This window comes from Microcaecilia unicolor, chromosome 1 (genome assembly GCF_901765095.1).
Source record: "Microcaecilia unicolor chromosome 1, aMicUni1.1, whole genome shotgun sequence".
Classification (NCBI taxonomy): domain Eukaryota; kingdom Metazoa; phylum Chordata; class Amphibia; order Gymnophiona; family Siphonopidae; genus Microcaecilia; species Microcaecilia unicolor.
The window spans coordinates 712,683,252-712,971,609 of NC_044031.1; the positions used below are offsets into that span (position 1 = coordinate 712,683,252).

The 288,358-nt window shown below is 43.6% G+C and overlaps 2 protein-coding genes across 3 annotated transcripts; both read left to right on the top strand.

Annotated features, from left to right (window-relative positions):
- The first annotated feature begins 1,590 nt into the window (after window positions 1-1,590).
- On the top strand, window positions 1,591-127,484 carry GNB5 (G protein subunit beta 5). Its single transcript, XM_030189311.1, has 12 exons — window positions 1,591-1,716; window positions 8,787-8,898; window positions 21,697-21,833; window positions 31,908-31,949; window positions 34,886-34,962; window positions 36,765-36,897; window positions 58,982-59,125; window positions 66,118-66,209; window positions 73,309-73,357; window positions 93,928-94,024; window positions 123,207-123,373; window positions 127,336-127,484. The coding sequence occupies exons 1-12, from the start codon at window positions 1,591-1,593 to the stop codon at window positions 127,345-127,347; spliced, it is 1,188 nt and encodes a 395-aa protein (XP_030045171.1). The 3' UTR covers window positions 127,348-127,484.
- A 23,365-nt stretch (window positions 127,485-150,849) lies between these two features.
- On the top strand, window positions 150,850-170,719 carry BCL2L10 (BCL2 like 10). Of its 2 annotated transcripts, XR_003940289.1 has the most exons (3): window positions 150,850-151,804; window positions 161,511-161,682; window positions 170,409-170,494. XR_003940289.1 is itself a non-coding variant. In XM_030189324.1 (2 exons), the coding sequence occupies exons 1-2, from the start codon at window positions 151,373-151,375 to the stop codon at window positions 170,538-170,540; spliced, it is 564 nt and encodes a 187-aa protein (XP_030045184.1). In that variant the 5' UTR covers window positions 151,203-151,372; the 3' UTR covers window positions 170,541-170,719. The 2 variants fall into 2 exon arrangements, 1 of the variants encoding a protein (XP_030045184.1); XM_030189324.1 differs by lacking the exon at window positions 161,511-161,682 and having other exon boundaries at window positions 151,203-151,804; window positions 170,409-170,719.
- Window positions 170,720-288,358: the final 117,639 nt, after the last annotated feature.

A 288,358-nucleotide genomic window follows, 5' to 3' on the forward strand; every position in this document is an offset into this window, starting at 1 on the left:
CTTACGATTTAATACTTTCCTAAGTAGATTATTAAGCTTTTTGGCTTGAGGGTGGCCTCTTACATTTCTCATTGCATTTGCTCCACATCCACTGAATCAACTTCAAGTGATCGTGCTGGGCTGGGTATGTAATTTTAAAAAAGGTTAGATATTTCTGGACAACATGCTAGCTCTGAATTCTTTCCAAGGTGTATGCATGTAATCCCAAAATTAGTTTTACAACATGAAGATTTTGTAAAGTAATATGTTTGAGGTTGCAGTTTCCTCTCTTTGTCTGCGAAGCACATTAACTGTGATGAAATTTTACCCTGTCACACTGTTATTGTTCTAAAAATATTTCGGAATAGTTAAAGCACCCTAATGTTTTAAATATCAGAAATCATTCTTTCAGATATATAAGTTGTTTCTTTACCGAAACATACCCTACTTACTAAGTATTTTCCCCACGTGTACAAAACGGAAGAAAACCTTTAGTAAACAACAGCTCCATGATGTGCTTGTACTATACAATGATCCAGAAAATTCCAAAAACTTACATTTTACTCACAAAAGGTTATTGAATGGTGACCATCTGAACACTTTATTTTACTTTACATAGCTGTGTTAATGAACAAATATCTATTTGGGGGTCATTTACTACCAGTTAGTATGTGCTAAAGCTGTTAATGTTTATTTGCTGCAGAGCCCATTGTGTGCAATGGACTGTGCAGCAAATTTTAATGGCATTGGGGTCATTTTCTAAGAGCATTCACTATTTGTTAGCTAATCAAAATCTCTCCCCTCTCTGAGCTATGTCAAGTGTCATTCACTGTGGATATGTTATTTCTTTTTAAGATTAAGAAATTATTAGTTTTGAAGTTGCATCTGTTCTTAAGGATGCACAATATACATAGAATAATTATGGTGCATAAAGATAACTTAATATATATATATATGATTGTGTTAAGATTAAATATATCACAAATTACGGACATACTGTTATGTCCACAGATTGATGGGAAGAGGCACGGGATGTTCAATACTGTGGAATGGAAATCAGTTGAACAGCATGTATACATGTTCCAAAGCCATTGTACTGCAAAGTGTAGAGGTGTGCCAAAACTTCTTCACAAGAATTAATCTACCCTAAAAGGATCCACCTCTCTATTTCTGAAGAATGAGAAAAACTGCAGTGTGCCAGATCTGTCTATTTGGCAATAGCCAGGATTTTTGCTGATTATAAGCCTAACAACCAGTCTCCCTCTCAGAGCTGCCATATTTAAAATTAACAACCATTGCAAAAATACACCAACATGTGCATTTTGAAAAATCAACCATAAAACCTGGAAGAGAAAAGGAAGTTATTGCTTTATAAATAAGTAAATGTACTGTATGTGCTGTCCTTACAAAAAGGTACTTACATGGCTCTGAGAGAGTTCTACATGTATTAACTGGTTCTCAAGCTTTAGAGATTAGTTGTAGTTTATCCCATGTGCAGCTGTCTACTTGCTGTCTAATGTCCATTAGCTACTATGTGATTACAGGATAGATTTAAAATCTAATTCTTCCATTCTCTCTCTCTTTCTCTGCCAGCATCATCCTACACAAAAGATGTGTGACCAGACATTTTCAGGTGTTCAGTTTGGTCCTTGTTGTAAATGTAACAGAGAAAGACCCTTGAGAACAATTTACCTCAAAACTGAGCCCATCATCATCTGTTCCATATGCGTCGAGCTGGTACAGTAACAATGCTAGTAAACAACATGTGAGCCTGAAAATGCACCAAAAGAAATGTGAATTATTAGTAGCTCTTTTCTCCTCCATTAGTGTAAACACCAGGGGCATAGCCAGACCTCGGCGGTGGAGGGGTCCAGTTTAGCCCACTGACCCCCCCCCCCCGCATGCCTGCCACTTTGGACCCCCTCCCGCCACTGACCCCCCCCCCACCGCCGACCTCCCCCCACCGACCCTCCCCTGTTGCTGTCGCCAGGTACCTTTGCTGGCGGGGGTCCCCAACCCCCGCCAGCCGAAGTCTTCTTCAGCGGTGGTCAACTCCGGCGCTTTCACTGATGATCTGTTTCTGATGTCCTGACTCCTGCGTGCATGTCCTGTATGTAGCCCCGTGCTGGACATGCATGCAGGAGTCAGATCATCAGTGAAGACGCTGGAGTCAACCGGCGTTGAAGAAGACTTTGGCTGGCGGAGGTTGGGGACCCCCACCAGCAAAGGTACCTGGCGGCAGCAACAGGGGAGGGTCAGCAGCGGGAGGGGGGTCCAGAGTAGAGGGGGCCAGGGCTTAATCTGTGGGGGCCCATGCCCCCACCTAGATACGCCCCTGGTAAACACATTTTGTTCATGAAGTTGTTTCCTTTTTTATAATATTTCAGTACTACTACTTATCATTTCTATAGCACTACTAGATATACACAGCGCTGTATACAAAACATGTAAGAGACAATCTCTGCTCGACAGAGTTTACAATCTAATCAAGACAAACAAACAGGACAAAAAAGGGATTAGGGAGTTATTTATTGTGCAAGTGATTAAAACAAATATGAGTACTGAAGAGGTGACTGGCGAGTTAAGAGTTAAAAGCAGGCTGAAAAAGGTGGGCATTTAACCTAGATTTGAATAGGGCAGAGAAGGTGTATAAATTACTGACTCAGGAAGTCTATTTTAGGCCTACCATGAAGCAAGATAAAAGGAAAAGAGTGTAGAATGGGTAGTGGAGGAGAAGGGTCCAGCTAAGATTGACTTACCAGATGAATGGAATTCCTAGGGAGGGGTGTGAGGAGAGATAACAGAGGACCAGAGGAGCTGCAGAATGAATGCACTTCTAAGTCGGTAAGAAGAATTTGAACTGTATATGGAAACTGATAGGGAGCCAATGAAGTGACTTGAAGAGAAGTGTTTATGTAACTGTAGTGACACTGATGGAAGATGTCATGCAGCAGAATTTTGAATAGACTGAAGGGAAGAAAGATGGTTTAGTGGGAGACCTGTGAAAAGCAAGTTGCAGTAATCTTCGCGTGAGGTGATCGGAATGTGGTTTGGGTTTTGGTAGTGTGCTGTGAAAGGAAGGGACAAATATTGGTGATGTTATAGAAAGAAATGACAAGTTTTAGCAGTCTGTTGGATTTGTGCAGAGAAAGAGGAATCAAGGATGACCCCCAAGGTTACAAGCTGACTACACAGGGAGGATGAAGGTCGGTTTCAGATGACAGTGAGACATACAGGCATCAATGTCAGATCCGCAGGCTGAGACTTGAGCTTGGATTTCTGCTGAAATTTTTGGTGTGGAGAGGTAGACTTGGGAGTTATCAGTATAAAGATGATACCAAACAAAAACCATGGGAGGCAATCAGAACACCAAGGGAGTACACCAACTGATAGTGGGATAGCAGTGGAGGCGGCTCCCCAGAGCATACACTAAAAGTGCATTGGAAGAAAACCAAGACAAGTGCTTGAAATCCAAGTAAGGACAGTATATTAAGGAAAGGGAAATGGGACTTGATATACCGCCTTTCTGAGGTTTTTGCAACTACATTCAAAGCAGTTTACATATATTCAGGTACTTATTTTGTACCAGGAGCAATGGAGGGTTAAGTGACTAGCCCAGAGTCACAAGGAGCTGCAGTGGGAATTGAGCTCAGTTCCCCAGGATCAAAGTCCACTGCACTAACCACTAGGCTAGGTGATCAACAGTATCAAATACAGCAGATCAGTCACTTGATTTAGGAACTAGTGCAGTGGTTCCAAAACTTGTCCTGGGGGAACTGCAGCCAGTCAAGTTTTCAGCATATCTGCAATGAATATGCATGATTTAGATTTGCATGCAATGGAGGAAGTGAATGCAGATCTAACTCATGAATAGTCATTGCTTATGGTTTTTGCCTATGGATCTGATCCTTTGTCCATGTGATCTGCTCTCATTCTGATGGGCAGCTCAGGGTGTGGAAATAGGCCAGAACGGATGATGCTAAATGGAAGCACCTGAAATTCAGAGTTGAAATTCTCTCATTACATTGTTTGTCATGATAAGATCAGAGCCAGAATGTTTGTTGAACATAGGATGTGCCACGATGGGACAAATCAAAGGTCCAATAAACCTGCACCTTGCTTCTGATAGTGGCCAGTCCACACCACAAGTGCCCAGCAGGATCCTAAAGATGAGACCCATTCCTTTTCCCATAGACATAATAGTTTATGAAAGAAGAATCACCAGATTTAAAAAATCACTTTGGCATAGTGTTTCTCAACCCAGTCCTCGGGGCACACCCAGCCAGTTCGATTTTCAGGAAGTGAGTGGACATCAAAGTAGGCTGGGGGTCCAAGAGTGACATTGTATTTTTTGGTCACTGACTTTCAGTTGACTTAGGGACCTTTTGCAATTGACCATTTGCTGACCCCTGTCCTATATTATTGTAAGGACTGACCAATAACCCACAAGAAGTGGATGGAACATCAGTGCAGGACAGGCAAGCTTCCTGTCTTCCAGTCTCCCTTGTGGTCACTTGAAGAGTTTGCTTCTATTGGGTGGTCACCATAGGCGTAGACTGGGGGGGGGGCGAGGGGGGGCAATGCCCTCCCAAACGACGATGAGGCGCCGCCGCGCCATTAGTTAAAAAAAAAAAAAAAAACACATGCACGCACGCGCTCCTCTCCATCCGCTTGGCTTTCCTGCTCTCTCTGTCTGCGTCCCGCCTTCCTCTGACGTCAGAGGAAGGCGGGACGCAGACAGAGAGGGCAGGGAAGCCAAGCGGAGTAGCGGACGGAGAGGAGCGTGTCCGTCTACCCCTCTCTCTTCCTCCCTCCCTCCCTCCGCCGCAGGCAGCAGTCTTTTCCAGCGTTCCTGGCAGCAGTAGCGATGTACATGCTGCCTTTGGCTCTGCTCCGAAGCCTTCTCTTCAAGTTCCTGTTCCCGCATAGGTGGGAACAGGAACTTGAAGAGAAGGCTTCCGGGGCAGACCGAAGGCAGCGTGTACATCGCTACCGCTGCCAGGAACGCTGAAAAAGCTGAAGACTGTTGCCTGCGGCGGCGGAGGGAGGGAGGGAGGGAGGAAGAGAGGGGGTAAACGGAGTCACCATCTTGGACCTCGCGGGGGGGGGGGCGGTGGGGAGCAGAGGGAAGATGGATGGGACTGGGAGGGGTGGGAAGCAGAGGGAAGGAGCAGGAGATGAATGGGACTGGGAGGGGTGGGAAGCAGAGGGAAGGAGCAGGAGATGGATGGGACTGGGAGGGGTGGGAAGCAGAGGGAAGGAGCAGGAGATGGATGGGACTGGGAGGGGTGGGAAGCAGAGGGAAGAGCAAGAGATGGATGGGACTGCGAGGGGTGGGGAGCAGAGGGAAGCCTACTGGAAAGAAGACACTGAATAAAACAGAAGACACTGGGACCAAAGCGAATAGAAAAACTAAATGATCAGACAACAAAGGTAGATAAAGTATTTTATTCATAATTTATTAATTGAAATGTGTCAGCTTTTTGAAATGTGCATCTGTGATATTTTGCCTGTAAATTCAATTCCTTCCTCCACATTAGCATATTCATTTGCATATGTATATATATGCAAATGATATGCTAATGTGCTCCGCCCATTCTTTGCCCCCCCAAATGAAACAGTCAAACTACGCCTATGGTGGTCACCATGAAAAGGAGCCTCGGTAGTGACCTGTAGCACTGACTCCCCTCAGGCCCAGGACCAGGCCATCTTCATTAAGAGCTGTAGGTGTGGTGATTATAAATTGCGGGTCCCTTCCTATCACTGGTAATGGCCACAGCAGATTTCTCTCTACCATCTGCCCAACAGGAGGAGGGCACGAGAGAATGTAAGGGAACCCAGGAAGTTTATGGAGGGGAAAGACAGCAGCATGAAGAAATGGGGTAAGAGAAAAAGGTTGAAGATAGAAGAGAGATGATATGGAGAGGGAGCCACACCTAGCCAGTCAGGTTTTCAGGATACCCACAACGAATATCCATAAGATAGATTTGAATGCCCTACCTCCATTGTATGCAGATTAATCTCATGCATATTCATTGTGGTTATCCTGAAACCTTACTAGCTGGATGTGTCCTGAGGACTGGTTTGAAAATCCTTGTTCTAAGGTAGGAAACTGCATGAGAAGGAAGGGAGGAAGAAGAAGAAGGGAATGTCATGTTTCATCTTTGCTTACACTTTATGATGTCTATTAAAATGTTTTATTGCATACTGTGTTGACATTGTAATATAGCATACTATGCCATACCTTGTTGTTACTCTAATTTTTTTTACTGCTGTAATGTCTATTGCTTATGTTTGATTTATTTTTGCTGTATTCCTTCAGTGAATTCCTTCAAAAAGGAGGTAAATAAATCCTAATAATAGATAAGTAAGTAAGTAAGAATGAGGGCAGGAGAGCAATAGCAGGATGGAGAAAATGACAGGATATGATCAGAAAGATAGGTGAAGGAGAAGAGGACACAGAGGAAGCTGAGGGCATGAAAGGTGAATGTGAAAAATTTGAAAACAGAAGGAAAGAGGAGCCAGAGCAGGTGTCACTCAGAGAAGACCCAAAAGGATCCAGCACAGAATGAGGATAAATCAATGTTTGACCTGTTTGTAAGTAAGGGATGCAATCATATCAGCAAAAATCAATTAACCAAAGTAAAGAAAAAGGATGATAGAGGAGAGGAGGAGAGCTTCAATAGGGGAGGGAGCAATAAAGAAAGAAGGGTGGAGAGGCAAGGGCAAAATGGTGCCCCTGGCAAGGGCTGCTTTGGGCACCTCCTTCTATTTTAGTCTTGTGTTAGTGCAGACTGCCTGCAGCAGCACACAGGTCATTTGCCCCTTCATGCTTGCGTTTTGTGACAGTCCCAGGGGTGGACTGAGGGTGGTCTGGGCCCCCAGCCCAGCTGCTGCCAGACACCTCCCATACCACTACGCTGCTGCCCCCCTATCGCTGCTGCCAATGTCCTTGCTACCCTGGTCCTTTCCTGAAAGGCCCTGGTGGTCTTGTGGTCTCTGCAGGGGGGGGGGGGGAGGGAGCATGTTCTTTCCTGTCTGCTGCACTGCCACTATTCCTCTGCCTGCTGGTACCCTGCCATGTTTTCAAAATGGTGGCTGAGACTTCCCACAGTAGTCTCATGGGTCTTGACAGTCTCGCAAGAGTCTTGGCTGCTGATTTAAAGTACAGTGGTGCCAGGCAAGGGGAATAGTGGTAGCACAACGGGCAGGCAAAAACATGGTCCCTCTCACAGAGGCCACTAGATCACCAGTGGTGTGTCTTTAAAGGTAAGACCGAGGAGGGCTGTAGAGTGCAGCGGGCATCCGGGCAGAGCCTCTGGGCCTTTGGACACTGCCCGGTTGCCTGACTGGTCAGTCCACCCCTGGACAGTCCTGAAGTGGGGTACCAGGGTGAGAGGAGAGCAAATGGACAGAATGATCATCAAGATCATTGTACCATCCATTTTTGACTCCCAAACCACTGCCATAAATCTTGGAAAACTATTTATTTAGGGGGGGTGGGGGATTTCCTGATTTTTTTCAGTGAATCTATCTTTTGATCTTGGCATGTTGTTATACAGGAAATATCCTCACTCCATCTCCCCTCCTCTGATAAGATTAAGCCCAGAGTTGAAAAAGAGGTCATATCTGTTTAGGAGCCAAGCAACATACAGAGGGTATTTTTAAGCCAGAGGTTTTCAACTCCATGCTCAGGACACATCTAAGATCTAGCCAGTGAAGTTTTTAGGATATTCACAATGAATATGCATAAGATACAGTTGCATACAATGGCAGTAGGACATGCAATTTCTCTCATGCATATTGGATGTCCTGAAAACCTGACTGGCTGTGTGTGTACCAAGGACTAGGCTGCCAGTCCTTGGGACACACCTAGCCAGTCAGGTTTTCAGAATATCTACAATAAATATCTATAAAATAGATTTGAATGCCCTACCTCCACTGAATGCAAATTAACCTCATGCATATTCAGTGCAGTTATCCTGAAAACCTGACTGGCTAGATGTGTCCTGAGGACTGGTTTGAGAATCCTTGCTCTAAGGCAAGGGTTCCCAAACCTGGGCTGAGGAAACCTCAATAGCCACAATATCCATGCGATAGATTTGCATAAAAAAGGAGATAGTGTATACCAAACGATCTCTAGATTATTAATTGTGGGTATCATATGTGTATTCTAAAAAATTGAGTGGCTGGGTGTGCCTAAAGGATTGGGTTGAGAACTTCTGCTCCTAAACAGAACAAATGAGTCTCTAAGTCTGCTTCTCAACCCAGTCCTTCGGGCATACCCAGCCAGTCAGGTTTTTAGAATATTTATAATAAAAATGTATAAGATACATATACATGCACAATCTATTTGGTATGCGAATCTATCTCATTCATATTCCTTGTAGATATCCCGAAAACCTGACAGGTTGGGTGTGCCTAGACGACTGGGTTGAGCAGTAACTGATGCAACCGCGCCATGCAATAGGTGACTTTGCTGCGTTTGGTCAACTTGATGACGTCCTCGCGTCCAATTGGCCGGGTGTGTCAGCTAGTGTCACCGCGGGACGTTCTTTGGGGTTCTCTGCGGCACGAGCCCAGGGACCGGCGGGGCACCCCGCCTTTTCAGTGACGTCAGAGAGGAGGGGTGGAGCTTGCAGTAGCCCGTTGGGCCCTGAAGCGGGCGACGGATGCGGCAGCATCTTTCTCCTCCCGCTGCTGCAGCTGCTGCTGGTACCCGGGAGCGGGGCATCGAGTGACTGCTTGTTTCGTTGCCGGCTCCCTCACTAGCTCTGTCTCTTTTTTTTTTTTTTTTCCTTGCAAAGATGGCAACCGAAGCGCTGCATGAGAACGAGACCCTGGCATCGCTGAAGAACGAGGCGGAGAGCCTGAAGGGCAAGCTAGAGGAGGAGAGGGCCAAGCTGCACGATGTGGAGCGTGAGTATGGGAGGGGGGAGAGACGCTGCGCTCGCGCATCTATAAACAAGGAGGCTGCAGAAGCAGCTGTTGCACATCTGCTCGCTGTGGCAACTTTAGCTGGCTGGGCCAGAACTAGGCAGGGAGCTTGAGATTGGAAACATGGCGCAGGCAGCTGCTTGGTTTTGAAGTTTAACATCAAAACAATAGGAAGAGGGTAGGTTCGCTTAATGTAATAAACAGAGTATTGCTTCGTATAGAAAATGGGCAGAACTGGAAATGCGAATTCATTTCCTTCATGGTTTTTAATTCCTACCAGAGGTGCTGTTCACTCTGAGAAGTAATGCCCGCACAGGCTCACCGATCCTTGAAAGCCAGTTGACTTTGTAGCTCCAAAGATGAAATAAGGGTTTAATGAGCTCTTGCAATATTTATGAATGGCACTCCACTGCAAATGTGTGAAGCTAGTAATGTGGGCGTCAGTGATCATGGCAAAAAGTAAGGGAATGCCAAAGAATAAGGCCACTTGTGTACAGGAAGAGAGCAATTGCTTCCCAGTGTATCCTTTGATTATATCCTATTCCTCATGAAGGACATGAGTCACTCATTAGAAAATCAGACACACCACTTTATGTTGGATCTGATATTATCTAGGGAAGAGTTGGAATGCAGTTATGGAGTTCTGTGATGAACTGGCAGAGGAATTTATGGCCATCCACTGTTTCTGCTTATTAGGATATGAAACCTATTAGAAAAATGTGAGTGGTAGGAAAGTACTTACTGTACTGTTTATCTGAGCTTTGGTGAGTGCATTTATATTATTGTAGAACAGCAGCAGCAATGATAGGAAAACCAGCATGCTTTTTTGGTAGCTGTGCCAAAAATATTTATAAAAACTTATGTGAAGCTAAAGCTGTTCATATTGTCAAACTAATGAATGTTATATGTTGCATATTTTAAACAGGTATATCTCTAAATAAGATTAATCATACAATGTGTTCAACTAAAAGTTTGAAAATAAATGAGAAAGATATGATTAACCCCCCCCCCCAGTCAAAAAGTATAATGAGAACTACTTGTACAAACATAACATTGATAAAGGATTGAATCAAAAACAGCAAATATACCAAACACAATATCAAACAAAATTCTAACAATAAGCGAAAAGACCTCAAAATTTATACAGAGGAGACTCATCACACCATCATGTGGTAAAAAAAATCTCCACTACATTTTGTAATATAAAATAAATAATCCAACTCCTTTATAAAAATGTTCAGTCATTTGAAAATTCCTGTGACCACCCGAACAGCTGAATTGCACAGTCTCTCATATAATAAACCCTTAGCTCAGTCCAGTAGCCTATGGTTGCAATGTGTTTCTTCCCTTTCCAAAGCATCTATTGAAAATGCTCCAAGATAGAGAGGCAAATAGACAAATCCAAAACCCGACAGGGAGTTGTAGTTTTGAATTTTCTGCTGCTTCAGGAGCAGCTCAACTCTGTTCAGTCACTGTTCTGACTGTTTCCAAATAAAAACCAGTTAAACATTTTTCTTCATCACTTCAATATCAAATAGCTAACATTTGGAATTCCTTATCTTTATTTCTGCGATGCTGCCCACATTTATTGTCTAGGAAAAATTTGAAAAGCTTTCTTTTTTTTTTTTTTTTTACAAAGCAGGCCTTTGTTTCTTAGTTTCTTTAATTTGATTTATGTGTATATATAGAATATATGTTTTGATGCTTTTTCTGGTAATTTTATTTGGTTACTGTAATTCCCAGACACGTTAGTTCTGGTTTCTTTTATTGTAACCCGCCCTGAACTGCATACGTAGAGGCGGGATATAAGACATGATGTAATATAATATCTAACATAACTGCAATATAACAAAATAGTGAGTGACCCAGTGGTTAGAGCAATAGGCTGAGAATTAGGGGAAACCAGCTTCAAATCTCCCTTCCCTTGTTGATTTTCATTGGGGCTCATTTTCAAAGCACTTGACTTATGGTATTTTATGTTTCTAAGGGGTCCTTTTACTAAAGCATACTAACGGATTTAGCACACGCTAAGACACTCATTAAATTTCTATGGACATCTTATTATTTAGCACATCTTAGTAAAAGGACCACTAAGTGCTTTGAAAATGAGCCCCATTGTGACCTTGGGCCAGTCACTGTGGGCTAGAGTTACAAAAGTATGCTACAGGTATTGGTGTACATTATTAATAAATGCACCCCACTGCATGAGTGGGATCTGTGATAAATAGATGGTAATGCATGTTAGTACCACTAGCCTGTTGTCTTAGGTATCTACTTAGGACTCCTTTTACAAAGCAGCAATACCAATTAGTAGCGCTGAATGTGAAGAAGCCCATTCAATTCCCGTGAGCTTCGTCATATTCCATGCATGCTAATCAGTAGTGCCGCTTTGTAAAGGAGTCCTTAGATTGTAAGGTCTGTGGGGAAAGGTCTTATTGTACTTGAACTCTAGGAATGCTGTAAGGTATATAAAAATGATGGAAGAAAAAAAAAAATAACAGATTTTGTCCAGCTTTTAACTTAAGCTCTTATTAAGTCTGCAGTGCTGTGCTCCCCCCCACCAAATATATAAAAACTTTAAACAGTGGAAGATGAAAGTAGTTGAATTCCAAAATACTTTCTTTCTAAATTGGAATCATAATATCATTGTAATGTTCTCAAAATGAAAAATAATAAATTGAGCCCACTGAGTGCGTGTACGATAGCTGGATAGCTCGCTTATTTTGGGAAAAGGTAAGTAGAAAAAAAATGTAGAAAATTCCTGATTTTATAACAGGTTGCCCATGTGAGAAGTCCAGAAAGGTGGCTGTTTTATAAAATAAACTTAAGCACCTGTGTATCTTTTTTTCATAGACTAGACTCCCTGATCCAGCCCTGGCAGCCTGCAAAGACTGATGCTCAAATTGACACCTGCTTTGAAATTGGTTTAAATCTATACCTGTCAACCACTGAAGGCATTCCTTGAGGCAGCCTAGCATTCATACTTTGCTGTACTCCACCCCTTTTTCTTGGGGGAAAAAACTATTAAGAAGTTTTAAATAAGACTCACCCCCTTTGGAGGAAGCAAGATAACGTGCATAAACTTTTCTTGCACATGCCCTAGAGCTCTCCTGCTCCCAGTAGCAGCTGCAGAAATAAGGTTGTGCACAGTTTTCCCAGGGAAAATGCCCTCCCCTTGCATCTTTCCAGTGCCCACAACCTTAGGTGACCTTTGGGTCACCAGTCTTTCTTTACCTGAAACCCCTGGCTGTGGGATCCTTCCATGCCCTTCAGTGCCCCTTGAGAATCCTGCTTCAAACCCCTAAACAACAACTTGGCACTGGGGTGGAGACTGAAGGCCCTGGCAACTCCTCGCTCCTGGACCCAGTAAATGCAACATTTCTTTCCTCCCCATTTCTCTCTAGATCTGTTTCTGTCCACCACCAAAGGAAAAGAAAAAAAAAACCCAACTTGCTTTAAACCCTGTTCTCAGCACCAAGAGACAATCAGTTAATTAGTGCAGCTGGTAACTCTTTCACAGACTGAACTGGGACTCCTTAATTAAAGCAATTAGTCCCCTGCTAAGTCACTACTGTTTCCAGGCTTTCTCTCCACCCTGGAGCTGTTGATGTAATAGCCCATTGCTTTGTGGGACTTGTGGTCCAAAACTTCTTTAAATACAACCTTTTTATTCTAATTCAGTTTCTTACAGTGGGAGATAACTACAGAGATGCCAAGTTACCCAGTTCCAGACTGGAGAGTTTTTGAGCTTATATCCCAAAGCAGTGGGAGATTTATAGTACCAGCCCTTTGAAATTAGTGCTGCAACTTCCATAATGCACCATGTTGGGGTCATCAGAAAGGCAAACACAGAAGAAAGCGGACCTCCGCAATGGAAAAACCAAGAAAAGAACACAGCAAAGGTGACAAGATGGATGACGCCAAACAAACTTCTACTGGACTCAGAAAAAAGTTCACAGCATGAGTTTATTCTTAAAAAATTGGACTCGACACGAGTCGTGTTTCGGCCGTTCAGGCCTGCCTCAGTAGTCCCTGTATGGCAAAGTGCTATTGGTTCAAGAACAGTGACGCTCACACTGTCATCAAGAAGCTCAGAAGTTTTCTTTCTCCATTTTCCTAAGGTGGTTTTAGAGTAATCCAGTGTTTGCACAAGAGTCTCCTTATGAGAACCAATAGCACTTTGCCATACAGGGACTCCTGAGGCAGGCTTGAACGGCCGAAACACGACTCGTGTCGAGTCCAGTTTTTTAAGAATAAACTCTTGCTGTGAACTAGTTCTCACTTCCCAATACAACACAAATAACTACCCTACCATAACCACACCATACTGCACACTCCCTATCTGAGAAAATCTGAAAATTCTTGGAGTCACTATTGATTGATACCTCATACTCGATACTCACGTGAAGAATACAATGAAAAAAAATGTTCTACTCGATATGGAAACTCAAGAGAATAAAACCTTTTTTCCCAAGAAACATCTTCCGTACCCTAGTACAGTCATTAGTAATAAGTCATCTGGACTACTGTAACACTTTGTACGCAGGTTGTAAAGACCAGACCATTAAAAAACTCCAAACAGCCTAGAACACCACAGCCAGACTCATCTTTGGAAAAACTAAATATGAAAGGGCGAAACCTCTAAGAGAGAAACTACATTGGCTACCACTCAAGGAATGAATTGAGTTCAAGATCTGCACAACCGTCCACAAAATCATCCACGCAGACGCCCCACTCTATATGTTAAACCTAGTGGACCTACCACCTAGAAACGCCAAAAGATTGGCCCGCACACAGATGTGGAACGCATTACCCATGGCCCTGAAAAATATGGATAATCTAACCAGCTTTCGCAAATCTTTGAAGACATATCTCTTCAACAAAGCCTACTAAAGACATCCTTAATAAATCATTCCTCAAACTACTCAGGTGCATCAAAAACACCTCTCACAACACCTACCTTCACCCTATTATCGACTGTATTTAAGATCATGTAATGACTGCATCATAACAACACTCTGTAAGCCACATTGAGCCTGCAAAATGGTGGGATAATGTGGGGTACAAATGCAATAAATAATAATAATAATAATAAATGAGGTCCTTATATGACATGACCTCCTAGTGGTAGAACTGCAAAACTACTGCTAGGGGGTTGCTGGTGCCAGATTGTTCCTTCCCCAGAACAGATACTAGAGACTTCAACAGATAAGCCTGAGGGGACCTACAGGAGGATGGGTGGTCTTTTGGATATAAAGGGGAGAGTGTTGATGGGAGGGTTTGAGATGGGGGGGGCTAGGGGAGAAGATTCCCTGAAATACAAGGCCCTCCTTGTGACTGTGGGCAAGTCACTTAACCCTCTGTTGCCCCAGGTACAAAATAAGTACCTGTATATATGTAAACCGCTTTGAATGTAGTTGCAAAAATACCACAGAAAGGCGGTATATCAAGTCCCATTTCCCTTTCCCTTTCCCTTTAAGATGCTACCAGGCAGTATGAGTTTGCAAGATTGGTCACAAGCTGCATTATTTGTGTACTGCAGTGGTTAGTAACCTGCAGTACTGAGATACTGCAGGTTAGTGATTCCCACAGTAACAAAGGTGGGCTAAAAGCTCAACTTCTATCGCACCTTAATAACTATCCCCCTAAATCATATGCGGATTGTGAGAAATTTCACTAGAACCTTGGGAGACTTGAAGACTGGGCATCCAACTGGCAGATGAAATGTAATGTGGACAAGTACAAAGTGATGCACAGAAGGAGGAATGACCCAGATTATAGCTACATGATGCTAGTTCCACATTAGGAATCATCACCCAAGAAAAAAAATCTAGGTGTTATTGTGGACAACACATTGAAATCTTATATTCATTGTATAGCAGCAGCCAAAAAAGCAAACAGAATATTAGGAATTCTGATTGATGATGTATTTGTGATGTGTTTTGATTTTTCTGTTTTCTGTATTTGTTCATTGTATTGATAAATGCAGGCTAAAAATAATTAATTTAATCTAATCTAATTAGGAAAGGAATAGAGAATAAAACACAAAGTATTATAAATACCTCTGCATTGCTCCATGGTGAGACACTGAGTATTTTGTGAGGTTCTGTTCGCTGCATCTCATAAAAGATATAATGGAATTAGAAAAGGTCCAGAGAGAGGTGAAGATGGCTGAGGGAAGTTATGCTAGAGATCTACAAAATCTTAAGTGCAGTGGAATGAGTAAAGGTTTGGATAATTTCCTAAAAGAAATGTCCATAAGCCATTATTAAAACGGACTTGGGAAAATCCACTTCTTCCTTAGCGTCCCTCTGGACCAGCCCAGGATTGAACTGATGGGTTGTGCACACCTTCCAGCAGGTGGAGACTGAGAAACCTCTGACTCTAGAGAGCCAATAAGAGCCCTGGTCATGTGACCCTTGACTCAGTATTCTCAGTCTCCAGCAGGTGGTAGGAGGTGAGCCCATTAGTCTCTCTCTCTCTTTCTCTGACTTAAAAAAAGAAAAAAAAAAGAAAAGTCCTTCTGTACCTGGGAATCCAATTGTAGAGGCTAGGCAGATAGGAGTCTTTTCTTCTCCAGCCTCTGGGATGTTAAACTCTGGTGTCCTCGGGTCCTTCTTTGGGAAAATCCACTGCTTATTTCTAGGATAAGCAGCATAAAATCTGTTGTACTCATTTGGAATCTTGCCAGGTACTTGTGACCTGGATTGGCCACTGTTGGAAACAGGATACTGGGCTTGATGGGCCAGTCTGTCCCAATATGGCAATGCTTATTTTCTCTTTTGAAAAGGTTAAAGACTAGAGTACACATCATTAAGTTACATAGTAGTACACTTAAAACAAATTTGAGAAATTACTTTTTCACTCAATACATAGTTAAGCTCTGGTATTCATTGCCAGAGGATATGGTAAAAGCAGTTAGCCTTGGACAAGTTCTTGGAGGTAAAGTCCATAAACTGTTATTAAGGTAGATCTATGTAAAGCTACTGGTTGTCATGGTTTCTTATCTCTACTGTTTCCAGCATATGGTGTCTCAAAACTGGAAAGCAAAGTATTTGTTAAACTAGAAAGCGATCTTTCTTTTTTCGTCATGAGCAAAGGGACATTAAAAGAGGTTGGCTGTTATTTACATAATTAGATGTGTTTGTGGGTCATACTGTAGATCCATTGCCCTCTTATAAGTGTTTTATTTGGGAGATATTATATCAAATGTGAGAGAGAAAGAAATGGAAAGTCCTGTGCCCCACTGTAGAACCTCCTAGGATTTTGTTTTCAGTTTTCACGTGTCAAAGTAGAAATCTGGTTCTACTCTTTCTGATGTAGTACATTCCATTGCTGTCGATTGGGGTGTCTGAAAGGCCATCGTGGTTTAATTAGGAAGCTCCTAATATAATCATTAATCAGCTTCAGCAGCCTCCTTCCTACTATGCCGCGGCACTTTCCCTGTTAATAAAGGTTCTGTTATCCTAACACCAATACCAAAAAACAATTCAATCGCCATAACTGATGTAACAAGCTACAGACCAGTAGCCTCCATTCCTTTGATGATAAAGGTGATGGAAGGAATAGTAGCAACACAAACAATGGACTACCTTTCACATTTCTCCCTACTACACAAATTACAATCAGGTTTCAGACCATGCTATAGCACCAAGACTGTCCTTACTACCCTAGTATCAAATCTCAGAAAAGAAATTAGCATAGGGTCTAAGATCTTAATAATGCAATTCGATATGTCTAGCACATTCGATGTAGTAGATCATAATATCCTACTAAATATACTAGACAACTTTGGTATATGTGGCACAGTCCACAAATGGTTTCAAGGATTCCTGAAATCAAGGTCTTGCGAAGTGAAAATGAAAGGAACCTTATCCTCTCCTTGGTCACTGGACTGTGGCATCCCTTAGGACTGTCCTTTATCGTCCATTCTGTTTAATGTAATGATGTCACCACTAGGTAACAGACTAGAAACAGCAGGATTCAAAACATTCATATATGCTGACGATGTTACCATATATTAACCCACAATATATTACTAACACTCCTCGGCCACTTCGGGATTGATGGAAATGTACTTAACTGGATAAAGGGTTTTCTAACCACCAGAACTTACCGAGTAAAATCAAACTCAAACATATCACCACCGTGGAAAGCTACCTGTGAAGTACCTCAAGGATCACCATTATCACCAATACTCTTCAACATGATGATGATCCCACTGGCAAAGTCCTTATCCAACCGAGGCCTCAACCCGTTCATCTATGCAGATGACGTCACAATCTACATTCCCTTCAGTCATAATTTGACAGAAATAACCAATGAAATTAATGACGGCCTGAACATCATGGACTCCTGGACAAGCTCTTTCCAACTGAAACTGAATACTGAAAAAACACACTGCCTCATCCTCTCATCTCCACAAACAAGTACAAGCCCACAATCATAAACACCTCGGAATACTGCCTCCCTACCTCAGACAGCCTAAAAATCCTCGGAGTCACAATTGACCGCAACCTCACCCTTGAGAGCCAAGTAAACTCCATAATAAAGAAAATGTTCTATTCAATGTGGAGACTTAAATGAATAAAACCTTTCTTCCCAAGGGAAATCTTTCGAAACCTAATACAATCAATGGTCCTAAGCCATGCAGATTACTGCAATGCAATCTATGCGGGATGTAAAGAACAACTCGCAAAAAAACTCCAGACCGCCCAAAACACAGCTGCCAGGCTGATACTTGGTAAATCACGCTTCAATAGTACTAAACCCCTCCGAGAAAAGTTGCACTGGCTCCCAATCAAAGAATGGATCATCTTCAAAATCTGCAACTTTGTCCACAAAATCATCTACGGCGTAGTCCCAGGATACATGACAGACCTCATAGACCTACCAACCAGAAACAGAATCGGATCTTCACGATCATACCTAAACTTACACTACCCAAATTGCAAAGGACTTAAATACAAAACAACTTATGCATCCAGCTTCTCTTACGTAAGTGCACAACTATGGAATGGACTCCCAAAGCTGTAAGAGAAATCCATAACCATCTAAACTTCAGAAAATCACTAAAAACCAACCTCTTCAAAAAGGCATACCCCACTGATCCAACGTAAATCCCCACATCCAGCAACACAGCACAACCAATGATCGTACTGACTAATATACAATCCTCATTCCCTTCTACCTTCACGGTGCCTGACACACTCCTACCTCATCTGACCACAATACAACCTTGTATTTGTTATCAACCGACTGGCGAACATCTTTATGGTATTATGTAAGCCACATTGAGCCTGCAAATAGGTGGGAAAATGTGGGGTACAAATGTAACAAATAAAAAATAAAATATACATAACCTTCAAAAAGAACATTGAAGACATCTTACAAAAGGCAAAACTTGACTTAAATTTGATGGAAACCTGGGCCTCAGAATCCAAAGTAAAGCTAAGTAAAGAAAAAAACTAAATTCATGGTCATCACCAACCTATTTGACCAAAACAACTACAACAGTTTCACTCATTGATAATAATCTGAAAATTCTAGGTATAATTATAGACTAACATTTAACATTTGATACTCAAGTTTCCTCAGTAATCACAAAATCTTTCAGGTCTCTTTGGAAACGAAAAAGGATCAGAACCTATTTCTCATCAGAAATGTTCAGACTATTGGTACAATCATTAACATTATCCCAATTTGATTATTGTAATGCCATATATGCTGGCTGTAAGGAGTACCTGTTGAAAAAACTCCAAACAGGTCAACACTCCAGCCAGGTTCATATTGTGAAGAATAAGGGGCTGTCCTATCCTGGGTAGGCCACTAGGTGGTGCTGTTCCCATAACAATGGGGGGAAATGCTTATGCTTAGGATGAGTCACTAGAGGGAGCCAGTAGGGGGAAGGTCCAGGTGGAGGTCGCTAGGACCTGGGAGAGTCCTGGGTTGGAAACAGGTGAAGGTTGTTATGGGCTGGTTTCTGCCTGGAATTAGGGGGAAGAGCCTAAAGGGGCGTAGAAGCTAGTCACCCATTTTATATCTGCCTGAGTTTGGAAAGGAGGAGAAGAGAAAGGAACTGGAGTGCTGGCAGCTGAGGAAAGAGGATTCTCTGAAGGTACTGGCTGGGCTCTAGAGAGACTGTTGTGTTAATCTGTTGTATATAGAACTGTGTAAGAAGACCAAGGAACTAGCAGCCAGGGGCTGGAGGACAGAAGGCTGTTAGCACTGAGCCCAGGTGTCTATGGGGGTGAGGCTCAGTGGGAAAGAGTTTTAAGCTTGTGGTAATGTTTTAAAGCTGAAAGAAGGGAAGTGTTGTAAGCTGGAAGAAGTGTGCCTCAGCGGGCTGGAATAAAGAGCTGATTGATGAATATGCTGTATTGGATGAGTAATTTGCATCTAATCTGCATATTCCCTGGAGCTCACCCTGAGTGAAAAGGGGCCCAGGATCTTGAGGTTGGAGTGTTCAGGATACTGGAAAGTGACCGGCTGGAGTCCTGCTTGGGAACCAGAGGCCAGTGAGGCCTGCTGGAGAGCGGACGGAGAAGCCTCGTCTTCACAATATACATGTCTCTTGTTTTGAAAGTGCTTCCCCTTTATTAATCAAATTACACTGTCTTCCCATCAAAGCAAGACTCACTGTCAAATTTTGTACCTTTATCTTTCAAATACTAAATGTCACAACTCCAGACTATATGGTACCATTAAGAAACATACCTCAAAGAAACACTAAATATGAGGCAAGAAACTATCTGTCTATACCTCCCAAATTGCAAAAAAGTGATCTACAAAACTGACCACTCTGCAGACTTCACTCACCTAGGAACCAGATGGTGGAACTCCTTACCACCCAAAATAAGACATATACAGGAATATACTAGATTCTGCAAACTCCTCAATTCGTTCCTATTCAAACAAACCCTCACAAAGAACAACCGCATCTGAAACAATTAATTATTACCTGAATTGGTTATTACTCTATTTACCATTAACTTTCTCTTTTCTTCATGTACAATTTCTCATTCATAATAGATTTTCTAAATGTTAAACATCAATATCTATCCCACTATGTTTATGATAATTGTATTGTAAAATTGGATTCTTACAACAAAATACTTTCTTATGCATTATTCTTTGTTATGTATCCTATACTGTTTACTTTAAGCCACATTGAATTCAAACTTGTTTGGGATAATGTGGGATATAAATGTCATAAGTAACTAACTAAATAAATAAATTAGTAGACAAAGTGGAAGTGGAACTGTGGAGCTGGAAGAGGGGCGGGTGGGAGAGGAGGAGCACCAACAAGAGAAAAGGGCCTGGATTATGGAGTGGAATAATTATTTGGTCTGCTGCAAGCTTACCCACTCCCCTATTTTTCCTCCAGGCTGCCTGGAAGGGAGTGACTAGAGAAGAACACCCCTGGTTCTTTAGAGAAGGGGCGGGTGCAGAAAGCCTTGTGGTGGAGCTGATTTAGCATGTGGCTGTACCCCGAAACTATTGCACCTAAACAATTGTGTTATGCTATAAGCAATGACCATGCATTCAGTGGTGTACCAAGGGGGGGGGGGGGGCGGTGGGGGCGGTCCGCCCCAGGTGCACGCCGCGCGCCTGTCGGCTCTTCATTTTCATGCTCCCCTTGCCCCGGAACAGGTTACTTCCTGTTCCGGGGCAGAGGGAGCATGAAAACGAAGAGCTGGCAGGCACGCGGCACCCCCCCCCCAGCGGCGTGCACCCGGGGGGGGTCTTTCGCCAGGGGATTGGGGGTTCTTTCACCGGGGGGGGGGGGGGGGGGGGGCGCTGCACCCGGGGGGCGGGGCGCATCGGTGATCCGCCCCGGGTGTCAGCCCCCCTAGGAATGCCACTGCATGCATTGCTTATAGTATAACAATGACCATGCATTGCTTATAGCAAAACAGTGGAGGAGTGGCCTAGTGGTTAGGGTGGTGGACTTTGGTCCTGGGGAACTGAGGAACTGAGTTCAATTCCCACTTCAGGCACAGGCAGCTCCTTGTGACTCTGGGCAAGTCACTTAACCCTCCATTGCCGCATTGAGCCTGCCATGAGTGGGAATGTGCGGGGTACAAATGTAACAAAAAAAAAAAAATTACTGTCGCATTAAAATTGTGGTAGTAATTTGCAGCTCATTGCAAAATGTCACCCTTCCTGTCGGTGCCTGAGCAGTGATTGATTCCAGCACTGACAGGAGACATTAAAAAAAAAAATTGCCGGTAGTCAGGCCCTGTTCTCCCTCCCGTCTTGTCTGCTCCCCTTCCCCACGATGTATCAACTGTTACAAATGGGAGAGGCACCTCTGTACTAGGCCATGATTGACCCTGTGATGGCAGAAGAGGCTCAGCCTCCTCAACAGTTTTTGACTGCCCACTCCCCTTGCAGATTCTGGTTCTTTTGGTGTTTGCTTAGACTGGCTTTGGTCGCATCACATTCTACTGCCAGAGTTTACTAAAAGTTTTCTCTTCTCAACCAGTGTTGTACAGCAGTGTCTCCCAAGTCTGGTCCTGGAGTACCCCCTTGCCAGTCAGGTTTTCAGGATATCCACAATGAATATGCATGAAAGAGATTTGCATATAATGGAGGCAGTGTATGCAAATCAAGTTCATGCATATTCATCGTGGATATCCTGAAAACCTGACTGGCAAAGGGTACTCCAGGACTGGACTTGGGAAACACTGTTGAACGGTATGTCAGAGAAGAGGAGTTGAAACATAGGCCGTAATTCAGCCCCATACTCACACTTCCTCTTCTCTTTGTTGCCTGCAGTTCACCAGGTGGCTGAGCGTGTCGAGGCTCTTGGGCAGTTTGTGATGAAGACGAGGAGGACCCTGAAGGGCCACGGAAACAAAGTGCTCTGCATGGACTGGTGCAAAGATAAAAGGAGGATTGTGAGCTCTTCTCAGGTGAAGAAAAGTTTCCTACGGTGTTAATCCTTGCACTATAATATCTAGACTTAAAATAAACCTGAGATGTGTTTATCCCAAGCCACCATATTGGAGGGGGGGCTGTACACTGGAGCGGACCATCTTAATCTTTTTTGTTGACCTTTTAAAACGTATTACCAGACTTGCTATAGCACAATTCATTCAATATCAAGGTGGTTTACATCATTATAAAGCAATCCAAGGAAAACAAATGGAGAAAGCAATACAGTCTGACTGGATGCTATATGTTCCTCTCACCCCAAGACAACACCTAATTCTCACCAAAAGCCTGAAAAAAATAGATAGATTAAACCTTGGAAAGGATGTCTCTGAGCAGAGATATTTGGGAAGTGTATCTTAGCCTACGAAGACTTCAGTCAGCTTAGTATAAAGAGGGGACATTGTGCACAGATAACTTAAGTGTAACATTCAAGCGGAAAGGCTATTCTTCAGCAAACAAAAGCCAGATGTACTAAATAGCAAATAATTCCATTCAGCCCCAGTGCATGTGTTGCAGGTAATTTCCTAGAAGCCAGTGGCAAATTAGTGCACATTAACTGGCATTCGTTTGTGATGAAAAACTTTTCCAGTATAATTACATGTAGCTCTTGCTGAGTACCTGCTGGTTGGTTACATGTTATTTTATCAGGGAAGATTGTGATGCTTCCATAAACATAGGAGCAGATTTGCAGAAAAAAAAAAAAAAGACACTGAAATACTTGAAGAAGCGTATTTTCAAAGCACTTAGACTTACAAAGTTCCATAGGCTACAATGGGACTTTGTAAGTCTAAGTGCTTTGAAAATAAGCCCCTTGGTGAATTAGTCAGCTCAGAATTTTCCCAGTCTGATCAGAATAGATGTCAACTGAAATCACTCATTGAGGGGCCCTTTTTATTGCAGCGGGTAAAAAGCCACAAAAACAAAATGGCCGTGTGGTAAGAAAACTCTTACTGTATGGCCACGTTTCAGGGAGCCCTTTCCGCCACCCACTGAGATGACGGTAAGAGCACCCGTGGTAACCCGGCACTAACCGGGCAGTGTGGGACGATGCCCAGTTACCGCCGAGCTAACCATTTCCGGGATTTTTTTTCCCCTGGAAATGGCGCTTACTTGACCCGGAACTGCCGCCGGTGGCTGTGTTCAGTCGTTAGTAGTCCCAGAATAGCGAGCGGTAAGCCCGCATTGGGCTTACCCCGTCTCTGTAAATGGGCCCCTAATGTAACGTGGGGTTAGGGAAAGAAGATAAAAAGAAAGTGGTAAAATGGGGATTTACTTGTGCTGGTGAACATTCCGCCAGTCAGCAATGTAGCTTAGAATTTTGAGAAGGGTTTTGGAATGGGAAGCTAAGGAGGGGTTACCTGGGAGACGGGGCTGGCTGGCAGTTGCAGAGAGAGGTTCTGGCAACTGAAGAGAGTGGATGTTCTGTTTGATGTGGGACAGGCAGTGTGGAATTGAAGGAAATTAAAAGTTTTAGGAAGTGAGTTTGGCTGGCAGTGAAAGTATTTAGGTGAGAGTGATAGTAAAAGGGAGATTGAGAAAGGGAGATTTGGGAATTTTGTGTAAATGTGGAGTGAATGGTGAAGAGAGTGTGTTGGACAGTCTGAGAGAGAGGAGGTGTACTTGGTGATGTGGAGAATTTTATGGTGTTTGAGAGTTTTTAATTTGAGAGATTTTATTGTGAAATTGGTTAAGGCTTAGTGGGAAGGTTACAGGTTAAAAGAGAAGATTTTTAGGGTGTTTTAGTGGGAATTTTGGGATTTTTGGGGTTAAGGGGCTAATTATAAGGGAAACAGGGGAAGGGTCTAGAAAGGATTGTTTAGGAAATAGTGTATTTAAGCAAGAGTTAAGCATATAGGGATAGGGGTTAAGTAGGGGTTAAGTTGTGGGTTAATAGGGTCACAGCTTAGTTTTAAATTGAAGGGAATGTGGAAGGAGGATATGTGTGTTGTGAATAAATGGTGAAAAGAAGAAGACTGCCAAACACACCTGTGTTAGTGCTAGTTAGGGAATAAAAAAAGTTTAGGTAGAGAAGGAAAGGATCTGACAGAGAGGGAATCTGAAATTATTTTTTTATTTCTTCAGCTAGAAGGCCACAGTGAAAAAAAACATTTGCTTCCCTGAAGTGCAGAATCCTTATGGACTTAAACAGAGTAGCTAGGGTCTTGCTTCCATTTACTTTAAATTTAAGGAAAGGTTTAGGAAGAAGAGTCGTGTACACATTCTTCTGAAGACGACTTCAAGGGCCCCGACGCAAGAAAGATTTCGCTGCACGTTTGGGAGAAAAGAAGTCTGAAGCATCAGCAGCTACAGTGGGGGAAATAAGTATTTGATCCCTTGCTGATTTTGTAAGTTTGCCCACTGACAAAGACATGAGCAGCCCATAATTGAAGGGTAGGTTATTGGTAACAGTGAGAGATAGCACATCACAAATTAAATCCGGAAAATCACATTGTGGAAAGTATATGAATTTATTTGCATTCTGCAGAGGGAAATAAGTATTTGATCCCTCTGGCAAACAAGACCTAATACTTGGTGGCAAAACCCTTGTTGGCAAGCACAGCGGTCAGACGTCTTCTGTAGTTGATGATGAGGTTTGCACACATGTCAGGAGGAATTTTGGTCCACTCCTCTTTGCAGATCATCTCTAAATCATTAAGAGTTCTGGGCTGTCGCTTGGCAACTCGCAGCTTCAGCTCCCTCCATAAGTTTTCAATGGGATTAAGGTCTGGTGACTGGCTAGGCCACTCCATGACCCTAATGTGCTTCTTCCTGAGCCACTCCTTTGTTGCCTTGGCTGTATGTTTTGGGTCATTGTCGTGCTGGAAGACCCAGCCACGACCCATTTTTAAGGCCCTGGCGGAGGGAAGGAGGTTGTCACTCAGAATTGTACGGTACATGGCCCCATCCATTCTCCCATTGATGCGGTGAAGTAGTCCTGTGCCCTTAGCAGAGAAACACCCCCAAAACATAACATTTCCACCTCCATGCTTGACAGTGGGGACGGTGTTCTTTGGGTCATAGGCAGCATTTCTCTTCCTCCAAACACGGCGAGTTGAGTTCATGCCAAAGAGCTCAATTTTTGTCTCATCTGACCACAGCACCTTCTCCCAATCACTCTCGGCATCATCCAGGTGTTCACTGGCAAACTTCAGACGGGCCGTCACATGTGCCTTCCGGAGCAGGGGGACCTTGCGGGCACTGCAGGATTGCAATCCGTTATGTCGTAATGTGTTACCAATGGTTTTCGTGGTGACAGTGGTCCCAGCTGCCTTGAGATCATTGACAAGTTCCCCCCTTGTAGTTGTAGGCTGATTTCTAACCTTCCTCATGATCAAGGATACCCCACGAGGTGAGATTTTGCGTGGAGCCCCAGATCTTTGTCGATTGACAGTCATTTTGTACTTCTTCCATTTTCTTACTATGGCACCAACAGTTGTCTCCTTCTCGCCCAGCGTCTTACTGATGGTTTTGTAGCCCATTCCAGCCTTGTGCAGGTGTATGATCTTGTCCCTGACATCCTTAGACAGCTCCTTGCTCTTGGCCATTTTGTAGAGGTTAGAGTCTGACTGATTCACTGAGTCTGTGGACAGGTGTCTTTCATACAGGTGACCATTGCCGACAGCTGTCTGTCATGCAGGTAACGAGTTGATTTGGAGCATCTATCTGGTCTGTAGGGGCCAGATCTCTTACTGGTTGGTGGGGGATCAAATACTTATTTCCCTCTGCAGAATGCAAATAAATTCATATACTTTCCACAATGTGATTTTCCGGATTTAATTTGTGATGTGCTATCTCTCACTGTTACCAATAACCTACCCTTCAATTATGGGCTGCTCATGTCTTTGTCAGTGGGCAAACTTACAAAATCAGCAAGGGATCAAATACTTATTTCCCCCACTGTAAGTGACTGTGGAGGGAAAAACGGGACTGGGGTAAAGGATAAGGGAAAAGTGAGAGAGACTTACCTGGGAAGGGAAAAGGAAAAGAGAGAGAAAATAAATAAAGCACTTACCTGTTCCTGTAAAAAGTGAGTGGAGACGTCTCCTGAAAAACATAAAAGTTGACACAAAGTATCAAATTCAGAAAGAAAGTTAACCAAAGGGGCATTAAGAAGAGTTTAAAAGGGAAACAGAACTAAGAAAAAAGAAATGTAATACTTATCTGACTTCTTTAATCTGATGCAGAGGTGTGAACTCCTGGAAAGAAAAGAAAGTATTTGTTTTAGTTAACTGTTGGGTTTGTTGTACAAATTTTAATTGCATTGAAATTACTTTGTCTATTTCACTGAAAAAGGGATACTAATAAATGTTACTTTGTTATTGATAAAAAAACCTGTTGCTGTCTGGGTTTGTACGCTCAAGCAAGCAAGTATCCTGAAATTTAGTTTCATTTCCTCACTGAGTCCGAGTGGCTGAGTGACGTGGTTAGTTATTGTACCCACTCCTCATTCTTGGTGTCAGGTGTTCCGACCAGGCTGGCACGACTACAACCATCAGGCTGTTGGAACACCGTCATCTTATACATCACACTCAAGAGTGTGGGGGTGGGTAACAATTGGCGTAGTCGGCTGGATTTTTCCTGTTTTGGGGGGTAACCAGTGGGGTAATCTGCAAATACAGAAGTGTGTATTGTGTTGTGGGAATTTGGGAAAAAGGGAATTGACTAATTTTCCATTTTAGAGCTTCCAGTGGGACGGTATAGCTGATTTAATAAAGTTATTTGGGAAAAAAAAGGGTCTGAGTTTTTGTCTCCCGGGGCCTCTGTTTCTGCAACAAACCCAGTCTCCGGAGAGAAGAAAGAGAAGATGGACGGGGAAGCCGCCATGGGAAGCCGTACCCTGCCACAAATTGTGACCCACACAGTGGTAATCCCGCAGGATAGAACTATGCCGGATTTTCACGGGTTCCCGAAAGGACCCTATGACCTTAATATAGAAGAATGGATCGAGAAGATGAAATCGAGATTGAGAATTTTAAGGGTTTCTGTAGAAGACCAGGTTGAGGTCATTCGTGATCACCTGAGGGGAATAGCGCTGGACACAATCAAGTACTCCTTACCGAGAGATTGTTCTGTGGAGGCCATTTATGATGTGCTCCGCCAGGTCTATGGAGACAAGGTGGCTCTGGGTCTTAGGATCCAGGAGTTTTATAATTACCGGCAGGGAGAACGTGAATCCATCCGAGTGTTCGCCTACAAGCTACAAGAGAAGATGGAGATTATCATGAAGCGGGACAGAAGGAGGATGGGGAATGCCGAAGAATCGTTAAAAGAGCAATTCATAATTGGGCTGAGAGACGAAGTTTTGAAGAGAGAAATTTCAAAGCGGAGCGAGGACAATCCAGCCATGCCGTTCTCAGACCTGATGCAAGCTGCCATTCGGTGGGCAGGAGAGGAAAGAGAACAACCGCCAAAGAGGATTCTTCAAAGGAACTGGGAGGAAGCTGGCGATTACAGCCATTCTGGGGAGTCAGCTACGGTTGCTATGATGCAACAAATGACCAACATGTTAGCCCGGATGTGCGAGCATCAGGAGGTGGAATGGGACAGGCAGCGGAGAGAAAGAAATGACTGGAGGTATGCGAATCCCCCAAGGGAATGTGCAGGACCTAGCCAGAGCTGGGGGCCAACAAGAACACAGTCGGGGGAGATCATCTGCTTTCGGTGCCGGGAACCAGGGCATTTTGCAAGAGATTGCCAAAGAGAGAGCATCAGTAGACCTTATGCCGGACCAAAAAGGGAAGAACCAGCTGTACCAAGTACAAGTGGGAATGTCCCAAGGAATAGCAGTGTACGTGGTGATCCGGTGGAAACATCAAAGGGAAGTGATCCTCATGTGGTTGTCAGAATGCAAAGGAACTTGAATAGTGTGGAGCCAAGGGAAGAAAAGCTTTTTGGAGAAAAAGCCGTTGGAGCCAGTCCGAAGCTTAAAGTGAAGATTGATGGTGTGGAGATGGTGTGCACAGTGGACACAGGATCTAGCGTCTCCACTATCATGGCCAGTTTTTTCTACAAAAACTTCAAAAACACCGATTGCCTGAAAGATGCTAGTCAGCTGACACTGGTAGCAGTTAATGGGACTGATCTACCAGTACTAGGCTACATTGACACCGACGTTCAATGTTTAGGACAGCGGGTGCCAGAAAGGTGCATTTTTATTGTGAAGGATAATTTCCAGGATGGGCAAGTGGACACTACTTCCTCACAAGGCATTGTGGGGATGAACGTCCTTCGACATCTGGAAGGGTTATTTAAGGACCTATCCTGTTTTATCCTGGAACCGATAAAGATAGCGGGAATCCTGTCCGAAATCACACAGAAACATTCCAACTCCAGAGAAAATGATGGAGGGGTAAAAGTGCAAGGGATCGCGATGCAAATTATTCCAGTTATGTCTGAGAAAGCTGCCAGAAAAACTTCCGGAGTTTTATCAATGTCTGTCTCCAGAAAGATTACCTTTCCGAGTAAGATTATGATAGCAAATACGATGGTCAAACCGAATCGAGAGAATTTTCTGGGAAAAATGAAAAATAGAGAAGTACGAGATGTCATAATCCCAGAAAGGACACAGTTCGCAGATGAGCCACTAAGGGAGAAATCTAATGCTGAACCGGAGGTCAGTAAAAAGGCTAATAGGGGAGATTCAATGATAGTTCCGAGTCTGCTTCAAGAACAAGATAAGTTGCTTCTGGCAGTAAAGGAGGAGGCTGATCTGACCAAGGAGCAATGTAAACAGTTAACCCAGGCGCTCTTAACAGAGAAGCAGAAAAGCAGTTTGTTTGAGGCCAAGATGAGAGAACGGATCAGTACACTAGAGGAAGAACATGCAGCTTTACAGAACAAGATGCATACCAGATATCAGGACACCCAACAAATGCAGCTGACATTCAAACAAGTTAGTGCGCAGATGGAGAATCGGATCACTCACCTGGAACAAGAAAATGGTATCCTTCGAGACGCTGTTAGCGCTGCTACCAACCAAATGGAAAGCAAGCAGACTTCTGAACTTAATAAATTGCGCCAGGATTGTGCACAGCTTATGAATGAGTTGGCTGAAAAGACTAGTAAAGCAGCTCAGGAGGAACTGCAAAAGAAGAGGGCAGAACAAGCAGTGGCACAGTTAACGGCTCAACAGCAAGAAGCTGAGAGAAGAAGGGAGGAAATTGAGATCTATTTAAGGAAAATGACAGTACAATATGAAGACATACAGGCTAAGTTGTTGGCCAAAGAGAATGAAATCAAGAGTCTACACAGTAAAATGACGGATACAGTTGTATCCAAACAACAGCTGGAACAAAGAATGATACAATTAATTGAAGAACAACAAGCAAGGGTGGAAGAAGATTCACAAAGAATACAGATGCAGGAATGGGTGGAGAAGAAGGAGCTAATGAAAGTTCAGAAACAAAATTGTCCCACACAGGTGGCAGCCCAAGCCTCTACGTCAGTTACTGCAAGAGTACAACAGGTTGTTGCGGAGAAAGAGAGATTGGGTTTTGTTGTGGGGACAGAGGTTCTCGGGGCGACATAAAATTCAGGACCTCTGGTAGGCTCAACTGGATAAGCTGATAGAAATTTTGGGAAGTAATGACAATGTTTTAAGAATAAGGAATGCAAAGCTGGAGAATGTCTTGTGTACATCCTGACTGGGTGTCTAAAAAAATATGGTTGGTACATTATATGTACTGATATAACTATTATACCTGCTGAGCCAGATTATGAGAACACTGATAATGTAAGAAGCTCTAGTAGGAGTGCTAAGGCAGTGCATTCTCCATATTTGAGTGGATGGTTGGAGGGATGATTGAGGGTTGGAGGGAAATTTTTGTTTGATTGGTTGGTAGGGAATGGGAAAGAATGGGAGTAAGGATGTATTCTTTTGGTTGGGAGAAAAATTTAGAAAAGGGGGATATGGGGGTTTGGGTAGAGGTGATGCGAGGATGAGTTAGTGTGATGAAATATTGGGGACAATATTTGTTTTCAGCATGGGTGAATGTAACGTGGGGTTAGGGAAAGAAGATAAAAAGAAAGTGGTAAAATGGGGATTTACTTGTGCTGGTGAACATTCCGCCAGTCAGCAATGTAGCTTAGAATTTTGAGAAGGGTTTTGGAATGGGAAGCTAAGGAGGGGTTACCTGGGAGACGGGGCTGGCTGGCAGTTGCAGAGAGAGGTTCTGGCAACTGAAGAGAGTGGATGTGCTGTTTGATGTGGGACAGGCAGTGTGGAATTGAAGGAAATTAAAAGTTTTAGGAAGTGAGTTTGGCTGGCAGTGAAAGTATTTAGGTGAGAGTGATAGTAAAAGGGAGATTGAGAAAGGGAGATTTGGGAATTTTGTGTAAATGTGGAGTGAATGGTGAAGAGAGTGTGTTGGACAGTCTGAGAGAGAGGAGGTGTACTTGGTGATGTGGAGAATTTTATGGTGTTTGAGAGTTTTTAATTTGAGAGATTTTATTGTGAAATTGGTTAAGGCTTAGTGGGAAGGTTACAGGTTAAAAGAGAAGATTTTTAGGGTGTTTTAGTGGGAATTTTGGGAATTTTGGGATTTTTGGGGTTAAGGGGCTAATTATAAGGGAAACAGGGGAAGGGTCTAGAAAGGATTGTTTAGGAAATAGTGTATTTAAGCAAGAGTTAAGCATATAGGGATAGGGGTTAAGTAGGGGTTAAGTTGTGGGTTAATAGGGTCACAGCTTAGTTTTAAATTGAAGGGAATGTGGAAGGAGGATATGTGTGTTGTGAATAAATGGTGAAAAGAAGAAGACTGCCAAACACACCTGTGTTAGTGCTAGTTAGGGAATAAAAAAAGTTTAGGTAGAGAAGGAAAGGATCTGACAGAGAGGGAATCTGAAATTATTTTTTTATTTCTTCAGCTAGAAGGCCACAGTGAAAAAAAACATTTGCTTCCCTGAAGTGCAGAATCCTTATGGACTTAAACAGAGTAGCTAGGGTCTTGCTTCCATTTACTTTAAATTTAAGGAAAGGTTTAGGAAGAAGAGTCGTGTACACATTCTTCTGAAGACGACTGCAAGGGTCCCGACGCAAGAAAGATTTCGCTGCACGTTTGGGAGAAAAGAAGTCTGAAGCATCAGCAGCTAAGTGACTGTGGGGGGAGAAACGGGACTGGGGTAAAGGATAAGGGAAAAGTGAGAGAGACTTACCTGGGAAGGGAAAAGGAAAAGAGAAAGAAAATAAATAAAGCACTTACCTGTTCCTGTAAAAAGTGAGTGGAGACGTCTCCTGAAAAACATAAAAGTTGACACAAAGTATCAAATTCAGAAAGAAAGTTAACCAAAGGGGCATTAAGAAGAGTTTAAAAGGGAAACAGAACTAAGAAAAAAGAAATGTAATACTTATCTGACTTCTTTAATCTGATGCAGAGGTGTGAACTCCTGGAAAGAAAAGAAAGTATTTGTTTTAGTTAACTGTTGGGTTTGTTGTACAAATTTTAATTGCATTGAAATTACTTTGTCTATTTCACTGAAAAAGGGATACTAATAAATGTTACTTTGTTATTGATAAAAAAAACCTGTTGCTGTCTGGGTTTGTACGCTCAAGCAAGCAAGTATCCTGAAATTTAGTTTCATTTCCTCACTGAGTCCGAGTGGCTGAGTGACGTGGTTAGTTATTGTACCCACTCCTCATTCTTGGTGTCAGGTGTTCCGACCAGGCTGGCACGACTACAACCATCAGGCTGTTGGAACACCGTCATCTTATACATCACACTCAAGAGTGTGGGGGTGGGTAACACTAAGTCTTCAGCAGTGAAACCTGTCTGAAGCCTGTGCTGTCTCCAGCTTTACAGGGGTCATTTGTTTTAATTATCTTGAGTGAAAAAAGTTTATGGCAAGGAAGAATATTGTAATCACAAGAGGAAAGGGGGAAGTATAAAAGATGTTTTTCAAAAACATGCTGTAATTGTTCAAAATAATTGTTCCCATTAACATTTCATCTTCAAAACAAAGAGCTGTTTCCTTTGATCAAGTCTGGTTGAAATGAAATACAGTCTGCCTAGAGAAGGTGTTCATGTAACTCCATGTTTGTGCCTTTTAAACTTCAGGATGGCAAGGTGATAGTCTGGGATGCCTTCACCACGAACAAGGTGAGTGCTTGTTCTGAACTCTGTGTGCTATGTGCATGTGCTGTCTACAGCAGCTTGGAGGTTCAAACAAAGTCTGACTTGATTGCATCTTGTGCTTTAGATTGAGTTCTAAATGCAGAGTCTGTGCATTGTGGTCACTTCTGGCCTTTTGGCTGAGACTGAGATATGGGTGGTTACAGTGGCGTACCAAGGGGGTGGGGGGGGGGGGGGCGCCCGCCCCGGGTGCACGCCGCTGGGGGGGGTGCCGCACGCCTGTTGGCCGAGTCCGCTCGTTCCCTCCCTGCTGCTCCCTCTGCGCGGAACAGGTTACTTCCTGTTCTGGGGCAGAGGGGGAGCAGCAGGGAGGAAACGAGCGGACTCGGCCAACAGGCGCGCAGCACCCCCTCAGCAGGTAAAAATGCACCCGGGTGGGGGGGGGGGTGTAATTTTGCCAGGGGGGGGCGCTGCACCCCGGGGGGGGGGGGGGCGCGCATCGGCGATCCGCCCCGGGTGTCAGGCAGCCTAGGAACGCCACTGGGTGGTTAATATCCTGCCAGTAATGGCGTCTCTGGATAGAAATATTTGGGGTGGCAGCAGAGAGGCAAGCAAATTATGAAAAGGAGCAAGCCAAAGTGACAGTTGCACACATCTTGTTCACCACCACCAGCCCTTCCACCTTTAAGTTATCTATATAAGGCATAAAAAAAAAAAACCCAGGACCTTCTTCACATAAATAACACAAAACCCTACAAAAAGACACTCAAGACTCTACATAGCAAACTTACCATGTCATAACACACTAACTCCCTGGACACAAAACTGCAGCAGCACTATATATATTACACTAGGCCCTGGAGCACCAGAACACCCGTTACTGGGACACTAGAACAAAGTAGGGTTGTTCAGATCCCTGTGCAAGAACCAAAAGGTAGCAGAATCTTTCAGTTCAGTCACAAATGCAGAACACAGGATAACTGAACTGGAAACCCCCAAGAAAGCCAGACCCTATAAGCAGTGCAATACTGGTAAAAGAGAAAAAGAAATGTATTTCCTTCTATATGCTATAAAATAAAAAATAGAAAAGATGTACTTTCTCAAAACTGACACATTCCAGTCCCTACAGATTGTAAATATTTTTTTTACTTTTCTTTCGTTGTTGTCTTGGCATTTAATTTTGTTACTAGGTTGGTTTCAGTCACTCTTTTCTACTTTCCTTGTGTGTTTCTTCTTCTTTGGTTTTTTTTTTTTTTCAGCTTCTCCTTTCCATTTCTCCTCTCTCCTGTATTTTTCCATTCTATATCTAACACTTTTTTCTTCATTTCACTTTTCTCTGCTATCCCACATCTTCCCCTGTTCTTACCCTCCAGTCCTCAGTCTCCTTCTTTTCACTTTTGTTTTCTATCTCCCACTTTTAGCCCCTTCCTTTCCCTTCCATTGTCCCTTGCCTTTCTTTCCTTCCCCAGCCCATTCTCTTTTTCTCTTTTTTTCACTTCATGGCCCTCTATTTCTGATCTTTGTATTCACCGGGTCCATGGCTGGTATAACTGTGGACGCTTAAATGTAAGGCAAGCCAAATCTGGCTTATGCTAATATTCTGTAATGGAATCTGGGAACCCAGATGCCGTTATAAAATAAGCTGTCACCATGCAGTGTTAGGATGCCTAAAAGAGGTGCTAATGATTATCATGCACTAAACACTAGAGACGCCCATAGGAATATATGGGCATCTCTAGTGTTTAGTGGAGGAGTGGCCTAGTGGTTAGAGCACAGGTCTTGCAATCCACAGATGGCCAGTTCAAATCCCTTTGCTGCTCCTTGTGATCTTGGGCAAGTCACTTAACCATCCATTGCCTCAGGTACAAACTTAGATTGTGAGCCCTCCTGGGACAGGGAAATATCCAGAGTACCTGAATGTAACTCACCTTGAGCTACTACTGAAAAAGGTGTGAGCAAAATCTAAATAAATAAATAGTACACACTTATTTTTAGGGTGTGCTAAAAACGCTAACGCCTTTGTAAAAGACTAACTTATAGAATTGCCCCTTAGCGTTAATTGTTTTTAACGTGTAAATCAGCCACAAGTTATAATGTTGTGGAAGAAAATAATCCTAGACTCCATTTGTTATGTATTTCCAAATCACCTTTAATTTTGGTACCTGGAAAAGCTTTTCCCCCATCACTTGGACTGAGGTTCAGGGATGTGTGGATAAAGTATCTGCCTGGCTCAGTAGTTGCTGCTAATAGCCATTTACAATTTGTGCTTTTTTTTTCTGTTGTATAAATCTGTTGTTTTTGGTACATTTCACAGCTACGATATGCCCAGACGTGCGTCATCCTGTTCACATACTGGCAACATTATTGATTCCATTTCATGAAAGCAATTGGTTTTCTTTTGCAGGTTGACATTTTTCCCTCTGCCCCTACACAAGCAAGGCCTTTAAGGTTGTCTTCCTTGTGTTTCATTGTGCAGCACAAAACATGCTGCATTACATTCCAAAGAGAGACTTGTTGAGCTGCTGGTTCCGAAGGCTTTTCTCTCCAAACCACGGAATCCATTAGAACTTAAAATCAAATTTACAGTTTAGTTTTTCTGATTTGATGTTTTGCTCATGATTAGCAGTCTGTCAGTGAATTACAATAAAAATTAACATTACACAAGGACATAAAGCAATTAAAAACACAACAATTCAAAAACAAAAACTCAACCAATAAACATAACACATATATGCAGCTAATAGATCAAGAAAACAACTGAGTGTTCAACTTCGTATGAAAGTCATGATAGTGTGGCTCAGACTGGATCGCCAAAGGCATATTGTTCCACAACGTTTGTAGTTAATTTAAATCAGCACTGCAATTATTTAGACTCCTGATAAGAAGAATTGTAATAATAATAGTCACAGGGTGCAAATGTATTAGATATTTCCCCTAGTAATAAGGAACCTTGTTTGTTTCAGGAACATGCAGTCACCATGCCATGTACCTGGGTAATGGCCTGTGCATATGCCCCTTCTGGATGTGCCATTGCTTGTGGGTAAGTGATTACAGAAGTGCCAGTTGTTTATTATTTTGGTGGATTTCAAGAGCTGGATGTGTGTTGTAAGGTAAGTGAGGATAGTATAAGCTTTCCTTATTTGGTGGTGCGTGGTTCAGTCATCATGTCTTTTGAAGCTCTGAAGGGCAGATATATGGAGAAATGTGTTTTCTGCAGGATGGTAGCCAAAAAGGGTTTGTCCAGGAGATATGCAGAGTGTTGCAAAGAATAATTGCCACAATTCCAGAAAAGAAATTCAGGGCATGCATGAGGCATAGCACTACAGACTCTCTGTTAATATACTCTGCTCTGAAATATAGAAAATCGTAGCAGAAAGACCTTATGGTCTATCCAGTCTGCTCATCCAAACTAAGATCCCAGCCTCTACTGCTCCTCCTCCTGCTAAGAGAACCTCTTCGCTTGTTTCACGCTTTCTTGAATTCTGTTACAGTACCTCTACTTGGAGGCTGTTGCATCTACCCACTACCCCTTCTGTGAAGAAATATTTCCTTATTTATTTTTCAGCCCATCCCCTTTCACCTTCTTCTTCTGACCCTTCATTGCAGAGCCTGCTTTCCATTGAAAAAGGCCTGACTGGTGAATGTATACATTGGTTGTATTTAAGTGTATCATATATCTTCTTTCTCACCTCTTCTCCAGGGTAAGCCTGTTGAAATCTTGTCTTCATATGCTGTTTGATGAAGGCCACTGACCATTTTAGTAGCTGCCCTTGAATCGACTCCATCCTGTTTACATCTTTTTTTGGAAGTGTATACTCCAGCAGTGTACACAGTATTCCAAATGAGTTCTCACCAGGGACTTACACAGTGAAGGAGACCAGAAAAGTAGCCAGCCAATGTTAAAAAGTTCAAATTTGTAATAGCATCCAAGACTCGACAAGGGCCATGTTGCGGCCTATTAGACCTGCATCAGGAGCCTCTAAAGGTTGTGAACAAATATATCCGCCCGGTGTGTATAACGTCTTTGGTTTAAATCACGCTGTAAGATTTAAACAGCAGGTCTCAGTTCAACAGCAGGATCTAACACAATCTCTGTCTATGAACTGTAGAAATGTCGATCACTAAGCTTTATATAGAGAGAGCCGGCATATATGCCGGAGTTTTACAGCGCTATTTAAAACCAAAGATGCTATACACGCCAGGCGGATATATTTGTTCACATCCTTTAGAGCAGGGGTGTCCAACCTCAGCCCTCATCAGGTTGGGTTTTCAGGATTTCCCTAATGAATATACATGAGATCTATTTGCATACAATGGATGCTGTGCATGCAAATAGATCTCATGCATATTCACTGGGGAAATCCTGAAAACCTGACTGGATTGTGGCCCTCAAGGACCAAGGTTGGACAACCCTGCTGTAGAGACTCCTGATGCAGGCCTAATAGGCCAAAATACAGTACGTTTCGAGTCTTGCATGCTAATACTAGCTTTTTAACATAGTCTGGCTAATTTTCTAGTCTCCTTCGCTGTGTTTGTGTCTGTTTGGTTGACTGCGAGGGTTTTTGTTCTTCTGTTTCTGTGTGGACTTACACAGAGGCACCAGCACCTCCTTTTTCCTGTTGGCCAGTCCTCTCCCTGGCTCCCAAGCATCGTTCTGACCACAGGCTAGACCACAAAGGATACCACTGTTTAATGAATCCCACAGGAATCTACTTTTGATCAAACATTTTATTGCAGCTTTAGTAATTAGGGGTCTGTTTTGAAGTCCTTTAGTTGAGAAATCTGCCTCAGGCTGTTTTGTATGAAAGATGCCGAATTCATTCTTTTTTTTTTTTTTTTCAGTGGCCTGGACAACAAGTGCTCTGTCTACCCGCTGACCTTTGATAAGAACGAAAACATGGCAGCAAAGAAGAAGTCTGTAGCGATGCACACAAACTACCTCTCAGCGTGCAGCTTTACAAACTCCGATATGCAGGTAAAGGGGACGGCAGGAAACAGTGCCCCTGTACGGGTAATGGTCCCTAGAAATGGTACATCACGTTCCAGTCTGTGGTTTTTGAAAGGGCTTACTGTCATGCTTTAAACACTGAAGAACATGAGACGTGCTATCCAGGATCAGACCAGAGGTCCATTGAGCCCAGCATCCTGTCTCTGATGGTGGCCAGTCCAGGTCACAAGGACCCATTGGGATCCTGGAGAGTACATACATGGACTCAGCAGCCCTGGACATGGAGTCACTGTCACTTCTGGCCTTGGATTGTTCTTTGATTTTTCCCAAAGGAAACAAGGAAATGTCAACTTTCTGTTTATAGGACCGGGCCATTTGCTGGATGGTGAGAATTGCTTTGCTAATAGATTTCAAGATACAATTAATGTTCTAATTTAGCCTGTGGTTGGCATGCACATTATAAAAGAAAACTTTAAGCTGAGTCGTCAGTTACAGAGGTCATCATTATAATTTTATTTTTAGTACAGTGATGGTTATTTTCTATTGGCGGTGTAAGTTATGTATGTTGAGGGTGATTTTCAAAAGTATTTCTATGTATAGAGCACTGCTTTCCACACAAACATGGGCTTTTAGAAAGTTGCCCGCTGGATATGGACATAAAATTAGGCACATCCAGAATGTACTTTACCCAACTGTGGATGCATTCCTAGGGTAGGAGTTGAGGAGAAAATTGAAGCAGACGTATGTGAATTTCACCCTGAAAATTTGTGCATGTTGAAGACTAGGTGTAAATATAAGGGCGTCTTTTACTAAAATGCGGTAAGCCTTTCCACTTAGCATACCTGAAGTGCACACCTGTGCAGTAAATATAGGGGATGTGCTCTGAATCTGCCCTGCATTTTCTGCGCAGTGCAGACAGTTACCGTACAGGCACTATGTTACATGCAGTGACAGGTAGTGTGGGAGCACCTGCACTTTCAATGTAGGTGGTGTGGGCCCACTGAAAAGAAATAATTAAAAAAGAAATACCTGTCATGGTGGCGCACCTCTTCCCAGCCATTCATTTCCCTATCCGATCTCCTTTCCCGGCCTGAAATCCCACCCCCGTTCTAAAACCTGTTCCCCGGACCACAAGCCATCCCATCTGTATATTTTCTCTATATATGAAAGGATGCCCCTTAGTTGTAGTACTTAAAGACTACCACTAGGGCCATGATGGCTAGTTTGGATTCCAGCCAAGGCCCAGGCAGAAGCAATAGGGGACCGCTTGTGCCCAGCACCACTGAATATCCCTGGGTAGGTCCCAGAGAAGGGCTGGGCTTGGGGGGTAAGGGCATGGGGAGGGGATCGGATGTGTAGTGGAGGAGAGTGGTGCTTGCCCTGGCATTGAATATCTGGGCCAACACAGAAGGTGACCTCTCCACAAGCATTTTTGGATCCACTGTTTGTTTGATTGAATATCTGGGGTCAGTTTAGCTTGTAGTTCTCAGTGGCTCAGACACCGCTGAATGTTGAGTGGAGTGCCTGTAAATCTGTCTGTCTTTCTTTTTTTTTTTTTTTAATGCTTGCATGTTTGCTTTTATCTCCCACACAAATGGGTGCAAAGTACATGAACACTTGTAGTGTAGGTAGTCTTCTGTGGAAAATGAGCATCTAGCAGGAAGTTTCTTTCTGATGAGAGTTATTCTTGCAGTTTACAAGTGTCTTAAAACTTAAGTCTCTGTAATTAACTTGTTGTGTCTTCTTGTCAGTCTGTAGCTAGAAGTTCTAATGCTTCTGCTATTAGACATCCTGAGCTATGTCACTTTCAGCACAATTTTTTTTGGTTTTTTTTTTTTGGGGGGGGGAGGGGTTCAGTTTATCTTTTCCTTCTTTGTAGTATATCTCATTCCTCCTATAATTTTGCATATTTGTATTTTAGTTATCTGTTTAGATTCTAATAACTTTGTCAATAGTAGCACTAAGTATATCCTTGTTCCCAGTGAGCTTACAATCTAATAGGCCCTTTCACTAAAGGGCGTTAAGTCCTTAACACAGCTTTAGCACAGGAAAATGGGCTATCCCAAAGCGCATTAAACCATTTGCAGTATTATGCTTTTTTTTTTTTTTGCATGCTAAGTGTATTCACTATTTAAAAAAATATTTTTAGGAAGGGGCATCTCTTGGGCAGAGAGTGGGCATTCCTGCATTATCCAGCTAGACTGTTATGATTAGTGCGTGCTAACTGGATAATGCAGAGTTAACACAGGAGCACCTAGCACCTCCTAAATAGAAAAAAATAAGAAGCCTCAAACAGTGCCATGTTAAATCTGGGCTTAGTGTCTGGGAAAACAGATTTCAGCGCTCTTCAGATTAAGGTTCTCATAGTTTCCACCTGAAGCAATAGCAGTGGAGGATTAAGTGACTTTTATTTATTTTGGCCTGCACCAAGATATTTACTTAAGAGCCAGAACATCATAAACCACTGTCTGGCTACATCCAGAAGATAGGATTTTAGATAGTGCTGGAAAGGAGCTGTCTTGGTACATGTTGGTACCAGTGACATGGGAAAATGTGGGAGGGAGGTTCTGGAAGCCAAATTTTTAGAAATGTTCCCTGTTACATGCGCAGGACCCAAGAGACAGGCAGAGCTCCGTAGTCTCAATGCGTAGTTGAGATGATGGTGCAAGGATGAGGGATTTAGATTTGTTAGTGGAGTGAAGTGGAAGAGTAGCCTAGTGGTTAGTGCAGTGCACTTTGATCCTGGGAAACTGAGTTTGATTCCCACTGCAGCTCCTTGTGACTCTGGACAAGTCACTTAACCCTCCATTGCCCCTGGTACAAAATAAGTACCTGAATATATGTAAACCGCTTTGAATGTAGTTGCAAAAGACCTCAGAAAGGCAGTATATCAAGTCCCATTTCCCCATTTCCCCTTAGGAACTGGGCAGCATTCTGTGAAAGGGGGAGCCTGTTCTCAAAGGGTGGACTCCACCTTAACCGGAATGGAACCAAGCTGCTGGTGCTAACATTTAAAAAGGAGATAGAGCAGCTTTTAAACTAAACTAGAGAGGAAAGCCGACGGTCACCCAGGAGTACATGGTTCGATGTCAAGTATCCTTCAAATATACTACTGAAACAGGATCTTTAGGGAATGGGAATCCTAATAGAGAGGTTTCAACAATGGTGAAAGAAAGCCAGGAGTGTTTAATGGGAGAGCAGAATAAAGGATGCAAATTATCCCCATCAACATCAAAACGGCTTGTAGATGCAAGGAAAAAACACAATTTGAAGTGTCTACATACAAATTCTAGAAGTCTAAAATATAAGATGGGAGAGTTGGAGTATGTAGCATTAAACAAAAAGATATATAATAGGCATCTCAGAGATCTGGTGGAAGGAGGGCAATCAGTGGGACACTGTGTTTTCAGGGTACAAGTTATATCACAATGATAGAGTGGATCAAATTGGAGGGGGGGGGGGTTGTGCAATATGTTAGAGGGAATTGAGTCAAGCAAAATTAAATATTCTGCATGAAACAGATAGCAGCGTGAAATCCTTGTGGATAGAAATTCTGTGTGTGAAGGGAAAGAGCATACTGCTAGAGCTGTAATACTGTGTGCCAGGACAGAACGAACAGATAGATGAACTGTTTACAGAAATTAGGAAAGCTGGCAAATTGGGCAACATTATAATAATGGGTGATTTCAATTACCCCAATATTGATTGGATAAATGTTAGATCAGGGAGCACCAGGGAGGTAAAATTCTTAGATGTAATAAATGACTGCATCTTGGAGGAGCTTGTCTAAGCACCGACAAGAGGGGGAGCTATTTTAGATCTAGTCCTTAGTGGAATACAGGACATGGTACGAGACGTAACAGTGTTGGATCCATTGGGAAACAGAGATCATAACATGATCAAATTTGAGCTGATATCTGGAATGAAGTCACTAAGGAAATTACTGTAGCAGCATTTATTTTCGAAAGGGCGACTACAACAAAATGAGGAAAATGAATAAAAAGTCATCTGCCAAGGTTAGGACTTTAAAGCAGGCATGGGCGTTGTTTAAAAATACCATCATGGAAGCCCAGACAAGATGTATTCCATGTATTAACAAAGGTGTAAAGAAGAGCAAATGACAGCCAGAATGGTTAAAAGGTGAAGTGAAAGAGGCTATTGGAGCCAAAAGAGCATCCTTCAAAGGATGGAAAAAGGATCCAAATGAAGAAAGTAAGAAGCAAAAAGCAAATGAAAACAGTGAGGTGAATCCAAGGAGGATAACAAAGAAGTCTTTATTGAAGATACTTAAAAATGACCTGACATGACTGTGTTTCGGCCTGAAGGCCTGCCTCAGGAGTCTTGATGAATCTACATAAAGAACAGACATGAACATATATAGTCTATTGTCTAAAATAATTACATAAATAAATGAATAAAATAAAACATTTGAATCATAAAATTATATAGAAAAAACGCATGGTTTGACTTATAAAGTTATAAGGTTATGAATTAATAATTGAAAACGTTATGAATGTATAAAAATTGTTGACTGTATGGAATTCTGAAATTTAATATATGATGAAACGTTCCGATCAAAAGCATATGTAAACACATGATGTGACATTTAAACTTATAACTGCAGACACTGAGAGTGTATAAAGGTACATCAAATTAATCAATAAGGAAACTTATGTGCAATAATAAAACATGAAAATAGTATAGATTTATAATGTGATTAAACAATTAAAAATTAGTGATTAAAAATAATTACAAGATAAAAGATAATACATAATGAACAAATTAATGGACAAACTGGTAATAATAGGTAAACGGATTAACAGTTCTAAGCAACAAACTATAATAGAATTCTTGTGATACCTCTGATGTTGTAATGTTTGGCTGGACAACAGGAAAAATTTATTGCAAGGATCTGGCTGTAAAATCCTTCGATTATCTGGATGAATATAAATAAATAAATGCATGCATACATACAGTGGTGGAAATAAGTATTTGATCCCTTGCTGATTTTGTAAGTTTGCCCACTGACAAAGACATGAGCAGCCCATAATTGAAGGGTAGGTTATTGGTAACAGTGAGAGATAGCACATCACAAATTAAATCCGGAAAATCACATTGTGGAAAGTATATGAATTTATTTGCATTCTGCAGAGGGAAATAAGTATTTAATCCCTCTGGCAAACAAGACCTAATACTTGGTGGCAAAACCCTTGTTGGCAAGCACAGCGGTCAGACGTCTTCTGTAGTTGATGATGAGGTTTGCACACATGTCAGGAGGAATTTTGGTCCACTCCTCTTTGCAGATCATCTCTAAATCATTAAGAGTTCTGGGCTGTCGCTTGGCAACTCGCAGCTTCAGCTCCCTCCATAAGTTTTCAATGGGATTAAGGTCTGGTGACTGGCTAGGCCACTCCATGACCCTAATGTGCTTCTTCCTGAGCCACTCCTTTGTTGCCTTGGCTGTATGTTTTGGGTCATTGTCGTGCTGGAAGACCCAGCCACGACCCATTTTTAAGGCCCTGGCGGAGGGAAGGAGGTTGTCACTCAGAATTGTACGGTACATGGCCCCATCCATTCTCCCATTGATGCGGTGAAGTAGTCCTGTGCCCTTAGCAGAGAAACACCCCCAAAACATAACATTTCCACCTCCATGCTTGACAGTGGGGACGGTGTTCTTTGGGTCATAGGCAGCATTTCTCTTCCTCCAAACACGGCGAGTTGAGTTCATGCCAAAGAGCTCAATTTTTGTCTCATCTGACCACAGCACCTTCTCCCAATCACTCTCGGCATCATCCAGGTGTTCACTGGCAAACTTCAGACGGGCCGTCACATGTGCCTTCCGGAGCAGGGGGACCTTGCGGGCACTGCAGGATTGCAATCCGTTATGTCGTAATGTGTTACCAATGGTTTTCGTGGTGACAGTGGTCCCAGCTGCCTTGAGATCATTGACAAGTTCCCCCCTTGTAGTTGTAGGCTGATTTCTAACCTTCCTCATGATCAAGGATACCCCACGAGGTGAGATTTTGCGTGGAGCCCCAGATCTTTGTCGATTGACAGTCATTTTGTACTTCTTCCATTTTCTTACTATGGCACCAACAGTTGTCTCCTTCTCGCCCAGCGTCTTACTGATGGTTTTGTAGCCCATTCCAGCCTTGTGCAGGTGTATGATCTTGTCCCTGACATCCTTAGACAGCTCCTTGCTCTTGGCCATTTTGTAGAGGTTAGAGTCTGACTGATTCACTGAGTCTGTGGACAGGTGTCTTTCATACAGGTGACCATTGCCGACAGCTGTCTGTCATGCAGGTAACGAGTTGATTTGGAGCATCTACCTGGTCTGTAGGGGCCAGATCTCTTACTGGTTGGTGGGGGATCAAATACTTATTTCCCTCTGCAGAATGCAAATAAATTCATATACTTTCCACAATGTGATTTTCCGGATTTAATTTGTGATGTGCTATCTCTCACTGTTACCAATAACCTACCCTTCAATTATGGGCTGCTCATGTCTTTGTCAGTGGGCAAACTTACAAAATCAGCAAGGGATCAAATACTTATTTCCACCACTGTATATCATTGCTTTAGAATCAAATGATGATCATTAGAAACAAATGATGATGATGATAAATCTGTTTGTATTAAATGCGAGGATATGATGTACGCTGAGAGTGTTTGAACTTGAGTGGAAGGTGAACCTATAAGCAACATAAACACTGTCAAGCTGGATGCAAAGCATTAATAAAGAAGGCTAAAAGAGAATATGAAGAAAAACTTGCATTAGAGACAAAAACTCATAGTAACACCTTGTTCAGATGCATCAAAAGCAGAAAGCCTGTGAGGGAATCTGTGGAACTGTTAGATCATGTAGGAGCAAAGGGGGCCCTCAGGTAGGACAAGGCCATAGCGGATAGATTGATTTGAATTGTTTGCTTCAGTTTTCACGGATGAAGATGTACCTGTATCAGAAATGGTTTTCAAGGGTGATGATTTGGAGGAACTGAAAGGTTATCAATAGAAATCAAATAAAATAAAATATGGAAAAGAAAATAAGATACCTTTTTTATTGGACATAACTTAATACATTTCTTGATTAGCTTTCGAAGGTTGCCCTTCTTTGTCAGATCGGTATCATCTTATTTTCTTTTCCATGTTTTATTTTGTTTGATTTCTATTGATAACCTTTAAGAGTGGACTAACACGGCTACCACACCTCTCTACTTAAGAGGAACTGAAAGAAATCTCGCTGAACCTGGAAGATGTACTGAACCAAATTGACAAGTTAAAGATTGACAAATCACCTGGACCGGATGGTATAAACCACAGGGTGCTGAAAGAACTCAAACATGAAATTGCTGATCTGATGTTAGTGACATGTAACCTGTCGTTAAAATGATCCATAGTTCCTGAAAATTGGAGGGTGGCCAATGTAACACCAATTTTCAAAAAGGTTCCAGGGGTGATCTGGGAAACTACAGACCAGCAAGCCTGACATCAGTGCTGGGCAAGATAGTGGAAACTAATTACGGAACACGTAGACAAACATGGTTTAATGGAACAGAGTTAGCATGGGTTCAGCCAAGGGAAGTCTTGCCTCACTAATTTTCTTCATTTCTTTGAAGGCATGAATAAACATGTGGATAAAGGTGAGCCGGTTGATGTAGTGTATCTAGATTTTCAGAAAGCTTGTGACAAAGTTCCTCATGAGAGACTCCTGAGAAATTTAAAAAGGCAATGTCCTTCTGTGGATTAGGAATTGGTTGGAGCGTAGGGCTAAATGACCATTTTTGTCAATGGAGGAGGGTGAATTGTGGAGTGCCGCAGGGATCTGTACTGGGACCAGTGCTATTTAACATTTTTAAATGATCTGGAAATTAGAATGATGAGTGAGATGATTACATTTGCAGATGACACAAAACTATTTAAAGTTGTGACAATGCACGTGAATTGTGAAATATTGCAAGAAGACCTTAGCAAACTGTAAGACAGGGCATCCAAATGGCAGATGAAATTTAATGTGGACAAATGCAAAGTGATGCACATTGGGAAGAATAATCCGAATCATAGTTATCTTATGTTAGTGTTCACCTTAGAAGTCAGCACTCAACAAAGTTCTAGGTGTCATTGTAGACAATATGCTGAAATCTTCTGCCCAGTGTGCGTCAGTAGCCAAGAAAGCAAACAGGATGCTAGGAATTATTAGGAAAGGGATGCAAAATAAGGCCAAGAATATGATGTCTCTATATCACTCCATGGTGCGACCTCACCTTGAGTATTGTGTTCAATTATGGTCACCGTATCTCAGAAAAGATATAGCAGAATTAGAAAAGGTTCAAAGAAGAATGTTCAAAATGATAAAGGGGATGGAACTCCTCCCATATGAGGAAAAGCTAAAGAGGATAGGGATCTTCAGCTTGGAAAGGAGATGGCTGAGGGGGGATATGATTGAATGGTGTAGAACGGGTAAAAGTGAATTGATTTTTCACTCTTTCAAAAAGTACAAAGACCAGGGGACACTTGATGAAATTAATGGGAACACTTTTAAAACATATAGGAAGAAATATTTTTTCACTCAAAGAATAGTTAAGCTCTGGAACTCGCTGCCAGAGGATGTGGTAACAGCGGTTAGTGTATCTAGGTTTTAAAAAGGTTTGGATAAGTTCCTTGGAGGAAAAGTCCATAGGCTGTTATTGAGTTGGACATGGGGGAAGCCACTGCTTGCCCCGGGATTGGTAGCATGGAATGGTGCTACTAATTAGGTTTCTGCCAGGTTCGTTTGACCTGGATTGCCCACTGTTGGAATCAGGTTACTGGACCACATGGACTTGGTCTGACCCAGTATGGCTTTCTTATGTTCTTTTTTGAGGGCAGCATTGGGCAGTGGCGTACCAAGGGGGGGGGGGGCAGTGGGGGTGGTCCGCCCTGGGTGCACGCTGCTGGGGGTGCCGTGACGCGCGCCTGTCGGCTCCGAGTTCGCTATCTTCGCTCGTTTGCTGCAGCTCCCTCTGCCCCGGAACAGGTTACTTCCTGTTCCGGGGCAGAGGGAGCTGCAGCGAACGAGCGAAGTTAGCGAACTCGGAGCCGACAGGCGCGTGCTACAGCACCCCCCCCAGCGGCGTGCACCCGGGGGGGGTGTCATTTCACCGGGGGGGGGGCACATCGGCGATCCGCCCCGGGTGCCATCCAGGCTAGGAACGCCACTGGCTTTGGGCCTGAGGGAGATGTCCTCAAACTGGGGGGGGGGGGGGGGGGGGGTTGAGGTCTTATCGTAGTGGAAGCTTTTTTTTCTGACAGTGGCATGAAATGGTAATCTGCAGTAGTTTACATCTGTTGCCGAGCAGCTCAACCTTGCTGACACCTCGATTTCTGTTTAGTGTCCCAAGGAGCAATTCTCAGAAGGATTTCTGGGAGTAAACAGTTTTTTTTACTTATGAGGGGAAAAATCCCTTTGAAACTTGCTTCCCTTTCCTATGTGAGGTTAGGGTGGGACCCCTGAATATGCACAGGGATTTCATTTTTGAAATTTCTATTTATTCTTTATCATTCATATTTTACTTCTGCAGAGACTGCAGAGTTAAGAATCTCACAGTCCCAGCTGCCTTTTGACATTTTTTAAGGGAAACATTGCAGAAGTTTCCTCTCTGAACACACCACCCGAACTCTCGTCCACTCTCTCATTACCTCTCGCCTTGACTACTGCCACCTACTCCTCACTGGCCACCCACATAGCCATCTATCCCCCCTTCAGTCCGTTCAGAACTCGGCTGCACGTCTTATCTTCCGCCTGGACCGATATACTCATATCACCCCTCTCCTCAAGTCACTTCACTGGCTTCCGATCAGGTACCGCATACAGTTCAAGCTTCTCCTACTAACTTACAAATGCACTCGATCTGCAGCCCCTCCTTACCTCTCTACCCTCATCTCCCCTTACGTTCCTACCCGTAACCTCCGCTCTCAAGACAAATCCCTCCTCTCAGTACCCTTCTCCACCACCGCCAACTCCAGGCTCCGCCCTTTCTGCCTCGCCTCACCCTATGCTTGGAATAAACTCCCTGAGCCCATACGCCAGGCCCCCTCCCTGCCTATCTTCAAATCCTTGCTCAAAGCCCACCTCTTCAATGTCGCCTTTGGCACCTAACCACTACACCTCTATTCAGGAAATCTTGACTCCCCCAACTTGACATTTCGTCCTTTAGATTGTAAGCTCCTTCGAGCAGGGACTGTCCTTCTTTGTTAAACTGTACAGTGCTGCGTAACCCTAGTAGTGCTCTAGAAATGTTAAGTAGTAGTAATAGTAGTAGTAAATTTCCTGTTTGACAACTAGCTTGCAGGCTGCCTGTCACCACAAGATGGCAGACAAGGTCTTCTAGTGAGAAATTGATTATAGGCTGCTGTTGAGTGCTAGACGTAAAAGTCTTTCCAGGTGATATTCAGTGGTATTTAGCTGGCCAGGAATAGCTCCTGGCCAGTTAAATAGCACTTAATCGGCAATCTGCGAATATCCCCTAGCTGAGATAATATTTAACCATCTCGCTGACTTCATTTGCAACTTTCTTTAAATTAGTCACCTTATTCTTAACTCCTCTTACTCTCTTACCTATCTATATGTTCCATCTTTGCTTTACCCTTCACTATCAATTTAAATGTTCTATTACGTATTGTGTTGGCATTGTAAGTAGTATAAGATGCCATACTTTGTATTTTTAACATTTTTTTTACTGCTGTAATTGTCTATTGCTCATGTTTGATCTATTCTTACTGTACACCGCCTTGAGTGAACTCCTTCAAAAAGGTGGTAAATAAATCCTAATAAATCTCCTGCTGAATATTCGCGGTCAGCACATAGCCCGGGATTCTATGTATCGCTCCTTAATTTCTGGACGGAATTTGAAGCATATTCTATAATAATGCACATAAGTTAATTGGTTAACTAGCTAATCAGCACTGTTAATTGGATGTTACGCAATTATCAGCCCTACTTGGCATTAATTAAGATTTACTTTCACAACTCGCTAAACGTATACTGTAACGTGGTGTGCGTAAATTCTAAGTCACAGAGTTGAAAAGGGGGCATGGTGCGGTGTGGGCGTTTCTATAATATATGTGTGTTATTATAGAATACACCCGCTCTGTGCCTAATTTAGGTGTCTGAATTTACTCTGAGTAAAACATGCCATAAATGCCTGCGGCTAAATTTGGTCATTGGCGAGGTGCTTAGTGTAATTTTATATACCGTGTAGAAATTTTAGCCTATTCTTTAAAATTTAGACATACTATAGAGAATATGCCTAGGTGTATTTTTTTTCTACACAGCATTTTCAGGTGCCATATATAGAATCTAGCCCATAGTGGCTAACCAGTTATATTGTGTGATATAGCCGGCTAGTTGTGAATATTCAATGCATCGCCAGCTAAGATTGGTGGCCAGATTGGGTCGCAATAAAACCTGTCGGCACTGAATATTAACTTGGCTAGTTAAGTTTAAACCGGCCAAAAATAAACTGGATAGTCAGTGCTGGTCACTGGAAACAGCCTGACATTGAGTATCTGGGTTCAACACTGACTGCAGGAGTTAGCCAGGTTGCCTCCTGCGGTCTGAATATTGACAGCTTTCTATTTTAATTTCTCATTTAGGGGTCATTTACTAATAGTATGCAGTAAAGGTCCCTTTTGCTAAACTGCAGTAAGTGGTACCACATGCCTACTGCAGTATGAAATGGCATACCGTGGGACATACTTAGGCATCCTGTGGTAACTGCCAAATCAGCATGCGCTAAAAAATACTTTTTATTTATTCTTGGCAGGGGGCGTGTCAGGGTCAGAGAGTGGACATTCCTGCGCTAATCGGTTAGTACGGCTACATAACCGCATTCTAACTGGTTAGTGCAGGATTAGCACGTGAGCCCTTACCTGCCTACAGGGAGGTGTTGGTAACTGCGCACCTGGTAATTTCTTTTAATGGACATACGCTAATGGCAACATTAGCAAAATGGGATATGAACTAAATCTAGACACAAGGGGGAGATCCCTTCAAATTAGTCAATCTACACAAATCTATCTAACAAGAGATACTCTTCTCAGGGTCTAACTTGCAAAATATTTAAGAAGCTAAGATATGTGCGGAGAACTTTTTGACCACCAGACCCTGAAGCAGACTGACGAAACGCTGGCCATTGTATTCGGTCACGGTCTCTATTCGTGGAAAAGGAAGCACCAGAAGAAGCTAAGTGAAAGCTGAAAGTCACTGTAGTATATATTTTTCTGTGCATTAGATATTGAGTTCAAACAATACAAGACTGTTCTGGTCCAATATAAATTTGTTTTGGCTCAATATTATGGGGCGTTACAGTGTTAAAGTAGGAGGTTTTTTTTAAGCCAGTGATGAAGCAGTCCTGCTTCCGTAGCTAAATGATGCTGGGAGCTTCTTGAGGCTTTTTTCCTCCTCACGCTTCTTAAATATTTTGCAAGTTAGACCCTGAGAAGAGTATCTCTTGTTAGATAGATTTGTGAACATTAGCAAAATGGCCATTAATACAAAAATCGGAAAGTCAGCCATTTTACTGCTGCAATAAAAATGATCTTAGAGGGAGATTCTCTATATGGTGCCTAAAAAAATTGGCGCTGAACTCAGTGCTGACTAATCATATTCTGTAATCAGTACCTAGATTTAGGCACTGACGCTTAGTTGATATTTCATTTCCTAAATTTATGCACATCCATTTACACCACAGAAAATATGACGTAAATCTCAGTGCATAGATTTAGGCACACTGGACCATATTCTATAACTAAGCGCGTAAATGTCAGAATTCCCACAAAATGCCCATTTCCCCCGCCCATAACCACACCCCTTATCGCTTGTGCACATTAGAAGTTCAGTGCATATCGATACAGAGTAACACTTACCGGCTTGTGCACCTAAATTCTAATCAGTGTCAGTTAGTGCTCATTATTACTTGTTAAGTGCTGTTATCAGCGCCGATTTCGGCACGGATCTCTAGGCGTGCTGTTTAGAATCCAGAGGCGAGTGCATGGAAAAAACCTGAGCAAGGGTGCTGCTCTAAGGCCACTTTTTACACCAGCTTAGTAAAAGGGCCTCTAAGACTGTGAACATGCCATAAGACTCGTTTTATGCTGTAGGCCCTACGGCAAATAACGTGTGTAAATAGCATTAACTTGGGTTTAACTATTAGTAAATAACCCCTTCTCTAAGAACTTTAATTTTCGCCCCTAGTTCACTGTTTATATAATCTGGTCTTTTGATGTTAGGAAACAGTTACATAGGGGATAATACTGAAAATGCACTGACTGGCCCTTGAGCACGTGGCCCTTAACTGGAGAATGTTGCTGAACATGTGCTGTGACTGCCACGGCAGTCTCTCCGGTTAGTGCCAGGAGGGTCTGGGGACAGAGTTGGGTGGACCTAAAAGTTATCCACTCACTGCTGATATTCAGTGGAAGTGAACAAATATCTGTCTGGACAATGCGACAGAAATAGCTGCTGATACTTAGTGCTGGTGAAAATTCTAGGTATAATTTTAGACAAACATGTAACATTTGATACTCAGATTTCCTCAGTGATCTCAAAATCTTTCAGGTCTCTTTGGAAACTAAAAAGGATCATCAGAACCTATTTCTCATCAGAAACATTCAGACTATTGGTACAGTCATTAACATTATCCCAATTTAATTATTGTAATCAGGGACGCCGAGAGGGGGGGCATGGGGGGGACAGAATTCCCCGGGACTCCAAGGGGGGCCCGGCGCCGCTGTCCCCGGTCTCACCTGTCCACCCTTGGCTCTGTTGACAGCCCCCCTCTGGGTCCCCTGCATTCAAATCACAGCGCCTCACCTCCGTGTGAAAGCGCAGCGGCAGATCGCCTCCCTTCAGGCCTTCCCTCCCTGTGTCCCGCCCTTGTCTGAAGTAACTTCCTGTTTCCGCGGCCCTGATTGTAATGCTATATATGTTGGCTGTAAGGAGTACCTGTTGAAAAAACTCCAAACAACTCAATACACTTCAGCCAGGTTCATATACAAAATCACTTGTTTTGAAAGTACCTTCCGTTTATTAATCAAATTACACTGGCTTCCCATCAAAGTGAGAATCACCTTCAAGTTATGTACCTTTATCTTTCAAATCCTAAATGGCACAGCTCCAGATTATATGGTACCATTAATAAACTTACCCCAAAGAAACACTAAATATGAGGCAAGAAACTATCTCAGACTACACCTCCCAAATCACAAAAAAGTGATCTACAAAACTGACCACTCTGCAGACTTCAATTACCTAGGAACCAAATGGCGGAACTCCTTACCACCCAAAATAAGAAATGTACAGGAATATACTAGATTCTGCAAAATCCTCAAATCGCTCCTATTCAAACAAACCCTCACAAATAACAACCATATCTCAAACAACTAATTATTACATGAACTGGTTATTACTCGATTTACCATTAACTTTCTCTTTACTTCATGTACAATTTCTCATTCATATTAGATTTTTTAAATGTTAAACATCCATAGTTATCCCAGTATATTTATGATACTGTATTATAAAATTGGAGTCTTACAACAAAATACTTTCTTGTGCATTATTCTTTGTTATGTATCCTATACTGTTTATTTTAAGCCACATTGAACTCAAACTTGTTTGGGATATAAATGTTACAAACAAACAAATAAATAGCTGCTGATATTCTGTTCTGGTGAACAAATATCCTTTCGGATTGACTGTTCACTTGTCTTTTAGATTGTAAGCTCCTTGATCAGGGACTGTCCCTCTATGTTAAATTGTACAGCGCTGCGTAACCCTAGTAGTGCTTTAGAACTGTTAAGTAGTAGTAGTAAATATCTATCCAGACAAGACTGCAGAAATAGATGATGTAACCTGCACAGATAGTTATCCAGGTGCCGCCACTGAACATTGGCCAGAGAAGATCCAGATCTTCAGTGCTGGTACCCTCGATTAGGCCCAGCATTGAATATTCAGGTCAAATTGTGCCCACTGTGGCCAGCACCTTAAAAAACGCTGACTGCCACTGGCTGGATATCAGGCCTATAATAAATAACCCCTTGTTAATGTCACCTCGGTTGTAAAATTATAGTGTAGAAATCATTAAGTACATAAGTAATGCCACACTGGGAAAAGACCAAAGGTCCATCGAGCCCAGCATCCTGTCCATGACAGCGGCCAATCCAGGCCAAGGGCACCTGGCGAGCTTCCCAAACGTACAAACATTCTATGCATGTTATTCCTGGAATTGTGGATTTTTCCCAAGTCCATTTAGTAGTGGTTTATGGATAATATAGCAGCAATTCTATAAATTCACACCTCGGTTTAGGTGTCACAATGGCTTGCACTATAACCGCATCTTAGCTTCAAGGTACCATTATAGATTACTGGTTTATGTTTATATTTATTTGGAAACTTGATATATCACCTTAGCTAAAAGAAGATCAAAGCGGTTTACAAATAAAATCAAATATAACACAAATTACGAAAGGAACTATGTTAAAAATCGGTAAGAGACATGTTGGATTATTTGTAGTAAATAATTAGCAGATTTTAGTACACACAGCTTCAGCTTTAGAAATGTTAATTTCTTTCTTCATCTCTCTCTCATTCACCCCAGAATAATTCACTGCTGAGTTACTTTAAAGTTGAAATAACAAAACATCTGTTTACTCACAGTTTGTAGTTAGATTATAATCAGACAGGCTTATATATACATATTACTATACATTTGTATTATCAGCTCCTTCCATGTGCTTAGATGGTAATGGATGCTCACACCACCATAGATCCTCTCAGGTTAGGAGAGATCATGAGCTCCATGTGCTCCATGTGCTGCATCTGCTGTATCTAACCCCCACAGGAAGTTGCATAGCTGTGTGACCTCTCTAAGTAATTCACATCAGAGGTCACAGAGTAATCACAGAGAAATAATAGGTGACAGGCAATGCATGCAAAATACAATTACATTCCAACAAACCCCTTCTCATGCATAACTGTCATGCAATTATTTATTCATACAAAGTCCAAGCTTTATACGCAGATTCACAAAATGTTCTCTGGGTAACGGTTTGGTCATGATGTCAGCTGTCATCTCACTGGTGTGACAATAGTGTAGACTGATGACCCCTTCTTTCGCCAACTCTCGCACGTTGTGGTATTTCGTTGCGATGTGCTTGGTGCGTGACTGAACCTTGTCATTCTGTGACAGTCGGATGCAGCTCTGATTATCTTCCATTATCTGGATTGGTCTCTTTTCAGCTATTCCGAAATCCAGCATAAGTTTTTCAATCCACATCAGTTCTCTGCACGCTTCCGATACGGCCACATATTCAGCTTCTGTAGAAGACAAACTCACAATACTTTGTTTATGACTGGCCCATGAAATTTGTACATTTCCATACATAAACACATATCCACTTGTGGATTTATAATCAGAATGATCCCCTGCCCAATCTGAATCACAGTAACATATTAGTTTTGGATTACTATTGGCTGAAATCTTTAATTTACAATCAATGGTACCCTTTAAATACCTTACCATCCTTTTAACTGCAGTCCAATCTGATTTGGTAGGTGAGCTGACCCTTCTGCTCAAAATTCCTACTGCATTTGCTATATCAGCCCTGTATGTGGTAGCTAGATATAAAAGCTTACCTATGGCTGATCTATATTGGATGTTATCTGGTAAAGGTTCTCTTACTGTTTCATCCTTCAGAAAATCAGTGATCATGGGAGTGCTTACAACTTGGGCATCTTGCATACCTAAACTTTCAATAAGCTCATTTATTTTCTGCTTCTGGCTTAGAAGATAAGAACCATCATTTTGTTTCTCAATTTCTATACCAAGATAGTATGACACATTACCAAGTTCTTTTATCTCAACATTCTGGTTTAAACACTTTACAATGTCCTTGTACTCTTGCTCACTTTTGCTTGCAATGAGCAGATCATCAACAAAAGCTAAAATGTATGCATATTGTCCATTTGTGCACCTAGTGTACAAGCATTTATCTGCTTCACCTTGCTTAAATCCTAAATTTGTCAATATTTCATGCAATTTGTCATTCCAACATTTCGCACTTTGCTTTAATCCATAAAGACCTTTGTTTAATTTACACACTAGCTGTCTTTGTTTTGTATTTATGAAACCTGTTGGCTGTTCCATGTACAAGTCTTCAGTTATATCTCCGTGAAGAAACGCTGTTTTCACATCAATGTGTTTGACTTGCATGCCTTTTGAGACTGCAATGCTCAGAAGTGTTCTAATTGTCGTGTGTTTCACTACAGGTGCAAACACTTCATCAAAATCTTCTCCATATTTTTGAAGATATCCCTTTGCCACTAATCTGGCTTTATACCTTTCCACTTTTCCTTGTGCATTCCTTTTTAACTTGAATACCCATTTGCATCCTATAGCTTTCTTGCCAGGAGGTAATTTTGTAAGAATCCAAGTATTATTTTTATCCAATGCATCAATTTCTTCTTGTGCTGCTTTATGCCATTCAGCAGCTTCTTCTGCTGGCATTTTCTCAATCTCATCCCATGTTAAGGGCTCTTGAGCTTCTGCTGACTTTGTTAAGTAAGACAGTCTTGGGGGTGGAACACCTTTGTTTTCCCTGGATGAGCGTCTGACAACAGGTTGGTCCGACCTTTCTGCATCCTCTAAATCTGAGAGTTCTTCTCCAATTGATTCCCCTTCTCCAACTGTACTGTCTTCTTCAATGATCCTTTCTGTGTCTGCTTCCTCTGCCTGTTCCTCGTTAGATACAGATGAGTTGCTTTCAGACATCTGCCTTGGTATGGCATTTATATACACTGGCATGTCTATTATGGTTCTAGTTTCATATTCTGGATGATAAGGCTCATCTGGGATAATCCAGCCTTTATCAACCCTTTTGTTTTCATCAAAATATGTAACATGTCTTATGCCAACAATGCCAGTTTTCAGATTCAAAATTCTATATCCTTTGTGTCCTGGAGTATAGCCAACTAAAATGCCCCTTTCTGTTGTGGAATCCAGCTTATGCCTTCTTTGCTTTGGTACATGAGCATATGCTGTACTTCCAAATGTTCTTATGTGTGACAGGTTTGGCTTCCTACCATGCCATGTCTCATGTGGTGTGCGCTCAGCGCCTTTAGTTGGCATTCTATTTTGTAGGTACACTGCTGTGAGAATGGCTTCCCCCCATAGTCTTTTAGGGAGATTGCTATCTGACAGCATACATCTGGTCATTTCCACAAGTGACCTAAATTTTCTCTCTGCAACAGAATTTTGCTCTGGTGTGTAAGCTACTGTTGTGATATGTTGAATGCCTTCTTGTTCTAGAAATGTGCGCATGCTTTGTGAAATGAACTCACCACCATTGTCGGTCTGAAGAACCTTTGGTTTTCTTTCAAATTTATTGCTCACCATGGCTACGTATTTCTTCAGCATGTCTGTGACTTGACTTTTCTCTTTCAGCAAATAGGCCACACAATATCTAGAGAAATCATCCAAGAATATTAGCACAAATCTGTTATTTCCCAATGATGGGATATTAAACGGTCCACATAAGTCACTGTGTATTAAGTCCAGTACTTTATTACTCCTATTTCCTGTGTATGCAGGAAATGAGGGTCTCACACCTTTTGAGTAACACAGTCTATGCATTTCTCAATTTTACCAGCATCTGCACTTATCTGAATGCCGGTGGCCAGTTGCTTACTGTAAAGATCCTGGATCACCTTAGAATCACGATGTCCCAGGCGGCGGTGCCAGATTTCCGGACTACATTTACCATCATTCTTCCTTACTTGCGCCATATGTGAGGCTTCACCTGAAATGCTCAGCTTATAAACATCATTATGCATAAAAGCTTCAGCATACACTTCATCATTTTTAGAGATTGTGCACTTACTGTTTTCAAAATGAATCACAAATCCCTTCTTATCTAATGTAGATACACTAAGCATATTGCAAACTGCTTGGGGAATATACAAGACATCACTTACAGGAATTTCTTTAACTTCATTAGACACTTTGCATTTTAAGAATCCAATACCTTTTGCTTGGATCTTAGCAGTCCCTGCGTTTGCAGTTTTAAGAATACCTTCCTCTGGACACATTTCCTGAAAGAAATTCTTACAATTGGTTAAATGGCATGTGCTCCCTGAATCCAAAATCCAAGTACTTTCATTTGAATTATTATTTACCATAGTCAAAGATTTTTCTGCCATTAGAAAGCCCTTGTGTTTATCTTTGTCCTTCATACATTTCCTGGTTTGAAAATTCTTTAGTTCCATTGGCTTAGGTGAGCTAGAGGGAGTGTTTTGTGTTTCCTTACACCATTTAGATACATGTCCCTCCTTTCCACATGAGTAGCAAATCAGCTTGCCCTTGGGTGGAGTTTTCCCATAGCTCCGCCTTCCTCTGTTCTTTGCCAAGAAATTTGTTTCATTTCTCTCTGACTGACTTTGAGAACACATCTCCTCAGAATCATTTATTATGCATTCCTGCCTTAGTTTTGATGTTGCCTGTTCAAAAGATTGCCCTTCAATGGCCTCATTTACAGACCTAAAAACATCAAACTTCTTTGATAGTGAGGTAAAAAGAAATGCTCTTTTCAATGCATCACACATGGGAATTCCAGAAAGTTCTAACTTTTGAAATGAAGACATAAGATGCATAATGTGATCATTACATTTACTTTTATCCCTTAATTTGGTTTCATTCAACTCTGCCAACCAAATTGGTTGCTGCTTTGCATATGTAGTTGCATACATAGTTCTCAGTTTATATAAAATGTCCTTTGGTGTATCTTTTCCCTCCACTAATATGGCTTGTTTCTCTGAGAGAGCTTCCAAAAGCATGCACTTCACATAATAGTTTGCATTGTCCCATTCAGCCATATTTTCAGCTGTTCTGTCTTGGTCTAAGCATATATTTAATCCTTTTGCTCGAAGGAGACATATGAATCTTAATTCCCACTGCTGATAATTAAACTCAGTTAATTTAGGCACCTTGAGAGAATAGAAAAATGGTGAATTTCTTCCCTCAGCCATTTTCTTAGCCTTCTGTCTGCTGTGTGGGGGGGAGAGAGAGACAGACTGAATCTTTCCTTTAAAGACTTAAGAGAAAAATGTGGCCTTTTTTTCTGCCTGGTAATATTTCTCTTCTTTTTCAATTCCTGAGCCCTGGGCCCATAACCCTTTTGTTGGATTATTTGTAGTAAATAATTAGCAGATTTTAGTACACACAGCTTCAGCTTTAGAAATGTTAATTTCTTTCTTCATCTCTCTCTCATTCACCCCAGAATAATTCACTGCTGAGTTACTTTAAAGTTGAAATAACAAAACATCTGTTTACTCACAGTTTGTAGTTAGATTATAATCAGACAGGCTTATATATACATATTACTATACATTTGTATTATCAGCTCCTTCCATGTGCTTAGATGGTAATGGATGCTCACACCACCATAGATCCTCTCAGGTTAGGAGAGATCATGAGCTCCATGTGCTCCATGTGCTGCATCTGCTGTATCTAACCCCCACAGGAAGTTGCATAGCTGTGTGACCTCTCTAAGTAATTCACATCAGAGGTCACAGAGTAATCACAGAGAAATAATAGGTGACAGGCAATGCATGCAAAATACAATTACATTCCAACAAGACAATCATACAATAAACCAAGACAAAGAACAAATGGAAAGAGGGAGGAAGAGAATGGGTTACTGGTGTGAGTTAGCATTGGCGAACCCTCATATGCCATGTCAATGGCAGGTGTAAGTTGGTGCACTGTAATCTGTATAGTTGATAGTATTCTATAAATTATATGCATACCTAATATATATGCCCATGCTCCACCTACATCTACACATGGACTTGGGAAAAATCCACAATTCCAGGAATAACATGTATAGAATGTTTGTACGTTTGGGAAGCTTGCCAGGTGCCCTTGGCCTGGATTGGCCGCTGTCGTGGACAGGATGCTGGGCTCGATGGACCCTTGGTCTTTTCCCAGTGTGGCATTACTTATGCCTTGCAGTTAGACACTATGGCACTTATGAATTATGTTAGAGAAGAGGCCCTAGTGCACATAGACACCTACCTTTCAAATAATGGTGCCTTTGACACGCCTAAGTGGCACCTACCACTAGGTGCCACTTTATAGAGTTATCCCTTAAGAAAATAAGAAATGCCAGACTCTGGGTGAAATCAAAGGTCTAGCAAGTTCAACATCTTTCCACCCCCCTCCCCCATATCTAGCCGGTGGTGATCGGTGTTTTTTTGAAATGCTGATCGTCGCCAGCTAAATTATCCCCGATATTCATTGTCCGGGCACTGGCACTGAATATCGGGGGATAATTTTGGGCGGACTAGGTGCCACAACTAATGCAGGCCCGGATGATATTTGACCGGGGCCTGCATAAGAGTTATGCGGTTCGGCTGAATATCAGTTAGGGACCCGCATAATTTTTTTGTTAAAGCTCCCCAGAGCCCCCTCCCTCCTTTCCCCCCGACAGTTCCCCCTTTTTCCCTCCCCCCGCCCCTCGTCGTAGTACTGTTGAAAAGGTGAACAACCATTCCCTATTTGGGAGCATGACTTTCGGGTGCTACTGTATTGGTGCTGGACTTTTGGGCACCCGAATGGGCAGTGACTAAAAGTCCTCTTCCCCTCCCCCCCCTTGCACTCACCGGGATCTGATCCAGGGGCCTTCTGGTCTGGCGGGGGCACAGTACTGTGGATAGGGTGGTCCTTGGAACATAAATGAGGTCATAGCTGCCCCAGGCAGTGCCTGTGAGTAAAGACGGAATAGGCAGCATCCTCCCTCACAGTTAACGCCTGAGGAAGCTATGATCTCACTTCTGCTGTGGAGACTGCTGCTGCAAGGGAAATAAAGATGAGAGACACACATTGCAGTGTGCAGTTGATATGCTGTTATGACTCTGTTGCTGTCTGTATTAAAGATAACATGAGATCTCTGTTGTGGTTTTAATTTGGTGTGGGTGGGGTGGTGATGTTGGAAGGTGCATATGCAATACAGAGTGTGGAACTGTTCATTTTGTGACAATAGAAATATTTATGCTTGACTGTGCTTTTCTCCTGTTTAGATCCTGACAGCTAGTGGAGATGGGACATGTGCTCTCTGGGATGTAGAAAGCGGGCAGCTCCTGCAGAGTTTTCATGGACATGGGGCTGACGTTCTCTGTCTAGATCTGGCACCTTCAGAAACAGGAAACACATTTGTGTCTGGGGTAAGAGCTTTTAGTTTCTGAAGCACAAGCGTTGTGAAACTGTACCCTTACAGAACAGAAACATGCTGATGCCTGTTAAACGTTGGCATCAGAAACGTAACCCAGCCTACAACATAAAGCCATATGTCTAGGGGAAGGGGCTGGCACTGCTAGAGCGTAAAGCAGGCTAAAGAAGTCGACTCCTCAGAGACCCCAAGCAGACATCTGTTCGTTATTATTCTTGTTTGGATGCTACACCTCTTTGAACCCAGGCTGTGACACAACTCAAAAACATATCCAGATAACCATTTCTCAGATCAGGTTTCTGCCCACTCAGATGGGGACTTCAGTTGCTAGCTCTTCTTAGATATTAGCTGGTAGTCGAGGTTGAAGGGTTTCTGGATTAACTTGTATCTTTTTTCCTCCTAAAACTTTTCAGAGTCGGTGAAAAAGTATGAGTCTAGCATGTCCAGGTTTAGCAGCCCTCCTAGATCTTAGGAACTATATGAGCTTGGATCTTCCCCTTTGGGCCTGGTATGGAGCATGTAGACCAGCAGAATGTTTTTGGGTGTGGGTAGGTGCTCAGTGTTTCGCTTCCCTTTGTAACATCAGGACATGAGAGCTAGTGACAGCAGTTAAATGTGCCTTGGACTATCTTCCTGAAAAGTTGATTAGTGGTCAGCAAAGAACCAGTGCATGTCTTAAAGTACTTCTATTGGTCAAAGACACTACATGAAAATTTCTGGCTAGTCAGACTTTTGGTTTCTTATTGTTCTTTTTTGTTGAATATTATTAAATGATATACCAGTGTCAAGAGTCTTAATTGATCACAGTTTAATAATCCATTTAGTAAAGGAAACTTTGTATAGGTTTTGCATTCTCCCTTGGCAGACATGACATGGGACCCTGTTTTGAGTTTCCAAGGAAGCATGAGGCAAAGATTGAATTTCTTTAGATTTATTACTTTCCTTTTTAAAATCTGAGTACGAGACAAGTTTTAATCATGCACACAAGTTAATTCCCAGCCCGAGTGGGCATGCAGCCCAAGTCATATCTGAGTTTAATCAAAAAAATCCTAATATCCACAGGTATACAATCAACCTCCCCTCCTTCCGAGTTCCAGGGTCCTCCCCCCTCCGAATTTTAAAAGTCATCTTACCTCGTCTGGGTTACGCCAGAAGCAGCAGTGAAAAGCGTGCAGGCTCGGTGCTTCAGCCCTTCCCTTCTCTCAGCTCTGGTCCCGCCCTTGCGGAAACAGGAAATGAGGGCGGGACCAGAACTGATGGGAAGGACTGAAGCGCCGAGCTTGCACGATTTTCACTGCTGCTGCTGGCGTAACCCCGATGAGGTAAGATGACTTTTAAAATTCAGAGGGGGGTGGGGAGGACCCTAGAACTCGGAGGGGGGGGAGGACCCTGGAACTCGGAGGGAGGGAGGACCCTGGAACTTGGAGGGAGGAAGGACCCTGGAACTCGGAGGGAGGGAGGGAGGGCTCGGGGAGGACCCTGGAACTCGGAGGGAGGGAGGGACTTTTAAAATTCTGGGCTAGCGAAGGGAACTTCTGGTGGGTGAAATATTGGGGGTGCTTGAGTACCAACAGCACCCACGGAGTCGACCTCTATGCCAGCCTCAGATGTTATATTCAGGTCCATTAGAGCAGCATGCAGGTCCCTGGTGTAGTCTACTGGTGGGTGCAGTGCACTGCAGACAGGTGGACCCAGGCTCATCCCTCCCCGTACCTATTACACTTGTGGAGGAAACTGTGAGCCCTCCAAAGCTCACCAGAAACCCACTGTACCCACATATTGGTGCCCCCTTCACCCGTAAGGGCTATGGTAGTGGTGTACAGTTGGGGGTAGTGGGTTTTGGGGGAGGCTTAGCAGACAAGGTAAGGGAGCAATGGTGAGATTTTGTGCGTTTTGTACTTGGACATTTTTTTTCTGAAAATGGACCAAGAAAACAAACGTCCAAATCACAAAACCTTGTTCAAAGCAGTATTTAAAAAAAAAAAAAAAAGATAGACGTTTTTCTTTTTTGAAAATGACATTCTTTCCTATTCGGATTTTGGATGTTTTATGCAAAACGTCCAAAGTCAGACTTAGACGTCATATCGAAAATGCCCTTCACATATACTAGCCTAGGTCCAGATGAGAGCAGTTAACTAACATGCATGCCAGGGAGCAGGTTACGTTTCTTGAAATAGATTTTGTATTTTTATTGAAAATAGAATTTACACATAAGCTCTAAAGTCTGTCCAGAACATGCACCCTTCGAATTTGGGCATGCTTTAGATTTACAAGTGAACAATGGCATTTTTAAAATCGCTACTTGCACGTGTTTGACTATTACACTTGTAAATTGCATTTTTACATGTGCAGATGGCACATATCTGTTCTAAAATGACCTCCCATGTTGTTCAAGAAGGAGAAGAGATTTTTAATAATAACTGGGAGCGTTCCAGCCAGATGAGCGCATCCTACTACAATTTCCTGGGTACTTGATAGTATTTCTCTCTTGGACTTGCCTTGTCCACGCGGATAGTTTTACAAATCTTCCTGTACACAACTTCTCAATCCTTGATGCAGAGAGAGAGAAAAAAAGCCAAGCAGGTTCCAATGAGAGCATGGAAAGGACTCAGAGGCTCAAAGTTTCTGGTGATGTTCTGTGCTGTGATGGTAGTCAGACTTTTTTCTTCCATATCCTGCATAAGACATATGGGGGTCCTTTTACCAAGGTGTGCTGAAAAATGGCCTGAGCTGGTGTAGATGCGTGTACAGGTTCATTTTTCAGCGCACTTGTAAAAAAGGCCTTTATTTTTTTTGGCCAAAAATGGACGTGCAGCAAAGTAAAACTACTACTACTACTATTTATCATTTCTATAGCGCTACAAGGCATAAGCAGCGCTGTACACCATACACAAAAATGACAGTCCCTGCTCAAAGAGCTTACAATCTAGATAAGACAGATAAACAGACAGAACAATTAAGGGTAAGGGAATAAATAGGAGAGGTAAAAGGACAGGGCAAGTGAGTTGTGGTTAGGCAAAACCCCCAAATTTAATAATGATCAATGGACTTTTCCTTCAGGAATCTGTTCAGACCCCAGAATTCTATATATGGGTTGGGCACCTAAATTTGTGGGCAATCCCAAAATTTGTGCGCAGTGTGTTTGGCTAAAAAGCAGTAATTGGCCGCTAACAACCTGTTATTGATGTTAATTGGCACCAATCATCGCACACCCATTTTGGGCCTGAGACCTTACCACCACCCATTGACTTAGCAGTAAGATCTCATGCATTAACCGGGTGGTAATTGTCAGTGCGCATACACTGCCGATTACTGCCCAGTTAGCGCCATGCGGTAGAAAATAGAAATTATTTTCTGCCGTGCATATTGGACGTGCATAGAAATTAGAATTACCACAGGGGCACGTGGTAGCCAGGCAGTAGTTCTAATTTGACGCACATTGAGCACACGTAGGCACCTACGCGTCGTAGTAAAAAGGCCCCATAATTCGCTTTTGTGGAAAGGCAAGTGTTCAAACCTCCTGTTGGTGAAGATGGGCAATTGTGCTCACTTTTTCCTGGTATGGAATCGTGGTTAGTTAGTATAAAACACTGTCAGAAGAGCCACCGTACTGCAGGTATCAGCTGCTCTGCAGAACCAGAATCGTGCAGGAAAACCCACCAAGCTGACAAGTCATCTGTCCTTAGCCTAGCAAATGATGGCAGACCTGTTGGGGGGGGGGGGGGGGGGGGAGTGAGAAATTCAGACCACTGTGAGGAAGAGATTTAACTTTCAGTGCCCACAACAAACAAGCCTGAATGAATTCAAGTGTACTGAGAAGCCACGCTTGCCTGATTCTCAACAAAAGCCTGTTTATGCTGAATTCACTGAGGGAACTTGCTTGAAGTGTTCACCTGCCTGAAACACTGATCATTCTGGAACTGGCAAGACCACTAAACCCTAGAGAATTCTATGCCTCATTGCTTAGACCTGTTTGTGAGATGCATCAGACTTCCAATATAAAGTCATTTTTAACTTATCCTTTGGGGAGGGAGAATATTTTTAGAAAGCTCCCAGTGCTTTTTTTCTCCTTGGTATCAGATGTATTTTCCTCTAAGGAAGGAATGCCACTATTTCTTAATCTGTTGTTTGTCTTGGGGGAAATGACACGTCTTGGTCTCTGAGATGTTCAGGCTTGTCTTCCCTCCCTCTCCAGATGCTGTGTCTACGTAGCTCAGGTGACTCTCGATAGCCTAAGTCAGGGGTCCTCAAATCCAATCCTCGAGGTCCACAACCCAGCCTGGCAGGGGTCCTCAAGGTCCACAGCCCAGCCTGGTTTTTAAGATTTCCACAATGAATATGTAGGAGATCTATTTGTATGCAATGGAAGCAGTAAGGGGAGGAGTGGCCTAGTGGTTAGGGTGGTGGACTTTGGTACAGGCAGCTCCTTGTGACTCTGGGCAAGTCACTTAACCCTCCATTGCCTGCCATGAGTGGGAAAGCGCGGGGTACAAATGTAATAAAAAAAAAAAAATACAGATAGATCTTTTACATATTCATTGTGGAAATCCTGAAAAACAGGCTGGATTGTGGACCTTGAGGACTGGATTTGAGGACACCTGGCCTAAGTGGTGCCTCTTCTGAGGTGCAGTCTCAGCCTAACTCGTTGGCCAGGAGAGGTTACGCCAGTAACGCAGCTGCCTCCTGGGTCTTGTGAGCACAGCACCTTCTCACTGTACACAGGTCCAAACTTTAGTGCCAGCAGATGGGGGATCCAGACCCAGATCCCTTGCATGTAGTATGGCCTGAGTTGTGGGGCTGGCCTCAAAATATTACTGTGTAATTTTCTTTACAGCAGATTAAAATATCCCACTTCTTCATTCTTCTGTGTTAGGTTTTCCCCCTTCAGCCTGAGTTGGGGCGTAGAAAGCATGGGACAAGCACAGAGGATCTTTGAGGCAGAAAGAGGAGCAGTAGAGACTGGGCTTTTAGTTTGTATGGGCAGATCAGATAGGCCGTATGGTCTTTTTGCTACCATGTTCTATGTTTCAGACCAGAGTATGCAGGAGTGTGAAATCATTTCAAAGGGAAACCCTTCAGATACAAAAATTCCTGCATATTCTCCCTCTGCTGACATTGTCGTGCTTCTTCTCCAGCCCTTTGCCAACACAGGTGAAAGCCCTTTGAGGAGGGGACAGTTTTCAGCCCAGCCTCTCTCTGGTTAAACAGAGCATAACATGTTCCCTATTCCCAGCTCCTTACTGTGGTCCAAATTTTATCCACTGTGTTAAAAAGCTGCTTTACAAGGGTTTGCCTGATGCCCATTTTGAAACCCCCTGATGTGCTTCATTTAATTGTACCATACCAACAACGCTGTTCAGAAGAGGTTCGGAATAATAATGATTTCTGCCCCCCCCCTCACCCCCAATTGTCTGATTTTTAAAACCCTAAAGAAAGAAAGGATTTTATTTTTTAAGGTCCCACAATATTTGTGGGATGCTGTTCATTTTGAGAGTAAGAAATTGCAGTTTCCCTCCAGCAGATGCTTTGTGTAGTTAGTTAATGACACTGAGCAGGTCTGTCTGTGGTTGCTGCACCTGCCCAGCTCTCTGGCATGGCCTTCAAGGTTGTTTATGGCTCAAGCTGACATTCTATAACAGGTCACCCAAATGTAAGTGCCTCTTCTTATACTCCCCGATATTCAGCACTATTTAACCGGCCAGAATGGCTGCTGACTGGTTAAATAGCACTTAACCGACTATCCCCTGCTGAATATCCCCAGTTAGTGGCTAGCAGATAGCCGGTTATATCACCCAATATAATTGGCTATCTGCCTATTTTTGAAGCCAGTTTGGTGGCCATATTTCATCGCATGATATCTTTGGCCACTTTAAAGATAACCGGCTAAGTCTGAATATCGACTTGGTCGATTATCTTTAAACTGGCCAAAAATAAATTGGATATTCAATGCCGGTCACCGGAAATGGCCTGGCATTGAATATCCGGGCTTAGCACCAACTGCGGGAATTAGCCGGTCTGACTCCCATGGACTGAATATCAGCCCCATAGAATACTGCCATCCATATGGGTAAGTGCACTCTTATGCTTATAAATGGCAGTAGCACACCTAGAGGTGAATTGTACAAATCGTGCCAACCCCCCCCCCCCCCGCTAAAGCGCTATTCTATAAGCTGCGCCTTAAGTTAGCCATAGTTTATAGAATAGCGCTTAAATCCCGAGAGTTGTGTGTAAGTTTAGGCACATCCATTCCCACCAATGAAAACGTGGTGCAAATGCCCCTGCCTAAATTTACACACGGAACCTGCTTATTCTATAATTGCACGCATAACCCAGAAGCACACCCACAATCTGCCCTGATCTGCTCATGACCCCTCTCATTTCTGCAACCCCTTTTTTGGGACACATGTAAAATGTATGCACGGATCATGTGCCTAAATTAATGCGTGCACATGTTAATTGATTCGAATTAGCGCCAATAATTGCTTTTTAAAAAGCCAGTTATTGTCACTAATTGGCTCATTCAGTTAAATTGTATGAACAAACTGGGTGTGCACCTAAATTTGCGTGTGCAGTATTTGGCAGCTTTTATAGAATTAGGGGGCTAAGTGGTTTTCTATAATTTATACACTAAAATGGCTTAGTGTGTAGTTGTTACTTGGGCATTCCCAGGGGAGGGGCAGGGGCAGAGCTGACATATGTATATGATGCACTTAGATATTGCATTTAGGCGCCATAGACCTGGCTTAAGTGTTAGCATGTTAATGTAGACATGCTGATGCTGACTTAATGCTAGTATTCTATAATGGAGAGTACATGTGTACTTACTGTTATATAGTAAGCATGCTATCCATTTACTTTTTGCGCCCAGTTATAGAATTGCCTCCATAGTGGGTTGATAGAGATGAAAATAGTGACTGGATTGACTAGGCAAAAGGGCATGTACAGATGACCGTATGTACAAACTTCTATCCATTTTTGTTTTTCTAGGGATGTGACAAAAAAGCAGTTGTATGGGATATGCGGTCTGGCCAGTGCATCCAGTCCTTTGAAACCCATGAGTCGGATATCAACAGTGTCAGGTCTGCATGCGATTGTATGGTGGAAATATCCTATCTCAAAACTATTATGCCACTGTAATAGGTTATTTTATTTTTTTATCAGGTGCATGACAAGAGTCATAAAAGTCTGATTACAGGATCAGCGTACTGTAGTGCATGTTGTGTCTGTGCTGATTTATACAAATGTGATTTGGTCATTACAAGCATATAATCCACACTGGCTTTGCAACTGTATCAACTGGGACATTCTAGTATATCCGTTCTGCAAAAGATATAGAGTGGGTGCACCATAATTTCGACTCCTGACTTGTCCTGATTTAGATTGTAAGCTCTTTTGAGCAGGGACTGTCTTCATGTTCAATTGTAAAGCGCTGCGTACGACTGGTAGTGCTATAGAAGTGATTTATAGTAGTAGTAGTAGTTTTGTTTTGCCTTATGCCTGGAACAGACTTCCCGAGCCCATACACCATGCGCCCTCCCTGCCCATTTTCAAGTCCTTACTCAAAGCCCATCTCTTCTCCCTTGCTTTTGGCACCTAACCACCTTCCCTATTCATGATACCTACACTGACTACATAGTTTGTAACCTTTAGATTGTAAGCTCTCTTGAGCAGGGACTGTCCTTCCCCATGTTAAACTTGTACAGCGCTGCGTAACCCTGGCAGTGCTATAGAAATGCTAAGTAGTAGTAGTAGTAGTTTTGCTTTTTGATGGGTTATTTGCTTAAATAAAGCCCAAACTATTTGGCTGAAAGTGGCAGAGAGGGGCAAGAAAGCTAAGGAGTTCCACTGGATGGGAGGTAGAGGGTAGGAGGGAAAGTTGGACAATGAATAAGCTTGACCACAAGCAGTATGGTAAAAAGACAACTTTATTGATTAGATACCTAATGCAGCCATGTTTCAATGAGTGCCTGCATCAGGTCACCCGTAATACAGGCACTTGTTCTGTGTTGGGTATATAATCAATAAAGCTGTCTTTGTACCATAATGCTTGCAGTCCTGATTACTCATTGTCATGAAATGCCTAGCCACCCACCTGGGGTTACCCCATGGCCACTTAGAGGGTCTATCCCCAGCACAGCTCAGGTCTGCCTGTGATTTACACTAGCACCCTTCTCCCACTGACTGGGTCACAACTGCCTCTGGACAAGTCTCCCGCTCTTCAATTTTCCCCAGTGATTTCTAGGTTACTGGAACCCCGCTCCCAGTGGTCTCGCAGTTCCCAGAAAGCACTCACAGACCCAACACACAAACCACCCCCAGGATTCTTTATCAGTCCAGACAAGCAGAACGAACAAACAGTTGTGTTTATTTGCAGAACTTGGAACAGTGGACAAAAATGTGCAATTGGCAAACAATATCAGGTAACTGAAATATGGATCAATTATAACAGTAACTAAACATCTATATACTGTCTGAACAGTACCTGGGAGCCTCAGCAAAGAGATCTGTCTCTCTTTCTTTCTGGCTGAGACTGAAGCAACAGCCGGTATCTGCTGGCTAATTTTCAAAAGTCCAGGCCAATCAGAGCCCAGAACAGTCAAGTTTCAATAAAATCTGGTTACACCACTACAGGCACTTCCTAATATGTGTGCCAACTAAAAGAAAGAGAAATCAGTCCTGTGTAACAGCTTTAAGCATAAACATGCACCATCTGCTGCCCAAACAGGAGAAATATACTTCAGAACATAATGCAGGAAAATATTCAATACATTCTGCATGCTTAAAAAACAGTTTCTTCACACTCATTGTCCAGCTGTTCTGTTTGTTGTATTTTAGTGTTAGATTGGACCTTTTATTTCTCAGAACTGGGTACCAGATGGAATGGAAGCAAGTTTCTGAGTACTGTGGGGAAAAGAACTGAGGGAACTAAAATGTTTTGAGTGCAGGAAAGATGGTGATGTGAGAAGGATGGAGAAAGCCCCAGAGAGCCCTCCCCATAATTATCTCAACACCCCTCCCCCATGACTCTTTGGACTCTCCCCCTACTGCCACCTTGGAAGGCCTGGGCTCTAATGACCCTCTAAAGCAACAGAAGGAGAGACAACATAAAACAGCTACCTGCTCCCCCTTCCCTCCCAACCACCCCCCCATCATAGGCCAACATAAACAAGCTAAGCCAGGGGTTACAAAGTAAATACATCCAAGGGAAAGAGTCCATCATAATACATTTAAAATAAGATTCCTACCCCGTGGAGACAAATAGGCCAGATATGTGCTCCAAAGCTTCAAAAATCAGGATTTACGTGTATATGAACCCCTTGCCTCTCATGCCTCCCAAGATAGCAGCAGGTGCACAAGATTACGCCAGTGCCAAAATTCAGGCGGGTGCGCTGAAGTCCAGGAATACAAAATACACTTTCTCGCCAACAAGCACAGCTTCCAAAACAACAAAATACATTCCGCCGTAGGACCCTGAAAAGACCCAGGGCAATCCAATACCAGTTGAACAGGAGTACCTTCAATCTGACAAGAAAAAAGAGAAGCCATATAATTAGTGACCCTGTGCCAGAAACGCCGGGCTACCACACAACCCCAAAACGCATGGTAAAAAGTACTGTCCAACATCTTACATTTAGGACAAAGAGGTGAGGGCAGGCCCTCCACCCGGAACATCTGAACTTGAGTAAAGTGAGCTCTATGTAAAACTCGAAAGGAACATTTTCTGTAACTGGCATTGCTAGTGAGCTGCAGAATACTTTTAATGGAAGCAAGTAAGTCCCAAGAGGCCAAGCTCTCCCCCACATCCTGTTCCCATTTATGCTGGATCAGCTCCAACCCCCTAGGCCTGCAAATCCTCCACAAGCCCTATGGATCCCTGAGATAGTGGGTGCACTATCCAATTTGACTTCAAAAACATTTTAAGGTTGGCTCCAATATAAAGACGCAAGGCCTCCGTATTTAAGGACCGAATGTAATGTTTTAGTTGGCAATGTGCGAAGGTGTCTCCCCACTGAACGCTCTCTTGGCCTTTTTAGAAGGTCCAAAGACTTAAATCCTCCCTCCGCATCCATAACATGTTCCAAGTTCCCAAGACCTAACCCCTCCCACTGAGCAAAAACCTGATTATCCAAACCAGGCTGGAAAGTGGGATTAACCGAGATTGGGTGGCAGAGCCAGCCGGTGGTGGGAGGCGAGGATAGTGCTGGGCAGACTTATACGGTCTGTGCCAGAGCTAGTGGTGGGAGGCGGGGCTGGTGGTTGGGAGACGGGGATAGTGCTGGACAGACTTATACGGTCTGTGCCCTGAAGAGGACAGGTACAAATCAAAGTAGGGTATACACAAAAAGTAGCACATATGAGTTTGTCTTGTTGGGCAGACTGGATGGACCATGCAGGTCTTTTTCTGCCGTCATTTACTATGTTACCTCTCAGAGATAGCAGATCAGTAGCTTGTGGATCCCCTCCCAAGCTCCTTACTATCATACGCCATGCCTCTCTCAGTGGACCCAAAAGCGCACTGCTCCTCAGATGGCTGGTGATGAAAGACTGATCCTCGTGTAAAAGAGAGAGCAGGATATAAGGAGCAAAGTAGGCTGTCTCGAGACCCAGGGGAGTGAAACAGCTAGAAGAGTAGAGACAATCCCGAACATATAAAGCTTCATATTGGGCAAGCCTAACCCACCCTGAGTCCAATTACCCATCAGATATTGACAACACAGCTTTGACTTCTTCCTGGCCCAACAAAAACGCATAGCAAGCCGCTTAAAATGCCGTATATCTCTCTGTAACAATCGCAGTGGTAGCGTTTGAAGCAAATACAGCCATCTGGGAAGCATCACCATCCAAATGAGACTAATATGCCCTACTAAGGGTAAAGGCAGCGCCTGCCAGTGCTCCAGCTGCTGTTCCGTTTTAAGCAACATCCAAGTGAAATTGAGGAGGTACAGATCAGCCACAGCAGGAGTAAGAAGAATACATGGATACTTAAAGGACCGATCTGCCCACCAGAGCGGAAACGGCCCAGGCCAAGAAAGCTTGATATCTGGAGATGTAGCCAAAGCCTCAGATTTGTCCAGATTCAATCGGAATTCCGCAAAATCTCTGAATTCACCAAAGGTCTCCAAGAGTGCAGTTAGAAGCACCAAAAGGTCATCAGCAAAGGCCGCCACCTTGAAGCTGTCCCCGCTGAAGACAACCCCTTGAATGTCAGGGTTAGAATGAATATCACAAATATGGGGATCTAGATATAAGACAAATAGAAGAGGTGACAATGGGCACCCCTGCCTGGTCCCATGGCCAATCAAAAAATCCGTAGAGAATTGTCCATTAACCATTACCCTTGCTTGAGGTGAAGAATACAAAGTCTTGACTGCTGCCACGAACTGCCCCATAAAACCATATGCTTCCAGGGCAGCGAATAAAAATTCCCACAGGACCTGGTCAAAGGCCTTCTCAGCATCGAAACTAACAAGTATAGAAGGCATTTGACTTGTATTCACAAACTCTAAGGAGACCAGAATACTGCTAAGATTTTTAGCCACAGAGCGGCCCTGAACAAAACCTACCTGTGACTCATGGATGAGAAAAGGTAGCACACGACCCATATGATTAGCCAAGATTTTTGCAAAATTTTCACCTTATGATTTAAAAGGAATTAACCTATATTTGATCACCTGTTTAGCTTAATTTAAACACTGTGGAGTTTTTTTTGAGCTAGATGATGTTGCTCTGGGCTCACAACTTATAGTCTGATGATTTCGGGCTGGCTGGGTGGCGTTACTGAAGCTTTTTTCTCCACATATATTAACACTGATTAAAGTCAGTAGGGTGATGTTTTTTTTTCCTACATCCACTGGTATACACAGCAGGTGTGAAGCTGTATTTTTGATTTTCTAATTAAATTTTAACTGCCAGACCCTCGACCAGGGTATCCACTGTATTGGCTATTTTCGTGTCATCCGCAAAAAGGCACACCTTTCCTTCCAAACCTTCAGCAATATCTCCCACAAATATATTAAACAGAATAGGCCCCAGCACCGACCCCTGAAGAACTCCACTGCTCACCTTCCTTTCCTCCGAGCAGATTCCATTTACCACCACCCTCTGCCACCTGTCGGTCAACCAGTTTCTTATCCAGTTCACCACTTTCGGTCCTAAGTTCAACCCTTTCAGCTTATTCATGAAACAGAAATATATTACTAGTTCCTTGGTACACTTCGTCTCCAAATTCTTACAAAAACAATCAGCCAGTATTTTGAGCATGCACCCAAGTCTGTAATTGCAGTGGTATACAGAATTCCCGTTGCTCAGTATGAGAGAACTGTGCTTTAACCTGAAAAAGAACAGCATTGTTGTAATGCTGTGTCTTTTCTGCAAGGAGCCTGTGCTTCTTCACATAAGAAGGAAAGAAAAGGGCTATGAGAAAATACTCCAGAGTTCCAGTGCTTCCTTGGTTCCTTGTCTTAACTTTTCAAAGCTGTGAGGCTGTCTTTGTTTCTGTCCTACTGCTGCACAACATCCCCTTATACATGGCACCCAAAATCGGGCGCAGATTCAAGATGTATGCCCAACTAAATTGACTAATGAGACAATTAGTACCAATACTTGGGCTAATTGGCACCAATTTGAATTTGCATGCACATCTTGCTACCCACTGTTCTATAACAACCTGCATCTAAATCTCATAGTGCAAGCGTTGGGCTTACTGTCACTTTGTAAAAGGGCCCCTCAATTAGGATATTGGGTAGACAGATTGGAAATCATAATTGTGATCGATTACTGTTATCTTTTCCATCAGTTAGGGGTATAAAGTATAAACGGGTACATCAAAGATCCTATTTTTATTGTGTGTCTGAGGCTTGGAATCTATTACTACTACTACTACTACTACTATTAACATTTCTAGAGCGCAACCACTAGACATTCTCTTAACCTCTCCTTATGCAGTTTTTCAGAAGAGAGTTAAGGTGTTCTTCTTTGAAAAATTGTAAACATTAGAATAATGTATGTCTACATTTTTGTGAGAGCTATTCTGTTGTGTGTATTATAAATTTATGTAACCTGCTTTGAACCTGGGGGATATAAATCTCTGGCATAGCATAGATAGTGTAATGAGGCACTTTCCAAAACAGCCCACCTCACGTAAAGTGTGTGGGTGCTTTGCACACTTCTTAATCCTGCAAAAAGCACACCCTTAGGAATATCTGGATTAGTTTGTAGAGCAATTTAACCAGGCAGGAGAAGCTGAATATTAGCTCTGCCCACTACGGCACTCTCTGGATAGTGCCTAAGTTCGAGGGTGGGGTCGAGGTAGACTTGGAAGTTATCTGGACACTACCGGTATTGAACTCTGGTTCCCGAAATAACTAGAGGGGTAGGAAGAACCACATAAACCCCCAGATTCTATATAGCGCTTCTGAAATCATGGGTGCAAATCCAGTCGTATTCTGGATTTATGCGCGCAACTTAATTACTTAACAAACTAGTCAGTGCTGATAATTGCCACTTAACAAGCAATTATTGATACTAATTGGCATTAATTAGAATTTACACGCACAACTTCCTAGGCGTATTCTGTAAAGTGGTGCATGTAAATTCTAACACGTGGCCATGGGCATGGAATGGGTGGACCATGGGCATTCTGAAAATCTACATGCACGGATATAGAATACACCTGCTCCGCACCTAACTTGGGTGCCGGTGTTTACACCAAGTTTTACTTGGCATAAATGGACATGCCTAGAGTTAGGCACAGGCATGGCCACTAGGCATATTCTATAAACTGGCTAGGAACATAAACCGTGCCTAAATCTAGGTGCGGTTTACAGAATACGCCTAGGTGGAAATATTTTTGGCACTGATTTTTCAGGTGCCATATATAGAATCCAGTCCTAAATGCAGGCCTAATTATGCCAGGTTAGTTAACTGATACTCTGTGCCAGTATTCAGCCAGACCTGATTAATACCAGCACTTCAAGAAGAATCCATGTTATGCTCTGTGTCAGATTCTTAGGTAAAAATGAAATATAATTATGGACCACAGAAAATGCTTTAATGGGTAGAATATTGTGGCCATAGCACAGCATGTGAAAATGTGCCTTCACTTATTGTTTTTTTTCAAATTTTTATTCTTTATTATTTCTGCTGCAAAAATTGAAATTGTTATTCCTATTCTTTCAGGTACTACCCCAGTGGGGATGCATTTGCATCTGGTTCAGATGACGCCACTGTAAGTTTCCTAGAAAATCTTTGCATTTATCAGTTTTGGAAAGTCAACATAATTTACGAGTGAGGGAGTTTCTGTAGCTTTACCAGCCTGAGGAACTTCTAGGTACTTTCCTCTTTGACCTCTTTGAAAAATAACCTTTTACCAGCAGCCTTCTTCATTTGAGAACAGACACTCTCCTACTCCTCATTGTGGCCAGCTGTAACTGGTTAAAAGTAATAATGACAATATCAACAACATACAGAGGTTTTTGTGTACAGCAGCCATTGGAACTTGTCGCGTTTCATCATTGAGGTGGTTTCATGCTAATTTCTGAACCTGTTTGGATAAAAGACTCGAAATAGAAGCTGTACTAAGCCTTTGAATTACCAGGGAGAGACCAGATAGAATTTATAACACACTTACAACGTAATTTTTTGCCTCTCGTAATTGTGGGAAAATTTCAGAAAATATGATTTAAAAAAAAAAAATCTTTATTTGTATTGTTTTTTTAATAATACAGAGTGAAAAAAGCAACTATCAAAGAGGCTGCTGCTTACTAAAAAATTGCATAAACAAAACCCACATAAATATGAAAATTAAAACTTAAACCCCAGTGACATATGTTAATATAAATAACGGTTGGAGAAAATATGAATTTTTGGACTGTATAACAGTCCCAAACTATTCTACCTCAACTTGTAAAAAAGAATTATTTTTAACCAGTGAGCTTAGAGGCTTCCATCATTGATATTTTTCTGCAATGAGATTGTTCTTTTGTGCAATAACCTTCAATTATACCATCTTGGGCCAAGAATTTTGAGGCTGTCTTGATGGGAGGATTGCCTGCAGAAGTCTAAATTAGATGCCTCAGGGTTTAAGGGAAAACCCCCATTATTCCTGCTACTTTCTCACCACTGCTTGTAATTGCTTCAGTTTTCCCCAGAGTCGCACTACTGCCTCTAATAGTTGTGATTTTCCCTCCTCCTCCTCCTTTTTGATGAAATTAATATCAAAGTATCTACAGCATCAGTCCCCCTTATCTGAGTTTTTCATTATCTGGTTCTACCCTATAATCTCTACCCTATCTGGAAATGAGGAGACCTAGACCAGTGTGCTACATGATATTGGAGGTGGTGGGCGGGGAATTGGGAAGTATCCAGTTCAGGGGCTGGTGAAAACTATCTTGCATCCCTCGTGATAGCGAACTAATCTGTAAGTCCCTGCATTGGTTATATGTTCACCTTAGGGTGCATGTTTATTTTTCTTTTGTGTTTGACCATTCTACTAATAACATAATGCAAAAACTCACTCATGTTAGACCCAACTGACCAAAAATGTTGTGCCTCCCACAGGGTTGCTGGAAGGGGTTGCAAAAGGGGACTGCCCCTTTGGTTGTATGTTGTTGGTTCCTAGCTCTTAATGACCACTTGCAGAAACCTATCAATAATATCACTAGGAAATGAATTCAACCCAGCTCTTTCCCATGCAGTTGGCAAGTAATGGGAGTAACCTCAGGCAGATAAAGGTCTGGTAGACTTTCCTTTATGGATCGGCATGAGTTTTCATCTCTGCTCCTTTTTAAACTTCCTGACTGGCTTTGCCCTGAATCTGGGCATCTATCCATCTATCTTATCCACAACATCTGCCCCCAACAAGAACATAAGTTGGCTGCTGCCAGCACTTTTTCTTCTGTTGATATTTTATTTGCATTGCAGAACTGGTGCATATTCTCCACGTAGATGCCTTATATATGGGAGATCTATATTAGTAGAGATGTTTGGATTAGTTCCTAGTGAATGGAGATGTGAGAATCAATTTTGAAAAAACACTCGGCTCTTCACTTAGGTTACTAATTTTTAGGCTCCTAAATTTTGAAGAATTTTCAGTCAAAATTAGGAACCTACAGTAAGGTTTGGCTGAAAATGTGCCTGAATATGGACAGCTATCTTTATTCCCTGCCCTAAATTCACTCCTGTACCTGCCCATGTTCTAATTTCTTAAATTTAGGAGCCTACTGAAAATAAGCACTTAACTTTAACAAGAGAGATGTAGTGCATTTTTAGAGATGCTAATTTAGGCACATGGAACAGTGGTTTCCTGACTTGTTTTTTTTTTTTTTTTTTTTACTAAGCTGCAGGAAAAAGGGCCCTGCGCTAGTGACGGGCTGTTTTTTTCCGCAGCTGGTAAAAGCACCACCCCATGCAGCGGGGAGCCTTTACCTCCACCCAATGAGGTGGCAATAAGGGCTCCCACGCTAACCTGGCAGTATCCGATTACCACCTAGTTAGCGCCGTGGAAGCCATTTTCGTGGGTTTTCTTTGGCGCGCGCTCAGGGCGGGACTACCGGCGGCGGCCATGTTGGGCCGGCGGTAGTCCCGGAAGAGCGAATGGTAAGCCCGCATTGGGCTTACTCCCGCTCTGTAAAATGGCTCTTGGTGTGAAGAAACAGTGTTTTAAGCCTGTAAAATGTATTTCCTGCATTGATTATGTGCTGAAGTGTATTTCTCCTATCTGGCCAGCAGATGGTGCATCTTTATGCTTAAAGCTGTTTACAGAGGACTGACTTCTCTTTCTTTTAGTTGGCACATAGATAATAGGAAGTACCTGTAGTCAAGGTTGCCAGATGGGCGGTTTTCCCACTCAACTGGGTGGTTTTCTGCGACCCGCTGCGGGAAATTTCTGACCGCTGCGGGTTGCGCTTTTTTGGGCTGCTTTTTTCCTGGGCGGTTTTTTTTTCTCCGCCGGCGCTGCGGTTTGGGGGCGCGGTTAGTGATGTTGGGGGCGTGGTTAGTGACATTGGGGGATGGTTAGTGACAGCGGTGGCGGGGCTGGTGAAGTCGGGGGAGGGGCTGGTGATGGCGGGGGTGGAGCTGATGACAGCGGGGACTGGGTTGATGACTGTGGGGGCGGGGTGTGAAATTTTGGGCGGGTTTTGACACTGGTTAATTGGCAACACTGCCTGTAGTGATGTAACCAGTTTTTATTTGAAACTTGATTATTCTGGGCTCTGATTATCCTGGAGTTTGTAATTATCCAGCAGATGCTGGTTGTTGCTTCAGTCTTAGCCGGGGACGAAAGAGAGACACATTTCTTTGCTGAGGCTTGGTGAATTCTATGTCCTGACCTTCTCAGGTACTGTTTGGACAGTGTATATAGATGTTTAGTTAGTGTTATAATTGATCTATTTATCAGTTACCTGTTATTGTTTGCTGATTGCACATTTTTTGTTCATTGTTCCAGTGTGACAATAAACCTGTTTAGCTTGTTGACTCTATTGTCTGGACTGATAAAGAATCCTGGTGGTTTGTTTGTTGGGTCTGTGAGTGCTTTCTGGGAACTGTGGGACCACTGGGAGTGTGGCTTCAGTAATGTACAAATCACTGGGGATAATTTGAGAGCGGGAGACTCGCCCAGAGGCATTGTGACCCGTCGGTGAGAAGAGGGTGCTAGTGTAGAGCACAAGCGGCAGGTGCAGGCAGACTTGAGCTGTGCTGGGGATAGACCCTGTAAGTGGCCGCGGGGTAACCCCAGGCGGGTGGCTAGGTGATTTAACACCAGCCTGTTAGGTTTTCAAGATCTCTCTCATGCATATTTATTAAGGATATCTGCGTGTACTACTGCCACTTAATGCAAATCTGTCTTCCTATTTGCATATTTATCGATCAACATTCAAGCTCCGTGGGCAGTGTTTCATTTAAAGGCTGACCATGGCATTGGAAGTTACACCCAAATATTCAGCACCAACTGCTACCCAGATCATCCAGTTATAACGGAGAAAGCTGCGATTATCTGGATAATGGTGATGTTCAGCGCCATTACTCAGATAACCATTGAATAATTTAGGGCAGCTGAATATCATCGGTCTCTGGACAACTCCTGAATCTGCCCAAGCTCCAACACCGGACTACCCTGGCACTGTCTGGACAGCACTGAAGTAGTCTGCAGAGATTATCAGCAGCATGATCCGGATGATGGTGCTGAAAATCTGGGTATGGCCCCAGTCAACAGTATTTATCAGTGTGCACAGTATGTGAGTACATCTGTTGAGTATCTGGCATATTCATAGAGGCTTTAAGTAGTTCTTTAGTTCATAAAGCAGAGAGAGAAATTAGCAGCTATGGAAGGAGAACCCCAGGAAACACTTATTGGCAGGAAGCCATTCTGTAGAACTCCTGGAAATGATTTTAAATAGGAGAACTTCAATTCTCCGAGGACAAGCAGGCTGCTTGTTCTCACGACTGGGTGACGTCCGCGGCAGCCCCCACCAACCGGAAGAAGCTTCGCGGGCGGTCCGCACACAGGGCACGCCCACCACGCATGCGCGGCCGTCTTCCCGCCCGTGCGCGACCGTTCCCGCCAGTCTTGTTCAGCCCCGAAAAACCGTCGCGTTTTCGCGAATTTTCTTAGTTTTTTTGTTTGTTTCTGGGCGCGTTCCGGACCCTTTTCTTTTTCTTCAAAAAAAAAAAAAAAAAAAAAGTGTGAACGCGCTTGTTTTCCCTCGTTTTCTAGCGGGGGCGTCGCGTTGCGGCATTGTGGCTGCGCGGTCGATTTATTTTTCGAGGTGTGATTTACCGCCACCATCGACGACTTTAATTTCGCCGACGCGATTTTTCCGTCGATGTCCTCGAAGGTCCCGAGTGGATTTAAGAAGTGTGGTCGGTGCGGCCGGCCTATCTCGCAGACCGACACCCACGCTTGGTGCCTCCAGTGCCTCGGGCCGGAGCACAATATCAAGTCGTGTTCTTTGTGTCTTGGTCTCCGGAAACGGACTCAGGTTGCGAGGCAAGTTCTACGGGACCGTCTTTTCGGAACTTGCGCCGGCCCCTCGACGTCGACCTCGACGGCATCGGTATCGACGGCCGGTTCTTCGGTACCGGTATCGATGCCCGCGAAATCGGCACCGATGGCATCGACCCCAGGAGCACAGGTCCCGTCGGCCCGCCGGACCTCCGGTGAGGGTAGGGGTGAGAGGCCGCGTGGGCAATCGGCCCCGGTCACTCCTTCGGCCCATGGCCCTCGGGACCGAACCCTGTCTGACCCGGTTCCTCGAGACCGAGGGGGATCGACCTCCTCCTCCTCCATTCCACCTGGCACCGATGACGGGCACCGCAAGAAATCTAAGAAGCACCGTCATCGGTCGCCTTCGATGCATCCGGCTCTTGGTACCAGCGAGGAGTCGACGCCGAAGCGTCCGCGTCGAGAGGAGAGATCCCCTTCGGTAGTGGAGGTACCGACGCGTCAGGGTCCCAGCACTTCGGTGCAGTCTCCTGGACCCGAGCAGCTTCCGGCACCGACACCTCTACCGGCCCCCCCGTCTTTCCCGGCAGCGGGCCTGGATGAGTGCCTCCGAGCCATCCTTCCGGGGATCCTGGAAGGGCTGATGCGCCAGGCTGTGCCGGCGCCGGGGGGTGCTTGCGCCCTCGGCGCCGTTGACTGTGGCGCCGGCGAGCTCTAGCCCGGTGCCGAGGCCGTCGACACCGCCGCCACTTGCGGCGCCGGTCTCGACCGCCACGCAGGTGGAGTCCCCGTCGATGGAGGGAGCTTCGTCCCCGCCGGCGCGGGAGTCCACCGCTCGACGACACCGAGGCCTCGGTGCCTCGATGTCGAGCCGGGCCCGGTTAAGGACTCAGCTACATGAGCTTATGTCCGATACCGAGGAAGAGGCCTCGTGGGGGGAAGAGGAAGACCCCAGATATTTCTCCTCAGAGGAGTCTGCGGGTCTTCCCTCGGACCCCACGCCTTCACCAGAGAGGAAGCTCTCGCCTCCTGAGAGCCTCTCTTTTGCCTCCTTTGTAAGGGACATGTCTATTTGCATTCCCTTCCCCGTGGTCTCTGTGGATGAGCCGAGGGCTGAGATGCTCGAGGTCCTCGACTATCCATCACCATCTAGAGAGTCCTCCACGGTGCCGTTGCACAATGTCCTCAAAGAGACACTGCTTCGGAACTGGATGAGACCATTATCTAATCCCACCATTCCCAAGAAAGCAGAGTCCCAGTACAGAATCCACTCGGACCCAGAGTTAATGCGGCCCCAATTGCCCCATGACTCGGCGGTCGTGGATTCTGCTCTCAAGAGGGCACAGAGTTCGAGGGATACCGCCTCGGCGCCCCCGGGGCGGGAGTCTCGCACTCTGGACTCGTTTGGGAGGAAGGCCTACCAATCTTCCATGCTCGTGACCCGCATCCAATCTTACCAGCTCTACACGAGCATCCACATGCGGAACACTGTGAAGCAACTGGCGGACCTGGTTGATAAGCTCCCGCCAGAGCAGTCCAGGCCTTATCAGGAGGTGGTCAGGCAGCTGAAGGCGTGCAGAAAGTTCCTGTCCAGGGGTATCTATGACACCTGTGACGTGGCATCTCGTGCTGCGGCCCAAGGTATAGTGATGCGCAGGCTCTCATGGCTGCGTGCCTCTGACCTGGACAACCGCACCCAGCAGAGACTGGCCGACGTCCCTTGCCGGGGGGATAATATCTTTGGTGAGAAGGTCGAGCAGCTGATGGACCAACTGCATCAGCGGGAAACCGCCCTCGACAAGCTCTCCCACCGGGCGCCTTCAGCACCCACCTCAGCAGGTTGACGTTTTTCCCGGGCCCGGCAGGCTGTACCCTATTCTTTTGCCAAGCGTAGGTACACCCAGCCGGCCCGAAGGCCTCGTCAGGCACAGGGACAGCCCCAGCGCGCTCGTTCTCGTCAACAGCGTGCGCCTAAGCAGCCCCCTGCGCCTCCACAGCAAAAGCCGGGGATGCTTTGTAGCGCTATAGAAATGCTAAATAGTAGTAGTAGTAGTAGTAGTGTGTGTTAGGAACTTGTCAGTTACAGCCTCTATGTTTACATTAAGAAAAGGCAAAACAGGAGAAATAGAGATACAGAAAATTATGGCAACATAATACACAGAAAGCAAAGCATTACCTTTGTTACATATTACACTATATAAAAGAACACATCAGATTTACATACTTTCTCCTCATTATTGCATCAGTGGAAATTACATAAGTACACAAGTACATGTCACACTGGGAAAAGACCAAGAGGCATATTTTCAAAGCACTTAGCCTCCCAAAGTTCCATAGAAACCTATGGAACTTAGCCTCCCAAAGTGCTTTGAAAATATGCCTCCAAGGGTCCACCGAGCCCAGCATCCTGTCCACGACAGCGGCCAATCCAGGCCAAGGGCACCTGGCAAGCTTCCCAAACGAACAAACATTCTATACATGTTATTCCTGGAATTGTGGATTTTTCCCAAGTCCATTTAGTAGTGGTTTATGGACTTGTCCTTTAGGAAACCGTCTAACCCCTTTTTAAAATCTGCCAAGCTAACCGCCTTCACCACGTTTTCTGGCAACGAATTCCAGAGTTTAATTATGCGTTGGGTGAAGAAAAAGTTTCTCCAATTTGTTTTACATTTACTACACTGTAGTTTCATTGCATGCCCCCTAGTCCTAGTATTTTTGGAAAGCGTGAACAGACGCTTCACATCCACCTGTTCCACTCCACTCATTATTTTATATACCTCTATCATGTCTCCCCTCAGCCGTCTCTTCTCCAAGCTGAAAAGCACTAGCCTCCTTAGTCTTTCTTCATAGGGAAGTCATCTTATCCCCGCTATCATTTTAGTTGCCCTTCGCTGCACCTTTTCCAATTCTACTATATCTTTCTTCAGATGCGGCGACCAGAATCGAACACAATACTCAAGGTGCGGTCGCACCATGGAGCGATACAACGGCATTATAACATCCTCACACCTGTTTTCCATACCTTTCCTAATAATACCCAACATTCTATTCGCTTTCCTAGCCGCAGCAGCACACTGAGTAGAAGGTTTCAGTGTATTATCGATGACGACACCCAGATCCCTTTCTTGGTCCGTAACTCCTAACGTGGAACCTTGCATGATGTAGCTATAATTCAGGTTCTTTTTTCCCACATGCATCACCTTGCACTTGCTCACATTAAACGTCATCTGCCATTTAGCCGCCCAGTCTCCCAGTCTCGTAAGGTCCTTCTGTAATTTTTCACAACGACTTTGAATAACATCAGTAAATTTAGTTATGCCTATATTTGGTGACATCTGTACATTTGATCTGATACTGTTTGGAAGTTAGTGGAATCACCTTAAAATTTGTGGAGGACGACTGTGCCAGTGGTTAGGTATGGGAACGAGGGATCTACACACAGAAATGCACAAAAAAACAAAAAAAGTAATTGGCGCCTTAATTGCCACTTACACCCTTGTCCTAAGCGTTAATCTATAAGGGCATGCATAAGTGACATCAAGCACATCTGTGAGGGGGATGTACACATGGGTGGGGTATGGGTGTGTCTCCCACTGACATTCGCATGTCATGGAAAACTACCAGATATGTGCGTAGCTTGTCACATTTTTGCCAGCCATGACATGTAAGTGGGCGTGCATACATTTTTTTTCATTTCATTTATTACAATTTATATTCCGCTCTTATTCAGAGCAGAGTAGAAACAAATAAAACCTATAAAACAAAGTAATACACTACCAGATAAAATCAAGCCCAGTAATACAATCAACCAAAAGTCCTTCAAAAACTACTGTGCAATTCACAAACCTGCCTGTGCTAACAGATATTGTTTCACAGTTTTTTTTTAAACGCTGCAAAGTTTTCCTGCTTCCTGAGAGCTGTCAGTAACTTAATCCATTGAACAGGCCCTGCAGCACAACAGATTCTCTATCTTGTGCACTCAAGCCTAAAGAGCTGAAAATCAGGCACTTCTAACGTACTCGAGTCCTCAGAGCGAAGTGCTTGATGTGGTCTATGCCAATGAAAACAGTCTGCCAAGTCTAATTAACCAATATCAACACATAATCTGCTCCCGTACTGGTAGCCAATGCAATTTCTTAAAAAAAGGAGTAATATGATCATATTTAGATAACCCATAGAGGATATGTATTGCGGAATTTTGCAGTGATTGGATGCATACTGCAGGCAAACCTACACATCCATTATTGCAATAGTCCAAACCTGATAAAAAAAACATATTCTGCAGTACCTTTTGAAAATCCACCCGAGAAATTAATGGATGTAACTTATTTAGAAGTTGCAACTTAAAGAAGGACTTCTTCACAACCGATTAAATTTGCGACCTAAAGGACAGTGCCGAATCAAAAAGTACCCTCAAATTCTTTACCACATGGGTTACTGGGAGAACATGGATGTGCCAATGCTGGTATGTCCAGAATCTGGGTACCCCAATAATATTATAGAATTGATGCAAACCATAGTGCATTTTAGCACCCATATTTTGGCAAATATTTATAGAACTTCCACCATAGTTTGTGGCCCAGCAGCACTCCAGTCCGAATGATGGTATATCAAGTGTCTGTAAATAAATAAATCTGAAGGGTGAAAATTTAAAAGCATATCTCAGTAACTTTTTGGATCTTTCTTGACCTTGAGCAGCCAATTACTTTTGTTGTTTTTTGCACATTTCTGAGTGTTGTGGCCTTGTTCCCACGTTCTCACATATAATGAGAAAATCTGCTGCCTGTAGCTAAGATGCTCTTATCTTGAAATAACCCTCCCCCTGGTCTCTGTCTCCAACCTTCAAGGCTACAACACTGGCGTGTTTCCCCTCTGATTAGCAGATCCCTGTAACTTTCCATTTTCTGCCAGTACTGTACTCGGAAAGAGGCAGACTTGGTCTGAAAATCCACAAATTCCAGCAGTAGGACAGACTCCAGAACTGCTCATGTCTCTTGGGTTGCTTTTTGTTTTATACTTCTCTGCCACTAAATGGCTCAGTAGAAGATTCTCAGATGAAGAGGACATAACATTAAAAAAAAACCATACTGGTCAGACCAAAGGTCCTTCCAGCCCAGTTTCCTGTTTCTAATAGTGACCAGTCCAGGTCACAAGTACCGGAGAATCCCAAAGAGTAGCAAGATTCCATGCTACTTGACCCCAGAGATAAGCAGTGCCTTTCCCCAGATCTGTCTTAACAGTGGTTTATGAACTTTAAGGGCAATTCTTTTTTTTTTAATTTTTAGAAGTCTTTATTGTACTGATTTAGATACAGGACAAAATATAAACATCTGATAACATTTCCAAATTGTAACGGTAATATTGATACAGAAATAAACAGTGATCTCAATTCGTATCAATTCTAACTGAGATCCTCAAGTAACTTCAACTTTTTCATGTTTATACAGAAACTACTCCCTCCCGACCTAACCCCCCCCCCCGTAACCCCCCGCCCCCCCCTCCCTCCCCCCATACCATACTGTAATACTCCCACCTATAGTCGGTCCAGTGACGTTCCCCCTACTTGGCATTCAGGAATGGTAGCCATATTCTCTCCCACTTAGGCAAGACCTTAGATTTAACTGCAGTCAATCTCTCCATCTCACACACATATCGCAATTTGGTAAGCCAGCGTATCAGTGGTGGCACCAAAGGCGACTTCCAACTCTGAGCCAGATTCACTCTTGCTGTCTGTAAGGCTCCCCTTGTCAGAAGCCATTCATGTTCTCTGAGACCTTCTGGTCGCTGACCCAATATAAATATTAGTGGATGCCACCGTACAGGTCTACCAACCCATTTTTGAAGGCGCGCCTGCACCGCCTTCCAGTACGCTTTTGCCTTAGGACATGTCCACCATATGTGGCCCATTGTACCCACAGCCCCACACTTCCTCCAACACTGTTCGGTAACCTGCGCAAACATATGGTGCAAACGCGCCGGAGTGAGGTACCAGCGAAAGAAAACTTTAATTGCATTCTCTTTCATGGACACTGACCTCGCTGAATGCATAGCCCCCCTTTCCAGCTGTAACCATTTTTCTTCCGTTAAAGTAAAACCTAATTCCTGCTCCCACCTTCTCCTATGTAGCAGTGAAGGCTTTTGGTGGGCGACCAAAGCCGCATATAGAAAGGTGATCATACCCCTTGTACTATGATATTGCACACACACTTCTTCCATTGGGTGCGTTTCCCTCTTAAGACAAGCTACATAATCATGCCCTTTCAAGAAATGTCTTAGTTGAAAATACACATAGTAATCACTTTGCCGCAACCGAAAGTCTTCCTTCAGGGTTTCAAAGGAAATCACGTCTTCTCCTACATGCAACTGGCCCATCATGTCCAATCCGGCTTCCGCCCAGCGCTCTAGGACAGGGTTCCCAATGCTCGGTCCGAACAACGGGTTGTTAGCTATAGGTGCCAGACCCGAGACAGGTGGTTGCCGTTCAATAAACATACGATCCCAATAATAAAAAGTGGCCTGCACAGTCGGAGGAAACCGCTCAACCCGCCCTCTATATTTATTGGGTAGCCACATTAAATTGCCCAGTTTGCGGGACCCCACCATGGATTGTTCCAAGTGCACCCAGAGCTTATGGTCCTCCCCCCTGAACCACTCTACCGCCGACCTAGCCTGAGCAGCCCAGTAGTACCAACACAAATTCGGCACTGAGAGGCCGCCTTGATTTTTACTCCGATACAAGATAGCCCGTGCCAGACGGGGCCTCTTCTGATTCCATATAAAGCGCAACAGGCGATCTTGCAAACTAGACAAATAAGACCGGGGCACCCTCAAGGGGAGGACCTGAAAAAGGTACATTAGCCGAGGTAGGATGTTCATTTTGATCGCCGCTATCCGGCCCAGCCAAGACAGTCCCATATGAGCCCATCTATCCAAATCACTGTAAATCGCCTTCTGTAGTACCGGGTAGTTAACAGAAAATAACTCCGACTGTACCGCAGGAATCTGCACCCCTAGATATTGTATGGATCTGGTTGACCACTTAAAAACAAATGACGTTTGCAGCGTTTCAGACACTCTTAACGGCACTCCCACCGCCATACCTTCTGACTTATTGGCATTAAGCTTATATCCTGAGACTCGCGAATAGTCCTCTATTTCCTTTAATAGATTAGGCAATGAGGTTAACGGATTAGTTAGAGACAATAACATGTCATCCGCAAATAACGCGATTTTATATTCCTGCCCCCTCACCTCAACCCCGGATATGTTCACGTTCTCTCGGATGGCTGCCGCCAGTGGCTCCATTGTCAAGGCAAATAGCAATGGAGACAGCGGACATCCCTGTCGGGTGCCCCTCCCCAGCAAAAACGCACCCGAGTTCCCACCGTTGACCCTAACACACGCCTGTGGTTGAGTGTAAAGTGATTGGATCCAAGATCTAAATAAGGGCCCTATACCAAATCTGTGCAGCACCCTATCCAGGAACCCCCAGTGGACTCGATCGAAGGCCTTCTCCGCGTCCAGTCCCAACAGGACCAACGGACAGGCCCGCGACCGAGCCCAGTGCATCAAGTCCAGGGTTCGACGCACGTTGTCCATGGCCTGTCTCTTCGGCACGAATCCCACCTGGTCCGGGTGGATCAAGGTAGGCAACAACCCCCCTAAACGATTAGCAAGCACCTTAGCCAAGATTTTTACATCCGTGTTCAAAATTGATATGGGACGATAGGATGCACAGTCCGCGCCATCCTTCTGAGGCTTAGGTATTACCGCCACCCAGGCATCTAACATAGTTCTTGGCAATGCCTGCCCGTCTCTAACCGAATTGATAACCAATGTCAAGCAAGGCGCCAGTTCTCGCGCAAACTTCTTGAAAAACTCATTAGTAAAGCCGTCCAGGCCTGGCGCCTTGCCCGTCGGCAAGGCCTTAACAACCTGCAGCACTTCTTTTAATTGCACTGGCTCATCCAGTTCTCTTTTCTGCTTTTCAGATAGCTCAGCCAGCCCTCTGTCAGCTAAGTATTGGTCTATCCCCCCAACCTGCACGGCAGCATCCTCCCTGTATAGAGACTCAAAGAACTGAGCAAACCGCTCTCTAATTTGAGCAGATTTATACAACATTTTCCCATTCACATCTTTCACACGCACAATGTGTCTATCAGCTCTCAGCTTTCTTAATTTCCGAGCCAATAACCTCCCTGGCTTGTTAGTCCCTTCATAGTACACCTGTTTCAATCGTGCATGAACAAACTTCAAGCTCTCCTCATGTAACGCAGTCAATTCCAATCTCACATCTTGCAGCTTGCGGTAGTCTGCCACCCGACCAGATGCCCTGTATTTTATTTCTAGGTCTCCAATTTGCGCCATACATTTCAGCAGGCGCTCTCTGTGGGTCCTGTTTTTGTGACTAGCACACTTAATAAAATGTCCTCGTGCCACCGCTTTAAAAGCATCCCATACCGTGCTCAAGGATGGCCCTGAGTCCATATTGATCTCAAAGTACTCCTTCAAGACCGGAAGGAAACCCGCCACAATCTGAGGATCCTGCAATAAGCAATTGTTAAATGACCACCTGAGGTCTCTTCGCTCCCCCTCTAAAGAGGGAACGACAACCCATGCCGGGGCATGGTCTGAAATTGTAATATGGCCAATGGCGGATTCCCCTCCCCCGTCCGAAAGAGTCTTGTCTAGGAATACATAATCTAGTCTAGAGTAAGACAGGTGTGCTTGAGAATAAAAAGTGTAGTCTCTGCCTCTCGGGTGACATAGTCGCCACCAGTCACACAGACCCATTTCTTCTACTAAATTCCGTAAAGCCCGTGAAATGTTATAATCAGCTTTAGCAGGAGGAGCCGACCTATCCAGTCCAGGTTGCATGGTTGCATTGAAGTCTCCCGCCATGAACACCCTCCCCCGGGAGAAAAGTTGCAATTCCCTGTGAAGGTACTTAAAAAACCTTTCCTGGTGTTCATTAGGGGCGTAAATATTGGCCAAAGTAAACTCCTCCCTCTCAAGCTGCACATGCAGAAAGAGGAAACGCCCCGCTGTGTCTCTCTTCATATGGAGAACCTGTATGTGAACATCCCTATGAAACAGGATAGCAACTCCTCTTTTTTTCCCCCCTTTAACATCAGAGGCACAGTATACTCCCGGATACATTTTGGAAGCCAATAAGCCCTCATGCTTTGGTAACATGTGCGTTTCCTGTAAAAACACCACCTTCGGGCACATTAAGCGTAGCTCACGCTGAAGGGCGTGGCGCTTGTATGGAGAATTAAGCCCTTTGACATTATATGTAAGCACTTTGAAATCAGACATTAAGCTTACTCAATATATCACTCCTATAAAACAAAGCAAGATTAACACTCAGACCCTCATATATCCAAACCCCCATCTCTCCTTCACTGAACCTTCCGCAGATAGTATAACTCTTCATCCTCCCTTCTTTACCCCGTAACACATACATTACCTGATAGAAGACCCCCCCACCCCCCCCTATACTCCCTCCCCCCCTCCCCCTCCCTCCCCTAATTCCACTAGCGAGGATTTTAATCCCCCGTCTAGGAATGTGAAAGGAAGAACCCATTAACCCAATCAGCTACCCAGAATCCCTCCCTCCGCCCCCTCCCCATCCTTACCCCTACTCATCCCTCTATGTTCTCTCCTCTGTATTACAAAACCCTCCCCCATATGAAAATAAATCGCCCTTTTCCCACTTCTCCTTTCATACCTTTCATATTTTCCTTCCCCCTTCACTCTTAATTATATAATTATGTTCAACATAAACAGGTTAACACGACTCTCATCTATAGATCACCGTACAGGATCATACTGTCAATTCAGGTGCCTGTCCGAGTCTTTTTCACCTTGCCCTGGACACGCTGCCATTTTTGCAGCTTGGCTCTCGTTGTCGGATCCAGTTCCGCTGGTGGGCCATCTGTGGTTACCAGCCCCTCGGATCGTAAGGTCTTCCACACTTCCTCCAGGGACCGGGCTCGATACAAATGCCCTCCCGTGGTGAAGCAAAGGGCAAAGGGGAAAGCCCATCTGTAGGGAATTTTATGTTTCGTTAGGGCTTCCAATGCTGGCTTCATCCCTCTCCTCAGTGCCAAGGTGTGTGCCGACAGATCCTGGAAGACTGTAATTTGCGCGTCGTTATACTCAATATGCTGTACTTGGCGCGCTTTCTGCAACACCTGCTCCTTTATGGTGAAAGTGGAAAAACAGACCACTATATCTCGTGGCCTGTTATCCGACCGTCTTCCTAATGCTCTGTGTGCGCGTTCAAAGGTAATGTCCAGAGAGTCTATCAGCTTGCTACAAAGCAACTTTACAATGGCGCCAACATCTTCTTGTTCCCCCGCTTCCGGAACTCCGCGAAACCGCAAATTATTGCGGCGCCCTCGATTTTCCAAGTCATCTAATTTAAGTTGCATTTCAGCATGCGATGCAAGTACCTTAGCCAGACGAGTCTCAGTATCAATCAACTTTTCGGCGTTCTCGTCAACTCTCACCTCCAAGTCTTCCACGCGGCCTCCCATCTCCCGGAGATCCACGCTCAGCACGTCCATCTTTTCCAGGATTTCCTCCTTTGATGCTTTGATTTCTTTGCGGATCTCCGATAGAAATCTCGCCAAATCTTTGGGCAGGCTCCGCTTACCAGATGATTTACTCGACTCACACAGCGAGGGAGCTGAATCCGAGTCTGAATGAGAGGCGGGTGCAGATGAGAGCACATGGCGTCGCGTGGTCCGGAGCGCTGGCTTCTCTACGGTACGATCACTCTCCTTCCGAGCCGTCGCCATCTGTTTCGACGGGGACTTTCTCTTTATGTTCCACACCCCACGGGGAACGTTATGTTGCCAAATTTAGCCCGTTTGACAAGCTGAGGAGCGCTATTATAGCTCAATTACAGAGGGTGGCGTCGGAGCTAGATCCCTAGGCAGCCATTCAGGTCCGTGACGTCACTTCCTTCCAACTTTAAGGGCAATTCTATAAATTGGTACTTTGGAATAGGCGCCACAATGCCGTAAGCTTGACATCAATTCTAAAATGACATCTTGAGGCCAAGATTCCATTATGGAATACTAGCCTAAGAGGTCCGCATTGGTACAATCTATTAGATTGTAAGCTCTTTGAGCAGGGACTGTCTCTTCTATGTTTGTGCAGTGCTGCGTACGCCTTGTAGCGCTATAGAAATGCTAAATAGTAGTAGTAGTAGTGCCCATGTGTATGTACTCCCTCTGTACAGCGCTGCGTAACCCTAGTAGCGCTTTAGAAATGTTAAGTAGTAGTAGTTATGCCATGTCAAAGGCAGGCATAAGTTGGTGTGCTTAGGTGCATCAAATAACATATGTAGTTTATAGCATTCCACAAGCTACATGTGTAACTGGGACACAAGCCCATGGCCCGCCCATGTGTACGCCCCCCCCTTACAGTTAGGTGCTATGACACTCGGGCGCTACCTTATAGAATGCCACCTAGTGTACATGGAGGGGCATAATTGAACGAAAACGCCTATCTCCATGGGCGTTTATCTCCGAGAACGGGTCCGTGAAGGGGCGGACCCAACCGTATTTTTGAAAAAAATAGACGCCCATATGTTATTCGCTAATTTGTGAGCTGGGCGTTTTTGTTATTCAGTGATAATGGAAAATGAAAGCGCCCAGCTCAAAAACGAATAAATCCAAGGCATTTGTTCGTGGGAGGGGCCATGATTCGTAGTGCACTAGTCCCCCTCACATGCCAGAACACCAACCGGGCACCCTAGGGGGCACTTTTACAAAACAAAAAAAAAAGGTAAAAGAGCTCCCAGGTGCATAGCACCCTTCCCTTGTGTGTTGAGCCTCCCAAATCCCCCTCAAAACCCACTGCCCACAAGTCTACACCATTACTATAGCCCTAAGGGGTGAAGGGGGGCACCTACATGTGGGTACAGTGGGTTTGGGGGGGTTGGACGACTTTACGCATTAAGCAGCACAATTGTAACAGGTAGGGGGGGGATGGGCCTGGGTCCACCTGCCTGAAGTCCACTGCACCCCCTAATAAGTGCTCCAGTAACCTGCATACTGCTGCCAGGGAGGTGGGTATGACATTTGAGGGTGAAAATAAAAAGTTGTGAAACGTCATATTTTGTGCTGGGAGGGGGTTTGTGACCACTGGGGAAGTCAGGGGAGGTCATCCCCGATTCCCTCCAGTGGTCATCTGGTCATTTAGGGCACTTTTTGGGGCCTTATTCGTGGAAAAACAGGGTCCAGGAAAAGTGCCCTAAATTCTCGCTGAAATCGCATATTTTTCTCCCATTATCGGCGAAAGGGCGCCCATCTCTGTTCGCCCGATAACCACGCCCCAGTTCCGCCTTCGACACGCCTTCGACACGCCCCCGTCAACTTTGTCCGCATCCGCGACGGAGTGCAGTTGAAAGCGTCCAAATTCGGCTTTTGATTATACCGCGTTATTCGTTTTTGTGAGATAAACGCCCATCTCCCGATTTAGGTCGGAACTTGGGCGTTTTTCTCGTTCGATTATAAGCAGGATAGGGGCCTCACTGTCAATTTGATGGCACCGTTGATATGCGTAAGTGGCACCTACTTCTACAACCAGGAAGTACATTTAAATTTCATGCGTATTCATTGTGGATATCCTGAAAACTAAACTGGCTAATGGTTACTCCATGAAATATTCCATAGACAAGTGATTGATTTTCTTTCCTCTTGATTATTATTGTAGTTTCTTTCCTCTTCTAGTTATTTGGATTACCGAGATCTGCTAGTTAGCCGTGGCAGTATAGCAAATTTTAGTAAATTAATGTGAACTTCCAGAAAACTAATTATGATGAGATTGAAAGAGTTCAGAAAAGCAAAATATAGGGGTAAATATTCAGCTATCTGGTGCTGAAAATTGCACACGCAAATATGGGACGTGTGCCCAATTTGCATATGCAATTTAATTGTGTAACAAGCCAATTAGTGCCAGTAATTGGGCACTAACAATGGAGTGGAGGAGTGGCCTAGTGGTTAGAGCACCGGTCTTGCAGTCCAGAGGTGGCCAGTTCAAATCCCGCTGCTGCTGCTTGTGATCTTGGGCAAGTCACTTAACCCTCCATTGCCTCAGGTACAAACTTAGATGGTGAGCCCTCCTGGGACAGAGAAATATCCACTGTACCTGAATGTAACTCACCTTGAGCTACTATTGAAAAAGGTGTGAGCAAAATCTAAATAAATAAATTATCTGCACTAATTTAAATTTATTTGTGGCTTCAAAAAGGGGGCATGGCCATGGGTGGGTCAGGGGTGTTCCTGGAATTTGCACGCAGTATTACAGCATTAAGCAGATCTGCTACTAATTTAGGCACAAGGATTCACACCAGGCTTCAGTTGGTGTAAATCTTGGGCGCAGATCCAAACACTATTCTATAAATGGTGCCCAACTCATAGTAACACAGAGTAACATGACTCACGACTCTCAAGTCAGGAGTAGCAGATGAAAAATCTTTATTAAGGTCTTAATAAAGACTTTTCATCAGCTACTCTCATCTTAAGAATCACGAGTCACTCTACTACTACTACTTATCATTTCTATAGCGCTGCTAGAAGTACACTGGACATAAAGAGGCAGTCCCTGCTCGACAGAGCTTATAATCTAATTAGGACAGACAAACGGGACAATAAGAGATAAGGGAATTACTAAGGTGGAAATGATAAAATATGGGTACTGAATGAGTAAGGGTTAGAAAGCAGCATCAAAAGGTAGGCTTTTAGCCTAGATTTGAAGAAGGACAGAGGAGCTTCACATACTGGCTCAGAAAGTCTATACCAGGCATCTGGGGCAGTATGATAAAAGGAACAGAGTCTGGAGTTAGCAGTGGAGGAGAAGGGTACAGATAAGAGATTTACCCAACGAATGGAATTCCCGGGGAGGTGTGTAGGGAGAGATAAGAGTGGAGAGGTATTGAGGATCTGCAGAGTGAATGCACTTGTAAGTCAATAAGAGGAGTTTGAACTGTATGCAGAAAAGGATAGGGCGCCAATGAAGTGATTTGAGGAGAGGGCTAATATAAGCATTGCGATACTGGCAGTGGCATACCAAGGGGGGGCGGTGGAGGCAGTCCGCCCCAGGTGCACACCGCTGGGGGGGGGGGGGGGGTGCCGCGCGCCTGTCGGCTCCACTCGTTCCGTGCTCCCTCTGCCCCGGAACAGGTTACTTCCTGTTCCGGGGCAGAGGGAGCATGGAACGAGCGAAGCTGACAGGCGCGGAGCACTCCCCCAGCAGGTAAAAATGCACCCGGGGGGGTGTCATTTCGCCAGGGGGAGGTGTCCTTTCGCCGGGGGTGGGGGGGGGGGGGGTCGCGCTGCACCCGGGGGGAGGGGCGCTGCACCCGGGGGGGGGGGGTGCATTGGCGATCCGCCCCGGGTGTCAGCCACCCTAGGAACACCAGAATTTTGAACAGATTGAAGGGGAGAGAGATGGCTTAGTGGGACACCTGTGAGAAGCAAGTTTCAGTAGTCTAAGCGAGAGGTGATAAGAGTGTGGATAAAGGTTTATCTTGCTTCTTCGTAGAGGTTTATCCCTATTTTCCTTGTGGATTCTGTTTTGCCCAACTCAAGAGCGCCATTTATAGAATAGCGTTTTGTGCTCATTCTTTTATTCAGCGCCATATATAGAATTTAGTCCATTATCCAATTAAGTGCTGAATATTGGCACTTGACTGCATAAATGCTAACTAAGCCCCAACAACATAGCCTCAGTTAGAAGGGATATTCAGTACTGTCTGGTTAAGTGCATCTGATTATCCCTCGATAGTCCCTTTTTATTGGACTAACCTAGTATTTGTGACAAGTTTCATCCGCTCCATCACATCAAAAGGATAACTTCAGATTTTGTCCCACATATATGAAGTTGTTGTTTTGAGCCTTATTTCCAAATATCCAAGTGAACTAACATGGCAGCCACAATTCTTTAGCTAGTGACTACCAATGTTAATAAATAGTAACGTTGTATGTGCACTGGTCCTATGAAGATAGAGCTAGAAGGGACTTTTTAGAATGTACAAAACTGAGAGTACTTGAGGTTGAATCTGGTCAAAGTTCTGAAATAGGCTGCTACTGAGTTTCACTAGGGCTATTTTTGATAGAGGCATAGTTTAAGCTGGTAATGGCATTAATGGGTTTTTAAAAGCAAAATTGACAATAGTTCCTTAGAACTGCAATGAAACTCTAAAACTGGACATAGTTAGCAAAGATGAGGGGTGTGAAACTGAAAAATCAATGATAGCTGAGGCCAGAAGAGACTCCAGGCCCTCCCTTTTTTCCAGAGTCCCCAGCCTTGTGGATTTAACAATATCAAGAGTTTTGTACCACCAACGCTTTTTAGAAATTGTACATTTCCCTGGGGTTGTTTTTATCCTGTTTCTGCTACAGAGGCAGCTGTCTTAATACCGATAAGTTCACATATCAGTAAACAGCACCAGAGCAGCGTGCATTGTTCATGGACAGGGGTTAGTCTGTAACTACAGCAGAGTTTTTCAAGCCAGATCTGTAGTAGCCTCTAGCACTTTGGTTTTCAGGATATCCTCAATGAATATGCACAAAATAGTTGGGCATGCAAATATCTCTCATACATATTCATTGTGGATATCCTGAAAACCAGACTTGCTACAGTGTACTCCAAAACCAGTCTTAAAAAGTGTGAATTTTAAAAAAATTGTGTACACCTTTAAACTGGTTGTGTAGATAAGTATTGATCTCGGAGAATGTAAATGATTGAAGATGACATAAGGAAGAGATAGAAGAGAATCTTAACCTCAGTATTAACCTGATCTCAGGCCCTGGTTCTTCCTTTTTTATTTCACATAGTGCCGTCTGTATGATCTCCGTGCAGACAGAGAAGTGGCCATTTATTCCAAGGAAAGTATTATTTTTGGAGCATCTAGTGTGGATTTCTCTCTGAGCGGTAAGATTTGATAAAAAAAATTGGTTTCATTTGTCAAGAAGACTTTCTCCTAGTGCACAAGGTGATAATAATCCCCAGACCTCAAACAGACATAATCCCATGCCAGGCAGAGCACCTGTCCTAATGTGTAATCCCACCCCCAGACTGGAGCATTTTGTTTGTTCATGTGTATTATGTATGTTGAAATGCTGTGTGTGCTTATCTAACTGTATAAAATCATATGTCCTGTGGGAGGGACATTTTTATTTCTATTTGGGATGTTATTTAGAGGGCACTTAAATGTTCAAAAAGATACCTGTTGTATAAAGGCCACAGAATAATTCTATCCCTCTGCAAAATTATACTTTATACTATGTCAGACCTTCAGAGGTGCAGCCTAGGTTTAGAGACGTTTTATAACAAGGCATTTAGCACCGTCATCATCATCATCAGACTTATATTTTCAACCACTGCTATATTTCTTTAAAAAATTCTTTTTAAGTTCTTCAAAATGTTAAATAGCTGTACTGATGATCTTAGCTGGGAAAAATCTTTTGAAGCAATCCCAGAGACTTGTCATCTGACATGAATTCATGTTTTGCCATAGGCTGTATGAAGGGAATAGTTGCCTCATTCTTCCACACCTTGTCATATCGTTGCTGTGGGAGTGTGTGGTGTTTACTCTAGGACTACCAGCACCTATTCAAGATAAATTGATAGCTGTGAGTAAACTGTTTTCCAGATACACATTCATGAGCAGAAGAGTTCCCACCTGGTGTTCTATGAATGATCATAACCCTGTTCCATGTCTGCATACTGCCGTACTGCAGTATTTATGCCACTTATATTGTTTAGGTCTCCAGAAGTCCTCCATTTGAGTACATCTTGATGCTCGCTCTGCCTATTACTCTCTAATGAATTGTCTTTTGCCTTCTTAGTGTCCTATTATTCCATTCTTCATTGAAGGACTTCTCCATGTTATGCCACCAATGCCAAAGCCCTCTATATCATGGGACTTTAACGTTGTTCTAAATTCTTTTATGAAGTCTGCTGGTCTCAGATACCCTACATGGAAAATACTCTTCTAGGTGCTCTTGCCTCATCTAGAAGAATAACTAAATTCCATGTTCTGGTAATCTGTGACACATACATACAATTTCATCATAACAAAGCAATTCTTCAAATTCACTCCAATTTTTTTTATGCAGGGCAGTAACACCACTCCATATCCATGAGGAAATAATGCTTCCTACATTCTGTCCATAGGAACCCATCCAAGAAAGCTTTCCATGCTTTGGACTGTCATCAGGTCCTCACATACTGCCTCAAAAGAATAGAATCAATTAGGAAATCCATGCAACTCTTTCTCTCCTTTAAACCCAACCATATTGATATTTCAGTCAACAAAGTACTCTAGAAAATTGATTGGCATCCTGTGTCCAATTCTGTTATGAACCATCGGGTGCTTCTCTAAACACTATAGTAAGGTCTCATCAGATATGAACCACTGCAGTTATTGTGACTCTCCCAAAGTCTACATCGCTGGATGCAATTTGTCAAGTAATAAACTGGTCCTTGTTTTACACGTTTCCTTTCCACTATCCCTTGGACTAAGCTGCTATAAAGGACAGTGGTCAAGCTATGCTTGCCAGTTTGTCTATGTGATGGAGCAGTTCTCACACTTTTTTGGTGTGGGCGGTTCCTAAATATGGGACAATGAGTAAAAGAGCATCATTAAGCTATGTGGTGAATAGGTCTTGTGTGTTGATAGAAAAAGCATTGCTGCTGATCTGTAATAGGTGTATTCCATAGGTAGGAGGATTTATTAGGCACACTGTCCCTCCTACCTACCTGACAGTTTCCGAAGTGTTATGAGCTTTGGAACTAGCTGAGGAGACCACTGCATGTGGGAAGGGTCATATATGCTCAGAAGAACATATACTAAGTTCTGAGCTCTAGGAGAGCTGTTTGTCCTGGTGATGTCTGATGACTTACTTGTGTGCTTAATCAATCCTTCTGTATACAGAAAACATCTGTTACAGGTGAGCAACAATGCTTTGTACAGTTCCCTTTAATGTGCACTTTGAAGTGTAGCATTAAATTTTTATAAATGCCATAGGCATTTATAAAATTTGATTTATATGATTATGATAAGTTCATTGCTTCTAAGGCTTTTCTTAAACTAGAGTAAAAGACGTGAGCTGCATAGTGTTATAAACCCTAAAGAGAGTGGTGGGAACTGTAATTTCCCTTTCTCCACCAGTCTCTTTCTCTCTCTCTCTCTCAACTTCCTATCCTATCCACCAGTTTTTGGTACAACCTGTTGGACATTGGGTCTGTTCCTCTTTGACCAAAGATGACACCTTCTTAAGATTGAAGTTCACCTTTGCATAGTCCTGCTCCCTAGGGCCAATCTGGCTCATGATGACACATTGGCGACCGCCCCCCACCCCACAAGTAACAAACATAAGTCATTTTCCTGGGGCGTCTGACCTCTTCCTTTCCGTGCAAAGTGGTCTGTTGAGTGCAGAGGCCAGAAAGCACCATGTCGGAACCTTGCTATTTGCGGAGTGAAGGGGGAGATACAAATATTGTGTGCCTCCTTACCACTCCCATCTTGACCGCTGTGAATGGAGCAGCTAACATACCACAGCCCTCACACTGGCCCTATAGCTAATCTCGGGGGCAATGTGTGCATGTCCAGCTTGGACAGACAGCCCCACCATCTTACCACTCTTATCTATGTAGATGGTTTATGGCAGTATTTCCCAAGTCGGTCCTGGAGTATCCCTTTATCAGTTCGTTTTTCAGGATATCCACAATGAATATGCCTGAAAGAGATTTCCATACAATGGAGACAGGCAGCATATGCAGATCAATAGCATGCATATTCATTGTGGATATCCTGAAAACCTGACAGATAAGGGGGGTACTCCAGGACCAACATGAGAAACACTGGTGTATGGGCTGTATATTGACACAGAAAAACAAAGACTTTCCATTAAGAGGTGCACATTCAAAATGATTTAACTGGCCAGAAATGGCTCCTGGCCAGTTAAGTTGCTTGTTCAGGGCTATCCACTGATATTCAGCAGCACTTAACCGGTTAGTGCAGCTGAATATCACCACAGACTGCTAAGCTCAAAGCAAATTGGACCACATAAAAGTCAGTCCTATCTTTATGCAGTTAAGTGCTGAATATCTCACTTAAATGCATTTGAGATAGCTAGCTATATAAAACCCAAATTGCCGGTACCAGGGCATAGCCCGACATTGAATATCTGGGAATAGCGCTGCCCCCATCTTAAAAACAACGCTCATCATCATGGATCACAAGATACTGTGGACAAGGAAAGATGTCGGTCTGACCTGCTCTGGGGCCCTTGATTCCATCTACTTGCATCTTGTTGGATTCGGGCTTTTCTGTGCTTTTGAGACGCTTCCTACCTTTCAGTGAGTGCATGGACAAGTTCCTAGCGTCTTCCGGGGAAGCAATGACCGGCTAAAGTAACTAAAAAGGTCTGAGACTGCGCTAGACTGCTTGAGGACAAGACGGTGGACTCCACTCCAGGGACAGTCGCGCAGTTTACTGAAGCTGCATTGGTGGAATTAAAGAACACAGTAGTGCAAGCCTTGGATCCGCGTTTTGAGCAGTTTTCAGAGCAAACTACAAATTTAGAGACCCTACTAATGGAGAAAAACCAAAGAAATAAATGGAGCTTGAGCAGTGTGTCTCAGGGTTAGAAGATGGGGCTCACACAGCATCTGTGGACCTTGACGCTCTTAAGAGTCTAGTGCACACCCACACGGAAAATGGGAAGATGTGGAGAATTGTTCCAGATGAGGGAGCCTTCACATCTTGGGGATACTGGAAACTGTTCCGGAACAGCATTTGCTTTCAGAATTGGAGAGCTGGATGGAGAAGGACTTATCTCTGCGAGTGGGCTTGGGGCCTGTATGTTTGGGACATGTCCATCATCTTAGCAGGAAGCTGGGAGATTACCATCCACGGATCGTCATTGTCAAATTTCATAATTATTTGCAGAAAGTGGAAACCTTAAAGCAGTACAAGGTCTGACGAGGCACATTGTGCTATGATGGTACCCCGATGCACATATTCCAGGATTATTCAGCAGCCCTGCTTGAGAAACGAAAACAATTTCATCCTTTATGTGCTACCTTACCTGAGAGGAAGATGTGATTCATTTTTCTTTACCTTGCTTTTCTAAAAGTATAGCATGAGATCAAATGGCAAGTGTTTGACTTTGTCTCCGAGGCGAGGAATTTTGTTAGCACATTGGCTCAACCTGGGTCACCTGCCTCTTGACTGCATAGAACAATCAGCAGGGAGATGAGTGCTTTTTTACTCTTCCTTCCATGATTGCACTTAATTATTCTCAGAAATGGGTGACTGTACAATATGGACATGTGTTCTCCAGCTTAAGATGTAGCCCATACAGATAATTTCTCTTGTGATGGAGTTGGGGGCCCTGCGATGCATCAGAAGCATGATCTTCCGCACTTCCTTGAAAATATCAGTGAAGAATGTTTGCGGGCTGTGTCTTGATAAACCTACAAGGGTGGGATAGAGAGGGGGCTTTGGGGGATGGGAGGGGTCAGAGGGATTTTATTGACGTGTCTGTGCTATTGTGTGTTCATTAAGAAGTGCTGATTGGTATGGGAGTTATTTTCTAGTTTTTATTATGTCTAGGATTTATTATTTGGGGTTTTCATTTGCACTGTTTGGATTGGCATAAGGTATCCCTGAGTGAGGGCTGGGTATTCAGGGAAGGCATACGATTTGTTATTGTATTGCAGACATGTTATCTACAGTGGGGGAAATAAGTATTTGATCCCTTGCTGATTTTGTAAGTTTGCCCACTGACAAAGACATGAGCAGCCCATAATTGAAGGGTAGGTTATTGGTAACAGTGAGAGATAGCACATCACAAATTAAATCCGGAAAATCACATTGTGGAAAGTATATGAATTTATTTGCATTCTGCAGAGGGAAATAAGTATTTGATCCCCCACCAACCAGTAAGAGATCTGGCCCCTACAGACCAGGTAGATGCTCCAAATCAACTCGTTACCTGCATGACAGACAGCTGTCGGCAATGGTCACCTGTATGAAAGACACCTGTCCACAGACTCAGTGAATCAGTCAGACTCTAACCTCTACAAAATGGCCAAGAGCAAGGAGCTGTCTAAGGATGTCAGGGACAAGATCATACACCTGCACAAGGCTGGAATGGGCTACAAAACCATCAGTAAGACGCTGGGCGAGAAGGAGACAACTGTTGGTGCCATAGTAAGAAAATGGAAGAAGTACAAAATGACTGTCAATCGACAAAGATCTGGGGCTCCACGCAAAATCTCACCTCGTGGGGTATCCTTGATCATGAGGAAGGTTAGAAATCAGCCTACAACTACAAGGGGGGAACTTGTCAATGATCTCAAGGCAGCTGGGACCACTGTCACCACGAAAACCATTGGTAACACATTACGACATAACGGATTGCAATCCTGCAGTGCCCGCAAGGTCCCCCTGCTCCGGAAGGCACATGTGACGGCCCGTCTGAAGTTTGCCAGTGAACACCTGGATGATGCCGAGAGTGATTGGGAGAAGGTGCTGTGGTCAGATGAGACAAAAATTGAGCTCTTTGGCATGAACTCAACTCGCCATGTTTGGAGGAAGAGAAATGCTGCCTATGACCCAAAGAACACCGTCCCCACTGTCAAGCATGGAGGTGGAAATGTTATGTTTTGGGGGTGTTTCTCTGCTAAGGGCACAGGACTACTTCACCGCATCAATGGGAGAATGGATGGGGCCATGTACCGTACAATTCTGAGTGACAACCTCCTTCCCTCCGCCAGGGCCTTAAAAATGGGTCGTGGCTGGGTCTTCCAGCACGACAATGACCCAAAACATACAGCCAAGGCAACAAAGGAGTGGCTCAGGAAGAAGCACATTAGGGTCATGGAGTGGCCTAGCCAGTCACCAGACCTTAATCCCATTGAAAACTTATGGAGGGAGCTGAAGCTGCGAGTTGCCAAGCGACAGCCCAGAACTCTTAATGATTTAGAGATGATCTGCAAAGAGGAGTGGACCAAAATTCCTCCTGACATGTGTGCAAACCTCATCATCAACTACAGAAGACGTCTGACCGCTGTGCTTGCCAACAAGGGTTTTGCCACCAAGTATTAGGTCTTGTTTGCCAGAGGGATTAAATACTTATTTCCCTCTGCAGAATGCAAATAAATTCATATACTTTCCACAATGTGATTTTCCGGATTTAATTTGTGATGTGCTATCTCTCACTGTTACCAATAACCTACCCTTCAATTATGGGCTGCTCATGTCTTTGTCAGTGGGCAAACTTACAAAATCAGCAAGGGATCAAATACTTATTTCCCCCACTGTATTTAATGTAGCACATGACTAAGTAGGGTATACATATAATTTCATGGAGTGTCTCAGGCATAATCTCCCCTATTAAGTATAGTAAAATTTTTAACCCTTGAATCATCATGTAGATGAAGAAACTAAGCTCTCGGATAGGGAACATCAGAAATTTAAATGGGGATGGGCGGGAGAAGTTTATTATTCCTCATCTTCTCACAGAAAGGCTAGAGTGGTGATCCTTATTTGAAAATCTCTTCTTTATGAGGGAAAGGTAATTACCACAGATGCATTTGGGTGTTACATTATGTTAAAAATATGCTTGAAAGAATATGAGGTTTATCTCTTAGCAGTCTATGAACCCAATGTATATGAGCATGTTTGTTTGTTTTTCTTAATTAGTTCACCAGGGTATGAGGGATTTGCCTTTTACTCCTGATCCTTGTGGGAGACTTCGACCAGGTGCTGGATCCCCATTTACATAAATCTGTGAAAACCTGCCCTGAAATGGGAGTGGAAAGGGGTTACCGTATTTGGGTTCCTCATTGGCGGCTCCTTCATCCAACTGAGTGCAGTTATACACTTCTCTCCAGGGCCCAAAGTACTTTCTCTATAATCGTAGATTCTGCGGAGATTGGGCCCACATCAGTGTCTGATCATTCTATGATTTGGGTGGACATTGGGGAGGGTCCTTCTCATAGCTGTGTGGGGAGCTGGAGATTTTCAGCATATTTATATGAGGATAACCATGTCCAGAAATGGTTGGATCATTTTGAATTTAATTTGCTGCATTTTGGCAATCCTGGCCTCTTTTGGGAGACAGCTAAAGTAGTGCTTCAAGGAGACATTATAGCTTATGTACCTGCAAGAGCTAAACGTATCTGTCAAAGTATATTGCACTTGGAAAGGAAATATGTATTGGCAAAGAGATATTATATTCAAAATCCAACATCTATGAGAAGGGGAGGCTCTTAAGGCAGCACAGGCTGCATTAAATTCCCTCATTCATGAATGAACAAAGAAAATGCTATTTTTCATATTATCGTTTTGGTAATTGACCTGGCAGATTACTTGCTCAATTTACCAAATATTGGATGGGCTCCAGGTACATTCCTTGACTCTTAGATAATGTAGGGGAGCTCAAGCAGGAAGTGTCTGCTATTGCTCATATATTTTTTCTGCACTTCCAGCAAATGTATACTGTTAATAACTCCTCTGAGGGCCCAGATGTTCTCGATTATTTAGAAGATGCAGGACTTCCGCGCTTCCCTTCAGAGGCACCAGCGCATCTTAATGCTCCACTTATTGCCAGAGAAATTCAGAAAGCCATTAAGGTCCCAAAGAACTTTACGGCCCCTGGACCAGATGGATATACCCCTGAATTTTATAAAATCTTAGCACCACACTTATGTGGCCTCCTGGAAGTGTATTAATTGGATGCACTTATAAGAGGTGTACTGTTCTAGGCAAGATATACTGTAGCTAAAACAGCCAGCATAAATCATCCCCAAGCAGAAGCTTCACCAGTAGACTCTCAGTTCTTAAGCAAATCTTCTTTATTTGTAGTACTCAGGATAAACAATGACAATCCAGCTTTCAGTTCAATTGCTTGTAAAAGAATTGTGGCCTTCTGCCCATAGAGTCTGTATCTAGCCACCTCAGAGGCAAGGAGATGGCCAGAAACTAAGCCTAGCTGAGAGAGAAAAAAACTGTAAGAGGGAGAACTCAGAAAATAAATGGGGAATGGTTTGGGTAAGTCTTGAGAGATGACTTGGGAAAAATGTCCTGGGGAATGACTTGAGGAGATGCCTTGGGGAAATGACTTGAGGAATGTCCTGGGGAAAGGCTTGAGGAGATGTCTTGGGGTGATGGTGAAAGCTCTCGATGGAATTACAGTAGATTAAGGAGGGATCAGCCCCTAGAACAGCTGCTGCTCACAAAGGCATGTTAGGAAGACTGGGCTCTCTCACACAGCCCACGGGGGGGGGGGGGGGGCAGAGAGAGAGAGAGAGAGCTGGCCCTAGCTCAGACCTAACAACCAATACAGAAAGTAGCACCAAGCAAGATTTTATGGCAGCTCTGGAGCTGTTGGAGAAGAGGGAAACACAGGCTGTTGCAAACCTGTGCTCCCTACCTCACTGCGCTCTCCCTATAAAAAATCACTGGTGGCACAGTGGACCCCCTCCCAACACATTCTCCTTCCTGCCTCTGGGCCTGCCCTTCGAAAAAAGGCGCGCTCAGTCCCTGCCCGTGCATCCTGGGATGCACTGGGAGGGGCTAAGCACCATATAAGGAAAAACCTCCTTTTATGGTGCTTAGCCCCTCCCAGTGCATCACAGGATGCACCAGGCATTGCCTGGGTGCTGCCATTTTGTGAAGGGCAGACCCAGAGGCAGGAGGGAGGAGGTGTTGCTCTTGTCCTCCTACATTCAATGTTTTAAAATATGGAAATGGGTAGAGAGTAAGGTCACTAGAGTGAGGAGGGCTCAAGAGTGGGTCCACTGAACCACTAGGGATTTTTGATTTGGGAGGGGGTCCACTGGACCACCAGGGATTTTGTGTGTGTGTGGGGGGGGGGGGTCACTAGACCACCATGGAGGTTTTTGAGTTGCATGGGGGGAGGTTCAAGAGGGGGTCCACTGGAGTCCCAGTGGACCCCCTCTCAAGCTCCCTCCCCCACACAATTCAAAAAAACTCCATGGTGGTCTAATGTCAAATGCATTTGACAGCTTCAAGTTGCACACATAACCGATGCACAAAAGGGGATCCATGCATCTCATTTGCTGCTATCCCCTTTGTATCAGTTGCTGTTTTCGACTTGTTAACTTCTCGTAGGGTTGCCATATTTAAGGGGGCCCTTTGTGCATTGGAGTGTCAGAGACATAAGAATCTGTATCTGAATCATTTAGCTTGGAAGCACAGCTATTGGTGTCATTGCGGTAACACCTGGCCAAATTTTATTATAACTCTTTCCCTGAAGTAGATTGCTGAACTCTTGATGCCGGTAACTGGGGATCAAATTGAACATAGCCTGTCCTACTATCACACTTTACTGAAAAATATCTTACACTGAGAACTGCAATACAAATTTGTTATGTGTCTACATATTTCTCCCCTTAGAGTATATAAAGCTACATTTTGAGCTACCAGCCACTATTTCAAGTGTCATCAATCCGAGGCGAAGCTGGGCCATATGTTTTGGAAGTGCCCAGTGATGCCAAAGTTTTGGAAGGCTGTTGGGCTCTTGTCTCTTGTCTTTGGAAGTTGCAGTAGACTCCAAAACCCTACTCACTGTTTTATACTTTTGATATCGTTTGACCTTTGCTAAGCGGATTTACAGGATTCATGAAACTCTCTATATGGATGGGGAAAAAAAGGCATCCTTCAGTGTTGGTTTCTTGCGGAGCCACCCTCATTGTCCCAATGGCATGTATTGATGATAACACAAGCCTCTTTGGAGTATTGTGAAATCTCCAACTTAGATTCCCCATCTGGAAAATGATTCCGCCTGATCTGAGAGCCATTTTTGAACTCGCTATCCCCAATTGCTCGTAGCAGGCTGCTTAATACTTAATTTTTGTGCCAGCATTCATCATTTCCCTGCTTTCTCTGATATGCACGCACCTATATTGACTTTTTGGTGGGAGAGGGGGGTGGTCTGGGAGTGGGCTGCTAAATGTTCAGAATTTATTGTTGATGTGTATAAACCTACTATATGTTGTGTTTATAAAAAGCTGTACTTTACACGGTGTTTTCAATGGTTTCCTTTTACTGGAGTTTCTGTTACCTATGTAACTGTTTTCTTTGGCTTAGTAAACATTATTAAGAAAAACAAAACCGCTCATCACCGCTGGCAGAATATCGACTCCTAAGCCTTCATCCTAATGGCAGTATTATTCTGAAACTGAGTCTCCAAAGTAAGCATATACGGTATCTAACCTCAGTTCCACATGAAAGTTCAGCGTCACTGTTTTCATTGAAGATTGTTTTTCCTTGTGTTTAACTGCTGAGAAAAAGGCCTGATAACCCTGTTGTGATATTTTTGTTGCCATAGCAAAAAGCCTCACCTGCCTCCCCCCCCCTCCCCCCACAAACCCCTCAGACAGGTATAAAATCAGTGTTTGTGATAACTGTCAAAGATTATGGGCTTAAGTTCATCTAGCCCATGGTATATCAAGGCACTTCTGTAATTCCTATGGGAAAAACATTCTCCTTTTTGCCTCCTCTATTTCTTGCCCTGTGGGATCTGCACTCAGGGGATGGGGTTGTCTAGCGACTGCCCAGATGAGCATTTCCTAAACGTGACCTAAACACCCGTACCGCGCCATCCTTCAGATTATCTGTATAAAGCGTTCAGCTTTTTAAATCCCTGTTGTGTTGGTGTTCAGTTCCTTCTCCAGGGTGACAAGGTCTCATATACTGTGCATGTATGGGCCTTCTCCTGTCTCCAGTATTTTCCGTGGTTCCTTGTTAGCTTACATGCAGCATCTCCTCCCAGCACAGCAGCTAAACAAAACATGTTTTATCCTCTCCCTGGAGGCAACTTGATTCTCCATAGTGCCAGATGGCTAATGTACAGCAAGCAAGCAGCAGCAGGACTTGTGCTGCCCCACATGCTTTTTTCATTAACATCTGTTTAAACCTGAGGGTCACACTCTCTGTTCTAGCAAAGATGGTCATTCATCCTTCCAAGGCCAGCTGTAATTGAGTAATAACTGTTATACGTAAAGTGCTCTGAGAACGTTGGTTATGAAATGCTATGCAAAAATACTTGTGTGCATATTCAAAAAGATTTAAATGGCAGGAGAGGCTTTTGCTTGCTTAAATCACTCGGGGTTGTCCAACTGCAGATATTCAGCGGCACACCGCAGAGGCTTTGCTCGTGCCCCCACCACCCCTGCTGGACCACCAGGGATTCCAGGGCCTATCCTTCATGTTGGAGGGGGTGGGGGGATGTGGGATCGGGGTAGCATGACAGGGAGAGGAGGGATCCGTGTCTCAGGCCCAGAGGGGAGGGGATTGGGGGGGGGGGGCTGAATTGAAGGGCATCTTTTTTTTTTTTTTGTCATGTGGGCTGAGGCCAATATTCAGCTGGGGTCTGCATAACTGTCTTACGTGGACCCCAGTTAAATATCGACCTGGACCCGCATAAACTCTGGTGACCAGCACTAGAACAGTTAGCCCCGGATATTCAATGCCGATGTCCACACATGCCCCGGCACTGAAAATCTGGGTCTAATTTAGCCGGCCACAGTCAGCATTGAAAAGAATGCTGTCTGCCGCCGGCTGAATATTGACCTGACTATATTGAGGGCAGTTTTCAAAGTGATTCTTTGTGGGTGTAAAAAGGGCACCTGCATTTATGCGCCACTTGAGTGCATAAGTGTACAGAGTACTCTCCCTTTCGAGTTTAAGTGTGCACAAGTGGCACCAGAGTGACTAAGCGTTAATCTGTAAGGGTGTGTATAAGTGGCAAACCTGAAGATTCTATGTAGAGCGCCTAGAGTACATTGCCGAAATCCAAGCATATTCTATAACAATGCGAAAACTTAATTGGCTTAACAAGCTGATTAGCGTTGATAACAGCGTTTAACAAGCAATAATGAGCACTAATTGACAATAATTAGAATTTACGCACTCAACTCGCTAAGCGTATTCTGTAGCACACTGTGCCTAACTTCTAAGGTGCGCAGGCAAAAGGGGGTGTGGTTATAGGCAGGGAATTGGGCGTTCCATAATTTACACTCACTGTTACAGAATATGGCCCTCTGCACCTAAATCTAAGTGCCGGGATTTACGCCATATTTTCATTGGTGTAAACGGAAGTGCGTAGATTTAGGTGCTACGGTTTCCGCCTAAGTGTATTCTGTATACCGTGCCTAAATCTGGGAGCGGCTTATAGAATACACTTAGGCAGAAATGTTTTCCACGTGCATTTTTTAGGTGCCATATATAGAATCCCCACCCTTGGTGCATAAATGCAAGGGGGATGTTCCCATGGGAGGGGCATGGGCAGTTCTGCCACTTACATGTGCCCTTACAAAATACTGTTGCCACATTTAGATGCCCATACTTATTCCAGATCTATGGCTGGTGTAACTGCGAGTGCATATATGCAAGGCATGTCAGTGCTGGGTTAAACCAGTATTCTATGATGAAACCTGGGTGCCCAGATGCTGTTATAGAATAGGCTTTCACCACGTGGCATCGAGGTGCCAAAAAGATGCTCACTTGTAGAATTGCCTCCAAAGTGGTTTATATATGTAAATCAGCTGTCTTAAGAGTGTGCGCTAGACAAATCACATACCTGTAGCCACATTGAGACACAGTGTGCACGTTGAGAGGTCAGGGGGAGGGGGGAGAGACGGGTAGAACATGTGTAGATGCACTTTCAAATCTTTGCACATATTTTTCTAGCAAAATCCTACTCCCAGAATAAGCATGTTTGAGCGGCCTCTTGTAATTTGCATCCACAGTCATTTTCAGAGTGAAAGAACATACATATTTGATAGAGAGCCCCTGGATAATAAGTATATGCAGTCTGTCTCAGTGTGAACAGTCTGAAATGTGCCTCCCTTAGGGTCTCTTTTACTAAGCCGTGCTAGAGGCGCGTTAGTGCGTTTAGCGCATGCTAACTGTGTAGGCACCCATAGGAATATGGTGGGCACCTACACAGCGTGCGCTAATTTTGTGCACGCATTAAAAACGCTAGCACACCTTAGTAAACAGAGCCCTTAGTCTTATGTTTTCAGCACATAGTATATGTTGCCCAACAGGTTTGTAGTTCATTTCAAAAACAAAGATTACCTGTTTTTAAGAATTCTTCTGGTAGAAAGAGGATTTTCTGCTGTAATGTTGAACTGTCTCTCCAGAAAATGGTATTGTAATGGCACAGTCTGCTGCAAACCTTAATGGGGATTATTATTGAAAAAGATAAAGAAAAACTGAGTAATCCACTCACTGAAAACATGCAATAATCATGTAATAATCATATTTAAAAAATGAAGGAAAAGCCTCAAAGAGCTCAGAATCCAAAGATTTATAGAGCTGATATGATCAAATGATCTCCTCTGGCAAAAAACCTTCAAAAAAATTATCTTTACTCTCAGGCTTATTTTCGAAAGAGAAGGGCGCCCATTTTTTGACACAAATCGGGAGATGGGCGTCCTCCCAGGGTCGCCCAAATCGGCATAATCGAAAGCCGATTTTGGGCATCCTCAACTGCTTTCCGTCGTGGGGATGACCAAAGTTCATGGGGGCGTGTCGAGGCGGGACTGGGGTGTGCCTAACACATGGGCGTCCTCAACCGATAATGAAAAAAAAAGGGCATCCCTGACGAGCACTTGGGCGACTTTACTTGGTCCATTTTTTTGTTATGACCAAGCCACAAAAAGGTGCCCGAGCTGACCAGATCACCACCGGAGCGAATCGGGGATGACCTCCCCTTACTCCCCCAGTGGTCACCAACCCCCCTCCCGCTTTTTAAATATTTTTTGCCTGCCTCTATGCCAGCCTCAAATGTCATACCCAGCTCCATGACAGCATTATGCAGGTCCCTGGAGCAGTTTTAGTGGGTGCAGTGCACTTCAGGCAGGCGGACCCAGACCCATCCCCCCCTACCTGTTACACTTGTGGTGGTAAATGTGAGCCCTTCAAAACCCACCAGAAACCCACTGTACCCACATGTAGGTGCCCCCCTTCACGCCTTAGGGCTATGGTAGTGCTGTACAGTTGTGTGGAGTGGGTTTGGGGGGGGGGATTGGGGGCTCAGCACACAAGGTAAGGGAGCTTTTCACCTGTGAGCAATTTCTGAAGTCCACTGCAGTGCCCCCTAGGGTGATCGGTTGGTGTCCTGGCATGTCAGAGGGACCAGTGCACTATGAATGTTGGCTCCTCCCACAACCAAATAGCTTGGATTTGGTCGTTTCTGAGATGGGCGTCATCAGTTTCCATTATCGGCAAAAATCGGGGACAACCATCTCTAAGGACGACCATCTCTAAGGTCAACCTAAATTTCGCGATTTGGGCGTCCCCGACCGTATTATCAAAACGAAAGATGGACGCCCATCTTGTTTCGATAATACAGGTTTCCCCACCCCTTCGCCTTCCTGTGAGGACGTCCTCAGTAAAACTTGGGCGCCTCTTTCGATTATGCCCCCAATCCTTGCTGTCTTTCAATATTCAATGTCCATTATTGGTTATTGATACAAGTATGGAAAAGCACTTATCTCTGAAAGACTCTTACGTTATGCAGGATAAGAATCAAGTCGAATTCTTCTAGCTTTCCACCAGCCCTTGGACCAACGCTGGCCAACATTTCACTTAGCTGCTTCAGGGTCCCACATGGGGCATTTCTAAAGAAAAAAAGAAGAATCAAATATAGTTCTCCAAACTGCATATAAAGTTATACTTCACACACAGTCTCATACTTCTGTAAACAGCACTCCTGATCCTTTTTGACTGTCATGAACAAACAAATTCATTCAAAATGGCCTCTATTTAATACAAAACTGATGTCAGACACCGCCAGTAAATCATCCAATCAGAAAAGGCCAGTCAGAAAACATGAAGTCAGAAAAAGTGACAACATTCTATACGTGAGTTTAGCCACCTTGGTACAAGGGATTGCAACAAAAAAATCCACTTCTGCTCTGGCTGAAGTAGAATCTGCTGCCGATCCCCTCCTCACTGAAGCGGTGGCACATGCTGTAAAACCACACAGCGAAAATCCTGAAACGAATGATGATATTTCACACAATGCACCACTAAAGGCATGTATCAAGTGCAAAGTGATGCATGTGGGAAAGAGGAACCCGAACTATAGCTACGTAATGCAATGTTCCACGCTAGGAGTCACCGACCAAGAAAGGAATCTCGGCGTCGTTGTTGATGATACGTTGAAATGGTATGCTCAGTGTGCTGCGGCGGCTAAGAAAGCAAATAGAATGTTAGGTATTATTAGGAAAGGAATGGAAAACAAAAGTGAGGACGTTATAATGCCTTTGTATCGCTCCATGGTGCGATCGCACCTCGAATATTGTGTTCAGTTCTGGTCACAGCATCTCAAAAAAGAAATAGTGGAATTAGAAATGTTACAGAGAAGGGCGACGAAAATGATAAAGGAGATGGGACCACTTCCTTATGAGGAAAGGCTGAAGCATCTAGGGCTGTTCAGCTTGGAGAAGAGACAGTTGAGGGGAGATATAATAGAGGTCTATAAAATAATGAGTGGAGTGCAATGGGTAGTGGTGAACAGTTTGCTTACTCTTTCCAAAAATACTAGGACTAGGTAGAGGGCATACGATGAAGCTACAAAGTAGTAAATTTAATACGAATCAGAAAAAATTTTTCTTCACTCAACGTATAATTGAACTCTGGAATTTGTTGCCAGAGAATGTGGTAAAGGCGGTTAGCTTAGCGGAGTTTAAAAAGGGTCTGGACGACTTCCTAAAGGAAAAGTCCATAGACTATTATTAAATTGACTTGGGAAAATCCACTGCTTATTTCTGGGATAAGCATCGTAAAATGTATTGAGCTTTTCTGGGATCTTGCCAGGTATTTGTGACCTGGATTGGCCACTGTTGGAAACAGGATACTGAGCTTGATGGACCTTTGGTCTGTCCCAGTGTGGCAATACTTATGTACTTATCTTGTTAATTTGCAGTGAACTCTTATGTTCTGTTAAGCGTACCGATAATCTCCTAGAGGTTTGACCAATGTACACTTTATCACAGGGGAATGTCAGACAATAAATCACGTGATCAGATTTACATGAAGTCCTTGCTTTCAAAAAATGTGTCTTCTGATCCTTCGGATTAATAAACATCACAGTTTCAGTCATAACATCACATGCAGCACATTCACTGCATTTAAAGTGACCAACAGCTTCTGTGTCCTTAAGAGAATTATTGGAAAGAGTAGGTAAAACTGCAGGGCTTAAGTGCTCCTTAAGATTTTTACTCTTGCTATATGAAAACCGGAGAGACGACTTGGAAAATAGGAATCGTTTGTACAAGCTCCCAGTGCTTTCTGATATTTTTAGCTACCCAAGAAGAAAATGAATTAAATTGCATCACATAGGTAAGTGTATGTTCTTCTTCAGTTGAAGTGACAGACCTTGGTGTCAAAAGAAGATCACGATTGTTGAATTTAACCTGACAGTAGACTTTCTGAATAGCATCTCTGGGATAACCACGCACTTGCAACTTAGTTGACAGATCTTTTTTTGCTTGTTGCCTAAACTCTACCTCAGTGGAACAGACTCTCCGATATCTGATGAACTGTGAGAATGGTAGGCTATTTTTCTGAGAACCAGGGTGGCTGCTTTTATAATCCAAAAATATGTTTCTATCCGTGTTTTTATGAAAAATTGTGGTACAAAATCCTATTTTAGTCTTCTTAACCAATACATCTAAAAAGGAGTTGTCAGAATGGTCAAATTGTAGAACAAATTTCTTGGGTGGCACCCATTCAAATATGACACAAATTGTTGCAAAAGTTCAACACTTCCTTCCCACAACTCAAATATGTCATCAATGTAGCGGACCCAAAATTGAACATACTTAAACAAGTCTGCCGTATAGACACATTTCTGCTCAAAGGCTCTCATAAAAAGGTTTGAAACAGAGGGGGCCATCATAGCCCCCATCGCAACTCCCGAGACCTGTTGTGTTTCCAAATTGAAAGAAATTCCTCTTCATTGCCAATCATGCTAGTTGTAAAATAAAAGAAATAGGAACGCTCACGGAAGCTCTACTATCCAAAAACAACCATAAAACTTCCAAAGCTTCATCTTGCGGTATCATCATGTAAAGAGATGTAATATCTAAAGTAGCCATTATTACAGTGTTCACCTTCGACCGTTGTATAGATAAAATTCTCAAAAAATGAGTGGAATCTTTCAAATAGGACTTACTGGCAGTCACTAGCGGTTGTGAAAAACAGTCCACATACATTGATAAGGGTTCCAATAAAAAACCCCTACTTGAAATTATAGGTCCCCCGGAGGATTACATAATGTGTTGTGGATTTTTGGCAGGGTATAAAAAACTGGAATCTTTGGGTGCAAAGTATTTAGGAAATGAAATTTCTGAGTAAATACCCCTCACTAGTAATCTTCAAAATTTCCTTCTGTAATTCTGGGGTAGGATCACATAATAAATCCTGATAATCAGAAGATCACTCGATAATTCCTGATAATCAGAATGAACTTGAAGTTGTCTACAAATTTCTGTAACGTAGGTATTCTGATCTTGGACAACAATCACACCCCCTTTATCTGCTCTCCTAATCATAATCGTGGTGTTCGCTTTATGTAGTTCAAGAGTTCTCTTCTCTTTTCCTGAAAGATTATAGACTCGTTTCTTCATGGCTACTCTTTCAACTTGGTGGAATTCCATCAAGACTAGATGTCAAAAAGCAGCCAGAACTGGATCTAGTGGTCCTGGCGGAGTCCACCGAGACTTCCTTTTCACCACAGATCACTTTATCTGAAAAAAATATTTTCAACTGTAGAATTCATAGAAATTTCTCCAGCTCCACTGTCATCTGAAATGAATCTAACCTGAGAGTACCAGGAACAAAAGAAAGTCCTTTAGATAACAATTGACATTCTAATATGTAAAGTGAATAGCTAGATAAATTTACAATCACAGAATCATCTATTGCTGACGTGATCATGTAATTGGGCATTCCTGATACAGTTGGAGAGGCTGTTGTTGCCAATGATCTCTACCATGTCTCCCTTTTTGTTGCCTGCCCCCTCGGTTTCTCCTGCATCAACCTCGACCTCTGCCAAAAAAAGGTCTCTCAGAGCTGGAAGAGCCATCATCAGAGGAATTTCGTCCTTCATCTTCAAATGGAAGGGTCCTTTTTCCTTTAGTAACCTCTAACCAAGGATATATCATCTTAATTTCATAATCCTTCTCATCCTTTTGAAGCTTCTTAATCTTTAATTTTTGCAGATCCGAACGAAATGGATCTATCTTATACTTAAGATCATCATGTTGTCTTTGAAATGCATTTGCAGACTCCTTAAGCGTCAATCTTTCCAACGTCTTATCCATTTCATTTTTAATAACAGTGGAGAATTCTGTGGTCTTATCAATAATCATGACCTTTAAAACCAATGTATGAAAAAGTGGGAGTACGACCAAGGAAACCAAAAACTGGAAGATGTTCTTAAAAAAGACTTTATTAAAGGTTGGAAGACTCGACACGTCGTGTTTCGGCCGTCAGGCCTGCATCAGGAGTCTATAAAAAGTACATTTATATGTGATATGTGTAATACAGGAACAGAAAAAGCCATAGAGAAAGAACGTTCAGAATTATTACAGTCATCTACAAAGAAAAAAATACCTGACATAGTTTGCACATTAAAATATTCTTTTCTAGCTAAGCATATCTCACGATCAATTAGAAAACATTGGCACATTCTAGAAGGTCTAGAATGTTTTCAGAACAAACAATTGGTTGTTGCTTACTCTAGGAACAAAAACCTGAAGGAACATCTCGTGCCTTCTACATTACCAGATGTCACCACGGTTACACCACCACTTGGTCACCAGAAATGTGGACATTGCAGCGTATGCATTCATTGCATCGAAACCATCAACTTTATCCATCCAAAAACTAGGAAATCATTTAAATTGAATCATACCTCAGATTGCACCACTGCATCCGTCATCTACATTATTGTTTGCCCATGCCCAATGATATATGTGGGCAAAACTCTGAGAGCAGTAAAAACCCGCATTATTGAACACAGGAGCTGTATTAAACGAAAGATTGAATCTGCTCCCTTGGTTGAACATTGGTATTCAGCAAATCACTCCATTTCAGATCTAAAATATCTTGTTTTTAAAACTTTTGTTAAAAAATGGAGAGGAGGAGATTTGGATAAACAATTACTACAGGAAGAACAGAAACTGATTTTTGACCTCAATACCTTAACACCAGAAGGATTAAATAATGAAATCGATTATCGGCCATTTTTATGAATATTTTTCTCAACACATTCATAAGTTTGGATACTCAAAAAGAATCATTACGTATTTCCTTTTCACACAATTTTTACGTTTATTATCCTTTCATTTTCCCAACCTCCTTTTAGCAATTCCTCATAAGCTAGCATCTTTTCTTTCTTTTTTTCTTTCTTTTCTCTTTTTCTTTTTTCTTTTCTTTTCTCGAATCATATTTTTTGTAGCACTTATTATCAATAACAATTCACGATACTTGCTCTATTCATATTTTATAATAGCGCATTTCTATATTTTGTTCAATTATTTTATGTTTTTTTGATATATTACTATCTAATACATTCTTTATAAAAATTTTTATAATTCATAATTTTTTTCTCCTTTTTAATACTAATATTTTATTCGATTAGAGATGTATGTCATAACATTCATGCATCATTTTTTCTTCTCTAAATTTATATAGTGTTTTCCTATCTGTGTTTTTGGTCATAACATTTTTCATTCAGTCTCTGGCTTCCAGGCAGCATTTAACCTCATTTTTACTCCACCATATGTGATTTCCCAGTATTGGGTCACCGTCATCCTTTTTTCCTCATTAATTATTTTTTACATTTTTATTCAATCTTTCCATTATTGTTTTTATTTCATTTTTAGTCACATTGATTAAAAATACCATAGATTTCCGTTTTTAAATATGTTCAGTTTCAATATATTACATATCATTGAAAAGCATTAAGTCTCTTGAGGTGATGTCATTTCCGGTTTTACGTTCATTTTTTCAGGTACAATATATCGGTATCTATTTTCCATTTTATATGCATTAATATTAAATTTCAACTATATCATTATAAACTTTTGACTTTTTAGCGTATTCTCGTATTAATCTTCTAAATATTATGTGTCCACTTTTTTCGCGTTACGTCACTTCCGGTTTGGCGGTTTTTTTACTTTGGTGTTCTGTTTTGTTTTAAAGTGCAGCTCCATTGGGACATTTTTTTCATTTTTTTCATTTTTTACATTTATATTAATCAACAGAGTGAGCAGCGCGTTCGACGGACTTTTAAACATTTAATGACTACTTTTTTCGTGATATGTCATTTCCGTTTTAGCGTTTCCCTTTGGCGCCTTTTCTTGTTTAAAGTGCAGCTCCATTGAGAGAGATTTTTTCAATTATACTACCGATAGAGCGAGCAGCGCCTCCGACGTACTTTTCCTAAAACAGTCTTTTTAAAGGTCAGTATCGCCAATCACATTTCTTACTCCCTTTGTCTTTCCTGTCCATTTTATACACGCTCATTTATGTATTTGACGGTTTAAATAGCTTCTCCAGTACTAGTATTCCATATACAACTGTTTATATAGAAGTATTAAATTTTGCCCCCTCTCTTTACCTTTTTTCCCTTTCAATCTAAATCTGAATCCTTTTTTTGAGTTCTTTTTGAGTTTTCTTTCTTGTGAAACACTTTTCCACTTGTATATTCGCAACAGACTTGTATATTTGCATCAGATTAATACGATATCTCTGAAGAATCAACTTTACTATTTTTCATCAATTTACAGCACAAGAGGTTAGTTTTCTTTATTATATCACACAATATTTTTGGTTTATATTTTTTGTTTGAATTTTATTTAGTTCATAGTCCTTTTTTTCCCTCTCTCTCTCTCTTTATCTCTCTTTCTTTCTATTTTTTCTATACATTTTTTTCTATATATTATTTGATAGATTTGATGCAATACTTTCGGAGGATTCTCATTGTCATTGCTCTTCAGTATCCTACATAGCAGGTCAGTTTCATTAATAAACACAATTTTGTCTCCTATTAAAATATCTCAATTGTGTGACCTTACCTTTCCATTCAAATTTGCCATTTTTTACATATTTCTCTTCCTTATGCTATGTGGTTATGTATTATGTCAGAAATTTTTCTCATGGTTTCCCTATACTTTTTATGTTTATTTTTATTTATGTGGTTGTCATTACGCCTCTGTTCAATATCATCATAGTTTACATATGTATATCATTCTATTTTAGCACATATATAGATGTATTGACATACATATTTCATTATTAAATTTAATTTTAAATATTTACCATTATAATTCGTCACTTGTTTTTACTATTTATTATGTATGTATATTCCATATTGTTTTGTTTTTATTGTTCAGATTTACATTCACATATACATTGTCGATTTTTAACAGTTATTGCCTATATAAGATATGTTCTTGTACTTTATAAATTCATATATAGTATTCTTATCAATTTATTATATATATGTTGTTCATTCTCATTATTACTATATATATTTCTCTAAAAAATATTTTTTTTATATTTCCTTATATCATTTTACAAAATTATCATTTGTACCATTTTATGAGTTCATATAATTTACCGTAGTTATTGATTTAACTTTTTATTTAAAATATTTTTTCTGTTCCTGTATTACACATATCACATATAAATGTACTTTTTATAGACTCCTGATGCAGGCCTGACGGCCGAAACACGACGTGTCGAGTCTTCCAACCTTTAATAAAGTCTTTTTTAAGAACATCTTCCAGTTTTTGGTTTCCTTGGTCGTACTCCCACTTTTTCATACATTTTTGTACTTTTCCGTGGGGTGCTCGAGTTTTCCACCTGTTGGTGGATCTTCTTCTACTTTAAAACCAATGAACATTTGTTCAAAATCCCTGCCCATTTCTGCACAAATTCTTTGTCATCCAAAAATAATTTTGGTTCCATTAGGATCCTTAACCCTCATGGTATTAGCTCTTTTTTTGCAATATTCAATTAGAGTGGCTCTGTGCAATTCAGATTTGATTATTCAAATACTATAATATAATGAACTGATAAGTACACTTCTGTATATGGTGTGTTATGTTTTCCTTTGAACATTTCACCACAGCCAGCCAACACAACAGGTGTTTGAAATTGTTGGTGTATGTAGCACAAATTATACTCTAAAGCAGACCCTTGAAAGGCAGCGTTTTATTTCTGATTTTAAACATAGTGTCAATATTCAGCAGAAGTTACCTAGGTGGGAGCAACTCCTGCCTGGAGAACTTCCATTCACTGGGTCTGACCTGGATTTTTAGCGGCACATATGTGGATAGTGCTGCTGAAAATCTGGCCTAACCAACTCAGAACTATCTGGGCAATGGGGGGGATGCCCAGATATAGAGTTCAACCGAATTTTGGTTTCACCGCTGAAACTGGCTCAAAATTAGGACTTGGCCTTGTTTTGGTTTTGGTATATTTTCAGCTGAAACCGAAACTTGTGCTGTATCCCCCTATAGTGCCCCTCCCCCCCTGAACCAGAACAGGCTGCACTCCCTGCCTCCCTTCCTCCTCCTAGAACAGGAGCAGCTTCCCTGCCCCCCCCCCTCCCGAGGCCTACCTTACAATCGCTGATGCTGTAGTGACCTAAGGGCAGAAGACTGCTGCTGCAGGTCATGGCAGCCATTTTAACAGTGGAGACGGCATGGGCAGGAGTGGGGATCACTCCAGCCCTGACCGCGCCACCACACCACCAGCGATTGTAAGGGGTCTGTAGGTGGTTCTGGGAGGGGAGCTATTACTGTTTGGGGGAGGGCTGGGTCAGGCCTTAGCGCTGACTCAGAACAGTAGCACCACAGTAAGTTTTATAGTGAAGGGGGCTGATATATAGACCATGGGAGTTAGCCGGGCTGCCTCCCGCGGTTGGCGAAGAAACCAGAAATTCAATGCCGGGCTGTATCCAGCAACTGGCATCGAGTTTCCAGGGGTTTTTTTTGGCCGCTGTGCGCAGGGCCGCCGAGAGACTGGGCCGGGCCAGGGGGGCCCCTGGGGTTAGCTGCTTAGGGCAAATATTCAGCCGAGATAGCCACTATCTTGTGCTGAATATTAGTGCTTAGCCGGCTTAAGGCTATTTAGCTGGCCAGGAGCCGTTCCTGGGCAATTAAATAGCTCTGAATATTGGGTGGAAAGTGCATTCATACGTTCTCTTTTAAAAATTGGTGAATAACCTTTGCTCCAGTGCAGTTTCAAAATTATCCCCAACCAGCAACACTTCTGGACCCTTGGCCTCTTTTTAAAAGAAAGAGTGGTACCATTTGCTGCATTCTCTAAGGCTGAAGGGAGATGAACAGAGTGGGATACTTGTCCTGCAGGAAGAAAACTGATGGGCAGCTCAGATCGTTAATTGATTGTAAACTTTGAGTCAATTGTTTTAAAATTCTATTTTAAAAGAACATGAACGTCCTTGTCTCTTTTTTTTTTTTTTTTGGCCTGTTCAGCTTGTCTAAAACTTGCTGTTGCTACCTGAGAGCCCTCAACAGAGCTCTCACACATGTCCCTTCAGATCTCTAATTCACTTTATATCTATTTTTGGGTGTTGTGACCAGCTGGTCTATAAATCTCAGTGATGTTCTTTACATGCAAGCTGTGGCACTAGCTTAGAGTGTATGCTGTACCAAGATATAAATATAAAAGTCCTTTTATTTTCTTTTTAATTATGGCACTCACTCCCCTGCATTCCTTTGTTGCTTTCATCTCACTGAAGTTGTTTATGTCTTACAAAAATATATATATATAAGCTTCTCCACTTCCTGCAGTCAAGTGGGTGTGTAAAGCTTTGAGGTCAGTTGGAAGAGGCAGCTCATTCCCAGATGTGCGGAGGAGCTGGGTTGGATGTAGTTGGAATGCCTGGCACAAACATGGCACCAGATTTTTCTTCATAGCTTGTACTCCCTGTACCCCTTGGAGCGCAGCTTAAAACATTTCTGTGCACTGGCAATATTTGTCAGTTCATTTATGACTCATTTGAGATTTTCCTCCAATTCACAGACATTTTTTTTCAGTTCGTTTCACACATTCATTTTGATAAAGATTCTTAAATGTGTGTTGGAATGGTTGGATGGGTACTTACTGATTTAGGGCCCCTTTTACTAAGCAGTGTTAGGCACTGATGCAGCATAAATTGAGGTACTGTAGGATGCACTCAGGTGTCCTATGATAAGTGCCATTTTAGTGTTTTAATCCATGTGCAGAAAATGTTTTCCAATTTTGGGGGGAGTGGTGTGTCAGGGGGCACTGTGCTAATCAGCAGCTACATTACCGCATCAGCCCTTACCACCCAGAAAATGGGTGGCACTAAGGGCTCGGACAGTAATTTCTTTTTTTTTAATTTTATAAATCTTTATTATACTTTTTAATTGCATAGGGGAAGTATAACATTATAACACTGAACAATGGTCTTGCACTGATGGGAAAATTGGCCAATTTATGGCTGTGGTAAAAATGGCCTTAACATGTGGGAAAACCCCACACAAGGGAAGGGGAAATGGGACTTGATATACTGCCTTTCTGAGGTTTTTGCAATTACATTGAAAGTGGTTTACATATGTTCAGGTACTTATTTTGTACCAGGGGCAATGGAGGGTTAAGTGACTTGCCCAGAGTCACAAGGAGCTGCAGTGGGAATTGAACTCATTGCCCCAGGATCAAAGTCCACTGCACTAACCACTAGGCTACTCCTCCACTAGCAACATTCCCTGTAGAAGCCTGCCCTTGCAGATCAGCAATGCGGCTGCACAGGCTTCTGTTTCTGTGAGTCTGATGTCCTGCACGTATATGCAGGACGTCAGACTCACAGTTACAGAAGCCTGCGCGGCCACATTACTGATCTGCAAGGGCAGGCTTCTACATGGAATGTTGCTAGTGGAATAGCAACATTCCATGTAGAGTCTTAAGTAGAGGAGTGTGGTAGCCGTGTTAGTCCACTCTTAAGGTTATCAATAGAAATCAAACAAAATAAAACATGGGAAAGAAAATAAGATGATACCTTTTTTATTGGACATAACTTAATACATTTCTTGATTAGCTTTCGAAGGTTGCCCTTCGTCAGATCGGAAATAAGCAAATGTGCTAGCTGACAGTGTATATAAGTGAAAACATTCAAGCATTACTATGACAGTCTGACAGGGTGGGAGGATGGGGATGGGTCGGAGGTATGCATGGGAACATCAAAGCATATCATTGATATTCTAACAGGATGGGTGTGGATAATTGAGGGGTGGGGTGATCAACAGAGAAATACAGCTTTATGGTTTATAATGGGCTAGGAACCCCAGATCCTTGTTAAGTCCTTTCTGTTGGGTGTTAAAATATTCAATCATTCTGACTTCAAAGGTCTTACGTTCTTGTATGGTTTTAAAGTTATCTTTCAGGATTCTCACTGTGAAGTCAAGGGTACAGTATCCTGGTCCTGTATAATGTTGACCAACAGGTGTGGGAACCCTACTGGCACCAGTATTGTTCATGTGATGTCTATGTAAATTGAATCTTGTCTTAAGCATCTGGCCTGTTTCTCCAATATAGCATCCTTCGTTACATTTTTTACACTGAATGATATATACCACATTGGAAGATGAGCAAGTGAAAGATCCCTTTATGTTGAATATCTTTCCTTTGTGGGTAACTGTGGGGTCCTGTGAAGGGCACATGTCCCTGTAATCTATCCAGTTGCAAACTATGCCAAAATATTTCACAGGACCCCACAGTTACCCACAAAGGAAAGATATTCAACATAAAGGGATCTTTCACTTGCTCATCTTCCAATGTGGTATATCTCATTCAGTGTAAAAAATGTAACGAAGGATGCTATATTGGAGAAACAGACCAGATGCTTAAGACAAGATTCAATTTACATAGTCATCACATGAACAATACTGGTGCCAGTAGGGTTCCCACACCTGTTGGTCAACATTATACAGGACCAGGACACTGTACCAGTGACTTCACAGTGAGAATCCTGAAAGATAACTTTAAAACCATACAAGAACGTAAGACCTTTGAAGTCAGAATGATTGAATATTTTAACACCCAACAGAAAGGACTTAACAAGGATCTGGGGTTCCTAGCCCATTATAAACCATAAAGCTGTATTTCTCTGTTGATCACCCCACCCCTCAATTATCCACACCCATCCTGTTAGAATATCAATGATATGCTTTGATGTTCCCATGCATACCTCCGACCCACCCCCATCCTCCCACCCTGTCAGACTGTCATAGTAATGCTTGAATGTTTTCACTTATATACACTGTCAGCTAGCACATTTGCTTATTTCCGATCTGACGAAGAAGGGCAACCTTCGAAAGCTAATCAAGAAATGTATTAAGTTATGTCCAATAAAAAAGGTATCATCTTATTTTCTTTCCCATGTTTTATTTCGTTTGATTTCTATTGATAACATGTAGAGTCTCAAATAGTAGCAACAAAATAGCAACATTCCATCTAGAATCTCCAATAGTAGCAACATTCCATGTAGAATTCCAAATAGGGAAAGGGAAATGGGACTTGATATACCCGCCTTTCTGAGGTTTTTGCAACTACATTCAAAGCGGTTTACATATATTCAGGTACTTATTTTATACAAGGGCATGCTAAGGCCACTTTTTGCCACACCTTAGTAAAAGGGCCCTGTAATGTCATTGAATCAATTTTAGCATACACTAATGCCCCTGTTTACTAAGGGCACAGTAGTGTTTTTAGCTCACACTAACCATTAGCGCACGCTAACCACGTAGGTGCCCGTACTATTTCTATGGGTGCCTATACGGTTAGTGCACGCTAATTGTAAGCGCACCCTAAAAAAACCGCTAACGCACCTTAGTAAACATACCCCTAAAATGTTAAAGATGTGCTTGTGAACTGCTTACACACTAACAGATGCACATCCCTAATTTCTGCCATCATATAGTGGTAATACAGCAGGGATGGGAACCACATTAGCAGCTGTGAGCCCCAATCCAGAAATGGTGGGAGCAGAGCAGAAGCTTTTGCCGTGATCAGCTGTTTCTGGGTTTTGGGGTGGGGTAAGGGGGAAAGTGAGTGAAAGCAGTGCACAGTTAACATGGATATGGTTCCAGAAAAGTAGGCGCAGCGATCAACTGTCTGGGGCTCTTCAGCTTGGAGAAAAGGCAGGCTGAGGGGAGATATGATAGAGGTCTATAAGATAATGAGTGGAATGGAACAAGTTGATGTGGAGCGTCTGTTTACACTTTCCAAAAATACTAGGACAAGGGGGCATGCGATGAAGCTGCAGTGTAGTAAATTTAAAACGAATCTGAGGAAGTTTTTCTTCATTCAGCGCATGGTTAGACTCTGGAATTCGTTTCCGGATAAGGTGGTTGGGGCGGTTGGCTTAGCAGAGTTTTAAAAAAGGTTAGACGGCTTCCTGGAGGAAAAGGACATAGAATGTTATTGAATGGACGTAGGAATAATCCACTATTTCTGGGATGGGCGGGACGAAATGCTTGTTCTTTTGGCCACTGTCGGAGACAGGGTGCTGGGCTCGATGGACCCTTGGTCTGTCTCAGCATGGTGATGCTTATGTTTAAGTCAGGTATGGGGCTCACAAGCCAGCAGTCCCCCAGCCCTGCCCTAGAGATGCCTACAGTTAGTCATAGCAGCGCATGACATTTCTGTCGCTAGCAGAAACATTTAAAAAATATTTCCACTGGGGGTTACCTGACAGTATTGTGCAGCGCCACGTGCTACCTGGTTACAGCTGGGTTAGAACGGGAGTCCTTACCATCAATGGGTGGCAGTAACTACTCCCCTCCCAATATGGCTACGCAGTAAAAGCAATCTTACATAGCATGGCCATGTTTTTCAGCCTTTTTTACCCGCTGTGGCAAAAAGGGGCCTCAGTGCAAGGCAAAAACGGCCTCTGCCACGATCACTACTACTACTACAAATCATTTCTATAGCGCTACCAGTAGTACGCAGCGCTTCACAATTGAACATGAAGAAAAGACAGTCCCTGCTCCAAAGAGCTTACAATCTAAATCACGTGGCACTTTTTACCACAGCTTAATAAAAGCTCTATGCTACCTTTTCATTTTTATCTTCTTAATGCAATTAGGGGCCCTTTTACTAAGGTGCGCCGAAAAATGGCCTGCGCTGGTGCTTAGGTGCGTGTTTTAGACGCAAGCAAGTCCATTTTTCAGCCCGCCTGGAAAAAAAGCCTTGGCCGAAAATGGACATGCGGCAAAATTAAAACCAGCACGTGTCCGTTTTCGGCCTGAGACCTTACCGCCACCCGTTCACTTGGCGGTAAGGTCTCGCACGCTAACTGGGTAGTAAAAGTCAGCGAGCGTACAATTGCGCTTACTGCTGGGTAAGTGCCACGTGGTTGAAAATATCTACTGCGTGTTTTGTACCCGCGTCAAAAATGGAATTACCGCCCGGGGCATGCAGTAGCCGGGCGGTAGTTCCAATTTGACATGCGTAGGCACCTACGCGCCTTCGTAAAAGGACCCCTTAGTGTTATCTTGCTTGGAAATGGAATGCTGTGATTGGATGGATGAGATCACATGGCCAGACAACAGGAATTCTTTCTTAGCATCTTTGTGGGATGTGACCGTTGGCTTCACTTGCCTGCGGAAGATTTGAGGATCTGAGGCTCCATTCCTTCTGAACAGAAATTCTTTTATGGGATAAACATAAAGGAATTCTGTTCAGAAGGAATGGATCCTCAGAAGCTTAGCGGAGATTGGGTGGCAGCACCGGTGGTGGGAGGCGGGGCTAGTGGTTGGGAGGAGGGGCTAGTGCTGGGCAGTCTTCTACGGTCTGTACCCTGAAAATGGCAGATACAAATCAAGGTCAGGTATACAGATAAAGTAGCACATATGAGTTTATCTTGTTGGGCAGACTGGATGGACCATACAGTTCTTTCTCTGCCGTCATCTACTATGGTTACTATGTTTATTGAACTCCTGGTGTCGGAGGGGTAGTTGAGTTCTGTTAATGTTGTTGTTCTTTGTTTTTATGTTGTAGGTCGCTTATTATTTGCTGGATACAATGATTATACTATAAATGTCTGGGATGTTCTGAAGGGGACTCGAGTATCTATTCTGTTTGGACATGAAAATCGTGTTAGCACTCTACGGGTTTCCCCTGATGGGACTGCTTTTTGCTCGGGATCATGGGATCACACCCTACGGGTAAGCGGATTTTTGCTTTTATAAGCGTACAGAGTGACTCTTCAACCTATTTGACTCTAAAGGCCCTCACTCTTATTCTAATCTCTTCTTGCTAGCCATGAAATTAGTGGGGAGATGGCAATGCCAGTAACTGCTCTGTCTCTTATGTGGAAAGAGAAGAAACACCTGTTATTTAAAGGCTGTCTTTATACTTTTGAAGAACACACTCCATAGACCTGCACTGAAGCATTTCAGCATTGCACACTCTTGAGGGGCATAATCGAAAGGGGCGCCCAAGTTTTCCTGAGGGCGTCCTCGCAGGACGTCCTGGCGAAGGGGCGGGGAAACCTGTATTATCAAAACAAGATGGGCGTCCATCTTTTGTTTCGATAATACGGTCGGGGACGCCCAGATCTTGAAATTTAGGTCGTCCCTAGAAATGGTCGTCCTTAGACTTGGTCGTTTCTGATTTTTGGCAATAATGAAAACTAAGGATGCCCATCTCAGAAACGACCAAATGCAAGCCCTTTGGTCGTGGGAGGAGCCAGCATTCGTAGTGCACTGGTCCCCCTGACATGCCAGGACACCAACCGGGCACCATAGGGGGCATTTCAGTGGACTTCAGAAAAGCTTCCAGGTACATAGCTCCCTTACCTTGTGTGCTGAGCCCCCCCAAACCCCACTAACCACAACTGTACACCACTACCATAGCCCTTAGGGGTGAAGAGGGGCACCTAGATGTGGGTACAGTGGGTTTGTGGTGGGTTTTGGAGGGCTCACATTTACCACCACAAGTGTAACAGGTAGGGGGGGATGGGCCTGGATCTGCCTGCCTGAACTGCACTGCACCCACTACAACTGCTCCAGGGACCTGCATACTGCTGTCATGGAGCTGGGTATGATATTTGAGGCTGGCATAGAGGCTGGCAAAAAATATTTTTAACATTTTGTTTGAGGGTGGGAGGGGCTTAGTGACCACGGGGGGAGTAAGGGGAGGTGATCTCCGATCCCTCCGGTGGTCATCTGGTCAGTTCGGGCACCTTTTTGTGCCTTGGTCATAAGAAAAAAAGGACCAGGTAAAGTCGACAAGTGTTCGTTGGGGATGCCCTTTTTTTTCCATTATGGGTCGAGGACGCCCATGTGTTAGGCATGCTCAAGTCCCGCCTTTCCTACACCTCCGACACGCCCCTGGGAACTTTGGTTGTCCCTGCGATGGAAAGCAGTTGGGGATACCCAAAATTGGCTTTCCATTATACGATTTGGGCGACTCTGTGAGAAGGACGCCCATCTTGCGATTTGTGTCGAAAGATAGTCGTCCTTCTCTTTCGAAAATAAGCCCGTCTGTGGTCTAGTGTGAAATTCTGAATCGAAGGGGCATTTTCAATATAATGTCTAAATTCGATTTTGGGCGTTTTACGAAAAACGTCCAAAAATCCAGTAGCGAACATGACCATTTTCAAACCAGAAAAATGTCCAACTTTTTGTTTCAAAAAAAATGGCCATTTGCAAAATGTTTTGTGCTCAGTGTGTCTATCGTTTAGGACCATTTTGAAAAAAAAAAATCTAAGGGAAAAATGCAGAAAAACAAGCCATTGGGTTATATGAGAGGCCAGCATTCTTAGTAGAGTGGCCAAACAGACGTTCTAGCAGAGCAGTGGGACACCTAGGGGGCATGTATATGTAGGTACCACCTGTAAGCATAAGGGCTATTGCAGTGATGTACAGTTGGGTTCAGTAGGTTATTGGTGGCTTTTGGAGGGCTCACACATTCCACCACAAGTGTACCAGTTAGAGTGGGATACGGGTCTGGGTCCCCTTCTCTACAGTCTACTTTAGTGACCATTAGGCTACTCTCGGGACCTGCTTGCTGCTGTAATAGGAATGGCCATTATATCTGAAGCTATCATAGAACTTGGTATGTACTGTCACTGTCACATCGTAGGGGGTTGGGAGGGCATCAGTGACCACAGAAGGAGTAAGGGGGGGGGGGGTTATGCCTTAATCCCTCCATTGGTCATTTAGGGCACCATTTGGTCACTTAGGGGTCCTTTTACAAAGGCACACTAGTGTTTTTTAGCATGCGCTAAATGCTAGGGATGCCCATATACTCCCATGGTTGTCTCTGGCATTTAGCGAGCACTAAAAACGGTAGCACACCTTTGTAAAACTGGTGTAGCCAAAAAGTCTTAATTTTGGCCTTAAATGTTTTCATTTTGTTCCTTTATTGCAGAAAAATGTCTATATTTCGGTGCCACCCATGTCCTGCCCAAAACACGCCCCTGACATGCCCCCTTGAAATGTGGACAAACCGTGGAGCAAAATATCTAAAATCAGGGTGTCGAAAATTGCAACTTGCCTGCCACCTTATGATGTGTTTTTTTTTGTTTTTTGTAAGTGAGCCCCTTAGCCTCCATAGGGGGAAGTTATCAATGTGGGTTACCATTCAGTCGGGATATTTTACCACAAGTTTCATGTTATTTTAGCACAGGGTTTCATTGCATAAAATGTGGGACCCTGTGCTAAATTAGCACAACTTGTGGCAAAGTAGCCCATGTTGATAATTTCTCCCCTTGGCCTTCTGCTCTGTAGATTTCATGAGTGTAACAAAAAAAGTTGTGCAAAGGAGAAAATCTCCACAGGAAAGAACTGAATAGCCTCTGAATTGGCCCAAATTTTGTTTTAGGCAATGTGATAAAACAAATCTAGTTTTATTTGTTATTCACTATTCCAAATATGCCCAGAGCATACAACATAAAGAATGCAAATGATCAGATGCCCTGAAATCCAGCTGTTTGTGTGTCTCAGGAATTTTTCAGAAGTGAAACACTTGTACTGAAACTTGAGTGCTCCAAAACTGTATAACTTTTACTGTGCTTCAGAAATATGAATAATTATTTATATACAGGATAAGCAATGAGCTTCGTAAACCATATGGCATTTGATAAATTTTATTGTCAGAATCTGTTTTTGTCTCTTTCATGTTGTGCGTCATGTAGGCTGAAATTGCATTTGGTTTAATGCCTGAAGCTCATTCACTGTGATGTTGTAACAGTATATCATGCACTAGTCTTCCCTGGAGACCATCCTTTTATTTTTAAAAACAATGTGCACTGTTTGAGGGATGCATCCGTTGTTACTGCTTATCTCTCACACAGTAGGTACTGGTGATCAGCTTCATACCAGAGCAGGACAGCAGATTGCATTTCCCTGGCAGAGGTGACCTTCATTTCAACCATTTCCTTTGTGGCTGGTTTCAGCTCCAAGTACATTTGTCCAAATTAAAACGTGTAGTTAAAGCTGGTGTGATGAATGAGAGACTCTGCCTGAAGGAGATGGCCTGAAAAAGTATTCCAAAGGAATCATTTTAATAAGCTGATCAAACATGTACGAAAACCTAATCTGTTTTACAGCAACCACTGGCTCTCCATCAAATTCAGATTGAGTTCAAAATTCTGACTCTTACTCACCGAGCCATTTACACTGGCTCCCCTCTCTTATCTAGTCTTTCACCCCAATCCTTCTTCCTCATCCCACTTCCCACATTCTTCTCATGGGCTACTGGCCATTCTATTGGTTGCCTCCTCATTCCACCGTCTTTGTGAGTCAACACTCTGGAATGCATCACCCATTACTCTTCTGCTTGAATCCTCATATGCTAAATTCAAATAAGCTTTGAAACCCATCTTTTTATATAACCATTTGGCAGACCCTAGCTGCCTGGATTGGTGGTCATTTGGGATTGTTTGCCTGCTTCTTCCTCTCTCTTTTCCCTGTGTAGTTTGCCTATTCTTTTCCTTTCCTCTGATCTATTTATTCAGTTCCTTTCCTATTGAATTATGGAGTTCTGTGTCTTTTTCTAGGTATTATATCTATTGTAAATTACCTTGATCTGCTTTTGCATGAAAGGCGGTATATTAGATTACTGAATAAACTTAAACATCAATACTAATTTTGTTTTTTTTTTTATCGTTTTTTTTTTTCAGATATGGGCTTGATCCTTTGGTCAACATCAACTCATTATAAAACTTATGTTGGATTCTTCAGCATATGGAAAGGACTAAGATAATTTATAGATGTGATCTGTGTTTAGAGAAGTTTTAGAATGTTATTGCAGTTTACCTATGACTTGAAACAAAACCCAGTTAACTGAATATCATTCGGTATCCTATCAAACACAGTTTATTAGAGTCCCAGAAATATACAGAAACAGTGTGCTATGTAGAAAACACGGTACCTACCACTTTCAGCAGAGCAAGGAAAACAAAATTATACAACATAGAAAAAGTTTCTACTCTGTTTTTAAGACTACCTACTTTTCATAGGATTAGTTTAACAAAATTCTATAACATGCACTTTTCTTTGAAAGTCCTACTGGTCTCATAGGATGTAGACATTTCTGCACATGGATGTATTATTTGCATGGACTGTATTTATTTATTGATGTTCTTAGAAATGTACAGTAGGAACCAAATGTCTTTGAAGGGGCTTTAAAAGATTTGCACAGTCTTCAGGTAGTGAACCGGTTGTGGATAGTAGAATTTAAATTGGAAATCGGTGCAGCACACGTCATCACGATGGCTACAATTCTGGGAAATTGTGCGGCATGCAGAAATTAATGTACAGAAAGTACTCTGGAACGGGGATGACCCTGCATATAAAAATATCTCCATAAACTCTGCAATTTATATGCCTCGTGGTGTGAGCAGAATTTAGAATATTTGAACAGTATCTCTCTGTGTGATCAGCTGAGATGATTCTTTGTTGCTTGACAGGAAAAAAAAATGACTTTCCTGCTTTTGTTTTGTAACATTAAACCATTACAGGAATAAGGAAAGACAAACCTGTATGTAGCTTACTTTTTATTTGTGTAATGATCAATTCCTGATCATTTTCTGCAGCAGCTGCTTGGTGAAAGTGGTGCCCTCTTGTCTGAAGTGTCGCCATGTAATACCAGGGCACTAGCGGACTTTTAATTCTGGTGACTTGGCACCTGTAACAGAAAAGCAAAATGATTTCTTTATAGATTTTTCACAGAAGCATCATCGAACCAGAACAAAGTGTTTTCTTAATAGGGTTCTAGGTTGAAATTCCGCTTCTCCCACTTAACGTTTCTCATAATCTCGGACAAGTCGCGTCGCCCTCTGTTACCTCAGATTGTAAGTTCGCATGGGCAGGGACCTACCTATTGTACCAAAATTTGTAATTTTACTTTAAGCTCAGATTTGTAAAGGTGAATAAATCTAAACTTCAAATCCATATCCAAGTCTGCAGAGAGTATCTAAAGTCAAGTGCTATGAAAATAAGTTGTTTGGGAACAGTTTAAAAGATATTCAGAGGGATTTAACGGGCCAGAAATGGCTCCGGGCTGGTTAAATCGCTTGTTTGGGGATTTCCGCTGATATTCAGTGGCACTTACCAGGGTAGTGCGTGCTCCAGTGGTAATTCCGAGTTTGACGCACGCTGAATCCCGCAGTAGAAAATAATTTTCTTGTTTTTTACCACGGGGGGTGTTCCTGGCAGTAACCGGCAGCGTGTATACATTGGCGTGTGCTGCATGGTTACTGCATGGGTAGCGTGTGAGCCCTTACCGCTAGGTCTATGGGTAGCGGGTAAGGGCTCAGGCCTTAAATAGGCACGTGCTAGTTTTAATATTAGCACAGGCCCATTTCCCGGCCCGTTAAAAAATAGCCTTTTCCCCAGCCTTGGTAAAAAAAATGGCCCAATGCGCCTAAAAGATGCGCCCACACTTACGCAGGCCACTTTTTACTGCGGCTTTGTAAAAGGACCCCTTAACCACCTAAATTAAGTGGTCAAATCGGACCGCATAAAAGTGAGTCCTATCTTTATGCTGTGTTGCTTAGGTAGTTAACTGCTGAATATGACACTTAGGGGTCCTTTTACTGAGGTGCGCCGAAAAATGGCCTGAGCTGGTGTAGACGCATGTATTGGACATGCGCAGGTCCATTTTTCAGCGTGCCTGCAAAAAAGGCCTTTTTGTTTTTGGCTGAAAATGAACATGCGGCAAAATAAACATTGGCGTGTGTCCATTTTGAGCCCGAGACCTTACTACCACCCACTGACCTAGCGGTAAAGTCTCACGTGTTAGCCGGGCGGTAATGTTCTACGTTCGTACAATCCTGATTACCACCCGGTTAGCGCCACACACTAGAAATTTTCCGGCGCTCCTAGTGCATGCACGTAAAAAAATGAAATTTCCACCCGGGTAATGCAGTAGCTGGGTGGTACTTCAAAATTGACATGCATAGGATGCGTGAACACACCTATGCAGCTTGGTAAAAGGGCACCTTAACCACTTAGGAGAGAATCAGCTGCATAAACCTGGATATTCAGTGACGGGTCCCTGGCATTGCCTGGCATTGAATATCCGGGAATAATGCTGGTGGCAACTAAAAAATGCTCACTGCTGCTGCTGAATATCCACCCATAAATTTACAGTGATGCATATTGTTCAGTCCGATTTTTTTTAAACACTGAAGAATAATATAAAGAGAAGTGACATATTTTAATGTATAGCTTTGCCTTTTGATGCAGATTGTTAGGGGTTAATTTTGAATACCTGTGGCAGACTCCTGTTTTTTGACAGAAGAGGGATGCGTGTTGTGAAAAGCCAAAATAAGCAAACTGTGATTTGAGGTTTTTCTGGCAATTATTGCCCCTATACGTAAGAGATGGGTGCTATTCACAACATTTGTAATTGAATGAGGGTTTTGTTGACTAACTCTTTAGTTCAGGACTAGGTGTAGGATAGGCACTGAGGTAGAGTCATTTTCAAAGCCATATCTGCAGGCAGAGCAATACTTTAATAAAAGTGCCTGCCGTGTACATGGGTAACAGTGCACATGCAGTGCCATTTTGCAGAACTTTTACCTGCTGTAGAGGGTTGTGATCCTGAGGGCAATGTTGGGGCAGGGTTTAGACAGAAGTATCCTCACAAATGAACAGGTGGAAATGTGTGTCTGTACTTTTGCTATGATCAGGGCTTTTTTTTGAGGGGGTACTGAGTACCGGCACCTTTTCCATTGTCTGCAAAAATTGACCCATGGACCCCTAGTTTTAATGAAAGAGCTCAGGCTCTGCACCAGTGCCGTAGCGAGGGCGGCTGCCACCCGGGGCGGTTCGCCGCTGCGCACCCCCTCCCCTGTGCAGCATGGCGCACCCCCCCCCCCCCCGGCACACATTCTTACCAGTCGCGCGCGTAGGAAAGGGAGTGGGTGGGAGGGCCGGTCCACCCCGAGTGTACGTCGCTGGGAGCTGTGTTGGCTCCGCTGGTTCCCTGCTCTGTCTGCCCCGGAGCAGGAAGTAACCTGTTCCGGGGCAGAGGGAGCGGGGAACCAGTGGAACCAACACCCTCCAGCGGCGTGCACCCGGGGCGGACCGCCCCTCCTGCCCTCCCCTTTCTATGCCACTGCTCGCACACCAATTCTGCCTTGTCATGATTCTGTGACTGGTTGCAGGGGGCCTGGCTATTGTGGGGTGGGTCCCTCAGTGATCACTCCACCCTTGAAAAATGGCCTAGCATTTGAGTACCGGCACCTTTTTTTGCTAGAATAAACACACTGGCTGTAATCATTTTCAAGGTGAAAGGACGTGTACAGTACTGTAAGCAGTTATCTGCTTTTAAATAAAGGGGGTAAATTTTTCATCAGCAGTTACTACCCTAGCCAGATTCAAAACAAAATAAATATACAGCAAAGTATCAACTTGAAAGTTTCTTGACTCTTTTATGGCACTTTTGATCTTTATTCATAGGTCATCATCTTAAATATGTTTGCTGTTTTTTTTAATTATGGTTTTATGGGTTTGCCCTTTTTAGTTTTAAAATTCTATCCTCAAGCCTTGTTTTTGTTGCACTGAGGCTTTGATGTAGAAGCAGCTTTCAAAAGTGCCAGTTCCTGTACCACTGCAACAAAAAGAGGGATCTTAAATATTTTATGTGTGTTACTAATTGAATTATATATTTAAAAACATCTTGTGCTACTGCATATGTATATTTGCATCAGGCCATTATTTCCAAGACTGGGGAAGTCGGTGTCATCCATGCAGAATAAAAATTGAAGAGGGAAAGTGGGAATGCAAACCAGACTAAACAAGAACAGGACCACGGAGGTACTAAAATGAAGCAATATTTATTGAAAAGTAAAGCGACTCGACACAACGTATTTCGGCTGGAAGGCCTACATCAGGAGTCTATAAATTAAAATAAAAAAATAAAAATCAAACAAAATGTATTTTGCATTTTGTTTTATTTTTATTTTAATTTATAGACTCCTGATGTAGGCCTTCCGGCCAAAATACGTTGTGTCGAGTCGCTTTACTTTTCAATAAATATTGCTTCATTTTAGTACCTCCGTGGTCCTGTTCTTTAGCAGCCTGGTTTGCATTCCCACTTTCCCTCTTCAATTGAGTTCCTCCGTGGGATCTTTTTGAGTTCTCCGCATCTGTGGATTCTCTTTGGACTTCATCCATGCAGGATAAACCACTTATGGGCCTTTTTAAAATATGGGCTTAGCATGTTTTAACACGAGACTTTCCAGGATGGTAAGCCCAGATTTAAGGTGCCAGTATTTTAAGGATTTTCTTTTTCCCTTTTTTCCCCCCCATGTCTCACTAATTTTTCCATGAACACGTGTTGCTTACAAAATTATTAACGTGGAAGCACTTCCTGCCACCTATTTAAGAGGGGCTAAGTGCTCCCTCATTAAGTCTGTGTTATCCAGTTAGTGTGTGCTAGCTGGATAATTCTGGAATGTCCATTCCCCATCCGTGCCATGCCCCCTCCCCCAAAAAATAAATAACACTCCGTTAGCGTGCAGACAGGCAAATTATCACAAAGTGTTTTAACTTGTTATGCAATAAGACTTTTTCGGTTCACTAACTGTGCATTAGGGCTTAATGCCCTGTAGTAAAAGGACCCCTTAAATATAAAAATAGCCTTAAAATCAGGCTTTAAATATAAATTCTGTAAAAGTATTCTTCCATACCAGTTCCCAAAACTGTGGCCACTCACATTGCTTTAGCAAATTGTGGCATATGCAAGGGTACTTAAAAACATTTTTTATTTCTCTGAATCACCCCCACGTCCTGCTCCCACACCTAAAAAATATTCCGTGCAACTGCCACATCAGCACCAAACTGCCTCATCACCCTGTAAATTGTCCTAACCCTCAAAACTACCCTCCAAAAATTACTCCACTACCCTGTAGAGGCCCCACACCCAACAAACTATCCCACTCCCAAAAACTACCTTACCTGCAACTGCCCACCCCACAAACTGCCCCAATCCCAAAAACTACCCCTCTAACTGCCACATACTCAAAACGTACCCTCTGCAACTGCCATATCACCTCACATCCTGCCCCCACACCCAAAAATATATCCTGCAACTGTCAAACCACCATCAAACTGCCTCTACCCCATAAAACTATCCCACTTCAAAAATAACCCAACTCCTTCAACAGCCCCATCACCCTCTAAACTGCCTCAACCCCCAAAACTAACCACCATAACTGCCTCACTATCCCATAAATTGCCCCATCTCCAAAAACGACCCCCTGCAACTGCCTCATCCCGCAAACTACCTCACTCCCAAAAACTACTCTATCTGCAACTAAAACATCCCACAAACTGCAGCAACCCCAAAAGCTGCTCCATCGTCCCACAAATTGCCCTACAACTACCTCAGCATGCAGTGAGTAGGTGTAATCCGTTGGGTTGGTCGTGAGCCCTTGGGCCCTGGCCGAGGCCAGCAGGGCGCCGACCCAGGCCAAGGGGAGACCGACCCACCACCGCACACCCCAGCTACACAATACCCCCTAAGCTACCCCTCCCTACAGTCCCTCAGGAAGAAGGGAAATAGGCATACAGGCGGGCCTCGCGGCCGAACCGGAACCCACGCAGAGCCACTCGTGCGAGCCTCACGGCTGAACTGGAACCCAATCACACACAGGGAGGGGTGAAAGAACCCAGAGGGCCCCAAGAGGCCAGACACGCGCTGAACACCAGCAATAGGGCAGAGGGGGAACCAAAGGACCAGAGCAGGCCACGCCCACGCAGGGGACTAGGGCAGGACAGGGAAACTAACACAGCAACCCCCCCCCACCACCACCAGGGTAGGAGCCCCAGGCAGAAGCCAGAGGAACCAAACACAAAAGGAAGGCAGAAAGCCTTTGCCTCAACCCCACTGTAGACAGAGGCACCCAGAACACAAAGGGTTAAGCTTGTAGAGCCAGCAGAGAGAGAGTGCCATAAATCAACAAACAATCAGAGAGAACGCTTCCCCTCCCGAGAGGGAGTGGGGCCCATCCAAACAAACACACTGGCAGAGGCAGGAATACAATACACACAGTACACAAAGGGTTAAACTCACTGAGCCAGCAGGCCGGGACACTGGGAAAAGATCCTTAAAACAAACAAACAAAGGAGAACGCTCTCACTCAGCCCAGAGAGGCTGAGCAATGCCCAGCCCCCACTAAACAAACGAGCAGCTGACCCTGATTACAGAGCTACCCACACACACACACACAGCAGCAGCTAACCCAGAGGGAAGGAAAAGAATACTCTAAATCAACACAGATCCCTGTCAGAACCTAGAGCACGTTCTGAGAGAAACCTATCAGGCTTTCCTGTTACCACCAAATAAGTAACGCAAAAGCAGAGAAACTCTTCAGCTGCAGGCTAAAGTACTAACCCCTGACGTCAGCACAACCCCTGGCAGCCAATCAGAAGAGACGTCCCCCCTCCCCCTCAGCCAAACCGGCAGAATCATAACATCACCCCCCCTTCAAGGGCCCCCCCTACCCCGTCCACGAGGTTTAGGTTTGTGAGGGAAAAGGCGATGGAACCGTCTGACTAGGTCTGGCGCGTGGACATGAGTAGCGTCCTCCCAGGAGTTGTCTGCCGGTCCATATCCCTTCCACGCAATGAGATACTGGAGATGTCCCCGGAAGCGCCTTGCATCCAAGACATCCCGGACTTCGTATTCCCCCTGGGAGGCTGAGATGGCTGGACTAGCAGGCAACGCGGGCAAAGCCCCTTTTCTCAGAATCACAGGCTTCAGCAAGGACACATGAAAGGTGTTATGTACCCGTAATGTAGGTGGTAATTTTAGCTGATAACAGACCCGATTCACTTGCCTCACAATGGGATACGGGCCTACAAATCGAGGTGCAAAGCGGGAGGAGGGAATCTTCAGACGAAGATTACGCGTGGACAACCACACCAAGTCGCCAGGCTGGAAGTGCGGTTCCACTCTGCGAGACCGATCCGCTTGGCGTTTCATACGAGCGGAGGTCACTCGCAGCACTTTCTGAACTGATGACCAAATTGCTTGGAGCGAGGTCACCGCATCGGCCGCTGCCGGGACATCCAAGTTGGTTTTCAAGGGGGCTGGTATCCGCGGATGTCGTCCATATACGATGTAAAAGGGCGAAGCGCCCGTGGCCGAGCTCACTCGGTTGTTATGAGCGAATTCTGCCCAAGGCAGCAGCTGACTCCAGTTGTTGTGGTGCTCATTGACATACATCCGTAGGAACTGCTTCAAGCATTGGTTCACTCGTTCTGTTTGGCCATTGGATTGTGGGTGATATCCCGACGAAAAGTTCAGCTTTACTTCAAGGGCCCGATTCAGGGCTCTCCAGAACTTTGAGACAAACTGTACTCCTCGATCAGAGGTAATAGATTCTGGCAGACCATGGAGACGAAAAATAGAGCTGATGAAATACTGTGCCAGCTTCACCGCCGAAGGAAGGGTAGGCATGGGTATGAAGTGGGCCATTTTAGAAAACCGGTCCACCACTACAAAGACAACTGTGTGCCCTTCAGAGTTAGGCAGATCCGTAACAAAGTCCATGGCAATGTGGGTCCACGGTCTCTCAGGTACCGGTAAAGGCATCAGCAACCCCTGGGGTCTCCGACGGTCAGCCTTATGCTGGGCGCACTCAGGACACGCAGCCACAAACTCCTGCACATCCCGATCAAGTGAAGGCCACCAATACTGCTGGGAGATGAACCGCTTGGTTCCCAGGATCCCAGGATGTCCAGCCATTCGAGAGGCATGCCCCCATTGGAGTGTCTTTTCTCTCAGCCGGGGTGGCACAAAGGTCATACCTGCAGGTACTGCTAGCGTCATCGCGAGCACAATGACATCAGGTTTAATTATATACTGCAGGGGTTCTTCCTCCAGGTCAGCCTCCATGGACCTGGAGAGGGCATCTGCCTTGATGTTCTTCTCCGCTGGACGATAGGTCAGAATGAAATCAAAGCGGGAGAAGAATAGTGCCCACCGGGCCTGGCGAGGATTCAGCCTTCTCGCTTCTCGTAAATAAGTCAGGTTTTTATGGTCCGTGAACACCATGAAGGGCTCCTGCGCCCCTTCCAGCAGATGACGCCATTCTTCCAGGGCCAATTTAATGGCCAATAGCTCCTGATCCCCGATGGCATAATTCTTCTCGGCAGGGGTATACTTTTTAGAGAAGAATGCACATGGGAGAAGTTTCCCACTGGGGTGGGCCTGGGACAGCACTGCTCCTACGCCAACCGATGATGCATCCACTTCCACGAAAAATTTATTTGTCGGGTTGGGATGGCGCAACACTGGAGCTCCAACAAATGCCTGTTTCAGATTCTCAAAGGCCTGACACGCCTCAGGCGACCAGTTGCGAGCGTCAGCGTTCTTCTTAGTCAAGGCAGTAAGAGGGGCAGTCAGGGACGAGTAATTCCAAATAAACTGCCTATAGTAGTTTGCAAAACCTAAGAAGCGCTGTAGAGCCTTACGCCCCGTAGGTTGCTGCCAGTGCAGGATGGCTGTCAGCTTACTGGGGTCCATACGCAGCCCATGGTTAGAAATGATGTACCCCAGGAAGAGCAGTTCGGAGCGATGGAATTCACATTTTTCCAATTTCACATAGAGGTGGTTCTCCCTCAACCGCTGCAATACGGTCTTCAGGTGCTCCTGGTGCTCTTCCTCAGCCCTTGAAAAAAATCAAAATATCATCCAAGTAGACCATCACAAACTTATACAGGAGATCCCTGAAGATGTCATTCATGAAGGCTTGGAAGACGGCTGGAGCATTAGCAAGTCCAAAGGGCATTACCAGATATTCGTAATGCCCGTCGTGGGTGTTAAACGCCGTCTTCCACTCATCTCCCTCCTTGATCCGCACAAGGTTGTAGGCCCCCCTGAGATCGAGCTTGGAGAAGATCTGGGCCCCCTGGAGGTGGTCAAACATCTCAGAAATCAAGGGAAGGGGGTATTTGTCCTTCCGCGTGATGGCATTGAGTCCCCTGTAGTCAATACAGGGGTGCAACCCCCCATCCTTCTTCTCCACGAAGAAGAATCCAGCCCCCGCGGGTGATTTAGAGGGCCGGATGAAGCCTCGAGCTAGGTTCTCTCGAATATACTGGGACATGGCTTCTGTCTCTGGCCGGGATAGGGGGTATACGCGGCCACGGGGAGGTTCAGTGCCAGGTAGTAGCTCTATGGCACAGTCATAGGAGCGATGAGGAGGCAGAATCTCTGCTTGCTGTTTGGAAAAAACATCTCCAAAGGATCTGTAGGGCCCCGGTAACATAACATTGGCTCGATCCAAAGGAAGCGTCACTGGGGCTGGCGAGACCTTATCCAAACAGACCCTCTGGCAGCCCGGGCCCCACGCCGTCAATTCACCCCGGGCCCAATCAATGCAAGGGTTATGCAGGCGAAGCCAGGGTAATCCCAGGATTATGGCCTCAGTGGCCGACGGAAGGACGTAGAAGGAGATAACTTCTTTGTGTAAGACTCCTACCCGTATGGTCATAGGCACGGTTCTGGAGCGGAGAACTCCCCGAACCAGTCCCCAAGCCGCTGAGACAGTGATTGTCTGAGGTAACTCCATCGTAGGAATTTGATGAACCCGCACCAGGTCCGCGCTGATAAAGTTGCCTCCCGCCCCCGAGTCAACTAGCGCCTCAAAACAAGGGGTATCCTTAATCGCCAGTAGAACTGGCACCAAAACCTGCATCCAAGGGGAGAAGGACTTTGGCCCTGACCCGGTCTCCCTAGCCGGTATCAGGGCTGCTGGTTTCCCGACTTCTTTCTCTTCGGGCACTCACGGACAAAGTGCCCCTTCACTCCACAATGCAGGCACAGCCCCTTAGAGCGTCTCCGCTGTCTCTCCTGGGCCGCCCGGTCAACCTGCATAGGTTCAGACCCATCGGGCACACCCAGTGACGGGGAAGCAGGGCCCTTGTGCGAGCTCCTCGAGTTAGCCCCTGCAACCTGCTGACCAGCGCGACGTTCACAGGCCCGCTCCCTGAACCGGATGTCCACCTGGATACAGAGACGGATGAGGTCATTCAGATCTGAGGGCAGCTCCCGGCCTGTGAGTTCGTCCTTAATGTTGGCCGAGACCCCATGCCAAAATACCGCAGTCAGGCTTGGGTTATCCCAACCTAGCTCCGCGGCCAAGGTCCGAAACTGGATGGCGTACTCACCCAGAGAGAGTCGCCCCTGATGTAGGTTCAACAGCTGAGTCGCCGCCGAGGAGGGCTTCCCGGGTTCCTCAAAGATGAGCCGAAATTGTTTCAAGAACTCTGCCAAATTATCCAGGAGGGGATCCTTCTTCTCCCATAAGGGCGAGGCCCAGGCCAGAGCGGGGCCTGCCAGTAGAGAGATAATATAAGCCACCTTCGCCCGATCCGAAGGAAAATCCCGGGCCTGCAACTCGAAGACAATTTGGCATTGATTGAGGAACCCCCGGCAGGTCTTACTGTCGCCCTCGTACCTCGGGGGCGTAGCCACCCGAATCCCTCGGCCGCATGCGTGGGAACTTAGCGGAGTAGCTGCTGGCAGGACCTCCGCAGCCCCCGTGACAGTCAGCGTGTCTACCCATTGAGACAGTGCGTTCACGACTCCCGATACCTGTTGTAGCTGAGCATGCAACTGCTGGAGCAGTTGCATGGGGGATGGATCGGTCGAGCTCATGGCTTTTGCGTTCTGTAATCTGTTGGGTTGGTCATGAGCCCTTGGGCCCTGGCCGAGGCCAGCAGGGCGCCGACCCAGGCCAAGGGGAGACCGACCCACCACCGCACACCCCAGCTACACAATACCCCCTAAGCTACCCCTCCCCACAGTCCCTCAGGAAGAAGGGAAATAGGCAAACAGGCGGGCCTCGCGGCCGAACCGGAACCCACGCAGACAGAGCCACTCGTGCGAGCCTCACGGCTGAACTGGAACCCAATCACACACAGGGAGGGGTGAAAGAACCCAGAGGGCCCCAAGAGGCCAGACACGCGCTGAACACCAGCAATAGGGCAGAGGGGGAACCAAAGGACCAGAGCGGGCCACGCCCACGCAGGGGACTAGCGCAGGACAGGGAAACTAACACAGCAACCCCCCCCCCCCCCCACCAGGGTAGGAGCCCCAGGCAGAAGCCAGAGGAACCAAACACAAAAGGAAGGCAGAAAGCCTTTGCCTCAACCCCACTGTAGACAGAGGCACCCAGAACACAAAGGGTTAAGCTTGTAGAGCCAGCAGAGAGAGAGTGCCATAAATCAACAAACAATCAGAGAGAACGCTTCCCCTCCCGAGAGGGAGTGGGGCCCATCCAAACAAACACACTAGCAGAGGCAGGAATACAATACACACAGTACACAAAGGGTTAAACTCACTGAGCCAGCAGGCCGGGACACTGGGAAAAGAAATCCTTAAAACAAACAAACAAAGGAGAACGCTCTCACTCAGCCCAGAGCCCCGAGGCTGAGCAATGCCCAGCCCCCACTAAACAAACGAGCAGCTGACCCTGATTACAGAGCTACGCACACACACACACACACAGCAGCAGCTAACCCAGAGGGAAGGAAAAGAATACTCTAAATCAACACAGATCCCTGTCAGAACCTAGAGCACGTTCTGAGAGAAACCTATCAGGCTTTCCTGTTACCACCAAATAAGTAACGCAAAAGCAGAGAAACTCTTCAGCTGCAGGCTAAAGTACTAACCCCTGACGGCAGCACAACCCCTGGCAGCCAATCAGAAGAGACGTCCCCCCTCCCCCTCAGCCAAACCGGCAGAATCATAACAGTAGGGCTAGATTTAGCCACTGGCAAACTTTGCACATACTTTGGTGGTTATTTTAGAAGCTCTATTCTTATTTTAGATGTCTGAAAACTGGCATTTAGATGCCCAGATTGCATGGATGTCCAAATTCCAATTTTACAAAGGCAGGATATGGATGTCTAACACTGCAGAACATCCATATTGCAAGGGATCATGTATCGGGCATGTTTTGGGCAGGACTAGGAAGGGCCCAAAATATGGGCGTCCAACTCCCATCAAAGAAGGGGAAGGGATGTCCAAGTCTAAAAAGATGGATGTCCATATTACAGCCTGGTACTTGCCACATCCAGGTTATTGAACAGCTGTCCACTGGAGAGATTATGGCATGACACCTCCTTAATCCTCCAGTGGTTGCTGTCCCTCTCTCTTTCCTCTGAATGTGAAACTAGGAAGGGATACCAAAGATCTATGACAGGACGTCAGAAACAGAAGGAAGCCTTTTGCAAGAAGAAGAGGACCTCAAGCTGGCGGGGGTTGGGGGTCCCCCGCCAGCAAAGGCAAGCGGCAGTGGGGGGGGGGGGGGGGGTCGAGAGGGTCGTCGGCAGGGGGGGTTCAGGGCCAAATCTACGCGGTCCCTAATTGTGATGGCATGTAGTTTGAAAGTGGGCATCACATGAGTGGAGTCTGGGCAGGGCACACAGTTACATGTGTACATTGTAGAATGCTGTAGTTAACATGCATTTTTCAGCAATGTAAGCTTGAGCATTAACAGCAGTTCTGCGGCTGGTGTAAATGGTTGTTCTTAAATTATTCACACATATTTATGCTGCTCTGCTAGTAGTCTATAAAGAAAAGTAGGTACCTTTTTACAGTACAATAGGCTCCAGATGGGTATGTACTTTTCTTTATAGACTACTAGCAGAGCAGCACAGACGTGGAGGAGTGGCCTAGTGGTTAGGGTGGTGGACTCTGGTCCTGGGGAACTGAGTTCAATTCCCACTTCAGGCACAGGCAGCTCCTTGTGACTCTGGGCAAGTCACTTAACCCTCCATTGCCCCAGGTACAAATAAATACCTGTATATGATATGTAAGCCGCATTGAGCCTGCCATGAGTGGGAAAGCACGGGGTGCAAATGTAACTAACTAAATAAATTATTCATTTGCACTCTTAGCACATAAATGTTGCCACCCACTTTATAGAATTGCCTCCTAATTATGTATGACTAAGCCATAAAATAAATTTTATAGGAGAATTTTGTTCAGTATGTGGTTTTCAAGATTTATTATTGCTGGTTCTGTTTAGACAATATAGCCTAGTGTGCCAGGCATGTACTGCTTAAATGTTACATAGACACAGAAGGCTTTCTTCATAATGGAGCCAAGGGTGGTGTTGGACAAGGAGGGGGAGTGGAGTAGCCTAGTGGTTAGAGCAGGTAACAGGGCAGGGAAATATCAAGCATACCTGCATGTAAGTTGCCTTCAGACACTACTGAAAAGGCATGAGCTAAATCCAAAATAAATAAGATTTGTGGGGGCTATAACCAGGGCTGTATGTTAGCTGAGTCATTGCACATACTGTGCCTGGATGAGGCTGATAAACTGCAGTGAACACCTTAGACACAGAGAATCCATGTTGATGGCTTCAGGTCTTTGATTCAGGCATGGTCAGATTAAGATAAAGGCGGTTAGGTTAGCAGGGTTTAAAAAAGGTTTGGACAGCTTCCTAAAGGAAAAGTCCATAGACTGTTATTAAATGGACTTGGGGGGAAATCCACTGTTTCTGGGATAAGCAATATAAAATGTTTTGTACTTTTTTGGGATCTTGCCAGGTATTTGTGACCTGGATTGGCCACTGTTGGAAACAGGATGCTGGGCTTGATGGACCTTTGGTCTTTCCCAGTATGGCAATACTTATGTAAGGTCTGTGATACACAAATTATAGTAGGGGCTATACCCCTTACAATCCCTCCATGCATGGACAAAGCAGGGCCCACCAGCCATTTTAACCAGATGTGCCAAATATTTGCCTGCCTTATTACCAAAGTGGAAAAGTTTATGGTTCTGATATAACAAAGTGTTCATAGTCTTCTAATGAATGAGGAACTTGGCAGCAGTCTGCAAATGAAAAACATTGCTCTCACAGCTCCTCGGTTTGTACCTTTAGCCAATGCCCATTGAACCTCACATAGCTGTTTCAGTAACTGCACATTCAACCTCTCCACTTTCAAGCAGTATATGAGATTATGGCAGCCTTCCAGAAGAGTCCTGGCCTATTCTGACACTCAGCATTAAAGATAAAAACACATGTGCAGCCCCATTTTAGAAAGGTTGTAGAAACGAATTGAGACATGCAGGTTTCATGAGTATTTTTTTAGAGCACAATCTATTGATTTAGAGACTGTTCTAAAATACAGGAGACGTGGACTTACGTACAGGGTGTGTGAAGTATAAATATCCACTTTAGCAAACCTAGGGGCCCTTTTACAACACTGCAGTAGAGGTACAGCGGTATTGGCATGTGCCAAGCTGGCACCACCGCCAACCTACCGCACAGGCCAGTGGTAATGCCGCTCCCAGCGAGCGCCATTTCCAGCACGACAGAATTTTGTTTTTGCACCGGAGGCTTACCCAGTGGTAATCAGGTGCTGCTGGGTTAGCGCAGGAGACCTTACTGCCTCCTAAATAGGTGGTGGTAAGGGATCCCGCCTGGAAATGGCCAAAGGCAAGTGTGCATTTACCACACAGCCATTTCCTTTTTTTTGCCTTTTACCCGCTGCGGTAAAAGGGGCCTCAGTGTGTGGCAAATCCATGTACCAACACTACCGCAGAAATGTAGAAAACAATGACATGTTCAAAGCTAGCTCATAAATGGGTAGGTGACGGCAGACACCAATGTATGCTGCACAATGAAAACAAATTTATTTATTTATGCATTCTCGTATCCCACTGTTATCTAAAAACAAGTGGCTTACAATTTACAGTTACATTGTTTATTCCTCTGTTATGGCATGGAAAGGACTGCTGTGGACTATAGAGTTTTCTGAGGGACTGTTTTGAAGGTAAGTAGTTTATGTGGTTAGCTGAAGGGTTTTGATGAGGTAGGACGAGTGGTTTTCTGAAGAGTTTTGAGGAGGTAGATTTTTAGATGTTTGATTTGATGATTTATGTATCTAGCTGTAGAATATTTTGAAGAGGTAGGTTTTCATTTCTTTCCTGAACTGAAGGTAGTTGGTGATGCTTCTTGTGGCTTTTGATAGAGTACTACCATTTGGAGCCCAGGTAGCTAAATCCTTCTGTGTAGATGGTTTTATAGGTGATATTTCTGCAGTTGGGTAGGTGAAGAAGTAGGTAACCTCTGCTTTCTGGACTTGTGTTTCTCGGGGATAACTCAATCATGTCTAGCATATATTCTGGTGTCATTCCTACCAGTGTTTTAAATATGAGAGTGCTCGTTTTAAAGAGTAATCTTGCCTTGATTGGTAGCCAGTGCAATGTTTTCAGTAGTGGCGTTGCTCTTTCATATTTCAACTTATCTGTCTTGCTGCAGTGTTTTGGATGGTTTGCAGCGATTTTGGTTTCTTTGCACCCTAAGTATGCTGCGTTGCAGTAGTCTAGTTGTGATAGTATTTTCGATTGTACCATTATTCGAAAGGATGGTCTTGGAAAATAGTCTCTTATTCTTCTCAGTTTCCATAGTGTGTTGAAGGATTTTGATATTACTGTTGATATTCGACTGTCCATTGATAGATGTTTATCTAGAATAATTCCTAGTATTTTTAGTTGTGATTTGATATGTTTGATGATTGTTTGTGAAGTTTTGGTGAGATGTGGGGTTGTGTGGGCTGGATAGAACCAGGAATTTGTTTTTTTTTTCTCTGTTTAGTTTGAGTTTGAAAGTTGTTGCCCAGTTTTCCATGAGGTCAAGCCCTTTTTTGATTTTCTTTGTTATTTCTGCGATACTGTTGTGAAAAGGTATGTAGATGGTGAGATTGGGGATCCCTGTGGTACCCCACATTCAGAGATCCATGAGGTTGATATCTGCTTAAATATCTTCACTGTGTAGGATCTGGTCCTTAGGAATCCATTGAACCATGCTGCTACTTCTTTGCTGATTCCCATATTGTCGAGCAGGGACATTAGTATTGTGTGATCTACTAGGTTGAACACACTTGACATGTCAAATTGTAGGAGTAGTATATTTTGTCCTTGGCATATTAATCTTCGTTATCATGGTGGTTATGGCCATCTCCGTGCTATTGGTCTGAAGCCCAATTTGGAGTTGTGAAGGATTGAAAATTACTACTACTACTACTTAACATTTCTAGAGCGCTACAAGGGTTACGCAGCGCTGTACAAATTAACGAATAAGGATGGTCCCTGCTCAGAAGAGCTTACAATCTAAAAGACGAAATGTCAAGTTGGGGTAGATGAATTTCCTGAGAAGAGATGAAGTGATTAGGTGCCGAAGGCAACATTGAAGAGGTGGGCTTTGAGCAATGATTTGAAGATGGGTAGGGAGGGGGCCCGGCCTATGGGCTCAGGGAGTTTGTTCCAAGCATGGGGTGAGTCGAGGCAGAAAGGGCGAAGCCTAGAGTTGGCGGCGGTGGAGAAGGGTAGTGAAAGGAGGGATTTGTCTTGAGAGTGGAGGTTACGGGTAGGGACGTAAGGGGAGATGAGGGTAGAGAGGTAAGGAGGGGCTGCAGATCGAGTGCATTTGTAGGTGAGTAGGAGAAGCTTGAACTGTATTCGGTATCTGATCGGAAGCCAGTGAAGTGACTTGAGGAGAGGGGTGATATGAGTATATCGGTTAAGGCGGAAGATAAGACGTGCGGCAGAGTTCTGGATGGACTGAAGGGGGGATAGATGGCTAAGTGGGAGGCCGGTGAGGAGTAGGTTGCAGTAGTCAAGGCGAGAGGTAATGAGAGAGTGGATGAGAGTTCGGGTGGTGTGCTCGGAGAGGAAGGGGCGAATATTGTGTCAGGTATTCCATTAGTTGTTGTGCTACAAGGCTGTCCATCGTTTTGGTCAGTAGCAGTATTGAGGCCACTGTTCTGTAGTTTGTGATGTCACTGATTTTGCTTTGTGTTTTTGGGGATTGGTGTTAGTACTATGTTGCCTTTGTTGGGAATTGTTCTTTTGTTAACATGAATGTGATGTGTTTGGTGAAGCGCTATGAGAACCAGTCTGGTGAGTCTTTCACCATGTAGTTAGGGCAGTTGTCTAGCGTGCATATTTAGTCAGTAGTTTCTTTACTGTGTTTGGTTCGGGTAGTTTGAATGTGGTCCAATATCTGTCTGCCACAGCGTGAATGTCGTTTGTTTCACAGTTTTGTAGGAAGTCAGTGATTGATATTTGTGATATTGCTAAGTTTGCTATTTTGGTTTTGAAATATTAAGCAAGTTCCTCTGCTTCTGGTGGACACATGGATATGTGTCAGCACATACCTGTTTATCTTTGTGACTTTAGAAACAACCATGTATTATCCTGACACTATCACAGAAACTGTTTCCCCCCCCTCCCCCCCCCCAAATCCCTCCAGTGGAATGCTACTCCATAGTAGCTGTTTACCAAATCTTAAAAATGGTTGGTAGCAGGTGTAACTGCTGTTGATCTTATAGGACATAGATATTTTAGTCCCATCTGAAATGGTGAGTAAACATGTATTTACCTGCCACACCCTTGTCTTGTCCCAAACACACCTTGACCAAGGCCCCTTGCAATTTGCATGCACATGGGTTTGAGATATGCATACATCAGCTTGTAAAATAGGGAAATTTATGCAAGATAAATGTTTAAGTGCTGATTTATGCATGTCTCAGATGTGATTAGAGCTTGTAAAATAAGTGCCATCATTTCTCTATTGAGCACCTTTATACTCAGCAAATTCTGGATCTTCAACTAAAATTACTCGCATTACAACCTACTCTTTTCTGCACCCTCAAACACAAAATCCAAAAGCACTGGTATGTGACCTGAAATCAATATCTACCCTATTACCACACCTATCAACTTTGAGAAAAGCCCTCAGAAACAGCACTATAATGCCGTTCACTCTTTGTTGGATCCATTCTCATGTACATTCCTTCCTTCCAGGGTACAATATCTTCCAGACATCTATTACCCTCAGCAACCTACAAAATCTCTGAATCCTCTATTAATCCCAGCTCATTCCTACCTTCCCTGATCCAACGGTGGATTAGATACATTATTAAAATCCCCAGCCACAACATATGGAACCTTCATCAGGTGAAGAAATCTACCATTGAGGGCATCTACTGACACTCACCACTTTTTTTCTCCCCAGATCTCCCACACACCATTACAAACCTCCCCTTCAGGGTCCCTCACTACCTACGTTTCCCACAAACAGCATACTTATAGGTATTAAAATTGCTACTTCTACTCTACAGGACACTGGGGTGGGGGCATGAGTTTCTTGGAGAATTTCGATCATTGCCTTATTTCTTTTAAGAGGACTAATACTTCCTTATGCTTCATGGGGGAACCCAGCCCAGCAACATTCCAAGAAACTATTATAATACACCTTTTTGCTAGTCAGTCACCCCTTTCTCAAACTGCACTCACCTACCACCAGGGCCGCTGAGAGACTGGGCCGGGGCCCCACTGCTGCCCCCCCCCCTAAGGTCATCGTCATCGCTGCCCCCCTCCATCCACCACCGGGCCAGGCCCCCCCCTGAATTAAAATCATAGCACCTCACCTCGACCTCGCTCTATGTGAAAGAAGCGCAGCAGCGGCAGTCTGCAGATCGCCTCCCTTCGGGCCTTCCCTCCCTGTGCCCCCCCTCTTGGCGGCCCTGCCTACCACCTACTCACAAATTTGTTCCAGCTATCCCTGGTCAAGTCACAGTCTGCCCTCCTTCAATATTCATGCACCCCTATGACCCAGGGGTGGAGAATGAGCAGGTTATGGACAAAAGAGGACTTGCAGTTAGCACATGGTAAGTTACCATATACTATCACCGCTGCATACAGCATGGATGCACTTACCTCTTTCTCACAGAGACAGTAAGTATATTATTGTGTTATCACTGTGCCATTGCTGCAGCCTTCTGCTTTTAAAAAAAAAATTCCCCTCAATAATTGATCAGTATTCTGACCCCCACACCCCGATCAGCATATGTGATATGAGTGCATGCTCCTTATTTGGCAACTTGACTCCCTAGTGGTAGTACCATAAGACTATCACTAGGGGACAGAGCTGCCATTTTGAACCTGGGCTGGTTACAAGGTAAGTGCATCTGAAGATTGCTCCTTCTCCAGCACAAACCCACCAAGGACACCCCTGGGAAAGGGTTAGAAGAGGTGGATAGAAACTGGTAAAAGAGAGTACAGGGTGGGTGAAGACGATCCGAGAGACGGAGGGCTTGGAAATTGCTGATCAGGGTTGGAAGTGTTCAGGATGCTGACTAGAATGGGGGGATTCGGAATGCTGATCAGGCAGGTCTGTATGTGATTGGTGGTGGTAGTGGGGGGGGGGGGGTCTGAATGCTGATTGGGGATTGAAGATGTTGATCAGGGGAATCTCATAGATATAGGAGGCACTAAGTGCAGATATGAGACACCACCTGTTAATCTGAATGTTAACACATGACCTGCAATTTTAAAAAAATTGTGGTATTCAGTGTTAGTTTTGGGCTTACTGCACATGAAAATTCTGTGTTATGGCACATTAAGCCTAAAACTTAATGCATTTTAGTAGAAGGGCCCCTATGTCAAGGTACATAAAGGGGTTAGTTTTGGTATTGTTAAGCCCAGCTGTGCAAAATTTGCAATGCTGAAAAATGTGCCCATAAAAAAAAGTTTAGTTTAGCATTAAAAATCTGGCAAATTTTCACTATAAAGTTTTCAAGAATTGGTAATCCTGTCTAAAATCATCTTTGCTGTATTTCATAATTGCATTGTAATATAATTCTATTGTTTTCTCTACCACACATTAGACATTAGTGTCTGCTCACTTTCACATGGCCCATAGGTATAAAATAGGTCACACCGCATTTAGCATGTGCTAAGCTTTAGTAAAAGAGTCATTAGATTTTGATTCGTTTATTCTTGTCTTGATATAATGCCTTTGCTGATGAGCTAATCAAAGCAGTTAATAAATAAAATATCATGGTAAAGGCGTGCCAAATTATTAAAATAGACAAGTCACATTCACAGCCTGCTTTTCTAATGTACTCAAAGGGGTCCTTTTACTAAGATGCATTAGGCGCTAACCCGCATAGGCATCCTGGTGTAAATCTGAAATCTGCACATGCTAAGCGGGTGCTAAAATAACATTTCTAATTTTTTTTGAAAGGGTGTGTTGGGGTTGAGAGTGGGCGTTCCTGCACTAACCAGTTAGTACACAGATACCGTGTGAGCCCTTCCCACCCACACGATAGGTGGTTGTAAGTGCTCACACAGGGCTCCTTTTACAAAAATGGCTTACGGTAGTGTAGGCGTGGGTTTTCTGATCCATTTTTCAGCGCACCTGTAAAAAAAATGCCTTAAAAAAATTTTTTTTGACAAAAACAGACGTGGCAAAATGAAAATTGCCGCACATCCATTTTGGGTCTGAGACCTTACCGCCAGCCACTGACCTAGCGGTAAAGACTTGTTCGGCAATGACCTATGCACGCCAAACACCACGGCGTGCGTCTGTTACGCACATCCAAAAATAAAAAATATTTTGCGGATGCACGTATTGGACATGCACCAAAAATGAAATTACCGCAAGAGCCACGTGGTAGTCAGATGGTAACTCTATTTTGGCACGCATTGGGCGCACATAGACGCTTACGCGGCTTAGTGAAAGGGCCCCTCAGTAATTTTGAAAAATGGCTTTGTGCTAACGGCAACATTAGTGCATGAGAAACCACCACTAAGCAAATGGAGGTGAATAAATCTCACTAATAGGAAACAAAATCACTATCACTATATTTTTTCCCATGTGGTAATCTTTATCATGATCCTTAACCATCACCAAAAATATCAAGCACTTTATATTAAAAAAAAGTTTGAAAATGTGCTCTCATATGTGCTCAAAAGGACAATCACAGACCTGCTGGCCTTATGCTATGTCCACAGGCATATAATCATCACACATTTCTCTATTTTTTGTGCTAACATTTAACATGTGCTTACTTACTCCCTTGTTTACTAAGCAGTGCTAGTGGCTGCGGTGTGCTAATGGCGACATATTCACTTTGAATGGGCTGTGTTGACATTGTCGCGCGGCTTAGTAGCCGGTGGTGGGGGGGGGTTAGTGATAAATAAAAATTACTTAACTCACTGAATAGTAGAGTGTTGGAACCCAATACTCTACTATTCAGCAAGTTAAACAATTTTTATTTATCACTAAATAAGCACATGTTAAATATTGGCACAAAAAATAGTGAAATGTGCGATGATTATATGCCTGTGGACATAGCATAAGGCAGCAGGTCTGTGATTGTCCTTTTGAGCACATATGAGCACATTTTCAAACATTTATTTTTATATAAAGTGTTTGATATTTTCAGTGATGGTTAAGGATAATGATAAACATTACTCTATAGAAACATTAGTGCAAAAAATATAAAAACAGCTATTTTTATGACTGTGGTGAAAAATGGCCTTAGCATGCTTGAGAGACCCACTTTTTATTGCAGTTTAGTAAAAGGACCCCAAAGTGAGGTATAAAAATAAAGCAAAAAACAATAAAAACCAGATGATACAATTTAAACAAGCAAGTAATAGTGGAGGATGTAGGTGGCTATATGAGAGATGTTTTTATTTGATTTAATGTGTAGTTGATATTATTTTTGGTTGTTATTCACTGTTGCATTAGTTTGTACTTGAAGTAGAAATAAAATTAATGGGGCCAATACTAAATCTGCAGTGGTCAGTGGGTTTTAAAAATGTTGACAGTCACAGACAAAAAAACCCACTAGGGGGTGCCCTAGTGTGCTTATGCCAGTCCTAAAGCTTTCATCAGAGCCAAGGATAGCCTGCATGGAGTCTGCCTTCCTGTAGTGAAGAGGGCTGGGCTTAAGGAATTTCTTTCTACTATGGCTAAGCTACCCTCCCCACTACTCTACGTTATTTGCTCAGGTGTCAAGCACCCCATGGCCTAGGTAGCCACCTAGCCAATAACCAAGCCTTCACAAGGTTTGAATAAGCAAAATACCATTTATTCTGGGTATAACTTTCATTCACTTTAAACAGTGTTGCTAACCTTCACCTTCCAGAGAGAAACATAATGCAACAGAAGTATTTCTTGGCTTCCCACCACACTTATATAGGAGAAAATCAACTAGACCCATGCTCCTTATTACAAGCTTGTAGAAAGTACCTTATATAACATACAAGGTTCCTTTAAACACATCTTCTTCTTCTATTACTCCTGTCCCAAACTTACTACTCACAAGCTTCTATCTGGTTTACTTTAGGGCTACTGTTTACACCCAAGAGCAGTTCCCCAAACAACACTCCCCTTTTCCTAACCCAGGGCAGTTCCAAACCCCACCTAGGCTACCAAGTACAACCTTTCTAGGCTTTTACAAACCTTAGCTTTTACCTGCCTCTGGCCTTGTATTCCTTTTAGGACTATCAGTAACCCTGGAATTTTCAACCCCTTCTCTCTCTCTGGCAGCTCCTTCTTATAATGGCTGTTAGACCTGCTAGAGTATTTCCAACCACACTCCTTTCCTAGAGCTACTATGGTGATGAGAACAGTAGCTTTCCTACCTAGGGAGAAACAGGCTTTTGCATAACATCTCCCAGTAGATGCAGTTTCCTTCCTAGGCTGCCTGCCCAGCCATCCTGTTCCAACTACCCCTCTCCCAAGACTTATCGTATTTGGCTACAGGGATTTTTGCTGGAAGTAGATGGGGGATCTGTAATTTTTAACCTTTGTTTCTGCTTTTCCTTTGGATATCTGAAGAGGCTTCATTTTCAAAGCACACAGACTTACAAAGTTCCATAATAACATATGTAAATTTATGTTATGTGCTTTGAAAATGAACACCCAAATCAAGTTTCAACTGGGTATAGCCAAACCTGGTCCTAGAAGCACCTCAGCCAGGCAGGTTTTCAGGATACCTGACATGAATATTCATGAGATGGATTAGCAAGCAGTGGAAGCAGTGCATGCAAATCTCTCATGAATATTCATGGTCGATATCCTGAAAACTTGAGTGGCTGGGGTGCCTCCAGGACCAGGTTTGGGAATCACTGGCCTAACCCAGCTGGTGGATACTGGCACTGAACACTGAGGAATCAGCACTAATTGGCAATGCTGTCTGGTTAGTGGCATATTCAGTGTACTAATCTGATAGCTAATCGGATAAATTTAGGAAAGTCTTGTTGCTGGTCAAACTTGATCCAGTTAGCAAATCTGAATATTGCCAGTTAATTGGATAACCTCTTGCCCTGCCCAAGCTCTCTCCATGAACTGACCTGGAACTGTCTGGTGGTGCTGAATCAGAGGGAATGTTCAGTGGTGAATATTCCTCTAGCTGGGCTTAATCAGTAGTAGCTGCTAACTGGATAAATGCCTTTGAATATCGTCTGGATCCTGGAATAAAGAATAATAAAATAGATTAAGCTAAGGAGAAATAACCATACACCAATTCAGATTACTAAGATTGTTGAAAACCCATTTTATCAATTAGACCAGTCAGATTTCAAGTGTATCCAAACTACAAGGGCGGCCGACGGAACTTTATCTGCGGCACAGTCGCCGTTCTGGGGGCAGGTTACGTTTTCCGTGGGGGCGGAGCGTCGGTGGCCACTAGAATGCGAGAAGGGGGCGTGGTAGCTTCGGTGGAAATCATTCAAAATCCTGGGGCTTTCAGTGCAATAAATCCTGCTCATCTGCCGCTGCTTTCATGTTTACGGAGCGCAGTTTGTCCAGCGCTTAAGTTCTGCAAATCAGCTCGAGCGGCAGAGTAACTTTTTTTTTTTTAATCCGCTTCTGAGCTACCATGCCAGCCGATCTCCTGCGTCAGCAGACTCAGCGGCTACTGCAAGACTACTTCCAGCACTACGGCGGCGGCGCCGGGAGCTGCGACCAGCAGCAGCCTTCCTCTCCTAGTCTCCCGTGCACCCTGCCTCCGCCGGCGGCGGCTACGCTGCGTCGTGTGAGCTCCGAGGTGCTGAGCCTGAACCGCGATTTCTACTCCTCCTGCCTGGCTGCCGAGTCGCTCTGCCGCCAGGAGCCTGGAGCGCTGCTGCTCACTGTGGCCCGCCAGCTGGAGGCGGAGGGCGGCCTGAACTGGGGACGGCTCGTGTCGCTCATCGTCTTCGCCGGGGTCCTGCTGCAGCGGGTGGGCGACGTGGAGGGCAGGCTGACAGAGGTTCTGTGCGACTACCTGACTAAGGAAAAACGCTCGTGGCTGGAGGAGAACGGGGGCTGGGTGAGTGCTTCAGGGACCCCTCTTTGTTCGGCTCTCACTCTCTGGGGAGCCAGCTTTTAAGCACTAGCAAATTAAGCAGAAAGATGGTAAAAAACGGATACAGCGGGATCCTCGGGATCTTCCCGGATTGGGGGGTGGGGGGGGGTGGAGGTTGAATAGCCAAATACTGCATTGGGAGAAATTTGGGGGGGGGGGGTGGATGGATAATGTCTGTGGCCCCATGACTCCTTTGAATGACAGTGCGATGTGAGAGCTGTGCTGACAGCTAGACTGTGTGAACTGCTTGCCCGACAGAAACCTTTTGAGCGAGGAATGTTACCGAGTCAGAAACTGAAATGCAGACAAAGGCATTGTGGTCTACCACAGCGAGGCAGTAAATTCTGAGAATTTTTGGGATGTTTGAGGGTTTCCTTCCTCCCGTGGCTTGAAGCCAGGCACTGATCAGGCTTTTTCTCTTAGTAGCTGGGGTTGTAGGAGACTTGTTCTCAAGCAGGGAAATGGAACATTTTGCCAATGACTCTTTCCGAGGTGTATATTAATAAATGAGGCCAGGTATTTTTAGAAGTTCGTGTATTCTATTGTAGCATCGATTTTCTTTTGTTCTGTTTTCTAGCGTACTGGGCTCTTTATAAACTTCTAGAGAAGTCTGTGTTCCCTATGATAAGTCTTAAAGTTCTCTTGATGGCTTTAATTTATGCTTTTTATTAAAAAAAATAAGTACGAGTGTTTGGGGGCAAAATGTAGTCAATAAAAGGAGAAACTTCCATATCTTTGGATGCTGGTCTTGCACCACACTACAGACAACAGTTCTTTAAGCTGAGAACCTATAAAGCTTATGGTGGTCTGCTGTATAAGAAGAAAGCTAGTATACAGTGGGGGAAATAAGTATTTGATCCCTTGCTGATTTTGTAAGTTTGCCCACTGACAAAGACATGAGCAGCCCATAATTGAAGGGTAGGTTATTGGTAACAGTGAGAGATAGCACATCACAAATTAAATCCAGAAAATCACATTGTGGAAAGTATATGAATTTATTTGCATTCTGCAGAGGGAAATAAGTATTTGATCCCCCACCAACCAGTAAGAGATCTGGCCCCTACAGACCAGGTAGATGCTCCAAATCAACTCGTTACCTGCATGACAGACAGCTGTCGGCAATGGTCACCTGTATGAAAGACACCTGTCCACAGACTCAGTGAATCAGTCAGACTCTAACCTCTACAAAATGGCCAAGAGCAAGGAGCTGTCTAAGGATGTCAGGGACAAGATCATACACCTGCACAAGGCTGGAATGGGCTACAAAACCATCAGTAAGACGCTGGGCGAGAAGGAGACAACTGTTGGTGCCATAGTAAGAAAATGGAAGAAGTACAAAATGACTGTCAATCGACAAAGATCTGGGGCTCCACGCAAAATCTCACCTCGTGGGGTATCCTTGATCATGAGGAAGGTTAGAAATCAGCCTACAACTACAAGGGGGGAACTTGTCAATGATCTCAAGGCAGCTGGGACCACTGTCACCACGAAAACCATTGGTAACACATTACGACATAACGGATTGCAATCCTGCAGTGCCCGCAAGGTCCCCCTGCTCCGGAAGGCACATGTGACGGCCCGTCTGAAGTTTGCCAGTGAACACCTGGATGATGCCGAGAGTGATTGGGAGAAGGTGCTGTGGTCAGATGAGACAAAAATTGAGCTCTTTGGCATGAACTCAACTCGCCGTGTTTGGAGGAAGAGAAATGCTGCCTATGACCCAAAGAACACCGTCCCCACTGTCAAGCATGGAGGTGGAAATGTTATGTTTTGGGGGTGTTTCTCTGCTAAGGGCACAGGACTACTTCACCGCATCAATGGGAGAATGGATGGGGCCATGTACCGTACAATTCTGAGTGACAACCTCCTTCCCTCCGCCAGGGCCTTAAAAATGGGTCGTGGCTGGGTCTTCCAGCACGACAATGACCCAAAACATACAGCCAAGGCAACAAAGGAGTGGCTCAGGAAGAAGCACATTAGGGTCATGGAGTGGCCTAGCCAGTCACCAGACCTTAATCCCATTGAAAACTTATGGAGGGAGCTGAAGCTGCGAGTTGCCAAGCGACAGCCCAGAACTCTTAATGATTTAGAGATGATCTGCAAAGAGGAGTGGACCAAAATTCCTCCTGACATGTGTGCAAACCTCATCATCAACTACAGAAGACGTCTGACCGCTGTGCTTGCCAACAAGGGTTTTGCCACCAAGTATTAGGTCTTGTTTGCCAGAGGGATTAAATACTTATTTCCCTCTGCAGAATGCAAATAAATTCATATACTTTCCACAATGTGATTTTCCGGATTTAATTTGTGATGTGCTATCTCTCACTGTTACCAATAACCTACCCTTCAATTATGGGCTGCTCATGTCTTTGTCAGTGGGCAAACTTACAAAAATCAGCAAGGGATCAAATACTTATTTCCCCCACTGTATATTAATGTTGGATCATGTCTCTGTGCATAATGGACCTTTGTTTTTCCATTTGCTCTTCTTTCCTCTGTGGCCCATGGTAGGTTCCATGCTCAAACTATTTGTTAAAATGGCCTGCACATTTGTGAACCTAGCCTAGAGTGCATCTAAGTTGTGCTACAGCTGGTTGTAAGAGTTACTGTTTTCTCTGTCCATAGTTAAGTAAAACCAATAAACATTTCACACACTTCCTTCTGGACTGGCCTTTACATTGAAAGCAGATAGTTGTAACGATTAGTCTTGGAAGCTCTAAAGCATCTTATGTTGGGTACATCGGCCCTCTTTGGGCTATGTGGTAAAACATTTCATATTGCTTCCAAGAGGAGGTATTGAGATCCCTTAATATGAATTACATGGGTCAATTCATGCACTGCTCTGGAGTTTCTATGTGCTCACATACTAGAGGGGAGGCACCTCATAGCACTGGGTCTTTCATTATTTACCAGACTGCGGAGTAGACTAAATATTTCAGTTGGTTCAAGGCAACTGATTTCAATCCAGATGAAAGTATCCCAGTTATGGGAGGTGAAGTGAAGGACATGGATGGTATACTCCTGCTTCTCATAGAAAGCAGGGAAATTGATAGATGACCGTATGGTCTATCCCATCTGCCCACACCAGCTGTTCAGCTCTACAATCTCTTCTCACTTAGATCCTCAGTGCGTTTCTCCTCTGTAGAGAGCTCATAGCAAAAGCTAAAGCAGCAAACTAGGGTGGGCCATGTTTTAACACAGCATCAGCAATTAGAGAATTTGTAGTGGGGCTGGAGATTGATTTGGCCCTTCAAAACAGTATTTTTGCTGCCCCTGAATTCAAGATCGTGAGTAAATGTCAGGTGGTCCTTTTATGCTATCTGACACTGTGCTTAATTCATTTATTCTAGCTACACTACCAAAGATACCCCCCCCCCCCCCCCCCCACACACACACAAACGTACTGCTAGCCAGTGTGTGGTTGCATGCAAAATTCTCCTTACCTAGGCTAGGGCAGTCTTGTATATATCCTTTCTGCTTTACTCTTTTGGGTGGAGCATGTAAGATCCCTCTTTTGGTTTCCTGCAGCACCCATATTTCCTTTGCCTAACAAAGCTGTGTTAATCTAAGCTGGTCATTGATCACAGTGGTATTGGCTGATATCTGGTTTCCTAAGTCCTCTGTACAGTCTGCCACAGACCCAACTGCTAATTAATTATGCCATCGTGGCCTGCCAGGAAAACTCGGACACATGGATGGATGCCTTTGTTACCACTGGAGCCTTTAACGTTTCATTTAACTTGCTATATGTTCTGGCAGTGCTGCTACCCATTGATTGACTCAAGAGCCTGCTGCACCATGAACGTTTAGTGCTTACCCTGTCTCCCCTTAAACTCTGCTATGGTTTTAACTGCCACCATTCACACCAGCAGGACATTCAGTGTCCCCACGAAGAAATTTCCTTATTGCCTCTGTTTGTCTCTGCTAAGGTTTTATAAGAAGTCAGTTCTGTAGCATAGTCTACCTAGTATTTGTTTTCTTAGTTGAAGAGGAATTGTTAAAAGAATGTCCTGCTCAGGATGTCCAAAAAGTCCCGCAATTTTTGAATAGGAGAGATGCCCAGATTTCCTGTTCAAAAATACATGAGGAGGACATCCTGATGCTGGAGACATCTATCCTGAACAACCATTTTACAAACTGAAATGTTTAAATTTATATATAGGGGGGGGGGGGGGGGGGGAAACAAGGCACAGTGATGTCTGTCTGGTGTCATTCTTATTAAAATGGTCACACATGCATTGTTGCGGAACAGAGTATGCAGTGGACTGTAAACAAAGGGATACAGATTCAAATCCCACTAACTTTTTTTTTTTTTTTTTCTCTTCTAAATTTTATCCCTCGGGAAAAGAAATATTGTACCTAAAAGATATGACGCCTGAAGGCTATTGACGTGGTGTAAATATATCTTTGTCCTGGAGGGAGCCCCAGAAAAGTGTTGTTAGGATTTGCATCTGTATCCATTGGCTCACAGTCCACTGTACTAACCACTAGGCTGCTTGTCAGACCTGTGATGCTTTGTTCAGAATGGCTATAATAACCTGCAGATGACAGACCTGGTTTTCCTTTCACTTTTCAGAGAGAGGGCGGGGACAGCAATCACTGGAGGATTGAGGAGATGTCTTAATCCTTCCAATGGTCAGCTGCTCAATCAGAGCAATGTTTTGTAACTTGGACATGTCAAACGGGTCTAAATAAAAAAAAAAACCTCGTTTTTTTTGTTTTTTTTTTAAGACATGGACATTTCTTCCCATTCAAAAATCTGTTGGATGTTGTTCTTTTGGTCCCTCCCTAGTCCTGCCTAAAACACACCCTCAACACTCCCCCCCCCCCCCCCCCCTTGCTATTTGGATGAACTGTAGTGTGAAACATCCAAATTCTGATTTTCCAAAATTGGGATTTGGATGTTTTTGTAGTTGGGACACCTCAAAATTCCTTAAAAAAAAAAAATCCATCTGCTTTGAAAATGAGCAAGGTGGGGAAAACAAAACTGGTTTTAGATTTAGGCTAATATGCAAATAGTTCATATGTGGTAATGTTCTATAAATGTGTGTTTTTTTTTTTTTTTGCTTATTTGCCAGCCCTCCGGTTTTGGGGGTGGGTGGACTGGGGGCAACACATTCCTTTCACCCCTCCCCCCCCCTCTGTATTTGCACTACTATGCCAAGGCCCCACCAGCCAAATAAAGTGCCCATGCTGCTACCTTCTTTCAGACGTTGGTGGTATGTCTTCAGCCACCAATTCCTGAAGGAGGGAAGTAAGTGTCACTGTATTTGGTTAGTGGGGCTTTGGCATTCCTGCCAGCAAAGGTTAGAGGTGCTGCAGTCCTGGAGGGGTCTTGAGCCCAAAGTTAGGGGAGGGACCTAGGACCCCATGGCTATGCCACTCTTTTTTTTTTTTTTTTTGTAGAAGAATTTGCAACATGTCAAGGCTGTTCTAGGACATTTGTAATTATTTGAAAGGTGGGGGTTGAGCGTGTAAACATGCTATCTGAGTTGCTCACCCGTGAAATGGTTCTAATGATAACAAGTTAGATTAATACTTGTAAGCTTTTAGGTTTGACTGGTTGAAACATGAGGCATATTTTCAAAGTAAGCTTTTAGGTTTGACTAGTTGAAACATGAGGCATATTTTCAAAGCACGTAGGCTTCCAGAGTTCCATAGAAACCTAGGGAACTTTGGAAGGCTAAGTGCTTTGAAAATGAGCCCCATAGAAAATTGTAGCCTTAAGGGCTGGTGAAAACTCAGGTGTTGGGTTGTTAAGTCCACTTAAGGCACCTGCTATGGAGGAAGGCAGTGATAGCCCCAGGCAGGAAGTGACATCAACTGTTGGATTGAGCATTAGTGGTGGTGGGTGGTTGGATGAGGGGAGGGGGAACACTGACCAGCAGGACAGAGCAGTGGAAGGTTTGAGGCTAGAACAAAGTGTAACTGCATGGGGGGAGGGGGGAAGAAGAGACATAACTGCTCAGGTCTAGGAGATATGGGACCAGAAATGAGCGGCAGGAGATCTTGCTGAGGTAATGTAAGATTGCCCTCTGAACTTATGGCAGACCTTCCAGAGCAATGTATAAACTACTCTGGTTTCTAAGAATTTGGGCAGATGTCCAACTTTGCTAAGTTTTACCTCTGCTCAAATTAATCTTTTATTGCAGCAATAATTCTGTTACAGGCTTTCAAATTATTCTGTCACTACCATCAGACCATAAGGGGAAGGAAAATTGGACTAGGAGATGTGGCACCAAGGTAAACTCTGGATGGTACATGAGACATCCTGTTTCTGCTCTTTCTTTACATCAGTCGGTGTTGAATCTTCCTGATGTCCAAGTCAATGTGGCCATAGCCTTCACCTTATCTTCACTTTTCTCTCTAAGCGAAGCAGTCCTCCTCTAACTGCATTGCTCTCAGTGGGAAGAGGTGCTTCAATATTGTGTTTTCAATTGCTAGGGACAGGCAAGTTCCCTGGAGCCCTGCACAGCTTTTCTGTCTCATTACTGAAAATATGATAGTAGGAAGGGTGCAGTTTCACTGGCAGCACTGTAGGTGGAGGGCTTTCATTCGGCTTAGAAGAAACAATGTCTGCCATCACCACAACGCCAAGACCTCCACTCTCAGCACACCTCATTCAGCAGCAGATGCTATGGTAGGAGGTGCAGACCACCTTATCGCTGTCCCCTGCCACACCTTCCTGGTGCTCAGCACCAGCAGTGGTCCACAGGGTGTCTTGTTTCACTGGGCAGATATGACAATGACTAGCTGAAATCCTGTCATTGATGACTGACAGAAATAGCATAGCTTGTAGGCAAGTATGTGACTTAACTTTTATAGTTCTGGGATGGTAGGGTGATACATTTCCTGCTGCTTAGTAATGGAATGTGTTAAGGGCTCTCATTCTCGTGCTTTAAAAGGAGTGTGTCTTTCCGAGTCAATCCACAGTAAGCTGTGGAATTTATTGCCAGAGGATCTGAAAAGGGCTAGTAGCATAGATTGGTTTACAAAGGGTTGGACAAGGCCATTAACGATAGATATGAGACTACTCACCCCCTTTTTCCTCCCTCAAACATTAATTATAGTAGAACAATATATAGATAAGTAATTAAGATCAAAGAGACTTGCTTGGTATAAAACAGGCCATAGCTTTGTTTATTGGGGAAAACTGTATAACCTGAACTAGTAAACAAGTAAAACATCTATTTACAACAGTTCATACCAAGGTGTCGTGCAATATAAAGACCATTTTTTTACCCACCAAGGCTAAAATTCTAGATGTGGACCTCAACAAGAGCTCTAGACCCACTTTCGACAAGTGGACCCCACCAGGAAAAAGATGCTCCCAGCACAGCCAATCCCATCCCAAGTGCTGTTCTGCCACTCTGTGAGCCACCCAGTGTATAAAGGAGTGCCCACTGCACCTGCAACAGGAAATAGGAAAAAAGAACAGTGGAAGCAAGCAGAAGTGAAGAAGACCGAAATTGAATAAGGGACTGAAGAACCCAAGATTTACTTCATACTCCTGACAAACCCCTTTAAATGCAGCACAGCTCTTATCTACCAATGTGCTTGATAACCGTCTAGCCAATCCTGCCTCCTCTGCACTAGGTCACCACACCAATACGAAAGGAGTAAGACTAAAAAATGGGAGGGATCAAGGCCCAGGAATTGCAAATTCTCCAGAGTACAATAGCAAATTGGTACCTAGTCAGTGGTGACCTATCCTCGTGCAGAAAAAGGAAAATCGGGTTGAATGGGGTCTGCTAGCATGATATGTAGAAATATTACAGTGAGTTCAGGTCGCAAGACTTTGCTTGGCTGAAACCATACCACTGTCCCATTAAACCATGTTTGTGTTTCTGTAATTTTTATTTTTTTAATAGTTTACACTATTTTACCTGGCACAGATGTCAGGCTTACCAGCCTAGTTTCCTGTATCACCCCAGAACTGTTTTTAAAAATTGGCGTCACATTGGCTACCCTCCAGTCTTCAGGTACTATGGACGACCTTAATGACAGGTTACAGATTAGTAACAGCATATTGACAAATGTTTGAGTTCTTTCAGTACCCTTGGATTCCTGCCATCCAGTCCAAGTGATTTACAACTCCAGATAGTAGCTAAAACTTGATAATGTTATGATCACCGTTTCCCAAGGACCCAACACAGTTGCCTCTCGTACTATGCCCTGCACTCCACCAAGGACTAGATCTAAAAATGGCTCTCCCTCTTGTCTGTTCCGGGACCAGTTGCTCCAAGAAGCAGTCATTTAGGTCTAGAAATTTCTAAATTTTATCTCCTCTTGCTAAGAGCTAGGAAAGTTCCAGCTCATTCACAACCTCTCATCTAGCTGGCAGTTCAATTAATGACAGAATTACCTGAGAATACTGTCTGGTTCATTATGCTGCTTTTGGCTCTGTCCTTGTCGCACTGATGCAGCAAGGGTGCCCTAATGACATTGAATCGGCATTTAGGCTCCTGCTGGTCCATCCAAACTCCTTTCAATTGCTGGGCTTCAGATTTCTAAGTCTCTATTACTTTGAACATCCCTTTGGGCTTGCACTTGTCAATCTCGTGGGCTTATTTTGAACACTTTAGCACTTTTCTTCATTGGGTCTTGGAGCGCTTAGCAGGTCTGTCTTCCATGGACCATTACCTTAATTTCCTGTTTCAGACTGGCTTGATCCCATGAATGAAACCATTGGGGATTTTTCTGGGTATGGCCTGTTCCTTTGGTGTCCCTCTATGGGGAAAAAACTAAAGGACTACTACAATCATAACCTTTCAAATCAGTCAACATGGTGACAAGGCTGCCGCCCAAAAAGTGGCAGGCTTGTTGGAGACGGGGTATCCAGGGTCAATGCCACCAGCAAAGTGCCCTTGCAAGTCATCAGTAGTAGCAATTTCACATGTAGGGTTATTCCCCTAGGCCAGGTCTTCAGCTGGTAATTGTCGGTAGCAACAGCAAAGATTTCCAATCTGCATTACTTTTGTGTGACTGTCTGCTGTTATCAAGAAGGATTTGGATGTGTCTAGGGCTACTTTAGTGTTCAACCTCCGCAAGAAGCGGAGGTTTCTAATGCAGAGCTGGAACTTTTTTTTTTTTTTTTTTTTTCAGATGCAGCAGGTGTTGGTTTTAACCTCTTGTCAGGGCTCACGGTGTACTGCTCTATGGCCACCCGAGTGGTTTGAGTCGAGGTTAACCAAGATTACCTTTCTGAAACTTTTTACCATACTTGTAGCTTGTGAAATCTGGCCAGATAGGTTCTGCCACAAGTGGGCCCTGTTCTGGTGTGATAACCTACGTCTTGCCCCATCCTTGGCCACCTTTAAATCTAGACTGAAAGCCCACCTCTTTAACATTGCTTTTGACTCGTAACCACTCACCTCCACCTACCCTCCTCTCTTCCTTCCCGTTCACATTAATTGATTTGATTTGCTTACTTTATTTATTTTTTGTCTATTAGATTGTAAGCTCTTTGAGCAGGGACTGTCTTTCTTCTATGTTTGTGTAGCGCTATAGAAATGCTAAATAGTAGTAGTAGTAGTAGTAGGAGGGTGATTGAGGTGGTTAGGTGGCTCACTGTTCAAAAGTTAATGCTTAATGTTGACCATCTCATTCAGGGCCTGCCATGTGCCTGGTGAGCAGAACCTAATTGCAGATTTCCTTGTCTCATTTCCAGCTTCTTGGACAGATGCCAAAGAAACTCCAATGCTTGTGCACCTGTGGGGCATGGGAGGCAAGAAGTCTGATCAATGCTGAAAAGGAAATCAGTGGATAAGTTCATTTGGAATTGCTTACCTGTCAGGGTTTACCAGGATTGATTCTTTTGAGTCTTAATGCTTCTGGGGCTGGTGAGTCTTTCGATGGGCAGCTGCCACAATACATCCTGTACGCCAAATCCCTGGGTTTTCCCCAAGGGAGTAGTGGTGCAACACTTGGCAGGTTTTGCCTTTCTACTTAAAGCTGCTGGCTTGAAAAGCCCTTTGAGTGGCTCTTGTATAGATGTTTAATGCCTGGGGAAGGGTTTCACCTTTGCTTCCTGACTCCTGCGCACCAAATTCACACTGTTCTTATGGCATGCCTTACCTTCTGTTGCCTTTTCTACATCTGAGGGGGTTTTTCTGAGCTGCCTTTTTCTTTGCCGCTCCGCAGGTGGGTGAATTGGTTCCCCAGACTGTGCGGTTAACTGGGGGCCTCAAGTTGGGTCATGTTCAGCTTTCAGCAGACCTGTGTCAAATTTGCAGTGACTAGGTCCAAAACCGATCAGCTGAGTTAAGGAAGCTGCTTCTGAAGAGCAGGATGGATCCTGTTCTTTGGGTTGGGGGGGGGGGGGGGGGGGGGCTGACCTTTAACACTAACTCTCTCCCTCTGGTTCATGGGAACTGCCCCCACGGGAGGGCAATTCCCAGCAGGTTAATATTAAATAGCCCAATCAGAGCTAGCATCTGTCCTTTCTCTGGACCCAGCCAAAGCCTTTCAGCTGCCTTCCATTCCTACCCACAGCAAGGCCCAGCTGAAACCCATTATACAAGTCCCAAAATGGGGGTGGTGGTGGGGGTTAGCTCGTCCCCCCCCCCCCCCCCGGTTAAAGGGTGGGCTCCAGACTATCTGTTCACCCTAAGGCACTAGATGCTAGAACTGGATCATGTTTTCTAGGAGAAAGCAATAGGGAAGTTATCTTTGTGAGGATTCAGTAACCCAAGCCAGTCTAGATAATGGGCCATAGGCTTCTTTTCAGCATGCTATTTTTCGCAGGCTAGGAAAAGCCTCCTTATTGGTCGTCATTACGCAAGACTTCTGGCTTTCCTAGATAAATGAAAAGAATCAAAATGAATATAGCAAATCCTAACTAGGACATTATGGAATGTCTCTAAGAACAACCTCAAATCAGAGTCCAGAGCACAAGAACAGCCATATAGCACTTCCCAAGTATCACTTGAGCATTTCCCTGCAGGAGGAATCTTTGCTGCCAGTTTGTATTGGGTTAATGCCAAACTCTGTATTTCAGAGTTCCGGTATGCTGGGTTTTGGCTTTAATTCCTGTTATGACCAAATGCAGCAGTGTTGCATAGCCTCGATACAGTAGTTTGCTTCCTTTTTTGGTCTTATTTCAGGACTTTGCTTTTTTTTGTTTTCCTCATTCTGATCTTTAATTCAGCAATGCTATGCAAACATTAGCCTTTTATTTTAAGCCAATTCCTTTGTGTAATTTTTAAAATTGGCTATGCCATCCGTTTGTTACATATCAAACTTTAATAAAAACTTTCTCCCCCCTCACCAATTAGCCTGTGAGACTTTTTAAAAAGCATTAATGCTAATGTTGTGCCTAATTGAAATCAGATCAAATAAGATTCTTACTAGAGAATGACTGACAGTGACCGAGCCTGTGGTGTTGGACAAACTTTCTCCTTTTCACCATGTCATTCTCTAATACAAACAACAATACTTTGATATCTTTTTGAGGGGGGGGGGGGGGGGGGGGGAACAAAAGTGCTGGGCAAAAACTGGCAAAACGTGCACAGGGGTTTCCTGTGTATTCCTGCTACCAGCACGTCTTTTGAGGATATTTCTATTTGTGAGAGAGACCAGGTGCATTAGGGTTCCTTGGGGTAGTAGAAGTCAGATATTGTTGGGGGGGGGGGGGGGGGTTATTTAAATTGGTCATTGTTATTGTCTTGATATACAATATTCCTTTTTATACTTTAATAAAAATATTTAAATCTAAAACATAAAACCATAAGTATTTTGAGACTTGTGCAGATGGGGACAGCCCACCTGTGTATTTATGCCATAGAGGTATTTAAATAGCTATCTTTTTCTCCATCTTTTATTCCAAAGTTTACATATTGATCCAAGTCTCTGTCCACTGTTGACACATCCCCTACTAATGTGCATGTGATTAATTTTCCTTGGTCTCTGTACTCCCTTTCCTAACAACTGCTGTATCTTCCTCCTCCAGCTTTGTTTTAGCAGGGAAGCCTAGTATAAACTTAGGTTTTTGCAACCCTTTGCATCTTGACTAGGGACATAGCCAAGGAGGAGAGAAGTATATGTTCACCCCAATTCCTGCAGCCAGGCGAAGGAGTCTGAATAGCATCTCCTTGTCTGTCAGGTCCATGATATCATGCAGTAGTCATCTTGTTGGCTTTGCAGAGGGTTCCAAGTATAAGCATTACTTATCTCCAGAGGGTGAGGAGATTGCTTCCTGTTTCTTGAGAAGGTGACAAGACTTTTAAGAGGAAAATAACTGTCAGCAAGAACTTCACATTGCTTAATTCATTCATTGAATCCTGTTGCCAAACAGACTCCAATTTCATTCATTAGTATTTCATTCATTAGTCAAGTTGCCTGTATCTTGTACATAAGTACATGCAGTGTTCACTCTTCTCACTCTGTTTTCACTCATCCTTGGAAGTTTGTAGATTATACACTGCTCTGAAAAGTTCTTGCTGAGGCCTTTCCTCCTCATATAAGTTGAGCCTTGCCTTCTATGTTACGGTATAGTCAGGGACTTATGTTTGCTGAATTTATGATTCTGTATTACCCATCTACAAATCCTTGAGGAGAAGATGAACAAGCCATTTGCCTCAGGCACTGCCCCTGCAGGGGAGTCCTGGCACCTGCTCCTGTGCCCAGGTGTATAGAAAACACCATCTCCTCCTTTTTATGGAGGAATGGCCTCCAGAACTGGAAATCAAGTGTAACCTGTGACTTTTGTTTTGCTACTGGTTGTTTCTGCTTTATCTTGCTCCTGGGAATCTTGACAAATATCAGCAAACAGCATAGAAAACTATTGGGGGTGCTAAACCCAACTGTAGTGATCTCTTTCTGGACATAGTCAAGAATCTTGTTTTAATATTGGGGGCGCTCAAGCACCCACAGAGCTGGCTCCTATGGTGAAGAGGCACTGAATAAAGCAAGTTGAATGTATAAGTACAGCAGGCAGTATGGTTCCTGATACAGAACAGTCATTGGGGGAGGGGGGTTGGAGTAAGATGGTGTCATACTGCATTGTTAACTTTATAATATCGGTGCCATTTTTCTTCAGATATAAAATACTTTTTAGAATAGAAATAGGGATTCCGATTGTAGAGGCTTACCATTTCAGATTTTAGGGATTTATTTTTAAGGCAATTATGTGCTTTCTCAAGGTAGAAAACTTTTTTTTTTTTTTTGTGTGTGTGTATTCACGTGAAATTTTTCAAGGAGGATTACATTCAATTATAGCACTGAGACTGTCTCTCAACTCAATGCTATAAGAGCACTTTCTTTTGGAGAACTTAAGATGCATAAAGTATTTTGAATTTGAGCAGTTCAGATTATTGGTACAGGCATTGCTTTTGTCCAGGTTGGACTAGTCCATTTGGGTGCACCTAGACAAGTTATCTGGCAATTGCAAACGGAATACTGCAATCAATTAACTTTTTCACTACAGGATAAAAAATTTTCATCTTTGTTGAATTACATTGGTTGCCTATAGAGGTGAGGATTATGTTCAAACTATTTGGCTTTCTATATAAGATCCTAAATGGTGGATGCCCAATTTATATAATGAATCGTATAGAATTTTTCCAATAATAGGAATTAAAGATCATTTCACAATTCACTTTTCTTCTTTCCATCAGTTAAGGGAATAAAGACTTCTTGCAGTTCAAGCATCAAGGGCCTGGAGTGATTTTAACATTTTTTTTCTTATTCTAAGTTTAATTTTTTTTTTTTTTTTTAAAGTTTAAATCTTATTCAAGAACCATTTTTTTTTTGTTCTTGCTGCCCAAGAGACTCTTGGGGTTTTTTTTTTTTTTTTGAAAACTAAGAACCTGGAAGTATCAGCAATATAGAAGTAACTTTGATATCTAATTTTAGGAGAGAAATTAGAGGCAGAAAAATTCTTATCCAACAATTTGATATGTCCAGTGCCTTTGACATGGTAGTCCATGATATTACAATACGTAACATGGGAATATATGGCAGTCCTTCAAAGGTTTCCTCAAGAGCATATCAAGCAATGATTCCTTGTTTCATGAGATGTTATATGCAAGTCTTGCAGCAGTTTTTTTTTTTTTTTGGGGGGGGGGGGGGCATTTTGTAGTTTATGTATGACCCTAACTTTGCGTCATGCATACACTGCATTACAATAATTGAGTCAAGTTTCTGAACATTTCTTGTGAGAAAAGGGGTCTAATTCTTTTTCAACCTCCCATAAAGTTTAAGACACTGGCTTCTGATCAAAGCCAGCTTTGCATTCCAAAATTATGTATGGTGTGGCCCCTGATTATATGCTCCCCTTGATCAACCTACATGTAATTCCATCACTAGATCCAGAGAATTTCTAATTCGCCATCCTAATTGTAAAAAGAAAGGAGAGAGAAGACTGGGGGTGGGGGCAAAGAGTGAGACTGAGACCATTGTAGTAATAATTAGAGGGGAGTGAGATGCAGTACTAGGAGAGAGGGGGGAGCAAATGACACAGGATGCAGTACTGGGATGGAGGCGTCAAATGAGACAGGGTGCAATATGAGGGAGGGCAAAGGGCGAGAGACCTCGCGGCTGACTTTTCTATCGATGTAAATTAGTGGAATTTTGTTCCATGGGCTGTTGGATCTGTTCATGATTACAGTTGCTTTTGGAAACTATTAAAAATTTTTCCAAAATGTTCCTGCTACGAGATAATGGAAGACATGAATAACTTTTTATGCAACATGCTGTTTCAAACTTTATCCTGTATAACTGCTTATAATTTGATGTTATACAATACAAAAAATAATTCATAAGCCATGGCTTTTCATATGGCCATATATGGAAGATTTTACTATTTTTTTTTTGTCCTTTATCAGAAAATATGTATAATATGCATGTAGTAAATTGTCTGGATCATAAGCCACATTGAACCTGAACTCTGGGATAATGCAGGATACAAATGTCATAAATAAAATGACTCGACAATTGTCCAGCATCAGCCCTTATGTCTCCAACATGCCCTTGGTGTAAGATGCCTTGTAACTCCCTACCATCTGCAGCCCCTTCTTCCATTTTTTTCCCACCTGCTCATTGTGAGGTTGAGAAACAACAAGACCCATCATCCAGCCTTCTGCAACTGGTGCCACACAGGAAGCACCCGCTCTTGCAGTGGGAGGGAAGCAGCAAGGTCCTGCTGCTCTGTAGATCCCTTCACTGAGCAGATAGGTCCTTGAGTGCATCTCCACTTCATTGATATCCAGCTGCAATGGCAGCTGCCAGATGGAAGTCATCTGAGGGCCCCCGAACAGGGTTTTTTTTTTTTTTTTTTTTACATGTTATAACCAAAAATTGGAAGCTCTAAATATAAAAATCCTCAGTCTTACCATAGACAATGGGTAATGTGGTTGTTGTGAATGATTCCTGTTTACATACATCTTGGGAGTGTTGACTGTGCTTATGCTTCAAAATTGTATGACCATGGCAAGATTTTCCACAGCTGTTCAGCCAGTTCCCTTTAAAAGGAGCCTGCCATTGAATGAGAGCTAACAGGTTACAAGGTACTTTCCATAGACTGGTATAGGGATCTCTCGCTCAGCTAAATGCTAGCCAAAGTTTGCCAGCTGGGCAAAAGAACTTGTGAAAAGTCTTGTAGGAACTGCTGTTTTGCACAAATTAAGATGCAATAAATTTCTGGAAGTAATTCAGTGCCTCAGTAGTTTAGACATCTGCTAGGCAGAGCTCAAGTGGAGCCATCTGGACTGTATCCTGCTACAGTGGATTATCTTGAATGGGACCAGGCTGAAACTCTGCTCTGAATTCAGAACTTGTCTCGTAATGGGTGTGTTTTGAAAAATCTGTTCAAGGACAAGACTAGTTTTGTTCAAGCATAATCTTTCATATTAGACTTTTAAACTTTTTTTTTTTTTATTAAAGCCTTTTTTTTTCTGGAAGATCTAAAGTCTCAAATCTGCTTCTCTTTGCCATATTAACTGAAGAAATATAGCAATGGGGCTTAAATGTTTTGACCCCAAAGACTGGTAATTCCCAAAACATTTTTCTTCCTAATATGTCATAACTATGAACGGTGCCAAGAAAAATACTTAATCCTCCTGTTCTTGTTCCTTTTGGGCTTCAGCTCACTTAGATCAGCCTCTGGGTCCTGGCCTTTGCCGGGGGGGGGGGGGGGGTTGGGTTGTTTTTGTTTTTAAAGCTACTTGTGTTTTGCTATTTCTTTGCCACTTTTTCCTAGTATATGCATTCTACCATTCTAGCACCATGAGCATATGATCCCCCTTGCTTGGCTTGCACCCAACACCCTTATAAAGCTTTATAATGTAAATAGCTGCCAGATTTCACAGCCACACTGCTACCGTCTCCTTCATAGCCTGCCAGATATGGATTTGAGCACCTGCGTTTCTACTAGTAAACTTGGCACCGGCTAATTTTACAAGCCAGGACAAGATGGATTTCCTTTAACTTTTCTCTTTGTATTGTCTGTGCCTGGGGACTTCTTGTGTGTGTGTGGGGGGGTCCCCCTCAGTTCTGCTCTTCTCTGACTTCTCATGTTTGTGCCTGGGGACTTATTTCTTGGGGGGGGGGGGGGGGTTCCCACCAGTTGTTCTCTGGCTTCTCATGTTTGTGAATTCCCCCACCTCCAACTCTAGCAGTGGTGGTGATACCTCTGGGCCCAGTGCTGAAGTTACACAGGCGAATTATTTCAAAAACTTACTAACTGTGCCTCTGCTCAATTGTATATCCTTTCAGAAACGCCAAAGGCTTTATTTTTCTTTGCTTTCTTCACATACAACCTTTTCCTAAATTTGTGCCTTTAAGCACTTGTCTTGTAAATCTCACTTGTTGGGGTAATCCACCCATGGCATTTCTGATTTGTACTATAGGCAAAGGAAGATAAAAATGACTTGGGCAACTTTTGTGGTTCTCGGACCACTTCTCCAGAACTGCCAAGTTACCTAACTTGGGCACGAGACTTTCTTATCAGTCCTGTTTGAACTTAACATCCCAGTTCAGTAGGCTGTTCTACCTTTTGAAACTAGTGCAGCAGGTCCCATAATGCCCCATAAGGTTGTCCAACTCAGGACTGGCCTGTAATCTCCTTCCTGGAATGGGTAACTTGGGCAGTTGTCCAGCTGTAACCATTAAGCCACTCAGAGCGTGTGCTTGCCCCTGTACCCATGCTTACTCAAAACTCAGTGGCGTTCCGACGCTGGCTGACACCTGGGGCGGATCGCCGATGACACCTCCCCCCCCCCGGGTGCACGCCGCTGGGGGGGGGGTGCCGCGGCGTTCACCTGTGGCCTCCGAGTTCACATGTGTTCACTGCTCCCTCTGCCCCGGAACAGGAAGCAACCTGTTCCGGGGGGCAGAGGGAGCACTGAACACATGCGAACTCGGAGACAGGGCGACAGGTGCGTGCCACGGCACCCCCCCACCTTGGTACACCACTGTCAAAACTTACTGCCACTTTGCCCATTTTAGGCTCTGCACTTTCACCTGTTACTTCAGATTCCAAGGAGATTAAAGGCCAATGGGGCTTTTCTTGCAGGCCCCTCTAAAACTAGTTCTGGTAGATGCACATTCCAAAAACTGACAAATTCCAATCGGTAGACAATTTTTTGTACCTTTTTTTGGTCACTTTTTTTTTTTTTTCTAATTGTATTGTTCCTCGCCACTGACTTCTGTTTTCTCAACTGTATTGCCAGTGTCTCCTTGTCCATTTGGAACTTCTTTTCTCTGCATGTCCAACATCCATCTTTCTGCATCTCCCATCTGTGTCCCTATTTATGCCTTGTCCAACATAACTGTTCTTTGTCCCTATTCTGCTACCCTCCCCCAGGGGTCCAGCAAGGGTTCCCTTCCTTCACTTCTGTTTCTCTCCTTTTTGCAGGACCAGCACATCTCCCTCTTCTTTCCCTGCAGGTCCTGACACCTCTTTCCTTGCCTCTCTTCCCAAGTCCAGCACCGTTTTCCCTCTCTGCACTCTTTCTTCCTTACTTCCCTCATTGGATATCTTCCCTACCTGACCCTCCTGTCCAGTACCTCTCTTCCCCCTCCCCTCCTCCAGGACACTCAGGACTCTGCCCCAGACCTCTGAACAATGACCACCACCAGGCATAAGCGATCCCCAGTTGCTGCTGCCCATGCAGGCTCTGAGGCTCAAAATGCGAACCATGGAGCTGGGATGGGAAGCAGTGACTTGGAATAGCTGCTGCCTGACCTAGTACCCTAGACCCACCAGGGCATTGTTAGGAAGGTCCAGGGGTAGGTAGGAGGCTTTCTGGGGGGAGGACAGCTCCCTGAATGCATAAGAGGGGATTTTGTTGTATGAGCTGGAGAACTGGGCCAAATGCATGTGACTTGGTACCTCTGCTACTTAGGAGGTGAAATGAGGAAAGCCATAAATGAAGGTGCTGGATAATGGCTGAGTGGAAAAGTGAACATGACCGGGGATGTGCTGGGGGGGGGGCATATAAATGTTTGCCAGAGCCCAATATGGTTCTAAACTAGCCCTTGTTGTCGCCAAACTAATGACAGCATGTAGTTTACTATATAATGTGCAATTTTTGATTCTAAATTTTTTTTTTTTTTTTTTTTTTAATAGGATGGTTTCAATCGCTTCTTCAACAGATGTGGCCCTGACCAGGTGCAACAGAATGGTCCTGTAGGCCATGCCCTAATGGCAGCTGCTGGATTTGGTCTGGCTGGCTTGGCCATCCTTTTGGTTGTACGATAAGGCTGCTCCCGGGAACTCTTCATACAGACAAAAACTCATCTGCTGAATTACACTTTTTATTTTGGAAGAATGTCTCCATCTTGTTTCAGCTGTGACTTATTTCATAGGCCCAACGATAGTGACAAACCAAGAGGTGTGAAGCAAGTGCAGAGGACAACCTCAGAGACTGACTTTGAAAACACTTTATCTTAACTTTCAAGGTTGTTCTATTGTTTTCTTGGACTTAAGCTTTGTGCCCAAGTTAAAACAAGTTCTTGAAATATCAAATCTCATTTGTTCCAAAGTTATTTTATGTAAAGGGGGAAAACTTTTTTTTTTTTTTTTTTTTCTTCTGGAAAGTGAGATGTGGGTTGATTTGGGTGTAATAAGCTGTGCATAATGTTCAGATGGAATGTGTGTGAAGTCCTGACTGGGGTAAAATCACTTTATCGGCTGAGGTTCAATGTATGGTGTCTGATTTACTGCTTTGTAATGAAGAAATTTGAATGGGATTCTGAGTGGTTTTTCAACGTAACATGAACATTTTTTTACAAGAGGGTTTTGCTAGAACTGCCACTTTAGGGTGCTGAGATAAAAAAGAAAAACTGTCTGTAGTTATCTGTATAAAGCCTTATAATTAAAACTTTCATGTAGGGTTATTTTAAACCTTTGTAAGATATCTTGAGTTTTTTTGGAAATCCCCAAAAATCTGGAATTTTTGTGGTTTTTTTCCATAAATAATATATTTCATAACTGTTTATTTGTACCATATCTACATTTTAGTTTACATTTTTTTAATGTGAGTTTTCAGAATTATCTTTCAGGCATTCTGTAGTAAATGCCCCAGTTTTCTATATATATATATCTTTTAATTTGGTTTTATAAACCTCGATTTTTGCTTTGAGAGAAATAAACTGACATCTTCCCTTGTGATTCTGTTTTGCTGTGCTTTTTTTTTTTTGTAGTGTGAATCAGCAGGTGCTGACTTTTTTGACACTGAGCAAATGCCAGTTCTTAATATTCCCCATCACGCATCAACAACCCACTTTTTTTTTTTTTCTCTCGTGAAATTTTACCTGTTAATTGCAGGTCCCATGGATGGACAAAAAAATAACCCCCCCCCCCCGCCCCCCTCAGATCTTTCCATACCCAAGTCCAGGTTAGTACAGAAAATGTTAGACCTTGGCTATGCTACACCAACAACCTACGGAAAGGCTACTTCAGTCTAACTTAATTTAAAACTAGTGCTATTTTAAGATGGGAGTTTTTTTATATGGAGTGCTAAATAGTTCTTCCAAGACAGCAAGTACCTGAAATTTTAGAAAAATGAGCTCTAGGCCAGTAATTTTTCAACTCACCTGGATGGAGGCTTTCCTAGCCAGTCAGCTTTTCAGGATTAACCACGCTAAATGTGTACTAGCTGACACCTGGTAACATCACCAGAGGATGGTTTCTTTATCCATTCCCCCCCCCCCCCCCCCCCCCCCCCCCCCCAATATCTTGGTCCTGCTACCCTTTCTCCAGCTGTAGCTTCATCTGTCCTTGGAGCTAGGTGGGCTGGTAGCAGTCAAGGTGCTTGCTCTGTTACATATCTATCTCCACATAAGGAACAGCAGTGATGACCAAAAGTGTCAATGGTGTATAGCTGACTTTTATTAAATGTCTTTAGATATAACTCATCACAGGCTAATCATGCACATACATGATCAATCAAATAGACCTAATGAGGCCTTCAACTAAGAAATGAAGGTAAGATGCATCCAAAGTACTTAACACAAAATGAAACAAATCAACTAGAAGATTAAAAAAATTTATATATAGAATATAACATGGAAACTATATAAAAATGGGCAATTGGGAAGGTGCTACAGTGTACTCATAGATATAAAAGCAACTAAATCAAAACACAGTGATTTTAATTAAACATTTTGTATATGGCATTATATTGCTAGACACAAACATCAAACTGAGCAAATGCCAGTTCTTAATATTCCCCATCACTCATCACCAGGCACCAAGATGATACAAAGGTCCAAGTCTTGCTTTCTGCCCTAAGCATGTGCTATTTGTTCAGAGACCCAGGCTACACATTTTTGTTGCACACCCTGATAGATTTGGGGAAACACTACTGTGCACCATGCAGAGGGAGCTACACTGGATTCCTGGTTTAGGTCTTCTGCTCCCAGGTCAGCCAGGGGGCTGGAGATGCCACATAAGCAGTGACCACAGCTGCTGGGTGAAGGTAGTTCACTTGTGCAATGGGCAACACTTAGTTTAGGGTCTGTGACTGCAGTTATTGAAGGAGTGGTTAGGGTGGTGGACTTTGGTCCTGGGGAACTGAGTTCAATTCCTGGCACAGGCAGCTCCTTGTGACTCTGGGCAAGTCACTTAACCCTCCATCGCCTGCCACATTGAGCCTGCCATGAGTGGGAAAGCACGGGGTACAAATGTAATAAAAATAAAATAAACCTTAGTGCATGCTGCCTGGACTGGGGACTGGCTACAGTGGCTGGCTTAGGTAAACCAGGTGTGCAGCAGAGCAAATATATCCCTAGCTAGTTGTAAATGTCAGTTTTGAGCTGAACTGGAGACTAAAAAGTAGAAGGGTAATATTTATTAGAATTTATGTGGTGTATTTGGAGAAATTTCAGGCCCATAGCAGGCCACCTTCCTGCCCCTCCCCCTCCCCCATTGAATTTTGATAATTAAACTTCAAACCATCCTATATAAAAGCATCCACTGGATTGCATATAAGAACAGTTTTCAAAAGCCAATGATGTGGGTAAAAGGACTGTTTTGAGACTTGCACACTTAAGTGTATGTGAATTGTTAAGTTACTTATGGATTTTGCACCAAATTTGTAAATGATCTTGTGTAGTATGGATTTTTCATTAATCTCTGAAATGGCTGGCTGGATGGAACTGGATGTTTGCCCTATTATTCACTATACTAAAATCTAATTTTTATTACCTTAGTAATAACACAAAAGCTTTCTGTATTACCAGATAGTCTGACATTTTTGCAGCATTTCAAACTACTTCAGGCAGGAATCAGTTGTGGTAAAAAGGTGATACCTCTATATAATAAGCTACACAAAGTAATTATGCACTAATGGTAAAATTGTTACAGTATTTTTTTCATATCTTCTGAATAAGATGGTGAATAGGGCAAGTGAAAGTCTGAATCCCTTTCTGGAACTGTATAGAAAAATGGTTTACCCACTGTCTCCCCTGCCCACTACAGCCAATGAGAGGAGATGGATGGGTAGATGTGAATCATTTGTTTACTCTTTCCAAAAATACTGGGACTAGGGGGGCATGCGATGAAGCTACAAAGTAGTAAATTTAAAATGAATCGGTTTCTATCAATGTGTAATTAAACTCTGGAATTTGTTGCCAGAGAATGTGGTAAAGGCAGTTAGCTTTGCAAGGTTTCAAAAAGGTTTGGACAGCTTCCTAAAGGAAAAGTCTATAGACCATTATTAAAATGACTTGGGGAAAATCCACTGCTTATTTCTGGGATAAGCAGCATAAAATGTATCAACTTTTGGAATCTTGCCAGGTATTTCTGACTTGGCTTGGCCACTGTTGGAAACAGGATGCTGGGCTTGATAGACCTTTGGTCTGTCCCAGTGTGGCAATACTTATCTACTTATGAGATGGGAACAGTTTTTGCATCCTCTGGCCACACTTTGCATATACCCTGCCCCTTTCAGTCAGCAATTTGTTAGGCTTCTTGGTAGCCAAATTGAGTCTTTCTATTCTACTCCTGCTTTGGGAATATTTTTCCCCACTTGCAAAACTCTCTTCTAGCTTCTTAGGCAAGTCTTGCACCAAGTGTTTTGAAATCTTCCCACACATTTTCAATAATCGGGTCTGGGAACTGAACACATTCCATAATCACTACTTGTCTGTCTTGTAAGTACTGCATGATTGATTTTTTTTGGAACCATGTTTCAAACCATTGTCTTGCTGAATTATCCCAGTCTATCTTCCATTTCATTTCTTCTCTAACAGTCATTACGTCTCATTTAGGCTGTTAACACTTGATGAATTCTCTCATAGTAAATTTCCTGTACCACAACCCTAGCCCATACTAGATCCACTCCCATGCTTACCAGTTGGCAAGGTGTTCAAAGTCTTCCCTCTTTTTTTGAGGTATAGAACAGTGGTTTTTTTTTTTTTTCCATATTAGCAGTCAAAAGCAATTGGAACAAGGGGTTTTCTTTTCATGCTTTAGATCAGAGGTGGACAACCTGTGGTCTATAAGACCATACGAAGTAGACACAAACATAGTATTTAACCAAGTTTTGGTTATTTTTTAATTATTTTGCAAGTATTTTCAGAATAGCCACGCTAGTGTTTTTCCTTTTTAAGTTAGATTTTCACTTATGAGAAAGTCTGTGGAACTCTGCATTTGCCGTTCTAACATTACATAATCGGACATTCATGTGGCCATGAATCATGATCTCATCTCAAGTCACCATCTAAAGCAGGGGTGGGCAACCTTTATACACAGGGCCACATGAATGTCTGTACTATCCCTGGCAGACATTATGTAATGTTACAACTGGAAATGCAAAGGTTACCCACCCCTGCTTTTAGATGGTGACTTGAGATCATGAGTTTTCCTGCTAATTACTCTCTGCACATCACTGTTGTGCAAGCACACTGTAGTTTAGACAACTACAGTGTCAGCTAAACTTGCACTGAGTTGTGGCTTTTTTTTTTTTTAATGGTTCTCTTTCCAGATCTTGCTTCCATTTCAACTGTTCTGTGTAACTTCTGTTTTTTAATGATTTTCTGACAGTTGAAATGGCTAGTTGGAGACTGGCTTCTCCATCTTCCTTCCCAATGCTCAGACAGATGCCTTGAGGAGCCCATGCCTGTTGGATGAAGCTGAGAGGTTCCAGCCAGAGTCTTAGCTTAGCCATGGAATCAATCACTGAGCCAAGGGTGGGCCTGGATGGGCTCAGGCCCACCCAGTAGCAGCACACCGATGATGTGGCTGGCAGGGACAGGAATCCCTAAGCCTCACCAGCCAAAATCTCCCAAAACTGTCCCTCCTGCATACCTTGTAAATAACAGATTTTTGCCTGCAGCAATACATACTATTCGCCCCAGCCCCACAGCCTTCCCTCTGATGTATTCCCACTTATGCGGAAACAGGAAGTTGCATCAGAGGGAAGGCTGTGGGGCCAACATGAGCAGTGTGTATTAGTTGCTGCATGCGAAGGAGGGAAGATGTTTGAGAGACCAAATGGCATGCAGGCGAAAGAGGAAGAGACCAAATCACTTGTGGGACAGGGCAAAGTTATTCTGCCCACCCATCCTGGGCCCAGGCCCACCCAAAATTGGGTGTCTGGCTACGCCCCTGCACTGAACTTTATGGGTTTGGTTTATTGTTTTTTTTTCTTTACGTTGTTACTCCTTAGAAAGGGTATCCAAACTTTTGTACCTGTAATGGTAACGTTTGATGACTCCAAGCTGTTAAAATTCCACTAGTAATTCTGCATTAAAATGTGCAGAAAGATTTTGTTTATTTTGACTTCATAGACTGCCTTAGCTTGAAAGGTCAAAGCAGTTAACTAAAATTTACATTAAAACACTATCACCAATACTCTTCAACATAATGATGATCCCATTGGCAAAGTCCCTATCCAATCGAGGCCTCAACCCGTTCATCTATGCAGATGATGTTACAATCTACATCCCATTCAGACATAACAGAAATAACCAATGAAATCAACGACGGCCTGAACATCATGGACTGTTGGGCAAATTCATTCAAACTGAAACTGAACACAAAAAAACACACTGCCTCATCCTCTCATCTCAACATAACAAGTACAAACCCACAACCATAAACATTCCAGGACACACCCTCCCTACCTCAGACAGCCAAAAAATACTTGGCGTCACAATCGACTGCAACCTTACCCTCAAGAACAAGTAAACTCTGTAATAAAGAAAATGTTCTATTCAATGTGGAAACTGAAACGATTAAAACCTTTCTTCCTGAGAGAAACTTTTTGAAACCTAATACAATCAATGGTCTTAAACCATGCAGATTACTGCAACAGAATCAATGTGGGATGCAAAGAACAACTCACAAAAAAAACTCCAGACTGCCCAAAACACAGCAGCCAGACTGATATTTGGTAAAACTCGATTCAAAAGTGCTAAACCCCTCCGTGCAAAGCTGCAATGGCTCCCAATCAAAGATCAGATTAGCTTCAAAATCTGCACTTTGGTCCACAAAATAATCAATGGCGTAGTCCCAGGATACATGACAGATCTCATAGATCTACCAACCAGAAACAGAATCGGATCATCACGATCATACCTAAACCTACATTACCCAAATTGTAATGCATCCTGCTTCTCCTACATAAGTGCACAACTATGGAATGGACTTCCCAAAGCCGTGAAAACAATCCATGACCACCTAAACTTCAGGAAATCACTAAAACCCAACCTCTTCAAAAAGGCTTACCCCACCGACCCACTGTAAATCCCCACACCCAGCAACATAGCATAACCAATGACTGTAATGGACAACATACAATCTTCACTCCCTTGACCCTCATAGTGCCTGTTACACATCTACCTCATTTGACCACAATATAACCTTGTATTTGTTATCAACCGACTTGGCGAACGCCTTGACGGTACTATGTAAGCCACATTGAGCTTGCAAATAGGTGGGAAAATGTGAGGTACAAATGTAACAAATAAAAATAAATAAAGAAAAGTAAACATCCACATATTCCTAGAGGAGTCAGGCAAGGGAAAGCAAGAGGGGGTACAAAGTGAAATGTTTCAATGATCGCTCTCAGGATCTGCACTTAGAAGTATTTGTCCAGTTGAACTGAAGCAAAGACTGACCCAGTGGTTTCCATGGGGGAGTGAGGAACCTGAAGCAAAGCACTGACCCCCTTGAGCTCCAGGATGGACATGAAGGAACCACCCTTTCTTTGTAACAAAGTACAGTGATGATTGACTTTGTACTACAAGAGATTGTATTGACTTCTATTCAGTTAGTATTCACTGAAGCATACAATTGGACAAGTGTTACCTATACTCTTGCATACAACTGTGTATAGCAAAGCTGCATATTAAAACAGCAATAATGCCTTCTATGAAAAAGCAAGAATGCAAATATACCAGGCCCTAGATGGTTTTATAGTTTCAGCAGGGTAAAATTGTGGACTACTCTTTAAACAGTGGGCTGGAAGCCCAGGAACCAAAGGTGAAATCCTATTGACATTCCATGTGTGAGTTGCTGTTTCCTTTTACCTTACCTAGTTTGATTGTTTTATTGTACTTGAATTCTAACAATATGTAAGCTACCTTAAGCCTTTCTGGAAAAGTGAATTAACATTCCAAATGTATAAGTAATATTCTTTGTATTAGGCATCTGTGTGGCCAAAAAGTCATTTATGTTATTTTTTTTACCTGATTTTTGGGTGTATTGGGTTCACTTCACACACTGGGTGTTCATTGAATGCACACTAACTTTTTAAGGGAGGGGTGGGAAACCCAAGTAATCAAGGGCTGCAACCCAGTCAGGTTTTCAGGATTTCCCCCATGAATATGCATGAGATTTGCATGCCCTGCCTCCATTGTATGTAAATAGATCTCATGCATATTCATTGGAGGAAATCCTGGAAACATGACTGGGTTGTGGCCCTTGAGTACTGAGGTTGCCCTTACCTGTTTTAAGGTGTGCAAGTCAGTTTATACAGGTGTTAATTCATAGGTTTTATGTGTGTATGGGTAATTTGTGCACATTTACAAGTTTTTGGTGCCCGGCGACCTAACTATGCACTCAGAAAGCTGGTATGTGCACTCATATTGGGAAAACAGATCAAGCTGGCCCATACAAACTATACATTACTACAGTGGTTCTAAACCCAATCTCTAGGGCACATCCATCTAGTTGGGTGTTCAGGATATCCACAATGAATATGCATGTGTGATAGAGTTGCATAGCAAGTGAAGCAGTGCATGCAAATCTTTCTCTCATGCATATTCATTGTGGCTATCCTGAACACCCAACTGCATGGGGCTGAGCAGCAATGCCTTAGCAGAACAGCTTTGCATTGCTCCATTCTGTCTACTCAAGCCTGGCCCTCCCTTGTAGCTTGGGCAGGGAGCACAGCTGCTGCAAGGATCTCACATGCCCTGGGTACACCTTCAATCTTTTCCCCTCCAGCTCACCTGCCAGTGGCACAATGCCATGTGCTATTGGTGTAGTTTCAGCTCTAATACAAATGGGCTTTGCTTTGAGTTTCAGGTTCCTACATATTGGGTCAAACAAAAGGTCCAATTAACCCAGCACCTATTTCGAAAAGTGGCCAAGTCACAGCTAATAGCTGGCAGGATCCCTAAAGTAAGATTCCATGCTACTTACTGTACCCCCAGGGATAAGCAGTAACTTTTTGTAAGTCTGTCTTAACAGTTACGGATTTTTCTGCAAGGAAGTTGTCCAACTTTTTTAAAGCCAGCTAACTGCTTTTAACACATCCTCTGGTTGTAAGTAACAGAGCTTAACAATATGCTGAGGGGGCCCGATGATCAAAACTCTAGTGCTATTCTGAACAGTGGTATAACAATACCGCTGGAACAGCCCTAATGCTCAAAGCTAATGAGATGCAAATATAGATGCGCTCATAGCTTCAAGCATAGGAGCCAACTTTTCAAAATTATTGGAGGTGCTAAGCCCAATGGAAATAACCCCTCCCTGGACACATACAATACCGCTGGAACAGCCCTAATGCTCAAAGCTAATGAGATGCAAATATAGATGCGCTCATAGCTTCGAGCATAGGAGCCAACTTTTCAAAATTATTGGAGGTGCTAAGCCCAATGGAAATAACCCCTCCCTGGACACATACAATACTGCTGGAACAGCCCTAATGCTCAAAGCTAATGAGATGCAAATATAGATGCGCTCATAGCTTCGAGCATAGGAGCCAACTTTTCAAAATTATTGGAGGTGCTAAGCCCAATGGAAATAACCCCTCCCTGGACACATACAAGGAACTTTCTCAATATTGGGGGTGCTCAGCACCCCCAGAGTCGGCTCCAATGGCTTCGAGTATTAGGGAGTTTTGTGGGAGGATTTTGCTTTGCTTTGCGCAGAAGAGTTCAGCAGTAAGCTCAGCTTCTGTGTGCATGCGCCTGGTAAAACCTGAATGTGAAGCACATGTTGTCTGTTTTCTGCAGCCTAAATCTAAGTGTTTTTTTTTTTCTGTATGTTTATATTTAGTTGCAAGTAACAGGCACCAAAGTGTGCTGTTTTGTTTTGTTTTTTTTAAGCATGGCTGCTTTAAATTTAGACATAGGCCAAGAATGCCAATGTGTGCTTCACGTTTGGGTCTGCTGTTTCTCACAACCAGCGTTCAAGGACTTGCATGAGATTCCTTCTGCTTCTAAAAGCAATCAACAGCAGTAGATTTTGCAGAAAGAATCCTGAGAATCAATGGAAATCCTCTCTTCCAACACCCTTACGCCTGTTCGGACCTGGCATTATTCTTTTCCAGGGGTAAGGCACCTTTGTTTCAGGTGCTCTTTCCTGATCATTGGGGAGAATACAAAATGACCTCCTTTAAATGAGCTTGACTACATTTGCATGCTATCATGCTCTAAGGCCTGGCATGCTTGTTGTTTGCTGCGCTAGACCCCTCTGATTATTTTGCGCTGGTAAATGCGGGCACTAGTATGACACTAATGGCCTCCAGCGCCTGTGTTTACTTTTGATCATTGTGGGTCTGAGTGAATTTTTTTTTCCAGGTGTACTGTGTTACTTAGTAACTTCAGGGTGTGGCCCCTAGTCTTTGTACTTTTTCAAAAAGTAAACAATTGGTCCCACTCCATTCAGGATTGTATAGACTTCTATTGTATCTTCCTCAGCTGTCCCTCTTTTTTTCTGAGCTGAAGAGCCCCTATCACCATAGCATGTCCTCCATATAAGAATTGTTCCATCATCTTATTTTCTAATTCTTTTTGAGATGACTAGAAATGCATCCAATGCTCAAGACGTGGGCACACCATCCTCTATAATAAAAAGCACCTCCAACGTTCTGAAGCTGACTCCGTGGCACTGTGGCAGTGTAGGGTTCGTAAGTCTGTAGTTCAGCGTTTCATTGGCTCTCACTGTCCCCGCCCTCACCAATCAGACAGAACGGAACTTGGAGGAGGGAAGTGGAGTGGATTGAATCTCTAACAAACAATCATATACAGGGAGGTACAAACATCAGTGGAGGCAAGTGCACAGAACGGAAGGGAAGACAAACATTTATGTTTGAACAATTTTATTGTTATTAATGACAAACAATAGAACAATTGAACAAGAATCCCACAGAATCTCTCATTCTCCCATCACATATATCGATATGTTCTTATAACATATTCAATGACTTCCTGTCTTAGTATTCCCCTTGTAGAGGCATCACATAGTATCTACAAGTACATTCTATACTTTCTAGAAACACGATTCCACAGATAAACAACAATAAGGTACCTACTACATAATCCTCCTTCCCTCCCCAAACCCCCTCCCCGACTATAACTTCCCCCCTCCCTCCCCGCCCTAGCCCTCCCTTTCCCCCCCCCCCCCATTCCCCCAGCCACCCCCCCTCCCCTCTCCCCCTACTCAGCCTGGAATATCTTTATCGAATCAATAATAGGAAGTTCACTTTGCATTAAGAAGCAGGCTCCGGCCTCTTGGGCTTAGAATACGTAAGTAAGGGCCCCAAAGAGCCAAAAATGCGATCCTCTTTTTCTGTGAGAATCTAATCTCATTAGCCTCCCAGGAGATCAGCTGATGCAACTGATTCCTCCAGTGCCAGTAAGCCGGAGGGTCTTTGACCGTCCAGTATTGTAGTATGCATTTCCTCGCCAATAAACACATCTTGCGAATTAACAATACTTCAAAGCGGTTCTGTCCTCTAAAGGACTCTGGTAGATCTAAAATTAATTGTTCAACTGTTCCCCGGGTCCTGACACCCAGTCTCCTTTCCCAGAAGTCTCTAACTTGGGTCCAAAATCTTTTCACTCTAGGGCAACTCCAAAACATATGTAAAAATGTACCTGGGCTCGTTCCACATTTAGTACAATTTGAGCTACGACCTCCTCCCATGTGTGCTAATTGTGTCATTGCTACATACCCTCTATGGATACATCGGTATGCACATTCTCTCAAACGAGCATCCGTGACTAAAGCAGGAATGCGCGCTACTATTCTCGGCACGTCCCATGCCCCCAATTCAAAGCCCAATTCTCTTTCCCATGCGCTTTTCAGGGGTCCATAATCTCTAGGGGGTTGCCATCTCTGTAATGCTTTACAGAGTAAGGAGACCGTAACTTCTCCCTCGCCCATTGAATGAAAGAACTCTCGTAACTTACCCCCCACCTGTCTGTTCAATGAAGACTCCGGTAATGACGCCATATAATGTTGTATTTGTATTATGGCAAACCTGTTACCCCAGGAATCTCCCACTCTACGTAATATTTCTTCAGCTAGTAGGGGCCGCCCATCTCCATCCAGCAGATCTCCCAAGCATATAATTCCTTGATTCTCCCAATCAACAAAATATCGGCTCGACATCCCAGGTATAAATTCGCAATTCCCACATATTGTAAGTTGGTCTGATACTGTTGGATCTCCCCCAAGCTGCCGCACCAGTTTCCTCCACGCCTCCCTTAGCGGGCGCACCAACACACTTCTACGCAATCCCTCCGGCAGGTTACTTAATTTGTGGTGTAGCAATGAAAAAAGTCTATAAGATCCCAAGTATGCCTTCTCCATCGCTATAGGAGTGTAGCGTTGTGCTCCTAGGAACCAATCTCTTAAATGGCGTATCTGACATGCCTGATTATATAATGCTAGATTCGGCATTCCCACCCCACCTAACCTCCAGTTACCGACCAAGCAGGAAAATCGGACTCTTGGTTTCTTTCCCTTCCAACAAAACTTAGAAGCCAGTGAATAAAATTTTTTCAAATCCTTCTTACACAACCAAATTGGCAATGTCTGCAAAACATAAAGCCATTTAGGGAACAGTACCATTTTAATCATATTGATTCTTCCCAACAGCGATAACGGTAAATCCATCCAGCCTTGTAAAACGTTTCGTGTCTCCTGCAACAACCAAGTAGTATTAAGAGCATGTAAACGAGAGGTGTCCATGGGCAGCAGAATTCCCAAATACTTAAAAGAATCTTGCGCCTGCCTCAGAGGGAACTCCCCTCTCCATTCCCTCCATATCTCCTCCGAAGAGGCCAAGGCTTCTGATTTCTCACGATTCAACCGAAAACCCGCATAGTCTCCATATTCTGAGAAGACCTCCAACAATGCATCCAATGAGTCCTGCGGGTTCGTCAAATGGACTAAAATATCATCAGCAAATGCTGCCACCTTAAACACCTCTCCTCCTATCTGCATGCCAGCTATGTCTGGCTGCTCCATTATGTCTCTCAATAAAGGATCTAACGTGAGCACAAACAAAAGAGGTGATAGGGGGCAGCCCTGCCGTGTTCCCCTACCTATGTCAAAATCTGGTGTCACAAGCCCATTCACCGAGATTCGGGCTCTCGGGTTCGAGTACAAAGCTTTTATCCCTGACACAAATCTACCTGAAAATCCATATTTCCGAAGGACCGCATACAAGAATTCCCAATGAACCCGATCAAAAGCTTTTTCCGCGTCAAAGCTTATTAAAAGTGATTTTTTGTTCCCTCTACTGCTAGCTTCCAAAGATGTCAGGATTTTACGGACATTTTTAGCAATTGTTCTGTCCTTTACAAATCCTACTTGGGTATCATGAATTAATTTGGGCAGTATGTTTGCTAGTCTATTTGCCATGATCTTAGCTAGCAGTTTAATCTCAAAATTTAAGAGTGAGATCGGTCGGTATGATGTCGCCAATTCCGGGTCTTTCCCTTTCTTAGGAATTACAACAATACATGCGGTGTTCAGTTCAGGGGGCACCTGTTCTCGCTCCACCAACGCATTAAACATTAAGGTTAAAGGCACTATTATCTCCTCCCCCATTAGTTTGTAGAATTCCACCCTATAACCATCTATTCCAGGGGTTTTCAACAACTGACTTTGATTAATGGCCAATGACACCTCGTCTGTCGTAATTAGGTTGTTAAGCCTCTGCTCATCTTGCGAGGAGAGACTCGGCAACTCCATCTGTTCTAAGTAAGAGTCTCCCGATAGGCCCTTGTCTATTGGGTTCTCATACAACTTCCTATAATAGTCATAAAAAATCTCGCTAATGCCTTGATCTGTGGAGAGTCGCTTATTTAGCTCATTTTTCATGGTCAGTATCCTAGTTTTCCCCTGTTTATTCGCAATTAAACGCGCCATTAGTCTCCCCCCTTTATTGCCATATTTATATAGCTGATATTTATAATAATTTTGCGTTTTCACGGCTTTTTGATGAAGGAGTTCATTTAATGCCGTCTGCAAGGATAACAAGTGTTGTTTACTCTCTAGAGAGGGTTGTCGCCCATAACTTCTCCTCGCCCTACATACTAATTGGCTCAATCTCAATATTTCTTGTATCCTGGCCTTACGCTTATGGGCTATATAGCTTATGATTTCCCCTCGAAACACCGCTTTAGCCGCTTCCCAATAGAGGATCGGGCGATTCACATATGGCTCATTATGTAGCTTATAATCGTTCCAACTACGAATCATAGATGCCTTAAACACTGGGTCTCTGTAGAGTTCCACAGGAAATGTCCATCTATTCCCTCTTGCCCTCTCCTCTTTGGGTAACCAGCACATTTCCACCCATGCATGGTCTGAAATTACTGTGGCTCCTATGACTGCACTTGGCACTGAACTAAAAAGCTGTTCCGAAACTAATAGATAGTCGATTCGTGCTTGTGTATCATGTGCTCATGATAGATGTGTGTAGTCCCTCCCTTGTGGATCGAGAGTCCGCCAAACATCCACCAGCCCCATCTGTCGACAGAGATTAGGCAGCCCCCGATTTTCCTGTCTAGGTATCTGTCTCCGTGGCCCAGTACAATCTATCAAAGGGTCCATTACTGTGTTAAAATCTCCACCAAGTATTATGGGTAGAGGGTTCTGTTGTAGTAATTTCAGCGTTATCATCTTATAAAACCTCCTATCATAGTAGTTCGGGGCATATATATTCCCAAACAGCACTGTCTGTCGATTTATAGTAGCTGCACAGATCAGGAATCTCCCTCCCGGGTCTGTATATCGGGTCTCCAATTTATCCACAATCCCTTTTCTGAACAAGATGGCAACCCCCCCCCCCCCCTTTCTTCCCCTTGGCTGCTGCTGAGATGCAATCTCCCACCCACCAAGTGCGCAACTTCGCATGTTCCACATCTGATAAGTGAGTTTCTTGCAATAAGGCTATATCTACTTTGTGTCGCTGTAGATGCTGCAAGATTTTAGAACGTTTAATGGGGGAGGAGATTCCTCCCACATTCCATGTAACAACTTTCAGTGAGCCCTCTTCCTATTGGATTCCTTTCTCTGTGTTCTATATCTTCCTTGTTTGAAAGAGGGGTGTCCCAGCCACCACCCCCCTCCCAGTTCCAAAATGTGCCATTTACTTCCCTTCCAGATCTCCATACGTTGTATCCTCCAGACCTTTACATTTCCCCTCCCCTGTACCCTCCCTCCCTCCACCCTACTGCCCCTACCCCCCTTAACTAACCCTAATCCCTCTTGTGACTTCCCCCAGCCCCAAAACAGGACCATGACGTATAACGTCCCTTACCCCCACCGAAGACAAACATTTAATCACTTTGTCACTCACACACACACACAGACATCACACACACACACATCACTCTGTGTATCTCTCTCTTACACTGTCTGTAAAACACTATGAGGCATATTTTCAAAGCACTTTGGGAGGCTAAGTTCCATAGCTTTCTATGGAACTTTGGGAGGCTAAGTGCTTTGAAAATGAGCTTGATTGTCACTCAGTCTCTCACATGGGCAACTGTATGTTGCATTCTCACGAGTAAGGAGCTCTTCTGATGTGATTGTTAAACTGATTGAAGGGCCTGAACAAGGAAAACTTTTACCACATTGTAACACAGTTTACACAAAAAATATTGTATATAAAGAAATCTTACATATGTAAACAACAATTATATTCAGATTACAACTGTGGAAACATTAATGGCAGGAACTATAGGTTTCTATGGAACTTTGGAAGGCTAAGTGCTTTGAAAATATGCCTCCTGGTGGACAAAAAAACCCCGTGATTCTAATTTTTATCTTAAGAAATGTTCTCCTAGGGAATCCAAGATAGATGCAGCTGCATGCACCTGACATGCTCCAGCTGCACATTTGTTCTTAATTTTTATCTAAGTGCTATGGTCAAGTACATGGGAAAGGTTTCTGCTCATCTCCCTCAGCAGAGCAAAACGCCTGAACTGGGTCCTATTGATACATTTCTGGAGCAGCCCAGAGCACAGAATATTAATGGGAGATGCCATTTGGTAGTAGAGGTTCAGCTGCGTCCCTAGAACTCAGCTAAAGCTCCACCTCCTCAGCTGTAATTCTGCAGTTTGTGGAAGTTCAGGTGGTGGCCCTGAGCAAATGCTGCTGAGGGTTACTCCTGAGCACGAGGGGAAGAAATATATCATAGACAACATAATACGGGCCTTGTCTTTTGGGAACTCTGGTTTGCAGATGGAAGAACTGGATTTGTGAGGTGAAGTGATGGCTAATGAGTCATGGATGAGCAAATTCCTGATAAATTGGGAGCATTGATATCAATGACAGAACTCCCACACTTTCTTCTAGCTAAACCTGCTGAAGTTATGCTAGATGTTATTTTGGCAAAAACATTACTGAACTAGGGAAAATCATGATTCTTTAAACCAAAAACTTATTTGGAACAAAAAGTGGATAAAGATTCTTTAGAATTAAGATCCTTGACTAGCCTGGTTGAGAAAATGGAAAAAGATGTTGGAATCCCAACCAGTGCATGCTACAATTATCAAAAACCTTTCAAATTTGAGGGTAAAATGTGAAATGTTGGAGAATTCCTCTAGAAGCAAAACTGCTTTTTGTGAATTTTCTTGTTTTTCTACAATTACTCCAAAGGATATATTGACGTATCTCATGGAAATTTTGAGTGTTCCTGAGGGAAGTATTCCATCTTTTTCTCAAAGTTACTATTTACCCCTGCCTAGAAAACCAGAAAATTAATCAACAAGCTTTGATTGAGTTGGTGGGTCCATTGGACGTTTCTGTTCTTCTTGAGACTTTGGAGAATGAATCTCCAATTGCTTCTACTTCAACTGTAGTTTTGGCTCTTGCCCCAGATAAGCAATAGCTTATGAAGTTATTCTTTAGGAATAGAGACAAGACTTTTAATGGCTTTAAGATCAGGGTTTTCCCAGATGGCTCTAGAGCAACCCAGAGATGCAGAGCACAATTTCTACTTATGAAAATGCATGGGGTTCTTCAATCAGATGCTACATTTCTCCTTTGATATCTAATGACACATTTATATCTATCTGCAAAATATGTTGTCTTTGACCCATGTCACCTTGCTATCTTTCTAGCCACTAAACAACTTGTTCGTGGAGTCCCTCCCTAAAGTTGAAGAAAACCCCTGAGAATGTCTAGTCTAGCAAGTTACAGATATATTTTCTGTGCTATAGTGTTAGGACTATTTTCTAGAGTTTTAGTTACTACTGCTACTATTTAACATTTCTAAAGCGCTACCAGGGTTACGCAGCGCTGTACAATTTAACAAAGAAGGACAGTCCCTGCTCAAAGGAGCTTACAATCTAAAGGACAAAAAGTGCAGTCAGTCAAATTGGGGCAGGCTAGATTTCCTGGATAGAGGTACAATGGTTAGGTGCCGAAAGTGACATTGAAGAGGTGGGCTTTGAGCAAGGATTTGAAGATGGGCAGGGAGGGGGCTTGGCGTATGGGCTCAGGGAGTTTATTCCAAGCATAGGGTGAGGTGAGGCAGAAAGGGCGGAGCCTGGAGTTGGCGGTGGTGGAGAAGGGTACTGAGAGGAGGGATTTGTCCTGTGAGCGGAGGTTACGGGTAGGAGCGTAAGGGGAGATGAGGGTAGAGAGGTAATGAGGGGTTGCAGATTGAGTGCATTTGTAGGTTAGTAGGAGAAGCTTGAACTGTATGCGGTACCTGATCGGAAGCCAGTGAAGTGACTTGAGGAGAGGGGTGATATGAGCATATCTGTCTAGGTGGAAGATAAGACGTGCAGCAGAGTTCTGAACGGATTGAAGGGGGGATAGATGGTTAAGTGGGAGGCCAGTGAGGAGTAGGTTGCAGTAGTCAAGGCGAGAGGTGATGAGAGAGTGGATGAGAGTTCGGGTGGTGTGCTCAGAGAGGAAGGTGCGAATTTTGCTGATGTTATAGAGAAGGAAGCGACAGGTCTTGGCTGTCTGCTGGATATGGGCAGAGAAGTTATGTGATTATTCCTTAATATTCTCCAATTTTATAAGTCTTGGATTCCTTATTTGTGCACCTGAGTGAATCAATAATTTAGAATTTGCTTATTATATTTTATTTCCTGATTATTAATCAACTTTTCTGTACAGGTGTCCTTTTGCTTGGTTGTAAATGGTTTAAATTGCATAGAAAAACAATAATGCTATACTCAGTATTTATCTTGGAGAAAGGCTTCTATAGCTTACTTTACAGTACATCACACTGCACTGGTAACAGAGAATGTCACAAAATGTTATTGGAGGTTGCCCAAACCATACTACAATACACTTCAAATTTCGTGACCGACTCTTAGGACTTCTCCTCTGAAATAATCAACCTCCTAGAACTCAAGCTTAATGAAACCTCACTGTTATTGCTTATATTCATGAATAAAGAGTGTGGCTACCAGGATGGTTGGTGTCACAGCGAACAATTTCACTTATGAAATTAGTAACTCCATCACTGCACCTAAGATAGACTTATCAGATTTTTCTTTGTTTCTCCATATCCTGAGCAATACATACATCAAGTGCTGAAAACTGTCAGATGGGGTGACATGATACAGACGTTCAAATATTTGAAAGGTGTTAATCCACAAACGAACCTTTTTCAGAGATGGGAAGGCAGTAGAACTAGAGAACATGAATTGAGGTTGAAGGGGGGCAGACTCAGGAGTAATTTCAGGAAGTATTTTTTCACAGAGAGGGTGGTGGATATGTGGAATGCTCTCCCGTGGGAGGTGGTGGAGATGAAAACGGTAATGGAATTCAAATATGTGTGGGATAAACACAAAGGAATCCTGTTTAGAAGGAATGGATCCATGGAATCTTAGTGGAGATTAGGTGGCGATGCCGGTAATTGGGAAGCAAAGCCGGTGCTGGGCAGACTTCTAAGGTCTATGCCCTGATCGTGGATGGGCTGGAGTGCAAATTTTAAGGGGTTTCAACGTTAGCTTCAGAACTTTTAGTACAGGAACAGTGCTGGGCAGACTTCTACAGTCAATGGCAAGGACAAATCAAACTCGGGTATAAAATGTCACATACCTTGTAAAATGAGTTTATCTTTCTGGGCAGATTGGATGGACCATTCAGGTCTTTATCTGCCATCATTTACTATGTTGCTATGCCTCTATTAATAAGAGAGTGAGGTTAAACCATGAAGATACAATCGTCCCCGTTTGTCACATAGGACTTGAACATTATAAGACAATACTATTTTGGCAGGAGCTCCTCCAAGCTTTGCACAAACCTCATTAAACTGTAAAGAAGGAAAAAAAGAACCCTGAAAAAGTTAGATTTTGTGTGCTTCTAACATGTCTATAAGTTGTTTTACACAAATGGAGGGGATGATGTCTGAGTGAGTTGCAGTTGCAAAAGCCAGACCTCTCACATTTGACAATAGGAAGAAACAGAAACAATCTGTAGGACAAAGGGAGAAAAAGCAGGCATTTTACAGAAAATAAGGTTATTGAGCATTAAACTCAGAAGAAAATAGGATATGCTGTTGCCTCATATTACCTCTGCTACAATGTCACAGACCCCAACTGATTTCAGACTTTTTCTTTACAACTCAACGTTTCTCCTGTGCTTTACTGATTATGTTTCTTAATCAAAGACCCAGACGGCTTCCCTTATTTTATACACAAACAGGGAATTAGAAAACCATGGAACATACCTGCTTCCACCTTTCCTTCAGACTGAAATGTATGTTTATTGCAAAGACTGAGAAGTACAGAGAAACCCTCCTAGACTTACTAAAATATTTATTCTAGTAAATAATGCTACAATTATTCAAAAGATGAGCCTCACTGTGGGCCAATAAGCATGTAGTAAGCATTTTCCCCATATACATATGAGATCTGGGGTTTCAAACCCATTATAAACTATAAAATTATACTGCTTTGTCACCCTCTTATCCATCTCTCCCTGTCTCTCACCCACCAAGCTCTCTCTGTTTCTCACCTAACCTACCTCATCCTCTTCCTGTGAGAATGCTTTTGTGTTTCACTTAGATATTATCAACATTCGCTCATTTTTGATCTGAAGAAGAAGGGTTATCTTCAAAGGATAATAAAAAAAAATGTATTAAGTTAGTCTAATAAAAATATCATCTTATTTTCTTTTCTCTGGTTTGCTTTATTTCTATTCATTACCTTTAAAAGTGGACTAAAACAGTTACCGCACCCCATAAGCATAAAATGGGAAAATTATTTTAGTAAGTCCAAGTCCTAAATTTTCAGCTATGGTGTGATACGTAGGGGTAAATTCTATAACAGTTGGCCAGAGCTGGGTGTCAACTGGAGAGCATGGAGTGTGAGGTATATAATGACATCTGGGATCCTAGATTCCCTTATAGAATAGGATATAAGTCAGCATAAGAGCACCATCATTTAGGCACTGTCACACCATGTAAAATTCCAGAAATAACATGTATAGAATGTTTGTACGTTTGGGAAGCTTGGATTGGCCGCTGTCGTGGACAGGATGAGTGGAGGAGTGGCCTAGTGGTTAGGGTGGTGGACTTTAGAACTGAGGAACTGAGTTCGATTCCCACTTCAGGCACAGGCAGCTCCTTGTGACTCTGGGCAAGTCACTTAACCCTCCATTGCCCCTTGTAAGCCGCATTGAGCCTGCCATGAGTGGGAAAGCGCGGGGTACAAATGTAACAAAAACAAAATAACAAAAACAATGCTGGGCTCGATGGACCCTTGGTCTTTTCCCAGTGTGGCATTACTTATGTACTTAAGGCAGGTGTAAATGTTGGCATATAAATGTTGCATTTTAGCACATAACTTATAGAATTCTATAAGTTACAAGCTTAAACGTGGGTTCCATCTAAGTGCCTGAGCACAATGGGGCTCATTTTCAAACAGGGGCGGACTGACAGTGGTCAGGGCCCCTGGGCAGTGAAGGTCATCAGGGGCCCCCCCAGCCACTGCTCATCACCCCACTGCTGTCTCTCATGCACATCACAGCCCCCCACTGCTGCACTTGCCGCCCCCTCCCACACACTTCAGACTCCTGCAAGTGGATCCTACCTTGAAGGTCCCTGGTGGTCTAGTGGTTTCTTCGGGGGCAGTGGGGCAGGAAAGAATCCCACTCTTTCCTGCATGGTGCCACTAGTATGCCCAGGGCCAGCGCCGGCAGTCTCATGGGTCTCAGTAGTCTTGGCAGCCATTTTTGAAATATGCTGGCACTGGCACTGAGCACACTAGTGGCGGCGGGCAGGAAAGAGTGGGACTCCTTCTTGCCCAGCTGCCCCGAAGAAGCTACTAAACCACCAGGGCCCTTCAAGGTAGGACTGCTGATGGCGGTGGGTAACCGGGCAGAGCATCTGGGGCCCCTAGAGCTTCTGGGCCCTTGGGCACAGCCTCTGGGACCTTCAGGTACTGCCCTGCTACCCATTTTCAAAAGAGAAAAAATATCTAAAAAGTGTCACAATGTCCAAATCAGTATTTTTGAAACATATTTTGCAGACGTTTATGCAATTTGCCTGCAGAGTGCCCAAATCATAAGGGGGCGTTTTGAAGGCGTGATTAGGGCAGTATTAGTGTTGGCATATAAATGTTGCACTTTAGCATCTAACATAGAATTCCATAAGTTACATGCATAAGTGTGGGTTCCATCCATGTGCCTCTCCCTGTGCACTATAGTGCTCATTTTTGAAAGAGGAAAACACCCAAAAAGTGTCACAACATCTAATAATCAGTATTTTCAAAACCTACTTTGCAGACACTTATCTATGCAATTCATCTGCAGTGTGTCCAAATCATAAGGAGGCATGTCAGGGGCATTTCATAGGTCAGATTGGGGCAGGCTTAGGGCGTTCATAACACTTGGACGTTTTATAGCCATAAGAGAACAAAACAAAAAATGTCTAGGACTAAAGCTTCGATATTTTGATCTAGAATGAATAAGGCACAAAAAGGTGCCCTAAGTGACCACTGGAGGGCATCAGGGATGACCCCCCCCCCCTTAATTCCCCCAGTGGTCAATGATCCCTTCCCGCCCCCCCCCCTAAAGATGTGAAGAAAAATAGTACTTACCAGCCTCTATGACAGCTTCAGATGTTATAGCCACTTCTATTAGAATAGCATGCAGGTCACTGGAGAAGTATAGAAGTTGGTGCCAGGGGCGTAGCTATGTGGGGCCCTGACTTAAATTATCCAAAGTGGCCCTGACTTAAAAATTAGTGAAGTCCACTGGAATAGGGGACTAGAGAGTAATTATGCACAGGCTGCTTAACTTGTGCTGTAACAAGTGTAAGTTGTCCCAATTTCAAAAGGGAAAGCATGTGTGCACTCATTCAGAGATGCCGTGTTGAGATGTTCTTTGAAGGATTTGGTTTTCAGTGTTGATTTGGCTTTATATTTCCAGATGGATTTGAAGCGCCCTTCCTGAAGCAGCCACAAGGTTGACGAAACAAGGCGCTCTTGTAGAAGGGTCGGCATTTTTTTCGCCGTTGCAGAAGTTCCATAAGGCTCCGGAGTCCTTGGGGGGGATTTTTGACTGAAATTGAAATTTTCCTGAAGCTGTTTCGCCTGGATTAAGCTAAGTAATCCCTTGGCCATTGGTGTTGGGCATGCCTGCTGTATATTTTGGTAGGATAGTGTGGGTTTATAAATGTTTGCCTTGGCTATCTGAGGCTTTTTGTTATTCTTAATTGAACTTCAGGTTTCTTCAACCCCAGGGGGACTTTTCTAGGTAGTCTTTTTTCTGGCTGGGGTCAGTTTTGGGTAGTTTGGTTTTTTGGTGTCCATTTGATTTATAATTTATATATATATTCTTAAGAGGGAAAGAGAGTTTTTCATCCCATGCGGTTTTCTCATGTAGTATGAGTTTTTACGTTTGGGTTTTTTTCTCTTTTTCTCCCTTAAATAGGAACCTATGATATTAACCTACTCCTGTTTATACAAGGCATGTTAATACTTCGGTATGGTTCCTTGTTAGGAGGTTTGAGGTTCCATTTGTGAGATATATATTTCATACATGGGTTGGAAATTTTTTCCAACAATTTAAAGGGACACCTCCAAACTAACTTTACATATATTAATCAAACTCCTCTTATTAGGTTGGAATGTTTTCTATAGAGTTTGTATTCTCCTATAGTTGTTAGAGTTTTTCTATAATAAAAGTCAAGGCATTTGGGAGAGTGATAAGATGGTGACCTGTAGTTCGTATGCCCAATGGCCTAGCTGCCCTCTGAAGTTTTGTCTTTTCTACGTAACGTTCCTCTCTGCAATTGCAGTTATCTTAACTGAGAGGAAGGGGACAACCGGCAGTCAGCCGTCGATGGCCAGCGTTTTGTCCCCTGAGCAGCAAGTGCGGGACCGCTGTGCGACAAACTGCCCACAGATGAAAGGGTTGGCGAGTCCTTTGATTAGCGCCAGCGAAGGAGCGTCAACGCTTTTGGACCTGGAAAAAAACAACTTCCATCGCTCCCGAATTATTCAACCACCATGTCCAAAGGAGTGGAGGAGTGAGTTAGAGGCATATGCTGAAACGGAGGACATTTACAGCAGAACCCGAATCGGCGCAACCACTCCTAAACACCTAAGAGAAATCAGCTTGGAGTTTTTGGCTCCCGTGGAGGTTACATTGAATATCATCTGGAAGGTGCTTCGGGACCTAACGGTGGCAGTAAATAATTTTGTTTCAGATATAATCTTATTAGAGAGTTACATGGACAATTTAACTGAACCCTTTGAGAGTGAAAAATTGATATAACAAATGAAGTTATACACAAGCAAGAAGTGGTTATGATCTTGAAAATGATAATAGACCAGAAACTTTGAATAATAAAATGAATATAGGTGTCTATCACGTGTCTTTATAAAATAAACTCCTATGTGGATTTCACTCATATGCGGCCTGATATAAAATTACCCACAATGTGAACATTAAATCATCAGCCCACCTTTTCTTGGAAATTACTGCTTGCCTGCACTAATAATTGCTGTATGTGGTTTTTATTTTACTCCCCATTCCCTTCCTTGACATCCTCACAAATCTTCCAGTACATCGCATCCAGTTATATGTATAAAAATAATTGAAAAAATAAGGATCCAAATACCATTTAAAAATTATGTATTTTGTATTTAGAACACTTCTAAATACAAAACAAATTGGTAAGTATATAGGAAATACAGGAAGTAAATTAATTTATTTTCAATAATAGGGAGGAAAAGACCTCATCAAGACCCAGATTACTAATATCGGAGCTGAAACCTTCTTACGGCTACCTTACAGTGTGATTGGTCAAAAAGTCATCATCGGTCTAGAAAAACCTCCCTATAAAAAAGGTTAGGTAGATATAATGATCATAAAAACTTTTAATTATTCTTTATAACATCTACCAACCCAACAAATTAAATAGAATAATAAAGACTGAAAAATAGCATCACAATCTGTTGATCTGTCCATTCTACCAGTCCACTCTTCCTAAGGAACTGGATCAGCAGGCGTTCCCAACAATTCTTTTTATACACTACAAAAAATGTGTCTCTTCACATAGGCAAAGGTCTCAACAGGGACCAGTTTTGCAAAGTCTTCTTCCAGAGACCTTGCCGACACTTTTATGATGTAGTGTATAAAGAATTTTTTGGGAACGCCTATTGATCCGGTTCCTTAGGGAGAGTGGACCGGTAGAATGAACATGTCAACAGATTGTCATGCGATTCAGCTGTGTGCTCTAAGCTAAGTGCTATTTTTCATTCTTTATTATTCTAATTTCTTGGGTTGGTAGATGTTATAAAGAGTAATTAAAAGTTTTGATGTTTGTTATATCTACATAACCTTTTTTAGGGAGATTTTTCTAGACTGATGATGACTTTTTGACCGAACACACTGTAGGGTAGCCCTAAGAAGGTTTGAGCTTCGATACTAGTGATCTGGGTTTTGATGAGGTCTTTTCCTCCCTATTTTTGAAAATTAATTTACTTCCTGTATTTTCTTCACACTTACCATTTTTTATATTTAGAAGTGTATAAAAATAATTGAACTTTTCTCTTTGTCAAATGGTGAAGACGGATTCCAGGCACACATTCTTTCTAACCTACATCACTTCCACAAGCAACTATTACACAGAGTGACAACATTCTTTTCGGATGGTGTTTTGTGACCAGCTAAAAAGATACCAATGTAGTCAATATACAATCACTTCAAACATCATGTTTCTCCACATGTGCACTACGCTTTCATTATCATTTTGCACAGGACAATAAGGCCAGAAATCTTCGAACTGTTATTGTTTAAATAACCTGGGGAAATTATTGCCCAAGCTTATTATTGCTCAACAATATCAACAAAGAAGTTTTTTCTCTTTAACCTATTGTAAAATGTTAAATGGTATCTAGAACAAGAAAACCCTCTTAGGTTGATTTAAAAATAATCTGCTCCCTTTTTGTTTTTGGACGTCAAACTGCGCCAATTTTAGGAAAGGGGGTGGGGCGGGAGTGCAAGCAGGCATGGCAACTGTCTCTGCCTCTCCACAAGTGAGTCTCCTTGGCAAAGCTCAGTTATGTCACCGTGAGAGACACTAGCCGGAGCGCTCCTTCCTTTTTATGCCGAGACCCAGTGTGTCTAACGTCCGCCAGGTGTAACAGCAGAAGACAAAACCACACATAAACTTCTGCAGCCAGGATGTCTGTCCCCTGGGAATTCTTTCATTCCGTCTCAGCCTGCCTTGGGAAGCCCAGCCTTCTTCAGTCCGCTGAGCTCGGTTAACACGTTTGCAGCCCCGTGACTGACAATCAGAGCTACGAAACAGCGATGCAGTCGTGCTCCAGCACGTGACGCGAACAAAGGAACGCCGCGTTCCCATCCCGCCCCTGCACTGACGTCACCAGCTAGGCTAGTCAGTCCCTGGTCTTCTGTGTTGTGTTGCCATAACAACTGCTAGAGGCTTCGTCTCACTCTCCACGCTGAGGGGAAGGGGACAGGGGTCAGTTCACGCAGGCGGGAGATCTCATCTTGGGCATGAAAAATACTGCAGCTTTGTTAAAAGCAGGGGTAAAAATGCATGCAGTTGCACAGCTTTGCTTCTCTTCTGACGCCCAGAAAGGTTTATTCAAGTGCAAGGAGCTCGGTGTAAAGTTCTTAGTTGATGGACGAGCTGTGCAACAAGAGTCATCTGAAAACTAAGAATGCGCACTTCAGGCCTAGAAATTGGTCAAGCAAAACTCGTCACCTGAGTTTAGTGTTGATAAGTGTGCACAGCTATTATGTGTATACATCCAGGTTACATTAAAATTTGAGAATATTTTAAAGTGTTCTCACTTTAGGAGTTATATAACTTTGGCATAGCGAAGTATAGGTTCTTCAGCCTTGTATATGATGTTTTGAAGTTTGTTTCTTGGCCTCTTTTGGGCTAAAGTCACATGCAGCATCTTCTGAACCAGTGGCATACCTAGGGTAGTTGACACCCGGGGCCGGTCATTTTTTAACACCCCCCCCCCCCCCCCCCAAATCCAGTACTAGGCATACCGAGAATACAAAACATCAGGACCTATAGAGTGATTCTACCATACCATAAGCAGTAATTTCTACGAGTCACACAAGGAAAAGGAAAGCATCTTAAACACTACAGTGAGCACTAGAACATCAATTCACCTATTGTAAAACGAAACCAGACAGAATAATACAGATCGTCGATCCTGCACAGTCAATGCCAACTGAAAGCCATGTCTTTTTCACAAACACAGATACACCCTAATCCACTATAGAATAAGTAGTAATATTTAAACTTTCTATTTAGACAAAAATTAAACTGAACCCCCAAGATGCCAGACTCTGCATACAATGCAACACCACAGAAACAGAAAACGTTCCCTAGTACTGTGCAAAATATAAAGACAGCAGATGTAAATTTGAAAAAACTAACAAATACCAATCACCACTTTACAAATTAACAAATAGAAATAAAACAAATAATATCATTTTATTGGACTAACACATTTAGCTTTCAGAGGCCAAAATCTCCTTCCTCAGGTCAATACAGTATAGTGCTGTTACATTATCCTATCCTGACCTGAGGAAGGGGGTTTTGTTCTCTGAAAGTTAAGTCAAAATGTATTAAAATTAGTCCAATAAAAAGATGACCTTATTTACATGTTCTACTTATAAACATTTATTAACATAGCTACAATACTATATTCTAAAGCAAAATAATTAAAATATATATTTACAGTTTGTTGTCTCTGGTTTCTGCTTTCCTCATCTTCTTTTCACTGTCTTCCTTCCATCCAGCATGTCTTCGCTCACTCTCTGCCATCCAGTGTCTGCCCTCTCTAATGTCCCTTCCATCCAGTGTCTGCCCTCTCTCTCCCTTCCATCCACATCTGCCCTCTATTTCTGCCCCTTCCATCCACCATCTGCCGCAGTCTGCCATCTCTCTCTCTCCCTTCCATCCACATCTGCCCTCTATCTCTGCCCCTTCCATCCACCATTTACCCCAGTCTGCCCTCTTCCTCCCCCGTCCACCCACCATCTGCCCTTTCTCTCTGCCCCTTCAATCCGTCTGCCCTCCCTCTCCCATCCATCCAAGGTCTGCCCTCCCTCATGCTCCCCACTTCCATCCAGGATCTGTCCCCTCTCTCTCTGCCCCCTCTTTTCAGCCCCCTTATTCCACCTGCCCCTAGTTCCAGCCCCAGCCCACATCTCCCACCTGCCCCCCTTTTCAGCCCCAGTATCCCACCAGTCCCCAGCCCTTTTCTCCCACCAGTCCCCAGCCCTTTTCTCCCATCAGTCCCGAGCTTCAGCCCCAGCCAGTTCTCCCTGTCCCCTTTAAAGCCCCCAGTTTCAGCCCCTGCCCCGTTTCAGCCCCCAGTTCCAGTACTAGCCCCCTTATCCCAAATACCCTCCTTTTCAGCCCCCAGTTCCAGCCCCCTTCATCCACCACATGCCTTGCATCCCCCCTTTTCAGCCCCAGACCCATTCTCCCCACCTACCCCAGGCATGGACCCATTTTCCCTCCTGCCCCCTTGTCAGACCCCCAGACCCCTTCTCCCATCTGAGCACTTCCCTCCCCAATCCCCTTCTCCCCTATGACCACCCCACCCTCCCCAATCCCCTTCTTCCCTCTGAGCACCCTCACCCTCCCCAATCCCCTTCTCCCCTCTGAGCTCCCCAATCCCCTTCTCCCCTCTAAGCACCCTCCCCAATCCCCTTCTCCCCTATGAGCACCCCCACCCTCCCCAATCCCCTTCTTTCCTATGACCACCCTCCCCAATCCTCTTCTCCCCTATGAGCACCCCCACCCTCCCCAATCCCCTTTTCCCCTCTGAACACCCTCCCCAATCCCCTTCTCTGAGCACCCCCACCCTCCCCAATCCCCTTCTCCCCTATGAGCACCCCCACCCTCCCCAATCCCCTTCTTCCCTCTGAGCACCCTCACCAATCCCCTTCTCCCCTCTGAGCCCCCCCCTCCCATCTGAGCCCCCCCTCTGTCGAGAGGCCTGAGCCCTCTTCACCCTAAAGCCACAACCCTGCTTTTTTTTTTTTAAATCCGTGCAGCGATGCAGGCAGCGCCTCGCGTCTGCCCTGCATGAACTGAAAAGAGGAAATCGCTTTGCTGACGTCGGGCCTTCCCTCGCTTGTTGTCACGCTCTCGAGGAAATAGGAAGTTACCTCAAAAGAGGGCGGGACAACAAGCGAGGGAAGGCCCGACGTCAGCAAAGCGATTTCCTCTTTTCAGTTCATGCAGGGCAGACGCGAGGCGCTGCCTGCATCGGCGATCGCTGCATGGATTTAAAAAAAAAAAAAGCTGTCGGCTCTCGTGGAGCACCCCCCACCCGCTGACACCCGGGGCGGACCGCCCCCACCGCCCCCCCCCCTTGGTATGCCACTGTTCTGAACCATGGGCAGAGGATGGTCCCTTACGCTCTTCTGGGCGGAAAGTGAAAAAAAAACCCCTCAGCAATATAGGGGTGTTAGCACTTTGTCACCTAACCCCATTGGAGACATAATAATGTTAACCGTCTGTTAAAAATAATAAAGTGTGATGCAACTTAAGTTTTTGCACTAGTATTGCCAGGTATACTCATGGAAAGCAGGGCAAGAGGAACGTTTAAGTTTTATTCAGATTTCATCAACCACCTTGACCTTTTGACTCCGTTTAACAGCAAAGTGCTTTACTGGTGGTGGGAGGCGGGGCTGGTGGTTGGGAGGCGGGGATAGTGCTGGGCAGACTTATATGGTCTGTGCCAGAGCAGGTGGTGGGAGGCGGGGCTAGTGCTGGGCAGACTTGTACGGTCTGTGCCCTGAAAATGACAGTTACAAATCAAGGTAAGATATACACAAAAACTAGCACATATGAGTTTGTCTTGTTGGGCAGACTGGATGGACCGTGCAGGTCTTTTTCTGCCGTCATCTACTATGTTACTATGTAATAATAAAAATGAAAGACTACAAACAGAAAGCATGACCCTCAACCATATATCAGTCAATATGTATATACATGGGGAAGGCTATTTTAAGCTGTTCCAGAAGCTTGTTGCCTGTGGGCCTGCACGTGGATTTTTAAAATTTGCTAGCCTGCTGATGGTCTGGGGAGGCCTTTCACCATATAATTTGTCTTTTTCCACCTAGGGATTGGTTACATGTAATTTCTCTAGAGTGGCCCAGGTGCAGTTTTCAAAGAGGGTTTTCCATGGCTAGACATTTGTTGACCTGGAAATTCCTTTTGAAAAATAAATTATCTATCCTCTGTAATGCATGTTTTTTTAAAAAAATTATGTTATAGAAACATAGGTATGGACAAAATTGTGGATACACCAGATACTTTGTAAAACATTTAAAAATATATATATATTTTACAAAAACAAATCAACTAAATAATTTCACAGAAAGACTGGAATATGCATTTATAATATGAAATAACAAGATGAAATGTTTTGTATCATATTTGATGGTGATTGCATAATTAGCCCACAAGAAGAACTTTGGAAGTAAATGACTGGTGTTTTATTTATTAATTTGCATTTAGAGCCTGCCTAGACCTAGGCGAGTTACAATAAAACATAAAATCATCAACATACAAAATATATATTCTTAAAACAACATAACACATCTTTCTAATTTATAAAAACTATACAATTGTTAGTACTACCATATGCCAAAATAATAAAATCAGACTGGAAATACTTGCAGAAAGCGATATACTCCAGTTTAAGAAATTCTTAAAGACACATTTATCACACAATAGTAAATACAGGTAGTTCATTCCACATTAAGGGCCAACAACTGAAAATGCTGTTAATGTTAGTAATTATTTGAATAGCCTTTTGAATCAATTACAGCCTGGCATGTTCTAGGCATTGATTCTACCAGGTTTTTCAGATTTTCTGGTATGATGCCAAGAGTTGATAGATGCTTTGATTAGGCTTTGCTTGTTGCTTAGATGCTTGGTGAGAACCAAGCCCTTCAGTCTTAACAACAGATTCTCTATTGGACTCAGGGCTATTTCCTGGCCAGAGCAAGAGTGGAAACTTCTTATCAGCAAACCATTTCATGCACTATGTAGTATGGGATGGTGCACCATTCTGTTGGAAAATAAATCTGGTGTTTTTTCTGAAAAAAGTCACAAATTATTTATTTATTTATTGTTACATTTGTATCCCACATTTTCCCACCTATTTGTAGGCTCAATATGGCTTACATAGAGGGGCATAATTGAACGAAAACGCCTATCTCCATGGGCGTTTATCTCCGAGAACGGGTCCGTGAAGGGGTGGACCGAACCGTATTTTGGGAAAAAATAGACGCCCATGTTTTATTCAACAATGTGTGAGCTGGGCGTTTTTGTTTTTCAGTGATAATGGAAAATGAAAGCGCCCAGCTCAAAAACGAATAAATCCAAGACATTTATTTGTGGGAGGGGCCAGGATTCGTAGTGCACTGGTCCCCCTCACATGCCAGGACATCAACCGGGCACCCTAGGGGGCACTTTTACAAAACCAAAAAAACAGGTAAAAGAGCTCCCAGGTGCATAGCACCCTTCCCTTGTGTGTTGAGCCCCCCAAATCCCCCTCAAAACCCACTGCCCACCATTACTATAGCCCTAAGGGGTGAAGGGGGGCACCTACAAGTGGGTACAGTGGGTTTGGGGGGGGTTGGACGACTAATAAGCATTAAGCAGCACAATTGTAACAGGTAGGGGGGATGGGCCTGGGTCCACCTGCCTGAAGTCCACTGCACCCCCTAACAACTCCTCCAGTGAGCTGCATACTGCTGCCAGGGAGCTGGGTATGACATTTGAGGGTGAAAATAAAAAGTTGTGAAACATCATTTTTTTGTGGTGGGAGGGGGTTAGTGACCACTGGGGGAATCAGGGGAGGTCATCCCCGATTCCCTCCAGTGGTCATCTGGTCATTTAGGGCACTTTTTGGGGCCTTATTCGTGAAAAAACAGGGTCCAGGAAAAGTGTCCTAAATTCTAGCTAAAAACGCATACTTTTTTCCCATTATCGGTGAAATGCGCCCATCTTTGTTCGGCAGATAACCACGCCCCAGTTCCGCCTTCGCCACACCTCTGACACGCCCCCATCAACTTTGTCCGCATCCGCGACGGAGTGCAGTTCAAAACGTCCAAAAATCGGCTTTCGATTATACAGCTTTATTCGTTTTTGTGAGATAAACGTCCATCTCCCGATTTAGGTCGGAACTTGGGCGTTTTTCTCGTTCGATTATAAGCAGGATAGTAGCGGAGAGGCCCTTGCAGGCTCCGGTGTGAACAAATACAAGGTGATGTCGTGGTAAGATAATGTAAGAAGCTTTGTCCATTGCCTCCCTAGGCAGGGCAGGGACACTAAGGGACATGTTGACGAAGGTGCGATTCCAGCTCAGGACACTTCTAATGAATTTCAGAGTTTAATTGCACGTTGAGTGAAGAAAACGTTTCTCCGATTTGTAATAAATTTACTGCTTTGGAACAGGTAGATGTGAATCGTTTGTTTACTCTTTCCAAAAATACTAGGACTAGGGGGCATGCGATGAAGATACAAAGTAGTAAATTTAATATGAATCGGAGAAAAGTTTTCTTCACTCAACATGTAATTAAATTCTGGAATTTGTTGCCAGAGAATGTGGTAAAGGTGGTTAGCTTAGCAGGATTTTAAAAGGGTCTGGACGGCTTCCTAAAGGAAATGTCCATTGACCATTATTAAATTGACTTGGGGAAAATCCACTGCTTATTTCTGGGATAAGAAGCATAAAATGTATTGAGTTTTCTGGGATCTTGCCAGGTATTTGTGACCTGGATTGGCCATTGTTGGAAACAAGATGCTTGCCATAATGGACCTTTGGTCTGTCCCAGTGTGGCAATAATAATGTATTTATGATTCATTTATTTAAACCTCTTTATCTTAGTCCTAACCTCGTCATTCCTTTCTGTTGCTGTTTGATTGTAAGCTATAAATCCATATTACATAAGACAGTAAACTTAAAAACCTTGTTTTAACTTCCTTTCTGCTTATTTATGATGCCAGCTTTTGAGGGTGAGACACTGCTTCTGTGTACAGTTCAAGATTATGTGCATACATTTTTCAGCTGGGTGTAAACATATCCTGTAAGTCACTTAATCGATATTTGTGGAAAGAGTAAACTTTCTGAGAAGTTCCGAGAGAAGAGGACATTTCTCTGGTAAGTGAACACTATTTTGCTTTGTGCTTTGGGAACTTAAAGATTGGGGTTTAAAGGAGGAATTGTAGGTTAGTGATAGGCAAAATAAAAATATAAAAAGCAAATTTTAGCAACTAATCTCCATAGTCTTTTCCACTTAGTTTTAAAGTTTAATATATTTTATTGGATTTCAATACAATACAATAGAAGCAGGAGCTCACCACAGTACAACAAGCAACATTTACAAATCATGGCAAAACTGGAGCTCTTATTCAAGAAGCAACTATCCACAACTAGAATCACATTAAGAAAAAGGGGAAGAAAGAGGAGGTGGAGAAGAAGAAAGGAAAAAAAAGGGGGGAAGGGGGAGGGCTGGAGGTTACAAATCCAGACACAGAGCATGCATAGGCCACAAAATACATCAAACTCAGTGCTTATCTCTATACCGAAGCAAAATAAGATACCAGTGGCAGCCATTTTTCCCTGTAGGAAGCGAAGCGAGAAGATTTCTTCGCCAGATGTAATTCGAATTTGTACATTTGGAGCAATAAGTTCCACCATTCCTGATAAGTAGCCTGGTGTAAGGACTTCCAGTGGGAGAAGATCACCTTCAATGCCAAAGAGACCATGGCACTAACAAGAGCCCCTTCACTAGGAGTCAGCCGACCCCCAAAGAACTGCTCCCGAAGAATCACAAATGGATAAGAAATGGAGCCATGGAGGGGAAAAATGGCTACCAGCTGCGACCAGACTTCTGACCAGAACTTGCGAAGGCACACACAATCAAATATAAGATGCCTGAGAGTGCCCGTTTGGGAGTGGCAAGACCAACAGACATCTGGACTAGAGGAATCAATAACATGCAACTTATACGGCGTCCAAAGAGATCTATGCATAAAGAAATACATAAACTGCGTGGTGGTAGAAGAGTTAGAGCACCTGAAAAGGGACTTCCAAAGCAATTCCCACAGCATGCCAGAAATAGGTCGTTGCAAGTCTTCCTCCCAGCACCGTCGCAATCCAGTACATTTAGTGCTGGATTTACGAAGAAGATATTTGTAAATGTGGGAAGCAGCATGACCAGTGCGCTGAAGCTTCAGACCAAAATCCAGAAGCCCTGGGGTTTGAGAGAGGAACTGGGCTTGTAATCCACCCTTGTACTGCTTTTTTACCATGGAGCCAAGCTGAAGCCACTGGTAAAATTGGGTGTCAGAAAGGCCAAAGTCTAGTTTCATTTCTGCAAAGGTTTTCCAAGTCTGCCTAGTTGCATGTATCAAATCCTCTAAAGTCCAAATGCCGATACGTTGCCACTGAGACCATGAAACCTGCTTACTGCCAATTTTAAAGTTAGGGTTATTCCAAATAGGGGTGAGAGGCATAGCAGACCAAGGGACATCCATTAATTTATCAAGGGACACCAGTAATTTAAAGGTTGCATGAATGAGTGGAATAGACACGAGGCCCCAGGAGATGGGAGTGCTGCAACGGGCCAAGAAGGGCTTGCTCAAAGACCAACCACCTGGGCGGGGAAAAAACACTTACAGAAGCGAGCCATTCCATGCCCTGCCGCATAATAAAGGCTTTATGATAAAGCAGGAGATCAGGAAATTTCACACCTCCATGCCTTTTCGGAAGCTTAAGTTTGCTCAGTGAAATTCTGGGCAATCTAAGATTCCACAAGAAGTTGGAGAGCATCCTTTCCATACGCCTATAAAAGGCATGAGGAAATAAAAGAAGGATCATACTCAACGCATATGTGACCTTAGGGACTACCATCATTTTAATGGTATCCAACCGCCCCCACCAAGCGAGGTGCAAAGGGGACCAAGTCACCAGTGCAGCCTCAACCTGGGAGATTACCTTGTTACAGTTAAGTTTAATGGTGTTGGTGAGATCTCTATCAAAAAAGACACCCAGGTACTTCATAGATGAGGAGATCCATTTACAGGGCAATTCAGGTGCAGTAAAAGGTGTACAGTTGTCGTTTAGAGGCATCATTTCTGTTTTCTCCCAATTAACTTTATAACCTGAAACCTCTGAGAAGCAAAAGAGAGCAAAAAGAGCTTTCAGGGATGACTGAGGGTTGGTGAGATATAACAGGATGTCATCTGCATAGGCTGAGAGCTTGAACTCCTCCGAGCCGAGACAGATACCAGCAACATCAACTGATTGCCGGATGGCCACTAGGAGAGGCTCAAGGGCCAAATTAAATAGCAAGGGGGAGATGGGACAACCCTGCCTAGTGCCTCTATGTAGAACAAAAGAATTAGAGATGTCACCATTAGCCACTATACGAGCCGAAGGGTGAGCGTACAGTAGCTGCACCATACGCACATAAGTATCAGGGAAACCAAATTGCTTAAGCACTATAAACAGATATTTCCATTCTACTCGGTCAAAGGCCTTTTCCGCATCTAGGGAAACAGACAGTATGGGATAGTCCTGTGACCGAGCAAAATGTATTACATGACAAAGCAATCTGGTGTGATCAACACCACTCCGGGACTTAACAAAACCAGCCTGGTCCCTGTGTATAAGAGACAGGATAAGACTCTCAATTCTACAGCACAAAATTGTGGCATAAATTTTATAGACAGGCCTATAATTCTGCACCAGGGTGGCGTCTCTGCTGGGCTTAGGCAGCACGACTATGTTAGCATCCAAAAAGTGACCAGGAGTAGTAGACTGCAGCAGCGCTTGAAAATAAGTCAATAAATGAAGTGATATGGTGGAAGAGAAGGCCTTATAAAATTCTGCAGGTATTCCATCAGGGCCTGGTGCCTTGCCCAAGGGTAGCTTAGTGATTGCAGCAAGTACCTCAGCAAGAGATATAGGCTTGCAAAGATGCCTGATGTGACTGTCCGACACCCGTGGTAACTGTAGCGCTGCTAGAAAGCGATGAACATCCGTATCCTGAGCTACAGAATCTGAAGCGTAAAGGGCCTTGTAGAAGGATTCAAAAGCCTGCAGAATTTGAGAAGAGGAGGTTAGTGGGGACCCTGCAGGGGAATTAACCATTGCAATCCTCTGACTTGTTCTTCTGCCCTTCAAGTAAGTGGCAAGTAGTCTACCAGCTTTATGTGCGTCCGAGTAGTACACAGCGCTCTGTTTAAAGGAGATCACATTAGATATGTCAGACAGCAGGGTGTTGTACTGCAGCTTGAGCGACTGCAGCTGCTGCAAAGAAGACTTAGACGATGAGGTGTAAAACAACACTTCATTCCGATGAATTTCCTCTTCCAAATCAGCAAGCTTAGCCCTATTGACTTTGCGAACATGGGATGTATAGCTAATTATTTCCCCTCTAAGCCAGGACTTAAACGCCTCCCAAACCACCATAAAAGAGGGCACAGAGCCCACATTGTCCTGAAAAAATTCAGCCATCCATAAGGAGATGTGCTGTAAAAAAGCAGTCTCTGACAACAAGGTGACATTGAATCTCCAGAGAGATGAGTTAGGCTTACTGACTGACCAAGCGAGATCACAAGTTACAGTAGCATGATCGGAAAATGAGATTTCATGTATTTTCGCTGCCGTCAGCATAGGAATCAGGTCCCTAGACCCCAGTAAGTAGTCTATTCTGGAGTAAGTGCAATGGGGTGCCGAAAAAAAGGTATAGTCTCTGGACTGGGGGTACAACAGCCTCCACAAATCAGCCGAACCATTAGCTTGCATGAGGCTCTGAAGCACACCCCGAATCCTAAGTTTGGCAGGCTTGCAGGTAGAAGATCTATCCAAAAAAGGATCAATGGGAAAATTAAAATCACCTCCTATAATGGTGTGACAGGTAAGCGCTCCTTGCCCCGACACGTTAACTGCATGGAAAAATTTGGGGTCATCAGCATTAGGAGCATAGACATTTATCAAGACAATGGGACTACCCCCTAGAGTGCCTTCCAAGCGGGACCATCTTCCATCCCCATCGGAGACATGAGAAGTGAGTGGAAAAGGCAAGGACTTTGCAATAAGAGTAATAACACCATTCTTCCGCCCGGTCGCAGGACTAAAGAAACCCTTGTCAAACCATTTACCCAAAAGCTTAGAGCTTTCCTTTCCATCCAGATGAGTCTCCTGCAAAAAACAAATATCCGCTTTTTTATTCTTCAGGTATACCAATAATTTTATTCTTTGCTTGGGATTGGAAATTCCCTTTCCACTTAGTTTTAAAAACTTCGTACCACAGCATTAACAGATAGAATCTAGCAGGCACTGCAGGATCTAGTTTAGTCTTCCCACCCACCCCTAGGACAACTCTTCATTTATAGTCAGTTATTGTAATTAGGGTAACAAGCAAGGAGTGCTCTTACAGAGTTTTAAATACAGTACATTTCATTATCATCTAAGAAGGAAACAATAAATCATACAATATACTATATAAACTATATAAAAGACATTTTTATATTAGGCTAATATCCTTAATACTGTAGCATGTTTTAAATGATTGAAAAACTCAAAAACACTAAGATGAAGTCAGCAGTCCAGCAGCGAGAGGGGTGCTATCCAGTCTTTTGCATTGAGTGTCACAAGCAGGGCTTTTTTTGAGGGGGGTACTTGGGGGTACTGAGTACCAGCACCTTTTCTATTCTCTGTTAAAATTGACCCATGGTCCCCAAGTTTTAATGAAAGAACTCAGGCCCTACACACCAATTCTGCCTTGTTATAGATTCTGTGACTGGTTGCAGGGGGCCCGACTATTGTGGGGTGGGTCCCTCAGTGATCACCCCACCCCTGAAGGGTGACCTGGCATTTGAGTACCGGCACCTTTTTTACTAGAAAAAATGCACTGCATGTATGATTATCTCCTGGTTGATGAGATGTCATATGTGTGTGCCCGATGCAAAGAGCTCCTAGCTCTCAAAGAACGTGTCCATTCTCTTGAGGCTAGAGTAGCAGACTTGGTGGAGCTGAGGGAGACAGAGAGGTACATAGAGGAGACCTACAGGGATGTTGTAGAGAAGTCCCACCTCCAGTCTGGTAGCCCCTGTGCTACCTTGGAGGAGGGAGGACTCCTAGAAGGAGAGCATCACCCTGGTGAAGTAGGAAGTACTCCTGTAGCCAGGACCTGCCCACCAGGGGATGTACTATCCTCTCGCACCGAGGATATGTCTCCAAGTGCTGCCCTGGAGGGAAGGGTTAGGACAGCTGTTGTAGTTGGTGATTCGATCATTAGGCATACAGATAGCTGGGTGGCTGGTGGACGTGAGGATCGCCGACTTGTCTGCCTGGTGCAAAGGTGGCGGACCTCACGCGTCACCTAGATAGCATTTTAGATAGTGCTGGGGGGGGAGTCGGCTGTCTTGGTAAATGTGGGTACCAGCGACGTAGGAAAATGTGGGAGAGAGGTTCTGGAAGCCACATTTAGGCTCTTAGGTAGAAAGCTCAAATCCAGATCCTCTAGGGTAGCATTTTCTGAAATCCACGCGCAGGGCCTAAGAGACAGACAGAGCTCCGGAGTCTCAATGCGTGGATGAGACGATGGTGCAGGGAGGAGGGTTTTAGATTTGTTAGGAACCAGGCAACATTCTGGGGAAGGGGGAGCCTATTCCGAAAGGATGGGCTCCACCTTAACCAGGGTGGGACCAGGCTGCTGGCATCGGCATTTAAAAAGGAGGTAGAACAGCTTTTAAACTAGAAACAGGCAGTGGCATAGCCAGACTTGACATTTTGGGTGGGCCCAGAGTTAATATGGGTGGGCACTATGTACATAGGTATGAGTAGTGTTTCTTGGGATACTACAAAATAAGGCCTTAGAATGCACTTGATGATGGATTTCTAAGTAGTCTGCCTAACAGCTGCATCAGTGTAAACCACATACATAACAGAAAAAAACAATATTTTTAAATATAATTACATTTTCTCATATCTTACAATTGACCAGACATAAGTCTACTACAGTGGCAAACCTCTCAACACACGACAGGATCTTGCAATATAAATACACAGGAAAGATGTATTCAAATTCTGGTAGCACCTCAATACTAGCAATACAAAATCCCTTAACTGTCAGGTACTTTGTGAAGTAACACTAAATCCTGCAAAGAAACTTCTTAGAGCCTATGTTGCAAATCTCAAAACCAATTCTGAATACGAATACCAATAACAGTACTTTTATAAAGGCAGCAGTGCATATATATAATAGCAATACACTTCCCATTGGAAAAGTCAGACCTGACACAAACTACATGCCAGCAGAATCTCTCACCTTGATCACATGCAGAGCACATACCAACTCTCATCAATTACAGAATAGAGGACCAAACATTAGCAATTGTCCTGTAGCCTGCCATCAGTCCCTCCATGCCCTTCAGCCTGGCATTGGCTTTTCCCTTCCCTACCCCACCATCCCCATCTCCGTAGCCCACCATCAGCCCTTCCTTTCTCTACCTTACCTTCTTCCCCATTTATCCCCGTAGCACAGTATCATCCTTTCCCTTCACAATCATTCATCCCATAGATAAGCCCTACCCTAGTCCCCCACCCCTCCCTTTAGCCTAGCATCACCCTTGTCCTACCCCCTACCCATCCTCCCATGGTCTGGCATCTCTTCCCCTCACCATGAAGGACACCAGCATTAAATATAAGACTATTTTTTAATGTCCTGAGCACTGCAGAGTCTACCTCCACCCAGAAACCTGCTTATATTTAAACTTTTTTTTAAAATTTTAACCCGGACACTACAGAGAACATCCCCCCAAAATCCACCAAGGCATCAACAAGAAAAATATACAACCTTTTTTAGATTGTAACCTAAGCATTATAAAAATTTATTGTTGGTGGGCTTCTGTGTGGGGGTGGGCTCTTCACTGCCTAGTGAAAAAAGGTATATTTAATTATTAAATATACCTTTTTTTTTACCTAGGCAGTGAAGAGAACACCCCCACCCACCATTACACTGTACATGATGTTAAACTTTAAAAAAAAATATTTATTTTACCTGGCTGGACAGCTGGGCTTTGGTGGTGGTGGCAGATAGTGGTGCAAACTCAGAGCGCAATCATTGTGCTGCGCTCCGCTCCATATGTGCTGTTCGGGGGAGTGCTGAGGCCTGGGTGGAATGAACAAAATAAGGCTGATCTTCATTAAGAGCAGGGCAGAGAGGAGGAACCGCGACCGCGACAGTACCCCGGAATCAACAAAATAAGGCTGATCTTCAAGCAGGGCAGAGTGGAGGAACCGGAACCGCGACCGCAACGGTAGCCCGCCCCGGAATCAATAAAAATAAGGCTGATCATTCAGAAACAGGGCAGAGTGAAGGAACCGCACCCGCGACGGTAGTTTCCTCTCCCATGCAGCTCTGCGGCGCCGTCGCGCATTAGGGGGAGGAGCAAAGCAGCAGAGTTCTTTAAAACTGGATGTGGACTCAGGGAGTGAGCGACAGAATAGCGGTGCCAGCGTGTAAAACTAATGGCTGCACTAAAAACAAAATTAGGCAGAGAAGAGGAGGACCGGACAGCTGCCGGCTGCTTGGGTGGGCCTGAGCCGAGATTGGGTGGGCCTGGGCCCACCCAGGCCAACCCGTAGCTACGCCCCTGGAAACAGGGGGAAGGCCGACAGTCGCTCAAAAGCGCATGGTTCGGGAGAATGTATCTTTCAAAGATATCACCAAAACAGGGAAGCTAGGGTATCCTGATAGTGAGGTTGCAAAAGAAACCGTAGTAGATCAGGTGTCCTTAAATAAAAATCAGGCAAAAGTTTGCAAATTAATACTGTCAAGTACTAAGCATGATGTAAATAGGAACAAGAAACATAGTTTGAAATGTCTATATGCGAATGCCAGGAGCCTAAGAAATAAGATGGGAGAGAGAATATATTGCACTAAATGAAACATCAAACATATACATGGCAAGTGACCGACTCACCTGCAAATGCGCAGTAGAGACTTCTCTCTCTGTCCCGCTCTCGCGTCAAGACGTGATGACCTCAGAGGGCGGAACAGAGATGGAAATGGAGTCGGACGCTGATGCTTGGAAATGAACATTGCACGCACCAACCTCCACCCTCCCCCCCCCCCCCCATCTCCGCCGCCGCTCCTGCCCCCCTCCGTATCGGGCCCCCTGCACTGACCTGCAGCACTTTCACATGGAGGTGAGAGGCACTGTCAGGTCAGTGCAGGGGGCCCGGCATGGAGGGGGACGGGAGCGGCGGCGAGGAGGGTAGCTGGAAATCTCGCCCGTTTTAACAGGCTTAATGGCTAGTTAGATATAATAGGCATCGCTGAGACCTGGTGGAAAGAGGATAACCAGTGGGACACTGTCATACCGAGGTACAAATTATATCGTAGTGATAGGGTGGATCGAATTGGTGGAGGGGTAGCATTGTATATTAACGAAAGCCTTGAATCAAATGGATTGAAAATTTTGCAGGAAACAAAACACTTCTTGGAATCACTATGGATTGAAATTCCATTTGTAAAGGGAAAAAGGATAGTGATAGGAGTGTACTACCGTCCGCCTGGCCAGGATGAACAGACAGATGCAGAAATGTTAAAGGAAATTAGGGACGCAAACAAGCTGGGCAACACGATAATAATGGGTGATTTCAATTACCCTGATACTGACTGCGTAAATGTAACATCAGGGCACGTTAGGGAGGTAAAATTCCTTGATGAAATCAAGGACAGCTTTATGGAGCAGCTGGTACAGGGGCCGACGAGAGAAGGAAAAATTCTAGACCTAGTCCTTTGTGGAGCGCATGATCTGGTGCGGGAGGTAATGGTGCTGGGGCCGCTTGATAATAGTGATCATAATATGATCGGATTTGATATTAGCTTTGAAGTAAGTATACATAGGAAATCAAATACATTAGCATTTAACTTTTAAAAAGGAGACTATGATAAAATGAGAAGAAACGGTGAAAAAAAAACTTGGAGGAGCGGCTGCGAGGGTCAAAAATTTACATCAGGCGTGGATGCTGTTCAAAAACACCATCCTGGAAGCCCAGGCCAAATATATTCTGCATATTAAAAAAGGAGGACGAAAGACAGCTGGCATGGTTAAAAAGTGAGCTGAAGGAGGCTATTAGAGCTAAAAGAAAATCCTTCAGAAAATGGAAGAAGGAACAGACTGAAAATAATAAGAAACAGCATAAGGAATGTCAAGTCAAATGCAAAGTGCTGATAAGGAAGGCTAAGAGGGACTTCGAAAAAAAGATTGCGTTGGAGGCAAAACACATAGTAAAAAAGTTTTTAGGTGTATTAAAAGTAGGAAGCTGGCAAAAGAATCGGTTGGGCCGCTTGATGACCGAGGAGTAAAAGGGGCGATCAGGGAAGACAAAGCTGTAGCGGAGAGATTAAATGAATTCTTTGCTTCGGTCTTCACTGAGGAAGATTTGGGTGGGATACTGGTGCTGGAAATGGTATTCGAAGCTGACGAGTCGGAGAAACTTAATGAATTCTCTGTAAACCTGGAGGATGTAATGGGGCAGTTCTACAAACTGAAGAGTTGCAAATCTCCTGGACCGAATGGTATTCATCCCAGAGTACTGATAGAACTGAAAAATAAGCTTGCAGATCTATTGTTGGTAATATGTAATTTATCCTTAAAATCGAGCATGGTACTGGAAGATTAGAGGGTGGCCAATGTAACGCCAATTTTTAAAAAAGGTTCCAAAGGAGATCTGGGAAATTATAGACCGGTGAGTCTGACGTTGGTGCCGGGCAAAATGGTAGAGACTATTATTAAGAACAAAATTACAGAGCATATTCAAAAGCATGGATTAATGAGACAAAGTCAACATGGATTTAGTGAAGGGAAATCTTGCCTCACCAATCTATTACATTTCTTTGAAGGGGTGAACAAACATGTGGATAAAGGTGAGCCGGTTGATATTGTGTATCTAGATTTTCAAAAGGCGTTTGACAAAACACCTCATGAAAGACTCCAGAGGAAATTGGAGAGTCATGGGATAGGAGGTAGTGTTCTATTGTGGATTAAAAACTGGTTAAAAGATAGAAAACAGAGAGTAGGGTTAAATGGTCAGTATTCTCAATGGAGAAGGGTAGTTAGTGGGGTTCCCCAGGGCTCTGTGCTGGGACCGCTGTTTTTTAACAAATTTATAAATGACCTAGAGATGGGAGTAACTAGTGAGGTAATTAAATTTGCTGATGACACAATGTTATTCAAATTCATTAAATCGCGGGAGGATTGTGAAAAATTACAAGAGGACCTTACGAGACTGGGCATCTAAATGGCAGATGACGTTTAATGTGAGCAAGTGCAAAGTGATGCATGTGGGAAAGAGGAACCCGAATTATAGCTATGTCATGCAAGGTTCCACGTTAGGAGTCACAGACCACAAAAGGGATCTAGGTGTCGTCCTTGATGATACATTGAAACCTTCTGCTCAGTGTGTTACTGCGGCTAAGAAAGCAAATAGAATGTTAGGTATTATTAGGAAAGGAATGGAAAACAAAAATGAGGATGTTATAATGCCTTTGTATCACACCTTGAATATTGTGTTCAATTCTGGTCGCCGCATCTCAAAAAAGATATAGAGGGGCATAATTGAACGAAAACGCCTATCTCCATGGGCGTTTATCTCCGAGAACGGGTCCGTGAAGGGGTGGACCGAACCGTATTTTGGGAAAAAATAGACGCCCATGTTTTATTCAACAATGTGTGAGCTGGGCGTTTTTGTTTTTCAGCGATAATGGAAAATGAAAGCGCCCAGCTCAAAAACGAATAAATCCAAGGCATTTGTTCGTGGGAGGGGCCAGGATTCGTAGAGCACTGGTCCCCCTCACATGCCAGGACATCAACCGGGCACCCTAGGGGGCACTTTTACAAAACAAAAAAAAAAGGTAAAAGAGCTCCCAGGTGCATAGCACCCTTCCCTTGTGTGTAGAGCCCCCCAAATCCCCCTCAAAACCCACTGCCCACAAGTCTACACCATTACTATAGCCCTAAGGGGTGAAGGGGGGCACCTACATGTGGGTACAGTGGGTTTGGGGGGGTTGGACGACTAATAAGCATTAAGCAGCACAATTGTAACAGGTAGGGGGGATGGGCCTGGGTCCACCTGCCTGAAGTCCACTGCACCCCCTAACAACTCCTCCAGTGACCTGCATACTGCTGTCAGGGAGCTGGGTATGACATTTGAGGGTGAAAATAAAAAGTTGTGAAACATCATTTTTTGTGGTGGGAGGGGGTTAGTGACCACTGGGGGAGTCAGGGGAGGTCATCCCCGATTCCCTCCAGTGGTCATCTGGTCATTTAGGGCACTTTTGGGGGCCTTATTCGTGAAAAAACAGGGTCCAGGAAAAGTGTCCTAAATTCTAGCTAAAAACGCATACTTTTTTCCCATTATCGGTGAAATGCGCCCATCTTTGTTCGGCAAATAACCACGCCCCAGTTCCGCCTTCGCCACACCTCTGACACGCCCCCATAAACTTTGTCCGCATCCGCGACGGAGTGCAGTTGAAAACGTCCAAAAATCGGCTTTCGATTATACCGCTTTATTCGTTTTGTGAGATAAACGTCCATCTCCCGATTTAGGTCGGAACTTGGGCGTTTTTTCTCGTTCGATTATAAGCAGGATAGTGGAATTAGAAAAGGTGCAGAGAAGGGCAACGAAAATGATAAAAGGGATGGGAGACTTACCTATGAGGAAAGGCTAAAGCAGCTAGGGCTCTTCAGCTTGGAGAAAAGGCGGCTGAGGGGAGATATGATTGAGGTCTATGAAATAATGAGTGGAGTTGAACGGGTAGATGTGAAGCGTCTGTTTATGCTTTCCAAAAATACTAGGTCTAGGGGGCATGCGATGAAGCTACAATGTAGTAAACTTAAAACGAATCAGAGAAAATTCTTCTTCACTCAACGTGTAATTAAACTCTGGAATTCGTTGCCAGAGAATGTGGTAAAGGTGGTTAGCTTAGCGGAGTTTTAAAAAGGTTTGGACGGCTTCCTAAAGGAAAAGTCCATAGACCATTATTAAATGGACTTGGGGAAAATCCACTATTTCTGGGATTAGCAGTATAAAATGTTTTGTACTTTTTTGGGATCTTGCCAGGTATTTGTGACTTGGATTGGCCACTGTTGGAAACAGGATGCTGGGCTTGATGGACCTTTGCTTTCCCAGTATTTATTTATTTATTTATTGCACTTGTATCCCACATTTTCCCACCTATTTGCAGGCAATACTTATGTACTTATGTAGCGATTCACGTCTACTCGTTCCATTCCACTCAGTATTTTATATACCTCTATCACAGTGATGGCGAACCTTTCAGAGACCGAGTGCCCAAACAGCAACCCAAAATCTAATTATTTATCGCAAAGTACTCATTATGGGCGGGGTCACCACATATGACTCCACCCCTATGATAGCCACACCCCTTACACCAGCCATGGCGCATATAAACAGACATCATTGAAAATATTATACTAGTATAGGAGAAAAAAATAACATGATTTTCTTTCATTATAAATCATTTCTGTAAGCTGTTACAGCTCCAGTATACCCAGTAAGACAGCAGATGTAAATTCTCAAATTGGACATATTCCAAACACTAAAATGAAAATAAAATGATTTGTTTGTACCTTTGTTGTCTGGTGATTTTGTTTTTCTATCCATATTGGTCCTAGTCGCTGATTCTGCTGCTCTCTATCTGTTCTCTTAACTCCGTTTCCAGGGCTTCCTTTCAATTTATTTCTTTACTTTCCTCCTTTCTTCTTCATTTCTTGCCCTCCATCCATGTCCAGCAACCCTCCTCTCCAGCCACAAATGTCCAGCCACCCTCCTCTCCCCTCCAGCCACCCATGTCCAGCCACCCTCCTCTCCCCCCTGCCCTCCCAGCACCAGGCATCCCTCCCTCCCACCGAGCATCAGCCCTCCCTCCCACCCAGCACCCAGCAGCACCCAGCATCAGGCCTCCCTACCACCCAACACGCAGCAGCACCCAGCACCAGGCCTCCCTCCCACCCAGCACCAAGCACCAGGCCTCCCACCCAGCATCAGGCAGGCATCCCTCCCTCCCACCCAGCACCAGGGCCCCCCCTTCTCCGCCTCTGAAATTTAAAAGGCGTGCCTCGGGGTTAAGGTGGCGTCGGCAGCAGCAGCGAAAAATGTGTTCTTTGCTCGGCACGCCTTTGGCCTTCCCTTCTGTCTCTCAAGCTCTGGTCCCGCCTATGAGGGTGGGACCAGAGCTTGAGAGACAGAAGGGAAGGCCGAAGGCACGCCGACAAAAGAACAGGCTTTTCGCTGCTGCTGCTGCCGACGCCGCCTTAACCCCGAGGTACGCCTTTTAAATTTTGGAGGAGGGGGGGCCCTGGTGCTGGGAGGGAGGGCGGGGGGCGGCCTGGTGCTTGCTTGGTTGGTTGGAAGAGGGAGGGAGGGCGGGCGGCCTGGTGCTTGGTGGGAGGGATGGAGGCTGGCCTGGTGCTCGGAGGGAGGGAGAGTGGGCGGACCAGCGACGGCACGCGTGCCAAAGGAGAGGGCTCTGCGTGCCTTCTCTGGCACGCGTGCCATAGGTTCGCCATCACTGCTCTATCATATCTCCCCTCAGCCATCTTTTCTAGTGAGTTTTGGAGGGCTCACAGTTTCCACCACAAGTGTAACAGGTAGGGGGAGGGATGAGCCTGGGTCCACCTATCTGCAGTGCACTGCACCCACCAGGGACCTGCATGCTGCTCTAATGGACCTGAATATAACATCTGAGGCTGGCATAGTCTGGTAAGTAATGTTTTTAATTACATTTTTGGGGGTGGAACGGGGTAGTGACTACTGGGGGAGTAATGCGAGGTCATCCCTGATCCCCCCCAGAGACCATCTGGTCATTTAGAGCAGTTTTTTTTTTTACTTATTTGTTAATAAAAGAGGTCTAGACCAAAGCCTCCAACTTATAGCCAACCAGACAACAAAGGTATAAAGAAGAATTTTATTCTTAATTCACTGAATGGAAAATGTCAGTTTTACAGTAAGTTTACACTGCTTTCTTTATATTTTGCAGAGTGGAAGATGCTGTTTCTCTGTCTCTAGTGTTGCTCTGCGTGCAGAGTGTGGTTTCTTGGGGTTTATCTTTAATTTTTGTCTACGCATTCATATTTTAAGGTTGTGGGCACTTATTCTGAACTTGGCAAGTGTCTATTTGTGTTCAGTGTTTGTGACCGAGGGCAGGTACAGGCATTTTTCTATATAAGATCTTTGTTGTGTTACTTCTGTAAATTAATGGTGCTATGGTTAAGTATGCTATGTAGGTTCTGAGTGACTTTTGTAAGCTTTGTATTAAAGGTACAGTGGATTCTTGCTAATCCAACCATCTGGCTTATCCAATAGAACCCCAAAGATGTCATTGTGGCTTTTTTCCCCTCTTTCTTGGTGTCTCTTTCACCTACTTACTACTACTACTACTAACTAACATTTATAAAGCGCTACTAGGGTCACGCAGCACTGTACAATTTAAACATAGAAGGACAGTCCCTGCTCAAAGAGCTTACAATCTATTTGGCTTTGCTACTGAGTCACCTGCTTTCACTGCAGCACTTAGAAATAACTGGCTTAGCCTGCTGCTGAGACTCTGCTTTCACTGCAGCATTTGAAAAGCATATTTTCTATGCATTTTCAATGTATTTCATGTGGAGGAGTGGCCTAGTGGTTAGAGCACTGGTCTTGCAATCCAGAGGTGGCTGGTTCAAATCCCACTGCTGCTCCTTGTGATCTTGGACAAACCACTTAACCCTCCATTGTCTCAAGTACAAACTTAGATTGTGAGCCCTCCTGGGATAGAGAAATATCCAGTGTACCTAAATGTAACTCACCTTAAGCTACTACTGAAAAAGGTGTGAGTAAAATCTGAATAAATCTGACTTCACTGATCTGACAATGGGTTGGTCTGTTTATGTTGAATAATTGAGACACTGCTGTACTTCACAATATGCTTGGAACAACATACCTTGTTCTTTGTGCCTTGGCAGAGTACAGGAGCATTCCTGGAATGAGGAAAGGCTAAAGCAGCTAGGGCTCTTCAGCTTGGAGAAAAGACTCCTTGTGATCTTGGGCAAGTCACTTAACCCTCCATTGCCTCAGGTATAAACTTAGATTGTGAGCCCTCCTGGGACAGAGAAATATCCAGTGTACCTGAATATAACTCATCTTGAGCTACTACTGAAAAAGGTGTGAGCAATAAATAAATGAATAGCCCTGGATGTTTTTGTTTTGTTCCATTATGGCAGAAAAACGTCTAAGTGTTAGGAAAACCCAGATCCTGCCCTTAACATGCCCCTGATACACCCCCCTGTGACTTGAATGCACTTCTGACGGACTTCATAGAAAAACATCTAAAAATTGGCTTTGAAAATACTTGGATGTTTTTGTGAGAAAAAAGTCCAAATGCAGATTTGTGTGACTTTTTGGATGTTTTTCTCTTTTGAAAATGAGCCCCCAGGTCTGGTATCTCAGCTGTGGTCAGCTTTGGATCTGGATGTTTCACTCACCAGATCTGGTCTCCCTCAAACTCTGGTCACTTTTGACGGGACTGGTCTTTGACCTCAGCAGTGGGTTCGCCCAGTGCAGCCTCCTTCCGCCTCTTCACTCTGCATCTCCACAGTGACTCCCTTCTGATGCATCAGGGACATTGGGCTTCTTCCTCAGGTTTCTTCTTGTGGACTCTACAAGCCCTTGGTTCTTCTTCTTCTTATTCTTTCCCTCTTCTTGATCCCACTCTCAAAAATTCCTCTTCACCCATTAAAGGGAACTTTCCTTCTACCCTCTGCAAGGATCCTAGGAGGAATGGGAACTTTCCTTCTTCTGTGATGGCTTCTTGATAGAAACCATTTAATTTCTGGACCCTTCCCTCTTCCTGTCAGGCCCGGCTTTGCCTGTGGTAGTTGCTTCTGTCATGGCTCTTCTTTCTCTGTTACTACCTCACCTGCCACCCCTTCAGCTCCTGTGGCTGTCTACCAGTGTTCCCTTTAAGCAGCGACCTGCTGGGTGCAAACTTTTTTCCAGCAAGCGCTGAAAATAGCTCAATAGCCAAAAAAGCAGGGGGGAACCCCACCCAAGCTATCTGCAGAGCGGGGGGATGGGTGGTCCTACTGAGCTCCCTAAGGAACAAATTTAGTGTGTGATGGTTCAAAAGAGCGCACACCATTATAATTAGCAGAAAAAAAACACAAACTTTGTGGGGCTTTTTTTTACGCTAGTTATAGTCTTCCAATGATATGAAATAACATGGGGAATGTCGTGTGAAATGAATGCACATACCTTGTGTTAATTTGCTTAACCACCCTATGAAAAATGTCCAATATTAATATTAAAATACAGTAATAGATTACAATTGAAATAAAACAAATAATATAATCAGACACTACATATATATATATATATATATATATAAATTTGCCAAAAATAAATAAATAAATAAATAAATAAATAAATATATGTATGTGTGTGTGTGTGTGTATATATATGTGTTTGTGTGTGTGTGTGTGTGTATATATATATATATGTATGTGTGTGTGTGTGTATGTGTATATATATATATATATATATAAAGAGAGAGAGAGAGAGAGAGATTATCTTTGGGGAGGCCCCTGCCTACATGGAAGATTTTATAGATCTACCATCCAGAAATGATTCCTTGACAGCTCGATCATACCTCAACTTACACTTCCCAAGCTATAAATCTGTTCGTTATAAATTGCTCTTTTCCTCATCCTTCTCCTATGTCAGCCCAAAGTCTTGGAACAGTCTACCAAGGTCCTTAAAAGAGATTGCCGACCATCAAATTTTCAAGAAATCCTTAAAAACATTTTTGTTTGAGAAGGCTTATCCCAACTACATCACTCAGTCCACACCTTCTTCCTCTTGACTGAACCTGTTTCAAACAGTTATTCAGTCATTACCCTCATTGATATGTAACTTTATGTAATTTTGTAAGCCGCATTGTGCCCGCTTTTGTGAGAAAATGTGGGGTATAAATGTACTATAAATAAATAAATATAAAATTCTTATTGCAATTATGTGGTGCCATGAGCAGGTAAGGACACATTCTTTGCTGGCTCCGAGGGTCCCCACTCTTACACATGATTAACTAAGATACTAAGATCATTTGTGCCAGAACCTCTCCCTTTTTACAACATTTGGTGCGTGAGCATATGGACAAATACTTGCGGGAATCTCCGAGCGGTATGACAGAACATTAAAGAAAGCTCAAGAGCATGGTAAAGCACAGGGATGGCACTGCGTGGTCGCACTATTCACAGAGGCCAAGATGCACTAAAACAATCGTTAATACCCATTGCTTACCGATTCCTTACCGAAAAGGTAAGCAACGGGAATGCATCAAGGAAAGGGAATGCAAATGAGCTGCTCGTTGTAGCTCACTTGCATTCTCTATTTCATCGCTAAACAGTCAGCCAGTTGGCTGGTCGCTTCCCTTCGGACTTCCCTCCTTTCCTCCCTGGCCCACCCTGGAGAGTTACATGGACAATTTGACTGAATCCTTTGAGAGTGAAAAATTGATAAAATAAATGAAGTTCTACACAAGCTAGAAGTGGTTATGATCCTGAAAATGATAATGGACCAGAAACTTTGAATGATAGGGTGGATGTTATTGTGGATGATTAATGTCGAGATTATTGTTTTTTTTCCAGAGTTTTAGGTATGACTCCTAAAGTTTTCCTCAGAAATATTTCCTTAATTATTACTTCGAAAGGAGTGAAGCCTGTGAAAACTGGGATTGCTTTAATCAGTGGGATTTGAATTAGAGACTTAAGTATATGTATTGTTAAATAATTTCTGGTTTTTAAAAGAGAGAGAATGTAATCAGATGTATTATTTCTAACTAAAATCTGGACAATAAGTATGTTCTCAATGAAATGAATTGACTATACACCGTATTGATCTTGAAGAAGCCAACCAGATGATCAATGTGGAATAATGAATTAGATGAGTAATATCTGAGGATAATCAGGTTAATACCATGTTTTCTTTTTTCTGTTTACTGTTTAATTGATCTCCTTGTCTTATCTCACTCTCCCTATTTTTCTTCACTTTGTGGTCTAAGAAAAAGAAAGATTGTATATAATCCATATATCTAGTTGGGATTGTTTTTTTCTTATCTTGTATTAATGTGCAGTCATCTCTGTATTACTGTTTGCAAGTGACCCTTGTAAAATGAAAAATGATAAATAAATGATTTTTAAAAAGGCACTTATCTGATGTTTGCCATGGAATATATTTATAGATTGCCCGGGCACCTATCCAGATGGTGCCAGGGCAGTGCCAATAGTTAACATATAGTAACATAGTAAATGATGGCAGATAAAGACCTGAACGGTCCATCCAGTCTGCCCAACAAGATAAACTCATTTTACACGGTATGTGATACTTTATATGCATACCTGGGTTTGATTTGTCCTTGCCATTCTCCGGGCACAGACTGTAGAAGTCTGTCCAGCACTGTTCTTGTACTAAACGTTCTGAAGCTAACATCAAAGCCTCTTAAAATGTACATTCCAGCCCATCCACATCTATTCAGTTACGATCAGGGCGTAGACCGTAGAAGTCTATCCAGCACTGGTTTTGCTTCCCAATTATCGGCGTTGCCACTCAATCTCTGCTAAGATCCATTCCTTCCAAACAGGATTCCTTTGTGTTATATGGAAGAGGTGAGATTCAAACTGAAATCCAGGTAACCACATGGATAAAGTTAGGGCAGAAAAATTACTATCCTAATCTTATCTGGTTAGCAGTTTGAATATCTCTGCTGTCCGGATGGCTGCGGCATTCCCTGCTCTTCATGGATATTCAGTGTTGCTTGTGAATAATTTAAATGCTGTGGTCAGCATTTAAAACTTACTGTGTGAAATCATTCTTAGGCACCTTTCCTTTGGGTTCTAATATATACTTTTTTTAAGAGTAAAAGGTATTTGCTTGTTATTATGTTATTATTATGACACTAGGAAAAAATGCCCGTTTCTGAGCGCAATGAAATGGGCGCTAGCAAGGGGCCCCCTCCCTCCGTCCCTGGGAGCTACTTGCCTTGTTCGCTGTAGCGTTTCCGTTTCGGCCCTCGTCGAGTGTCATAGCTCCGCACTCGACGTCATGACGTTTTGACGCGAGGGCGGTGCAGACACTCCAGTGCACACCGGATATCTCGGGCGCCTCAACTTCCGTGGAGGCTTCAGAACTTTGGGGTTGCCTTTTATATAGAGAGATTTGTATCCCACATTATCCCAAACAAACTCACGCCCTGTTGAGTCACACCCTGCCTTTTTTAAAATTCACCCCACCTCCCAGTTCGATCTTCAACTATTCATACTCCAGTCATTTTGCATCCCCGAGACATCTGTCTGGGATTTGAAAAAAAGGATCAGCCCAGCAGCAACCTTGATTTACCTAGGTCAGGTGCTGTCTGCAATAGCTGTGAAACATCTTTAGTTTTCAAGATACAATGAATATTCATTGGAAGTATTTCCATACATTATGGTCTAATTTATTTTGCTTGGGTAGTCAGAAAACCAGACCTGTTTGTGGCTGTCAAGGAGTGAAGGTGAGAATCCATGAGCTAGATTCCGAACTGTGGGTATAACTAAAAAATTGGAATTTCTAGGAATTTTAAACAACTATCCGTATTGGCTTTACTTGCTCCTCTAACAATATCAATATAGGGAACTAGCAAGTAACAGTTAAATTGCTAAAAAATGTAAAAATACAAGGAGGAAAAGGACTTCAGTGGCTTAGGTCACTTCTAAAGCAGAACTTGGACTAATGACCCGCTTTACTTCTTCACTAGTCCTAGAAAACCTTCAATGTTTAATTAAATAATTTCTCAATTTTTTAACAGTTTTTTGATTTTTCATAAAGTCCTTTCATATTCACAGGTACTTATCTGAAATGGTATTGCTACGCTGTACAGCACGGCTGCTTCACACTGGCTTCGTCAGGAGCGTTTTAATAATGCAGCACTCTCAGTACCCTAGAAGATATATTTAGCAAATTATCCACAACTCTGCTTACTTGGCTACAGACTTAAGGCTATAATATTCTTCCTGATACTATCTCAAAATAAATAATTCACGTTAAAATCTTCTTAACCTGCCGTGAAATGTATTCAGTCCTCAGAGTATACATTTTTTTCAAAATGGCACCTGGATTTAATTAAACATTGGAGGTTTTTTAGGACTAGTAAAGAAGTAAGACAGGTCATTAGTCCAAGTTCTACTTTAGATGTGACCTAAGCCACTGAAGTCCTTTTCCTCCTTGTATTTTTAAATTTTACAGCAAATTGTTACTTGCTAGTTACATATAGTGATAGAATCTTAAACACAATTATCTTCCAACAATCAAAAGGGGAAAAAGGAACATTTATGATTTTATTGGTTTGTATTGCCTACTGAAGTATGTAAAATTGGTTTTCCAGTGCTGCTGATGTAATGCCAGCTAAATCAGAGCCACAGCTGTGCAAGCTGGTGTACAGTGATCTCCTAAAGTGTCTGGAAACTGAATTGTCAGGACCAGATTTAGTGCTGAACGGCTGTTTCAGCTCAGTCGGCCAGAACTGCCTGTTCTGACCATAGATGTTGCTAGAATAGCACATATGTGATTTTTGTTTTTTTTCAAGTGTTCAAATTTATACATGTAGATCCTCATTTAATAAGCTGCATCAATCTCTGATGCATATTTAATGCACAATAATCCTTGTTTTTTTGTGTTAAGTGTATAATTGGTAAAGAGGCCCCACTGAAAATGCTGTAATTTATTGTGTATTAAATTACATTAACGCAAGGAAGCCACTGCTTGCCCTGGGACTGGTAGTATAGAATGTTGCTACTATATAGGATTCTATCAGGTACTTGCAACCTGGATTGGCTACTGTTAGAAACAGGATACTGGGCTAGATGGCTCATTGGTCTGACCCAGTATGGCTATTCTCATGTAGGTTAGTGAATGAGGGCCTCAAATGTCTTCAGACCTTACAGAATTCAGCTGCTAGGCTACAAGGCTTGTACACATGACCACATCACTCCTCTTCTTACTCCCCTTCACTAGCTTCCTGTTAAATTCCTTATTTCTTTTAAGAGTCTATGCTTGAATCTTTATACTTACCCTCCCTGACTATATCCTACACTCCCACACGATCCACCCTTAAGATCCTTGGAATTCCATCATTTAGTTCTTTCAAACCTGAAACAGGCACACTATGAATCCACGAGTCACTCAGCATTTTTCTTATTGGCCCTGAAAATTTGGACTGATCTTCCTTCTTCCGTTCGCAGCAAACAATGGTTTAAGGGATCTAAAGGATTACTTAAGATGCAGTTTTATGAACTGGGTTTTGGCACCTAGTTGATGGGTGCAGTTGCCTGACCAGACGTTGGTTACCTACATTGCAATTTTATGCTTGTTCTTGTAAGATTGTTTGAATTTCTGTCCTATTTTAATTTGGCATTCCTTTCTTTTGTTGATTTCTTTAGACTGTTCCCACCACTTAGACCTGCTTCTCAGATTAGGCAGTATAGCAAGTACAAAATAAACAACCAACAATAAATCTTAGCAATCTGATGAAAACAATTTTCTTGAACATGAAGAAAGAGAAAAAAAGCTAGAAAACAAAACCTAGTAGTACTAATAGTATACTGGTGATTTTGCAGGGCCTGGCCAGCTGATAGTCTAGTCACAGCTAGCTCTGACTTCCAACATTATACAGGGACTTCCTCTTTCCTCAGGTGCTCATGGGGAAGAAGGAAAATGAATGACACTGACGTCAAGCACAGCTGTGGTTAGCCTCCATAGACCATTCTAGCTTCATTAAAATTCATTTTAGCTGGAATTGTAATTTTTTTTTTGTTAATGGAATATATGCCTGGTTTCTGGGCAGATGGGAAAGAGCAGAATAAGGGACTGACTCTACAATATTATCATCAAGTATCTGACTACCCAGTAATCTACTATAATAAAACGCATCCTCAACGTTCTGAGGACAAAGGTTCTGAACTCACAGCACAACGATAAAGGGTTCGTAAGTTCATGGTGGTGAAGCCATCCCACTATGACTCTGTGTCCCGCCCTCGCGTCAAACGTCATGACGTCGTACGAACCCTTTAACGTTGTGCTGTGTGTTCAGAACCTTTGCCTTCAGAACGAACGAATCGCAACCAAGCAGGGGGTGTTTCCCTACTCCTCCCCCTGGATGTCCAACACCCACCCCCCGCGCCGCCCCCCCCCCAAAGCCACCCACGAAAAACCACAAAAAAAAGAAGCCTCGCTTCCACATGCTGGAGGTGCAACACCCACCCCCGCGCCGCCCCCCCCAAGCCACCCATGAAAATCCAGGGAAAAAAATAAGCCCCGCTACAAAATGCAGATGAAGCAACACCCACCCCCACCCCTACCCACCCACTGACGCGTAGCTTTGCCGCCGGGGAACCCGAAACCCCGCAAGAACAAGTCCTGTCTTCTGACTCCGGCGTGATCTTCAGCATTACTAGCCTCTGCAGGCAGGGCTTCTGTGCGTCTCACGTCCTGCACGTGCAGGACGTCAGACGCACAGAACCCCGCCCTGCACAGGCTAGCAATGCTGAAGATCACATCGGAGTCAGCACAGCACACAACAGAGGACTTCTGCTGGCGGGATTTTGGATCCCCCGCCAGCAAAACTACGAGACGGTAGGGTGGGATGGCGGCAGGAGGGGGGGGGCGCATCGTGCGGCGGCGGTGGGTGCATCGCGCGGAGGAGGCGGTGATGGCACACAACAAACAACCCCTGAAACCAGCCTCCGCTTCCTTCGATCTTCATCACAGTACAATCCCCCCCCAACTGAAATATAAAGCACACACACACTCTCACAACTGGCAGCGCGTCCTGAAACCCAAGCCCCCCCCCCCACACACACACAATCAACCACTCATCTGGCAGCGGTTCCTGAACCCCTCACCCAAAAAAAACCACACAAACACTTACTCACTCTCAATTGGCCACACTTCCTCAACACACCCCCCACAACACACACACACACTCACTCTCTCATCTGGCAGCGCTTCCTGAAATCCCTGCCCCCCCTCACACACACACTCACTCACTCATCTGGCAAACCCCCCACCCACACACTCACTCTCTCATCTGCCAGTGCTTACTGAAACCCCTGCCCCCTGCCCCCCCCCCCCCCCCCCCACACACACACACTCACTCATCTAGCAGCCGTTCCTGCCTCTCCCCCACACTTACTCACTCGCTCTCATTTGGCCACACTTCCTCAAGGCCCCCACCCCCCCCAAAACACACACACACACTCACTCTCTCATCTGGCAGCGCTTCCTGAAACCCCTGCCCCCCCCACACTCATACTCTCATTTTGCAACACTTCCTGAAACCCCCCCCCCCCCTCCAACACACACACACACATACACACTCACTCTCTCATCTGGCAGCGCTTCCTGAACCCCACCACACACACACTCACTCTCATGTGGAAATGCACAATAAACCCACCCACACACACATACTCACTCACTCAACTGCCAGCGCTTCCATACCCCCCCACACCCCTCTTCTTCCCTGCTGAAACCCCCAACACACACACCCCACACCCCTCCAACACACACACACACACACTCTCTCGCTCACTCTGGCAGCGCGTCCTGAACTCCCCTCCCCCCCAACCACTCTCTCTCATCTGGCAGTGCTTCCTGAAACCCCTGCGCCCCCACAGACTCACTCACTAATCTGGCAGCCGTTCCTAAACCCCCCCCCCCACACACCTACTCACTCACTCTCATTTGGCCCCGTTACCTCAACCCTCCCCCCCACACTCACTCTCTCTTCTGCAAGTGCTTCCTGAACCCACGCCCCAAACACACACACACTCATCTGGCACTGCTTGATAAACCACCCACCCCCACACACACACTCACTCACTCATCTGGCTGCGCTTCCTGAAACCCCCCCCCCCACACCCCTCTTCTTCAAAGCTGACCCCCCCAACACACACCCCAAACACACACACACTCTCTCTCATCTGATAGCGCTTCCTGAAACCCCATACACACACACACACACACACACACTCACTCACTTTCTCATCTGGCAGCGCTTCCTGAACCTCCCCTACCCCCCCCCCCCCCACACACACACACAATCACTCTCGCACACCAAGTGCTTGGGTGCAGTGGCGAGAATCTCAGACACCAGAAAGAGAGGGGGGGGGGGCCCTGACAACAGAGAGAGAGAGGGAGGGAGGGAGGGAGGGTGGTATCTCTGTCACACACACACTCTCTCACACATTCTCTCTCACAGACAATGTCTTTCTGTCTCTCTCTCTCACACACTCTATGTCTCACAGTGTATCACATTCACTCTCTGTGTCACACAATCACTCACACACTCGCTTGGTTTCATACACTCAGTCTCACAGAGCATCTGAGTATCACACACACTCTCTCTCACGCACACACTGAATATGTGTGAAACACACTCTCAATCACACTGTGTCTCACATACACACTTGCACACACTCTCATTCTCACACGTACACTCTCACAGACACACTCACACCCAGACTCTCTCTCTCTCTCACATACACACACTCGCACTTTCACTCTCTCTCTCACACACACTCACTCTCACATATACTCTCCCAAACATACACACTCCGAGGAAAACCTTGCTAGCGCCTGTTTCATATGTGTCAGAAACGGGCCTTTTTAACTAGTAACTTATAAAAGGATGTCAAAGCACACTGGGGTCCTTTTACTAAGATGCGCTAGAAAGTGTCTGGCGCTGCGATTAGCATGTGGGTTTGCTGTGCACTCTAGCCACTTTGTAAAGCGGCTGAAAAATGACCGCATTTGTTTGGTTTTTTAAAAAAATGACCAGATGCTAATTTCCCCATTAGCGCTGGGAGCCCTTATCGCCACCTATAGGAGGTGGTAAGGGCTCCCATATTACTTCACTAATCGGGTAGCGTGTGGTAAATATGCCTTCGCTACCCGATTAGCACAAAGCATGCCTACTCCCCACCCCCTCACTAGAAAATAATTTCTATTTTCTACCACAGGGATCAGAGCAATACAGCGGGATGCCTCAGCACGCCCCACGGTGGTGCTGTTTTGGCACGTACTACCCACGTGGTAGCCCTAGTCTTTTAGTGAAAGGGCCCCAGTATTTCTGGAAAGGACACTGCAGTTTGATGCGCCCTTCTAAAAAGAATGCAAAATTTAGGAATATAAAGGAAAGATGAAGGAAAGCAACAAACAAACAAAAAAATCAAAGTAAAATACACAAGAGAGAGGAGGGAGGACTAAGAGCTTTAATATGAAAGGATTTTCTTTATTCTGTTCTGATAAGGACAAGTATTTTTTTCTGGATTTTCGCTATACTTTCTCATACATACTCTGAGCTGAGCAAAAAGGTAACAAAAGTGGGGCATGTGGCTTATTTATACCACAAGATAGAGGGCTATCAGCTGCATAAACCTGTCAAATTTCAACCTCAGATATGGACTAATTACGTCTTTAAAAACTGAGAAACACTTATCAGTGAAAAGTATGTTTTTCAGAAAAATGCTTTTGAAAAATAGCAAGACATCTCTGTCTCTGTAATCTATAGGAAGTTACGGATAAAAATGTTGTCCAATTTTGACCCTATAGTACACAAAACTTTCAAAAATGACAGTTGTCCAAATGTACCCCTTCAAACTTTTATTTTATTTATTTATTTATTTATTTATTTATTTATTTATTTATAGCATTTGTATCCCACATTTTCCCACCAATTTGCAGGCTCAATGTGGCTTACATTTGCCGTAATGGCGATTGCCATTTCCGGTTAACAGAATTACAAATGGTATTGCATTAAGGTGCGTACATACAGTGGGGGAAATAAGTATTTGATCCCTTGCTGATTTTGTAAGTTTGCCCACTGACAAAGACATGAGCAGCCCATAATTGAAGGGTAGGTTATTGGTAACAGTGAGAGATAGCACATCACAAATTAAATCCGGAAAATCACATTGTGGAAAGTATATGAATTTATTTGCATTCTGCAGAGGGAAATAAGTATTTGATCCCTCTGGCAAACAAGACCTAATACTTGGTGGCAAAACCCTTGTTGGCAAGCACAGCGGTCAGACGTCTTCTGTAGTTGATGATGAGGTTTGCACACATGTCAGGAGGAATTTTGGTCCACTCCTCTTTGCAGATCATCTCTAAATCATTAAGAGTTCTGGGCTGTCGCTTGGCAACTCGCAGCTTCAGCTCCCTCCATAAGTTTTCAATGGGATTAAGGTCTGGTGACTGGCTAGGCCACTCCATGACCCTAATGTGCTTCTTCCTGAGCCACTCCTTTGTTGCCTTGGCTGTATGTTTTGGGTCATTGTCGTGCTGGAAGACCCAGCCACGACCCATTTTTAAGGCCCTGGCGGAGGGAAGGAGGTTGTCACTCAGAATTGTACGGTACATGGCCCCATCCATTCTCCCATTGATGCGGTGAAGTAGTCCTGTGCCCTTAGCAGAGAAACACCCCCAAAACATAACATTTCCACCTCCATGCTTGACAGTGGGGACGGTGTTCTTTGGGTCATAGGCAGCATTTCTCTTCCTCCAAACACGGCGAGTTGAGTTCATGCCAAAGAGCTCAATTTTTGTCTCATCTGACCACAGCACCTTCTCCCAATCACTCTCGGCATCATCCAGGTGTTCACTGGCAAACTTCAGACGGGCCGTCACATGTGCCTTCCGGAGCAGGGGGACCTTGCGGGCACTGCAGGATTGCAATCCGTTATGTCGTAATGTGTTACCAATGGTTTTCGTGGTGACAGTGGTCCCAGCTGCCTTGAGATCATTGACAAGTTCCCCCCTTGTAGTTGTAGGCTGATTTCTAACCTTCCTCATGATCAAGGATACCCCACGAGGTGAGATTTTGCGTGGAGCCCCAGATCTTTGTCGATTGACAGTCATTTTGTACTTCTTCCATTTTCTTACTATGGCACCAACAGTTGTCTCCTTCTCGCCCAGCGTCTTACTGATGGTTTTGTAGCCCATTCCAGCCTTGTGCAGGTGTATGATCTTGTCCCTGACATCCTTAGACAGCTCCTTGCTCTTGGCCATTTTGTAGAGGTTAGAGTCTGACTGATTCACTGAGTCTGTGGACAGGTGTCTTTCATACAGGTGACCATTGCCGACAGCTGTCTGTCATGCAGGTAACGAGTTGATTTGGAGCATCTACCTGGTCTGTAGGGGCCAGATCTCTTACTGGTTGGTGGGGGATCAAATACTTATTTCCCTCTGCAGAATGCAAATAAATTCATATACTTTCCACAATGTGATTTTCCGGATTTAATTTGTGATGTGCTATCTCTCACTGTTACCAATAACCTACCCTTCAATTATGGGCTGCTCATGTCTTTGTCAGTGGGCAAACTTACAAAATCAGCAAGGGATCAAATACTTATTTCCCCCACTGTACATGGTAAAGAATAATACATTATGGTATTGCATATAGGTTCTTGAGTGTTAGATTGGATTGTAACATATGTTGAGTCATCAATTATAGAGAAAACATTTTAGACATTAGGATTAAAGTGGTAGTGCTTGTTTATTAATAGCAGTGAGGCTAGTCAGTCAAGTGATAAGAGTTCTGTTCTGTCTAGTTTGTGGAAGGCAAAAGTATCAGGGGCCAATAAATACACCAAGTAATGAATGCAAAATGAAGAGTCCTACTTGTATATGTGTTGTCAACTCACTGATCACGTAGCACCAAACAGAATATGCTGGATACAAACTATCAGAGCTTTTTAGCGTCGAAACACGGCCTCTGTCGGGTCGTTATCTCTGATATAATAAAGACTGTTGGACTCACGTCTCCAGTGGTGAATCGTCTATTAGTCTCTACTTTTGCCTTCTGTGATTCGTCATCGTAGAGAACTTTTCCTGTTCTATATTTTGGCTGTCTAGTTCGTGATCAGTCTTGTTGTTTAGAAATTAGGATGGATGTTTATGGTATGCCTTCTTGAACAGGTCAGTTTTCAGTAGCCTTCGGAAGATAGATAGGTCTTGCGTTGTTTTTATGGCTTTCGGTAGTGCATTTATCTCTGTCATCTGTAATCGTACTTTTGGTAACTTTTCACTCAGTGGGTCACACATATTCACAAACAGTTCCAATAACCTCTGAGTAGCCTAGTGGTTAGTGCAATGGTCTGAGAACCAAACTGCTTTGATTGTAACCATAGAAAGGTGGTATATCAAATCCAATCCCCTTTCTCTTTCTGTGGCAAGGCATACTCTCTCACCAGATCTGATCTGGTTTGGAGATGGATGCTTCACTTAGACCAGGGGTATTCTACCCAGTCTTCCAGAAAACACAGAAACTGTGGATCCACTAATAACTCAAAAACAAAAAGAACCACTGTGGACAAACCATACAAGCATACAATGGTACTAAGGCAGCTTACAAAAAATATTTAGTACCTATCAAAATTTCAGTTGATGTCATAAAGCTCTAAAGAATGGAAGGAAAAGTCTCAGAACCCAGTCTAGAACCTTAAATGTTCTCACAGACTTCAATGGTAAAACCTCATAGGCATAAAAACCTTCCACATTTAAAATACCTTATTATAAAGTGCTTTAATAGTCAAAAATAGTCTTTAGGTGTTGAACTTTTCATTCTTTAAACTTTTACGCCATTGAGTTCTCAAACTTGTTTACAAATGATAAATGATAAATGAACATGCTATATATATATATCATGATCTGTTCCATATATCTTATGTTCCATGTATATTATCATGTATGTATGCACCTTAACACAATACCATTTGTAATTCTGTTACCCAGACAAATGTAAGCCACATTGAGCCTGCAAATTGGTGGGAAAATGTGGGATACAAATGCTACTACTACTAATAATAATAGGAGTAGTTTCACAGTGTCCCACCGACAGTGGCCAGTGTTTCGCAAGAAAAGCTGCTTCAGGGTATTTGGGCAAATACAAACACAGCAAAGGTAACTGAAACAAAAGCCAGACGATGTTAAAATGTTCCAATATTAATTAGTATCCAAGACTTGACACGGGCCATATTTCTGCATAATAGGCCTGCTTTAGAAGTCTCAAAAGGATGTTAGCAAAACGTCTGGTGCTTATATTGTCAATTAGTGGAAACACAATGTACAATATCTTTTTGAGACTCCTGATGCAGGCCTATTAGGCTGAAACACGACCCATGTCGAGTCTTGGATGTTAATAAATATTGGAACATTTTAACATCTTCTGGCTATTGTTTCCGTCACCTTCGCTATGTTTGTGTTTGTCTGGTTGACTGCGAGGGTTTCGTTCTTCTGTATCAACGCCAGGGTATTCAGGACCAACAATTGTTGTGTCGGCATTCAAGCTCACATTCCTCTGCCAGTCCTCAGGATATACCCAGCCAGTCAGGTTTTCAGAATATCCACAATAAATATGCATGAGACAATGCATGCAAATTTATCTTATACACATTCATTGGAAGTATACTGGAAACCTGACTGACTGGGTGTGTCCTGAGGTCTGGGATGAGAATCACTGCCTTAGACCATGCTGATGCAATGACAAGTGATTCCACACTTATTTTACACTAGAGAGTTGCACAGGGACAGAAACCCAACCCGTCCCCGCTGGAATCTAACCCGTCCCCATCTGTCCCCGTAGAGAATCTAACCTGTCCCCATCTGTCCCCGTGGGGAATCTAACCCATCCCCACCCGTCCCCGCGGGGAATCTAACGTGTCCCCACAAGAATTTAATGGTACATTAAAAAAAAAATTCCTGTCTGCTCTCTGGGTTCCAGCCGCAGCACTGCAGACAAGGAAGGAACGGAAGTTGGAACACTCTGGTGTGCACATGTAAGACTTCTCCGACACACTGGCATTGTGTGCTAAGAGATCGCCAAATGCACATACCAGTAGTTCAGGTGACATCTGATGCTCGTGCTATGTCAGAGCTGAGGTCTGCGCATCAGCCCGGGAGCAGAGAGGATTAATAGTAACATGTAAATGACAGCAGATAAAAACCAGAACGGTCCATCTAGTCTGCCCAATAGACATAGAGGCATATTTTCAAAGCACTTTGGGAGGCTAAGTTCCATAGGTTTCTATGGAACTTTGGGAGGCTAAGTGCTTTGAAAATGAGCCTCATAATCATTATCAATTCATGATTAAATCAACAATGAATGTGATATTATATACTTGATTATGGTCTTTCTGTGGCGTTTCTGGGACATAGACCATAGAAGTCCGTCTGGCCATATCCTTATGTTCCAACTGCTGGAGTTGCCCTCGAAGCCCACTCCAGCCTATTCATCTTCTCATTTGCGGGACATAGACTGTAAAAGTCTGTCCAGCACTGTCCTCATGTTCCAGCCACTAAAGTTGCTGTCTAAGCCTGTTCCAGCCCATCTTAAACCAGATTGCCATATATGAGACACAGACCATACAAGTCTCCCGGTATTGGCCCTAGTTCATCACAGTCTCAACACATCCACACACATGCATCCATTTAAGTTTAGTTTTTTTTTTTTATAATTGCCATTTTCTAATTAGAGATCCTCTATATTTATCCCATGCCTTTTTGAATTTCATCACCATTTGTATCTCTACCACCTCCTTAATGGAGACTTTCCACACCTGTGCTGGAAGGAGGAGGAGACAGAACTCAAAGAACTTGGTACTCGGTAGGTGAGAGGCTAGCGCAAGTGCAGCATACACTTCCACAGGATCCCCGCAGAACTGCTTCCGTCCCTATTCCCGCGAATCCCATTCCCGTGCAAGTCTCTGTTTTACACCTCATTGGATCAGCAGCCACACCCTATAAATGGAACCTATCTATCTTCCACTAGTGTTATAAATTACTTACCAGACAGCTTGTAAGGTTCAAACTACCTACATTCATATTCAGACTTTGTAACCCTGGTTCATTTGTGAGGACAAAATCCTAGTGAACCACATCATGATTTGCTTGTTTCCCTCCAAGTGTTAAGTAATTTACTTTGGCAGATGAAATCACTAAGGTAAAGAATGTATTAACAAGGTACTTGGTTCTGTTTGACATCTGCTGGAAATTTTGTTTTCCACGTGAATCTTTCAGTCACATGAAGGAAGCCTTGTGATCTGATCATGCAGCTGAGAGGATACACTTGCAATATTTATTTTTCTCACGAGAAACACAAAAGGCAAATGAAAAAAGTAATTGCAAAGTGCAACATCTCCCATATACTTTTTTCTTTCATTTTAAATCGCATTTATTTATAATGCAATAGCTAAAGAATTTTTTTTAGCCTATGTTGGCTTGCATTGTGGTTTATAACATTGCCTCGCTCTAATTCTTGGAAGTTTTCAAACAATATCTTGAGAAAGAGTTATATAACTTGTTTGTTTTGCCACATCCTCCTCCCTGCTCATCCTTTTTTGAATGCATTCCAGCCCTTTGGTTAAAGTTCCATGAAGCATTGTAGACCAGTGATTCTTTGAGAACAAGCTCCAGGACTTTGAATTTGCCATATTGTTAGGAGTTAGTGGGAGTTTCCACCAGCCGAATGGCTCTTAAATTTCACTTTGGCCTCTCATGCCAAAGACTGGTTCTTGCTGTAAAAATCTTATCTTTAATTTGAACTAAAATAGATATATAAATTGAATATGCATGGAATCAATGTCTGACTTTATTGTGTGAATTCTCAGATAAATTTGTGTGAGCCAGGATAGCCTTATAGCTATATTACACAGGCTGTAATCCTTTAGCATTGCTGAAGTTAAGTGGGCTTGGACCTGGTCTATATTTGGATGGACTTGATATGTGCTGTGCACCTGCGTCAGGGGTCCTTCATTAAAGGGGTACTTTTACTAAGCTGCAGTAAAAGGGGGCCTGCGCTAGCGTCAGCACGTGTTTTTGATGTGCACTGAAGCCCCCTTTTACAAATTAATACATGTGCATTAAGTAACCAGGAATTTAGACTATCTCGAGGACAAACAAATAAGGGTGGATAGGTGAGAGCATAATTAGGCAGGACTAGATGAGAAACGAGATTAAGAAAAGGGTGTGGGTAAAATTCAAATAGAGTTCTTTGTATTCAGAAAGGCTAGACTGAAGAAATGTGTTTTTAGAAGACTTCTAAAAGTTAGGTAATCATCTGTAAACTTAATTGTTTAGGAAGAGAATTCCAAATTTTGGTGCCTTGATAGGAGAAATTAGCAGAGTGAATTGTTTTATATAAAAAAAGATATTCTCTAGATGATGAAACAGCATTACGAGGGGGTAATTCAGTGAGATTATTCATATATGATGGGGCCTGACCAAACAGAATTTGGTGAATGAAAACACATAATTTGAAAGATATTCTCTCTCTTATTGGTAACCAATGTAGCTCATATAATAGAGAACAGGAGTAGCTTTGGTGAAGTGAGGAGATCTACATATAAGACAAGAAGCAGTATTTTGAGCTGTTTGTAATTTTTTGAGAAGAGCACCTTTTAAGTCCAGCATAGATAGAATTGCGCTAGTCAAATCTGGTGAGGATAAGGGATTGAACCAAAGTACGAAAGACGGATTTAGAGAAAAATGGCCTCAATCTCTTTAGATTCCAGAGTGAAAGACACTCGAGGTCAACTTAGAGACTTGGTTTTCAAGGGTGAGGAAACAATCTATTGTGACTCCCAAGACTTTCATTGACGACTCAAGAGGAATATGTTTTGTTCTTAATAGTAAAGTTACTAAGATTCATAGGATGGTGAGGGTTAGTTATAATTAGAAATGTAGTTTTATCCATATTAAGTTTTAGTTTGAAATTAGAAGCCCATGATTCCACATTGGGCTTACTGATGCTTCATAAAAGGGCCCCTATATGTACATATATTTTGTGGTCTATTAATCCTAATTTTGTACCTAAAGAAATAGCCTGTGTTTCTGTAATTAATCAAATTTCTCTTACATTTACTATGCATAGTAGGAGTCAGAGTTGGACAATACAAAAATAGAGGAGTTGGAGTCAGTCAGAATCAGAGTCAAAGGTTTGGTGTACCGACTCCACAGCTCTGTTTATGGGAAAGGTGGTGAATGTCTGGAACAGCCTCCCAGTGGAGGTGGTGGAGATGAAAATTGTATCTGAATTTAAGAAAGTGTGGAACAGCACTAATGTTCTCTAAGGGAGAGAAAGGGATCGCAGAACATAGTAGTTGTGATAAGTGGGCAGTCGAGATAGTCTTATCTACCATCATTTTCTATCTTCTGAAGTCTACTGCAATTCCTTGAAGGCCTGATTTACTAAAGGTGTTTCCCTATTTCAAGCCCAAGAGATGAGTCTCTTAATGCACATTAATGCATTCCTATAGGTCACTGGTAGAAACACACAGCCAGTAGCCCACTCCCTTCTGAATCTCTCTCTGTTTATCCCAGCCCACCCTGTCATCACCCAGTCTCACTCTCTTTCTCATCTCCTACTCTGTGGTCATCCAGTCTTGCTCTCTCTCTTCCCCACCCTGTTGTCACTCAGTCTCTCTTTTAGCCCGTTTCTCCTCACCAGTCTCCCTCCCTGTCCAACCATCTCCCCTTCCCTTATTTTTTTTTTTATTGAATTTAAACATTTACAAGCTATACACTTGAATCAAGCAATATCGAGCTAATGTTTTCCGAACAAAATATTTAACCAAGTAGAGAAATAAAATATAAACAAATTTCAACAATACTACAAGTATTACATAAAGTAAATATAGCTCAGCCTCAGATCACGATTCATCTCCCCTTCCCTTATATCAGGCACCCCCAGCCCCTTCCCCCCAGCAAGACAGTCATCCCTTATCCCTGCAAGCCAGTTAGCCACCCTTAGTCCTTTACCCAGCAAGCCTGTTTGTCACCCTCATAGCCCCTAGCCCAGCAAGCTAGTCAGTTACCCACCTCCCCCACTTCCCCAGTTATCTGTCACGGCCATTGATTCTCAGATTGCTGTTGATGGTCACCACTGCTGGAACAGGAGTGTCCTCTTTGTCCCTGTGTGAGTTTAAGCTGCACAGTGCAGGAATTCTCACATTGGTCTCAGGTTCTTAAGTCTTGTGAGACCAGAGCAAGACTTTTTGCACTTCATGGCTCAAACTCACATAGAGTTATACGATGGAGAAAGGATGCTCCTGCTCCAGTGGTGGTGGTTCTGGCAGTGGCAGAGACAACAGGGCAGGAAAATTCCAGGTGCCAGGTGGAAATGTCTAGTTTCCATGGTGACCTGGTATCTGGGATTTGTTGAGCTTTGATATAACTCTCTATTGTCTCAGGTACAAAACTAAGAGTGTAGGCCTGCTGGGGAAAGGGAAATGTCTACTGTACCTGAATGTAACTTGCCTTAAGCTACTATTGAAAAGGCATGAACTAAATACAAAAATGTGGTAGCCAGATCTGTTTGACTAAGCATAGCTGTGGGAAGTTATGGAATGAGTAGAGGCTGTGGAATAGATCATTTAGATATAGGGAGTAAGCCATCACTTCTTTAGCAATTTGAAGTCAATTGGATGATCTCAAAAATCATTTCTGGATAGATGATCCCAGGATGGTGGGCGTACCAGAGGGCTCGTAAAGGTGTAAAGACTTTCATATTTCATTAGGGGTGAACCAGTTTCTCAAAGACCATATCATGGAAAAATTCCACCATTTCATGTTGTGCCACTAAAGCTGGAGAATACCTACAAACTTCTGATGAAGCTGCTGAATTTCAAGCACAAAGAACAGATTTTAAAACCATCACTTGAGTCAAGTGTGGTGAAGGTTGTTTTTTTTCAGGACTGTTTCCTAGGGCCAAGACAACAGTACTAGAAGGTAAACAAAAGGCTTCATGAGTATGACATCATGTTTTCCCAATCAAGTTGAGAAGGAAGAAAGTATCATTTTCACTTTAGAAAAATAAGTCCAGAAAATTTTTTCTTATGATTTTCTCTGATCCCAGAAATTTTTGATGTCATGTTTTCTCTGAGGAGAGCAGGATATCGTCCTCACAAGTGGGCAAAGACATCCAACAGCTTACAGCTTAGAAAAATTCTAGAAGCTTTTTGAAACACCACCATGCGCGTGCATCTCTTCCTATGCTGTTTCATTGCATGGGGTCTTCCTATTGTTCCGTGAAGTTAGCAGAACATTCTTCCCATTATGATAACTAAAATTGTACCACAGAATCAATGACCCTTTACCCTTTAAAACTTTGTTTCTTTATATAGAATTTTTTACGTAGAATATTTGTTGCATGCATGGGGCTCTATCTCTTTTAGTATTCTTAATGACCTTTTACTAAGCTGTGCTAAAAGGTGGCCTGCTCTATGACTAGTGCATGGGTTTCTTGTGCGCAAGGCCACCTTTAGCATGACTGTAAAATGGCCACATTTCCCATTTCAACAATAATGGCCACAGTCTCATTTTCACATTAGTGCATGGCCATTAGCGCATGAATCCTTAACTATACCTATTTTCTAGGTGTTAAGGGCTTACGCACGAACCATGTGCTAATTGGTAAGCACATGGTGAAGTGGCTGCGCTGATTAGCGCTGGGCATGCCTGCTCTCTGACCTCAAACACACCCCCAGTTCTAAAAAATAACATTTATTTTTTAGCATGTGGGAAGCGTATGCAGATGTGAAAACTACTATGGGATGCCTGTGCACGCCCCATGATAGTGGTTTTTAACCTGCGGTAAGCATGCGTTAGTACTACCACAGTTTAATAAAAGGGCCCTTTCTACAACATTTTTAATTTTCCACATATGCCTTCTTGCCACCTTTTTTTCTGGTGCTTGGCGACTTAGGGCCTCTTTTACAAAGCGGCAGTAAGCCGAACGCGGGCTTACCGCTTGCTAAAAAGGAAGTACCACCAGGCTACTGCAGCAGCCTAGCAGTAGTTCCCACCCCCAGCATGCCATCATATCCAGCAGTTACCACCAGATTAGCATGGAAGCCCTTACCGCCACCTAAATGGGTGGCGGTAAGGGCTCCCCCTCGAAATGGCCGCGCGGCAAGCGCTTCACTTGCTGCACGGCCATTTCATGAGAAAAAGAAATACCTACCGTTTACCCACTGCAGTAAAAGGGGGTCTCAGCGCACGTCAAAAACACACGTTGATGCCAGCGCAGGCCCCCTTTTGCCACAGCTTGTTAAAAGGGCCCTTAGACGGACCTTTTCTTTTAAAATCAAGATATCTGCTTTTACTGTGACTATTTTTCCAGTGATATGGCCCAAAATAAAGCCCCAGCATCTTTACAATTGCATGCTGTGCAGCCAGACTATATACATTGTAGATGCTTACAACTGGTGCCTAATCACAAATTCTCACAAATAACAAGGAAAAGGCTTCATGGTCCTGAAGACCAGAAAGAAAGACTTTATAGTTCATTTATGTTCTATCATGCTCTTCAACATCAGAGGTATCCCCCTAAGCTGTTCCAGATGCTGGGGGTGCTTCAATATCAAGAAGATTGTGATCCCCCTAAGAGTTGAGTACCCCTCAAGATAGGGCATTGACTATTACCCACCTGTTGAAGAAGCTGAAAGATTCCACCACTTTGAAGGCCTCCAACAAACAGAGGTGAAGAAGCACTAACATTGCACTTTGTGGAAACATGATGCCGCAAGCATCCACATATTGGCACCTGCCTATCTGCAAAATGCCTCCAAAGAAAGGGTGGCTCATCTTTTTTAACATCAGAAGGGTGTATTAGCTGAAAGGGACCAGCTCCAGATTACTGATACACCTCAGGTGATCCAGGATAATTTGGTGTCACCCTCTAAACACTCTTCAACTTTGGCAGCAGAAATCTTTGAGGTGGAGCAGGATAGGAGAATCAAGAAGAGGCTCACTTACTGCTGCACTTGATTCAATGTTCTGGAATCAAAATGGTTGATGTCGAGGCAGATTGTGATGAATTTGATCCTTGAGACCCATGCACTGCCCTGTGGTATGTTATCAACATTGGAGCCTTGAAGGGCTTTGAAGTCGATGTTGTGTTGACATTGAGGCATTTGCGGAAATGAAGGTCTAGACACTAGCAGACATAGGAGATGCTAGGCAGAGATAGTCTAGGGTCCAGGCAATGGTAGAAAAGGGTGTGACTGAGAGAGGGGCACAGGTAGGGACAATGCTTGAAAGGGTGTGAGAATGAGAGAGGGGCATAGGAAGGGCAATGCTGGATAGGGGTGTGAGAAACAGTAGGTGTAGCAAGGCATTGGTGTGGAGCATGGGGTGGGGCAGGTGATGGCTTTTTCTTAATTAAAAAGTTGGAAACCCTAGCCTGACAGGAAGAGCAGCACTTCTCATACCATCAACTTCCTATGTGGCTTGGGGAGGGCTGTGTTTGAGCCTTGTAGATTCCAGCCCTTGCAGTTGCTACTCCAAGACTGGCCATGAGCACAGGAAATTCACAGTAGCTGAAATGCAGGCGCTACCTGCTTTATTTGTCTGTGCTGTGCTGCTGAACGTACTCTGTGCTGCCCACAGCCGCTGCCACCATAGTCACATAGTAATGAGGTGCTTAGCATGCTTTGCATCTCATTAATATGTCTACTGTGGTAACTTAAATTCATGGGCACTACAGTAATGTAAAACAAGTTATTGATCTTTAGCACATGTTAAGGGACAAATAACTCACATTATGGCCCTAACGTACTTTAATAAATACCCCTCTTGGTGAAAACTGTCCCCACAATGAAGCATCGGGAGTAAACAGGACACCACTAGCAGGGGAATAGTATGACAAACCATCCTGAAACACAGTTGAAATAAGTACTATATACAGGACCCAACATTCAAAGTTCATTGTTTGCATAGCAGCATTTGCTATCCAGGTAACTAGTGCTCACCAGGCCCAGTCAGTGAATTTCACTGGCATTATGTGGAAAATGAAAATCATGCTTGACCACCTTGGTACAATCCGGGTAGTGCTGCGGCAGTTTGAAGGGTGAAGCTATCTAGGTACCAACGATACTCAGCACCTGTAGTCAGATAATTATCTGAGCAAGTTAGCACTGCAAGGCCTGGATGCTCAAAGGTCTGGCACTAAAGCCAACAGCGCAGACCCCATAGCGCAAGAACAGTGCAGAAACCTAAGGAAATCATATTCAAATTATATGTGCACTATGAAACCAAAAGCAAAGGAGAGCAACATGCCTGGCACATGCGCACAAGAGTTTTGAGGTAAGCACAGCTGTTGTGCCTATTACCAGGCAAGACCAGAAGTGCAAACACTCATCAATGCCGTTCTTCTGTGCCTTTAAACATAAGCTTTTCAAAAACTGTTTTCCTTTGAAAGGCTCATATTTAAGCACAGAAAAACAGGCACCAATGTGTACTTGCACTTTCTGTTTTGCTCAGACACGCACACATTTGTTTCTCACTATCAGCATTTATAGGCTGCCCGAACTTCCACTTCTGAAAGAAGACAAAACTGGCAGTTTTTAAAGTGGAAAAATTCGGAAGAAATCTTCTCCTGAAAACCTTCAACGCCACCCTCGAGCTGGTGGCAAGTTTCTGGAGTTAAAGGCAGCATTTGTTTCTCTGAGCATTGGGAGGGAATACCAAATTACCTCATTAAGGGGTCCTTTTACAAAGACACACTGAAAAATGGCTTGCAGTAGTATAGGCGCGGGCTTTGGGTGCACACCGATCCATGTTTTAGCACGCCTGTAAAAGCCTTTTTTTATTTTTGCGAAAATGGACATGCGGCAAAATGAAAATTGCCGCATGTCCATTTTGGGTCTGAGACCTTACCACCAGCCATTGATCTAGTGGTAAAGACTCACACAATACCCAGGTGGTAATGACCTACATGCGCCACATCCACTTGACACGCGGCCATTACGTGTGCCCAAAAATAAAAAATATTTTTCAGACTCGTGTATTGGATGTGCGCCAAAAATGAAATTACCGCAAGAGCCAAGCAGTAGTTGGGCGGTAACTCCATTTTGGCGCACGTTGCACACACATAGACGCTTATGCGGCTTAGTAAAAGGGCCCCTAACGTTGGAGTACATTTAAATAAAATTTGTGGCCATCTTTGGCTTACATGATGTAGCACTAGATATTGAGCATCGGCCCCCAAATTAGCTGAATATCCAGATATAAATTTATATTCTATGGTCAGTATTTGAACTCAATGATGACCAGAATATGTAAATATCAGGGAGAGGGAGATGCAATTTTTATAAACCAAGACTAAATGGATAAATAAAACTGAGTTGTTCCCCTAGAGACATTAAAAACCTCTCATAAATAATGTTTAGCTCTCCCGGCACAGCCCATGCTCAGTTTCATCACTTTTAGCACTTTGATACTCAAGTTATTTCTGATACATATTGTGATCACCAGAATCATTTTCAACTCTGCATTGGTTCCACTGTTTACATATAAACCAAGGCTTGTTTTTAGTTCATTAGGATATAGGGCTTGAAGGGCAGCCCCATCTGACACAAACCTCCCACAGTTCCTCGAATTTCATTAGCATGGCCGTAATCTGGAATGAATTGCTTGATGTAGTGAAAACAGTTTTAAGTGTCAAGTGGAGGCTGTACTTTTTACCCTTGGTTCATGAAATGAGCAAAACCCACTTTTTTTTTTCCAGAAAACACTTAATGGAAATCAGAAGTTTCTGAGAAATGAATCATAATGGGAAACTTTGCTATCATTTTCTTCTGATCTTAAAGGTCATAGAAGCACATTTTCACATTTTTTTCCCCTGTGGTGTTTCTATGTGTTTGGGTTCCCTGGGGTCCTGCAGAGCTTTCCTGTCCCTCGCTACTGAAAATGTGATAATGAAGCAGCAGCTCCCACTAGCAGAACTATAGGTATGTAAGTACATAAGTATTGCCATACTGGGACAGACTGAAGGTTCATCAAGCCCAGCATCCTATTTCTAACAGTGGCCAATCCAGGTCACATATACCTGGCAAGATCCCAGAACAGTACAATACATTTTATGCTGCTTATCCTAGAAATAAGCAGCAGATTTTCCCCACTCAATTTAGAGGTAACAGTGCCTCTCAGCCTAGTGCTCCACAGTCTACATGCCATCTGGGCTTCTCTCTCAATCATCCAGGGCCAGATTCATGTATATTGTGACCCCAGGGCCAGCCCATCCTGTGGACCAGGTGAGGCAATGGCTCAGAGTACTGTATCCTAATTTGGTCTACCTTCAGACTCCTAGAGGGATAGATGTCAGATTGAGATTTTGGTGCCCATTATCACCAGTGCCTCACCTGGGCCAGCAGGAGTGGGGGGGGGGGGGGGGGACTTGAGAGAGAGAGAGAGAGAGAGAGAGAGAGAGAGAGAGAGAGAGAGAGAGAGAGAGAGAGAGAGAGAGATTGGATCACAGATGGAAGGGGAAGAGTGGAGGGAGAGATACCAGATTGCAAGTGGGGGGAGCACCAATAAAAAAAGTAAGTTCATAGCACCACAGTCCCTTTAGATGGCCCTATGTGGCCCTTAAATGCTAATATTTAAGAAGCCCCACTCAATTAAGTAGAAAGCAAATTTTGGGCCCAATATTCAGCAGCACTTGGCCAGGCAGTGCTGCTGAATACTAACACCAACCAGGCATTTACAAAACGGACCAGAGAGAGGCGTTCTGAGGGCAGAGTTGGGGAGGAGCTGGCACCTATGCAAATATCGGTAATATCCAGTGCTGGTGTCTGCGTAGCTAAGCAACCAAATAGCACCACATAAATAGCACTCCTATCTTTGGTTGTTTAGCTGTGTGCGTACCAACAATGAATATCAGCCGGCACCCACATAACATCCAAGTAGTGGCCAAAAAAGTTTTCAGATGCATTTGCCCCTCTCCCACCTCCCCCCAACTTGGTCTGACCCCCCTCTCCTGAACCCCACTTCCCAAGATCAGGCCCTCCCTGAAACCAGACACACAACCCCTTCTCAGTGCCTACCATACATCCCTGGTGATCTAGGGGAGCTATCCCAGGAAATAGCAATCCTCACTTATTCCTGTCTATAGCAGCTTCATGGGCTACAATGGCTGCCACGCACTCTAGCTGTAGCCTCACAGTACTACCGTTAGAGGTCAGCCTTTCATATACAGAAGTACCTCGGTTTTTGTTGACTTTGGTTATCGTCGATTTCGGGTTTTGTCGATTTTTTCTGCGAAAAATTTGTCTCGGATTTCGTCGGCGTGCCCACATGACCTCGCTGCTAATTTTGCAAAAACACGCGTTCTCCTGCTCAGTGTGGCGTTGCCTCGGTTTTCGTCGGTTTCAGATTTTGCTGATTGTTTTCGGATGGATTATCGACGAAAACCGAGGTATCACTGTATTTAATCCATGCATGTCTTGCTGTTGGTGCAGAAGCTAAAGGGGAAATTTGTTTACATAGACATGTATTCCCACTGTAAATTGGATTAATATCTGTACAAATGTTTGGCCTACAATAAACATATCCACACCACATGTGCCTATACTCCCTTGAAATATCTGCATCCCAATCACCTCCATGTGTAAATAGCAGCTTTCTGAAATCACCATTTACACATGTAGTCAGTCTACATGTATAAATGCCACTGTCTAAATGTGGAGATGCTTTTCAAATGACCTCTCTAATAGTGTAAAACTCATCATGGCAAGTTTTCATATTTGAACCCAATAACTAGATTTGCTAGCCAAATAAACAATCTCTCCAGCCCAGAACCTTCCCCAATGTGAGTCTGCTGTACCAAATAAATTTCTGATCTCATCCCCTTCAAATCATTCACTGTTCTCTTGATTTTGTAATAGACTGCAGCTCCCTGAAAGTCTGAAGTAATTTTGAGATTAAGTATTGACAGAAATGGCAACCCATAGGCCACATGGACTGAAAGAGAATTCGGTCCTTCAGTCCTATCCTCATCCATCAACCCCAAAGCATAATGTTATACCAGTCATCTCTCTCTTACTTGAAGCAGTCAATGTGTCAGTCATTAAGTTAGTCTCCTTATTTTCTAACTCCTGTTACTCTGTCTTATCTGTCTATATGTTCCACCTCTGCTTATAACCTTGGCTGTCTATTAAGATGTTTTATTGCATATTGTGTTGACATTGTAAGTAGCATACTATGCCATACTATGTACTATTATTTGAACATATTTAGTGCTGTGTCTTTTGCCTATTTTTTTTATTTATGAATTTATAACAAATTTACAAGCATCCACGTGTTACATGAAAAACAATAAGGAAAAAGTATTACATTATAATTCCCTTCCTCAGACCACAAAATTGGGGAGAGTGGCTATATAAATGAGGAGATCAAAAGAGGAAAAAATACTTCATCAAACTAGAAAGGCCATAACCTGCAAATAAACCACAAATATTCAAACACACTGTCATATCAAGATGGTAAAACATTGTTGGACACTCTCTTCAGGTTCAAAGAAGATTTGAGTTGTTCAGGCACAAAGAAAACATATAACACATTTACAAGGGTATGCCAGGGTTGCTGAGAGACCGAGCCAGGCCTGGGGCAGGACCGGACCATCACCCCCCCCCCCCCCACCTGCAGCACTCCGCCACCACCCCCTCGGGCCACTGCCACACCGCCCCCCACACTCAGACCACCACCACCCCTTTCCCTTCCCTTCCTGTTACTGCTGCTGTCCTCTCCTGCTCCTGTGTGCCGGGAGACGGGACCTGGATGATTGCATTAACGCAACATCACATTAATGCAATCATTCGGGTCCTGAGCAACATGCAGCAGGAGTGGGAGAGACAGACCTGGAAGCAGGCAGGCAGGCATGAAGAAGCTTGCCAGCGAAGGGCCAGGGCCCCCCCTTGGAAGCCGGGCCTAGGGAATTCCCCCTCCCCCCTCATGGCAGCCCTGGAGTATGCTAATAGAAATGCTGCCTCAAGTGTCTTGACTTCTTCCTTCATATCTAGAAAATGCTTTCGTCTATCTTGGGTGGACTTAGTAACATCTGGGAACATCCACAATTTTTATCCACAAAATTTTTGCTGTGCGTTTTTAAAGTACATTCTTATAACCACATTAAGATCCTGCTGAAATACAAACGAAACCAATAATGTGGCTCTATTAAGGACATCAGACAATGAGTCCTCCAGAAATAACGAAAGGTCTCTTTTAAATCATTTATTTCTTCTTCCTTGCCTTGTTTACACTTTTCAGAGTCTCCCCCCCCCCCCCCCCCCAGATAATTTCTTTGTAGGTAAGTAGTATATCTTATTGATCAGAGGAACAAAATCAGAAGGAAATTTTATATTTTCAACAAGATATCTCTTAAACAGTTCCGGTGGGAGGACTTCAACAGGTCTAGGGAAATTCAAAATCCTCAAATTCAAGTGTCTGTTAACATTTTCAATCTGTTCAATTTTACGGTGTATTAATGCATTATCTTTCATAAGCACTGTTACATTATCTTTCAAGGTAGTAATATCCACTTCAGACTTTTGTACCTGTTCTGCAAAGTCCAACTTCAGCTTATCCACTGATTGAGAAAGCAGTCCCACTGTGGCATCCAAATTCGTAGTCATTTGAGTTAATTTTGTTATGGTAGTATTCAATTTCTCAATTGTCTTCCAGAGGATATCCAATATTACCACCATGGGAGGGAGTCAGTTTCACTTCCTCCCCAAAGCTCGAATCCTCCATCATGGCTCCAGCAGGGTTGATACCTCCACCGCCTGCCCCAGCACCAGCGTCTTCCGCAAATTCGGGGCCAGCCATCTCAGCCCACACCATGCCAGAACACAGTGGAACAACAGCGGCTGGAGGAGACAACATAGTCTCCAATGGCTCGACGGCTCCTCCTGCCGAGCCAAAAACAGAGCTTACTCCAGGTTTCTTTTGTGGGTGCTGAGTTGCGAAGCAGTCCAATGTTTGCTACATCAGGGAGGATGCCAGAGTCATTGGAGGTAAAACTCTAACAGTCCCCTTCTTCTTGGTATGGGGCATAGTGGTTTGGCAGCAACAACTCCAGCAAAACTCTCAGAACCAACTCACAACACTCAGTATGCAGTCTCCATCTTGGCCACTCCCCAGGCTGAACAACTCAGCGTCTTTTGCCTATGTTTGACTTATTCTTGCAGTAAATAAATAAATAAATAAATCTGCAACAGCAACCAGAGTAAACACCTTGAAAACAATGAGATTCAGCCACTGTTTCTCCGAGTACTTTGGGTTGGCGAACCACTGGCACAGGGGTAGGCAACCTGTGTCCCACCAATGAATTTTATGCAACCTGTGAGGTCCTAGGAAGCATACACAGAAAACGGCTCACCCAAGTGTCATTAACCAGAGTGTTGTTAGTGGAATCATTGAAGAATACAACAACTGAACAAGATTTGCTTGGCAGTGTTAGCAACTGCTTGGAAAGACAGATGTATATGGTAACAGACCATTTTGGTAATAATTTGTTATTCAGTCATAAGAACATAAGAGTAGCCATACTGGGTCAGACCAATGGTCCATCTAGCCCCGTATACTGTTTTCCAAACAGTGGCCATGCCAGGTCACAAGTACCTGGCAGAAACCCAAAATGTGGCAAAACTCCATACTACAAATCCCAGGGCAAACAGTTGCTTCCCATGTCTGTCTCAATAGCAGACTATGGACTTTTCCTCCAGGAATTTGTCCAAACCTTTTTTAAACCCAGATACGCTAACCGCTGTTACCACATCCTCCGGCAAAGAGTTCCAGAGCTTAACTATTCTTTGAGTGAAAAAATATTTCCTCCTATTTGTTTTTAAAGTATTTCCATGTAACTTCCTCTAGTGTCCCCTAGTCTTTGCACTTTTGGAATGAGTAAAAAATGGATTTACTTCTACTCGTTCTACACCATTCAGGATTTTCTAGACCTCAATCATATCTCCCGTCATCTGTCTCTTTTCTAAGCTGAAGAGCCCTAACTTCTTTAGCCTTTCCTCATACGAGAGGAGCGCCATCTCCTTTATCATTTTGGTCGCTCTTCTTTCAATCTTTTCTAAATTCGCTATATCTTTTTGAGATATGGCGACCAGAAATGTACGCAATACTCAAGGTGCGGACGCACCATGGAGAGATACAAAGGCATTATAATATTTTCAGTCTTATTCACCATCCCTTTCCTAATAATTCCTAGCATCCTGTTTGCTTTTTTGGCTGCCGCTGCACACTGAGCAGACGATTTCTGCGTATTATCTACAACAACACCCAGATCTTTTTCTTGAGTGCTGACCCCCAAGGTGGACCCTAGCATCATGTAACTATAATTTGGATTATTCTTTCCAATGTGCATAACCTTGCATTTGTCCACATTAAATTTCATCTGCCATTTGGACGCCCAGTTTTTCAATTTCCTAAGGTCTTCCTGCAATATTTCACAGTCCATATGTGTTTTAACAACCTTGAATAGTTTTGTATCATCTGCAAATTTGATCACCTCACTTTTCGTTCCGATTTCCATATCATTTATAAATATGTTAAATAGTACTGGTCCCAGTACAGATCCCTGTAGCACTCCACTGTTCACCCTCCTCCATTGAGAGAAATGACCATTTAACCCTACCCTCTGTTTTCTGTCTAGTAACCAATTCTTAGCCAACACTAGAACCTTGCCTCCTATCCCGTGACTCTTTAATTTTCTCAGGAGCCTCTCATGAGGAACTTTGTCAAAAGCTTTCTGAAAATCTAGATACGTTACATCAACTGGCTCACCCTTTATTCACACCTTCAAAGAAATGAAGCAAATTGGTGAGGCAAGACTTCTCTCAGCTGAACCCATGCTGACTCTGTCCCATTAAACCATGTTTGTCTACATGTTCTGTAATTTTATTCTTTATAATAGTTTCCACTGTTTTGCCAACCACTGACATCAGGCTTACTGGTCTATAATTTCCCGGATCACCCGTAGAACCCTTTTTAAAAATCAGTCACATTGGCCACCCTCCAATCTTCAGGTATTACAGACAATTTTAATGACAGGTTACATATTACTAACAGCAGATCAACAATTTCATGCTTGAGTTCTTTGAGTACCCTCGGATGTATGCCATCTGGTCCAGGTGATTTACTACTCTTTAATTTGTCAATTTGGCTCAGTACATCTTCCAGGTTCACAGATTTGTCTTTCAGTTCCTCCACATCATCACCCTTGAAAACCATTTCCGATACAGACAGATCTCTTACATCTTCTGAAAAGACAGAAGCAAAAAATTCATTCAGTTTCTCCGCTATGGCCTTGTCCTCCCTTTTGCTCCTTCATGATCTAATGGACCCATGGATTCCCTCACAGGCTTTCTGCTTTTAATGTACCTGAAAAAGTTGTTACTGTGAGTTTTAGCCTCTGCAGCAAGTTTCTCTTCATATTCTCTTTTAGCCTTCTTTATTAATGCTTTGCATCTGACTTGCCAGTGCTTATATTGCTTCTTATTTTCTTTATTTGGGTCCTTTTTCCATTCTTTGAAGGGCAATCTTTTGGCTGTAATGGCCTCTTTTACTTCACCTTTTAACCATGCTGGCTGACGTTTTCTCTTCTTTGTAAGTACGTGGAATGCATCTGGGCTGGGCTACCAAGATGGTATTTTTGAATGACATCCATACCTGATTGAGTGTCCTAACCTTTGCAGCCAATCCTTTTAGTTTCTTTTTAACCATTTTCCTCATTTTATTATAGTCGTCCTTTCGAAAATTAAATGCAGCTACAGTAGATTTTCTTTGCGGGTTCATCCCAGATAGTAACTCAAACTTGATCATGTTATGATCACTGTTTCCCGGACCCAACACTGCCACCTCTTACACTATACCCTGCATGCCACCAAGGACCAGATACAAAATGGCTCCCCCTCTTGTCAGTTCCTAGACCAGCTGCTCCAAGAAGCAGTCATTGATTACATCTAGAAGTTTTATCTCCCTGGCACTCCTTGATGTAACATTTATCCAGTCAATATCGGGGTAATTTAAATCACCCATTATTATAGTGTTGCCCAATTTGACACCTTTCTAATCTCTGTAAACATTTCTTCATCCGTCTGTTCGTTCTGTCCCAGCAGACGGTAGTACAGCCCTACAAGAATACTCCTTCACACATAGAATTTCTATCCATAATGATTCCACGCTGCTATCTGTGTCATGTGGAATGTTTATTTTATTTTACTTGATTCCATCTTTAACATATAGTGCAACCCCCCCTCCAATTTGATCCTGTTTATCATTGCGATACAATTTGTACCCTATTAACACAGTGTCCCATTGATTGTTCTCTTTCCACCAAGTCTCTGAGATGCCTATTATATCTACCTCATCATTTAGTGCTATATATTCTATTGTCATCACATTGAGTGTTATTGGCAATGAATTATATGGCATATTTGTTAATTTTCTGTGTGCAGCCCACTAGGGATAGTATTGACATTCATGCAGTATAAAGGTTGCTCACCCCTGCACTAGCACATCCCACCATATCCTCTTGAAGCAATCATACTTTGGGAGCTACACTTCAGTACAAGCAGGAAGGAAGAATGAAATCATCACACCACTGACTGTTGGCTGCTAGTGTCTCCTGGCTAGAGAACATATGCAGCTATCACTGACAAATGAATTAATGTAGCAGTATACAGTTTTGCAATGTCAGCTTTCAGGATGCATAGGCAGACGTTCAGTACATCAGACAGGCTAAGTCCAGTCCATGCAGTAAAGTAATCAAAAGTGATAGTGTTTCAGGCAGGCCAAGTAGATAATCAGAAAGAGAAAAACTGAAGATGAAGAGGAACTAGTACTTGGGGCCAAGAAGGCAACCAATTAAGATGCACCTCCAGATGCTTTAGCCTTTCTCTGGTGTTTCTGATTCTTGGCAGAAGATACTCAGCCCTCTGAAAGGCAAGAGAAAAGTGAAAGTGTGATACTGCCCTCTGCAGCTGCCTTGACCCTTCCATTTTGGCAGACAACACTAGATGGGTTTAGGGAACTGGTGACTCCCAATGCAGTTTTTGCTTTGGCTCAACTGGCAGAAGCGAACACTGGTAGCAGTATCGATGGGGCCTCTGAGCCTCATAGAAAGAACAGTGCTCCTGCAGCCTGTCACAGTTCAGAAAAGGTGAGCCCCTTGGGCTGCAGCTGAGTTGGCACTACCCAGTCAACTTGAAGGTTAGCCAGGCCCCAACTGGTGGCATACAATTCACCCAGGCAAGGCACAGTAGGCAACCAAAGTCTAGACTAAAAAAAAAAACAACAGAAGACAAGGCTGGAACTTGAAGGCAGAGCTGGAGCTTGAAGGCAGTACTGGAGCTTGGAGGCAGGGCTTGAACTGGAAGACAGGAACTTGAAGGCAGGGCTGGAGCTAGAAAGCAGTGCTGGAACTTGAAGACAGGGCTGGAGCTTGAAGGCAGGGCTAGAACATGAAGACAGGGCTAGAGCTTGAAGGCAGAGATGGAACTTGAAGGCAGGGCTGGAGCTGGAAAACAGGGCTAGAACAAGGCAGGAAGCAGAGCAGAAGTGGGCCTGGAGACAGGACAAGAACAAGCTGGGGCAGGGTTGGAGCCAACAGGAACAAACAGGGCTGGAGACAAGGCAGGAATAGGCTGAGGCCAGGCTGAAGGCAACAGGAACAGAGAAAGGGCTGGAAAATAAGGCAGAAACAGGCTGAGGCGAGGCTTGGAGACAAGGCAGGAGCAACTGAGGCAGGGCTGGAGTGTAACATACACACTAGACACCACTAAGAGACCTGTGTTGCAAAGGCAAAGCCTGAGGATCCCATAGTTGCTTATAAGGGCCCTTACTAATGATGTCACAATCTCAAGTGCCCCTTGAATGAGGCTCGGAACACACTGAAAGAGGCAATAGGAGCACCAGAATGAGGCTAGAATATTGGAACATACAAGTGAGGCTTGGATCATAGTCAAACAGGGAAACTGGCAGCAAAGGCATCAATGCAGGAGAGACGCAGTGCTCGGGAGACGGTCCAGAGAAGCCATAGAGCCCAACCAGCAGAATGAAAGGTGAGTCGGGTCGCGGGGACACAGCCACGGCCGTGACACTGCCTAGAAGACTGGCCATGGAAGAGGAGCAGCATTTGATTGTGGCTGGGAATATGTCATTTTCACCCTTGTCAAAGGCTCCCCCTGTTGTGGTTTCTTCCCTCATGGATCCTATTTCTCATAGATTTGGAGAAGTGCAAGTACAACAATCTGTGACTGATCATTCTCAAGTGGGAGGAGTTTTACCATCTGGTTTGAAGCTGCAGGAGATCATGAGACCAGCTATTGTGACCTTGGAATCTGTAGGGATGTGATCCAGTACCTTAACTATTCTATTATGAATATTTCTAAATTTATTTATTTATTTTATTCATTAGAACTTATTTACCACCTTTTTGAAGCAATTCACTCAAGGCGGTGTACAGTAAGAATAAATCAAACATGACCAAAGGCAATTACAGCAGTAAATATATTCAAATAACAATACAAAGTATGACGTGGAGGGGCATAATTGAACGAAAACGTCTATCTCCATGGGCGTTTATCTCCAAGAACGGGTCCGTGAAGGGGCGGACCGAACCGTATTTTCGAAAAAAATAGACGTCCATGTTTTATTCGACAATTTGTGAGCTGGGCGTTTTTGTTTTTCAGTGATAATGGAAAATGAAAGCGCCCAGCTCAAAAATGAATAAATCCAAGGCATTTGTTCGTGGGTGGGGCCAGGAGTCGTAGTGCACTGGTCCCCCTCACATGCCAGGACACCAACCGGGCACCCTAGGGGGCACTTTTACAAAAACAAAAAAAAAAAAAAAAAAGGTAAAAGAGCTCCCAGGTGCATAGCACCCTTCCCTTGTGTGTTGAGCCCCCCAAATCCCCCTCAAAACCCACTGCCCACAAGTCTACACCATTACTATAGCCCTAAGGGGTGAAGGTGGGCACCTACATGTGGGTACAGTGGGTTTGGGGGGGTTGGACGACTAAGCATTAAGCAGCACAATTGTAACAGGTAGGGGGGGATGGGCCTGGGTCCACCTGCCTGAAGTCCACTGCACCTCCTAACAACTGCTCCAGGGACCTGCATACTGCTGCCAGGGTATGACATTTGAGGGTGAAAATAAAAAGTTGTGAAACATCATTTTTTGTGGTGGGAGGGGGTTAGTGACCACTGGGGGAGTCAGGGGAGGTCATCCCCGATTCCCTCTGGTGGTAATCTGGTCATTTAGGGCACTTTTTGGGGCCTTATTCGTGAAAAAACAGGGTCCAGGAAAAGTGCCCTAAATTCTAGCTACAAACGCATACTTTTTTTCCATTATCGGCGAAAGGCGCCCATCTCTCCTCGGCCGATAACCACGCCCCAGTTCCACCTTCGCCATGCCTCTGACACGCCCCCGTCAACTTTGTACGCTTCTGCTATGGAGTGCAGTTGAAAACATCCAAAATCGGCTTTCCATTATACCGATTTATTTGTTTTTGTGAGATAAACATCTATCTCCAGATTTGGGTCGAAATCTAGGCGTTTTTCTCTTTCAATTATAAGGTGGATAGTATACTACTTACCATGTAAACACAATACATAATAGAACGTTTTAATTGACAGTGTAGGTTACAAGCAACGATGGAATGTAAAGACAGGTAAGAGAGTAAGAGGAGTCAGAAAATATGGGGACTACTTTAAACAAAGTTGCACATGAGGTCAGTGAGATGGTTAACATATAGATAGGAAAGAGAGTAAAAAGAGTTAGAAAGTAAGGTGACTAATTTAAAGAAAGGTACAAATGAGGTCAGAGAGATGGTTAAATATTATCTCAGCTACAGTGGGAGTGGTGATTTGTCAGTGACTTTACTCATTTATCTGGAACTGTTATCAATAGAAATCAAAGAAAATAAAACATGGAAAAGAAAATAAGATGATACCTTTTTTATTGGACATAACTTAATACATTTCTTGATTAGCTTTCGAAGGTTGCCCTTCTTCGTCAGATCGGAAATTTAAAAAAAAACAAAAAACTGGAACTGTTGAAACTCAGGTTCAGGTGATTGTCCAACATAGTAATAGGCTTTGTTCTCTGGAGTCTAATATCTGGGAGGTTCAATTAATGAATGGAACTCTAGTAAGAGATAATAGCTTTATGCACTGGAATTGGAAGGTGGAATATCTGGAAAATCAACTGAGGAGGAATTTGAGATTTGTGAACTTTCCTTTGATTCCACTGAAAGAGATGGTTTGGAAGTACTTCCTAAACTACTACTACTACTACTATTTAGCATTTCTATAGCGCTACAAGGCGTACGCAGCGCTGCACAAACATAGAAGAAAGACAGTCCCTGCTCAACGAGCTTACAATCTAATAGACAAAAATAAATAAAGTAAGCAAATCAAATCAATTAATGTGAACGGGAAGGAAGAGAGGAGGGTAGGTGGAGGCGAGTGGTTACAAGTGGTTACGAGTCAAAAGCAATGTTAAAGAGGTGGGCTTTCAGTCTAGATTTAAAGGTGGCCAAGGATGGGGCAAGACGTAGGGGCTCAAAGGTGTTGAAATACCAGCAGAGGCCCAATGTCATTAGTAAGGGCCCAGTATTTGTCTTTGGGGGTGGAAGGGGGTCGGTGACCACTGGGGGAGTAAGGGAAAATCATTCCTTTATTCCTCCAGTGGTCATCTGGTCATTCATGGCACTTTTTTGTGGATTAGTTTTTCCTACATGGGCACACAACTGGGGAACGCATTACCAAAAACCTTGAAATCTATGTACGACCACCTAAACTTCTGGAAACACTAAAAACCAACCTGTTTAAAAAGGCATACCCTACCGATCCAACATAAGTGCCTGATCTCTGCAACACAACAAAACTAAAGAACGTAATGGACATAACACAAATCTTCCGTTAGACGATGCCCTAATGTGGTTGTGCCACATGAACTTTATCTTACCACAACATCACATTGTATTTGTTCACACCAGAGTCTGCAAATGCCTCTCTGGTACTATGTAAGCCACATTGAACCTACAAATAGGTGGGAAAATGTGGGATACAAATGTAACAAACAAACAAACAAACAAACAAACAAACAAATAAATAAATAAATAAATAAATAAATAAATAAATAACAGTTCTAGACCAAAATGTCCAGCTTTTAGCCCTGGATGTTTTTGTTTTATTCCATTATGGCAGAAAAACATCTGTGTTAGGAACATCCACATCCCACCCTTAAGACTCCCCCTCGTGATCTGGATGCACTGCCAATGGACTGCATAGAAAAAAAAATCTAAAAATGGGCTATGAAAATAGTTATTTAGATGTTTTGGGAAGAAAAATGTCCAAATGGCACTTTATGCCATTTTTTAGACACTTTTCTGTTTTGAAAATGAGCCCCAAAGAATACTTACTACAGGTAAGTAACTCAGTTTTCTCTGAGGACAAACAAGATATCAAGTCCTCAGAAGTGGTACTCCTTAGCTATAAGTTGCATTGAATGAAAAAAGGGGAAAATAGAAAAGGTACAACAAATTGTTTTTCTATGCCAACAAGCCTTTTTCAGCTTGTTTTTTTAAATTTTTTTTATTTTTATGAAGGCAAACTTTCAATTAAAGAAAACAGGCCCTGGTGTGATTGAGTTGGATTCTACACCTCAAAGAGATTCCACAGGTCAGACTGACCAAAGCTATTGTTGCATCAGGAATCTCTTTCCAAACAATAATGAGATGTAAATGTATGAACTGATGGGCCATATCCAGATGTGCAAATTTCCCTCCATACACTGGCTACTGACTCAGGCATGGCTCTCACATTGTGAGCCCTGACACTATCTGCTAAACCTGCTCAAGCTTTAAACAAAGGGGGTGAAGTCTGCTAACCAACTGGATAATGTGTATTTTGCGACATCAGTCTCAGCTTTGTCGGGATCTAAAGAAACAAAAAGCTGCATGGACTTCCTAACGGTTTTAGTCTGCTCCAAGTAGAAGGCTAAGACTCTTTTTCAGTCCAAAGTTCCTAAAATATGATCACTATTGTTGGCATGTCAGTTGCCAGTCTGATGTTATAGAATTCATTGCCCTTGACTTTGAGAAAGAAGCAGGAATTGATAGCTTTCATTAACAACTGAAATTGTGGCTGTTTCAGCAGGCTTTTCGCAACAGTTAAGTACATACATAAGTATTGTCATACTGGGACAGACCGAAGGTCCATCAAGACCAGCATCCTGTTTCCAACAGTGGCCAATCCAGGTCACATGTAACTGGCAACAGTGCTTTTTTTGTAGAAAAAAAGGTGCCGGTACTCAGTATGGGCAGGGCCACCACATATGGCCCCACCCCTATGATAGCCATGCCCACATTAGCCACACCCCTTAAACCAGCCATGGCGCATATAAACAGACATCATTGAAAATATTATACTAGTATAGGAGAAAAAAATAACGTGATTTTTTTTCATTATAAATCATTTCTGTAAGCTATTACAGCTCCAGTATACCCAGTGCAAAATAAGACAGCAGATGTAAATTCTCAAAGTGGACATATTCCAAACACTAAAATGAAAATAAAATGATTTTTTCTACCTTTGTTGTCTGGTGACTTTGTTTTTCTATCCATATTGGTCCCAGTCTCTGATTCTGCTGCTCTCTATCTGTTCTCTTAACTCCGTTTCCAGGGCTTCCTTTCCATTTATTTCTTTACTTTCCTCCATTCTTCTTCATTTCTTGCCCTACATCCATAAGTAAAAGCTGTGTCCCCTCTGTGGAATTGACTGGAGGAGGTATGACGTGGCTCCAGCTTTTGCCTATTTTCTCCATCCATGTGCAGTTTTTCTGCTCTCTTCCCTTTCCCTCATCTCCATCCATGTGCATCTTCTTCTTTTTTCTTTCCTCCCCTCCATCCATGTCCAGCACTTCTCCTCTCTTCCCTCCCCTGTATTCATATAAAGCAATAATTCTCTCTCCCCTCTCCTCCATCCAAGTCCAACATTTCTCCTCTCTCCCCCCAAACTCCTCCATCCATCCATGTCTCCTGCTCTCCTCTCCATCCATTTCCAGCATTTCTCCTCTCTTCCCTGCCCTCCCCTCCCATCCATGTGCATCTCCTTCCTGTCTTCCCTCCCCTCCATCCATGTCCAGCATGTCTCCTCTCTCCCCTGCCCTCCCCTCCCATGTCCAGCGATTCTCCTCTGTCCCCTATCCTCCCCTGCCATCCATGTCCAGCGATTCTCCTCTCTCCCCTTCCCTCCCCTCTCATCCATGTCCAATGATTCTCCTCTCCCCTGCCCTCCCCTTCCATCCATGTCCAGCGAATCTCTCTTCCCTGACCTCCCCTCCCATTCATGTCCAGTATATCTCCTCTCTCCCCTGCCCTCCCCTCCCATCCATGTCCAGCGATTCTCCACTCTCCCCTGCCCTCCCCTCCATGTCCAGCATGTCTCCTCTCTACCCTGCCCTCCCCTCCCATCCATGTCCAGCGATTCTCCTCTCTCCCCTGCTCTCCCCTCCCATTCATGCCCAGCATGTCTCCTCTCTCCCCTGCCCTCCCCTCCATGTCCAGCAATTCTCCTCTCTCCCCTGCCCTCCCCTCCCATCCATGTTACAGATGAACCAACAATAAAGAATGACGTGTAAGCAGCAGTTCATAAATTTGCTTGCTTTAAACTGAATGGCAACAACAGTTGGGATGAGGGGGGGTGGAGGTGGAGCCAGATTACCCAAATTGGCTCCCTTGTTAAAGTGGACTAGATAGGCTCACTTCCACTCTGGTCAATTAAACCTTCCTGGGCCGCTTTCTCCCTTCTCCAACCCCCCCCCTCCCAGGCCGCTTTCTCCCTTCTCCAGCCCCCCCTGAGCAGCTTTCTCCCTTCTCCAGCACCCCCCCGAGCAGCTTTCTCCCTTCTCCAGCGCCCCTCGAGCAGCTTTCTCCCTTCTCCAGCGCCCCTCGAGCAGCTTTCTCCCTTCTCCAGCACCCCCCCAAGCAGCTTTCTCCCGTCTCCAGCGCCCCCCCCGAGCAGCTTTCTCCCTTCTCCAGTGCCCCCCCAAGCAGCTTTCTCCCTTCTCCAGTGCCCCCCCCCGAGCGTTGCCTCTTTCACCTTCTCTTCTGTCCGTCTCTCCCATCCGCGTGGTCACTTTTATTTCTCTGAAGCCTTCTCCCTCCTGCGCAGCACCGCACCGGCAATTCCTAGTCAGCCTTCTGCCAGCGTCGGGGCCTCTCCTCAGGCGCGTCCCGCCTACTCTATTGCAACTTCCTGTTTTCTGCAGATGTGGGACGTGCCTGAGGAGAGGCCCTGACGCTGACAGAAGGCTGACTGGGAATCGCCGGTGCGGTGCTGCGCAGGAGGGAGAAGGCTGCAGGAAGTAAAAAGTGACCACGCGGACGGGAGAGATGGGCAGAAGAGTGGAAAAGAATAAGAATCGGGATGGAGGGAGCAAAAAAAATATTTATTGTCACGAGGTGCATAGGCACCATTTTTTCAAAACAGCTGTTTGGGGGACTGAAAGAAGGTGCCAGTACCGGCACAAAAAAAGCCCTGCCTGGCAATATCTCAAAAAGTACAATACATTTTATGCTGCTTATCCTAGAAATAAGAAGTGGATTTTCCCCAAGTCCATTTTAATAATGGTCTATTACTACTACCACTTAGCATTTCTAAAGCACTACTAGACGTACGCAGCGCTATACACTTGAACATGAAGAGACAGTCCCTGCTCGACAGAGCTTACAATCTAATTAGGACAGACAAACAGGACAAACAAGAGATAAGGGAATATTAAAGTGAGGATGATAAAATAAGGGTTCTGAACAAGTGAATAAGGGTTAGGAGTTAAAAGCAGCATCAAAAAGGTGGGCTTTTAGCTCAGATTTGAAGACGGCAAGAGATGGAGCTTGACGTACTGGCTCAGGAAGTCTATTCCAGGCATATGGTGCAGCAAGATAAAAGGAATGGAGTCTGGAGTTAGCAGTGGAGGAGAAGGGTGCAGATAAGAGAGATTTACCCAGTGAATGGAGTTCCTGGGGAGGAATGTAGGGAGAGATGAGAGTGGAGAGGTACTGAGGAGCTGCAGGGTGAATGCACTTATAGGTCAATAAGAGGAGTTTGAACTGTATGCGGAAACGGATAGGAAGCCAGTGAAGTGACTTGAGGAGAGGGCTAATATGAGCATAACAACACTGGTGTAATATTAGTCATTGAGCAAAATTTTGAACAGATTGAAGAGATGGCTAAGTGGGAGACCTGTGAGAAGCAAGTTGCAATAGTCTAAGCGAGAGGTGATAAGAGTGTGAATGAGGGTTCTCGTAGTGTGCTCAGAAAGGAAAGTGCTAATTTTGCTGATATTATAGAGAAAGAAACAACAGGTTTTAGCAGTCTGCTGAATATGTGCAGAGAAGGAGGAGTCGAAGATGACCCCAAGGTTACGAGCTGATGAGACAGGAGGGATGAGAGTGTTATCCACAGAAATACAGGTTGGTTTAGGGGGAGGAGGAGAGGTTGGTTTAGGGGGAAAGATGAGAAGTTCAGTCTTGGTCATGTTTAGTTTCAGATGGTGCTGAGACATCCAGGCAGCAATGTCAGACAGGCAGGCTGATACTTTGGCCTGGATTTTGGCTGAGATTTCTGGTGTGGAGAGGTAGATCTGGGAGTCATCAGCATAAAGATGATACTGAAAACCATGGGATGAGATCAGAGTACCAAGGGAAGAAGTATAGATGAAGAAAAGAAGAGGTCCCAGGACAGATCCCTGAGGTACACCAACTGACAGTGGGATAGAAGTAGAGGAGGATCCACTAGAGTATACACTAAAGGTACGCTGGGAGAGATAAGAAGAAAACCAGGAAAGAACAGAGCCCTGAAATCCAAGTGAGGACAGGTATCAAGGAATAGGCTGTGATCAACAGTGTCAAAAGCAGCAGATAGATCGAGAAGGATGAGGATAGAATAGAGACCTTTGGATCTGGCCAGGAACAGATCATTGGAGACTTTAGCAAGCGCTGTTTCAGTTGAATGAAGGGGGCGAAAGGCAGATTGAAGTGGATCAAGAATAGCTTGAGATGAAAGAAAGTCAAGGCAACGGCGGTGAACAGCACATTCAAGTATCTTGGTTAGGAAAGGGAGGAGGGAGATGGGGCGATAGTTGGAAGGACAGGTAGGGTCCAATGAAGGTTTTTTAAGGAGTGGTGTGACTACGGCATGTTTAAAGACATCGGGAACAGTCGCAGTGGACAGTGAAAGATTGAGGATATGACAGATAAAAGGGATGACAGTAGGAGAGATAGTGTTAAGTAGATGGGTGGGAATAGGATCAGAGGAACAGGTAGTTTCGAGGAGGAAATAAGATTTGTAGTTTCCTCTTCAGTGGACTTTTCCTTTAGGAAGTCCATCTAAACCAAGTGTACAGCACTGCGTACGTCCAGTAGCGCTATAGAAATGATAAGTAGTAGTAGTAGTAAACCTTTTTTAAACCCCATTAAGCTAACTGCTTTTTCTATATTCTCTGGCAACGAATTCCAGAGTTTAATTACACGTTGAATGAGGAAACATTTTCTCTGATTCATTTTAAATTTACTACTTTGTAGCTTCATTGTGTGCCCCCTAGTCCTAGTATTTTTGGAAAGAGTAAACAAGCAATTCACGTCTACCCGTTCCACTCCACTCATTATTTTATAGACCTCTATCATATCTCCCCTCAGCTGTCTTTTCTCCAAGCTGATGAACCCCAGCTGCTTTAGCCTTTCCTCATAGGGAAGTCGTCCCATCCCCTTTATCATTTTCGTCGCCCTTCTCTGCACCTTTTCTAATTCCACTATATCTTTTTTGAGATGCAGTGACCAGAATTGAACACAATATTCAAGGTACGGTCGCACCATGGAGTGATACAAAGGCATTATAACGTTCTCATTTTTGTTTTCCATTCCTTTCTTAATAATACCTAACATTCTATTTGCTTTCTTAGCCACCACAGCAGACTGAGCAGAAGGTTTCAACGTATCATCAATGATGACACCTAGATCCCTTTCTTGGTCGGTGACTTTTAATGTTGAACCTTGCATGACGTAGCTATAATTCGGGTTCCTCTTTCCCACATGCATCACTTTGCACTTGCTCACATAAAACGTCATCTGCCATTTAGACGCCCAGTCTCCCAGTCTCGTAAGGTCCTCTTATAATTTTTCACAATCCTCCCGCGATTTAGCTACTTTGAATAACTTTGTGTTGTCAGCAAATTTAATTACCTCACTAGTTACTCCCATCTCTAGGTCATTTATAAATATGTTAAAAAGCAAGGGTCCCAGCACAGGCCTCTGGGGAACCCCACTAACTACCCTTCTCCATTGACAATACTGACCATTTAACCCTACTCTCTGTTTTCTATCTTTTAACCAGTTTTTAATTCACAACAGAACATTGCCTCCTATCCCTTGACTTTCTGATTTCCTCAGGAGTCTTTCATGAGGTACTTTGTCAAATGTCCTTTTGAAAATCCAGATACACAATCCTGCTTATAATCGAACGAGAATAACGCCCAAGTTCCGACCTAAATCGGGAGATGGGCGTTCTTCTCACAAAAACAAATAAAGCGGCATAATCGAAAGCCGAACTTTGGACGCTTTCAACTGCACTCCGTCGCGGATGCGGACAAAGTTGACGGGGGAGTGTCGGAGGCGTGGTGAAGGCGGAACTGGGGCGTGGTTATCACCCGAACAGAGATGGGCGCCCTTCGCCGATAATGGATGCGTTTGTAGCTAGAATTTAGGGCACTTTTCCTGGACCCTGTTTTTTGACGAATAAGGCCCCAAAAAGTGCCCTAAATGACCAGATGACCCCCAGAGGGAGTCGGGGATGACCTCCCCTGACTCCCCCAGTGGTCACTAACCCCCTCCCACCACAACAAATGATGTTTCACAACTTTTTACTTTCACCCTCAAATGTCATACCCTCCTCCCAAGCAGCAGTATGCAGGTCCCTGGAACAGTTGTTAGGGGGTGCAGTGGACGTCAGGCAGGTGGACCCAGGCCCATCCCCCCCCTACCTGTTACAATTGTGCTGCTTAATGCTACTAGTCGTCCAACCCCCCCCAAACCCCCTGTACCCACATGTAGGTGCCCCCCTTCACCGCTTAGGGCTATAGTACTGGTGTAGACTTGTGGGCAGTGGGTTTTGAGGGGGATTTGGGGGGCTCAACACCCAAGGGAAGGGTGCTATGCACCTGGGAGCTCTTTTACCTTTTTTTTTGTTTTTGTAAAAGTGCCCCCTAGGGTGCCCGGTTGGTGTCCTGGCATGTGAGGGGGACCAGTGCACTATGAATCCTGGCCCCTCCCACGAACAAATGCCTTGCATTTATTCGTTTTTGAGCTGGGCGATTTCATTTTCCATTATCGGTGAAAAGCAAAAACGCCCAGCTCACACCTTGGCGAATAAAGCATGGGCGTCTATTTTTTTTTTAAAAATACGGTTCACTCCGCCCCTTCACGGACCCGTTCTCGGAGATTAACGCCCATGGAGATAGGCGTTTCTGGTCGATTATGCCCCTCCATATCAACTGGCTCACCTTTATGCACTCAACATGTAATTCAACTCTGGAATTTGTTGCCGGTAAAGGCGGTTAGCTTATCAGAGTTTTAAAAAGGTTTTGCCGACTTCCTATAGATCATTATTAAATTGGGGAAAATCCACTATTTCTGGGATAAGCAGCATAAAATGTTTTGTACATTTTTTGGGATCTTGCCAGGTACTTGTGACCTGGATTGGCCACTTTCGGAGACAGGATGCTGGACTTGATGGAGCTTCAGTCTGTCCCAGTATGGCAACACTTATGTATTTATGCACTATACCCACATATAGGTGCCCCCTTCACCCATATGGGCTATTGTAGTGGTGTGCGGTTGGGGGTAATGGGTTTTGGGGATATGAAAAAGCGTGCCTATATGTAAAGATCACTTCCAAATGTACAAACTCTTCTACAGAATCTCAAAACCACTTTCAACAAAACACTGTTAAAAATGCCTATATGAAAGCCTGTGGATACTTTTATCCACTGACTGTACATTAACTTTCAAAGGGAAATGTTTTTGTTTTGGGTATTTTTTTGAAAATTGACTTGCACAGATTTGCAACCTCTTTGTGGGTGCTTCTTTCCATGAAAATATCTAGAAGTATTGGCAGCCATTTTGAAGAGCGATCCGGCAGTGGGGGAGGGTCAGCACTGGCAGCTGGCAGGCAAGACTGGGGATCTTTCCTGCCTGCCCCAAAGAATTCGCTGGACAACCTGGGTGGCTGGAGGGGGGCCAGGGGAGAGAGGAGGGTTGCTGGACATGGGTGGCTGGAGGGGGGCAGGGGAGAGAGGAGGGTCGCTGAACATGGGTGGCTGGAGGGGGGGCAGGGGAGAAAGGAGGGTCGCTGGACATGGGTGGCTGGAGGGGGCAGGGGAGAGAGGAAGGTCACTGGACACGAGTGGATGGAGGGGGGGCAGGGGAGAGAGGAGAGTTGCTGGGCATGGGTGGCTGGAGGGAGGCAGGGGAGAGAAACAAGTCGCTGGATATGGGTGGCTGGAGGGGGGCAGGGGAGAGAGGAGAGTCGCTGGACATGGGTGGCTGGATGGGGGCAGGGGAGAGGAGGGTCACTGGACATGGAAGGGGGCAGGGGGAGAGGAGGGTCGCTGGACATGGGTGGCTGGAGGGGGTAGGGGAGAGAGGAGAGTCGCTGGACATGGGTGGCTGGATGGGGGCAGGGGAGAGGAGGGTCGCTGGACAAGGGTGGATGGAGGGGAGGCAGGGGGAGAGGAGGGTCACTGGACATGGGTGGCTGGGGGGGGCAGGGGGAGAGGAGGGTCGCTCAGCTGTGGAGGATCAGTGTCGGCAGCGGGCAGGCAAGACTGGGGATCTTTCCTGCCTGCCCCGATTAATTCACTGCACAACCAGGAACCGGGTGATTGCCTTCTTCAGGTGCTCGGGGGAGGGGGAGGACAGCCGGCTCGCACCCTCAAGAACAACCGTCTCGCACCCGGCGTCCAGATCCGCAACTTGAGTGCCTCCTTTCGCGACGGGCTGGCCTTCTGCACCATGCTGCACTGCCAACGCCCCGACCTCATTTGAGTACCGACCAAGAAAGGGAAAGGGAATCGCTGTAAGAGTGAACCCCACACGGGGAAGTAGGTGAGGCTCTAATGGCTCGAAGTAGGGCTGCTCTGACCGACTCTAAGCATCTTCCCCCCAAATACTGACCAAGTTCTGAGACGAGAGGGGGGGAGAGGTTCCTGAGACGACAGAGAGGGGGGAGGGGGTCCTGAGACGAGAGAGAGGTGGGGGGCCTGAGACGAGAGAGAGGGGGAAGGGGGTCCTGAGACGAGAGAGGGGGGAGGGTGTCCTGAGACGAGAGAGAGAGGGGGAGGAGGGGTCCTGAGATGAGGGGGAGGGGGAGAGAGGGGGATGAGGGGGAGGGAGGTGAGGAGGAGGGGTGAGGGGTGAGGAGGAGGGGGAATAGGGGGAGGGGGCGGGGAGGTGAGGGGGAGGGGGAGGGGAGGGGTGAGGAGGTCAGGGGAGAATGCAGAGTTGATGCACATGTAGGGGAGGAGGGCAACGGACAGAGGAGAATTGCTGCACCATGATGGATGGAGGGGGCAGGGGAGAGATGCTGCACATGGATGAAGCACAGAGGACGTTTGCAGGGGAGAGAGCATAATTGGTGCACACGGGACACACACTACACTCTCTCACTCACTCACTCACACAGACAGACAGACACACACATTCTGTCTCTCTCTCTGACACACACTCTTTCTCTCTCACACATACTCACTCACTCTCACACATACTCTCTCCTAACATTTCCCTTAAAAACATAATTGCCATTAGAGGACAACCTTGCTAGCGCCCGTTTCATTTCTTTCAGAAACAGGCCTTTTTTACTAGTATATGTATATTTTAGAAATGAAAATGCAGGAGCAGAAGTGCACTCTGTATCCCAATCCTGCTTCTGAGAATGCCTTCCCAAAGCACATTTATACTTATGTGTATATTGGCAACACACACTCAGAAATATTGGCCTGTATAGGGCACATTTCAAAAGCTCCATTTGTACTCATACAACACCGTATTATGTGTGGAAAAGCCTTTGGAAATTTCCCTCTGTATGTGCATGTGTTTCTAGTGTATATAGAACTGGGCAGGACGAGCGGGTTGTGAGGTCTCAAGTGAATAGCGGGAGAAAGAACAGGGCCTTTCTTATGCTACTTGCTGAAAAGTTACTAGTCCATGAATATCTCCATTGATCTGCCTACTTACACATACTGGAATTTTACAGAAAGTAGTATAGTTGCTGTGTTAGGCCTCAGCCCTGTAAAGTTTCTATTTTTTTACCTTTAAAGTGGACTAATATATTCATTTAGCAGAAAGATAACTGCTTCTTCTGGGGTAGAAGCTCTGGTCTGGATTTATTTTAGAGGGGAAGCACCTTCTTTGTGCTGAAGTAAAATAGTTTGCCCATGATGAAAAGAAATACTTGAGTGTATCTTTTGCATACTGGTGCATGCATTTCACTGCTTACAAGCTGTATGGTGTGTGGAGTGGTGCTACAAACAGGCATTTCATTTCCTTCCGGATGCATAGAGAGCAGAGCTATACTAGATAAGTTGTTTCTATGAATTTATAGAATATTTCTCAGAAATCAGATCTAGCAAAGGAAACTATCTTTTTAGCAGGCGTTGACTTGTCCTACCACAGTTATCACCCCAGCAATTTTTGCAGCAGCAGCAGGAGGCCTCCCTAGTAAAATACAGAGGAAATGAAATGCACAGACATACAAACCGGTTTTGCTTAAGTGGAAAACATACAAATTTTGTTAAGTGAAGCAGAGAAAATACTGAGCACTAGACCAGGGCTACTCAGTTTCGGTCATCATGGTCCACAGGCAGGACAGGTTTTCAAGATATCCACAATGAGAGAGATTTGTATGTAGTGCCTCCTTGGTTTGCAAATCCCTCTCATGCATGTTCATAGTGGATATCCTGAAAACCTGGCCTGCCTGTGGACCTTGAGGACCGGAACTGAGTAGCCCTGAAAAAGACCTGCACGGTCCATTCCAGTCTGCCCAACAAGATAAACTCATATGTGCTACTTTTTGTGTATACCTTACCTTGATTTGTATAAGGATGCACTTTTAATAATATGTCATTGTGGAGTTGAAACCAGGCAGGACAACCATCTTAAAAGTCAATTTTATTGGTTTTGCTCTTGTCAAAACTGGAATTTGATTAGTTGTCTTGGTGAAGTCACCTCTCTACACAAAACAATGGATGTGCTAACCAAGTTACGAAGTAATCAGTAGAGTTATCTCTTGTTTAATGTCATGTTTCCATTTGGAACCTGGACCATAGTGGGGAGTCTTTAATCTATGACTGGGGCTTGCCTTGTTCTGAATCAGAAGGGTGCTGTAACCACTAGACCACTTCATACCTAATGTGAGAGACCATTGTATTATATAAAAAGAAAAGTGATTACGTTTGTTTATTTTGGGTGAGTTAAAGTTTGCATGTCTGTATTGCTTTGATAATGTTGCAGGGGACACAAAACCCACTGTGTATGATATACAGGTTGTTTATTTATTAGGTCTGCCATCTCCATTTGGGCAGCGAAGCCAAGGCCCTTTTACTACCCTGGACAGAATTGCCTATCACCTCTAAATACTTAATTACCCCAACCTTGTGTGTGCTCATGACAGTGTTATACAGTCAAGGCAGTATAAACCTGCCATTGGCCTGTATTTTACTGAGAGCAAGGGCTAGCATATTTCTACAAGGTATAGCACTATGCTCAGCTTTAAAAAAAAAAAAAACATTTCACCCAGGTTTTCAGATATGAACAGTTTTTAATATCACAGCACACTGTTCTCTGCTTTCCTCTTTCTTTTTCTATTGCCTACTTCCATATGAAATTATTTAATTTGTAGCTGGAAAATCTTAGTGCACGTTCCTTCAGACAATCTTCTTTCTGCATTCATGGAAACAAAGTAGTGTGGAGGGGTATTTTTGAAAGGATGTCCAAGTCAGAATAGTGACGCCCACATCAGAATGTCCCAGATGGATGCCAATCTCACATTTTATTTATTTATTGCATTTGTATCCCACATTTTCCCACCTTTTTGCGGGCTCAGTGTGGCTTACAATACGATATGAATGATGGAAATACAATTTGTTACAACTTGGTTATGGATTACATTGTGAAGAGTTATGCAAGACAATCAAAGTATTGTTAAGGAATATAACACTGGAACAAAACCTTGAGACATTGGAAGGAGACAGCAGGAAGTTAAGAGGGCATTATGTATGGTATACATATTTCTGTGAGTAAAGGTATGAGTGAGGTGAGATTACGGGGGATGAGAGTTCAGAAGTGGATGTATTGATGCATTAGTGAACAGTGAGTGTGGACTTTATGTGTTTTGGTTTTTTCCGTAAATTTTTTCAAAAAGATGGGTCTTCAATAATTTGCGGAAGGAGGTTTGCTCGTAGATCGTTCTCTGGTTGCGCGGCAGTGCGTTCCAGAACTGCGTGCCCACGTGAGAAAAGGTTGACGCATGTAGCATCTTGTATTTTACGCCCTTGCACTTAGGGAAGTGGAGGTTGAGGAAAGTTCGGGATGATCTTTCTGGGTGGGCGTTTCTGGGTGGTAAGTCTATTAACTCAGACATGTGGGCTGGAGCTTCGCCGTGAATGATTTTGTGGATTAATGTGCATACTTTAAAAGTAATGCGTTCCTTGAGTGGAAGCCAGTGTAGCTTCTCTCGTAAGGGTTTTGCACTTTCATATTTTGGTTTTCCGAAGATGAGTCTGGCTGCTGTGTTCTGGGCTGTTTGAAGTTTCCTCAGTATTTGCTCTTTGCAACCTGCATATAGTGAGTTGCAGTAATCCAGATGGCTTAGTACGAGGGATTGCACTAGGCAGCGAAAGACGGATCTTGGGAAGAATGGTCTTATTCTTTTCAGTTTCCACATGCAGTAGAACATGTGTTTTCGAACAGGAAATATGTCAAGATTTCCTGTTTGAAAATACATGACTTGGATGTCCATTTGCTAGAGATGTCCAGCATGAACAGCTATTTAACAAATTGTAATATACAAGTTCTGAAAGGGGGGAGACAAGGAACATCTGTATGGCAGCATTCTTAGAAAATGACTACACAGACATCCATGCAGAGCAGAAGGGCAGCTGAGCAGTTTGTGCAGTGGACTGTGGACCAAGAGACCAAGGTTCAAATCCCACTTTAACTCTTTTATTTGTAATTGTAAGCCCTCCAGGAACAGAAAAATACCGTCTATACCTGAATGTACACCACTTCAATAGCCTTCGAAATTGCATATGGCTTATGCAAGTATTTTTCTGTTCCTGGAGGGTTCATATTAGAGTTAAAATGGTTGCAGTAACCATTAGGCCATCCCTCATGTTTTTTGCTTTAAGAATTCTTATAATACTTGAAGCCGGGTACCCGGTCAAAATAGCCCCAACAAAATGGCCCCTGACAAAATAATCCCAACAAAAAAGCTCCCAACATAATAGCCCTTATGTGAAAACGGCCTGCCCACAATATAGCCCTTGACAAATTAGCCCCCTGACAAAAGGGCCTGATCAGACTGCCCAGAATATGGTACTGCATTTTTTTCCTAATAATCTTACCTTGCCAAACAGGATAAAGTTGGTAAGACTATGAAAATGATGACAATATTGGGGTTTTTTTTATTAGCATGTTGACAGAAGAACAGTTTCCTTAAACAGCAGAACAGAGCCTGAATACCAGTTGGTAGCTATAGAATTTTGTTTATTTATATAATGCAACGCTGGTAGGAGCTTTTATCAGTGAAAATTCACTTGTCGTATATCATCTTTTTTTGAGCTGTGTTATTTTTTTCTAGGGGGCTATTTTGTTTAGGGGCTATTTTGTCAAGGGTTATTTTGTGGGAAAGGCCATTTTGTCAAGGGCTATTTTGTTAGGGGCTGATTTGTCAAAGGTTATTTTGTTACAAGGCTGTTTTGTCTGGGCTATTTTGTCAGGGCTATTATGTTGGGGTGCCCTGAAGCTGTCGTGGAGTCTCTGGTACCCCCTTTCAGTTTTACTTTCAGGGGAGAGGAAGGGGAACAGCAACCACTGGGAGATTATGCCATTTAATCCCTCCAGTGGACAACTGCTAAATCAGAGCACCTTTTTTGTTCCCTGGACATTTCTGGAACAGGTCTAAATAAGGTTGTCCTTTTTAGACTTTGATGTTTCTTCTCCTTTGGTCATTGCTGTTTGACACCCTGATTTTGGACCCTCCCTAGTCCTGCCCAAAACATGCCCATAATATGCCCCCTTGATATTTGGACATACAGCAATGTTGAACATCCAAATCCTGCCTTTCCAAAATTGAGATTTGGATGTTTCAGCATTTTGGGGTGTCCATATGCTTTGAACATAAGCACCGTAGTAACATAGTAGATGACCTAGAGATGGGAGTAACTAGTGAGGCAATTAAATTTACTGATGACACAAAGTTATTCATAGTCGTTAAATAGCGGGAGGATTGTGAAAAATTACAAGAGGACCTTATGAGACTGGGAGACTGGGCGTCTAAATGGCAGATGACGTTTAATGTGAGCAAGTGCAAAGTGATGCATGTCAGAAAGAGGAACCCGAATTATAGCTACATCATGCAAGGTTCCACGTTAGGAGTCACTGACCAAGAAAGGGATCTAGGTGTCGTCGTTGATGATCCGTTGAAACCTTCTGCTCAGTGTGTTGCTGCGGCTAAGAAAGCAAATAGAATGTTAGGTATTATTAGGAAAGGAATGGAAAACAAAAATGAGAATGTTATAATGCCTTTGTATCGCTCCATGGTGCAACCGCACCTTGAATATTGTGTTCAATTCTGGTCACCACATCTCAAAAAAGATATAGTGGAATTAGAAAAGATGCAGAGAAGGGCGATGAAAATGATAAAGGGGATGGGACAACTTTCCTATGAGGAAAGGCTAAAGCGGCTAGGGCTCTTCAGCTTGGACAAAAGGCGGCTGAGGGGAGATATGATAGAGGTCTATAAAATAATGAGTGGAGTGGAACGGGTAGATGTGAAGTGTCTGTTTACTCTTTCCAAAAATACTAGGACTAGGGGGCATGCGATGAAGCTACAATGTAGTAAATTTAAAACGAATCGGAGAAAATGTTTTCTTCACACAATGTGTAATTAAACTCTGGAATTCGTTGCCAGAGAATGTGGTAAAGGCGGTTAGCTTAGCGGAGTTTAAAAAAGGGTTGGATGGCTTCCTAACGGAAAAGTCCATAGACCATTATTACTTGGACTTGGGGAAAATCCACTATTTCTGGGATAAGCAGTATAAAATGTTTTGTACATTTTTGTGATCATGCCGGGTATTTGTGACCTGGATTGGCCACTGTTGGAAACAGGATGCTGGGCATGATGGACCTTTGGTCTTTCCCAGTATGGCAATACTTATGTACTTATGACAGCAGTTATTGACACACATGGTCCATTCAGCCTGCCCAACAGTCACTTTCATTAATAATTCATGATTAAACCAACAACCCAACAGTGTTATTAACTAACAATATTTTACTTGCTAAATGAAACTTTAAGATGCCCTCCCTTCCCCCACTGAGTTACATAGCACCTGCACTTAAAGTATTCTTGTACCCTTTAATTTAAGATCTTGTCCTTCCAGCTAATTTTGTTGCTGGTGATTTGAGGGGGAATTCATACTTCCCAAAAGGGATTTTGATGACAGGTATGCATCCACTTGTGTTAGGGACTCAGAGAAGCTCGGTTTTACTTGGATTCAGGCAAAGTTTGTTGTGTTTAGCCCATTCTTGAATTGACGTTAGACAGGTAATCAGTTTATTCAAGACTGTAGGTAAGTCAGGTTCAATGGGTATGAGTAGCTGCACATCATCCGCATAGATGTAGAACTGAGTGTCCATTGACCGAATCAGCTCAGCTAGTGGTTTGAGGTAGATTTTGAATGGAATAGGTGACAGTATTGATCCTTGTGGTACCCCACAGGTCAGTGTCCACGGTGGTGATGAGTTGCTGTTAAACATTATGGATTGTTGCCTGTCTGATAGGTAGGATCTGAACCAAGCAAGTACTGTTCCACTGATACCTGTTTCTGTCAGTTGTGCTAGCATGATATCATGATCCACGGTGTTAAAAGCTGCAGAGAAATCAAATAATACTAACATCGAGGCGAATCCCTTGTCTCGGTTTCTGTGAAGATCATCTAGTAGGGATACAAGGACCATTTCTGTACCATAACCAGGGATGAATCCAGATTGACATGGATCTAGCCAGTTTCTCTTTTCTAACCAGTCATTAAGTTGAACACAGACTGTTTGTTCTATGAGTTTCCCTAGAAACGGGATGTTGGATACTGGCCTGTAATTTTCAAGTTTGTCCTGATCAAGGTTGTTTTTCTTCAGCAGAGGGTGAACTACTGCCCTTTTTAATGCTGTTGGTAGCTACCCATTAGAAAGAGAGGTGTTCACAATTTTTGTGGTGTCTTCTATGAGGCCCATACTTGCCTGCTGCACTATCTTTGATGGGCAGGGATCGAGGGAGCAGGTAGTAGGTCGAAGGTCTCTTAGGATTTTGTCAAGGCTCCCCTCTGTCATTGGGTTAAAAGTGCCCCATCTGTCTCTGTCAGGAGGGGGCAAGTTTGTGCACCCCTGGTTGACTGGTTGGGGACTGGGTGAGATTGCCAGTGAATCCTGGCGGAGACTTTTAATTTTGTTGGCAAAGTATGCAGCAAAATCATTGCAATTCAGTTTAGACTGGGCAGGCTGGTTCTGTTGTGGGGGCTGTTTACTATACTGAAGAACTGCTTGGTTGAATTGGCAGCCTGTGCAATGGATTGTGAAAAATACTGCTTTTTGGTTGCTGTTAATGCTTGGTGGTACTTTGCCATGTGCCTCCTACAGTTTAGTCTGTCTTCATCCAGGCGAGATTTGTGCCATCTCCTTTCCAGTTTTCGTCCTTTGCGTTTAAGGATCCGAAGTTCTGGAAAAAACCAAGGTGAGCGTTTGTGAGTGGGGCATAAGACCTTTTTTAGTGGTGCTGTTTTCTCTAAGGTCTTGGCTAAGAGTGTATTCCAGATGTCAACTTGTTCTGACACTGTTGTCTTTTCATCCACATGTGGTTAGTCCAAGGCCTCTAGGATATTCTCAGCGGTCAGCTTTTTTTTGTCTCTGATCTCCTTCCAAACTCTGGGAGGTGCCATTTGTTTTAGGTGGCCACTTATGGAGAATTTAATTAGAAAATAGTCTGACCATGATAGGGGTGTTATTTCAATACTGTTATCCCAAAATTCTGGGATATCTACCCCTTTGTAGAATACCAAGTCTAGAATGTGACCCTTTTCGTGGGTTGGAGAATTGATCACCTCTGTAAATAGTAGTGCTGTCATCGTGTCCAAGAAGGCAGCTGTGGTGGTATCTGGGGTTTTGATGTGTAGATTGAAGTCTCCCATGATCACCAGCCTAGGGTAATTCAGGGTCACTTGAGTAATCAGGCCTAGGAGTTCTTGCACAGATAATGTGTTGTTACGAGGTGCTCTGTAAACCATGAGCAGCCAGATTGGTTTCTCCTCTTCAAGTTGTATTAAAAGAGTTTCAGATTCATGTAGCTGGGGGATGGATATTCTGCGCAGTTTGATTGTATCCCGAACCAAGACTGCTACCCTCCACCCTGTCTTCCTGGTCTTGGTTGATGTTGGATGTTGAAACCTGTTGGGCATAGTTCAGCCAGTGGTAAACCCCCACTTTCATCTAGCCAGGTTTTACTTATTCCTAGAATGTCAAGAAGCTGTTCATTTATGGCATCATGGATCACCGAGGATTTCTTTGCAGCTGACCTGGCATTCACCAGTCCTATAGTTCCCAAGGGTGTTCTGGGGGTAGTTTTGGTGTGGCAATGAGGTGATCTTTTAAGTACTGTTATGTAGGTGTTTGATCTCTTGCACTTTTGCCTTCTCTTTGGTTTATGGGGGTTATGGTTTCCTCTCCCACACACCACTGGGACATTTGATTGATGTTTGAGCCCAATGCACATTTTTTGTGTCAGAAATTTGTTAGGCAAACTTTCACTGGATGGCACTGCTGTCCACTCTGTGGACAGCTTTATTTGCTGTTTGGACAGAAAGAGCCCGACACAGACCGTGTTTCGGCGTTAAAAAACACCTGCCTCAGGGGTCACGATATGATTCTAAAAAATATACATAAATGTATCATACATAAACAAATGCATAAAAATGTTTTGTATTCATGTACATGTTGCAAAATATATACATATTATAAAATATAAATAAATATATAAATGAAAAATTAAAATAAAATGAAGGACTGAATGGTATGGGATTTGTGTTACAAGACGTATGAGGGGAGACTTGCAGACCTGAACATGTATACTCTGGAGGAAAGGAGAAACAGGGGTGATATGATGCAGACGTTCAAATATTTGAAAGGTATTAATCCGCAAACGAATCTTTTCCGGAGATGCAAAGGCGGTAGAACGAGAGGACATGAAATGAGATTGAAGGGGGGCAGACTCAGGAAAAATGTCAGGAAGTACTTTTTCACGGAGAGAGTGGTGGATACTTGGAATGCCCTCCCGCGGGAGGTGGTGGAGAGGAAAACGGTAACAGAATTCAAACATGCCTGGGATAAACAAAGGAATCCTGTTCAGAAGGAATGTATCCTTGGGAGCTTAGCTGAGTTTAGGTGGCAGAGCTGGTGGTGGGAGGCGGGGCTAGTGGTTGGGAGGCGGGGATAGTGCTGGCCAGACTTATACAGTCTGTGCCCTGAAGAGGACAGGTACAAATAAAAAGTACTACATATGAATTTATCTTGTTGGGCAGACTGGATGGACCGTGCAGGTCTTTTGCTGCCGTCATCTACTATGACTGACAAGTAAACACACTGAAAAGGATACATTAGAACAATGCACATTGAGTATTGTCGATATCAATATCCTTTTCAGTGTGATTACTTGTCAGTCCTTCATTTTATTTTAATTTTTGAAATGATTACCATGTCTGGCAACATAGTGTGCAATAGCATGACTACTATGTCAGGGTGTTAGTAGTGTTAATGAGTGTTGTGAATGTGGTAGGAGTGATAGTACTTTCATATAATAAATGTTTTGATATAGTTTAAAAGGTGGTCTGGAGTATTTTTGTTTAAGAATTTATGGGTTTATAATCTTGCTTGTTTTAGAAAATTGGAATTACAAGATTATAGATACTCCAGAAGAAAATCTGGACTGGCTTGACCTGATCAGAAAATATGGTGCCAATTAGTAACCCAATAAAAATGTAGAAAGATCCTGTTCAGTTCAAATTTGTCTCAGCTCTACACTGGTTCTGATATTTATGTGTTGTAGGGTCTTCAGAAGTCACATCTACATAAGAACATAAGAATAGCCATACTGGGTCAGACCAATGGTCCATCTAGCCCAGTATCCTGCTCCCAACAGTGGCCAATCCAGGTCACAAGTACCTGTCAGAAACCCAATTAGTAGCAACATTCCATGCTACCAATCCCAGGGCAAGCAGTGGCTTCCCCCATATCCATCTCAATAACAGACTATGGACGTTTCCTCCAGGAACTTGTCCAAACCTTTTTTAAACCCAGGTATGCTAACCACCATTACCATATCCTCTGGTAGCGAGTTCCAGAGCTTAACTATTCTTTGAGAGAAAAAAATATTTTCTCCTATTTATTTTAAAAGTATTTCCATGTAATTTCAGGGGGTCTTTTACAAAGGTACGCTTGTGTTTTTAGCGCATGCTAAACGCTAGAGATGCCCACATATTCCTAAGGGTGCCTCTGGCATTTAGCGTGTGCTTATTTTTAGTGTGCACTAAAACACTAGTGCACCTTTGTAAAAGAACCCCTCATTGAGCGTCCCCTGGTCCTTGTACTTTTTGAAAGAGTGAAAAATCGATTCACTTCTACCTATTTTATACCAGTCAGGATTTTATAGCCCTCAATCATATCCCCAACAGACTGTCCATACTGTGAATGTTATGTAGGTATGCAAAATTTGTTGCAAATCTTAAAATAGGGCAAATTGATAAAAATTAGCAGGGCAGTGCCAACACAGTAAGCGCGGTAAGCGCCGCAGGGGGCGCCTACCTTCAAGGGGCGCCGCGCTGTCAAGCTGTATTTTAAAAGAAATGTATTCCTCCGCTTCATCCCCGATTCCCCAGCGCTTTAAATTTACCTCGCTCCACCTCCGACGTCTGTGCAGCGTCAGTGAAAGTGCTGCCTGTCTGAAATCTCTCCACCAGCCTTCCCTTCGCTCGTTTGTTCCCTCTGTGTCCCGCCCTCAAGGAAATGACATCAGAAGAAGGCGGGACACAGAGGGAACGAACGAGCGAAGGGAAGGCTGGTGGAGAGATGTCAGACAGGCAGCGCTTTCACTGACGCTGCGCAGACGTCGGAGCTGGAGGCGGAGAGAGGTAAATTTAAAGCGCTGGGGAATCGGGGATGGAGCGGAGGAGGCTCAGGTCAAACCCAGCCATTTCCTCCACCGCGCCCCAGACGTGCCTTGGAGCCAGGCAGGTCCGGGGGAGGGCGCGCGCGCCAACTGATAGTCTGCAGGGGGGGCGCCAGAGACCCTAGGCACGGCTCTGAAAATTAGTATTATGCATTGATCTTGGTAAGGAGTTCAGCTGTTCCAAATCTTCCGTACAAACTCAGAGCTATCAATGGGACAGGACGTTTACATTTGAATTCTTATAGACACACTCCATTAAGGTATATGTTTCATGCCTTACAAAGCATTTGAGAACTTTAGGTGAATCATGAAACACACCCTGTTACAGTTTTATGATTAAACATCACAAAACCTGTGAAGTGATTAGTTTTGATTTGTGTTTCAGGTATTATGTAACTATTTGTTTTTAAATAAGGATGTATTGCATAAGCAAAATATCCCTCAAGCAAGGAGAAACAGACATTTGACACATGATGCCTGAACACTGCTAAACATGTTTTTAACAAGGCACAGTGAAATATATTATTCTTTTTATTTCTAAACATCTGAAACACAGTGTGCAATAAAATATGTTTATTATAAAATGAGTTTATCCTGCACAAAACTATGGGGCCCTTTTACTAAGCTGCGTAGGTACGTACGTGCGTCCTATGCACTTCAGTTTGGAGTTACCGCCCAGCTACCGTGTGGCCCTGGTAGTAATTATTTTTTTACATGTGTCTGTTACGCATGCCAGAAAATAATTTTTATTTTCTGGCGTGCGTGGGAAACCCAGCAGCAATTGTCATTCTACGTGCGTAGACGATTACCACACAGTTACCATGTGAGACCTTACCGCTAAGTCAATGGCTGGCAGTAAGGTCTCAGACCCAAAATGGACGTGCGCCAAGTTTTATTTTGCCGCACATCCATTTTTGGCAAAAATTTTAAAAGCCCATTTTTACAGGTGCTCTGAAAAGTGGATCTGTGTGCGCCCAAAACACACGCCTACACTAGCATAGCCCATTTTTCAGCGCACCTTAGTAAAAGGACCCCTATGCACTTCCTCCATGATGTTAAATCAATGTTTGATTTAAGCACCAGCTACCTTTTTTTTTTAATACCAGATATTCAACAGTAGTATCAGGATACCGGCCAGTACTGAATATCCAGGTATTACTTGATATCCAGATGTTACCTGTTATTGGCAATATGTACACCAGATAATTGTACAAAGTTAGGAGAGAGCCTTTTTGCTGTCATAACCTTATCCGGGTAGTTTCCCAGTTAGTGGATTCAATATCACTGCTAACTGAGTAACCTGTGACTCTAGACTAGAGAGCTACACAGGAATGGGGATTGGGAGAATCCCGTGGAACCCATGGAAGAAGTCGCCACAGGATTCCCACAGGGATGGAAGAAGTTGCCATGGGATTCCTGCAGGAGTGGAGTCAAAATCTCTACTGACTCCAGACTGAGACTTGGAATACACTGAGATAGACAGTTGGCGACACTGTTGGGGTTGGGAGGAAACAGAGGACTGCGAGCAAGTAAATAATATCGTCAACTCCTGCGAGTATGGATGGTGGGGTTTGGAAGAGTTTAATTTTGGGGATGGGTAGGGATGGAATGCATCTTAGTGGGTATGGGTTAGACTCCATTTGGGATGGGTGAAATCTCTGTCCCTGTGCAACACTCTACTCCAGACCACCCTGGACCCATCCAGACAGTGATGAGGCAGACAGGAAGAGCTTTCAGCAGCATTATCTGGATAATGATGCTGAAAATGTGGGTATGGCTCCAGTGAGCTGGGTAGGAGCTGTTTAAACTCAGATAAGTCCAGTTGAAAATCAATGCTTTTTCTTTCTAATGTTTTTGGAACAATAAAAATAAATTAAATGAGGTACAGAAATAGTGGGAGTAAATGGTCTAGCACAACTCACCTCCCTATCTCGCCAATTTGATCTCCCCCTATGTCCCTACCTGTATTGCCTGGTCTGTCCTGTCTTTGCCTGGATATCTCTCATTACTCTGCCTTCTCCTACCTGGGCTCCTACCTGTGGAAATCTTTCCCTTTATTCCTTTGTCAAGAGTTCTCCTTTTTATAATTCAAGAAGACCACTAAGGTCTGGCTTTTTAAACACTCTTTTGCCCAAGCTCTGGGGGTGGAGAACTGATGCTACCTGTGCTAATTGCCTCTTGTCTTTTTTATTCTCTTCTTCACTTTTTCCCTAATTTATTGCACTTTTCCTTTTCTGCTATTTTATTTTATTGTGCATTGCCCTGCTGACCTTCAAGTTATAAGGATGGTCTATCAAATATAATAGAAGAAAATAGTGGCTACGTGTGTTTGTGGCAAGGGTTCTCTCAACCCAGTCCTCGGGACACACCCAGTCAGTCAGGTTTTCAGGATATCCACAATGAATATGCATGAGAATTTGCATGCACTACCTCCCTTGTATGTACATCTTTCATATACATATTGCTTGTGGGTATCCTGGAAACCTGACTGGTTCGGGGTGTCCTGCGGATTGGGTTGAGAATCCCTGGTCTAGGGTAGTGACACCCTTATAGGGGACAGGAAGGAAACATCATTTCAGAAAAAGCATTTACCAGGTTGCACATATTCAGCAGACTGCTAAAACCTGTCATTTCTTTCTCTATAATATCAGCAAAATTCGCCCTGTCCTTTCTGAGCACACTACGCTAAAATTGTGGGGGTGCTAAATGTTAGAGACGCCCATAGGAATGCATTGGCATCTCTAACATTTAGCACGCGCCAAAAACGTGAGCGCACCTTAGTAAAAGACCCACTTGATTGGTTGTTTTTGTAACCCTGTATGTGGTTCAGAGGGATATGCTTCTGAGAATGGCAGCTACTTTACAAACAGGTTTGCCAACTGGATCCAGATTCGCCCAACAGGGTTGTTGATCCAGTCCTGGGCTGACCCCACTGCATGCAGGGACTTGTGGTTCTGATTTCCCCATTGGTTTCCCTAAGAAAAGCAAGGCAACAAGTCCCTGCATGCAGTGGGGTAAGCCCAGGACTGGATCAACCCTGTTGGACGAATCTGGATCCAGTTGGCAACCCTATTTACAAAAGTACCATTACTGGTATACACATTAGGGGATGCCCGCAGCAACTGGCTGCAGATAGTGGGTATTTGCAGAGCCTCACTATTTCCCTCTAATTTTCATGCATGGTTACAGGCTGAGTTTGTTCTGTATAAATATTGGAATAAACCACAGACTGAGTTCCTTTAGCTTTGACCCATGACTCATGAATTATATAATACCTATGTCATTTGTTATAAATAAAACCCTTAGTCTGAACTTGCTTTGTTGGTAGGCTGCAGAATAGCTCTGTTTCATGTTCATCAGCCTCTTGTGTTTGTATTTGATATACAGAGGGCTGGATTCATTCAGATTCAAGGCTTAGAACAATTTACATCTGGAACATAATAGCCAAAAATCCATTTTAGAAACATCTAGACATGTTTACATGTGTATATTGCATACATGTGCAAATATCGATTTTAGAAAACCACTATGTGCACGTGTGTATCCTCGAAACACAGAGATTTCAAGGGGGCAAGTTGGGGCATGGTTTGGGTGTGGACAAAAAATAGATGTGTATTTCTCATATTAAAAAAAAATTTTCCCAATGGCTTTTGCACCTTCACTGAGATACATGCAAGTGCAAACTACTACTTTGGACTTAGGGTCTAAATAAAGGGGCAAGTCAAACCTTAGTCAAAATCCCACCAATTCCCCCAGCATACATTTCAGCCCTCATCCGCAGTGTCCCCCAGACATCACTTCATCAACCCCCAACCTTCCTTGTATTTACTACTACTTACTACTTATCATTTCTATAAGCGCTACTAGACGTACGCAGCGCTGTACACTTGAACATGAAGAGATAGTCCCTGCTCGACAGAGCTTACAATCTAATTAGGAAAGACAAACAGGACAAACAAGAGATAAGGGAATATTAAAGTGAGGGTGATAAAATAAGAGTTCTGAACAAGTGAATAAGGGTTTGGAGTTAAAAGCAGCATCAAAAAGGTGGGCTTTTAGCTTAGATTTGAAGACGGCCAGAGATGGAGCTTGACGTACCGGCTCAGGAAGTCTATTCCAGGCATATGGTGCAGGAAGATAAAAGGAACAGAGTCTTGTCTTATCAAGCCTGGTGTCTTGGGAGGGGGGGGGGGGGGGGGTAGGAGTGATCCTTGCACTCTCCTGCCTCATTGGTGCATGGGTTGAAAATGGCATGTCCGAGCCCCTAGCAATGGCCTCCCATTGACCCATGATGGCAACCGAGTAAGACTCATCTACAAGAGCTCTGGGCTCTAACAGTGAACAGAACCAAATCAGCCTGGCTGTAACCAGCACAGCCAACCTCCGATCCAAGAAATGGTCCTGAAGCAGCACGGAGCCCTGGGGAAATTGGTTTGGAATATTCGGGGAGCCACCCAGAAGCACATATCCTTAGTTAGTACAGGAGTGTTCCCAGAACTGGAATACATGCTATGTAAACTCCATGACAACTCCAAAGGAGCCAGTCAGATTGCTCTGCTCCTTATCTACCATCCACCAGGAGCCTGGACAAAGGTCGAACCTACCATATTGGTGGTCATCTCGTCCGCTATGTCCCAATTTCCCAGAGTAGTTGTCCTAGGAGATCTAAAGCTATACCTAGACAATGATGGGGATACCAATGCTCATAACTTTAAATCATTCTTGAGAACAACTGAACTCACTATACATGGAGGAGGTCCAACCCATGAGCTAGGCCATACTTTAGATTTCCTTACGTCCTATCCGACCAACTTGATTGGATATTCCACATGGAAGCCTATACCATGGTCCGATCACTTCCAACTGGACTTTACCATTAATATCTGCCTATCAAATCACCCCAACCATCAGCCTGTTAAGCTAATAATCACTAGAGGGAAAATCGACAAATCTAGCTTCTGGAATGAGCTAAAGAACTCCCTTACCCTTGAAAGCCCCACGCAAGAATCTGTAAAATTGGACTGGGACACCAAAGTCAAAACAGTGCTGGATAAAATTGCACCAATTACTACCAAAAAGGTCAAAGCAATTCAAAAATCACCATGGTTCTCAGAAGAACTGTCAAAATGTAGAAACCTCGAAAAGAAATGGAGAAAAAACAAAGCTACTGATGATAGATCCAAATGGAAACTCTCCTTTTATCACTACAAACAAAAAGTAATCGACTCCAAGTGAAAATTCTATAGCAGCCTAGTGGATCAGGATACCCTTGACAATAAAAAACTATTCACCCTAGTTAGAAGCCTAACTTCCATTAACTCTCCTGATAAAAAGCAACAAATATGTCCCTCCACTCTAAAACTAGCTGACTACTTCAAAAGCAAGGTCAATCAAATTAGAGTTGTCCCAGCCAAATATAATTCAAAAGAAAAAAACTTAAAAGACTATTACTCAGGAGTTAACTTCACCCTAGATTCAAGTCAGGGAATTAAAGCAAACCAACTATGGGAATCATTCCAACCACTATCAACTAAAGACACAAAATCACTACCACTAAAATGCTCATGTTCACATTGCTTCCTAGACCATTGTCCGGAATCCTTGTTCCAAACTACCTCAATGGCTAGCAGACTGCCTCAACGGGCTACTAGATTCTGGTTCTCTTCCTTCAGATATGGGCAAAATCGTTCTCACACCACTATTAAAGGATTCAGGGTTAGACACAGCCTCTGCAGCAAATTATCGCCCAGTGGCGAGTATACCACTCTTTACAAAAATGCTTGAATCATATGTTAGTAAACAATTCTTCAAATATCTGGACACATTCTCCACATTACACCAGTGTCAATTCGGATTCAGATCTGCACACAGCACAGAAACCCTGCTCTTAGTACTAACAACGTATGTCAAACAATACCTATGTAAGGGGGATCAGGTGCTACTACTTCAGTTTGATATCTCAGCAGCATTTGACGTAGTTGATCTTATAATGCCACTGGAATGTTTGAATCAGATTGGAGTAACCAGACCAGTTCTCAAATGGTTCAACGAATTCCTCTCAAACCGAAGCTATTCAGTGAAACAAAACAAAAACCTTTCCAAATACTGGATTCTGAAATGTGGGGTTCCCCAAGGGTCCCCACTCTCTCCCATCTTGTTCAACTTCTTCATGTCTTCCCTTAGCTCTAGTCACCTGGGATCAGGAGAACTATTACTATCATATGCGGATGACATCATTCTCATTCTACCTCTGACATCTTCACACCAAGATCCAACTGATCAGCAACAATCAGGATGAACACTATTCAAACCTGGACCCTGGCAAACAAACTGAAATTGAACACCCAAAAGACTAAGATTCTCTGGTTCCAGAATCAAGGAGCTGAGGTCCCAACTTCAATAACACTACCCAATAACATCACCTTCCCAGTTGAATCTGAAGCTAGAGTGCTTGGCGTCATCCTTGACTCCTCCCTATCTTTCACATCCCATATCAACCTACTATGGAAGAAAACAATGTTTAAAATGAGACTCATCTAATCAGGTCATTCTTTGATCAAACAGCCTTTGTGCTACTGGTACAAATGCTTATCCTACCGCACCTGGACTATTGCAATGCCTTATTTCTTGGCATTAAGCGCAAATATTTTAAAAAAACCTACAGATCATACAGAACACAGCGGCAAGACTAATTTCCAAACTGAACAGATACACCAGTGTTTCACCTTACCTTACAAAACTACACTGGCTACCAATAGCTGAATGAACTAAGTATAAGGTTGCCTGCCTAGTCTTTCAGATTCTTCAAGGTGCTACCTCTGCACTCCTGATTAACATCTCATCTATTTGCATTGTTCATTCCAACAGGCTAAAAGAACAATTGTTCTTAGCACCACCGTTTCACAAGGGAATCTGATCTCAGAAGATCTTCAACTCGCTCTTCTCAGTGGCAGGGATCTCATTATGGAACTCACTCCCTCTGGCTATCAGAGCAGAGAATAACTACCTCAGTTTCTGAAAGAAGCTAAAAACCTTCTTCTTCCCAAAGACTGCTGTATAATACTCACCGATCACCGATCTCCTAACAGACTTTAGAAACATCAAATTTAACACAGACTATAATCACACCATATATCGCTCTATAACATTATATCTAACCAATAAGAATGTATTCACCCAATGTTCTACTTATAAAACTGTAACTGTTGTTCCAATAATCTTGTAAACTGCACTGAACCCTAAACAGGGGATATTAGCGGTATATAATACCTAAATTGAATTGAAGCTGCGTGTCCTTTTTTAGAAACCCCCAGCAAGAGCCAAGGGTGGGTATGGAATGGTAGGGAGTTGATGGAGTGATATTAAAAGAATGAAGGGCAAGGACATAGCCAGACACCCAATTTTGGATGGGCCTGAGTCCAAGGTGGGTGGGCTCAAGCCCATCCAGCTTCTTTCTTCCCCTACCACCCCCCCCCCCCCCATGGCCAGGCATCTCTCAACTCTCCCCCCAACCTCCACCTGCCCCTCCATACTTTTAAAGCCTTCATTTCTTTGTCCTCAATGAGCAGTGAATTATACCTGCAGCACATGCTGGCCCTGAGTCTTCCCTCTGACCTAGTCCCACCTATGTGGAAATAGGAAGTTCCAGTATCCCTCTGGTTCAAGCCACTACCTTATTATCCTGTTTTACTACTTAACAACAACAGACACCATCACTCCACGGTCTCTCTTGTTGTCAATGCACATCAGCCTGTCCTCTACTCAGGTGCAGCTCCTTCGGATCCGTGTGCTCATGGAAGGTAATCCTATAGGAGCTCATTCTGTAAAGGAAAGTAGGCACCTCAGTGCAAAAATGGAGTCTGTGGTAAGAATGGAGAACAAAACTGAGAATATTATAATGCCTTTCCACTCCATGGTGCGACTGCACCTCGAATATTGTGTGCAATTTTGGTAACTGCATCTAAAAAAAAATAGTGGAATAATAAAAGGTAAGGAGAAGGGCTATGAAAATGATAAACGGGATGGAGTAACTTTCCTATGAAGAAAGGCTAAAGCGGCTAGGGATCTTTAGCTTGGAGAAGAGACAGCTGAAGGAAGATATGATAGAGGTCTATAAAATACTGAACGGAGTGGAATTGGTAGATGTGAATTACTTGTTTATTCTTTCTAAAAATACAAGGACTATGAGGCACACAATGTAAGTAGTACATTTAAAACAAATCAGAGGAAATATTTCTTCATTCAATTGCAATTAAATTCTGGAATTTGTTGCTAGAGAATGCGATGAATAATTTAATAAGAAGGAGAAAGTAAAAACCAGTGGCAGCATGCAAAACCCCCAAAGCAAGGTGGATCTTTTGGGTCCCCTTAAAAGAATTTATTTAATTTGTAGAATTGTTTTTATTCACTGCCACTGGTTCTTATTTCCTCCTTATTATTAAATTATATATACTTTGGGGAAGTTTGTATTGTGTTCCCCCCCCCTCGTGGGAAATCCATATCTTATTCCTGGGATAAGCAGCATCTGTTTTACTCTTTTGGGATCTTGCCAGGTACTTGTGAGCTGGATTGGCCACTGTTGGAAACAGGATACTGGACTTGATGGACCTTTGGTCTGTCTGAATATGGTGATGCTTATGTTCTTAAGAGATTACTGGCTCCATCTAAGGAAATAAAAATGCTTTGACAACAGTAAACCTCGTGGCTATCAGTGTGGATGCTGCTGCAAAAATGTTCAATTGGTGATCTGCCCTTTGAATTTAGAAGAAGATCAAGAGGGTGCAATACATGCATGTTGCATTTATTTTGAGATTATACTGCATAAATCTGATCATATTTCTGTCTTTTTAAAAACTTTCCTGTGCTTTTTTGTTTAAATTGCAGTGCTCCCTATAGATTATCATTCACTGCAAATTTGTTGTTTTTCAAACATAGGAGGCCATGTTGGCTAAGCATGACTTTATTACATTTTTGTTCACTTAGGGGTCCTTTTACTAAGCTGTGGTAAAAAGTGGCCTGCAGGAGTGTAGGCACGTGTATTGGGCATGCGCCGGGCCAGTTTTTACCAGGTCTGCAAAAAAGGGCTTTTTTTTTAATGTGACGGGAAAAGGGCATGCGGTAAAAGTGAAACTGGTGCACATCCAAAACTGACCTGAGCCCTTAATGCCACCCATTGATCTAGCGGTAAGGGCTCATGTGCTACACGTGCTGTGACCAGTCGGTGTGTGTCATTTGCTGTATACCACCGGAAACAACACATGTGTGAGGAAATAAATAAATAAATCATCTAGGCGTAAGGGTGCGCACCAAATCGGAAACTACCACCAGAGGAGCACAGTAGCCTGGCGGTAGTCTCATTTTGGCACACGCTGCACGCACGTAGCACATAACTACTACTACTACTACTACTACTTAACACTTATATAGCGCTACCAGGCATACGCAGCGCTGTACACCATACACATAAAGACAGTCCCTGCTCAAAAGAGCTTACAATCTAATAAGACAGGTAACAGACAGAACAACTAAGAGGCAGGGGAATTAAAGAGGAGGGGATAAAGGTACAGGCAAGTAAGCAGTGGTTAGGACTTAAAACCAGCGTCAAAGAGGTGGGCTTTTAGCTTGGACTTAAAAATGGCCAAAGATGGGGCTAGACGTACGTGCTCTGGAAGTCTATTCCAGGCGTGTGGTGCAACGAGATGGAAGGAACGGAGTCTGGAATTAGCTGTAGAGGAGAAGGGGGCCGACAAGAGAGATTTGTCGCTCCTTTGTAAAAGGCCCCCTCACCAAGATCATTCATTGGATTTCCTCATGTTGCACATTTGTGTTTCATCTGTAGTTAACCCCTTCTGCTTTGTGTGTATCTCATCTGCTCCACTCCTTTATCCCCAAAATGATGGCATAAAATGTTATCACATTTCCTATTTGTCAGTAGCTTATTGAATTGAGGCTACCTATGGTTAGTGGGAGCATCTTTTTTGTTAAGGAGCGGGGGAAGAATTGAGGCCAGAACCAGTATGGGAGGGAGCAACTGGGAATTGCTGCTGCCCAGACAACTCCACTAGACCACTAGGAAGCCCTGGGAGGGGGGGGGCTACAGGTGGGTGGGGTTGCTTTTGCAGAGGGGAGGCATATCCAGGGGGTCCAGGAAGGGAAGCTGCTATTGGGGGTGGGAAGGAAGGGTCAATGCATTTGAGGGGGGGTGCATGAGGGGCTGCTCATTTTGGGAGGAGGGTGGGGAGAACACATAAGTACATAAGTAATGCCATACTGGGAAAAGACCAAAGGTCCATCGAGCCCAGCATCCTGTCCATGACAGCAGCCAATCCAGGTCAAGGGCACCTGGCAAGCTACCCAAAGGTACAAACATTCTATACATGTTATTCCTGGAATTTGTGGATTTTTCCCAAGTCCATTTAGTAGCGGTTTATGGACTTGTCCTTTAGGAAACCATCTAACCCCCTTTTAAACTCTGCCAAGCTAACCGCCTCCACCACGTTCTCTGGCAACAAATTCCAGAGCTTAATTACGCGTTGGGTGAAGAAACATTTTCTCCAATTTGTTTTAAATTTACTACACTGTAGTTTCATCGCATGCCCCCTAGTCCTAGTATTTTTGGAAAGCATGAACAGACGCTTCACATCCACCTGTTCCACTCCACTCATTATTTTATATACCTCTATCATGTCTCCCCTCAGCCATCTCTTCTCCAAGCTGAAAAGCCCTAGCCTCCTTAGTCTTTCTTCATAGGGAAGTCGTCCCATCCCCGCTATCATTTTTGTCGCCCTTCGCTGCACCTTTTCCAGGCTGCTACCTGAAAATTATGTAGGCGCCGGCCAATATTCAGTGCCTACACCTGCACAGCTAAGTGGTCAAAGACAGGACAGCCTTTTGTGCAGTCCTATCTGGTCACTTAGCTATGTGGACGCTGGCACTCAATATTTCTGCTACTCACATGACTCCAGATTCTATACAGATCACCCAAAATAATTAGTTGATGAGCAGCAATGATTTAATTATTTGAGCTAACAAGCACTTAATTGACACTATTTATTTATTTATTTATTTATTTGTAGCATTTATACCCCGCTCTTTCCCGCTTGATAGCAGGTTCAGTGCGGCTTACAATGTTTGGGTTCAAAGTATCACAGAGATAACACAATGTATGGGTAAGAAGTATTGCAGAGATAGGGCAATTGTATAGAGAAGGATAAGAGGAAGAGATGTGGGGGGAAAGATTGAGGTATGGTTACTGGTGGTGTGGAATGATTTGAGCACTGATCTGGCTATGTGCTATTCTGTAACAATGGGTGCCTAAATTGGATCACAGGCAACTCAGAAGGGGTGTGGCCATGGGAGGAGAATGGGCAGGTCTGCGGCATTCACAGTGTTACAGAATAGCAGGGATCTGTGCCCAATTTGTTCATCACGTTTCAGCTGGCACAAGTCCATGCACTCAAAGTTGAGTGCTGAATTCAGCGCTCAACTCTATTCTATAGACAGTACTCGTCCTGGAGTGCCCCTTATAGAGTAGCATTGAGCACTGAATTTTTGGTGCCGTTTATAGAATCTGGCCCATACCTCCAACCTCCTTCCCACTCTGTCCCTGGACTGCCCCTATGCTGGTCATTTTTGCATTATGCAGTTACAGCTCTTTTTCAGTAACGTTGCCCAGTTTAATTCCATTGAATATTGGCTCTTAGCCTACTCAGCATGGTTTAATAAGGCAGGAACCTCTCCTGCCTGCTTAAACCACACTGAGGGGGTCTTTTACTAAGCAGCGGTAAGCCCAACGCAGCCTTACCACTCACTAAACTGGAAATACCGCTGGGCTACTGCAGCAGCCTGGCGGTAGTTCCCACCCCAATTTTATTTTGTAGTGCCAGTGTTTACTCGGCAGCAATTGGCCAGTGCTGCACACTGCCCAGTTACCACTGGGTTAGCGCGGGAGCTCTTACCGCCAGCTCAATGGGTTGCGGTAAGTGCTCCCCTCGAAATGGCCGTGCGGTAAATGCTTCACTTGCCATACGCCCATTTCATTAAAAAAGAAAACAGCCTTTTACCCACTGCGGTAAAAGGGGGCCTCAGCACATGTCAAAAACATGTGATGATGCCAGTGCAGGCCCCCTTTTTGCTGCAGCTTAGTAAAAGGACCCCTGAAAATAAACCCCTAAAGGCGTATTCTCCTTGTACAATGGGAAATACACAATTGTTTAGACTGCCCAAACATGCCCAAAATAAAGGGAAATGGGACTTGATATACTACCTTTCTATGGTTTTTGCAACTACATTCAAAGTGGTTTACTATATACGGGTACTTGTTTGTACCTGGGGTAATGGAGGGTTAAGTGGCTTGCCCAGAGTCACAAGGAGCTGCAGTGGGAATCAAGCCCAGTTCCCCAGGATCCATGTCTGCTGCACTAACCACTAGGCTACTCCTCCACTCAATCTCCCTTTGAATCTGAATCTCCTGGGACATCTACATGTATAAACAGTGCCATTCTAAAATTGGCATTTACCCACGTATGTGATCTATTTACATATCTAGATGCCTCTCAAGGCTTCTAAAGTGACTTCCTCTATATTATCTTCTTTATTGTACCTCATTTGTACCACATTTCTAGTGAAAAGTTGGAAATAACAAGCTGCCTTTGCCTTATTTTTACTTCTTTCTATTTTGCTGATAATTCTTGAACACATGTAGCCTATTCTGGGACTGTAGAGGAGATCTTGTTTACTGACCTAAGATATATTTCTCTTTCATGCTGGCTTCAGTGAACATTACTCAAAAGTTGGGCTTGTTCTTTATTTAGCTCTTCAGTATTTCCACACAATATTGTGTTACTGTACTTTTAAGGATGCCAAGTAGCAAACCAAGAAGCCTACAACTTACAGTTCTGATTTTATTATGGAAGCTTTCCAACTATGAATGGATAGTTACAATGTTTCATCATGAAACTCCAACAGCAAATTCTAAAGAACAGTAGCTGGAGATGTGCTATAGAGGGACGAGGGGTGAGACTTTGGATAGAACAGAGGAAGAATGTCCGTCTGTTACCTGCAGTGATGGTAATGGACTAAAAGTGAAGCCTTTTTTCCAAAGAAACATGTAAATGTAAAAGAGAGAGCTTGATACACTTCCAAACTAAACATAAACAGGGGACCTGGCAAACTTTGAGAACAAAATCACCACATTGTGTAATTCCATTAAATCCCAAGCCACAACTCATGGTAGCCCCCCTCCAACCCCCTTCTGCACCTTATGTACTCAATTTACCCTCATCTTTACCATCATTCCCCATCCCATTTCCACCAACATATCCCCCTCCTTCCGTCTCATACAGTACTCTCTCCATATTTCATTTACCATCTTCA

Excerpts from the sequence above, each read along its gene's own strand:
- BCL2L10 (XM_030189324.1), top strand. The coding sequence starts at position 151,373 with ATGCCAGCCGATCTCCTGCGTCAGCAGACTCAGCGGCTACTGCAAGAC. Across the intron at positions 151,805-170,408 it reads TGGAGGAGAACGGGGGCTGG|GATGGTTTCAATCGCTTCTT; the intron begins GTGAGTGCTTCA and ends TTTTTTTAATAG.
- GNB5 (XM_030189311.1), top strand. The coding sequence starts at position 1,591 with ATGTGTGACCAGACATTTTCAGGTGTTCAGTTTGGTCCTTGTTGTAAA. Across the intron at positions 36,898-58,981 it reads TTACAAACTCCGATATGCAG|ATCCTGACAGCTAGTGGAGA; the intron begins GTAAAGGGGACG and ends TCTCCTGTTTAG. Across the intron at positions 94,025-123,206 it reads TGTGGATTTCTCTCTGAGCG|GTCGCTTATTATTTGCTGGA; the intron begins GTAAGATTTGAT and ends TTTATGTTGTAG.